Source organism: Aquarana catesbeiana, linkage group LG12 (genome assembly GCF_042186555.1).
Source record: "Aquarana catesbeiana isolate 2022-GZ linkage group LG12, ASM4218655v1, whole genome shotgun sequence".
Taxonomy (NCBI): Eukaryota; Metazoa; Chordata; class Amphibia; order Anura; family Ranidae; genus Aquarana; species Aquarana catesbeiana.
The window spans coordinates 50874666-51163023 of NC_133335.1; the positions used below are offsets into that span (position 1 = coordinate 50874666).

The following is a 288358-nucleotide window of genomic DNA, read 5'->3' on the forward strand; positions in this document are numbered from 1 at the left end:
AAGCTCTGCTCAGGACATGAGGGGAATATCCAATGCAGTCAGCACAGCGCTCTGGCATACAAATTGGAGGCTTCCTATCAGTACAAGGGGAGTGCAGCACAGCCGAATGTGCTCATAGCGATCGACAATTTCTATGAAGAGCCCAGACCAGATCCAGAACTCCCGAATAAAATGAAGATTCCACATTTGTTCTTGTGGTGATGTATTTACAGATGTGAATGTTTGAAAAATCCAACGTTACTAGGCTATTTTTTCTGCAGGTCGGATGTTCTCCATTTATAAGTAAAATACCACATTATGGCCACTAGATGGAGCTGATGATCGTGGTAGATAGCTACACTATATTGTCAAAAGTATTGGGACGCTTGCCTTTACACACACATGAACTTTAATGGCATCCCGGTCTAATGCTGGCCATACACTATACGAAAAATCGGCCGACAGTTCGTTCGTTTTTCAGCCAGTTAATGGGCACAAAATTGATAATTGCTGGGACGTTTTTGAGCCAAAAAAAAAACGAAGGACAAGTTTGGAAATTTTCCTGCAGAACGAATGATAAATTGAAAGGTTAATGTGTTTCCTGTCCGAACTGTCTGCACTAGGTATATGTAAAAAAAAAACAACAAAAAATGTATGCCTACTGAACGATTTATCGGTCATTACATGATGACAATATCGTTTGCTCTCAGGACTGAATGTTCGTTTTTTGAAAATGGGTTCAGCCGATTTATGTGTATGGCCAACATTAGTCCGTAGGGTCCAATATTGAGTTGGCCCACCCTTTGCAGCTATAATGCCCCGTACACACGGTCGGATTTTCCAACGGAAAATGTGTGATAGGACCTTGTTGTCGGAAATTCCGTGTGTGGGCTCCATCGGACATTTTCCATCGGATTTTCCGACACACAAAGTTGGAGAGCAGGAGATAAAATTTTCCGACAACAAAATCCGTTGTCGGAAATTCCTATCGTGTGTACACAAATCCGACGGACAAAGTGCCACGCATGCTCAGAATAAATAAAGAGATGAAAGCTATTGGCTACTGCCCCGTTTATAGTCCCGACGTACGTGTTTTACGTCACCACGTTCAGAACGATCAGATTTTCCGACAACTTTGTGTGACCGTGTGTATGCAAGACAAGTTTGAGCCAACATCCGTCAGAAAAAATCCTAGGATTTTGTTGTCGGAATGTCCGAACAAAGTCCGACCGTGTGTACGGGGCATTACCGGTAACGTCCTTTTCCAGGAGTCTTTCAGGACAGCAGTGGTACCTACCCAAATTGTTGGCTATTCCTGAAGAGCTCATCACATGAGACTGTCAGGTAAGATAAAGGTTCAGCTTCAACTCTTCTGGGAAGGCTGTCCACAAGGTTTAGGAGTGTGTCTATGGGAATGTTTGACCATTCTTCCAGAATCACATTTGTGAGGTCAGGCACTGATGTGGATGAGAAGGCCTGGCTCACAGTCTCCGCTCTAATTCATCCTCAAAGGTGTTCTATCGGGTTGAGGTCAGGATTCTGTGAAGGCCAGTCAAGTTCCTCCACCCCAAACTGGCGCATCCATGTCTTTATGGACCTTGCTTTCTGCACTGGTCCAAATCATTTGGTGGAGGGGGGATTATGGTGTGGGGTTGTTTTTCAGGGGTTGGGCTTGGTCCCTTAGTTCCAGTGAAGGGAACTCTTAAGGTATCAGCATACCAAGACATTTTGGACAATTTCATGCTCCCAACTTTGTGGGAACACTTTGGGGATGGCCCCTTCCTGTTCCAACATGACTGCTCACCAGTGCACAAAGCAAGGTCCATAAAGACATGGATGAGTAAGTTTGGGGTGGAGGAACTTGACTGGCCTGCACCTCAACCCGAACACCTTTGGGATGAATTAGAGCGCAGGCTGTGAGCCAGGCCTTCTCATCCAACATCAGTGTCTGACCTCACAAATGCGCTTCTGGAAGAATGGTCAGACATTCCCATAGACACTCCTAAACCTTGTGGACAGCCTTCCCAGAAGAGTTGAAGCTGTTATAGCTGCAAAAGGGTGGGCCAACTCAATATTGAACCCTACGGACTAAGACTGGGATCCCATTAAAGTTTATGTGCCTGTAAAGGCAGGCGTACCAATACTTTGACAATATAGTGTATTTATTGCCTATGGCATCAGCTCCATCTAGTGGCCATAATACAGCATTTTCCTGATTCAAGATTATCTTAGGCATGAAGAACATTCGACCTGGAGAGAAAATAGCCTAGTAATGTTTAGTTTTGCTCCTATGCACTCAGAATGTGATGTGTTTTTTTTTTGTTTTTGTGCATTGCCATTGAAACCGATGTGGCCAACGATGTGCGTTGATAAATCAAAAAAGCACCTGTCCCCAATGCATGGAAGCACAGCGCACAGGTATGAATAGGCCCCATTGAAAAGAATGGAAATTGTCTTGTTGTACATCATACAACACACTTTAAATTGCATAGATATAAAAGGGAACTAGGGACCTGTTCACACTTTGGTGTTGAAGTTGCAATAGAAGTCTATCAGCAAAGTGCTTTGGGCTGCCGCTCGCACCAAAGCATGTAAAATGCGATGCGCCGCATTGCGTAAAACATGCAGCAATGCATTTTACATGCCTGGTAACATGCAGTGGCATTTAATTGAAAGGCACCCCAACCAACGGCACTGGGCGATGGACATGTGTTACAGTGCAGTGGAGCTCAACGCGCGGTGAGTAGCAAAAAAAATGTTCCATGTAGCATAGTGCGTTGCCGTGCATTGTGAAGCATGTTCATTTTCAAGATTCAGAATGAATGACACCCCGTTGCGCCAACACATTTCTTGTGCATTGTGGTAAAGTAAGCAGCAACATGTATGCTACCGCAACGCCATAGTGTGATCAGTACCTTTATTCGTTTTGCTGTAGTACCGGACTGCACCAGAAGGTGGCGATCCAAGTGACGGCTGGAACTGCAGAACTTCATTCGGAATAAATGGCAGTGCATCTCACCAAAGCATTTAACGTGCGTTGCAGTAAAGTGCACAGTAACGCAGGCATTACCGCAATGCGTGACTGCTGGTGTGAATCAGTCCTAACAAAAGACTTCTGTTATTTGCTCCTTTTTGGTCTGTTACATATACCAATGAAAAAGGTTTGTTATATCTGCTCAATAAGTGCAAAACATCCTATCTCAAACAATGTGATCAGGAATTGTGTTAGGACTATAGAACACCCCCCATGGATTTGTACTTCTGTCCATCCAGTCCTGATATTTAAACAGCCCCATCACACAGCACAGTCCTGTCTAGCAGAGAAGGGGACTTGACCTTCTTTCTTGCAGTTTCACCTTCCCTTACAGGTCTCCTCCCCACCTCCACTCTGTGACTGAACAGTGAAAGAAAACCAGCAGCTGGATGAGCTCACCTCTCTGTCACTCTGCTCTCTCCTCCTATCAGCATGCTTCTTGCACTGCAGCTCACCTAATTAGCTCCCTCTATGCTTTGCTGTACAGCCAGCACAGTAGACTGGGAGAGTCAGATCTCAAGTCAAAGTCAGATACCTACACTGCTTGTTTGTGACAAATACATTTAACGGATGCAAAGCTACTTCTATTTTAACCATTTTATATTTGCATGGAATATATAAGGGAGGTTAGTGTGAGGGTTATAGATATATGAAGGTACATTCTTCCCACTGACCACCAATGTAAAGGAGATTCTTCTCACTGAGCACCAATGTAAGGCCCATTCTTCCACTGACTATCAATGTAAGGAGCATTCTTCGCATTGACCACCAAAGTAAGGAGCATTCCTCCCACTGGCCACCAATGTAGGGAGCATTCTTCCCACTGTCCATCAATGTAAGGGGCATTCTTCCCACTGATGACCAATGAAAGAAGCATTTTTCCCACTGACCACCAATGTAAGAGGCATTCTTTCCACTGACCACCAATGTAAGGGATATTCTTCTCACTGACCACCAATGTAAGGGACATTCTTTCCATTGAACACCAATGTAAGAGCCACTGTTTCCATTGACTACGAATGTAAGGACCACTCTTTCCATTAACCACCAACATAAGGGCCACTTTTTATTGACAACCAATGTAGGGGCCACTCTTTCCATTGATCACCAATGTAAGGGTCACTCTTTCCATTGCCCACCAATGTAAGGGCCATTCTTTCTATTAACCACCAATGTAAGGGCCACTCTTTCTATTGACCACCAATGTAAGGGCAACAGTTTCCATTGACCACCAATGTATCGGCCACTCTTTCCATTGACCACCAACATAAGGACCACTTTTTCCATTGACCACCAATGTGAGGGGGCATTTTTCTACTGACCCCAATTAATTATTTTATCAGGGGTTCCTGGAGACCTGACAAATATTTCCAGGGTCCCCCTGATATACAGTGGGGACAGAAAGTGTTCAGACCCCTTTAAATTTTTCACTCTTTGTTATTTTGTAGTCATTTGCTAAAATCATTTAAGTTCATTTTTTTTCCTCATTAATGTACACACAGCACCCCATATTGACAAAAAAACACAGAATTGTTGACATTTTTGCAGATTTATTAAAAAAGAAAAACTGAAATATCACATGGTCCTAAGTATTCAGACCCTTTGCTGTGACACTCATATATTTAACTCAGGTGCTGTCCATTTCTTCTGATCATCCTTGAGATGGTTCTACACCTTCATTTGAGTCCAGCTGTGTTTGATTATACTGATTGGACTTGATTAGGAAAGCCACACACCTGTCTATATAAGACCTTGCAGCTCACAGTGCATATCAGAGCAAATGAGAATCATGAGGTCAAAGGAACTGCCTGAAGAGCACAGAGACAGAATTGTGGCAAGGCACAGATCTGGCCAAGGTTAGAAAAAAATTTCTGCTGCACTTAAGGTTCCTAAGAGCACAGTGGCCTCCATAATCCTTAAATGGAAGACATTTGGGACAACCAGAACCTTTCCTAGAGCTGGCCGTCCGGCCAAACTGAGCTATCGGGGGAGAAGAGCCTTGGTGAGAGAGGTAAAGAAGAACCCAAAGATCACTGTGGCTGAGCTCCAGAGATGCAGTCAGGAGATGGGAGAAAGTTGTAGAAAGTCAACCATCACTGCAGCCCTCCACCAGTCGGGGCTTTATGGTAGAGTGGCCCGACGGGAGCCTCTCCTCAGTGCAAGACACATGAAAGCCCACATGGAATTTGCTAAAAAACACCTGAAGGACTCCAAGATGGTGATAAATAAGATTCTCTGGTCAGACGAGACCAAGATAGAACTTTTTGGCCTTAATTCTAAGCGGTATGTGTGGAGAAAACCAGGCACTGCTCATCACCTGTCCAATACAGTCCCAACAGTGAAACATGGTGGTGGCAGCATCATGCTGTGGGGGTGTTTTTCAGCTGCAGGGACAGGACGACTGGTTGCAATCGAGGGAAAGATGAATGCGGCCAAGTACAGGGATATCCTGGATGAAAACCTTCTCCAGAGTGCTCAGGACCTCAGACTGGGCCGAAGGTTTACCTTCCAACAAGACAATGACCCTAAGCACACAACTAAAATAACAAAGGAGTGGCTTCACAACAACTCCATGACTGTTCTTGAATGGCCCAGCCAGAGCCCTGACTTAAACCCAATTGACCATCTCTGGAGAGACCTAAAAATGGCTGTCCACCAACGTTTACCATCCAACCTGACAGAACTGGAGAGGATCTGCAAGGAAGAATGGCAGAGGATCCCCAAATCTAGGTGTGAAAAACTTGTTACATCTTTCCCAAAAAGACTCATGTCTGTATTAGATCAAAAGGGGCTTCTACTAAATACTGAGCAAAGGGTCTGAATACTTAGGACCATGTGATATTTCAGTTTTTCTTTTTTGATAAATCTGTAAAAATGTCAACAATTCTGTGTTTTTCTGTCAATATGGGGTGCTGTGTGTACATTAATGAGGGAAAAAATGAACTTAAATGGTTTTAGCAAATGGCTGCAATATAACAAAGAGTGAAAAATTTAAGGGGGTCTGAATACTTTCCATCCCCACTGTAAAAAGGTTGAGAAGGGCTGGTCTATCATTTGGTATAGTGTGCTATGTTGCGAACTGTAAGGCTGATGTACAGTATGTCACAAAAGTGAGTACACCCCTCAAATTTTTGTAAATATTTTATTATATCTTTTCATGTGACAACACTGAAGAAATGACACTTTTCTACAATGTAAAGTAGTGAGTGTACAGCTTGTATAACAGTGTAAATTTGCTGTCCCCTCAAAATAACTCAACACACAGCCATTAATGTCTAGGTCTGGTTTAACCCTTTCATGACTAAGCCTATTTTTGAAATTTGGTGTTTACAAGTTAAAATCCGTATTTTTTGCTAGAAAATTACTTAGAACCCCCAAACATTATATATATTTTTTTAGCAGAGAATCTTGAGAATAAAATGGCGATTGTTGCAATATTTTTTATCACACGGTATTTGTGCAGCGGTGTTTTAAACGCAAATTTTGGAAAAGTGACACTTTCATGAATTTTAAAAAATTCAAACAGTAAAGTTACCCCAATTTTTTTGTATAATGTGAAAGATGATGTTACGTCGAGTAAATAGATACCAAACATGTCACCCTTTATAATTGCACGCACTCGTGGAATGGCGACGAACTACGGTACCTTTGAATTTCCATAGGCGATGCTTTAAAACATTTTTACGGTTACCAGGTTTGAGCTACAGAGGAGGTCTAGGGCCAGAATTATTGCTCTCGCTCTGACGATCGCGGCGATACCTCACATGTGTGGTTTGAACACCGTTTACATATGCGGGCGCGACTTCCGTATGCGTTTTCTTCGCTGCGCGAGCTCGCGGGGACAGGGGCACTTTAAAAATTTTTTTTTTTTTTTTTTATTTTATTTATTTTTGTACTTTATAAATTGTGTTTACATTTTTTTTTTTTTTTTTACTTTTATTGCTGTCACAAGCAATGTAAACATCCCTTGTGACAGTAATAGGTGGTGACAGGTACTCTTTATGGAGGGATGGGGGGTCTAAAAGACCCCCCATCCCTCCTTTACACTTCAAAGTATTCAGATCGCCGAAAACGGCGATTCTGAATACTGTGTACTTTTTAAAATTCGGCGCCATTGGCAGCCGAGTAAACGGGAAGTGACGTCATGACGTCACTTCCGCGTTCACAACAAGAAGGCTGGAACGAAGCCACTCGCAGCTTCGTTCCAGTCCGCCCCCAGCCGCCGAAGGCAGCCGAACGGACACCGGGCCTCCCGATCGCACGGGAGGCCCGGTAACAGCGGCGGGAGGCGGCGGGAGGGGGGGGATGTCCCCTCCCGCTCCTCTGGTATAACAACCGAGCGGCTTTTAGCCGCATCGGTTGTTATACACGGGTAGCCGATCGCCCGCTGTAAACAACGGTACCGGGATGATGCCTGCAGCTGCGGGCATCATCCCGGTATAACCCCGGAAAGCCGAGTACGCATATCTGCGTACGGTCGGCGGGAAGGGGTTAAGTCTGGAGACATGCTTAGCCAGTCCATCACCTTTACCCTCAGCTTCTTTAGCAAGGCAGTGGTCGTCTTGGAGGTGTGTTTGGGGTTATCCTGTTGGAATACTGCCCTGTGGCTCAGTCTCTGAAGGTAGGGGATCATGCTTTGCCTCAGTATGTCACAGTACATGTTGGCATTCATGGTTCCCTCAATGAACTGTAGCTCCCCAGTGCCGGCAGCACTCGTGCAGCCCCAGACCATGACACTCCCACCACCATGCTTGACTGTAGGCAAGACACTCTTGTCTTTGTACGCCTCACCTGGTTGCCACCACACACGCTTGACACCATCTGAACCAAATAAGTTTATCTTGGTCTCATTAAACCACAGGACATGGTTCCAGTAGTCCATGTCCTTAGTCTGCTTGTCTTCAGCAAACTGTTTGCGGGCTTTCTTGTGCAACATCTTAAGAAGAGGCTTCCATCTGGGACGACAGCCATGCAGACCAATTTGATGCAGTGTGCGGTGTATGGTCTGAGCACTGACAGGCTGACCCCCCACCCCTTCGACCTCTGCAGCAATGCTGGCAGCACTAATATGTCTATTTTCCAAAGACAACCTCTGGATATGACGCTGAGCACGTGTACTCAACTTCTTTGGTTGACCATGGCGAGGCCTGTTGTGAGTGGAACTCGTCCCGTTAAACCGCTGTATGGTCTTGGCCACTGTACTGCAGCTCAGTTTCAGGGTCTTGGCAATCTTCTTATAGCCTAGGCCATCTTTATGTAGAGCAACAATTCTTTTTTTTCAGATCCTCAGAGTGTTCTTTGCCATCAGCAGGGCCGGAGCTACCACTAGGCAAACTAGGCAGTGGCCTAGGGCGCCCGGCCACTGGTTTTCCTACTCTCTTCTCTCTGCAGCAAGCAACTAAGTCTCAGCATCAGCAGGCAGCCACCGCTCCATTCGCACATAGTGTCAGAGGCGCAGCGGTGGCGGAGGATTGTTTCTGTGTTCTGACTCCTGAATGAATGGAAGCAAGCAAACATTCATTGATGGGCACTGGTAGGATGCATATGATGGGCGCTGGTGAGACTACATTTGATGGGCAGTGGCGAGGCAAGCTGCATTTGATGGACGCTGGTGAGGCTGCATTGATGGGCGCCAGTGGGCTGCATTGATGGGCGCTGGTGAGGCTGCATTTGATGGGCGCTGGTGAGGCAGGCTGCATTTGATGGGCGCTGGTGAGGCTGCATTGATGGGCGCTGGTAGGCTGCTTTAATGGGCACTGGTGAGGCTGCATTTAATGGGCACTGGTGAGGCTACATTTGATGGGTGCTGGTGAGGCTGGCTGCATTTGATGGGCGCTGGTGAGGCTGCGTTGATGGGTGCTGGTAGGCTGCATTGATGGGTGCTGGTGAGGCTGCATTTGATGGGTGCTGGTGAGGCTGCATTGATGGGCACTGGTGAGGCTATATTTGATGGGCGCTGGTGAGGCAGGCTGCATTTGATGGACGCTGGTGAGGCTGCATTGATGGGCGCTGGTAGGCTGCATTGATGGGCGCTGGTGAGGCTGCATTGATGGGCGCTGGTGAGGCTATATTTGATGGGCGCTGGTGAGGCAGGCTGCATTTGATGGACGCTGGTGAGGCTGCAATGATGGGCGCTGGTAGGCTGCATTGATGGGCGCCAGTGAGGCTGAATTTAATGGGCACTGGTGAGGCTACATTTGATGGGCGCTGGTGAGGCTGGCTGCATTTGATGGGCACTGGTGAGGCTGCATTTATGGGTGCTGGTAGGCTGCATTGATGGGCGCTGGTGAGGCTGCATTTGATGGGCGCTGGTGAGGCTGCATTGATGGGCACTGGTGAGGCTATATTTGATGGGCGCTGGTGAGGCAGGCTGCATTTGATGGACGCTGGTGAGGCTGCATTGATGGGCGCTGGTAGGCTGCATTTATGGGCACTGGTGAGGCTGCATTTGATGGGCGCTGGTGAGGCTGCATTTGATGGGTGCTGGTGAAGCTACATTTAATGGGCACTGGTGAGGCAGGCTGCATTTGATGGATGCTGGTGAGGCTGCATTGATGGGCGCTGGTAGGCTGCATTGATGGGCGCTGGTGAGGCTGCATTTGATGGGCGCTGGTGAAGCTGCATTGATGGGCGCTGGTGAGGCTATATTTGATGGGCGCTGGTGAGGCAGGCTGCATTTGATGGACGCTGGTGAGGCTGCATTGATGGGTGCTGGTAGGCTGCATTGATGGGCGCTGGTGAGGCTGAATTTGATGGGCGCTGGTGAGGCTGCATTTGATGGGCGCTGGTAATGCTGCATTTGATGGGCGCTGGTGAGGCTGCATTTGATGGGTGCTGGTGAGGCTACATTTGATGGGCGCTGGTGAGGCAGGCTTCATTTGATGGGCGCTGGTGAGGCTGCATTGATGGGCGCTGGTAGGCTGCATTGATGGGCGCTGGTGAGGCTGCATTTGATGGGCGCTGGTAGGCTGCATTGATGGAAGCTGGTGAGGCTGCATTTGATGGGCGCTGCATTTGATGGGCGCTGGTATGGCTGCATTTGATGGACGCTGGTATGGCTGCATTTGATGGGCGCTGGTGAGGCTGCATTGATGGACGCTGGTGAGGCTGCATTTGATAGGTACTGGTGAGGCTGCATTTGATGGGTGCAGGTGAGGCTACATTTAATGGGTGCTGGTGAGGCCGGCTGCATTTGATGGACGCTGGTGAGGCTGCATTGATGGGCGCTGGTAGGCTGCATTGATGGGCGCTGGTGAGGCTGCATTTGATGGGCGCCGGTGAGGCTGCATTTGATGGGTGCTGGTGAGGCAGGCTGCCTTTGATGGGTGCTGGTGAGGCTGCATTGGTGGGCGCTGGTAGGCTGCATTGATGGGCGCCAGTGAGGCTACATTTAATGGGCACTGGTGAGGCTACATTTGATGGGTGCTGGTGAGGCTGCATTGATGGGCGCTGGTAGGCTGCATTGATGGGAGCTGGTGAGGCTGCATTTGATGGGCGCTGGTGAGGCTGCATTGATGGACGCTGGTAGGCTGCATTGATGGGCGCTGGTGAGGCTGCATTTGATGGGCACTGGTGAGGCTGCATTGATGGGTGCTGGTGAGGCTACATTTGGTGGGCGCTGGTGTGGCAGGTTGCATTTGATGGGTGCTGGTGAGGCTGAATTGATGGGCGCTGGTAGGCTGCATTGATGGGCGCTGGTAAGGCTGCATTTGACTACTTTACATTGTAGCAAAGTGTCATTTCTTCAGTGTTGTCACATGAAAAGATAGAATAAAATATTTACAAAAATGTGTGATATCACTTTTGTGACATACTGTGTATATATATATATAGAAAAATCAGAAGCGCATCCATCACCTTTGCAAAAATTTGTCCCTGCGTCTCACCATTCATTGGCCAGTACCTGTGCAATGCTAACAATGGGGGGGGGGGGGGGAGCAAACGCCAATTCCCATAGGCTCTGCGGTCTGTGTGCGGAGTACTTGTGTGTTCTGAGCTACATGGGGCATCGAAGGGGCGGTTGTGGGTAATCAGGCAGGCTCACCCCACACCCCCCCCCTTTATTGATATCTACAGACCCCTTGTATAGACCGCCACAGACAACGGCTACAAAATAGGTTTTTGTAAATTGTCTGCCGCGTTCCTCCCGTGATCCCCCCTTACAGGCACGGCCCTGCGTCCTCCTCCTTTTCCACATTCCCTCCTTTTCCAGAAGGATTGGGTGTTTCATGAGAAGAGAGAAATACTGCTGGGGTTACCATGGCAACCGGCTCTCGGACTCAGCAAGTTCCCAGAACCTTCGGCGGTGGGATAGACAAGACTGTGAGTGAAAATAGTATAAGAGCGAAAAGAGGAGGGGGGGGGGGTGATGCTTAAAAAAGAACGTCAGAATTCTGGCGTCAATCTGGAAGAATATTTATGTCGAACGTGTAAAAAAAGCGCAAGCTCTTCAGAACAAAGGCGGCTCTCTAGAATTTCATAAGGTGTCTGGTGGACGGGGGAGCACAACCCCACAGCAAGCCAATCGGCTTTTGGCTTTGAAAAGCTTAGCCTGACTTAGCAATAAAAGGTGATCGGTGATTGGCTGCTGTGATTGAGGCTCATGCACACAGCGCAGGCGCGCACACATAAGGATAATTTTCTGTGGTGTCACTGAGCCCTAAGGCTGCCTTCACATTATAGCTTTTCATGGACGCGCAGAATCGCACCACGCACATGCGCGCTTTTTGTGCGTAGATGCGCCACATAAACACACACCTCCCTTAAGCTGGAAAGGCAGCAGGCTGGGGTGCTCACGTGACGTGGCTGCGATGCTTTACTTCATGGTCATAGCAGGAAATATACCCCGTCGCGTTTAGCGGGCGCTACCACCCGCTGAATGCAACATCACACCCGCAGAATCGCACCACGCGCATGCACGCTTTTTGTGCGTTGATGCGCCACATGTACACACACATCCCTTAAGCTGGAAAGGCAGCGGGCTGGGGTGCTCACGTGACGTGGCTGCGATGCTTTACTTCATGGTCGTAGCAGGAAATACACCCCGTCGCGTTTGGCGGGTGCTACCACCCGCTGAACGCGACATGTTCGAGTTAATGGGGCTTCTCTGCAACCCTGCGCAATGCACTTGATTTGAATTGCGGCAGTCCGGCATTTTGGGGGGTTAAAACAGATGGCACAGGTGCGATACAACACCACCTCACCATCTGTCAAACACTTTTTGAAGAGCGATCTGAATGCGGATTGCTCTTCAGAGACCCCCCCCCCATAACCTCCCACCTCCAAATTTACACAGCAGCTGGAGGATTAAGTTCATATTGCCGTTGCCACAATGCTTTACTTAACTCGCCATGTTGGGTATGACAGGCGGCACCGCCCGTCAGACTCGGCCATTGAAGTCAATAGGAACTGCTTGCCAAACGCGGTGCGGTAGTTCATTGTAAAATCCCCATTGGGCTTAAAGAAGATCCTTCTAGGGATCGAAAAACAGGAGGAGGTGGCAGTATGGCCCCTGTAAGCCGGCTGTCAACCGCGGTGTATAAAGCAATCCATTATGGGGGGTGAAAATGTCTGGCGTGCGTGTGAGCGGGGCCCTAAAGAAGAAGAATTAGATAAAAAGACTGAAGAAAGGCGCAGGTTGTGCGTCCACACCCATCGTCTATAAACTGCCTTTAGCTGGAGAAGGTCCCAATGATTGTTGGGTAATTGCTGGTGGATCGCTGTGGGTTGCATTGTGTGTCATGGCCACTTTGTTGCCTGGATCCCTGGAAAAAGATGTTTTCCGAGATAATTCTCCTTCTCTGATAAGAGCACAGCAATCATCATGACACTATTTGTGGCAATCAATAATTGATATAATCAATGAGGATAAGCTCACCATTCATGCCTCCATTGGGTACCTTCAGCACAGGGGTCTCCAAACTACGGCCCACGGGCCACGTGCGGCCCTCTACAGACTTTCATCCGGCCCACAGTGAGGGTTAGTGGTGTATCCTCATTGTGCACAGATTAAGGATTCAGGACAGCAGAGGCTGTCTATAGTTCACACCACCTGCAGTCCAGTGCGTTTTTTTTTTTTCTGCATCATAAACGCATGGACAGTAAACTACATGAATCTCATTGTCATACTGCTCTGCGTTCCAGTACAGTCAATAAAAGTAGAACATGCTGCATTTTTTCTGAAAAGAACTGCATCGGAATGCGGCAAAACGCAAAAATGCACCGGAACACATTATGGTAAAAAAAAAAAAAAAAAAACAAGAAAGTTTGGGGGAAAACACACTGAAAACGCATAAAAAACACACATGTAGAAATATATCCAGAAAGGATCCAGGCTGCGTTTCTGTGGTGTGAACCGACCCTAAACCCCCCCAACCTCCACCCAGGCTCTGTAAGGGAGGACTCCGATGGGGTCCCTGATGTAAGCGGGAGCTCTGATGGGGACCCTGATGTTAGGGAGGACTCTAATGGGGACCCTCATGTTAGGGAGGACTCTAATGGGGACCCTCATGTAAGGGGAACTCTGATGGGGACCTGGATGTAAGGGGGGACTCTGATGGGGACCTGGATGTAAGGGGGAACATTGATTGGGACCTGGACGTAAGGGGGGACTCTGATGGGGACCCTCATGTTAGGGAGGACTCTAATGGGGACCCTCATGTAAGGGGAACTCTGATGGGGACCTGGATGTAAGGGGGGACTCTGATGGGGACCTGGATGTAAGGGGGAACATTGATTGGGACCTGGACGTAAGGGGGGACTCTGATGGGGACCCTCATGTTAGGGAGGACTCTAATGGGGACCCTCATGTAAGGGGAACTCTGATGGGGACCTGGATGTAAGGGGGGACTCTGATGGGGACCTGGATGTAAGGGGGAACATTGATTGGGACCTGGACGTAAGGGGGGACTCTGATGGGGACCCTCATGTAAAGGGAACCCTGATGGGAACCCTTAAACAAGGGGGGGACTCTGATGAGGACCTGGATGTAGGAGGGACTCTGATGGGGACCCTGAAGTAAGGGGGAACTCTGATGGGGACCCTCATGTAAGGGGAACTCTGATGCGGACCCTGAAACAAGGGAACTCTGATGGTGACCTGGATGTAAGGGGGGACTCTGATGGGGACCTGGATGTAAGGGGGAACTCTGATGGGGACCTGGATGTAAGGGGGGACTCTGATGTGAACCTGGATATAAGGGGGGACTCTGATGGGGACCTGGATGTAAGGGGGGACTCTGATGTGGACCTGGATATAAGGGGGGACTCTGATGTGGACCTGGATATAAGGGGGGACTCTGATGGGGACCTGGATATAAGGGGGGACTCTGATGGGGACCTGGATATAAGGGGGGACTCTGATGTGGACCTGGATATAAGGGGGGACTCTGATGGGGACCTGGATATAAGGGGGGACTCTGATGGGGACCTGGATGTAAGGGGGAACTCTGATGGGGACCTGGATGTAAGGGGGAACTCTGATGGGGACCTGGATGTGGACCTGGATGTAAGGGGGAACTCTGATGGGGACATGGATGTAAGGGAGGACTCTGATGGGGACCTGGATGTAAGGGGGAACTCTGATGGGGACCTGGATGTAAGGGGGGACTCTGATGTGAACCTGGATATAAGGGGGGACTCTGATGTGGACCTGGATATAAGGGGGGACTCTGATGTGGACCTGGATATAACGGGGGACTCTGATGTGGACCTGGATATAAGGGGGGACTCTGATGGGGACCTGGATGTAAGGGGGGACTCTGATGTGAACCTGGATATAAGGGGGAACTCTGATGGGGACCTGGATGTAAGGGGAAACTCTGATGGGGACCTGGATGTAAGGGGGAACTCTGATGGGGACCTGGATATAAGGGGGAACTCTGATGGGGACCTGGATGTAAGGGGGAACTCTGATGGGGACCTGGATGTAAGGGGGGACTCTGATGTGAACCTGGATATAAGGGGGGACTCTGATGTGGACCTGGATATAAGGGGGGACTCTGATGTGGACCTGGATATAAGGGGGGACTCTGATGTGGACCTGGATATAAGGGGGACTCTGATGTGGACCTGGATATAAGGGGGGACTCTGATGGGGACCTGGATGTAAGGGGGGACTCTGATGTGAACCTGGATATAAGGGGGGACTCTGATGTGGACCTGGATATAAGGGGGGACTCTGATGTGGACCTGGATATAACGGGGGACTCTGATGTGGACCTGGATATAAGGGGGGACTCTGATGGGGACCTGGATGTAAGGGGGGACTCTGATGTGAACCTGGATATAAGGGGGAACTCTGATGGGGACCTGGATGTAAGGGGGAACTCTGATGGGGACCTGGATGTAAGGGGGAACTCTGATGGGGACCTGGATATAAGGGGGAACTCTGATGGGGACCTGGATGTAAGGGGGAACTCTGATGGGGACCTGGATGTAAGGGGGAACTCTGATGGGGACCTGGATGTAAGGGGGGACTCTGATGGGGACCTGGATATAAGGGGGAACTCTGATGGGGACCTGGATGTAAGGGGGAACTCTGATGGGGACCTGGATATAAGGGGGAACTCTGATGGGGACCTGGATATAAGGGGGAACTCTGATGGGGACCTGGATGTAAGGGGGAACTCTGATGGGGACCTGGATGTAAGGGGGGACTCTGATGGGGACCTGGATATAAGGGGGAACTCTGATGGGGACCTGGATGTAAGGGGGAACTCTGATGGGGACCCTGAGACAAGGTAGAACTCTGATGGGGATTCTGGTAGTGGACGGTCAGGGGACCTCTGCTGTAGAACATGGAGAAGTTGAAGCTCACAAGTAGGACAATTCGCCCCTTCTTCTGACAGTCACATGTCAGTGACCAGGGGGAGAAGCTGCTGCTCTGTGATAGGTCCAGTGCTGTCACATGGGGGCGGGGAGCTAGTCCTCAGCCTTGTGTAAGCTCTGACTGATGGTGAGCTTACCCAGAACTTCCTCCTATCGGACTGTATAGGATGATTCATTCATTAAACTTCAAGTCGTTATGAGGAATTGATTTCAGCAAGCCTCTGAGAATCCTTCATCTCAGGATGACCACACACTCTACAATCTGATTGTACAAACTTCCTTACATCTACAATCAACTAGTAGTGGTGAATGGGTCAGGCTGATGGATGCAAGCTGAATGGTTTGCTTAGGCGTGTCTACTTATACCTAGTTTTTGTACAGTGATTGTACAATCCGATTGTATAGTATATGGGCAGTCTTGTACTCTACACAATTTGTACGGTTGGAAAGGGCCTGTTCGACTGGATACAAGCTGTTTGGATAGATTAGGTGGATCTTTGTATTACATGGTTTTGATAGATAAAAAGTAGAGATTGTGCAATTGGATTGTATAGTGTATGGTCAGCTTTAAACGGGCCTTAGTCTGTTGTGGCATAGTTGATGATAGATCTAAAGAAGATTATACAATCAGATTGTACAGTGCATGGTCACCATAACACTATTTGAGATTACATAGGGGAAAACCGAGATCTGATTGATCACCTATGGTTGCATCTTCCAACTATCGATCAAATTCCTCTTCCCTATGTATGGTGTGTTGGTTGAATGGGTTGTCGAGTCTAGATTCCCAAAGAGGGAGATTAATCAGAAAAGAAATCGATAATTTATTGAATCTTGTATGGCCACCATTAGATCTACCAACAGCTATATAGTAGAAGGGCCTACCTGATTGGATACAAATTGATTGGATAAATTCGGTCCTTATATTTCATAAATCAAAAGTCGATTGTACAAGAATTGTATGGTCGGATTGTAACCTGTATGGTGAGTCAGACGTCAAGCGCCCCCTGGTGCCTAATGTATGAAAGTGTATTTAGCTGAACAGTTCCACACCAGAGCTCGGCCTTCTGCATACATTCCAAGTGAGTTTGGCAACCATAAAGGAGATTGTACAAATCCGATTGTATAGTGTGTGGCCACAATAAAGGCGATTGTACAAATCAGATTGTATAGTGTGCGGCCACAATAAAGGTGATTGTACAAATCAGATTGTATAGTGTGCGGCCACCATAAAAGAGACTATACAATCAGATTGTATATGTGTGGCCAATATAAAGGAGACTGTACAATCAGATTGTATGTATGTGGCTGCCATAAATGAGATTGTACAATCAGATTGCATGTATGTGGCCAATATAAAGGAGATTGTACAATCAGATTGTATGTGGCTGATAATAAGGAGATTGTACAATCAGATTGTATGTGGCTGATATAAAGGAGATTGTACAATCAGATTGTATAGTGTGTGGCCACCATAAAGCAGATTGTATAATCAGATTGTATGTATGTAGCCAATATAAAGGAGATTGTACAATCAGATTGTATGTGGCTAATATAAAGGAGATTGTACAATCAGATTGTATGTGGCTGATATAAAGGAGATTGTACAATCAGATTGTATAGTGTGTGGCCACCATAAAGGAGATTGTACAATAAGATTGTATGTGGCCAATATAAAGGAGATTGTACAATCAGATTGTATGTGGCCACCATAAAGGAGATTGTACAATCAGATTGTATAGTGTGTGGCCACCATAAAGGAGATTGTACAATCAGATTGTATGTATGTGGCCAATATAAAGGAGATTGTACAACCAGATTGTATAGTGTGTGGCCACCATAAAAGAGATTGTACAATCAGATTGTATGTGGCTGATATAAAGGAGATTGTACAATCAGATTGTATGTATGTGGCCAATATAAAGGAGATTGTACAATCAGATTGTATGCATGTGTTGCCGAAATAAAGGAGATTGTACAATCAGATTGTATAGTGTGTGGCCACCATAAAAGAGATTGTACAATCAGATTGTATGTATGTGGCCAATATAAAGGAGATTGTACAATCATGTTTGTGGAACCTTGGCTCATCCTCCGGAGTGTACAGATCTCAATGGGAGGTGTGAAGAAGACGTTGCCGGATGGTCGAGCCTCTGAAAATCCGTCTTAAAGCCCCAGCCTGCTCCGTCGGTGAGATCTGTGTGCAGCCAGCAGCAGCTGGGGGGTGCGGCCCCTTTAAAGGGATGCAGGCTTTTTATCCCAGTGGCCCCGCCCCTCATTTACAAGTCAGGCCCTTCCAGTGACAGGCTATTTTTAGGCCAGGGAATCACGTGATCTGGGAAGGGGGGGGGTGACGTCACTGAATGTTGTTGTTGGTGGAGAGACTACAAGATCGAAAAGGGAGAGACTGCAAGGAAGGCAGAGAGACGGCAGGGAAGGGGAGTGATGGACAGGGATGAGGCTAGACAGCCAGGGGCCCTTCTATGACAGCTTGATGTCTCCGGCTATGGACACTGAGCCAAGACAGACAGAAGAGACAGCCGTCCTCTGACTACAAGAAGAGACATCCCTCTACCCACCAGGAGAAAGACCAGACATCCCCGCTCACCGCTCATTTGGTGGATGAGACCGACCAAGACCAACCCGGAGAGACCCCAAATCCCGAGACGTCTCCTCACCTGAACGCCTCCAACACATCAGCCAGAGCTCAGGTAGCACCTGTTATGCAGTGGATGGGGAACTCGTTCTTCTCTTGTTTGTCGAATGTTTTGGTTTTCTAATATGTTTTATGTCTCTCGTGTTGTCACTCGTGGTTCTTATTCCTAAAATATTTGGTAGAACGAGAGGGGCTTTCTGCAACCAGGGCTTAGCCGGATCCTTAGGACTTTTTACTTCCACTCAAGACCCTTTCTTTTATTCCTTTTTATGCTTTTTATTTTTAGTGATGAGCTTTTCCTTTATAAACGCATGACGGATCATAGAAGCAGAATGATGAATGGTATGCTTTACGTACAAATCAGCAGAATTCAATAAAAATGGAGAATCGGCAGACGTGATATCGAGATGACCCAGTGTGGAAACTGGACCAGATACCACCAGAAATTGTATCTGTTGTATCTGATCGGTTTTCCTTTGAATTTAGGGTTGAAGATGTGATTGAATAGTGATGAATAATGACCGTACGTGTTCAGAGTTCCTTACGATTACATGTAAGTGCATGGGGGTCTTAGTAGGCATGATTGCCAACGAGCAAGATGACCCAGTGCTGGAACTTGAGCAGATACAACCAGAAATTTCTCTCTTGCATCTGATCAGTTTTATTTTCAATTTAGGATTGAAGATATACTGTAGATGAATAAGATGAACCCTGACTGTACGTGTTCAGAGTTCCTTACAATTACATGGGGTCTTAGAAGGCATGGTCACCAACCAGCAAGATAATCCAGTGTGGAAACTTGACCAGATACACAGAAACATGTTTCTGTTGCATCTGATCATTTTTCCTTTTGATTTTGCGATTGAAGATGTGATTGAATAAATATCAACAATGACCGTACGTGTTTATATTTCTGTACAATTACATGTAAGTACATGGGAACTTAGTAGGCATGATCTCCAACCAGCAAGATGACCCAATGTTGAAGCTTGACCAGATACAACAAAACATTTCTCTGTTGCATCTGATTATTTTTCTTTTGAATTTGGGATTGAAGATAGACTGTAGTTGAATAAGAATGAATAATGACTGTACGTGCTCATATATCCTTACAATTACATGTAAGTGCATGGGGGTCTTAGTAGGCATGGCTGTCAACTAGCAAGATGACCCAGTGCTGAAATTTGAGTAGATACTACCAGAAATTGCTCTGTTGCATCTGATGATTTTTCTTTTGAATTTGGGATTGGAGATATGATTGAATAACGATGAATAATGACCGTACGTGTTCAGATTTCATTACAATTACATGTAAGTACATGGGGTCTTAGTGGGCATGATTATCAACCAGCAAGATGACCCAGTGCTGAAACTTGAGCAGATACCACCAGAAATTGTTCTGTTGCATCTGATCATTTTTCTTTTGAATTTGAGATTGAAGATATAGTTGAATAAGGATGAATAATGATAGTACGTGTTCAGATTTAATTACAAATACATGTAAATGCATTGGATCTTAGTAGGCATGATCACCAACCAACGAGATGACCCAGTGCTGGAACTTGAGTAGATACCACCAGAAATTGTTCTGTTGCATCTGATAATTTTTCTTTTGAATTTGGGATTGAAGATGTAGTTGAATAAGGATGAACAATGACTGTACGTGTTCAGATTTTATTACAATTACATGGGATCTTAGTAGGCATGGCTACCAACCAGCAAGATGACCCAGTGCTGAAACTTGACCAGATACAACCTAAAATTGTTCTGTTGCACTTGCATCTGATATTTTTTCTTTTCAGTTTAGGATTGAAGATAGACTGTAGAATGAATAAGGACGAATAATGATTGTATGTGCTCATATAAGTACATGAGGTCTTAGTAGGCATGATCACCAACCAGCAAGATGACGCAGTGCTGAAACTTGAGCAGATACAACCAGAAATTTCTCTGTTGCATCTGATCAGTTTTCTTTTCAATTTGGGATTGAAGATATACTGTAGTTGAATAAGGATGAACCCTGACTGTACATGTTCAGAGTTCCTTACAATTACATGGGGTCTTAGAAGGCATGGTTACCAACCAGCAAAATAACCCAGTTTCGAAACTTGACCAGATACACAGAAAAATGTTTCTGTTGCATCTGATCATTTTTCCTTTTGATTTTGGGATTGAAGATGTGATTGAATAAATATCAACAATGACCGTACGTGTTTATATTTCTGTACAATTACATGTAAGTACATGGGAACTTAGTAGGCATGATCTCCAACCAGCAAGATGACCCAGTGTTGAAGCTTGACCAGATAACAACAAAACATTTCTCTGTTGCATCTGATCATTTTTCTTTTGAATTTGGGATTGAAGATAGACTGTAGTTGAATAAGAATGAATAATGACTGTACGTGCTCATATATCCTTACAATTACATGTAAGTGCATGGGGGTCTTAGTAGGCATGGCTGTCAACTAGCAAGATGACCCAGTGCTGAAATTTGAGTAGATACTACCAGAAATTGCTCTGTTGCATCTGATCATTTTTCTTTTGAATTTGGTATTGAAGATGTGATTGAATAAGGATGAATAATGACCGTACGAGTTCAGATTTCATTACAATTACATGTAAGTACATGGGGTCTTAGTAGGCGTGATCACCTACCAGCAAGATGACCTAGTACTGAAACTTGAGCAGGTACCACCAGAAATTGCTCTGTTGCATCTGATAATTTTTCTTTTGAATTTGAGATTGAAGATGTAGTTGAATAAGGATGAACAATGACTGTACATGTTCAGATTTCATTACAATTACATGTAAATGCATGGGGTCTTAGTAGGTATGATCACCAACCAACAAGATGACCCAGTGCTTGAACTTGAGTAGATACCACCAGAAATTGTTCTGTTGCATCTGATAATTTTTCTTTTGAATTTGGGATTGAAGATGTAGTTGAATAAGGATAAATAATGACTGTAGGTGTTCAGATTTTATTACAATTACATGGGATCTTAGTAGGCATGGCTGTCAACTAGCAAGATGACCCAGTGCTGAAATTTGAGTAGATACTACCAGAAATTGTTCTGTTGCACTTGCATCTGATAATTTTTCTTTTCAGTTTAGGATTGAAGATAGACTGTAGAATGAATAAGGACAAATAATGATTGTATGTGCTCATATAAGTACATGAGGTCTTAGTAGGCATGATCACCAACCAGCAAGATGACGCAGTGCTGAAACTTGAGCAGATACAACCAGAAATTGCTTTGTTGCATCTGATCATTTTTATTTTCAATTTGGGATTGAAGATATACTGTAGTTGAATAAGGATGAACCCTGACTGTACGTGTTTAGAGTTCCTTACAATTACATGGGGTCTTAGTAGGTATGGTTACCAACCAGCAAGATAACCCAGTGTGGAAACTTGACCACAAGTCCACAGAAAAATGTTTCTGTTGCATCTGATCATTTTTCCTTTGATTTTGGGATTGAAGATGTGATTGAATAAATATCAACAATGACCGTACGTGTTTATATTTCTGTACAATTACATGTAAGTACATGGGAACTTAGTAGGCATGATCTCCAACCAGCAAGATGACCCAGTGTTGAAGCTTGACCAGATACAACAAGACATTTCTCTGTTGCATCTGATTATTTTTCTTTTGAATTTGGGATTGAAGATAGTAGACTGTAGTTGAATAAGAATGAATAATGACTGTACGTGCTCATATATCCTTACAATTACATGTAAGTGCATGGGGGTCTTAGTAGGCATGGCTGTCAACTAGAAAGATGACCCAGTGCTGAAATTTGAGTAGATACTACCAGAAATTGCTCTGTTGCGTCTGATCATTTTTCTTTTGAATTTGGGATTCAAGATGTGATTGAATAACGATGAATAATGACCGTACGTGTTCAGATTTCATTACAATTACATGTAAGTACATGGGGTCTTAGTAAGCATGATTACCAACCAGCAAGATGACCTAGTGCTGAAACTTGAGCAGGTACCACCAGAAATTGCTCTGTTGCATCTGATAATTTTTCTTTTGAATTTGAGATTGAAGATGTAGTTGAATAAGGATGAATAATGACCGTACGTGTTCAGATTTCATTACAATTACATGTAAATGCATGGGGTCTTAGTAGGCATGATCACAACCAACAAGATGACCCAGTGCTGGAACTTGAGTAGATACCACCAGAAATTGCTCTGTTGCATCTGATTATTTTTCTTTTGAATTTGGGATTGAAGATGTAGTTGAATAAGGATGAACAATGACTGTAGGTGTTCAGATTTTATTACAATTACATGGGATCTTAGTAGGCATGGCTACCAACCAGCAAGATGACCCAGTTCTGAAACTTGACCAGATACAACCTAAAATTGTTCTGTTGCACTTGCATCTGATAATTTTTCTTTTCAGTTTAGGATTGAAGATAGACTGTAGAATGAATAAGGACGACTAATGATTGTATGTGCTCATATAAGTACATGAGGTCTTAGTAGGCATGATCACCAACCAGCAAGATGACGCAGTGCTGAAACTTGAGCAGATACAACCAGAAATTGCTCTGTTGCATCTGATCAGTTTTATTTTCAATTTAGGATTGAAGATATACTGTAGTTGAATAAGGATGAACCCTGACTGTACGTGTTTAGAGTTCCTTACAATTACATGGGGTCTTAGAAGGCATGGTTACCAACCAGCAAGATAACACAGTGTGGAAACTTGACCAGATACACAGAAACATGTTTCTGTTGCATCTGACCATTTTTCCTTTTGATTTTGGGATTGAAGATGTGATTGAATAAATATCAACAATGACCGTACGTGTTTATATTTCTGTACGATTACATGTAAGTACATGGGAACTTAGTAGGCATGATCTCCAACCAGCAAGATGACCCAGTGTTGAAGCTTGACCAGATAACAACAAAACATTTCTCTGTTGCATCTGATCATTTTTCTTTTGAATTTGGGATTGAAGATAGACTGTAGTTGAATAAGAATGAATAATGACTGTACGTGCTCATATATCCTTACAATTACATGTAAGTGCATGGGGGTCTTAGTAGGCATGGCTGTCAACTAGCAAGATGACCCAGTGCTGAAATTTGAGTGGATACTACCAGAAATTGCTCTGTTGCATCTGATCATTTTTCTTTTGAATTTGGTATTGAAGATATGATTGAATAAGATGAATAATGACCGTACGAGTTCAGATTTCATTACAATTACATGTAAGTACATGGGGTCTTAGTAGGCTTGATTACCAACCAGCAAGATGACAGTGCTGAAACTTGAGCAGATACCACCAGAAATTGTTCTGTTGCATCTGATTATTTTTCTTTTGAATTTGGGATTGAAGATATAGTTGAATAAGGATGAACAATGACAGTACGTGTTCAGATTTCATTACAATTACATGTAAATGCATGGGGTCTTAAAAGGCATGATCACCAACCAACAAGATGACCCAGTGCTGAAACTAGAGCAGATACCACGAGAAATTGCTCTGTTGCATCTGATATTTTTTCTTTTGAATTTGGGATTGAAGATGTAGTTGAATAAGGATGAACAATGACTGTACGTGTTCAGATTTTATTACAATTACATGGGATCTTAGTAGGCATGGCTACCAACCAGCAAGATGACCCAGTGCTGAATCTTGACCAGATACAACCTGAAATTGTTCTGTTGCACTTGCATCTGATAATTTTTCTTTTCAATTTTTAGGATTGAAGATACAGTAGACTGTAGAATGAGTAAGGAAGAATAATGATTGTATGTGCCCATATAAGTACATGAGGTCTTAGTAGGCATGATCACCAACCAGCAAGATGACCCAGTGCTGAAACTTGAGCAGATACAACCAGAAATTGCTCTGTTGAATCTGATCATTTTTATTTTCAATTTGGGATTGAAGATATACTGAAGTTGAATAATAATGAACAATAACGGTACATGTTCAGAGTTCCTTAGAATTACATGGGGTCTTAGTAGGTATGGTTACCAACTAGCAGGATAACCCAGTGTGGAAACTTGACCAGCTACACCAATAACCGTTTCTGTTGCATCTGATCATTTTTCCTTTGATTTTGGAATTGAAGAGATGATTGAATAAATATCAACAATGACCGTACATGTTCGGATTTCTGTACAATTACATGTAAATACATGAGATCTTAGTAGGCATGATTACCAACCAGCAACATGACCCAGTGCTGAAACTTGACCAGATACAACCAGAAATTGTTCTGTTGCATCTGATCATTTTTCTTTTCAATTTGAGATTGAAGATGTAGTTGAATACGGATGAATAATGACTGTACTTGTTCAGATTTCCTTACAATTACATATAAGTGCATGGGGTCTTATTAGGCATGGCTACCAACCAGCAAAATGACTCTGAAACTTGACCAGATACCACGGCAAATGTTTCTGTTGCATCTGATCATTTCTCCTTTGATTTTGGGATTAATGATGTGATTAAATACATATCAATACTGACCGTACATGTTAAGCTTTCCATACAAATACATGTAAGGACATGGGATCTTAAAAACCAGCAAGATGACCCAGTGCTGAAACTTGACCGGATACAACCAGAAATTTCTCTGTTGCATCTGATCATTTTTCAATTCAAATTTAAGATCAAATTTTCTTTTGAATTTGGGATTGAAGTTATACCATAGCTGAATAAGGATTAATACAGTGCCTTGAAAAAGTATTCATACATTTCCACATTTTGTCATGTTACAACCAAAAACATAAATATATTTCATTGGTATTTTATGTGATAGAACAACACAAAGTGACATATATTTGTGAAGTGGAAGGAAAATGATAAATGGTTTTCAATTTTTTTTTTTAAATAAATATCTGAAAATTGTCGTGTGCATTTGTATTCAGCCCCCCTGAGTCAATACTTTGTAGAACAACCTTTCGCTGCAATTACAGCTGCAAGTCTTTTTGGGGATGTCTCTATCAGCTTTGCACATCTAGAGAGTGACATTTTTGCCCGTTCTTCTTTGCAAAACAGCTCAAGCTCTGTCAGATTAATGGAGAGCGTCTTTGAACAGCAATTTTCAAAACTTGACACAGATTTTCATTTGGATTTAGGTCTGGACTTTGACTTGGCCATTCTAACACATGAATATGCTTTGATCTAAACCATTCCATTGTAGCTCTGGCTGTATGTTTAGGGTCGTTATCCTGCTAGAAAGTGAACCTCTGCCACAGTCTTAAGTCTTTTGCAGACTCTAATGCCCTGTACACACGATTGGACATTGAACGGACATTCCGACAACAAAATCCATCAGATCTTTTCCAATAATGATGCTGTTTGGGCTGTTTGTGCACTAAGGTTCTCTGAAAAACCTCTAAGGACTTCAGAGAACAGCTGTATTTATACTGAGCTTAAATTACACACAGGTAGACTCTATTTACTAATTAGGTGACTTCTGAAGGCATTTGGTTCCACTAGATCTTAGTTAGGGGTGCCAGAGTAAAGGGGCTGAATACAAATGCACACCACACTTTTCAGATTTTTTTTGTAAAAAAAAATTGAAAACCCTTTAACATTTTCCTTCCATTTCACAATTATGTGCCACTTTGTGTTGGTCTATCATATAAAATCCCATTAAAATACATTTATGTTTTTGGTTGTAACATGACAAAATGTGGAAAATTTCCAGGGCTATGAATATTTTTTCAAGGCACTGTAATGACCGTAAGCCTTTAGATTTCCATACAATTACATATAAGTGCATGGGGTCTTATTAGGCACGACTACCAACCAGCAAGATGACTCTGTGCTGAAACTTGATCAGATACCACCAGAAATTGTTCTATTGCATCTAATCGTGTTCTTTTTAATTTGTGATTGAAAATATGATTGAATAAGGATGAATGATGACCATACGTGTTCAGTGTTACTTACAATTACATGGGGTCTTAGTAGACATGGCTACCAATTAGCAGGATGACCCAGTGCTGAAACTTGGCCAGATACATCAAAACAGTTTTCTGTTGCATTCAATCATTTTTTTTATTTTTTTGATTGAAGATATGATTAAATGAATATCACAAATAACCGTACATGCTCAGATTTCTGTAAAATTGCATGTAAGTGCATGGGATCTTAAATACATATAAGTGCATGGGGTCTTAGTAGGCATGATTAACAACCAGCAAGATGACCCAGTGCTGAAACTTGACCGGATGCACCAAAAAAATTTCTGTTGCATTCAATCATTTTTTCCTTTACTTTTGGGATTGAGGATGTGAATAAATATCAAACATGACTGTATGTGTTCAGATAACCATACAATTACATGGGATCTTAGTAGGCATGATTACCAATCAGAAATATAACCCAGTGCTGTAACTGTAATGTCTGCCCTCATGTTGTAAAGCGCTGCGCAAACTGTTGGCGCTATATAAAACCCATATAATAATAATATAATAATAATAATAATACGACCTGAAATTGTTCTGCTGTATCTATCTGATTGTTGTTTTTTTTTTAAATTGGGTTTGAAGATATAGTTGAATAAGGATGAATAATGACTGTATGTGTTCATATTTCTGTACAATTACAGTGCATGGGGCCTTAGTAGGCATGGCTGCAAACTAGCAAGTGCTTAAGCTTGACCAGATACAACCTGAAATTGTTCTCTTGCATCCGATCATTTTTCCTTTTCGATTTGTGATTGAAGATATAGTTGAATAGGGATAAATATTGACCATGCGTGTTCATATTTCCCTATAAGCACATGGGATGTTAGCAGGCATAATTACCAACCAGAAAGATGACCCAAGTCTTAGCATGGCTACCTGACCCAGCAGGAAGTTGGTATGGCTACCAACCAGCAAGATAAGCCAGTGCTGAAACTTGACCAGATACAACCTGAAATTGTTCTGTTGCATCTGATCTTTTTCTTTTTAAATTGTGATTGAAGATATGATTGAATACGAATAAATATTGAACGTATGTGTCCAGATTTCCTTATAATTACCTATAAGTACATGGGGTCTTAGCAGGCATAATTACCAATCAGCAAGATGACCCAGCTCTGAAACTTGCCCAAAAATAAGCATGCCTATTTAGATTTCCCTACAATTACATACAGTATATGTGCATGGGATCTTAGTAGGCATAGCTACCAACCAGCAAGTTCACCCAGCAGGAAGTAGGCATGGCTACCAACCAGCAAGATGGCCCAGTGTTGTATCTTGACTAGATACAACAAAAATGTTATTGTTGCCTATCATTGTTTTCCCTTTGAAATTACGATTGAAGATATGATTGAATAAAAATGAATAATTTCAGATTTCCTTATAACACATAGGTAAATGGGATCTTAGTAGACATGGCTTCCAACCAGAAAGATGGCCCAGTGTTGAAACTTGAACAGATACAGCAAACCATTGTTCTGTTGCATCTGATCATTTTTCTTTTGAATGTGGAACTGAATGTATGATTTCCTTTAAATTAGAACAATAGTATTTAGTCATTAGTAACTAAGTAACTAAGCAACTTCCCTAAACTACAAACCTTGCTAGAAGGCATGCATGAATTGGGATAAAATCTTAGGAACAAAGAACATGGAGGAGAGATGGGTTTGCTTTAAGAGCATATTAAATAAGGGCATTAACCAATGCATCCCATTGGCTAATAAATTTAAAAGAGCGAACAAAACTCCTGTATGGCTTAACTCTAATGTAAAAATGCATATACAGTAAAAGCAAAGGAAAAGGCCTTAAAAAAATATAAGGTTGAGGGATCATCATCAGCATTCAGACTTTATAAAGAATGCAACAAAAAATGGAAGGGTGCAATTAGATAAGATAGAACACGAAAGACACATAGTGGAGGAGAGCGAAAAAAAAATCCCAAGAAATTCTTTAAGTATGTAAATATTAAAAAAGGGAGGACAGACCATATTGGCCCCATAAAGAATGAGGAAGGACATCTGGTTACAAAGGATGGGGAGATGGCGAAGGTATTGAATTTATTCTTCTCAGTCTTCACTAGGGAATCGGGGGGCTTCAGTAACCAAAATTGCAGTGTTTATCCTTATGACACATCACAGGAAGCACCTCCATGGTTAACAGAGGACAGAATTAAAATTAGACTTGGGAAACTTAACATTAATAAATCACCGGGACCAGATGGCTTGCATCCGAGAGTACTTAAGGAACTCAGTCAAGTAATTGCCAGACCTTTGTTCCTAAATTTTACTGACAGACTACTGACTGGAATGGTACCAGGAGAATGGAGAAAAGCCAATGTAGCACCAGTATATTTAAAAAGGGCCCAAAATACATCCCTGGGAATTACAGACCAGTTAGCCTAACATCAATAGTATGCTTGGAGGGGATGGTAAGGGACTATATACAAGATTTTAGTAATGAGAATGGTATCATTAGCAGTAATCAGCATGGATTCATGAAGAATCGTTCTTGCCAAACCAATCTATTAATCTTCTATGAGGAGGTGAGTTGCTATCTAGATAAAGGAAGGCCCGTAGACCTGGTGTATATGGATTTTGCAAAAGCATTTGACACAGTTCCCCATAAACGTTTACTGTACAAAATAAGGTCCATTGGCATGGTCCATAGGGTGAGTACATGGATTGAAAACTGGCTACAAGGGCGAGTTCAGAGGGTGGTGATAAATGGGGAGTACTCGGAATGGTCAGGGGTGGGTAGTGGGGTTCCCCAGTGTTCTGTGCTGGGACTAATCCTATTTATTTTGTTCATAAATGACCTGGAGGATGGGGTAAACAGTTCAATCTCTGTATTTGCGGACAATCCTAAGCTAAGCGGGGCAATAACTTTTCCGCAGGATGTGGAAACCTTGCAAAAAGATCTGAACAAATTAATGGGGTGGGCACCTACATGGCAAATGAGGTTTAATGTAGAAAAATGTAAAATAATGCATTTGGGTGGAAAAAATTTGAATGCAATCTATACACTGGGGGGGAACCTCTGGGGCAATCAAGGATGGAAAAGGACCTGGGGGTCCTAGCAGATGATGAGGCTCAGTAATGGCATGCAATGCCAAGCTGCTAACAAAGCAAACAGAATATTGGCATGCATTAAAAAGGGGATTAACTCCAGAGATAAAATGATAATTCTCCCGCTCTACAAGACTCTGGTCCAGCCGAACCTAGAGTATGCTGTTCAGTTCTGGGCATCAGTCCTCAGGAAGAGTGTACTGGAAATGGAGCGAGTATAAAGAATGGCAACAAAGCTAATAAAGGGTCTGGAGGATATTAGTTATGAGGAAAGGTTGCGAGCAGTGAACTTATTGTCTTTGAAGAAGAGACGCTTGAGAGGGGATATGATTTCAATTCATAAATACCGTACTGGTGACCCCACAATAGGGATAGAACTTTTTCGCGGAAGGGAGTTTAACAAGACATGTGGCCACTCATTAAAATTAGAAGTAAACTTAACTTAACTCTTTAACTACGTAGAGGGTTCTTTACTGTAAGAGCGGCAAGGATGTGGAATTCCCTTCCACAGGCGGTGGTCTCAGCGGGGAGGATCGATAATTTCAAAAAACTATTAGATAAGCACCTGAACAACCACAACATACAGAGATATACAATGTAATAATGACATATAATCACACACATAGGTTGGACTTGTGTCTTTTTTCAACCTCACCTACTATGTAACTACTGCTACTGATATTAGTAATTCCAGATTTCTTTACAATAACACATAGGTAAATGGGGTCTTAGTAGACAAGGCTACCAACCAGCAAGATTGCTTGTGTTGGAACTTGACCAGATACAACACAGAATGTATCTGTTGCATCTGATCACCTTTCATTTGAATTTGGGATTGAAGATATGTTGCATACTTATCAAAAATGACTGTATGTGTACTGTACAATTACATGGAAACCTAGTAGGCATGGTCACCAACCAGCAAGATGACCCAGTGTTGAAACTTGGCCAGATGCTACAAAACATTTTTCTGATGCATTCAATCATTTTTCCTTTGATTTTGGGATTGACTAAGTATCAGAAATTACCATATGCATTCATATTACATGTAAGTACATGGGATCTTAGTAGGCATGATAACCAACCCGAAAGATTACCCAGTGCTAAAACTTGACCAGATCCAAAAAAAAAATGGTTCTGTTGCATCTGATCTTTTGAATTTAAGATTGAGGATATGATTGAATAAATATAAATCATGACTGCAGGTGTTCAGATTTCCATACATATAATCTCAAAGGGAAATTGTTATGACACAGACACACGTAAAGCGGTATTCCGCCCCCAGCTGCAGCTACACATACTGCAGCTGCTGGCTTTTAATAATAGAACACTTACCTGTCTTGGAGTCCAGTGATGTCTGCACCGCAGCTGATGTTTCCATCAGTTGTCAGGTGCATGCTGCCACCATTGCGGGTAAGGGAACCCGGCAGCGTAGCCTTACGGCTTCACACCGGGAACCCTACTGAGCATGCGCAAGGCTCCGCTCCTCTCTCCTACTGGCCCGGCGGCAGGAGGAGGGAGCCGAGCGGTGACATCATGGGCCGCAGCCCGGACTCCCAGACGTGGGAACAGGATACCTGTCAAAGACAGGCATCCGCTCCCCCCCGAAAGGTGCCAAATGCGGCACCTGAGGGGGGGTGGAGATAAATCAGCGGAAGTTCCACTTTTGGGTGGAACTCCACTTTAACAAGGACAACACAAGATCACAATAGAACATAAAACAAGATACAAAAACACAACAAAAATACCAATAACAGCCATTAGCACAAAATAAACAAAATTAAAACTACACCACAAATAAAACATCCATACAATTAAAATACAACATAGAATAAATAACACAGATTAAAATCACAGACAATCAAACTACCAAATACAAATAATATACCACTTTCTCTAACACCACCCCAAATAATAACCAACACAATACCAACATACTATAAAAATAACACAAAATCCTGATCATAAACCAGAATTAAATTTTCACCTCCAGCCCTCACAGAAAAGAATTATATATCTTGATCGCCACAGGCAGCCAGCGTGGAGTGGGTGGGAGGAGTTGTACAATATTGAACGTAACTTGAACATTCTCCTTTCCAACACTGTTGTAAAAGACTCCAATTTCAATCCAACAACATCACTGGCCTTGCGAATCAGTTTGTTGAGTCTTTTGGTGTCGGACACCCTAAGCCTGCTTCCCCAGCATGCCACTGCATACAGGAGAGCGCTGGCCACCACAGACTCATAAAACATCTTTAGCATTGTCCGGCAGATGTTAAAGGATCTCAGTCTCCTCAAAAAGTAGAGGTGGCTCTGGCCCTTCCTATAGAGCACCTCGGTGTTCTTGCTCCAATCCAGCTTATTATCTAATCTAATCGCCTTGAGGCGATTCAGTTCGCATTTGCAGCGCTTTATAAATCATTCATTCATTCATTCATTCATCTATGTGCACTTCCAGATACTTGTAGCTCTCTACTACCTCCACATCCACTCCTTGGATGGAGATTGGGGTCATTGGTGGCTTCTTCTTTCTCAAATCCACAACCAGCTCCTTTATCTTTGTCACATTTAGATATCGATGTTTAACCTCACACCATGTGACAAAGTTCTCCACCACAGTCCTATACTTAGTCTCTTCATTAGTCTCTTCAGGGTCTAAACATTTACTAACCATGGGTCGTAACTGATATAAAACAAGTCTCTCCAAGGTCTTCATGATGTGGGAGGTCAAAGCCACTGGCCTTTAATCCTTGAAGCCACAGATTTGCAAGACTAGAGATGGCCTTGTGTGAGTTGGTTGGTTTAGATCAGGAGTCTCCAAACTGCAGCATGTGGGCCTTTGCTTGCTTTTATTTGATCCTTGGAGCACTACCCCTTCCACTGATACGGGGCACTACCCCTTCCACTGATATGGGACATTACCCCTTCCACTGATATGGGACATTACCCTTTCCACTGATATGGGGCACTATTCCTCCCACTGACACCAACAATTGGCAGGGGGGGTATCGTTCCTCCCACTGATACCAAAGATGGGGAACTAATTCTCCCACTGACCCCCATTATGGGGCACTATTCCTTCCACTGACAACAGTGATGGGACACTCTTCCTCCCACTGACACCAAGCCTATGGCATTGTTTATTATTATCGCTGCCGGGGCATTTTCTACTCCCACTGGCCACAGTCCAGCCCCCTAAAGTTTAAAGGGCAGTAAACTGGTCCTTTGTTTCCAAAGTTCAGAGACTCTTTGTACAGTGGTGTCGCTATGGGAGTGCGGACCGTGCCCGGGTGACACCCATTAGAGGGGGATACCGGGCCTAGACTGGCCTTGCTAGTTCCTTGACAGTAATTAACAGGATTACTATTGCCTTTATATGTAGTGTTATATGGGGGTTATATTGTGACAGCATGTTTTACCGCACCAGGTGACACCAACCCTAGTGACACCGCGGCTCATGGTTCATGGTGGATTTTAGTTTAATAGATGTTGGACCTACATAAATATCAATTGGTTTGGAGAATATGAATATGAATGTATAGTTTAAATACGAAGCAGCAGTATACCACTTTTATATGTTAAGGAGGTGTAAATGAGTTTGTTATCATGAATATCAATGAAAGTGGTTATTAACCCTCAGACATGAAATATGAACAAAGCATATCCCTCTATAGTGTGTTCTTGTCTCATTTAAAAGCACTAAGTGTCATTTCTGTCTGTTACCTTGTTCCTCTGCTATCAGTATAAATCACTACTGACAATATTTCCTGATACCAAGAACAAAATGGTGACAGGAGAGACCTCCAGCTGATTGACAGCCTCAGCTCTGTTCCTGTGTTCTGTGTGGAGTGGGGTGTGTCTTTTTCCTCCAATCAGCTCTCAGAGCTCTTCTCACTGAACTCTGAAGAGTGTAACTTCAGCTCTCCGCCCCCTTTTTTTCTGACAGCTCAGACAAGCTTAAACATTCAGCACTGTGAATGGATGTAGAGAAAAGAAGGCTGCAGATAATTAGGTACAACTTATGTAGGAGGATTTATTTAATCTCTGTGTATCACTGGAGGGTAGTCCCTTCACTGGGTATATGTAAGCGGTTTACAACCACTTTAAAGTAGAACTATAGATTAAGCTAGCATATGTATGGAAGAAGTAATGTTGATAACTGAGCCAATGTTCCTGTAACTAGTCCTAGTGATATGACCATGGTTGGTGACCTCCATTCTATGATATCATTCCTTTCCTTAACAAAATGAATTACTCCTTGGGTAATATTCCATTTTACCCCCAAAGCATAGGTCATCGCTAACAATTTTTCCTAATCGTTGCCTTTTGGTCTTTTAGATATATACCAATGAATGCATTTTGCTAAATAAAAAATACCTGTTGGTCCTGCTAGAAATCTTGTGAGCAGAAAATGTTCTTGCCCTGTTCTGCACTCTTATCGGTTACAGAAGAGGAGATGGGGAGGTGTTCTGTAGTCCTAAAATACTTCCTGTCCTAAGGTAAGGAGTGAATTACTGGCAGGATCATCAGGTAAAAAAAAAAAAGAAGCTTGAAAAGAAAACTAATGCAGCCACCAAACCTGAGGACTGACAAGATGCAATATATTATATACAGTAGATTGTATAGATATCCAGGCAAATAGCGTTCTTGGGAGGTCAGCAAGGCTGCCTCTGTATTTCCAAACTACAAGCATGCTTTATTACTGCAAGTGCCACTAAAATAGCTGAAGGTATCATTTATCAATATAGCATTCAGGAACCTACCTAATCTGCTGTTTATGGTAGACTCTTGACATTCACACTTCTTTTTTAGATGAGCCATTAATCATGACAAGGAAGCTTATCTAGTCAGTAGGAGCTAGTGTCATCCCATGGGTACAACTCACAAATTGTCTCATGCCTCACTAGGTCTCAAAGCATAGATAAGAAAATGAGGTAAGCCTGAAAAATGCTGGTTTGCATGGGGGTCTTTTATTAACATTTGTTGGAGCTTGGTGAGATACATTGTGATCATTATTTAGGTTTCTTGTCATTGATCTGCTTCTTATCATCATAGACCAAGCACACTTTGGTTCTGTGGAACCTCCTCTTCATTTTTGCTGGATGATAGAAGTTTCTTAGGTTTCCTCACTTGGTGGGGGTGATCCTGGACCCAGAAGTGCTTTGTGTAGGACTTTGATCTTAAGCAACATGGTACGAACTTCCATATGCCTTGATTGGTGGGACTTTAATCTAAAGCAGCCACTCTCAACCAGGATTCTGTGGAGCCCTAGGGTTCCTTCAGAGGTTTCCAGAGGTTTTATCAGTTGGTGGGAGTAATCTGGGACCCAGAATTTTCTGTGTAGGACTTTAATCTAAAGCAACGTGGTGAAAACTTCCAAACGCCTTGTTTGGTAGGACTTTAATGTAAAGCAGCCACTCTCAACCAGGATTCTGTGGAACCCTAGGGTTCCTCCAGAGATTGCCAGAGGTTTCATCAGTTAGTAGGGGTAATCTGGGACCCAGAATTCTTTGTGTAGGACTTTAATCGAAAGCAACATGGTGAGAACTTCCACACACCTTGTTTGTTAGGACTTAATGTAAAGCAGCCACTCTTAACCAGGATTCTGTAGTACCCTAGGGTTCCTCTAGGGGTTTATAGGAGTTCCTTAAGGTGTGGATGATCGACCCCCCATCTGGTGGTGTCTGCATTCTTCTGGTTCTAATGCCACTTGGCCAAGCCAGCTAGATGACATCAATCAACTTTTTGAGTTGCTGATAGTTTGGTCCTATCCCCCCCCCCCCCTCAATGCACACACAGCCAGGCACACAGCATTTTTGGCACTCTTCCTCTAGCTCAAAAGATCAGTCTAGGGCAGGGGTCTCCAAACTTTCTAAATAAAGGGCCAGGTTAATATCCTTCACACTTTAGAGGGGCCAGACTGTGGCCAGTAGCAATGCCCCACCCTTGGTGCCAGTGAAAGGAGTAGCTCCCCGTCATTAGTGTCAGTGAGAGTAATAGCGCCCCATAATTGGTGTCAGTGAGAGGAATAGCGCCCCATCATTGGTGTCAGTGAGAGGAATAGTGCCCCATCATTGGTGTAAGTGGGAGGAATAGTGCCCCATCATTGGTATCAGTGGGTGAAATAGTGCCCCATCATTGGTGTAAGTGGGAGCAATAGTGGCCCATCATTGGTGTCAGTGGAAGGAATGGTTCCCCATCATCTGTGTTAATGGGAGGGTTAGTGCCCCATTATTGGTGTCAGTGGGAGGAATAGTGCCCCATCTGTGGTGTCAGTGACAGGAATTGTGCCCCACTGTTAATGTCAGTGGGAGGAACAGTGCCCCAAGGGTCGGATATAGGCAAACAAAGGGTTGCATCTGGCCCCTGGGCCACAGTTTGGAGACCACAGATCTAGGGGTTTCTTTATTGGTTTTTTATTTGAACAGTAACTTGGATAGGGATAGGGAGTGTGGGATACCCTGAAACTTCAGAACTGAACAACTTGAGGACGGCTTGGCTTCTGGCTGCTTTTTACTAATTTCAAGCTGTATATCACCTGGCTGTCTTGCAAAACTGCTGGCTGTACTGGGCAAACCTCCAGCAATATTGCACTGCTCCTGGCTGATTTGCACAACTCCTCTGAAAAGAGTGGTCAGTTACTTACTCAGACCCAGAATGGCTGGACTTCCTCCCTCCAACTCCCTTCAGGCTCAGATCAGTCTCTGAACAAGGTTTTTTGGTAGACCCCCAGCTAAGCCTAGCTGGGACCTCAAAGTCTCTGGCTTCTCAAGCTTTCTCTGCCCCAAGGACAGAGCCCCATGCACAGGGGTCTCCTCCTGCAGGGCTGGACCCAGAAACTGCTTTTATGCTGCCAGGCCTCAGACTGCTTGTAGGCTCTCCCTCCACTTTCTGGGCACACCTCCCCAGGGATTGGTTGTGGTCCCATAAATTTTCAGGCTGCCTATCCTTCTCTCTTTTCTAGAAGACAGGGGTGACTAGCAGAATGGCAACCTGTGAAACACTGAACGGCCCATGCGTTCAACCCCTGCTCCCCTGTTTACAGAGGAGCCAAACTAAATTTACTTAGCAGCCTACTCTGAACTAGGAGGATACTACATTTAAAAGGCAAATTTAAGGCAGATATAAAGAATTTAATAGAGATCTTCAATCAATAATGCATCATTTAGTGCATTTTATTGCATGTGGGCCATATGTGTATTTGACCAGGTACCAGTCTATACTGAATTATGAGAGGGTAAGGAAGAAGCAGCACAAGTAGCCAATCAGTGCAAGGAACATGCTGATGGTAGAAAAGAGCAGAGTGACAGTGAGGTGAGCTTATTAGTGTGCTGCTTCTCCTTTCACTGTCCAGTCATGGTGGGGCGGAGAACTGTAAGTGAACATGAAACTGCAGCAAAGAAAGCTCTGGTCCCCTCCCCTGCAAAAAGGGCTGTGCTGTGGGGCAGAGCTGTGTAAATCTCAGGACTAGATGGCTAGAAATACATTTAGCAAGGTCCCAGGTCTCCTTCGGTCTAATGAGAACCTCTAGGGCCCAAGATAGTTGACATCCTTCTGTATATGGTGGGTTGTGAGGCATAGTGGGTGCAAAGCAGTTAGATTCATTGGGCGCCAGACACTTCTTGAATGCAAAAGAGATTATATTTCTCTTAATAGAACTTTAGGAGAGAGGGTTAGGGCCAGGACACCCTTAGGAAGAAGCAAGAATAATTGGCAGACTCTGAGACTTCAACAGGAGGACAGCCATGCAAGGAAAGGCATCCAGCAAGACACCACATCTGCATGTGTAGGAATGCTGTCTCCTATGGCAACAGTCTTTAACAGTTCCTAACACAAAGTGTAACAGTTCCTTCACTTCCACTACAATCACTTATGTAGTTCTTCAGCCCACTGAGCTCCCAGTCTCTCACTAGACTAGTTGATTCACTGCCACTGAATCCCTTGAGCTCCTCCAATCTTCACTGTAGTATCTTCCTCAAGCGTCACCCCCGCTGCTCTGCTGGGTCCCTAGCTTGGCACTCAAGATACTTCTCAAGCTTCACCCCACTGGCCTGCACAGTCCCTGGCTTGACACACAAGACTGCTCTGCAAGCGTCACCTCCACTGGCTGGGTCCCTGGTTTGATACCCACTGAAGTTTCCAGATTCTTCACCGTCCTCGGTTGGTGAGAATACTGCACCGGTACTTGCTTCAGCTACTCACTGCAGTCTCTGGTAATAAGGTGGTTGGTCCCTTAGTGGCGACAGCTTCCCCTCTACCTCCGACCATGACAGGTTCTCTGGCTGGCAGAACCGTCACTTCTGGTTGGACTGCAAGCCGCAATCCCAACCCTGCGCTGCTCTCTTGCTTCTGCATAGGCCCTCAGACAGCCTAGCAGACAGATGTGCCCGGGATAGGCCCAATCTCCAGCCTAGCAGCCCGGGCAATACGACACACATCCACCCAGACAGCCATCCAGGTGGCACAGAACACTGATCACCTGACTCCACCCAAATATATAGGTTCTCCCAGCAGGCCGAGGGATCCAAGAAAACCCCTGCCCATTGGTTGAGACACCCCATATACCCATAATCTGACCTTGCATTGCCCTTCTCGTATCTAATGCCACCAAGTACCTGGCCACCTAGTGGCAGAAGAGAAAAGTGCAGCAGTGCCAGAGTTAGGGAGAAATCAAATGATCCCTAACAATTAGCCAAGGTAGCTACCCCTGGCAGGTAAATTTAGGAGCAACCCTGCCTAAACTCCAGGGTGCTACATACAAATCCTTGGGCAAGTAACCCATTTTTCATCTTCATTTGTATAATTAGCTGTGTTCAGATTTCAAGGAAGCCTCTGCTATGGAAGCTGTCATGTCCAACCTCCTTCTTACAATGCTAGCTACGTTTGTTAAAGTACATTTTACTCTGGTCACTGACCTGGAACAAGCATGTAGGCTAGAAATTAAGAGAGCCAGAGCTCCTAATCTGAAGAGTGAAGCCATTGGGAGGCCAGCACAGTGGCCTCCATCCTCCCTCGGCACAGGCTTACATCTTGTGTATGGTGACCCCATTTTGTGCCTTGTTCAAGATTACGGGATAATCTTTATTGAAATTCTGAGAAGGTGTGCTTGTGTTGCACGGGAGTTTAATTCGGCAGCAATGTTCTCCTTTTCAGGGAATTATACTTCTGCCTGAATAGGCCTGTTAGTATTGCAGCGATAATCATATGCAAATGTCTAGTTGGGGAAAATTCGAGAGTCAGTTATTGTTAGAAAAATCATTTTGCTGCTCAAGGTGCACCTGTGACCTGCACAGATCCGGCAGACATTTCGAGTTTGCTCAGATTCACTAACAACTTGTATGGCAAATCATCAGTGGTCATCGGGAGTAGCCAATCAGAAATTATCTTCCATTACCCCGATGGCATGGAATAGGAAAGCTGATTTATGATTGGTTGTTATAGATTACTGCATATCATTACTGTTGGCACACTGTTCAATAAGCTTACTTGTTTAAGTACTGCAGTTCTACAAGCTCTGATAACATGAAATAAAATGTTTTTATATAAAAATATCAGCTATTGCTTTTCCTATATCTCAGGTTCAACAGTGTTTATCAGAACTGTATAATCCATAAAGCAACCTAGGCAGGACCCAAGTTAACCAGTTGATGTCGGGAGGGCCCAGACACAGCGTGTCAGACAGGGGAAGAGGGGGTATTGGGGCAAAGCTTAGCCCCCCGTAATGCCCTTATCCTTTTCTGATGCTGTTACATGAAAAGTGGACCAAAAATGGAGATGGTGCCTATTGTGGGACATTATTTCTCCTGTGAACCAGATAGGTTGTTATTGGTTTTTGCTCCTTTTTCTGAACTAATGTTTATGATTCGACCCCTAACATCAGAAAAGATCTGTTGGAGTGATGCAAGCTTGACAGAAAACAACCAGATATAATATTGATGGGAGAATTATATGGATGATGTCATTACAGTTACAAGAGGCAAAGAGATGATGTCATGGGGGTTGTAGCAGATGTATGAATTATGTCATAAGGGTTACCAGAGATGAATGGACATTGAGCCATGGGATGATATCATTAGGATAATAGAAGAAGCATGGATGATGTCACTAGAGCTACAGGAGATGTATGGGTGATGTCATAAGGGTTACCAGTGATGTACAGACAGTGAGCCATGGGATGCTATCAATAGGACAATAGAAGAAGTATGGGTGATGTCACTAGAGTTACAGAAGCTGTATGGGTGATGTCATATTGAGCCATGGGATGATTTTATTAGGACACTAGAAGTATGGATGATGTCACTAGAGTTACAGGACATGTATGAATGATGTCATAAGGGTTACCAGAGATGTATAGACATTGAGCCATGGGAAAATATCATTAGGTCAATAAAAGGTCTATGAATTATGTCACTAATGTTACAGGGCATGGAGGGGTGATGTCAGTAATTTGGAAAACTTTTAAATTATGCCACTGGAGTTACAGGAGATGAATGGGTGATGTATTAGGAAAATAGAACGTTTATGGATGATATCATTAGCATTACAGGAGATGGATGGGTGATGTCATTGAGGTAATAGAATATTTATGGATGATGTCACTAGAATTCCAGGATTTGTTTTAGTGATGTCATTAGGACAGTAGAAGATTTATAGTGAACGATGTCACTGGAGTTACGGGAGATGGATGTGTGATGTCATTAATGCTATAGAAGGTTTTTAGATTATGTCACTGGAGTTACAGGAGATGAATGGGTGATGTCATTAAGGAAATATAATATCTATGGATGATGTCACTAGAGTTACAGGAGTTGTATCCGTGATGTCATTAGGACAGTAGAAGATTTATAGATGATGATGTTACAGGAGCTGGAAGGGTGATGTCATTAACACTATAGAAGGTTTATAGATGATGTCAGTGGAGTTACAGGAGATGTATAGGTGATGTCATTAGGCCAATAGAATATTTATGGATGATGTCACTAGAGTTACAGGAGTTGTATGGGTAATGTCATTAGGACAACAGAAGATTTATAGATGATGATGTCACTAGAGTTACAAGAGATGGAAGGGTGATGTCATTAACACTATAGAAGGTTTTTAGATGATGTCACTAGAGTTACAAGAGATGGATGGGTGATGTCATTAGGCCAATAGAAAATGTATGGATGATGTCACTAGAGTTAAAGGAGTTGCATAGTTGATGTCATTAGGACAATAGAAGATTTATAGATGATAATGTCACTAGAGTTACAGGAGATGGAAGGGTGATGTCATTAACGTTATAGAAGGTTTATAGATGATGTCACTGGAGTTACAGGAGATGGATGGGTGATGTCATTGGGGTTATGGGAACTCAACCAAGAATGTATTTGGGATTCTAAGAGCTCAATGTAATGTCATTGGTGGTCCAGTAAATTGTAGAAGAACCTGTCCTCCACCAACATGCTGCAGAAAAAAAACATTGCTCTCTGTTTGGAAGCAGGGTCTCCTTCTGAAAAGGCCTGACCACTTACTAATGAGTCAGAGCCAGAGTTCTCCAGTCAGCATAGAGCATGAGAAATTAGTCTAACTCATCAGGGAGTGTATTAGACCTCTGCAGAGAGACCACTAGCTCCACACACAGAACACTCATCCAACTATGTAGCATGCTGGCAGGGGGCAGACTTTTCTATTCAGGCCTTGCCTGCTTTAGAAAGAAAATGAACTGTCAGACATTCACCACTTTTTGTTTTGATGCACCTGAAATGTATTTTTATGAACTGAGAGTTCAATTGGGTTATAGCCCCAGTTCACACTGCCGCGACTTGTCATGCGACTTGAGAGTTGAAAGTCGCATTACAAGTCGCGCCCCATTAATGGCAATAAAACTAGTCTAATCGGTGTGACTTAAGTTGCTCCAATTTGGAAAAAGATTCCTGCACTACTTTTGGTGCGACTTCAACATGACTCGCATTGACTTCTGTTAAAGAAGTCGTATGCAAGCTGCGATTAAGTCGCACGGGGATGTCTGATTCTAAGCCTTGGCAGTGTGAACAAGGGCTTAAAGTTATAGGAGAGGCATGAATAATGTCATTAGGGGGTTCAGGAAATACATGGGTGCTGTCATTAAGGTTACAGTGAATATACACTATATTACCAAAAGTATTGTGACGCCTGCCTTTACACGCACATGAACTTTACTGGCATTCCAGTCTTAGTCTGTAGTGTTCAATATTGAGTTGGCCCACCCTTTGCAGCTATAACAACTTCAACTGTTCTGGGAAGGCTGTCCACAAGGTTTAGGAGTGTGTCTATGGGAATGTTTGACCATTCTTCCAGAAGTACATTTGTGAGGTCAGACACTGATGTTGAACAAGAAGGCCTGGCTTGCAGTCTCCGCTCTAATTCATCTGAAAGGTGTTCTGTCAGGTTGAGGTCAGGACAGTCAAGTTCCTCCACCCCAAACTTGCTCATCCATGTCTTTATGGACCTTGCTTTGTGCAATGGTGGGCCGTCATGTTGGAACAGGAAGGGGCCACCCCCAAACTGTTCCCACAATGTTGGGAGCATGAAATTGTCCAAAATGTCTTGGTGTGCTGATGCCTTAAGAGTTCCCTTCATTGGAACTAAGGGCCAAGCCCAACCCATACAAAGACACTGAATTTCAAAAGAGCCAACTTCCCTAAACTACGGAGCTTGTTAGAAGGCATGAATTGGGATAAAATCTTAAGAACAAATAACATGGAGGAGAGATGGGTTTGCTTTAAGAGCATATTAAATAAGGGCATTAGCCAATGGATCCCATTGGGTAATAAATGTAAAAGAGCGAACAAAAGTCCTGGATGGCTTAACTCCAATGTAAAAATGCATATAAAATCAAAGGAGAAGGCCTTCAAAAATACAAGGTTGAGGGATCATCATCAGCATTCAGACTTTATAAAGAATGCAACAAGAAATGTAAGGGTGCAATTAGGGCAGCTAAGATAGAACACGAAAGACACATAGTGGAGGAGAACAAAAACAATCCCAAGAAATTCTTTAAGTATGTAAACAGTAAAAAAAGGGAGGACAGACCATATTGGCCCCATAAAGAATGAGGAAGGACATCTGGTTACAAAGGATGGGGAGATGGCGAAGGTATTGAATTTATTCTTCTTCTCAACGAGGGAATCGGGGGGCTTCAGTAACCAAAATTGCAGTGTTTGTCCTTATGACACATCACAGGAAGCACCTCCATGGTTAACAGAGGACAGAATTAAAATTAGACTTAGGAAACTTAACATTAATAAATCACCGGGACCAGATGGCTTGCATCCAAGGGTACATAGGAAACTCAGTCAAGTAATTGCCACACCATTGTTCCTAATTTTTACTGACAGTCTACTGATTAGAATGGTACCAGGTGATTGGAGAAAAGCCAATGTAGCACCAATATTTACAAAGGGCCCAAAATACATCCCTGGGAATTACAGACCAGTTAGCCTAGCATTAATAGTATGCAAGCTCTTGGAGGGGATGATAAGGGACTATATACAAAATTTTAGAGAATGGTATCATTAGCAGTAATCAGTATGGATTCATGAAGAATCGTTCTTGCCAAACCAATCTATTAACCTTCTATGAGGAGGTGAGTTGCCATCTAGATAAAGGAAGGCCAGTAGACCTGGTGTATCTGGATTTTGCAAAAGAATTTGACACAGTTCCCCATAAACGTTTACTGTACAAAATAAGGTCCGTTGGCATGGACCATAGGGTGAGTACATGGATTGAAAACTGGCTACAAGGGCGAGTTCAGAGGGTGGTGATAAATGGGGAGTACTCGGAATGGTCAGGGGTGGGTAGTGGGGTCTCCCAGGGTTCTGTGCTGGGACCAAAAAATCCTATTTATTTTGTTCATAAACAACCTGGAGGATGGGGTAAACAGTTCAATCTCTGTATTTGCGGACGATACTAAGCTAAGCAGGGCAATAACTTCTCCGCAGGATGTGGAAACCTTGCAAAAAGATCTGAACAAATTAATGGGGTGGGCAACTACATGGCAAATGAGGTTTAATGTAAAATAATGCATTTGGGTGGCAAAAATATGAATGCAATCTATACACTGGGGGGGGGGACCTCTGGGGGAATCTAGGATGGAAAAGGACCTGGGGGTCCTAGTAGATGATAGGCTCAGCAATGGCATGCAATGCCAAGCTGCTGCTAACAAAGCAAACTGAATATTGGCATGCATTCCAATCTGGAACAGCTCCAGAGATAAAACGATAAATCTCCCGCTCTACAAGACTCTGGTCCGGCCGCACCTAGAGTATGCTGTCCAGTTCTGGGCACCAGTCCTCAGGAAGGATGTACTGGAAATGGAGCGAGTACAAAGAAGGGCAACAAAGCTAATAAAGGGTCTGGGGGATATTAGTTATGAGGAAAGGTTGCAAGCACTGAACTTATTCTCCCTAGAGAAGATTAGCTTGAGAGGGGATATGATTTCAATTTATAAATACTGTACTGGTGACCCCACAATAGGGATTAAACTTTTTCGTGGAAGGGAGTTTAACAAGACACGTGGCCACTCATTAAAATTAGAAGAACAGAGGTTTAACCTTAAACTTCATAGAGGGTTCTTTACTGTAAGAGTGGCAAGGATGTGGAATTCCCCTCCACAGGCGGTGGTCTCAGCGGGGAGCAACGATAGTTTAAAAAAACTATTAGATAAGCACCTGAACAACCACAGCATACAGGGATATACAATGTAATACTGACATGTAATCACACACATAGGTTGTACTTGATGGACTTGTGTCTTTTTTCAACCTCACCTACTATGTAACTATGTAACCTCTGAAAAACAACCCCACACCATAATCTGACCCCCACCAAATGATTTGGAGGGGTGGCCCAATACTTTTGCCAATATAGTGTGGATGAGCAAGTTTGGGGTGGAGGAATTTCACTGACCTGATCTCAACTCAATAGGGTACCTTTGGGATGAATTAGAGTGGAGACTGCAAGTCAGGCCTTCTCATCCAACATCAGTACCTGACCTCACCTTCTTCTGGAAGAATGGTCAAACATTCCCATAGACACACTCCTAAACCTGGTGGACAGCCTTCCCAGAAGAGTTGAAGCTGTTATAGCTGCAAAAGGTGGGCCAAATCAATATTGAACCCTATGGACTAAGACTGGAATGCCATTAAAGTTTATGTGCATGTAAAGGGAGTCGTCCCAATACTTCTGGTAATATAGTGTATAAATGATGTCATGATTACAGTAAATGCATGGGTGATGTCATTACAATTACAGGACATACATAGGTGATATCATTTGGGTAACAACAGCTGTGTGCCTGATATTGTTAAGATTAAGGAATATGAATTGATGATGTCATAAGGTAAAGAATGAGAGGCGAGAGTCGTGAGTGATGTCATTAGGTTTACTAGGGACATATGGATCATTCAGTTAGGGTCATAGACACTGTATAGAAGATGTCATTATATTTACGTACATAAAATGTATGTATGATGTTATTAAGGTTACCATAACAGTAGATGATGTCACTAGTGATAAAGAGAAGGCATTATTGATGTCATTAGGGTTACTAGAGGTGTATGGATGGTATTATTAAAGAGATGTATGAATTATATTGTTATGGTTATAGTTCATGTGCAGATGATCTCATTACAGGTAAGATGGTCACCTGGGGTTTTTCTTTTTACTGGCCTGGCCAATAAAAATCTAATTGATTTAATTGTATTAATAGGGAAAAAAATAAGGCTATATTTTTCCTAGAAAAGTTGACAACCTTACTTATAGGAGATACTGTATATGCATGATGATATCACTATGGTTACAACACATGATTAGGGTTGCCACCTTTCCTTCAAGCCAAACCCGAACACTTTAGCGGTGGCATTTTTTGGGGGGTATAAGCTATAAGATTGTAAAAGACCTGGGACACTTTTGGTGGCCTGATAGAGAGTAGTAATGTGGCGCATAGCTCGCCCCAGCAAACAGTGCGCGTGGCTGAATTGTGAGTGTTCTACAGGGAATGCAGGGGTCAGATATGTCCTGGGGAGAGTGGCTAGTGCTAGCAGGGGAGTAGGGAGAGTTAGATATGTGCTGGGGGGCAGTGGCGGCTGGTGCTCAAAAAAACAGCCACTGTGCCCATAAAATGTAGCCTCTGTGCCCATAAAATGCAGCCTCTGTGCCCATCACATGCAGCCACTGTGCCCGTCATATGCAGCCTATGCCCATCATATGCAGCTTCTGTGCCCATCATATGCAGCCTGTGCCCATAATACAGCCACTGTGCCCATTATATGCAGCCTCTGTGCCCATCATACAGCCACTGTGCCCTTTATATGCAGCCTCTGTGCCCATCATATGCAGCTTGTGCCCATCATACACTGTGCCCATCATATGCAGCCTGTGCCCATCATACAGCCTCTGTGCCCATCATATGCAGCCTCTGTGCCCATCATACAGCCACTGTGCCCAACATATGCAGCCTCTGTGTCAATCATACAGCCTCTGTGCCCATCATATGTGCCCATATGTGCTGGGGGTGCTTGGGGGGGTCAGAGGCCAGTGCAAGGGAGGGGTGGGGGGTAGGATATGTGCTGGAGGGTCCTTTGGGAAGGAAGAGAGATAGTGCAAGGAGAGGTTGCCAGATTTCAAATCCAATCCACACTTCTAGCATTGTCTTCCCCCTGCCAAAGCCCCCCCAGCATATATCCTCCTAACCCCTCCATCACTTCACATATTTTCTACCTTGTCCTCCTTTCCAGCCACTCTCTCCCCCTCCCTCCTCCATCTACGGAGCATAATAAAAACTTTCTACAGACCTGATATCAGCAAGTCCCTGCTCCCCCCTCCTCCTCCTGTGTGTACAGAACAGAGAAGGAGGAGGAGGGGAGGAGCTTTGATACACTGACACTGTGCTCTGCTCTGCTGAACCAAGCTGCTGTCAGGGAGAGGGGAGACTCGTCACTCTCAGTGCAGTCCATGTGAATGATGTGTCCGGGTCTGGGGCAGAAGTAAACCCGAACACATCATTCAAAAACCAGACTGTCCGGGAGAAAACCGTACAGGTGGCAACCCTAACTATGATGTAATTTGGTTATAGTTGATGCGTAGATGATACAAGGATTACCGGAGATATTAGAATGATATTACCCCTATGGTTACAGCAGATGTATGGTTAATGATGTCATTAGGGTTATAGGAAATGTATTCATCGTAAGATAGGTGTTGGGCTGAGTATGTGAATGTGTGTAGGGTATTTTGGTGGATGGGATGACTGGATGTTCCAGATATTTGGGGTGGCCCTGTGCCTGGAGTAAGTGTCCTGATCACAGACCTGTGCTGACCCATTTCTGGGGTACTCTGCCCAAAGAGAACAAAGGGGCGCTGAGCTGGTTACCACTACTCTTCTTTGTCTCCTTCTTATGCTACCACCAGAAGAATTATTATATTGTGTTTACATACCTCCCAACTTTTTGAGATGGGAATGAGGGACACCTATTAGAAAAAGTATGTAGGCATTGGACACATTCCCTGCCATGCCCTCTTAAAGGAGAATTATACACAAAAAATGATTAGTTAAACACACAAGTCCTTTTTTTACCACTATCATTCATTTATATTGGCTTTTGATATTTACAGATACAACCATTTATAAATCAAATAAAAGGTTTAGCACTGAGAAATCCTTTTTGAAAGATAAATAGTGCATTTTATATACAATTATATAGATCAGACCAAAATGAGGGACAAATATGAAGGAAAGAGGGACAAAGGAACTTTGTTTCAAATCAGGGACAGTTGGGAGCTATGTGTTTATTAGCTATAGGAGGTCATATTCTTCTGCATTTGCATAGCTCTCAACTGTCCCTGATTTTGAGGGACTGTCTCTGATTTTGTCCCTCTTCCCCCCTCATTTGTCCGTCATTTTGGTCTGATCCATATAGTTGTGTAAAAAATGCACTTTTTATCTTTCAACAAGTGTTTCCCAGTGCTTAACCCTTCATCCAAATTCTAAATTGCTGCATTTGTAAATTTTAAAAGCCAATATAAAGGAATAGTAGTGGTAAAAAAAAGCCTTTGTGGATTTGATTAACTTTTTTTTGGTTAATTCTCCTTTCTCCGTGTGGCAGGGGGCATGTCTTATGCCTACATACGTTTGATAGTAGGTGTCCCTCATTGCCATCTCAAAATGTTGGGAGGTATGGCATTTGCTATATCTGTATTATTATTAATGAGGCAATAACATACAGCCCAGGTTACACTTTGAGGAGTAGGATTTTACCCCTATAACATGTGCCCCCCCTAGGGTTGCCACCTGTACGGGATTCACCCGGACAGTCTGGGTTCTCAATCATCTGCCCGGTTTTCAGACTGTCTGAAACCCGGACAGACCATTCAGGCAGGGGGAGCTCCATTGGCATATTTGTCACTGTGGAGACAGCAGCAGTGTCACTGCTCCATAAATACACTGTGATGGTCTGTTTGTTAGAATCTAAAGCTCATTCCTGTCTCCCCCCCTCCAGGCTTCTGCAGGGTCTCTCTTATTAGTGACTTAACTCTCCCCCCCCTCCGATCACTGTGCCGGGAGGCGGAGCTGAGGAGGAGATCATGTCGGGAGGAGTAGATAATGTCGGGAGGAGGAGATCATGTCAGGAGGAGTAGATAATGTCGGGAGGAGGAGATCATGTCGGGAGGAGGAGATAATGTCTGGAGGAGGAGATCATGTCGGGAGGAGGAGATCATGTCTGGAGGAGTAGATAATGTCGGGAGGAGATCTTGTCAGGAAGAGTAGATAATGTCGGGAGGAGTTGATAATGTCGGGAGGAGGAGATCATATCGGGAGGAGGAGATCATGTCGGGAGGAGGAGATAATGTCGGGAGGAGGAGATAATGTCGGGAGGAGGAGATCATGTCGGGAGGAGGAGATCATGTCGGGAGGAGGAGATAATGTCGGGCTGCTCACACTACATGCAGGGAAGAGGTGAGCTGAGAATTTTTGTCTGAGTCTCCTAGGGTGAAAAGCTGACAGGATTTGTTTTGCAGGATTTGCTGTGAAGGGTTAAGGTGACAGGAGGATGGTCTGAAGTGTGTCTGAACCATATCTTCCAAGTCTATACAAACATCCCCCATCCTCAGTCCAGGTAATGTGCAGTCATTTATGACCATTCATTAACCCTGTGTGTATGTGGAGACTGATTGTACAGAGCCTGGATAACACAGGGATATATGAATGGTCATACATTACCTTCACATCATCTGTATATACAGAGTGCTAGGAGCTGGCAGTTTTCATTGTTGTACGGTTGTAAATATTAGTGGATGAGCATAGCTCCCAACTGTCCCTGATTTCGAGGGACTGTCCCTGATTTCGAGGGACTGTCCCTGATTTGGAGCAATGTCCCTCTGTCCCTCATTCCTCCTCATTTGTCCCTCATTTTGGTCTGATCTATATAGTTGTATATAAAATGCACTTTTTATCTATCAAAAAGTGTTTCCCAGTGCTAAGCCATTCATCCAATTTCTAAAATGCTGCATTTGTACATTTTAAAAGCCAATATAAAGGAATAGTAGTGGTAAAAAAAAGCCCTTGTGGATTTCATTAACCTTTTTTGTGTTAATTCTCCTTTAAGGGGGTGTGGTAGGGGGCGTGTCCTATGCCTACATACATTTGTTAGTAGGTGTCCCTCATTCCCATCTCAAAATGTTGGGAGGTATGCATTTATCCCTACTAGCACAAATCCTCCTCCTCCCAAAAAATAATTCTCCTCCTAGACCAATTTCCCTCCCTCTACCATATCACCTCTTCTAGCACAAGCCCCCCAAATCCCCCCTTCTAGCTCAATTCCTCTTCTCCCACCCCCCTCACAACACAAATCCCCCTGAATCACCACTCCTTCAACCCTACCCCCTCAAATTTCCTCTCATAGAACAATTATCCTCCTATATACTCCTCCTAACACAAATCCTCTCCCCCATTAATCTTTTTGTGGTGCCCACCCCCATCACATGGTACCACAGTGCCCAGGGCAGCAACCCCTCCTGCCCACCCCTTGTCCCGGCCCTGCACATAACTCCATAATAACAATGTTTGAAAAACAATGCACTGCACCCCATCTATAGCGCGGGCAGCGCTTCCCTCAGGGAGGTAGCTTCCCCTGTGTCTCCTCTTCCGCATCACAGTGGTGAGGAGAATCAGTGTGACAATAGAGAATATTAATTCGCTATTTTCACACAACTGGGTAGGCATGGGGTGTAGTGCTCTGCGCCCCAAGCCCACCCTTTTTTGAAGCCTATTAGAGCCTCTGTTTCTAATCACGTGCTTCAAAAAAAAAAAAACCCATTGGGATTAGGGCCCCGCATGTAGATTAGGGGGCCGGACCCATGGATAGGGGGGCGGCGCCCCTGCACCCTGCATTACGAGCCGCCACTGGTTAGCACTAAATACCTGTAATAATAGTAATCATAAAAATAAATGGACATGCTTGAGGCCCAAATCACACCATAGGGCAGCCCATTCGTTTGAAGTTGCCCTACGTGCCACAAATGCAGAAAGTAGCTCATGCACATTTTTAAGCATTGTGCTTCACATGGTTATCAATCCTGCATTTTTCAGTGTTTGAAGTGTGTTTTTTAGTGTGAAAACACGTGTCAGGGGATGCATTTGGGGGTGCCATTAAAGCGGGGGTCCACCTACATCAACCAAAAAAAAAAATATTAAAAGCCAGCACCTACAAATACTGCAGCTGCTGACTTTTAATACATGGCCACTTACCTGTCCCAGGGTCCAGCGATGTCGGCAGGCGACGCCGAGAACCCGCTCGGTTCTCGGCAGCTGCCGCCGCCATCCTAGGTGAGGGGATCAGGAAGTGAAGCGTTGTGGCTTCACTTCCCGGTTCCCTACTGCGCTTGCGCGAGTCGCGCTGCGCATCGTAACTGGTCCCCGCTATCTCCAGGGAGCTGTGTGTTTCCCAGGAGACAGCGCGGAGGGACAGGAAGAGGCATAGACTCACATGGGAGTCTATACTGGAAGTGGGTGCAAATACCTGTCTTAGACAGGTATCTTCACCCCCCTCCCCCCTGAAAGGTGCCAAATGTGACACCGGAGGGGGGGAGGGTTCCGAAAAGCGGAAGTTCCATTTTTGTGTGGAACTCCGCTTTAACAATAAATGGCAATGCAGAAGTGAAATGCGTTTTTCACACATATTGCAATTTGGAAACAGTAATGCCCTGTACACGCGGTCGGATTTTCCGACGGAAAAAGTGCGATCGGATTGTGTTGTCGGAAATTCCGATCGTGTGTGGGCTCCATCTGGCTTTTTCCATTGGAATTTCCGACACACAAAGTTTGAGAGCTTGCTATAAAATTTTCCGACAACAAATTCCGAGCGGTTAAATTCCGATCGTGTGTACACAAATCCGACGCACAAAGTGCCACACATGCTCAGAATAAATTAAGAGACGAAAACTATTGGCTACTGCCCCGTTTATAGTCCCGACGTACGTGTTTTACGTCACCGCGTTCAGAACGATCGACTTTTCCGACAACTTGGTGCGACCGTGTGTATGCAAGACAAGTTTGAGCCAACATCCGTCGGAAAAAATCCATGGATTTTGTTGTCGGAATGTCCGAACAATGTCCAACCGTGTGTACAGGGCATAAATGTGAATGCAGGCTAAGTCTGTAAGAACTGTTCTCCTCCTGAAGTGATTTCCATTGGCTAAAACAAAAAAATCTAAAAACTTGAAAACACATGTAAAACACTTAAAAATAACACTCATAAACAGGTGCAAAAACACTGAAATAGCCTGAGTGGGAACAAACGCTTACAGTACCAGTCCTTCATTTGAAGAAGTCGTCTCCTAGGGACGCAACGCGTAAGAGCGGAGCCTGCAAAATTACGTCATCACAAACAGCCCCCTCAGTGTGTATTGGGAGTGGCGGTTCTCTTTGTTGCTGTTTTTGTTCTACCACCCTGATCCTCAAGGAAGTGGATGTATACCGTATTTTTTGCTCCATAAGACGCACTCCCCCCCCCCCCCAAAAAAAATGGGGAGAAATGCCTGTGCGTCTTATGGAGCGAATACTGCACAGCTCCCCCCTGCCCGTCGCCGGCGCCATGTCACAATACAGGGCGGCCGTCTCCCACGAGCGCCGGGCGATCTCACTTAAAGAAGACAGAAAACAGAGCAGCCCCAGCGGCCGAATGGAGTACTGCCGATCGGGCTGCTCTGTGTTCTGAGTGACAGGCGACTGTGATGACGTCCTCGCCAGTTGCTAGGCACAGAACAGGCTGCATTTAATGGACACAGGTAAGGCTGCAAGTCAGGCTGCATTTAATGGACACAAGTCAGGCTGCATTTTATGGGCACAAGTCAGGCTGCATTTTATGGGACTGGTAAGCCTGCATTTATTTGGCACAGGTCAGGCTGCATTTCATGGGCTCTGGTAAATATTTTGGTACACCATTTGGTTTCAGAATATTTTTTTTTCTTGTTTTCCTCCTCTAAAACCTAGGTGCTTCTTATAGTCAGGTGTGTCTCATGGAGCGAAAAATACGGTACTTTTTGATCTGCATTACATGCCGGCCAACAAGCTCTTTTATGTAGGTATGTGAATTTGTCTCTTGAATAAATCTTTTATGGAGAGCACTAGATGTGGCTTTATTGTTTTTGGGTGCATTTAAATGAAAATGGAGAAAACCTTGCAGCGTTCCTTGTTACCATTAGGACTGGCGTCAGAATAAGGCTACTTAGGCAAACACCCTAGGGTGCCAGGATAGAAGGGGCGGAAAAATCTGAATCTCCTGCCATTTGCAAAATGCACCTTTGCTTGTGTAGACCAAAATCCTGCTACTATTGAGGGCGGAAGTGTGGAGTGATTGCTGGTTTACATTTCTTGGTGCTGGTTTGACCTCTTATAATATGGAGGTCAAACATAAGGTGAGCAGAATCCTGTAGATGAGTGTGGTGGTGTTGGAGGGGGTACTCACCTTGTCACAAACTGAAGATTTTGTATAAAGTGCACAAGGATTTGAAGATAAATAAACGTTTATGTCCCTTGTTGTTTATTACTTGTCACTTTTTTTTTTTTAACATGGAGAATTTTGGTAGATAGAAGGTGAACTTTATTATATGTATTGTTGGTTAAGAACACTTACATCATATTTTTTGTTGAATTTTTTAGTGCTGCGTATTATCATTATTTAATATGTCATACAGTACCAGTTATCACCAACAGGTGGGGGCGTGCAGCAGGACATCCCAATGCCAATATTTGGCTATGAAATGTGACATGATGTAGATGAGGATTGCCAAAATCTGAAAATAGCGTTTATTTGTTGTATATAATAATAAGAGCTGTTTACACTGTCCCTGACAGGCTGTACAGAAATGTTACAAAATCATTTATGACATGGTTCACTGCAGAAAAGGTCGTAGCAATGATAAGCTACCATAGGGTCAGCTACTGTGGAACTACAAATCCCAGCATGTCTTGCCAGCCACCTCTGGCAGACCTTACGCGCTTTTGGCAAGGTATGAAGCAGTATTGCCAACCTACCAGATTGAAATTTACTGGCACGACACTCAAAATTTACTGGCAAAGCCAAATTTTTACTGGCATTTTACAAAAGTTACAAAATTACAGTTTTAAGTGCAAATTTCAGTATTTAGGCTACAAACAAGTACACTGAATAGCAATGCCATTTAAGGTAGATATTAAAGGTAAAAAAAACATACTTCTGTTATTTTTAATGTAAAAATAGTCCATCAGATTTTGTTCACCATCACCTCCTGCCACCACCAGCCACTACCAGCTCCTCCTGTCACCTCCTGCCCCAGCCATCTCCTGCCACCACGTCACCTCCTGCCACCACCAGCTCCTGCCCCAACCACCAGCCCCCTCCAGCTCCTACCACCATCACCAGCTCCTGCCACAAGCTTTTCCAGCCCCAACCAGCTCCTGCCACCACTGTCACCTCCTGCCACCACCACCTCCTGCCCCCATCACCTCCTGCCACCACCAGCTCCTGCACCCATCACCTCCTGCCCCCATCACCAGCCCCCTCCAACTCCTACCACCATTACCAGCTCCTGCCACAAGCTCCTCCTGCCCCAACCAGCTCCTGCCACCACCGTCACCTCCTGCCACCACCAGCTCCTCCTGCCACCGTCACCTGCCACCACCAGCTCCTGCCCCCATCACCTCTTGCCCCAACCACCAGCCCCCTCCAGCTCCTACCACCATCACCAGCTCCTGCCACAAGCTCCTCATGCCCCAACCAGCTCCTGCCACCACCGTCACCTCGTGCCACCACCAGCTCCTGCCCCATCACCTCCTGCCACCACCAGCTCCTGCCCCCATCACCTCCTGCCCCAACCAACAGCCCCCTCCAGCTCCTACCACCATCACCAGCTCCTGCCACAAGCTCCTCCTGCCCCCACCAGCTCCTGTCCCAACCAGCTCCTGCCAACACCGTCACCTCCTACCACCACCAGCTCCTCCTGCCACCGTCACCTCCTGCCACCACCAGCCCCTGCCCCCATCACCTCCTGCCCCCATCACCAGCCCCCTCCAGCTCCTACCACCATCACCAGTTCCTACCACAAGCTCCTCCTGCCCCAACCAGCTCCTGCCACCACCGTCACCTCCTGCCACCACCAGCTCTTGCCCCCATCACCTCCTGCCACCACCAGATCCTGCCCCCATCACCTCCTGCCCCAACCACCAGCCCCCCCAGCTCCTACCACCATCACCAGCCCCTGCCACAAGCTCCTCCTGCCCCCATCAGCTCCTGCCCCAACCAGCTCCTGCCACCGCCGTCACCTCCTGCCACCACCAGCTCCTGCCACCGTCACCTCCTGCCACCACCAGCTCCTGCCCCCATCACCTCTTGCCTCAACCACCAGCCCCCTTCAGCTCCTACCACCATCACTAGCTCCTGCCACAAGCTCCTCCTGCCCCCACCAGCTCCTGCCCCAACCAGCTCCTGCCCCCTCCAGCTCCTGCCCCAACCACCAGCCCCCTCCAGCTCCTACCACCATCACCAGCTCCTGCCACAAGCTCCTCCTGCCCCAACCAGCTCCCGCCACCACCGTCACCTCCTGCCACCACCAGCTCCTGCCCCCATCACCTCCTACCACCACCAGCTCCTGCCCCCATCACCTCCAGCCCCCTCCAGCTCCTACCACCATCACCAGCTCCTGCCACAAGCTCCTCCTGCCCCCACCAGCTCCTGCCACCATCACCAGCTTCTCCTGCCCCCACCAGCTCCTGCCACCATCACCAGCTCCTCCTGCCCCCACCAGCTCCTGCCACCTTAACCAGCTCCTCCTGCCCCCACCAGCTCCTGCCACCATCACCAGCTTCTCCTGCCCCCACCAGCTCCTGCCACCTTAACCAGCTCCTCCTGCCCCCACCAGCTCCTGCCACCATCACCAGCTTCTCCTGCCCCTACCAGCTCCTGCCACCATCACCAGCTTCTCCTGCCCCCACCATCTCCTGCCACCATCACCAGCTCCTCCTGCCACCGCCAGCTCCTCCTGCCACCTCCTGCCCCCACCAACTCCTGAGTCCTGCCGCCAGCTTCTCCTGTCACCGCCTGCCCCCACCACCATCACCAGCTCCTGTCACCGTCAGCTCCTGCCCCCACCACCATCACCTGCTGTAATAGTATCCAGTCCAGTATCCAGTCCATCCACTCTAGAGACCAGAGTCCCCTGCACCATGTGACGCGTCTCCTCTCCCTGACCCACTGCTCAGATGTCTGTTCTCCAGTTCACGAGGCTCCTCTCGGTCTGCTCGCTCAGCTCTACCTCCTGCCTGTTGATATAAGTTCAAGGTTGGCGGGGAAAAATGCATTGATATTATTGGCTGCGCGGGCCACGGCGGTGGTGGGCTGGGCAGAGGCTCTGCAGGAAACTCGCTTGGCGGTTCAAGATTGGACCTCCTCGGGGATTTCCAGAATTGCGCATGCTCAGTTCTGACCCGAGCCAATCGCCGCCATTTTTACTGGCACGTTTCCCTTACTACGGGCTTTCTCGGACACCGGAAAAATGCCTTGTTTTTACAGGCTGCCCGTTAATCTACGGGCGGTTGGCAACACTGGTATGAAGAGGCTTGCAAATGGCTGCTGACCACTGGATTATATCAAGCAACATTAAAGCTAAACTCTAGGCTAAGCAAATATTGTCAAAATACATTCATCATGTGTATTCTTTCTGGAATCTTGGTGAGCTTTGTGTATTTCTTCCAGATCTGTGCAGTAATCCGGTGTGAGACTTTACCTCCCTGTAATAAAAACCGCTCACTGCGGCTCTCTGTCCTTGTGCAGGGTGACTGGTCTTGTCTCCGCCCCCTCCTGTAGTTGTCTGCAGACAGCCTGTAGTGGGTGGAGCCTGCTGAGTCCCTCCCACAGCTCGGCTCTATGCACAGGCTATGTACACCTAGTGATGTCACTGCTACTTTTTCAAGGTAATATCTGGGTTTGCAAAAGCAGAATCGATTTTAACCTTTGTGGATATTGGAGAATATACACTCACTGGCCACTTTATTAGGTACACCTTGCTAGTACCGGGTTGGGCCCCCTTTTGCCTTCAGAACTGCCTTGATTCTTTGTGGCATAGATTCAACAAGGTGTTGGAAACATTCCTCAGAGATTTTGGTCCATATTGACATGATAGCATCACGCAGTTGCTGCGGATTTGTTGGCTGCACATCCATGATGCGAATCTCCCGTTCCACCACATCCCAAAGGTGCTCTTTTGGATTGGGATCTGGTGACTAATTAAAGTTAGAAGAAAAGAGGTTTAACCTTAACCTGCGTAGAGGGTTCTTTACTGTAAAACTCTTACCAGACGAAAACGTAATCTTAGCGTGTATGTCGTCCAGTAATCTAGAAAACCAAGCCGATATCTTCCTTCCTTTGTCCAAAACGAAAACCGCACTCAGGTCATTCAATGTTGTAGGCAATGGAAGAGAAGGATAGAATCGGACATAGCGTAATCTCGTTTTAATGACTTTTATTATAAAACACAAAAGGAAGGGGTGAACAAGCCACCCCTTCGGATGTACACTTACAAGAATTCAATAATAAATAAGCAATATTCTCAATGATGCATCAGAAAAAACCCAGGTTCTATAGCGTCTCCTAGTGTCCTCAGTAGATACCTTCCACGGGGATCGGAGCTGTCTTTCCCTGAGTTAGCTGATGAGTCTCCGTACGTCGTATGGCTCCACTCTGACGCGTTTCGTCACTCATGACATCATCTGAGGGTACAGTGATATACAATGTAATACTGACCTATAATCACACACATAGGTTGGACTTGATGGACTTGTGTCTTTTTTCAACCTCCCCCACTATGTAACTATGACTGTGGAGGCCATTGGAGTACAGTGACCTCATTGTCATGTTCAAGAAACCAGTGATGAGATGATTTGAGCTTTGTGACATGGTGCATTATCCTGCTGGAAGGAGCCATCAGAAGATGGGTACACTGTAGTCATAAAGGGATGGACATGGTCAGCAACAATACTCAGGTAGGCCGTGGTGTTTAAACAATTCTCATTTGGTACTAAGGGGCCCAAAGTGTGCCAAGAAAATATCCCCCAACCATTACACCACCACCAGCCTGAACCGTTGTTACAAGGCAGGATGGATCCATGCTTTCATGTTGTTTTACACCAAATTCTGACCCTACCATCTGAAATCGAGACTCATCAGACCAGGCAACGTTTTTCCAATTATCTATTGTCCAATTTTGGTGAGCCTGTGTGAATCGTAGCCTCCGTTTTCTATTCTTAGCTGACAGGCGTGGTCCTCTGCTGCTGTAGCCCATCTGCTTCAAGGTTCGATGTGTTGTGTGTTCAGAGATAGTGTTCTGCATACCTTGGTTGTAATGAGTGGTTATTTGGGTTACTTACATAGTTACATAGTAGTTGAGGTTGAAAAAAGACACAAGTCCATCAAGTCCAACCTATGTGTGATTATATGTCAGTATTACATTGTATATCCCTGTATGTTGTGGTCGTTCAGGTGCTTATCTAATAGTTTTTTGAAACTATTGATGCCCCCCCCCACTGAGACCACCACCTGTGGATGGGAATTCCACATCCTTGCCGCTCTTACAGTAAAGAACCCGCTACGTAGTTTAAGGTTAAACCTCTTTTCTTCTAATTTTAAGGAGTGACCACGTGTCTTGTTAAACTCCCTTCCGCAAAAAAGATTTATCCCTATTGTGGGGTCACCAGTATGGTATTTATACGTTGAAATCATATCCCCTCTCAAGCGTCTCTTCTCCGGGGAGAATAAGTTCAGTGCTCGCAACTTGCCTTTCTATCATCTCAAACCAGTCTGCCCATTTTCCTCTGACATCAACAAGGCATTTTTCACTGGATATTTTCTCTTTTTCAGATTATTCTCTGTAAACCCTAGAGATGGTTGTCCGCGAAAATCGCAGTAGATCAGCAGTTTTTGAAATACTTAGACCAGCCCGTCTGGCACCAACAACCACTTCCAAAGTCACTTAAATTCCCTTTTTATCCCCATTCTGATGCTCGGTTTGAATTTCAGCAAGTTGTCTTCACCACATCTAGAAGCCTAAATGCATTGAGTCGCTGCCATTTGATTGGCTGATGAGCAATTTGTGTTACCAAGCCATTAAACAGGTGTACCTAAAACATTGGCCGGTGAGTGTATTTGAATTCAACAACAACCAGGGCTAGAGCTTCTCGTACTGGAACGTACTGTACCTTCCCTACAATGGGCCAATCGCCAAGCACCACCACTGTCACAGCAGCAGCTGTCAGACAAATCAATGGCTGGGCGGTTACATGCAAAGGGGCCTCCGACCGACCCTGGATGTAGCTCCTGTGTGTCCAGGGTCGGCGTTTCTGTGCAGTTCTAGCCACAGCTAACCAGCCAGGTTGCATGAGGTCATAGCACAGTACGTTGCTGCGCCCAAGCGAGCCACAGCAAATTATGCGCCCCTGCCCGCCCTCGTGAATGTAGCCTTAAACTTAATTTAATCGGAACAGAAGTTGTATTGTCACGAGTGCCTGGTGACCCTAAATTGACTTGCCTGCCTTCCTCTTTCCCTTCTGTTAGCAGCCATTTTAACCAATAGCTGTCAATCAGAACTTCCCATTAAGGCGTACAGGCTGTGAAAAGTACAATTACTCCATGCATTGTGTTATGTATTATTCAGTGTATTATTAGTCAAGCTTTTCCTTCATTCGCCCTGAAAATAATGGACAGAAATTGCGCAGTACGTAAGGTTTAATTCGTACAGACGGGTCTCACCTCACTTTACTTATTGTTATCAAGAATAGTTTTCGCTGGTGAGCAACACAAATCCCGCCATTGATTAATCTATACCGGCGCGGTGTTGGCACATGCTGGGGCTGCGACACTTATTGGCATTTCACATTTTCAAATTTCCCTTTGCTTCTCCCCCCTGTTAATCTATGTCATTAAACAAAATCTTTGGTCTAATTAAAGGAAATGTGTCCTGTGTAAAATAAGATCACCGTGTAGTCGAATGGATTAAAACAATGTAAAGATCAATTATACTGTATGGTTTAAATGCAAACCAACATTGCCTGTATTTATCCATTTTGGACTTTTACCAAGGTGATTCTGTCACTAGCTAGAAGAGCAGAACCACCCAGAAAAGAAATGGGCAGTGGGCAATGACCCCATTGTTTGCATTGGTACCAGAGCTACTAATGCTGCTGCTATCTGACACTTCTGGATATGGCAGATAGCGTGTCCCCCACTGTACTTGTGTGGTCTCTCCTGCTGGCCTCTACATCACTACACTGTGCATCTAGGCGATACCGCTGACACCGCTCCTGAAGAAGTCCACAGTCCACAGTTAATGAAATACATCAGTAATGTCCCTCCTGCTAGTCCTTACATCACTACAGGAGACAGTAGTGACATAGGGACCAGTGGAAGGAAAGTACAGTCCATGGTACATATATAGTTGCCTATGTGATACCACTGACACCGTTTCTGAAGAAGTCCACAGTTGATAAAATACATTGGGTGGAGTCAGTGATGTCCCTCCTGCTGGTCCTTACACCACTACAGGACACAGTAATGACACAGGGACCAGTGAAAGGAACGTACAGTCCATGATACATATATAGTTGCCTAGGTCAGTGTTTCTCAACTCCAGTCCTCAAGGCGCCCCAACAGGTCATGTTTTCAGTATTTCTCTCATATGAAACAGCTGTGGTAATTACTAAGGCAGTGAAACTGATCAAATCGCCTGTGTAAAATAATGGGAGGCCTGAAAACATGACTTGTTGGGGCGCCTTGATGACTGGAGTTGAGAAACACTGACAGCTCTCCTGAAGAAGTCTACAGTTAATGAAATACATTGGGTGGAGTCAGTGATGTCTCTCCTGCTGGTCCTTACATCACTATAGGACAAAGAGTGACATAGAGACCAGTGAATTAAAAATACAGTCCATTGTACATATATAGTTGCCTAGGTGATGCCACTGACACAGTTCCTGAAGAAGTCCATAGTTTACAAAATGCATTGGGTGGAGTCAGTGATGTCCCTCCTCCTTGTCATTACATCACTACAGGACACAGTAGTGTCATAGGTACCAGTGGAAGGAAAGTACAGTCCATTGTACATATATAGTTGCCTAAGTGATGCCACTGACACTGCTGCTGAAAAAGTTGAGTATTGACAAAATGTATTAGGTAGAGTCAGTGATATCGCTCCTGTTGGTCCTTGCATCACTACAGGATACAGTAGTGACATAGGGACCAGTGGAAGGAATGTACAGTCTATTGTACACATACTGTATAGTTGCCTAGGTGATGCCACTGACACACTCCTGAAGAAGTCCATAGGTAATGAAATGCATTAGGTGGAGTCAGTGAGGTCCCTCCTGCTGGTCCTCACATCACTACAGGACACAGTAGTAATGTAGGCACCAGGAGAAGTAAAGTAGAGTCTTTAATTCAGGTATGGTTGTCTAAGGAATGCTACTGACATTACCCTGATGAAGTTATGAATTGACTAAATAAATTGGGTGGAGTCGGTGATGTCCCTCCTGCTGGTCCTTACATCACTACAGGACACGGTAGTAATGTAGGCACCAGCAGAAGTAAAGAAGAGTCTTTAATTCATATATGGTTGTATAAGTGATGCTACTGATATCACTCCTGATGAAGTTGAGAATTGACAAAATGCATTGGGTGGAGTCAGTGATGTCCCTCCTGCTGGTCTGTACTGGACACAGTAGTAGTAATGTAGGCATCAGCAGAAGAAAAGTAGAGTCTTTAATTTATATATGGTTGTCTAAGTCAGTGTTTCTCAACTCCAGTCCTCAAGGCGACCCAAGAGGTCATGTTTTTAGGCTTACCATTATTCTGCACAGGTGATTTGATCAGTTTCACTGCCTTAGTAATTACCACAGCCGTTTCATCTGAGGGAAATCCTGAAAACATGACCTGTTGGGGCACCTTGAGGACTGGAGTTGAGAAACACTGGTCTAAGTGATGCTACTGACATCACTCCCGAGAAAGTGGAGAATTGACAAAGTGTTTTGGGTGGACCTCCTACTGGTCTTTACTTAACTACAGGACATAGTAGTGGACTAGGACTAGCAGAGGGACAGTAGAGACTTTTGTGCATATAAAGTTGCCTTGGTGATGCCACTGACACCACTCCTGAGTTCTGGAAGTGATGAAACGAGTTAGTAAGAGTCAGTAGTGTCCCTCCTGCTTGCCCCTTCATTCCTAAAGGACACTGTATTGGTGTAGGAATGGAGCGGAAGGAACCACAGCACCCACCAGGGAAAACTCTACTTGACACACCCTCTAACCAAATATCTCATTTGGGGTTGCACTGAAATCCCAAGCAGTGTTGTCAGCTTTGTCTGATTTCTCCGCTGCTGAACTACAGAATACCGCCTTCTTGCTAATCATTTCCATAATTTAAGGGGGAGGTGTTCTGTATTCCTGTGCAGGAGAACCCAGGCAGGGCTGACAACGCTGCTTGAGATTTCAGTGCAGCAGAGGCAGCAATGTCAGCTCCCCACAGGAAGTTAGGAGCTCACTGAATTTCTGGCAGATGAATAGGTGATTTTTTTTGTACTTGCAGCTTTTTTAAAGAGACAAAACACTGGGAAATGTACATGTATGACGCAGATGTACTACATGTTTTTTTCTGCAAATATCTCTTACAATAAAATCTTTTCATTTTCTTGGAACACTTTTTGACACAGCTAGGGTCCAGTCCCAATTCAGATCTATTATGACGCTGAGATTGCCTTCTAATATTACATAGTGTTAGATAATTCTTCAAGTTGTTGAGATAAATATTTAAGAACAAGAGGAATGTGCAGAGTTTGAAGCATAAACCGAGACGTGATTTCAGAGCTTTCATCTGCCAGAAGAACATTTCGTATCATAAATCTCTATAAAATTGGGTCTATTATCAGGTGTAATTTTCCATATTAAAGCCAAATTAAACCTTTAGTTTATGTCAGCTAAATACATCCCAGACACAGCAAAACAGAAGGTGTGCAAAGGCTTACAGGTTGTATTTCCTTAACCACTTGACCTCCAGAAGATTTACCCCCCTTCATGACCAGGCCATTTTTTGCGATACAGCACTGCGTTACTTTAACTGAGAATTGCGCGGTCGTGCGGCGCTGTACCCAAATAAAATTGACGTCCTTTTTTCCCCACAAATAGAGCTTTCTTTTGGTGATATTTGATCACCTGTGCGGTTTTTATCTTTTGCTCTGTAAAAAAAGACACAATTTAGAAAAAAACACCCAATTCTGCTATAAAACATATCCAAAAAAAAAATAAAAAATCTAATTTCTTCATCAATTTAGGCCAATATGTATTCTGCTACATATTTTTGGTAAAAAAAATCCAAATAAGCGTAAATTGATTGGTTTGTGCAAAAGTTATAGCGCCTACAAGCTATGGGATATTTTTTTTAATAATAGTAATGGTGGTGATCAGCGTCTTTTAGCGGGACTGTGATATTGCAGTGGACATTCGGACATTAACTGACACTTTTGATGATTTTTTTGGGAACCAGTGACACTAATACACTGATCAGTGCTAAAAATATGCACTGTCACTATACTAACAACACTGGCTGGGAAGGGGTTACCATCAGGGCCGATCAAAGGGTTAACTGTGTGCCTGACCAATGTTTTTCTAAAGTGTGGGAGATGCTTTTACTATGGGAAGACATGGATCTTAGGCCCTGCTTTGAAGACACAGGATCCATGCCTCCCAACATTTTGAGATGGGAATGAGGGACACCTATTAGCAAAAGTATGTAGGCATAGGACACACCCTCTGCCACGCCCCCTTAAAGGAGAATTATACAAAAAAATATTAGGTAAACCCACAAGTGCTTTTTTTTACCACTACTATTCCTTTATACTGGCTTTTAAAATTTACAAATGCAGCAATTTAGGGTTGAAAATATATTTATTGGTAATTTAACAGACAATACAAGGAACAACGTCTAAAGTTACAATCTGGTGACAAACGTAAGTGAACATGTGTGGTGAGTCAGCCCAATGGCTATCGCCCATAGCTTAACTCCTATCGACAGTATATTATTGACATTGACGACTGTCAATTGGGACAAAGAGTACTTCCAGCTAGGAGAGCCTCGTTGTTCATAATAAAATTATGTACAAAAATTTGAGAAATTAAAAATAAAAAACAAGAAGAAGAAAGGGGGGGAGCAACCCAAAGATGGGCGAGAATTGAAAAAGAAAGGGAAAGAGGAAGGAAGAGGAAACATGGGAAGAATGAGAAAAAGATAGTCGAAGAAGAGTGTCAGGGCTGCTGTGGGGACAGTCGTAGAAGAAAGTTACCAGAGGACAACGAGAGGGGAGGGGGGACCCGTAGGTACATGCCCTGCCCATCCTTGCCTTCAGGTTGTATGTTAGGGTGATCGCAGGGGGGTCAGCAGTATGTTGGCAAGAGTATCAGAGGCAGAGAATGGGAGCCTGATGGACCACAGTACCTTGTATTCATCAAAGGTGTCGTTGTCAAGGGTCAGCATCTCCTCCATTCTCATGGTATCGTTCATAATCGAGACCCATTGTGACAAGGGAGGGGTGGTGGTTGTCTTCCAAAATGATGGAATGAGCTGTCTCGCTGAGGACATGAAAAAGCGGAGGAGATTCCGTTTCTGTGATGTTATCAACCCAGGGAGTATTGAGAGAAGGGCAATCTTAGGGGAAGGTGTTAGCGTTTCATCATAAATTTTATTATAACATTCAAGTACCTCATTCCAGAAGGGACGGATCCTCTTGCATTCCCATCAGACATGTAGGTAGTTCCCTGTGGAAGAATTACAGGAAGGGACGGGGGAACCATTCCAGGATACGTGCCACATGAGTAGCCTTGTAATAGGTCTCGTACTCAGGCAGGCCCGCCCCTCCCTGCAGCTTCGGAAGGGTAATTTGTATTTTACCCTAGGCAACCCCCGATTCCACATAAATCTGATAGCGAGTGAGCGTAGGGATGTAAAGAAGGATTTAGGAACCATAATGGGGATCGTCTGGAAGAGGTATAAAAGCTTGGGCAGTGTGTTCATCTTAAAGGGGTTGTAAAGGTAAAAATTTTTTCACCTCAATGCATTCTATGCATTAAGGTGAAAAAACTTTTGACAGTACCGCCGCCCCCAGGCCCCCCGTTTTACTTACCTGACGCCTCGAATCTTCGCTCCTCGTCCTCGTCAGCTTCATTGCAGCTCAGCCTGGTCGCTGATTGGCTGCAGTGGATGGATTGAAAGCAGCGCAGCCATTGGCTCGCGCTGCTGTCAATCACATCCGATGACGCGGCGCGCCGGGGGGCGGGGCCGAGTGATACAGCGAGCGGCTATAGCCGCCGGCTGTATCACGGGAGCGCGCCCGCAAGCACTCACCACCGTGCGAGGGAGCTCGCATGAAGGTGGTAAATGCTTGCCGGGAGGAGCTGAAACAGCCGCCGAGGGACCCCAGAAGACCAGGTTCGGGGCCACTCTGTGCAGAACGAGCTGCACAGTGAAGGTAAGTATAACATGTTTGTTATTTAAAAAAAAAAAAAAAAATAACTTTACAACCCCTTTAAGGGTATTGATCCGCCCAAACCGCGGCAAGGGGGAACCACCCCACTCTTCTAGGTCCTTCCGTATGTGGGAGAGCAGGGGAACATAATTCAGGGAGAGTAAGTTGGAAAGGTTAAAGGGGATGATGACCCCTAGGTAGTATATTCCCTTCGTCTGCCATTGAAATGAAAAATTTGACCGTAGTGAGGACATCGTGGAGGTGGGGAGGGAAATACTGAGGGCTTCAGTCTTGGATATGTGGAGTTTGAAGTTACTAAAGGAGCCAAATTGAGGGAATTCATGGAAAAGGGACGGGAGGGAGGTATGGGGATGTTATATATAAACCAGGAGGTCGTTGGCATAAAGGGATAGTTTATGATGAGAGGAGGGAGTTTGGATACCTAGGATGGAGGCGTTCTACCGGATGGCACACGCTAGGTGTTCTATAATGATGACAAATAAAAGGGGAGAGAGGGGGCAGCCTTGCCGAGTGCCATTGAAAGGGCTTTTTTTCAGCGGGAACGCGGGGGAATGCAGTTCCGGCACTTCCACCATTGAATGTATGTAATGGCAAGGAGTGCTGGATTGTGCTACAGTGTCTATTGATACTGGCTGCTGATGCATCTATTGTTGCTGGAGGAGATCTATTTCTGCAGAAGGGTTGCTTGCTGCTGGGGAGGTCTATTGTTGCTGGTGGGGGATCTATTGTTGCTGGGGTGGGTCTTATGTTGCCGGGGGCCAGTTGTCGCTGGGAGGGATCTACTGTTGAGGGCGTAGTCTATTATAGCTGGCTGATAGAGGGTCTATTGTTGCTGGGTGGTATTTTGTTGTAGGTGGTCCATTGTTGCAGGGGGGGTGTCTATTGTTGCTGGTGGGTCTATTGTTGTTGGCTGTGGGGGTCTATTTTACTGCTTTTCTTGTTATCAATAACAAATTCCATACAGATTACTTAGTACAACAAATGTTACTTGGTTCTGTATTCTCTAAAAGGGGCAGTGCTGGGAGGTGGGTAAGGGGTGGAGCCAAGGACTGGTGCTCAGAGGTAGGTAGGGGCAAAGACAATGGGTAACTCCCAAAAGGGGGGAATTCCTACACCTATTCTCTGAGAAAAAAAGCCCTGGCCATTGATAATGTCAAATGACTCAGATGCAGTGCCATTCACCTAAACTGAGGCAGACGGTTGGGAGTATAAGGACATCACCTTAGAAATAAAAGTTGTTCCCAAGCCCAATTGTTCTAGTGAGAGTCGGAGGAATCTCCAATTGACTCTAACGAACGCCTTTTCAGCGTCGAAGGATAGGAGGCAGGCTTTCAAGTTTTTACGTTAGACAAAGGAGCTGAGATGAATCGTTTTAGTGTTATTGTCCCTCGCCTCATGGCCCGGGACAAATCCCACTTGATCTTTATGGATCACTCCTGGAAAGAGGGGAGATAAGCGGTTGACCAATACCTTTGCGAACAGCTTCAAATGCAGCAATTTAGAAATTGGATGAAAGGTTTAGCACTGGGAAACACTTTTTGAAAGATAAAAAGTGCATTTTATATACAACTATATAGATCAGACCAAAATGAGGGACAAATGAGGAGTGAGGGACATTGTACCAAATCAGGAACAGTCCCTCGAAATCAGGGACAGTTGGGAGCTATGCAGGATCCATGCCTTCCCTCATGTCAGAACGGCATGTTTACATAGGCAGATTGCAGTTCTGTCTCTGTGGCTGATGATTGGCAGGTGCCGGCAAACACTTAGTGCATGGTACTCGCTGATCAGCTCCCGCTGTGTATATACACAGCGGGAGCGAGCCAGCGGCGGCGCGTATTCACAACCTCTACCGGGAAGTGCAGGTTCATGTATATATACATAATCCTGCGCACAGTGGCCACCCTGTAGTAAAACTGCTAAAGGGGGGTCGGTACGTGGTTAAAGAACAGCCACAGCCTTAGTAGAAAGGTCTGTCCCCTGCCAGCATGCTGCAGAGAAGGACCGTTGCTCTCTGTGTGGAAGCACAGAGGTCCAGCACGCCCCTCACAAGTTGCAGCTAAAACTGTTCAATCAGGGAGACTGAACTTTGCTGACTGCGGAGCTATAGTTCTGACTCAGCAGGAGGCATGCCATACCGCTGCAGAGAGACCATTGCTTCCACACAGAGAACAAGCTTCCTTCTCTGCAGCATGCTGGCAGGGGACAGGCTTTTCTATATATGCTGTGGCTGCTTTAAAAAAAAAAGATAACTGCAAGATATTGCACACGTTTTTTCTTGATGCACTTTGAAAATTCTTAAACTGAAAATGGGCTTTAAATGTATGCATGGTAAGTAATATGTAATACTTACAGGCATTTACCTCCTCTCTACTGTACGCTGTAATTATTAGGATAGGTGACAGATCCTACATTTGATATTTTTTTCAGGAGTCTATAGCAGAGATACATTGAATAAAGACAGACTTCAAGGGGCCGTCACATGAGCGATTTGTAGAAGCTACGGCATCTCTCTCATTAGTGTTTTCGCTGTTAAGAAAAAGCGATTTGCAGGCGATGAAAGGTCTGTGTCACAGCACTTCCAGTCAATTGTAGCTCTGTTGCTGAGCGACTGACTCTCAGCGGCGCTTAGAGCTGGTTATAGAATGGCAGGCATCAACAGCCACTCATGTATTCCAATGTAGCTGAATAGTTATATACGTTACATTGTATCTAAGTACAGCAATAACTTTGTAGCTGCAAATTGCTGCAAAAAATAATGATCTAGGTTGGAATCCCAATCAGAACACCACCTGCATGGAGGTTGCATGTTCTTCCTGTGCTTGTGTGGGCGTCCTCTGTCTCGTCTGCCTCTATCTATCAGGTCAGCGGAGGAGTGCAATAAGAGTAAATGCACTTATTCTTTTACCACTTCAGCCCCAGGAAGGATTTACCCCCTTAATGACCAGGCCATATTTTGCGATACGGCACTGCGCCGCTTGTCGCGCGACGCTGCACCCAAACAAAATTGATGTCCCTTTTCTCCCACAAATAGAGCTTTCATTTGGTGGTATTTGATCACATCTGCGGTTTTTATTTTTTGCGCTATAAACAAAAAAAGAGCGTCAATTTTGAAAAAAATGAATGAAATGAATAACATTTTTTTTTTTCCGTTTGTGGTGGTCAAATGCAGTGCAGTTCCTCCCACTTCAACTCTGGAAGATTTACCCCCCTTCATGACCAGGCTATTTTTTGTGGTACAGCACTGCGTTACTTTACCTGACAATTTTCCCCATGAATAGAGCTTTCTTTTGGTGGTATTTGATCACCTCTGCAGTTTTTATTTTTTGCGCTATAAACAAGACGGACAATTTTGAAGAAAAAAACTAAATTGTTTACTTTCTGCTATAAAACATATCCAATTAAAAAAATGTAAAAAATCAAATTTCTTCATCAATTTAGGCCAATATATATTCTGCTACATATTTTTGGTAAAAAAATCCCAATAAGCGTTTATTGATTAGTTTGTGCAAAAGTTATAGCGTCTCCAAACTACGGGATATATTTATGGAACCCTCCCTCAACAGTAGATCTCTTCCAGGAATGATTGGCCCCCCTGTAACTTAAGACCCACCCCAGCAACAATAGATCCCTCACCAGCAACAACAGACCTCCTCACCCCCAAAAATTGATCCTCTACATAAACAATAGACTCCCCTGCAGCCAGCATCAATAGACCCTCCAGCACACCCCCAGCACCCCTTTGCCATTACATACATTCAGTGCTGACGGTGCCGGAATTGCGTTCCTGCTGAAAAGAAGCCCTGTGTACAGCCCTTTGATGATCTCAGGGGCCAAATTTGAGGCCCACTATATCAAGAAAGGGGGCACCACTGTCCTAGGCAATCCTGGCCTCCTTGGTACAGAGGATGCTGGATTGCCAAACATTATTACATTATTGAGCAATTCACTTAACAATACTGAAGGAACTTTCAAGTCTTGGGGAACCCCTGCTAAAGACAACTACAGTCTAATCCCGACCACCCCCCATACACACAGGCCTGGAGGGAAGACTTGGGTCACTCACATTTCACCCGTTGACTGGCAAAAGTGCTTCATTCTGACTCACAAAATATCCTTAGCCTCCAAAGCTCAAGAAAAAGGGTTCAAGTTGTTGACCCGTTGGTACAGATGCCCCTCGACTTTGCACTGGATAAGCCGAGCGTTCCCGGATACCTGCTGGCGTTGCTTGTCATCCAAGGGAACATTACTCCACATTTGGTGGGAATGCCCCCCCTGTGCGGAGGTTCTGGCAAAAGATCCTCGACTTGTTCTGCAGAATCATGGCGACATCAATCACACCCTCTCCTGAGGTAACTCTGCTATCTATGCTCCCTGGACCGCTTAAATCGGTCAAAAAAGACGTTCTGCGCCACTTTCTGTCAGCAGCTAGAACGGTTCTGCCCAGACACTGGAAGTCGACAGACATGCCTTCCCTGGGGGAGTGGGCAATTGAAGTGGACCGAATCAATAGCTTAGAACGCATGGTTTCGCAGGAAATGGGTAAAGAGGAGAAATTCTCCAAGACCTGGACCTCATGGTCTATGTTTCAATATTCCTCAGAATTTATTCCTTGGGCTGCAGAGGAATCCACCAACGCAACTGTCTAGCCTAAGTGGAATGTCTCCCTCTTACTATCTTCCTACCATACTGCCTTGACCCCTCTGTCCTCATCTTCATCCCCCTCTTCACTTTATATGTTACAGTGCTACACGACCACCCAAAACATAATCTTTAGTCTCACCAGACGGAAATTGTGACACACATAGAGTTTCACCCCAAGAGAAATCACGATTAGCACATCAACAAATGCCCTAGCATATTTGTAATAAGTGGGCACTGCTCATTGAGTGGATAGTGGTGCTCACTGACCCTTAAGAAGTCATGATTGACGATATAGCTACACAGGCTTGTATATCAAACTAGATTAATTGAAGCTAACGTTTTGGCACAGATATTAAAATGATGTTTATCTCTTTATATGTGTTACTGAATGATATATTTGTGTACTGTACACTTTTCCTTTCTCAATAAAATAAGATTGAATTAAAGACAACTACAGTATATCTGCAGTATATGGTACCTTAGCATGATATAAGAATAAATAAAAGAATAAGGATTATGAAGTACTTGGTGTACTTGACACTTAAAGCGGGAGTTCCAGCTGGACCCATGTTTATTAAAAGTCAGCAGCTACAAAAAGTGAAGCTGATGAATTTAAAAAAAAAAGGACACTCACCTGTCCCACGGTCCTGCGATGCAGCCATCCGAAGCCTCAGTTCTCTGCCCCGCCTGTCCGCAGGGCTGGAATCACTACTGTGGGCACCCGACTGTGACAGCTTACGGCTTCACAACCGGGTGCGCACTGCGCATGTGCGAGCTGCACTGTGCGTCGTGAATGGCTGGGCAATCTTCTGGGACCTGTGACTTGTCCCAGAAGATTGCAGGGAGGGAGGAGTTGCCGAGGCGGGACGGGCAGAAGAGCAAGCTGGGCAATGCTGCATCCTGGCCTAGGTCAACAAGGCTCAGGCCTAGGGCAGCAGTTTGCAGGGGGGGAAGCAAAAAAGCTACCCCACCGCATGAAAAAAACAGCCTCCTCCTGGCTCCCACATGAAAAGAGTCCCCACTGGCCTACGCTACACTTTTAGTATACATTTTTCGCTCATGGTTTTTGCAACCTGCTGATTTGTCTTAGGTTTTTCTCTATAGGAACATCTTTATGCCAGTTACTCCTGTTGTATTTAGCAAAATGTATTGCAATTAAACATGCACAGGTTAAAGATCTTTCAGTCTGTGTGTTGACATATTCTGGGGTTACTTTTGACCTGATTGAGTCCTAATTCTTTGACTATGAAACCGGTTTGTGAATTTTACATGAATACCATCAAATTGAAAAACATTAGTTGGGTAGGTCCCCATTCCCAGTGTTCCTCCTGGGATAAGTGGCATTGACAGCCAAGAGCGGTACCTGTGTGGTCAGATCACCATTGTATGTCCAATAATCCACAAATATGGATTTAGACCAACCCTATCTACTGGCCCAATGTGATGTAATTTAGGGGTATTTTAGCAGGTGAACATGAGCACTTCCAACACAACAAAGTGTCTTTGATGTCACTTAGCACTGGCATTTGTTCTGACATCAGTTTGAGATGTTTCAGTGATCATTCAGAATCCATTGACAGGTGCACGTGACCTCCTTCTGACCTGCATTTAACTATGCTTCATGCAGAGTTTGCCTTCCAATAGACTGGAGGGTGAGCTTTAGGAGGAAAAGGTGGGGCCTAAAGAGGAAGGGGTGTGGTTTACAGATGGCAGGGTGATCTTAAGCAGGAAGTGGTATGGCCTTGACAGGAAGGGGTGTACCATATTTAAATTAGGTAGTGCACGAGTTTAGTCATGCCTAGGGCAGCACAAAACCTAAATACACCACTGGAGTTGGGTACCTGCCAAAGCTAGATGACAACATTTGGTGAGTAGGGACACAACGGGGGGAGCACCACAAGGCACCTAATTTGATGAGCACCGAAGTCACCCTAAAGGATCATAACCGGTTACTCTGGAATTACACTCCTGTTATATACACTTTACTCCTTGGGACTCTATATTTATTTTTTACTATTTTTTACTTTTTAATTTATTCTAATTTGATTTTCTATGCATAATTTGTATGAGACTTGGTTTATATATATATATTTTATATATATATTATTTTTCTTCTATTCTTGTCACTGGGATCTCACATAAGCAACTGATTTTTTGCTTACCAAATGTATATATATTTTTGTCATTGTGTCATTTTGGAGATCTCATATACATTGGGGCAAAAAAGTATTTAGTCAGCCACCAATTGTGCACGTTCTCCCACTTAAAAAGATGAGAGAGGCCTGTAATTGTCATCATAGGTATACCTCAACTACGAGAGACAAAATGTGGAAAGAAATCCAGACAATCACATTGTCTGTCTGATTTTTGAAAGAATTTATTTGCAAATTATGGTGGAAAATAAGTATTTGGTCAATGTCAAAAGTTAATCTCAATACTTTGTTATATATCCTTTGTTGGCAATGACAGAGGTCAAACGTTTTCTGTAAGTCTTCACAAGGTTGTCACACACTGTTGCTGGTATGTTGGTCCATTCCTCCATGCAGATCTCCTCTAGAGCAGTGATGTTTTGGGGCTGTCGGTGGGCAACACAGACTTTCAACTCCCTCCAAAGGTTTTCTATGGGGTTGAGATCTTGAGATTGGCTAGGCCACTCCAGGACCTTGAAATGCTTCTTACGAAGCCACTCCTTCGTTGCCCGGGCGGTGTGTTTGGGATCATTGTCATGCTGAAAGACCCAGCCACGTTTCATCTTCAATGCCCTTGCTTTTGGGAGGAGGTTTGCACTCAAAATTCTGGAGTGGCCTAGCCAGTCTTCAGATCTCAACCCCATAGAAAACCTTTGGAGGGAGTTGAAAGTCCGCGTTGCCCAGCGACAGCCCCAAAACATCACTGCTCTAGAGGAGATCTGCATGGAGGAATGGACCAACATACCAGCAACAGTGTGTGACAACCTTGTGAAGACTTACAGAAAACATTTGACCTCTGTCATTGCCAACAAAGGATATATAACAAAGTATTGAGATGAACTTTTGATATCGACAAAATACTTATTTTCCACCATAATTTGCAAATAAATTCTTTCAAAAATCAGACAATGTGATTGTCTGGATTTGTTTCCAATTTTGTCTCTCATAGTTGAGGTATACCTACGATGACAATTACAGGCCTCTCTCATCTTTTTAAGTGGGAGAACTTGCACAATTGGTGGCTGACTAAATACTTTTTTTCCCCACTGTATATGTATGGTTTTAGTTCACAATATTGGCTTAATAAATACTATATATTTTTTTCATATTTTTGTGCACAGTTATGCCTAGAATTAACTTTTGTCTGACCAACCATACATATCTGCCTTTATGAGCACACAGGCATCTATTCTCTTATTTAGCACAGTTTCTGTTACATTACATTTTTGCTACCACTGACGGATATACTTATACACACCCAGCCCCAACAGGATAGGTAGTTCCTTCCTTTCCTGAAGGCAGGGTATTCACTTAAAATTTGCTTACATTATATGGTTTTAGGGTAGCGCCATTCACCCCACTTTTTACTCTTTTTTTATCTCTTGTAAGTTCCATTGGGAACCCAACAGGGGAGGCTGCAACCCGTCATCATCCTGAGCACGGAGCTACCATATATTTGACCTGCCAAAGCTATGTACCCACCCCCCCCCCCCCAAAAAAAAATTTACATGCCAAATGTGGCATGTCAGGGGGTCAGGATACCTTAAAGTGGAGGTTCCACGTTTGGGGGGGAATTCTGCTTTAAGGGCTGCTCTGTACAACATAATTGTTTTCAGTATTAGTACTGAAATTAAAGATTAATGATGACCAGAAAAGAAATGTAAACTTTAAGAATGTTGGTATTTCTTCACATTGGTGGCCTGTGGAGCCTTCTGATGGAGAAAGGGTCCATTAGATATCCTACCATTCTCCCAGGAACATCAGTATCATAAAGAAGAAAGAAAAACAATACCGGCTGTCAAATAATGTTATGTAAAATGATGAAAAACTTCACATTTTCTTCCCAAATTCATTAAAAAGAATTATTAAACAAAAAGTAATCCAAGGGGTCTTAAGTCCTTGCTGCAGCACGCAAAGTTTTCCTATTTAACTGCTTCAAGGCTTGAGAAAGTTGTGGTTTGTAGCATTGCTTGAGTGTATTTTTTATTAGCAGAAAAATGATAGGGGTATATAAGCAAGAAAAAAATAGTTTTTAATTAAAATCTGACTGGGAATTAACCCTAGAGCAGGGGTAGGCAAACCTCGATCCTCCAGCTGCTGCGTAACTACAAATCCCATCATGCCTCTGGAAGCCATACTTGTGGTTGTTAGTCTTCAATGCCTCAAGAGACTTCCTTAATAGCTGGAGAGCCAAAGTTGTTCCTCAACAGCAGAAGAACCAAAGTTGTTCCTCAACAGCTGGAGAGCCAAAGTTGTTCCTCAACAGCTGGAGAGCCAAAGTAGTTCCTCAACAGCTGGAGAGCCAAAGTTGTTCCTCAACAGCTTGAGAGCTGACGTTTGCCTACCCCTACTCTAGGGGATAAGGAATAGGGTATAATACTCATCTTACTCCTCACTCCAGGAAGTTCCCTCCATCTGTGCAACTGGTCGTCCTAAGTCTCTTCTATAAGATGCTCCGGGTGGCACTTGCACAATGACTTCATCAAGTCCAATTCAGGGCTAATGGCCTTACATTTTTCATGGGGACGGCGAGGGACCGACCACAAGTCAGGGTGGAGGAGTTTGTCGCAGCAAGGCGTAGAGTCTGCTGTCTATGTCACCAATGGGGAGATTCAGACTCTCTATTTTTCCTGGTAACCTTTTGTCACCTGGACAGAAAGTCATGGGAAATCCATGGGAATAGAGGGAAAATCTTCCAAACTGTTCCAATGACAAATGTCTAAGAGGGGATTTTCCTAGCTTTGGAGAGATTGACTCTCACTTCCTGTTGAATTTCTGGGACAGGAAATGAAGGAAAATCACTTCAGCAGAAGACAGGCAGAGAAAAAGAAAATAAGAAGGCTTTGACTATTCCTTACTCTATCCAAAACTAAAAAGAGCATTTTGGCTAGAGATACCTCCTTTACGTAGACCTCCAAAAGCCCTGAGACTGCTGCATCTTGGATGTGATGTCAGCAGAGCCAGCAGAGTCAGAGCTGTCACTCTCAAGTTAAACCCTGTAGTTTTTTCCTTTACCTTTCAGGTAATGTAGGGAGGTGGAGGGAGTAGAGGAGCTGGGCCATCACCTATGCTGGCTTAGCCAAGTCCAGCCTTCTGTGCTTTGCTGATGAGCAGGAGGGGGTAGGTTGTAATAACAGGAGGTGTGTCACAATAACCTACCTTTCCTTGTAACAATCAAGGTGCTGGAACACAAGACAATAGTAATCATTTTTTTTTTTATATGGAAGGTTCGGATACACTCTGTCGGACTCTGGGATCTGACATAAGAGTTAAGGAATACACTGGTGTCACGTCTCCGCCCCCTGGCTGCTGATTGGACAGTGAAAGAGCAGCAGCACACTTATAAGTCATCACCTCTGCTCTCTCCTCTTTGTTAGCATGCTCCCTGTCAGCACATGTGCATGTAGCGGCACCTGATTGGCTCTTAGTCTGAGATGACAAAGGTTGTGCATGGTATGACGAAGACTGACATCAAGGAAAATTCAGGTACTTATATTAGTTGTATATGAAGATGAATTCACTTCTGCCTAGAGTTAATTGTATTTTACCAGCATTAGACATTAGAGATAGGCTAGGATTCTTTATTGGAGAAGCAGCCGGATATTTGTGTTTTCACATTCTCTTATCTAAAACCATGAACTTTGGAAATGCCAGCAGAGCCAGTAGCACAGAGCTAAGCGAAAGCTTCAGCTCACAAATGAGTGTATATCTATTTATAAGCTCTAGTGACGCGGGTATGGCCGTGTAGCAGCGACTGGCGATAATACATCATCGCCTCCCTCGTCCTGCGTATGTCACAGTCAGGGAAATGTGTTCTGCCACATTCATGCTGCCCCCCTGCTGTCCTTTGTTCATTGTGCTTCACACTGAAGTTCTAAGCACAGACCCTGTTCTACTATTTTATGTCATGCTGACACTGGGGAGGGACACCATTTAGCCCCAGTATTCGGGAAAGGGACCCCATTTGGCACTGGTAGACTGGAGACCCCATTTCATATTCGCACCCTGGGGATAGACAAAGGGACAATCTGTTTCAGAAGGGTTGTAGATTCAGGGGTGCAGTCTCTTCCTTAGATGCACCAGAGTAGTCCTGTTACAAACTAACACTCTGAGTATAGTGCTCTATTATAGACTGACATTCTGAGTATAGACCCCCATTATAGACTGACACTCTGGGTATAGACCCTCATTATAGACTGACACTCTGGGTATAGACCCTCATTATAGACTGACACTCTGGGTATAGACCCCCATTATACACTGACATTCTGAGTATAGAACCCCATTATAGACTGACACTCTGGGTATAGACCCTCATTATAGACTGACACTTTGGGTATAGACCCTCATCATAGACTGACACTCTGGGTATAGACCTTCATTATACACTGATACTCTGTGTATAGACCCCCATTATAGACTGACACTCTGGGTATAGACCCCCATTATATACTGAAATTCTGAGTATAGAACCCCATTATAGACTGACACTCTGGGTATAGACCCCCATTATAGACTGACACTCTGGGTATAGACCCCCATTATAGACTGACACTCTGGGTATAGACCCCCATTACATACTGACATTCTGGGTATAGACCCCCATTATACACTGACACTCTATGTATAGACTCCCAATACATACTGACGCTCTGATTATAGACCTCCATTATACACTGACACTCTGGGTATAGACCCCCATTATAGAATGACACTCTGGGTATAGACTCCCATTATACACTGAAATTCTGAGTATAGAACCCCATTATAGACTGACACTCTGGGTATAGACCCGCATTGTAGTCTGACACTCTGGGTATAGACCCCCATTACATACTGACATTCTGGGTATAGACCCAGATTATACACTGACACTCTATGTATAGACTCCCAGTACATACTGACGCTCTGATTATAGACCCCCATTATACACTGACACTCTGGGTATAGACCCCCATTATACACTGACACTCTGGGTATAGACCTTCATTATACACTGACACTCTGGGTATAGACCTCCATTATACACTGACACTCTAGGTTTAGATGCCCATTATACTTACATTACTTACATTATTCACTGTGGATATAAACCCCCATTACACACTGACAGTGCGAAGATAGACCCATTATACACTGACACTCTGAGTATAGACCCCCATTATAGACTGACAGTGCGAAGATAGACCCCCATTATACACTGACACTGCGGAGACAGACCCCATTAAACACTGACAGATAGACCCCCATTATACACTGACACTGCGGAGATAAACCCCCCCCTTTTAGAAACACAGCAGTAAACCGCCATCATCCTGCCATTCTATATTGGGGCCCCTTTCATGGCGGACCTCTCAGGCTGGGACCCCTTTTCCTCCCATGCCGTGAGCGTTCATTGTCCATTCTCCCTTTTCAGTCCCCATTCATGATTTTCCATTCATACTTTCCTCTCCCTCCCTCCCTCCATCGCTCTCTCTGCGTATCCATTCATACGCGCTCTCCCTCCCACACTCTCTGCGCTCTCTGAATGTTAATGTGGCTGTTGGTGCTGAGGGTCACAGACGCATGGAGACGTGATCTCCAAGCTATATGGGGGTGCAGACAGCCTAAAACCTCAGCTGCAAGATGAATACGAAATCAGTGGACGATGAGATTTGGTGCAATTCCGGGGAAGGCTATTGTTTGTCAGTAAGTCGGAGTGCCGCATGGTTATGGCTTATCTACGGCACTGATCTCTATACTAGCAATGTATTCTGCAGAATGAATCATTTACCCAAAAGGAGCAGACAATTGAATGTGCCCATACTGCGATCAGGGATTTGTGGGCTCATGGCATAGAACAAAGCAAACCTCCATAAACCAAAAATTCCCACCACACATCTTCTGCATGCTGCATGATATTACCGGGAAAATGTCAATTCCGGCAAATATATAGAAACTATCGAAGCATCATTACTATTTTCTTAGTGTGTTATTTTTCATTGCTCTGACACTCCCTGCATACAGTGCCTTGAAAAAGTATTCATACCCCTTAAATTTTACACATTTTGTCATGTTACAACCAAAAATGTAAATGTATTTTATTGGGATTTTATGTGATAGACCAACACAAAGTGGCACATAATTAAGTGGAAGGAAAATGATAAATGGTTTTCAACATTTTTTACAAATAAATATGTGAAAAGTGTGGGGTACATTTGTATTCAGCCCCCCTGAGTCAATACTTTGTAGAATCACCTTTCACTGCAATTACAGCTGCAAGTCTTGTTGGGGATGTCTCTACCAGCTTTGCACATCTAAAGAGTCACATTTTTGCCCATTATTCTTTGCAAAATAGCTCAAGCTCTGTCAGATTAGATGGAGAGCGTCTGTGAACAGCAATTTTCAAGTCTTGCCACAGATTCTCAATTGGATTTAGGTCTGGACTTTGGCTGGGCCATTCTATAACATGAATATGCTTTGATCTAAACCATCCCATTGTAGCTCTGGCTGTATGTTTAGGGTTGTCCTGCTGGAAGGTGAACCTCCGCCCCAGTCTCAAGTCTTTTGCAGACTCTAATACCACGTACACACTGGCAGACTTTTCGACCGGACTGGTCCGACGGACCAAATCCGGCGGACAATCAGACCGTGTGTGGGCTCCATCGGACGTGCAGCTGACTTTTTCGGCTGACTTTTTCGGTCAAAAATCTGACGGACTTTAAATTTGAAACATGTTTCAAATCTTTCCGATGGACTCGAGTCCGGTTGAAAAGTCTGCTCGTCTGTATGCTAGTCTGACGGACAAAAACCAAAGCCAAAGCAGCTATTGGCTACTGACTATGAACTTCCTTATTTTAGTCCGAGCGTACGTCATCCGTCGGACTTTGGTGTGATCGTGTGTAGGCAAGTCCGTTCCTTGGGCAAGTCCGTCGGAAGTCCGCCGAAAGTCTGTCGGACCAGTCCGGTCGAAAAGTCCGCCCGTGTGTACGCTGCATTACAGGTTTTCTTCCAAGATTTCCCTGTATTTGGCTCCATCCATCTTCCCATCAACTCTGACCAGCTTCCCTGTCCCTGCTGAAGAAAAGCATCCCCACAACATGATGCTGCCACCACCATGTTTCACGGTGGGAATGGTGTGTTCAGGGTGATGTGCAGTGTTAGTTTTCTGCCACACATATCGCTTTGCTTTTAGGCCAAAAAAGTTAAATTTTGGTCTCATCTGACCAGAGCAGACTTCTTATTGCTTTCTTTCAACAATGTCTTTCTTCTTGCCACTCTTCCATAAAGACCAGATTTGTGGAGAGCACGACTAATAGTTGTCCTGTGGACAGATTCTCCCACCTGAGCTGTGGATCTCTGCAGCTCCTCCAGAGTTACCATGGGCCTCTTGGCTGCTTCTCTAATTAATGCTCTCCTTGCCCGACCTGTCAGTTTAGATGGACGGCCATGTATTATTAGGTTTGCAGTTGTGCCATAATCTTTCCATTTTCAGATGATGGATTGAACAGTGATCCCTGAGATGTTCAAAGCTTGGGATATTTTTTTATAATCTAACCCTGCTTTAAACTTCTCCACAACGTTATCCCTGACCTGTCTGGTGTGTTCCTTGGCCTTCATGATGCTGTTTGTTCACTAAGGTTCTCTAACAGACCTCAGAGGGCCTCACAGAACAGCTGTATTTGTACTGAGATTAAATTACACACAGGTGGACTCTATTTACTAATTAGGTGACTTCTGAAGGCAATTGGTTCCACTAGATTTTAGTTAGGGGTATCAGAGTAAAGGGGGCTGAATACAAATGCACACCACACTTTTCAGATATTTATTTGTAAAACATTTTGAAAACCATTTATTATTTTCTGTCCACTTTACAATTATGTGCCACTTTGTGTTGGTCTATCATATAAAATCCCAATAAAATACATTTCTGTTTTTGGTTGTAACATGACAAAATGTGGAAAATTTCAAGGGGTATGAATACTTTTTCAAGGCACTGTACATTTTATAAGAAATAGCTAAATACCTTAATTTTTAGGGTTTCTATATGGTCACGTGACCACAAACCTCCCTCGATCAATGCCCTTTCTCTGTGGCAGTGACAGTGGTCTCCAAACTGTGGCCCTTTGCTTGTTTTTATCTGGCCCTTGGGGCACTATTTCTCCCACTGATACAAGGCCCTATTCCTCCTACTGACACCAATGATGGGGCACTATTCCTCCTACTGACACCAATGATGGGGCACTATTCCTCCTACTGACACCACTGATGAGGCACTATTCCTCCTACTGACACCAATCATGGGGCACTATTCCTCCTACTGACACCAATGATGGGGCACCATTCCTTCCACCGATTCTAACAATGGGGCATTATTTACTCCCATTTATGCCAGGGCATTTTCTACTTACACTGGCCACAGTCCAGGCCCCTCAATCTGAACTGGCCCTTTGTTTAGAAATTTTGGAGACGCCTGGTCTATGATAAAATTACCGCTGTATGGGATTAGGAGATGCCAATCAGAGAGGCAACAATACTGCAGAATATGAGCAGCATTGTTGGCCCTCCACAGGAAGTAAAGGTTACCCAGTGGCAGCATCAGCAGATCACCGGTTATTGATTGGCTATTTGAAGCATATTGTTCACTTGGGAAAAAAGTGTTCAATTAACCTAGGGTTAACCCTTAGAGTTCTGCTTTAAAGCTGAGCTCTAGGCAGATGTAAAAAGACACAAATGTATACAGCTCTATACTCATTGAGACATCATTAAATGTATTTTTTGAATGTAACCTGTGTTGGTACAGGAATATCACCCGGGAAAAGCCTCTTGCAGTCCATGTACAGCAGTGGTGAAGTGTGAAAGAAGGAAACAGCACAAGAAGCCGATCATGTGGTGACAAGAAGCATGCTGATAAAGGAAGAGAGATGAGTGGCAAATAGATATGCTCATCACTGTGATGCTTCTCTTTTCACTGTCCAGTTACAAGCTTGGGTGGGTCCAGGACAATTGGGTTAAATGATGCTGGCCATTAGTGAGGAGCATGGGTTGAGTCTGTTCCAATCCCTGAAGTTAGAGGGAATCAGTTTATGTGCAGACAAGAAGCATGCTGATAGGAGGTAAAAGCAGAGTGACAAAGATGAGCTCATCACTGTGCTGCTTCTCCTTTTACTGTCCAGTTACAGGCTTGACTCAGAGCAAGTGGGTTGAATGATGCTGGTTTTCAGACTGAGGATATCTAGAGGCCGGAAAATGTACTAAAATCTCTGGATTGAAGCTGAATATTGCAGCAAACCTTTCCTTATGTTATTTTAATTTTAATGGGCTATTTGTTTTCATCTTGTATTTTTGGCTGGAGTTCTGCTTTAAGTCCATGTAGCCAGTTTGCTTCCTTTAGTTCCAGTAGTCCAGCACAATATTTTTCAGCAGAAGTGAAAATTCTAAAGCTGTCCTAATTGTCTCTAATGTAAAAAACCTAACTAGCCCCTACCTAAACCTTTAACACTTAACCAACCCTAACCAGCTGCTAACGCTCACTCGAATCCCGTTGATAGGGAAACATAGTAATCCTTAAAGCAGAACTATACTCATCTCTGCTCCAGTGATGACATCACCATTCTTCCGCCAAGATCCCGGGGAATGCTGAGTATCCCACAGCTTCCAAGAAGACGCTCCAGCACAGCACAGGAGTGCCTCGTCATGAGATCTGGTTTGCTCAGCATTTCTTGGGATCTCCGTGGAAGGATGATGACGTCACCCCACTCTGACGTCAGAGGTAAGGTAGGTATATTTATTTTTTCCTGCAGATTTTTATTTCCCCAAAACTTTAATGCTGCAATTTATCCCAGATCCGGATTATCTACAAGCCAACTTGGACCTGTGGATGTCTAGGGGGTTCCGCTACAACCTTCATGCCAGAGGTATAGCGCTGGTCTAAGCTGTACAACTGCCTGGCCCTTTACAAGTCAGGGTGTACTTGTAGGAAGTATTGCCTATGGGCGTGCGCAATTTTAATGTTTGACGTGTTGGGTATCTATTTATTCAGCACAACAACTTAAGCTTTTATATATTATCAAAAAAACTGTGTAATTTATTGTGTTTGTGTGCCCTAAAATAAACTTTAGTTTATGTTTTACCAAAATTTTGCGTTTCATAAACCGTTGCACACATAAATAATTGGAACTACCACCATTTTATTCTCTAGGGTGTCTGCTTTCAGAAAATATATACTGTTTGGGAGTTTTAATTAAACTTCAAGCCTAACATTACTTTTTTAATTATGTAAAGAAAAAAATGTTAAAAATGGCTCCAAGCCTCCAGCTGGCGGATGTAAAAAACTGATGTAAAAAATGGATGAAAAACTGAACTCAACTGAAAACTGATGTAAGCTGAATCCGTTTTTTCTTTGAACAAATGTGATTGAATGGATGACGGGGCTGTAATGATGTAATAATGATTACAGAGCTGTGTTATTTTGTATCTTTTCTATCTCCCTAGAGTTCAGCTTTAAGGTATTTTTAAATAATAACTCCACACATGCAGTCTCTTTATTTCCTATACCTTGCGGTCCCCCTTATATCAGTCCTCAGTGAGTTCTTTTCTCTTATAAAGCATCTGTGTAATTCATTCTGAAGATGTCGACCTTGCACCCAAGGGGGATAATTACTGGTGCTCGTTCGTTGCATGATCTGCTTACAAATCACTGATGTTTTCTTTCAACTTTTTACCGTGAAGACATTCAAAGGGGGATTGCTGATAGCAGCTCCTGTCTCTTCTTCTCATTGCAGGGCAGCACCAGCCGAGGGATGTGTATGGAGAACTGAGCCTCCTGGAAGCGCCATCTTTGCCCCGGCCTGTCAGTTAAGTCCTGGGCTTTGGAGATCCAGGAAGGGGGTCTTAGTCCCCCGTTTCATGTCTGTCCAGCCGTTGGACATCAGGATGAACCTTCCTAGCCAATCTGGTGAGTGATCAGTCAAAGAATACTTGTAGTAGTGGTGGGGGGTTTTTGTCTTGAAGGCCTCACTGAGGTCCAAAGACTGGTGGCCAACAGAGACTATGTCACATAGTTTTATTATATGTTGATCTTGCCAGTAGACCCCTTGCATTCCCACCTGACAGCTCAGTTTATTCTGCAGAAAACTCACACTGCAGCGTTCCTAAAGTTCAGGTCCATCATTCTCACGTAGGTGCAGCGTTTCAGTCATTCAAAATTCCCCCTGGGATTTCTATGTCACTCATTCCAGAAGACAAATCATGGGGTCGCGCACATTCACACAAAGGGTGCAGATGTCTTCTAGTTTATTGTCAGGGGTCTGCATGTAAGCAGGTAGGGCAGAGTAGCTCCCCTTTAACGGTGCTTCCCCTTGGGAGACGGTAAGGAGTTCCTCTAAAAGCCAGGGAGGGAGAGGCATGCAGGGCCCCCAGGAAGAAGAGAGAAGGAAGGAAAGTCAGGCTGATAGTTGCTGTCACCCCCTGCTGGGGGAGAGCAGGGCACCAGGGAGATCCCTGAGAGCCTGGGCAAGGACATTCCACAGCAGAGTGGGAGGTGAGACTGTCTGTTGGGGCTTGGTTTTCCCAAGCCTCCCCCCCATGGGAAGGAAGCTATGGCAGCTAGCCACTGGAAAGAGTGTAGGCCAATCACTCTAATTGACGGATCCACTTAACATCAAAATCACATACCTGTATACTGGGATGATGCCTGCCGCTACAAGCAGCTTTTGGCTTTTACAGATGGAGGAAGGGGTCCCCCCACCACCCGCCATTGATTCTCCAGACTCTACCGTCCAACCGGTGAGCCTGGAATGAAAGCCAGTGGTTCTACCAGCTTACCATAGAGCTCGTCGAGGACCAGAAGGTCCCCAATAAGCTCTATGGTATATGAAACCGGAAACAATAAGCATGTTTGTCACTTCCGGTTTTTCCAGGATGTAAACAGCACCCATTTTTAAATATTGAAAGCATCTGATCACACCGATCCTGGTGTGATCAGATGCCTTTAAGGGCAGAGAAGACATCTGGGGTAATAGACCCCAGATCTATCCATAAAGAGTACCTTTCACTGCCTATTGCTGTCATGAAATATATATACATTCCTTGTGACAGCAATAAAAGTAATAAAAAAAATATTAAAGAAACAGTGTGGAAAAAAAATAAAATAAATAAATAAACAAGCATTTTTAAAGCGCCTCGTCCCCCCATGCACGCAAAGGTGAACGCACATGTTGGTCCCGCACGCATACGTAAAAGGCGATCACACCACACATGTGAGATATTGCCGTAAACATCAGAGCGAGAGCAATAATTCTAGCACCAGACTTGACATGTTTGGTATCTATTTATTTACAGCTTACATCTTTTACATTTGGATTCAGAAAACTGCTACGCAAATACCGCGTGACATAAAAAATTGCAAAACCCACCATTTTATTCTCTAGGGCCTCTGCTAAAACATATGTATATATATATATATATATATATATATATATATATATATATATATATATATATATATATATTTTTTTTTTTTAAAGGGTAAGTTCACCTTTTCACAAAAGGTAAACTAACTCCATATATCATGGCAGCCCTTCTGGACTATGCTGTACATAGCGGCTGCAATGCCCTGAGCTGTCGGTGTAGCGGTCCATACACTGCAGGTCACAGCCTCGGAGTGAGTATTCACCATAATGTTCGCAATAGGAAGCATTTATTGATCAGCGCAGTCACAAGGACGTGCTGACCAATAATAAGTGCATCTGAGGCTTCTTCTTTCAATTGGGTGTTCCAAAAGAAAGTAGCACTTCCTATTTGTCAGCACAATCGTTGATTTTCTGTTATTGATTTTGACAGGCTGCTGGCTCCAAAAGTGACTCCAGATAAGGGATGTGGGCAAATGTGCCCATGTGCATGAGACCTTATTAGGTGACCCCGTAGACATGACAAACCTTCATTCCAGCTACCATTTCTTTTTCACCAGCATGCATGTTTAGTTTTCCTAGGCAGCGTGTAGCAGGGGAAAGGAATGCCAAAACTTTATGGACATTCACATTGTTTCAACAATTTACTAGATGCTGTTGCTTCTCTAGACCCATAGTACTCTCCATCACAGTCATAGAATGCCTTTGCTTGTATATAGGGCTCCTGGCATTTTTGCAGGGCTAGGCGTGACTCTTCTGTCTATCAGGGCTGATTGATATGTAGGGAAAAAAAAGACATTTTCAGGTTGCACTGGCAATTTGTGTCCTATAGTCCTATAGTCAATCATTCTTCTAAAAAAGAAGTGGTGTTTGATGGTTTTCCTAGATTCTGTAAAACTTGTTTCATTTTCTGGGTAGAAATAAAAATATATACAAATTTTAGGTAACTTGCCTATATTAGGTTTACCTTTCCTTTTACTATTCTAAGTTGTTGGCAGATCTGAAGAAGCTGAGGAAAACTTGTGTTGCCAACACTCATAAGATAAGGAAATTAGGGATCTAATTGTTGAGTCAGTGTCACACTGCTGAGTATTTTGTACAGTAGCTGTCAGTACCCTATTTGTCCACTAGAGACCAGTTTTAAACTGTCAGTACCCTATTTGTCCACTAGAGGCCCGTTTTGAGCAGAGACCTATAACCGCAATGTAGCGTTAAGTGCGTACACATGTATTTGTGACTTGTGCGGGCCTCTATACTGGTTGGTCTGTTTTATTAGCTCTTATGTTCTGTTATCTACTTCTTTCTGAGCTGTGCCACATGAACCTGAGATAACAGTGCAAACAGAAATAGCAATGCTTTATCTTAATACAGTGGGGAAGGATTAGAACCCCTGTCAGATTTTTATTGCCGTCTTTGTCCTTGTCACCATAGCAGGAAGTGAGAGGATTCTCTCTAATGGAGCGTCGGCCTTCTGGGATCCACCTCCCACAAGCAATACATAAACATTTCAAGCCCCACACCATATAAGCGAGCAAAGGAGCAAGCAAGCTAGAACACTCACGCATATCCTTCCCCATCCAACATGTCGCCACTACTGACGCGTTTCGCCCATATTACACCCTTACTCATAGTATAAGTGAGCAAAGGAGGGATACTCAGCCATACCCTTCCCCATTTGACAGGTCTACACTTCTGAAGCATTTGACCCACAATACAGGCTTACTTATACTCTAAGCTAGCAAAAGGAGAGAGCAAACTAGTAGGTTATTCAGAACCCTCTGACATGAATCCACATTTGACGCATTTCACCCAAAATACAGGCTTACTCATAGTCTAAGCAAGCAAAAAGCAAGCCAGCTAGGTTACTCAGCTATATCCTTCTTCTATTCCATATGACTCCACAACTGACACGTTTCACCCATAACACATCCTTATTGATAGTCTGAGCAAACAAAAGATCAGGCAAGCTAGGTCACTCAGACATATCCTTCCCATCTAAAAATGTTTCTGCCCTAACATGTTTTGCCCTTTATGCAGGCTTACTCATAGGCTAAGTGAGCAAAGGATCAGGCAAGCTAGGTCACTTAGACATATCCTTCTCCATCTAAAATGTCTCCACCCTAACATGTTTCGTCCATGATGCAGGCTTACTCATAGTCTAAGTGAGCAAAGGCTCAGGCAAGCTAGGTCACTTAGACATATCCTTCTCCATCTAAAATGTCTCCGTCCCTAACATGTTTCGCCCACGATGCAGGCTTACGCATAGTGTAAGTGAGCAAAGGATCAGGCAAATTAGGTCATTCAGACATACTCTTCCCCATCTGGCGTGACCCTGTTTCCAATGCATTTTACCCAAAATACGAGCTTACTCATAGTCTAAGCAAGCAAAGGAGACAAATACGCCAGATGCGGAATTTCATTGGGTTGAGAAGTATTTTGCTTATACTGTCAATCACCTATCTTCAGTCCTGCCACATGGGAGGAAGGGGAGGGAGTCATATGCCCCTTCTATTTTCTTGTTTCAGCAAAACAGAGTGTGTGGGGGGGGGGGGACCAGCAGAGAACGGGAAGTAGTGGTGGGACTTCCATTTACCCTTTGCTTTTCCCTGCATGGGCAAAGGTTCATGTTAAGGGTATGTCTAAAGATGGTGAATGTCTCATATAGGTAGGAGAAGGGGACAGCATGGGAGAGATGCCAGTTTTGGACATCATTGAATAAGCAAAATGCATAGCGGGTCCATTCTTGCAGTGTTAGGATTGGCGTTTCTTTGCTTTAATGACATGACATTGTTATAGGACATGTAATGGTGACCTCCAGCATGCATAGTTTTATTATCTCTGGATGATAATATTTAATTTTAGGCCTGACCTTGGATAGAGTTTTGTCTGAGGGACCCTGAAGAAGGAATATACTTCTATTGGCTTGTGACTTTTTCCTCCAGTTTATTCTGCTCTGGAGTGGACCATGTGCTTTAATTTGGTAATATTAAATAATAGTACCTAAAGCCCAATTTTGCATCCTGAGTAGAAAAGTCTGTCCCCTGCCAGCATGCTGCTGAAAAGGACCCTTGTTCTCTATGTGGAAGCAGTGGTCTCTCAGCAGCATGCCCCCTGCAAATCAGACCTAGAACTCTTCATTCATCAGTGAGATTGAACTTTCCTGCTTGCAGAGCTTTAGGTGCGACTCAGCAGGAGGCAAGCCGGACCTCTGCAAAGAGACTACTGCTTCCACGCAGAGAACAAGGATCCCTCTCTGCAGCATGCTGGAAGGGGACAGGTTTTTCTGTTCAGACTGTGGCTGCTTTTTAACCACTTCAGCCCCGGAAGGTTTTACCCCCTTCCTGACCAGGCTATTTTTTGTGGTACGGCACGACAATTGCGCACGTTGTACCCAAATAAAATTGATGTCCTTTTTTTCCCACAAATAGAGCTTTCCTTTGGTACTATTTGATCACCTCTGCGTTTTTTATTTTTTGAGCTATAAACGAAAAAAGAGCGACAATTTTGAAAAAAAAAAAAAAAACAATATTTTTTACTTTCTGCTATAAAACACATCCAATAAAAAAAATGTGAAAAAAATTCTGTGATGTAATGCCTTCTTCCTTCGATTGAGAATTTGCTCGTGTACACCAGCCTCTGGGCGATTTTAGTGTTTTATTTTAATTCAGACTAGTTTCTTTGTTGCCGATTGACATCATCCTATTCCCTATGTACCTAACACACGGTTCTACTCTACTATTGGTTTGTGTATCAGTCTATGCTTATTGTACCATATTTCAATGCTGGATTTGTATTGTCCTTGTTGGTGCACACAATAAAACTTTAAATGAATAAAAAAAAAAATGTAAAAAATCTAAATTCCTTCATCAATTTAGGTCAATATGTATTCTGCTATATGTTTTTGGTAAAAAAAAAATCGCAATAAGCGTATATTGACTGGTTTGCGCAAAGGTTATAGCGTCTACAAACTATGGGCTGTCTTTATTGATTTTTATTTATTTTTTTATTGTTTTTACTGGTAATAGCGGCGTTCAGCGATTTTTAGTGGGACTGCGACATTGCGGCGGACAGATCTGACTAAGTGACACTATTTGGAGAGCAGTGACACCAATACAGTGATCAGTGCTAAAAAAAAAAAATGCACTGTCACTGTATAAATGACACTGTCAGGGAAGGGTTTAACATCAGGGGCGATCAAAGGATTAAGTTTGCTCCTAGGGACTGATTTCTAATTGTGGGGGGAATGCTGTGACTGGAGGAAAACAGAGGTCTGTGTTTCTGCTCAGCAGAAACACAAGATCTCCATTTTCCTCCCTCGCAGACTGCTGTTCTGCCTTTCCTCTGAACGATCGCGGGTGGTTGGCGGCCACTGCGGCTGCCAGACCCGCTGATTGGCTCCTGCTGTGTCCAATCACAGCACAGGGATCTGTGAACCGATCTGGGGGTGTCATTAACTTTGTATTGACACCCGCAGCAGTTCGCAGAGGGCAGTGTGAGCTGCCTGCGGGAGAGATGCGATGCAGGAATCGGCGCTGTAATCGCACTGGTTCCCGAATCGCACAAGTGTGAACCCAAGCTCAAAGCTGAAGTTTAATCTGCTTAAATTTTGCCTCTCCTAGTTCTTCATTCCCCGCTCATCAACATGCTAATCACATTTCATACTTTATCTTAGGCCGGTGATGTCATCACTGGGTCTCTGTGCTTCTCTATGCCATGCAGGCAGCACCTTGCCACCGTACTACTCTTAAGACTTCTCAGCAAACAGCGGGAGGAGTAAAGCAAATATTAACCACTTGCCGACCAGCCGCCATTTTTATACTGGGTCGGGTCGGCACAATCCCGCAAACCGTCATAGCTGTACGTCAGGCCTCCAAATGCCTATAGCAGGCGCGCACCCGCTGCACGGCGGGGGAACCGATGCCAGTAGCTGGCGGTTGCGATGCCACACGCGATCGCGGGCACGAGAGCCAGAACAGGGACGTGTGTGTGTAAACACACAAATCCCTGTTCTGTGAGAGGAGAGACAGATCGTGTGTTCCTATTAGCTAGGAACAACAATATGTCTCCTCCTCTAGTCCGTTCCATCCCTACTACAGTTGGAAACACAAACGAGGGAACACATTTAACCCCTTGATCACCCCCCTAGTGTTAACCCCTTCCCTGCCTGTGACATTTATACAGTAATCAGTGCATTTTTATAGCTCTGATCGCTGTATAAATGTCAATGGTCACAAAAACGTGTCAGAAGACCATGCTAGGTAATAATATCCACTGAGCTTATATGATTGGAAGAAGTGGAATCCAATGAATAAAAGGGGCGGGCCATGACAGTAAGATTCCTTGACACTAGCCGTTGGGGGGGGGGGGAGTTTGGGGGCGGTAAAAGCCTGCGGTTGAGACACATTTTTACAGCCCCAGAATAGGCTGCAGAGGCAGTGGCCGGGGATGTACACATGCTGCGATGTTGTGACAGGAATCGTACCCCCCTGGCGCTGCCCGCCTGTCAAATGTGACCCATTTAAGTGAATAGAGATTCTTTGCTACCGCAATTGCTAGTGTCGGCTTCAAAGGATTAAAGCATGCGGCTAGGAGAAGATACAACGCTTCCTCGCCGCCTATCAAATGCTCCCGTGTTCGGATTGCTCTATAGCAGTGGCGTCGCTAGGGGGTGGCTTTTGGGGCTATAGCCCCGAATCTGGGGCCCATAGCCCCGAGTCTTTGCAGGGGTCCCCAAGGGGAGGGGAGGCTCTCTGGTGACCCTGATTTAAGGGGGAGGTTCTCTGGGGACCCTAATGTAAGGGGGGGCTCTCTGGGGACCCTGATGTAAGGGGGGTTCAATGGGGACCCTGATGTAAGGGGCAGGCTCTCTGGGGACCCTGATGTAAGGGGGGTTCAATGGGGACCCTGATGTAAGGGGCAGGCTCTCTGGGGACCCTGATGTAAGGGGGGGGGCTCTCTGGGAACCCTGATGCAAGGGGGGGCTCTCTGGGGACTCTGATGTAAGGGGGAGGCTCTCTGGGGGGCTCTCTGGGGAACCTGATGTAAGTGGGGGGCTCTCTGGGGACCCTGATGTAAGTGGGAGGCTCTCTGGGGACCCTGATGTAAGGGGGGGCTCTCTTGGAACCCTGATGCAAGGGGAGGAGCTCTCTGGGGACCCTGATGCAAGGGGGGGCTCTCTGGGGACCCTGATGTAAGTGGGGGGCTCTCTGGGGACCCTGATGTAAATGGGGGGCTCTCTGGGGACTCTGATGTAAGGGGGGGCTCTCTGGGGACCCTGATGTAAGTGGGGGGCTCTCTGGGGACCCTGATGTAAATGGGGGGCTCTCTGGGGACTCTGATGTAAGGGGGGGCTCTCTGGGGACCCTGATGTAAGTGGGGGGCTCTCTGGGGACCCTGATGTAAGTGGGGGGCTCTCTGGGGACCCTGATGTAAGTGGGGGGCTCTCTGGGGACCCTGATGTAAGTGGGGGGCTCTCTGGGGACCCTGATGTAAGTGGGAGGCTCTCTGGGGACCCTGATGTAAGTGGGGGGCTCTCTGGGGACCCCGATGCAAGGGGGGGCTCTCTGGGGACCCTGATGCAAGGGGGATGGCAGTCCGTAGTGCCAGCGTTAGGGCCGGATTATTTGCACTGCTTCCTGGGGTAGATGGTGCGCAGGGCATTTTCTTGCCATCCTATCACCTCTGTCTCCTCCTTTCTGATCACCCTGCCTGAGAAGTGCTGGCACAGGTCAGGCATTATTTTAATGACATGTTTTTGGAATGGAGTCTGGTCTTTATATACCCGCGCTGTGTCTAATAATAAGCACATCTTGCTATTTGTGTGGGGAATTCGGAGTGACATCTTAATGACACTGTGCAGAGTCGCTCCCCGGCTCTTACCTAGGCTCTCGTCTGAATTTTCTCCGGGAGGTATAAATAGACATGTTTGGTGCTTACGGCATTATTAAGGCCTTATATACAGTAACAGGATTAAAGGGCAACAAGAACAGATATGTCTTATTTTTACCGGGTTATTTCCAGCGGGATGGGATTGGAAGTAAACAGAGGAGGAACAGGGGGAGGAACAGTGGGTGATAACCTGAAATCCTGCTCTAAAGTCATTTCAATCATGAAAATGAGAGAGATGGCAGAGAGAAGCGGGGACTGGCTCCTTGCTTTTCGTATGTTTTTTTTTTTTTTCGGATCGGGTTCAAGTCTCTGTCAGTTTTTACTTTCTGTGTTCTGTTAGGGGAAATTTCCCTTTACCCAAGGATGCAACAGACAGTGAGAAGGAATACCTGCAAGTGAAGGGAATTTTCATTACAGACCAACCAACCTCAACCTTGTTACCCCTAGGGCAGTGATGGCAAACCTTGGCACGCCAGATGTTTTGGAACTACATTTCCAATGATGCTCAACTACACTGCAGAGTGCATGAGCATCATGGATAATGTAGTTCCAAAACATCTGGGGTGCCAAGGTTTGCCATCACTGCCCTAGGGGGACCCTTGGAATAATATTTAAGGCATAAGTAACCCCTGCTGAAGATTCATTCATGAGGAGTCAGTGGGAGTAATGCTCCTTACATTGGTGGTCAATGGGAAGAATGGCCCTTACATTGGTGGTCAGTGAGAAGAATGCCCCTTACATTGGTGATCAGTGGGAAGAATGTCCTTTACATTGTTGGTCAATGGGAAGAATGCCCTTTACATTGGTGGTCAGTGGGAAAAATGCTCCTTACATTGGTGATCAGTGGGAAGAATGTCCTTTACATTGGTGATCAGTGGGAAGAATGTCCTTTACATTGGTGGTCAATGGGAAGAATGTCCTTTACATTGGTGGTCAATGGGAAGAATGTCCTTTACATTGGTGGTCAATGGGAAGAATGTCCTTTACATTGGTGGTCAATGGGAAGAATGTCATTTACATTGGTGGTCAATGGGAAGAATGTCCTTTACATTGGTGGTCAATGGGAAGAATGTCCTTTACATTGGTGGTCAATGGGAAGAATGCCCCTTATATTGGTGATCAATGGGAAGAATGTCCTTTACATCGGTGGTCATTGGGAAGAATGCTCCTTACATTGGTGGTCAGTGGGAAGAATGCCCCTTACATTGGTGGTCAGTGAGAAGAATGCTCCTTACCTTGGTGATCAGTGGGAAGAATGTCCTTTACATTGGTGGTCAATGGGAAGAATGTCCTTTACATTGGTGGTCAGTGGGAAAAATGCCCCTTACATTGGTTGTCAGTGGGAAGAATGCCCCTTACATTGGTGGTCAGTGAGAAGAATGCTCCTTACATTGGTGATCAGCGGGAAGAATGTCCCTCACATCTTAATTTATGGGCAGGTGGATGTGTTAACGGAGAAGTGTCCATTTAAATCTGACGACCTCCAAGTTAGTCTGGGTCTGAAAAAAAAAAAAACGTTTTGCGTCCTCTTCCATTTTTTCAGGTCTAAACAAGACGGAACTGAGGTAATTGGATGTAAACAGACACACATACGTTTATATCCGCCTGGCCTTAGACCTAACATGGGTCTGTCACTATATGATTACTTAGGATGCATTCATTCTATAGCGTTTTGTGAATGAGTCAAAAAACACTTGTCACACTTGCAGTACCATTCATAGTTAATGGCACCCAAGATGTGGCAGGCAGAACGTGGCAGGTTTTTTTTTTGCGTAAAAATTAAAAACGGAATAAACACGCAGTTAAAAACACGTGAAGCTCAAAAAAGGGCAGGAGCTAATTTTCCCCGTTCGTCATGCATAGGACAGCCCATTAAACTGAATGGGCTTGTAGCATGACAATGCATTAAAAAATGCGCATATGTGCGACACCCGGCGTTGTGCGTCACTGTGAGAATCAGGCTGAATATGGATTAGGCTGCATTCACACCCGAGCAGGGCAATTTTTAGGCGTTTTCATGCTGTTTTGCAAATGTGTACACAAGCGGTTTAAAAGCTCATTTTAAGTGTTTTACATGTGTATTCGCGCTTCATGCGTTTTTGTTTTAGCCAAGGGAAAGCACCAGGAGGTAGGAGATCAGTTCTTACAGGCTAATAAAGATGCCTAAAAACACACTTTTTCAGGCGTTTAAGTTTATGAAGTCATAAATTCCCATTTCTGCCTAAAAGCAGCTCATGTAGCTTTTGGAGAGTTGGGTGACTTTCGGGTATTTTCAGGTGATTTGTATTTTACGTTTTTTCGAGTGGTTTTGCGTTTATCGCATTTTAAGTGTTTAACATATGTTTTCAAGCTTTATGCATTTTTTTTTTTAGCCAATGAAAAGCACTGGGGGGGGATCAGTACTTACAGGCTAAACAGCGCCAGAAAAAAGTGCAAAAATACTTGATATCCGCGTTTTCAGGTGTATCCACTCAAGTCTATGGGGCTAAAAATGCCTGATTCTGTCTCATATTGATGCAGTGCGAATTGGATGTACAAGGTGCGAATTCGCATTGCAAATTCAGCTTAGCATGTGCGTTTTTCATGCAAATTTAATGCGAAATTGTGAGGGGGAGTGGTCACATCTGCAATTTTATTTTCTCTAAAGTCTAGACAAAAAAACAAACATTTGCAGTGATGTGAACACTGGGCTGCGATTTAAGTCCGATCCCATAGAAGTCTATGGAGCTGAAATTTGCACCGCACTAATCTCGCACAGGACCCTTTTTTTTTTTAACAATCAAATCAAATTGGCATCGCATATAGTTACATAGTAGGTGAGGTCAAAAAAAGACACAAGTCCATCAAGTCCAACCTATGTGTGTGATTATATGTCAGTATTACATTGTATATCCCTGTGAACAGCCTTCATTGGAGATAATGCTTTTTTTTTCATGGTATGCAAATCTATGCTTTTCCGATCGCTGATGATTGACATATGCGCTGTGATTTTTTTTTTTTTTCTGATTGATGTACATTTTAATTAAACGGTTCCAATCTGCAAACAATCGAAGAGCCAAAGCTTCCCTTTCTGATCGATTTAAAGTCCGCTTTGATCAGATTCAGGCAAACAGAGTTGATCGGCCAGGGCGTAAAATGATTGATTGTTTTTTTTGCATCAATTGGCAGCACTGTTAATAAATTTGCGTATTTCGATTCGATTATATGGTGGAAACAGAGATGCGATCGTAAGTTATGATAGATTTCTAACTTTCGAAATCCACTTCTCTGTGTGTCATAGTGGGTTTGTCAGTTATAGATGGATTATTCCTATTGGGAGGGATCGATCAAAGCGTATATGGTCATATGCTGTATGCAGAGTGCGGTAACCCGTAGCAACCAATTAGATTGGGACTTATCGGCGGTGACATATTTTGGTTCCTGCTATGTGTACGTAGTCGTTGTATTCTAGACGATCTATTGTTATCGCTGTGCGTCTGTCTTGTATGTTTGTATGTCTGTGGTTCCCCCCCCCCCCCCCCCCCCGGTCTGTGTCTGTTGTGACACTTGTGCTGTGTTATTTCTGAGCAGTCCTTCCTTATCCCCCTGCAGCGCTCTCCTTTCTCCCTCTCCCTCGTTCTCTCTCTCCCGTCTATTTATATCCGACTCCTCCTCTCCTGTTCTATTTCAGTCGCTCTACTGCAGAACCTTCCACTTGCATCCCAGCGCCACTCACTAGGCAGAAGGGGGAGGGCAGGGTACAGGCCTAACAAAAACCTCCTCGCCACCTCCAGGCTCTGCCACCCCCCTAGGCTCGCCGCCACGTCCCACTCTTCTTCTTTTTTTTTTTGGCGATGGATTATGCGAGCACCATGCCTACGCCGAGCCGCTGTTAAAGAAGAAGCCAAAGTAGTCGGAGTTGCTGGGGAGCGGGGACAAGCGTTGTTTGGGGGGGGGGGTAGGGGAGGGGAGGTCGGCTGGTTAGCTTGGCAGCGGAGAGCGGTCCGGGAATGTTGCTGCTTCCCCGAGCCCTGGCGCTGCCTGACATGCTGCAGACTATTTATGAGACCGAGCCCTGCGTGTCCTCTGCAGATGGTGTTAAGGGGCGAGAGCCAGCGTTGGAGCTCCTGAGCCGGGCACAGGGGCACATCATGCCCACCGCAGGTGAGATGACTTTCCAGACTTCATTCGTAGGGAGCCCCTCCGTCTCCCATCCAATCACAGACATCCCTAATAAGTAGGCACTTGCATCGTCTTACCTGGAAAAAAGTTGTCCTCATCCAGGTGGTTTACCAACCATCCCATAGCTGTTCTTTAGAGTTTGGTGCCCCCCAGCATCCTTCATCCCTCCCGTACTTGTCTACTCTGCACATCACCTGCATCCCCAATGCTTCTCCCTTGTGTCTGCCTTCACTTGCTGCACTTTATCATGAAGTCTTAGATTCCCTCTCCTTCATTGATCAATGCTTACTGTCACATCTACAGTACAGAGAAAAGTCTGCCTGCCTTAGTGTCAACTTTACCCAGCAAAACCTCCATTGTTCTCTATGAATGGCACACAGGTACCGTCCGTGATGTCCATTTATCTCATCCACTTCATGCACAGAGGTCTGGACACAAACCTGCCACTTCCTCACAATGCAATGCTGCCACTGGCTTGCATTTGGTTGGGATATGTAGGTCGGGATATGTACCTGACATTTACCGTATACACAGGCTTCTCATCTCCTTCTAATACACAGACAACAGGACCTATCACCTTCTCCTTATATACAAACATCAGGATCTACTCACCTCCTTCTAATACAAGGAGATCAGGACCCTCTCACCTTCTCCTTATATACAGTCACCAGGACCTCTCACCTTCTCCTTATATAAAGTCATCAGGACCTCTCACCTTCTCCTTATATACAGTCATCAGGACCTCTCACCTTCTCCTTATATACAGGTATCAGGACCTCTCCTCTTGTCCTTATATACAATCATCAGGACCTCTCACCTTCTCCTTATATACAGTCATCAGGATCTCTCACCTTCTCCTTATATACAGTCATCAGGATCTCTCATCTTCTCCTTATATACAGTCATCAGGACCTCTCACCTTCTCCTTATATACAAACATCAGGATCTACTCACCTCCTTCTAATACAAGGAGATCAGGACCCTCTCACCTTCTCCTTATATAAAGTCATCAGGACCTCTCATCTTCTTTATATATACAGTCATGAGGACCTCTCACCTTCTTCATATAAGCAATCATCAGGACCTCTCACCTTCTTTTTATATACAGGCATCAGGATCTACTCACCTTATCCTTCTAATACACAGACATCAGGACCTCTCACCTTCTCCTGATATACAGGCACCAGGATCTGCTTGCCTCCTTCTAATACATAGACATCAGGACTAACTCACCTCCTCTTAAAACATAGATGTCAGGACCTCTTACCTTCTCTTTTTAATACACAGAGATCAGGACCTCTCACCTTCTCCTTCTATCCAAAAAACCAAAACCTACTTGCCCCATTCATATACACAGACATCAGGTCCTCTCTCTTTCCTCTAATACACAAACATCAGGACCTTGCACTTTCTCCTAATAGAAACACCAGGACCTCTAACCTCCTAATACAGAAACATGAGGACCTCTCACCTTCTTCCAATACACAGATACCAGGGCCCCTCACCACCTCCCAAAACAGAAACATCAGGACCTCTCACCTTCTTCCAATACACAGATACCAGGGCCCCTCACCACCTCCCAATGCACAGACATAAAGACCTTTCACCTTCTTCTTATATACAAACATCAGAGTCCCTTCACCGTCTTCTAATACACAGACATCAAGACCCCTGACCTCCTTTTAATGCACAGACATCAGGACCATCTCACCTCCAAGATATCTTACTTTAATACATGGCACCATGATACATGCATATTCAGTAAGGCAGTACGTGTGTATTCAGTAAGGCAATACATATACTGTATATTCAGTAAGGCAATACAGGTATATTCAGTAAGGCAGTATGTGTATGTTCAGTAAAGCAGTACATGCATATTCAGTAAGTCAATACAGGTATATTCAGTAAGGCAGTACATGTACTGTATATTAAGTAATGCAATACAGGTATGTTCAGTAAGGCAGTATGCATACATTCATTAAGGCAGTACATGTACAGTATATTCAGTAAGACAATACAGGTATATTTAGTAAGACAGTACATGTACTCTATATTCAGTAAAGAAATGCAGGTATATTCAGTAAGGCAGTACAGGTATATTCAGTAAGGCGGTATGCATATACTCAGTAAGGCAGTACTTGCACTTTATATTCAGTAAGGCAGTACCTGTATATTCAATAAGGCAATGTAAGTATATTCAGTAAAGCAGTAGGTGTATATTCAGTAAGGCAGTACAGGTATATTCAGTAAGGCAGTATAGCTATATTCAGTAAGGCAGTATAGGTATATTCAGTAAGACAATATAGCTATATTCAGTAAGGCAGTACAGGTATATTCAGTAAGGCAGTATAGCTATATTCAGTAAGGCAGTATAGCTATATTCAGTAAGGCAGTACAGGTATATTCAGTAAGGCAGTATAGCTATATTCAGTAAGGCAGTACAGGTATATTCAGTAAGGCAGTATAGCTATATTCAGTAAGGCAGTACAGGTATATTCAGTAAGGCAGTATAGGTATATTCAGTAAGGCAGTACAGGTATATTCAGTAAGGCAGTACAGATATATTCAGTAAGGCAGTACAGGTATATTCATTAAGGCAATACAGGTATATTCAGTAAGGCAGTACAGGTATATTCAGTAAGGCAGTACAGGTATATTCAGTAAGGCAATATAGGTATATTCAGTAAGGCAGTATAGGTATATTCATTAAGGCAGTACAGGTATATTCAGTAAGGCAGTATAGGTATATTCATTAAGGCAATACAGGTATATTCAGTAAGGCAGTACAGGTATATTCAGTAAGGCAGTATAGGTATATTCAGTAAGGCAGTATAGGTATATTCATTAAGGCAGTATAGGTATATTCAGTAAGGCAGTATAGGTATATTCAGTAAGACAGTATAGCTATATTCAGTAAGGCAGTACAGGTATATTCAGTAAGGCAGTATAGGTATATTCAGTAAGGCAGTACAGGTATATTCAGTAAGGCAGTATAGGTATATTCAGTAAGGCAGTACAGGTATATTCAGTAAGGCAGTATAGGTATATTCAGTAAGGCAGTGGCCACAGCAGCGGAGTTGTGCAAAGTATACTTACTAGAGATTATCAAATGTTTAAAAATCTTCTCAGCCAATGATTTGCATGATAACTCAGCCAGCATCCAGTGCGATCAGGTATGCTGCCAAATGTATTTTTTTCTACTTTGCTTTTTTGTTGAAATGCTGTGAAACCCAACAAAACAGTACTGGCCTGGCACACCTTACATATGCACTAGTAGGCATTCCCCTGCCATACTAATGCCAGCCCCTAGGTCCTCCAACATCAGGTAGATGCTTCAAAAGGGGCAAAAATTGCCACCTGACTCCTCCTCTGACTCCTCTGCAAATCCCTGCCTTCTAATGAATTCTATGAAATTGGCAGTAGTATTTGCCCCTCCGACACCTTGGGGGCATGTCAGCTTCTGCACATGTCACTGGTGATCAGATAGAGGAGTACCTTGGCCCATTCACTTGATGCCAAAATATTTATGTTTTTTTGTTTTGTTTTGTTTTGGGGGGGGGGCATTTCTTTTAAAGCACCTGTTCATCATGGAGAACATGTGACCTGGCATCAGCATGGGAATGGACCCGCAAACCACAGGGGTGCCTGACGTACTGTCATTTTAGGTTGGAGTTCATCTATGTTTTTATTCAATATAAAAAAATATTTTTTTTATTGAATATAAAAAAGTACGGTAAAAAAAAAAAATGTATTGGGCTACTTCACCGTATCCTTGTGTAATAAGTCATTAATGGTATAATCCTGCACCTTCAAATACACCTCCAAATGTGCAGAGTACATTCGTTCTGTCCTATCATAATACACAGACATAACAACGTGTACCTTTCCTTCCCCAACACACAGACACCAGGGCCCTATATATCCTATAGCTGTCTATTTTTCTTCCATTTTTCTGTGCTGTGCAGTCCTTTGTGTGTATGTAAACTGATCATTACAACGCACATACATGCAAAATGGCACAAACATGTGCCGTAGATTGTGTGTGATGTGTGACGGTCTATATTTAATTTCAGCTGTGTATTTTTAGCTTTACTGATGTCTGCAGACTAGAGGAATGCTGCATGAATGCTGCACTCCCATGCCGATCCTCCTCCTTGTGTGTGGATATAAATACATCAATAAAGATATATATATGTATATATATATTTCCCTAGTGGATGTGCCTTGTTGAACAGCATTCCAGGATCTCAAAATAGTTTAAAGGTAGATCAAAGCAGCACTGATAGTCATTAAATAAGACTGTCACTTTGGTGTTAATAAAGTTGTCTAATTCAGTTTCTTGAAAGGTTCAGTCCATTGCATGGCTAAAAAAAGGATGAGGATATCTGTGTTCCGACAAAATATATAGGTGCTACTATCTAGGTTATAGGGGAAGTCTCCACTCTATATACTCAGTTAGTTGATTCCCCCAATAAGTTACCTCAACCTTTAAGCACAGGTGCAGGACTTGGATACTGATGTAGAACCAGACTGGGTCCAAGTGGATTGATTGGGTGTATAAGGGTCTTTTTAATTTATGTGGAAGTAAATTTAAAGTGTACTCCGGATGACACTTTGTATCATCTAGACCAGTCTTTCTTGTTTGAACACTGATAAACCCTTAAAATAACTCTCCGGTCTCAGAGAACCTCTGCTAATATGTGCTATATCTACAGCTGCCTTATGGTATATTAGTATGAAGACCACTGTGGACAGTGGTACTTACATTTGTGGTCTACCCCCCCCCCCCCAATTAGAGATAGATAAAAAGATCATTGTTGTCAGCGGGTATTTATTTGAGAGATAGAAATTGCTCACGTAACCCCTAGCAACTGGAGAAACCCTAGGGTTCTACAGAACCCTTGTTGAGAGTTGCTGATGTAGACCAGGGGTCTCCAAACTTTATAAGCAAAGCGCCAGTTTTTTTGTCCTCCAGACTTTATAGTGGTCATACTGGGGCTAGCGGGAGTATACATTTTCCTAACATCAGTGGGAGTAAACATCATATTTGCTATAAGGCAGAGGAACAGTGCCCCATTACTGGTGTCAGTGGGAGGAGTAGTGCCCCATCGTTGGTATCATTGGGAGGAATAGTGCCCTATTGTTGGTGTCAATGAGAGAAATGGTGCACCATTGTTGAGAATTACTGATGTAGACCAGGGGTCTCCAAACTTTATAAACGAAGGGCCAGTTTTTTTGTTCTTCAGACTTTATAGTGGTCGGACTGGGGCTAGCGGAAGTTTACATTTTCCTGGCATCAGTGGGAGTAAACATCATATTTGGTATTAGGCAGAGGAACAGTGCCCCATCGCTGGTGTTAGTGGGAGGAATCGTGCCCCATTGTTGGCATCATTGGGAGTAATAATTGCCCTATTGTTGGTGTCAATGGGAGAAATGGTACCCCATTGTTGATGTCAGTTGGCAGAACAGTGTCTCATATCAGTGGGAGTAATAGTGCCCCAAAGGCCGGATAAAGGCAAACAAAGAGCTGCATCCGGCCCCTGGGCCACAACTTGGAAACCACGGATGCAGAAAATGTATCCTGACTCCTCTCACAACTGCTTTAGACAGCATGGCCAAAGAGGGGATAAGTTTCAAGTATGGTGGCAATGTCCAAAGGTGCAGGTTTTAGATGTGTCTTGGACTCATATGTGCAGTTACAGGTATAAACATACTGACAACCATCTGGGACTACTCCACTGAATAAACATATGCCAGATATCCCGAAGACCTTTCAGAGACTCATATTCTTTGTTTGCTTAGCCGCCAGCATAGACATTGCTAAGACATTCAAAATATTCATAAGCTTGGAATTTTTGAAGAATTACCTATCTTGCATTATGATCTGCAAAAAAAAATAAAAAATAGCCAGCATAACAGTGCCATATGCCATAACTAATAACAAACAAGCAATCTTTGAGAGGACATAGGAATCCTGGGCTAAATATATCCAACTTTGGCCTTGGTTTCAGTGGACACGAGGCTGACCTTTTGGGGCATCTTGCCTTGAAGGCTAAGGGAGTAGTCAGACAAGGCACATGGGCTGGAGGATGGCATGTTTCACTGCTCTTGTCTTTCTGTCTTCTTCTTTTTCTGGGCTGTTCTCTCTTCTTCTTTATGTCCTCATTACAAAACCTGTTACTTTGTGCAGTGTTAGACCTTTTAATCAGAGCCTAACCCCGTAGAGGTGACTGACAGCTGAGACGTATGGCATAAATATCAAGCAGACAATGTATGATTGTAGATTCAGCTTTATTGAAAAGTGTTGGTCTTTATTCGTTAGCACAGGGTTTCTCAAACAGGGTTCCTCCAGAGGTTGCTAGGGATTCCTTGAGCAATGAACCAATTTTTGACAATTAAATAAGTTCCCACCGACACCATTGATCTTTTTAGCAATCTGTAAGAGGGACATTCTTCCCAATGCCCACAAGTGAAAGGAGCATTCTTCCCACTGACCATCACACCAATGTATCATAAGTTACAGTTATAATAATTTTTAGAAGGGGTTCCTTGAGACTGGAAAGTTATTTCCAGGGGTCCCTTGTGTTGAAAAGATGTTGAGAAAGGTTGAGTTAGCAGAACTGCAACCATCAAAAAATGTCTGTTTACGGTGTATATTACACTTTTGTATTTGTTGGTCTTGGTTAGCTAATTGATATCATGTATTAGAAAAGAATAAAAATAATTGAAAGAAAAAGTTCATTCCATAAAAAAGTTAGAAGACTATCTGCAGTCCAAAGTGCCAGTTCAGATTGGTCTGATTGCTGGCTAGTTGATGTATAAGTCATCTTCTTATATCTGCTAGGAAGTCCCTTGATCCCAGATCCACCCAGCTGCCACCAACAAACCCAGTTGTTGGCATTAGGTCCCTTTCACATGGGCGGACCGATTGGGGCGGCCTCTCAATTTTTTTGAAGGACCCGTTTGGACCATCCGTTGCCCTTTATGGAGCGGCGGGTGTCAATGGACATGGGTCTGTTGACACCCACCAACGTCCAATTTGATCGTATCTGCTAAAAACAGATGGATGGGGATCCGTTCCCCATCTGTCTAGCGGATCGGTTTAGATGACCGCCCATAGAGGACAGCAGGCTGCGTCTGCTCTACAAAAGTGGAGCTGATATGGACAAGCCATCCACCTGCTCAGTGAGGATCAGCAGACAGATTCCTGGCTGGCAGGCGGGCCCCATGTCAAAGGGACACTGTCCTGATTTCCTCTTTATAATATAAAAGTACCACAGTGTAGCCCAGTTCCCTAGTCTGAGCTGCCCTTCTATATTTGAAGTTTGGCCTTCTGGTTAGCCTGTTGTTGCCCAGACATATGTAACATTATGCCTCCACACCTGCTCAGACCTCCAGACCTGTCCCTTCTTCCTCCCTATATCCGTTATTTGCCCTCCATGCTAACCTGTACCCTTGCACCTTTGCCCACCTCCCCACATCACTCACCCCATCTACTACTTCTTTTAGGATCCAAGCTCATCACTTCCCCAAAACTTTATTTTAATTTTTTAATTTCAGATATTTAGCCCTGATTCACACAGCATCGATTCTGGATGTGTTTTTAAATGCACAGATTCACATGACAGGCTAGATATTGTGGCGTTGATTTACTAAAACTGGAGAGTGCAAAATGGTGCAGCTGTGCATAGAAACCAATCAGCTTCCATTTTTTTTTATGTCAAAGCTTAACTGAACAAGCTGAAGTTAGAAGCTGATTGGCTACCATGCACAGGTGCACCGGATTTTGCACTCTCCAGTTTTAGTAAATCATCCCCTATGTGTTCCTATTGAGGTGGTTCACACAGATGCGTTCCACAGGCATTGAGTTTTGAGTGTGATTATGAAAAAGGTTCTGCGCGAGTTTGGAGGGGGGCGTTCCAGACTCACAAGTAATAGAGCACAATGACTTGCAGTGGTCAGTGTTCCTAAAGGATTGGTATTTTAAAGCTGTTTTTGCATTGAAGTTAGCGGAAGGTGATTTTGCATGGAAGTCCATGGGAGGTGTTTTTGCATGGAAGTCCATGGGAGGCGTTTTTGCATTGAAGTCAATGAGAGGCGTTTTTGCATTGCAGTCAATGAGAGGAGTTTTTCAATTGAAGTCAATGGGAGGCAATTTTGCTTTGAAGTCGATGGGAGGCCTTTTTGCATTAAATTCAATGGGAGGCAGTTTTAGAGATAGAGACGGAAAAATCGCTTTTGTACTGAAATCACACAAAAACAGGAATGGCATTTACAAAGACACGCATATGTATGAATCCAGGCTTATATAGCGCCAACAATGTATGTAGTGCTTTACTCTGGTCAGTCGGTTGATGAGCCCCGCACTTACCCCCAGGCAGCGCTCCCCTGCGTTACCTCCAGTGGCCTCCACATCTCCTCCCTCTCCTCCTCGTAGTCCAATAGGATCGCTTGTCATTTTGGCCAATCTTGTAGCGGGTCTCATGACCCGCTTCCTGATTGACTAGGAGGAGATTTAGTGTGAAAATAGCGAATAATCATTTGCTACTGTCACACAACTGGCAGAGCTTGTGCCCCGAGCCTACCCTTTTTTGAAGCCTATTAGAGCCTCTGGCTCTGATCACGTGCTTCAACCCCCCCCCCCCATTGGAATCGATGCATCCGGCGCCATGTATGTAAATCAGGGGGTTGGATGCATGGATAGGGGGGCGGCGCCCCTGCGCCCTTAATGGATGGGCCGCCCCTGCTGTACATTCACATCAGTCTCAACCCTCAAGGGAATCACAAGTCCCTATCTCACATAAATACACATACTAGAGCCAATTTAGATAGGAGATAACCTGCAGACATGCCCTGGGAGTGTGGGAGAAAACCCCAACATGCAAACGCCATGCAGATATTGTGCTTCAAACCAAAGACCCCAGTGCCACAAGGCAGAAGTGCTAACCACTAAGCCACAGTTCTGGACTTACCGTCCCCCCCACCTCCACAGCCTACCCTCTGTACATAGTCGCACTTGACACTATCTATATCATACTTCAATGTGCATACCAGTAACAGTTAATTGCCCAGTTGACTCTTCTTATCAATATGATGTTTACTGGTCATCAAAAACCAAAGGATCTCACACTGTTGGATTTGGATTTGTTTGTAGAATGTCATTATTGTAAAACTGTTTTAAACATGTACAGACAGTATATCCATCTATTATTGTTTCCCTTTATAATGTAAAGAAGACATATTGTCGGGTTATCCCTTCATAATGGATTTGGGATTTGGCTGCAGAAACATGCCAGTCACATGACCATATGCCAAGGCATTAAACATAGTGATTTCTACTAAAGGGGAAATGAGGAGTTTAGGCCATTATCAATACCTTGGCATATGGCCATGTGACTGGTTGCCATGTTTCTGCAATCAAAACAACTCTTAGGGTTTCCACCATGATTTATGTCTTAAAGGCAGAAGGATAGGAGGAAGCCATGTTTTTGCCATATGTATACTTATATGTAAAATAAGTCAGCCTTACATGGGAGCTATTATTAGAGATCACACATCAAATGAAACAACCAGCCCCATCAGCATTATCACATTTTTATTTGGGGTAAAACTTAGGCTCGGTTCACACTGCCGCAACCTACGGTGCGACTTTGCTGGCGACTTGAGAACTACTTTAATTCGACTTGATGCGACTTTAGAAGTGACTTTCAGGAATGCCTTGGTAATCTTCCTGTAATGTCAGATCCAAATCACATCAATATAGATGAGGATCTGACTTGGAGGCGACTTCCATTAAAGTCTATGGCCACAAGTCGGATAGAAGTCGCCAGGAACCTTTTCTAAAGTCGGAGCGACTTCAGTAGTGCTAAGACAGCTCTCATTGACTAACATGGGATTTCACATGTCACCTGACTTGGGGTCTCACAAGTTGGCTCCAAAGTCATGACAGTGTGAACCGAGACTAGGACCCTTTTCTTAACATACAAACGAGCCTAGGCAAAAATCACATTGGGGTTGATTTACTAAACCTGGAGGGAGCAAAATCTGGTGCAGCTCTGCATAGAAACCAATCAGCTTCCAGTTTTTTTTTGTCAATGCTTAATTAAACATTGTGATTGTTTCATGTCATTAGAGACTGCAGAGAGTCTAGTTTTTTAATCAAGCATTTCAATCAAGCATTAACAAGGTTAACAAGGCACAACCAGGAAGCACTAATAAGCAGTATGCACAGCCTGCAAATGCCAGAAGCAGATACAACTGTTATTAAATACAGATGTGATTACAGACTATAGATAGAAATGTGGCTATTAAACAATAATATATATATTAATATTATTTAAAATAAGCAAAATATTTCAAAATACATGAAAGACCATAGCTTCACTAATTATATTGATATGCATTAATATTTTATTTAATACATTTGTGTACACATAGACGAGTGCACAGGGTTTGCCAGGCGTGCCTGGGCATACCCTAATCACCCCGTACAGTGCAGATTCCCCCTACTGCCCTGGCTTCCCTCTGCAGTGGTTCCGGCTTCCTTCCTCTTCTCTCCCACCGGTTGCTGCTGCTGCGGGCTCACGCAGTGGGACGCTGCAGAATGAGTGGGGGAAGGGGCCTGTAAATATGTAATTTACCAGCCCCTTCCCTTTCTGAATGAACACAATAAGTGATCGGTACCATGTTTTTGAGCTGTGAAGTGCACACCCTAATGGAATAGACTGCGCACACCTATGTGTGTACATGGAGTCAGCCAATACTGTCCAATACATACAATATGCAGACTGTGTTCCCTGCTTATTTCTGCTGTGCAGTGATTGTGCTTTGCTGTTCTGCTCTGTGACTGTAAACAAATAGATTCTCTATATGACTTGTCCTATACAAGTACCTGCATTTAACCTGGTTCTGGACCCTTGTAGCTACCTACACATTAGCGCTCAGACTGGGAAAGGGAGGGGCACTAGGGGTTGATAAGCTACTTTGCATGCAAATATATTGACAAGGATCATGCATCTATATGCCTATAGGAGGGGACAGCAGTGTATGGAGATCATCAGTCTGCTGCTGCTCCTTCAATGTCCAGTCATAGATTGGGGGAGGGAGGTGACCAGACTAAATGACATAACTGCAGGAAATTTCAGGGCCATATGGGTAAATTATAAATACTACAGCAGGTAAAACTGCATTTATGCACATAAGCTTTGATCTTGGATGCTTTGAGTTCGGCTTCAAAGGGATCAACTAGCTAATGTAAAGTGTGACATTTTATAGAAGTATCTACAACCCTGGTGCCCAACCTGCGGCCCTAGGGCTGCATGTGGCCCTTTGGTATATGATGTGCGGCCCTTGGACATCAGCAGCCTGTAGCAGGAGCATTGATCTTTCTACTAGCCCCATGTAACGTTCCCAGTTTCATATTGTCTTCTGCAGCATATCCCCAGCTAGAAATGTAACATTTTCAAATATGAAACATAGCACAGTGCAATTTCAAAAGTGATAAGTAATCGCGATCTTCAAATACAATCAAATATTACAAATAATAAAAGAATCCACAAATATTAACATATAATAAAGTCCAAAATAGAATACATGTCCACCACGGTGTTCAAAGTTCTGTATCCTTCGTTACGAGAATATAAGTGCCATTTGTGCCTCCACCATCAGTAAATAATGGCCGCTCACCTTCAACATATGACCCCTGAATAAACAGTCAGGTCAAAAGAGCATTTGTCCCCCTCCAGGGGATATCAGTCTGATCCTCTCAAACTCTCCTCTCTATCGAACATGAGTACATATGGAAGCAGCAGAAAGCGTCAAAAGTGTTCTCCATTTGGAAGCTTTATTACTACCCAAAAAAATTATAAAAAACGCACTTATGAGATATAGCACTATATCAGTGCAACAGGAGTGCATATACACAGAATGACTCAGACAAGCCAATAGTAAGATGGCTGTGGGATGACATCACAACCTGGACTCCACCCCCCTATACGCGTTATGTTCCAGAGACTCCTACTGAAGAAGTCCCACCCCAGGACGTAACGTGTTGGTTGCTTCAGGTTGCCAAAAAATATTGTGTATACAAGAGCTCTCCAGTGTTTCACTAATTACTAAAGTGTCCCCTATGCAAAACAGTCTAATACTTAAAGCAGACCTTCACTTTCCTGAGGAAGATCCCACCTCTCCACCCGTCCTCCCTTCCTCAGGTGGATTTTCTACTGAAAGTTCGCCCTGCCTCCCCATGCACTTCACTCGCCTTAGACAAATTATGCGCACACTGCCCACATATCACCTAATCTCTGATATAAACCCATAACACCTAAAATAAATCTACACCCTGTTCCAAATTATTATGCCAATGATATTTTTCTCAGTTACCTAAATAATTGATGTAAACAGCAGTCAGCATAATTCTCATGTTATCAACTATTAACAGTACATATCAAATTTTATTGAACAAACCTCCTAATGATAACAGTTTTACAATGCACTGTTCCAAATTATTACGCACAGTAAGTTTCAAAACACTTTATAGGTTGTAAAGAACTTAAAATTGTCATTTGTTGTGTTTGCAGCAAATTTACTGAAATCAGAAGCTTTTTCAATCAAACTTTGAACAACATTTTAACTTTTTAAACATTTTAACAGGTCACGTTACATTTTAACATAGGACCCCTTATTTGATAGCACCTTCACAAGTCTTGCATCCTTTGAACTTGTGAGTTTTTAGACAGTTTCTGCTTGAATTTGTTTGCAAGATGTCAGAATAGCCTCCCAGAGATGCTGTTTGGATGTAAACTGCCTCCCACCCTCATAGATCTTTTGCTTGACCATGCTCCAAAGGTTCTCAATAGGATTGAGGTCAAGGGAGGATGGAGGCCACACCATGACTTTCTCTCCTTTTATCCCCATAGCAGCCATTGATGCAGAGGTATTCTTTGCAGCATGCATAGTCATTGTCAAGATGATTTTATTACGGAAAGCATAGTTCTTCCTTCTGGGAAGGAAGTGATCAGTCAGGAACTCCACATACTTTGCAGAGGTCATCTTTACACCTTCTGGGACCCTAAAGGGTCCGACCAGCTCTCTCCCCATGATTCCGGCCCAAAACATGACTCCACCACCGCCTTGCTGACGTTGCAGCCTTGTTGGAACAAGGTGGCCGTCCACCAACCATCCACTACTCCATCCATCTGGACCATCCAGGGTTGCACGGCACTCATCAGTGAACAGGACTGTTTGAAAATTAGTCTTCATGTATTTTTCTGCCCAATGCAGCCGTTCCTGCTTGTGAGCATTGGTTAGTGGTGGGCGAATGGAAGGTTTATGCACAGTTGCAAGACTCTGGAGGACTCTACACCTTGATGTCCGTGGGACTCCAGAGGCACCAGCAGCTTTAAATATCTGTTTGCTGCTATGTAATGGTGTTTTAGCAGCTGCTCTCTTGATCCGATGTATGGATATGGCAGAAATCTTCCTCAATGTGCCTTTATCTGCACGAAACCCGTCTGTGCTCTGAATCAGCCTCAAATCTCTTAATAGTGAGATGATCACGCTTAAGATTTCATGAAATATCTAATGTTTTAATACCTCGTCCAAGGCATTGAACTATTTCACTCTTTTCGGCAGCAGAGAGATTCCTTTTCTTCCCCATATTGCTTGAAAATGGTGCTCTGCTTAATAATGTGGAACACCCTCCTTTAGTAGTTTTTCCTTTAATTGGGCTCACCTGGCAATCTAATTATCACAGGTGTCCGAGATTGTTTTCAGTGATCGAAAGAGCCCTGAGACACAATGCCATCCATGAGTTAAACTGAAAAACAAAATATTTCATCTTTGTGACACTGAAATAGAATTTGCATAATAATTTGGAACAGGGTGTATGCATGTATGGCTAGCTTCAGGAGCTTTTGCCGTTTTTTTTTTTTTTTTTTTTTGCCAAAGCTCCTAAACTCAACTCCATTAAAGCCTATGGGGTTGATTTACTAAAAACAAATAGACTGTGCAGTCTGCAAGTGCAGCTGCTCCAAAGCTTAGTAAATCAGATAAAGCTTCACTATACAAAGAATACCCAATCGCTTGCAAGGACAATAAAAAAAAAAAAAACAGAATTTTGCTTGCACATGATTGGATGATGGAAGTCAGCAGAGCTTCTGCTCATTTACTAAGCTCTAGAGCAACTGCACTTTGCAAAGTGCATAGTCTATTTGCTTTTAGTAAATCAACCCCTATGTGTCCATGTACATGTAGCTTTTTAGGATCGTTTAGGAGCTGCTGCGGTTAGGGGAGGTTCAACCTCCATCTCCTGAAATCAGAAGAATCGCGTTCAGGATACCAAGGATGGCCAACTTTGCCGTGTTTTGCATTTTTCCACAGCCAGCGGTCAAAGGCTATGTGTACATGAAGCTTTAACCACATGCCAACCAGTGCACAGCAATGTACGTCGGCACAATGGCACGGCTGGGCGAATGGGCGTACAGGTACGTCCCCTTTAAATTGCGGCATTGTGGTGGGGGCGCGCCGCATACTCCGTGACCGTGCCCACGGGTCCCGAGGACTCGATGTCCGCCGGGGGCCCGCGATCGTGTCAGAGAGCGAAAGAACGGGGAGATGTCTTTGTAAACAAGGCATTTCCCTATTCTGCCTAGTGGCATTAGTATTGTTATATTATTATACAGGATTTATATAGCGCCAACAGTTTGCGAAGCGCTTTACAACATTAGTAAGGACAGTACATTTACAATACAAATCAATACAGGAGGGATCAGAGGGCCCTGCTTGTTAGAGCTTACAGTCTAGAAGGGAGGGTCGTGACATGACAGGGAGCTACTGCTCCCTGTCATCGGGAGCAGTGATCACTGTCATGTTAGTGGTAGCCCATCTTCCCCACAGTTAGAATCACTCCCTAGGACACACTTAACCCCTTGGTCGCCCCCTAGTGTTCAATCCCTTCCCTGCCAGTGTCATTTACACAGTAATCAGTGCATTTTTATAGCACTGATCACTGTATAAATGACAATGGTCCCAAAATGGTGTCAAAGGTATCCAATGTGTCCGCCATAATGTTACAGTCATGATAAAAATCGCAGATCACCGCCATTACTAATAAAAAAATAATAATAATAAAAATGCCATAAATTTTTCCCCTATTTTGTAGACGCTATAACTTTTGTGCAAACCAATCAATATACGCTTATTGCAATTTTTTTTTACCAAAAAATATGTAGAAGAATACATATCGGCCTAAACTGAGAAATCATTTTTTTTTATATATATTTTTTGGGGATATTTATTATAGCAAAAAGTAAAACATATTGCTTTTTTTTTTAAATTGACGCTCTTTTTTTTTTGTTTATAGCGCAAAAAATAAAAACCACAGAGGCGATCAAATACCACCAAAAGAAAGCTCTATTTGTGGGAAAAAAAAGGACGTCAATTTTGTTTGGGTGCAACGTCGCACGACCGCGCAATTGTCAGTTAAACCAACGCAGTGCCGTATCGCAAAAAGTGCTCTGGTCAGGAAGGGGGTAAATCCTTCCGGAACTGAAGTGGTTAAGCTGGTCATAGATGGATCGAAATTCAGCTGGTTCAGTAAGGACGGGCGGAATTTTGAACCATCTATGGCCATTCCCATTCGAGAGGAGTCCACCTAAGGCTTAATTCACACTAATGCGTTTTTTGATGCATTTTGCATTTTGCAGAAATGCTGGGAAATTTTTTAACATGGGTTCCTATGGAACATGTTCACATCAATGCCTTTTTCTGCCTCTGTGTTTTTGGAAAGGGTCGGGGACTTTTTTTCATGCAAAATGCAGTGTTTTTACCGTGATTTCACCGCGATTTTTACGCGATTTGCGTTTTGCCTTTTTTTTATTTCTCTTTTTTTACACTTATATAGCTGGTTGCTAAGCAACCACAGTGTAAAAAAAAAATGCAAAACGCAAATTGAGACAAAAACGCATGTTCAAAAACGCAGCAAGCACCGCAAAAAGCACTGCAGAAACGCTCAAAAGCAACATGCATAGATGTGAGTCGAGCCTAAGTGATAAACTCTTCTCGCATGGGAGCGTTGGAAAATGTGTGTTTGATCAGCACATGCAGCCAATCAGCTGCAGCACTGGTCAGTGTATTCTGGCAACAAAGGAACCCGAATGTCAGAAAACAATAGTGCAGCATGGAGGATTCCTTCATCCACCTCCAATATGTGGATGGGGGAATCTGTTCCAATTTTTTTGAACAGCTGACCGGCTGTTTAAAAAAAAAAATCTATAGCGATCTTAACACTCCCCCAACACCTCCATTCAAAACTAACCTTACCCCTAAAATGAGCCCTTCATACTTAAAGCAGAACTCCATGAAAATGTTTCTTCTCCCGTGCGGTGGGGCTGTGCCCCGCACTTCATGGGTTAACTGCTGGTTTTGTCTAGGGGAGCACAGAAAGGCTTTACTTACCAGATCCTTCAACCTCCAGAACATGGATGAAGGATTCTCCACCGCCGGCTTTTGTATTCAAACACAAGAACGAACGTGAGCTGGATTCAAATTTTCTAAGCGTCATTGGGAACACTGGCTCCAGTTTGAGAGCGCTCCACAAAACTTAGGAAATACAGTCCAATGAGGGCAACAAGCACAAGAATTAAAGGGTTTTAATGATAAAATTGGTTTATAGCAGAACAAAGTCAACATGTTTCAGGACCAAACACACTTCCCCTTGGCTTTTTAAAATTAAAAACCTAGGACATCTGGTTGGTGCTCCTATTATCTGTAAACTCACCAGCCACTTTATTAGGTACACCTTGCTAGTACCTGGTTGGACCTCCTTTTGCCTTCAGAACTGCCTTCATTCTTCGTGGCATAGATTCAACAAGGTGTTGGAAACATTCCTCAGAGATTTTGGTCCATATTGACATGATAACATCACGCAGTTGCTGCAGATTTGTCAGCTGCACATCCATGATGTGAATCTCCCATTCCTCCACATCCCAAAGGTGCTCTATTAGATGAGATCTGGTGACTGTGGAGGACATTGGAGTACAGGGACCTCATTGTTATGTTCAAGAAACCAGTGGTGAGATGATTGGAGCTTTGTGACATGGTGCATTATCCTGTTGGAAGGAGCCATCAGAAGATGTGTACACTGTAGTCATAAAGGGATGGACATGGTCAGCGACAATACTCAGGTAGGACGTGGTGATTAAATGATGCTCAATTGGTGCTAAGCTGCCCAAAGTGTGCCAAGAAAATATCCCCCACAACATTACACCACCACCAGCCTGAACCATTGATACAAGACAGGATGGATCCATGATTTCATGTTGTTTATGCAAAAATTCTGACCCTACCATCTGAATGTCACAGCTGAAATCGAGACTCATCAGACTATACAACATTTTTCCAATCTCCTATTGTCCAACTTTGATGAGCCTGTGTGAATTGTAGCCTCAGTTTCCTGTTCTTAGCTGACAGGAGTGGCGCCCAGTGTGGTCTTCTGCTGCTGTAGCCCATCTGCTTCAAGGTTCAATGTGCTGTACATTCAGAGATGGTATTCTGCATACCTTGGTTGTAACGAGTGCTTATTTGAGTTACTGTTACCTTTCTACCATCTCAAACCAGTCTGCCCATTCTCCTCTGACCTCTGACATCAACAAGGCATTTTCTTTCACACAACGGCCGCTCACTGGATATTTTCTCTTTTTCGGACTATTCTCTGTAAACCCTAGAAATGGTTGTGCTTGGAAAAATCACAGTAGATCAGCAGTTTATGAAATACTCAGACCATCCCGTCTGACACCAACGACCATGCCACGTTAATAGTCACTTGAAACCCATTTCTTCCCCTTTTCTTCAGTTTGAACTTCAGCGAGTCGTCTTCACCAGATGCCTAATTGCATTGAGTTGCTGACATGTGATTGGCTGATTAGCAATTTGTGTTACCAAGCAATTGAACAGGTGCACCTAATAAAGTGGCCGGTGAGTGTATGTTGCCTATTGTAGTCAAGCACTCATGAATCCAGTTGGCATTGCCAAACAGTGACTGCATCTGATTGGATTCACTCGCTGTTTGGCTGATAATTCTTCCCCCCGGCTCAGTCCATTGTGGTGCTCGCAGGTACTGGCCAAAATTTCGAGCTGTCAACAGTCAGCTTTACTTTAAGAATATATATCAGTAAAATCCATGATTTCTCCATCGTTGACTTGTTCCAGGCCTTTACCCTCATTTCATGCACTCCCAGCATCCTCCATTCTCACACTCTCTGTATGCAGCTGTTTTGTTCTCGCTATATTTAGCTGTGTTTTTCAGAGTGCTCACAATGAAAGTGGTAAAAGGTGATTAGCTGGCATCCTACAGACTCTCAGCCTCCTTATATCTCCCCCTCCCTCTCTCACCACACTTACACTTTCTCCATTTCTGCCGCCCCCCTCCCATCCATCTCTCATCCCTCCCTTTTCATTCTTATATACAAGATGCTTTTATTGTCTTAGCCTATGTTTGCTCTTTAAAGCCGGACTCCGAGACAAAATCACTTTTATTTAAAGGAGAAGTACAGCCAAAGCTCGTTTGGCTGTACTTCTCCTGTGGATCACAGGAGTGCAGTTGATTCTGCACTCCTGTGACCCGTTTTCAGCAGACAGCGGGCTGAAGCTTCAGCCCGCTGTCGGCTGACATCACAGAGCCAGACCAGGCTTGGGCAAGATTGCGACAATGGGGTTGGGATCTGCCCACAAGCCTGGACCGGCACCCGGCTCAGCCTCCTGAGCTGGCCGCTCCCGCCCCCTCCACAGTGAGCACGGGTGGGAGGGGGGGGCAGAGCAGAGAGCTGGCGGCTGACAGTCATCAGCTCTCTGCTCAGGGAGTCCTGAGAACCGAGCGTTATGCCGCGTACACACGAGCGGACTTTCCGGCAGACTTGGTCCGGAGGACTGGACTCCGTCAGACAATTCAATCGTGTGTGGGCTCCAGCGGACTTTTTTTTTTCACAAAAGTCCGACGGACCTGGAAATAAAACATGTTTCAAATCTTTCCGACGGACTCGAGTCTGGTCGAAAAATTAGCTCGTCTGTATGCTAGTACGACGGACTAAAACCCACGCTAGGGCAGCTATTGGCTACTGGCTATGAACTTCCTTGTTTTAGTCCGGTCGTACGTCATCACGTACAAATCCGTCGGTGTGATCGTGTGTGGGCATGTCCATTCGTTAGAAAGTCCGTCGGAAAGTCAGTCGGACCAGTCTGGTCGAAAAGTCCGCCCGTGTGTACGCAGCATTAGAGGTGCCGGAACAATGCTGCATCCACCTAGGTAAGTATAATTCTTTAAAAAAAAACTCATACATCTCTTTTAAATATATATGCCTCAATAGTCTCAAAGGATATAAATCCACTTTGTGTGCGCCAAATGTCTTTGCAAACCCGGATATTACCTGGTAAAAGTAGTAGTGACATCATTACTGCACTGTGCATAGGGGGTTATTTACTAAAGGCAATTCCACTTTGCACTACAAGTGCACAACAAGTGCACTTGGAAGTGCAGTCGCCGTAGATCTGAGGGGGACATGCAAAGAAAATAAAAAAACAGCATTTTTGCTTGCATATGATTGGATGATAAAATCAGCAGAGCTTCCCTTCATTTCAGAGCTTCCCCTCAGATCTACAGCGATTGCACTTTCAAGTGCACTTGTAGTGCAAAGTGGATTTGCCTTTAGTAAATAACCCCCTATGTCTGTGCAGAGAGCAGAGTGGTGGAAGAGGCCCAGAAGACTCCACCCACTACAGGCTGCCTGCAGAAAAAAACTGCAAGAGGGGGCGGAGACAAGACCAGTCACCCTGCACAAGGAGAGAGAGCAGCAGTGACCGGTCTTTATTACAGGAACTTCCTGCACAGAGCTAAAGTTTCACACTCCCCTCTACTCCATAAAATGGAGGATGGGGGATGGTTTTGTACTCATTGAAGATAGCTGAGAACAGTGCAAAATGATACGCGTGCAGAACGTGCAGAGAATACAGGAAGTGATCAGATGACAACATTTCTGGCAGGATCAACAAAGATTTTTGCACTTTTTTTAACAGCTTTTACAAAATGATTTAATAGTATATTTAACAGAAAAAAAGGAAGAAATAAGAGAAGATTGTTGTACAGGGTTTACATACCCTTTAAGAGTGATGAGTTTTGGTGGGGAGGGTAAGTGTTCAGGAGATGACACTAAATGATATCCTTCTTCTTTGTGAGCTCACAAAATTTTTGTTTTCCCCCCTCACCTCTGTTTGTTTGGAATGAGCAGTACATGCAAGTTGTAGTTATGTGCACCGCGCTATGCTCACTACAAATCCTCTAGTCCCTGGTCCATCTTGTGAGTGAGCAAGAGAGGATGGCTATGTTTCTACATAAGTGGGACCATGGAGAATGAACTTAGGCACCCTCTAAAAGGATGTCAGATCACAGCAGCCAGAAAAAAAAAGGAATTTGGGGATTCAGAGGAGGCTGAGAGCAAAGACGTACTCACCGGTGATGATGATTCACCTGTGATGATGATACCTTATGGACCAAACCAAGCAGGGTCAGCTTGCTCTTAGAGGAACACTATAGGGAAGCCATTCTCTACCAGGGTTCCTCCAGAGGTTTCTGTAAGTTCCTTCAGCTGTGCCTGGTTGACCTCCCATTCAACAGTGCCCTGATAATTTTGAGTCCAACACCACCAGCAGCATGACACCAGTGGTCTTCTTAGCTGTCTGTAAGGGTGGCATTCTGACCACCACTGTAAGGGTTGCATGCTTCCCACTAACCACCAATGGAAGAGAGCATGCTTCACACTGACCACCAATGTAAGGAGCATTCTTCCCACTGACCACCAATGTCAGGAACATTCTTCCCACTGACCACCAATGTCAGGAACATTCTTCCCACTGACCGCCAATGTAAGGAGCATTCTTCCCACTGACCATCAATGTCAGGAGCATTCTTCCCACTGACCACCAATGTCAGGAGCTTTCTTCCTACTGACCGCCAATGTAAGGAACATTCTTCCCACTGATCACCAATATAAGGGGCATTCTTCCCACTGACCACCAATATAAGGGACATTCTTCCCACTGGCCACCAATGCAAGGTGCATTCCTCCCACTGACCTCTAATGTAAGGAACATTTTCCTATTGACTCCCAATGAATTGGTCTTAGTAAGGGTTCCCCTGAGACCTCTGGGGTAAAAAGTTTCAGAGAGGCTCCTCTGGAGTATTTTCTGTAAGAACACATTCTGAGTTGTCATAGAGTTATCTGGCAGTACATTTTGATGCAGCTTTTGTATATTTATTAGCTTTCTGTGCCATACTTTTATAAGGCCACTTCATATCCGGATATGACCATTCTTCCCACAGTGGCTAACTGGCCATTGGTGTGTCTTATGTTGCAGTTATGAATACCGGCATTATATTTATAGCTGCCTTGACATTGTATTGTTCTTATTCAGTCAGAGCTGACTCATAGACTTGCACTGAAAGAGAATAGTACATAGGAATGAATGGCTTTTTTTGTGTGTCATGCATTTTACTACAGGACAATCATAGATGTAAGCAGAGTGCTCATAAAGATTCCCAGAATAATATTCAGGAGTGCAGCCCTTTTTTGTCAGATTACCAGTACTGGGTTTCATTAAAGTGGAACTAAACCCTCCTATCCTTTACAGCCAAGGATGCTCCCATCTTGGACTCTGTTTGATCTGCAATTGCCATGGTGCTGCTCTTTCACAGCTTTCACGTCTGCTCCCCCAGCAGATGGCCTTTTGGCGGTGAATGGTTCCTCATCATCTTCATGTACAATGCAGGACTATGGTCACTGCTTTGCTCTTGATGACGTTAGAGGCATCCAACCACCAAAGAATGGGGGACCTCAGCACACGGGAGCCTGCAGGAGCAGGGGTAAGGGAGGGTTTTTAGGTTTCCTTGAGTGCAGCTTTAATATTTTACTGCAAGATGCCCCATTGACGTCTGCTGAATGTTGCCCTTCCTTGGTTCATATCTTTATCAATTCTTCATTCTAATCAATTTAGTTATAATGAAAATAATAAGTCTACACACCCCTGTTAAAATGTCAGGCTTCTGCGATGTAAACAAATAAGACAAAGATAATTAATTTCAGAACTTTTTCCACCTTTAATTTGACCTATAAACTGCACAACTCAATTGAAAAAAACAAACTAAGGAGGGGGGGGGGGGGTGTAGTTAAAAAAGGTGGTTGAATATGGGGGCACACCCTCTTATAACTGGAGATGTAGCTGTGTTCAGAATTAAGCCATCACATTCAAACTCATGTTAAATAGGAGTCAGTACACACCTGCCATCATTTAAAATGCTTCTGATTAACCCCAAATAAAGTTCAGCTGTTCTAGTAGGTCTTTCCTGACATTCTCTTAGTCACAGGTATCAGTCAGGAGAAGTGTACAAAAGAATTTCCAAGGCACTAGATATACCATGGAACACAGTGAAGACAGTCATCAACAAGTGGAGAAAATATGGCACAACAGTGACATTACCAAGAACTGGACATCCCTCTAAAATTGATGAAAAGACGAGAAGAAAACTGGTCAGGGAGGCTGCCAAGAGGCCTACAGCATTACATTAAAGGAGCTGCAGGAATATCTGTCAAGTATTGGCTGTGTGGTACATGTGACAACAATCTCCCGTATTCTTCATATGTCTGGGCTATGGGGTAGAGTGGCAAGACGGAAGCCTTTTCTTATGAAGAAAAATATCCAAGCCCGGCTAAACTTTGCAAAAACACATCTGAAGTCTCCCAAAAGCATGTGGGAAAATGTGTTATGGCCTAATGAAACCAAGGTCGAACTTTTTCGCCATAATTCTAAAAGATATGTTTGGTGCAAAAACAACACTGCACATCACCAAAAGAACACAAAGCATCATGCTATGGGGCTGTTTTTCTTCTGCTTGAACAGGGGCCTTAGTCAAGGTAGAGGGAATTATGAACAGTTCCAAATACCAGTCAATATTGACACAAAACCTTCAGGCTTCTGCTAGAAAGCTGAACACGAAGAGGAACTTCATCTTTCAGCATGACAACGACCTACAGCATACATCCAAATCAACAAAGGAATGGCTTCACCAATACTGTAGAAGATTAACGTTTTGGAATGGCCCAGCCAGAGCCCTGACCTGAATCTGATTGAAAATCTGTGGGGTGATCTGAAGAGGGCTGTGCATAGGAGATGCCCTCACAATATGGCAGATTTGGAGCGTTTTTGCAAAGAAAAGTAGGCAAATATTGCCAAGTCAAGATGTGCCATGCTGATAGACTCATACCCAAAAATACTGAGTGCTGTAATAAAATCAAAAGGTGCTTCAACAAAGTGTTAATTTATGGGTGTGCACACTTATGCAACCATATTATTTTATTTTTTTATTTTTACTTCCCTCCACCTAAAAGATTTCAGTTTGTGGTTCAACTGAGTTGTACAGTTTATAGGTCACATTAAAGGTGGAAAAAGTTCTGAAATGATTTATCTTTACATCACATAAACCTGACATTTTAACGGGAGTGTGTAGACTTTTTATATCCACTGTAGAGTTCAAATTTATAATATTTTCAATAGATTTGGGAAGGGTTAAAACCTGTCTGGTTTTTATTGCTGTCTGTGTCTTCACCGGGAAGGTCTAAGTTTTACAGTTGGCACTGGAACAAGAATAGAGAGGAACCTACCATTAGGATCACTCATTCCAATGACAACTATCAGAATTGACATTGGAATTAATGTGAAGTGTGAGGACCAACAGCCTATTTTGAACTTTCTTGCTCCTCCATCTTCTTTATGAGTATGGAAGCAAATGGCATATTAGAAAGGGCACGAATATAGTCACAGCAGACCATGCAACTGCTATGGGGTCCAGGAGAACAGAGGGGCCAGCACTGTCTACAAATTCATTTATGCAGGTGATGATAGCATTTGGAAAAATAGAGATACGTTAGATGTATATAGGGTTTGAGATTGTGATTAGAGAGTCACAGGCCTATCTATTGCATTAGAGGTAGTGATTAGAGAGGCAGGGATCCTTTATTGGGCCCTTTTCATCACACAAAGTTATGGCTCTGCATGTTAGTGTGTGCTTTCTAATATGCTGACATTGTAAGTTGTGTGCACTTAATTTCACATCTATCGGTGTATATCTAATTGGATTTCCATTCCTCTGGTCAGCATTTTGTTGCAAATCTTCACCGTTTTTAAGTCTCTAACCATCTTCTTATTGTCTCTTCCAAACAGTGGAGGTCACCCCTCTCCTTTCTGCAGCAGTGCCCTCTTCAAGCAGCCTCCCCCCAAGTCCCGGGGAGTTGAGGCAAGAGCCACGGGCAGCTAGTGGTCCCGGAGTGGTCATGGACCCGGTGAGCCGGGAGCAGCAGCTCCAGCAGCAACTCATCCTCCTGAAACAGCAGCAACAACTTCAGAAACAGCTACTTTTTGCCGAGTTCCAGAAGCAACATGAGAACCTGACAAGGCAACACGAGGTCCAGCTCCAGAAGCACCTCAAGGTAGGAAATGCAGTATCTGTGTATCAAGAACATCTTTGGAAATCATGAATGAAATAATCTATAATAAAATTGTCTGTAGCAGCCAATGACAATTATTTCTATTTACACCAACTTGGATTGGTAAAATATTTGTAATCTGATTGATTGTTATTCGCAACATACTTTGTAATTTGAAGTCCAAAATAACTTTTTAAGCTCACATACATTTCAAACATTGATGTTTTCTATGGTTTGACCTTTTTAGTTTAGTTTCATCCTTCCACGCACAGATTACCTTCCAACTTGGGCAGTGTAAACATTTTTCTATAATATGCAGTAATCACAGACAATCTTAATTACTTACCTAATGGAAGACCCATCAGGAAGTAAGTGGAAAATTCCACTTACTCCACGTTCACATTGGGCCGATTTGGCATGCGATTTGACATGTCAAATCGCATGCCAAATCGGCGGCTATTGCCGGCAATGGCACCGTCATACTTTGCGGTGCTGCACCGATTTGCAAAAGTAGTTCCTCTACTACTTTTGGCGACTTCGGGGGCGATTTGAATAGACATCTGTCCATGAACCCGCACAGATGTCTGTCAAATCACCCCTGAAGCCGGACTGCATTGCCGGTTTGAATACGTGCGAGTTTAGCTGAACTCGCATGATTTCTAACCCGCAGCAATGTGAACCTGAGTTTAGACAGTTTTGCTCAGGAACAGATGTTGACCTGGTGACAACCAGGTGACAACCAAAAATTTTGGATTTCCCGTCACCTTCAGTCCCAGTCACAAGGACAAAAAAGGGGATGTGAAAAAAAAAAAAAAATCTGATGTAGGTTCTAACATTTCCTAACTCTGCTTAGAATTTCAGCTGCCTATATCTCTGGGTATAATAGCCATTCTGACAGGTACTTTTCCCTGATGGTAACTTCAGCTGGAGCATTTTCATAATATGATTCATCTGTAACAGGTGTTTGTTCACCTTCAATTCTTTCTTTTTCTCTCCCTCACTTCCTTTTTCTCATTCCCCTTCCCTTCCTTCTTCATATTCTCCAACCCTTTCTTCTTCTTATTCTCCTTCCTTTCCTTCTTCTTATTCTACTTAGCTTCTTTCTTCTTGTCCTCCTTCCCTTCCTTCTCCTCATTCTCCATCCCTTTCTTCTTCTCATTCTCCAGCCCTTCCTTCGTCTCATTCTCCATCCCTTCCTTCTCATTCTCCATTCCTTCCCTCGTCTCATTCTCCATCCCTTTCCTCTTTTCTCATTCCCCATCCCTTCCTTCTTAATATTCTCATTCACTTATTTCTTCTCATTCTCCTTCCCTCCCTTCTCCATATTTTTCAACCCTTCCTTCTTCTCATTCTCCTCCCCTTCCTTCTTCATATTCTCTAACCTTTCCTTCTCATTCTACATCGCTTCCTTCTTCATATTCTATATCCCTTCCTTTTTCCTATTCTCCTTCCCTTCCTTCTTCTCATTCTGCTTTACTTCCTTCTCATTCTCCTTCCTTTCCTTCTTCTCATTCACCATCCTTTCCTTCTTCATATTCTCCTTACCTTCCTTATTCTCATTCTCCTTCCCCTTCCTTCTTTATATTCTCCTTCCTGTCCTTCTTCGTAATATTCTTTGCTTCTTTCTTCTCATCCTCCTTTCATTCTTTCTCCTCATTCTCCTTCCTTTCCTTCTTCTCATTCTCCATCCTTTCCTTCTTCATATTCTCCTTCCCTTCTTTCTCATTCTCCTTCCCTTACTTCTTCTGATTCTCCATCCCTTCTTTCTTCATATTCTCATTCCCTTTCTTCTTTGTATTCTCCTTCACCTCTTTCTTCTTGTTTTCATTCCCCTACTTCGTCATATTTTCCTTCACTTCTTTAATCTCCTTCCCTTTCATCTTCTGATTCTCTATCTCTTCCTTATTTTTATTCTCTTTCTCTTCCTTCTGACTCTACCTCCCTTCTCATTCTTCTGTGCTTTTCATTCTGTTTTCCTTACTTTCTTTTTATTCGTCCTTCATATTCTCCTATTCCTTTGGTTCATTCCATTTACCTTTCTTTATTCTCCCTCCTTATCTAGTTCTTTCCCTTTCTCCTGTTTCTCCTTGCCTTTTGTTCTATATCTCCTTCAGTTTCTTTCTTTTCCCCTTTCTCTTCCTTTACTCCTTCTCCTTTCCCTTCCCTCTCCTTCTCTTTCTACTCTCCTTCCTCCTTCTCTCCTTCTATTGCCTTTTGGCATCACCCTGTCATTACTAAGGGGTCAAACGGTAACAATGGAGGGAGGGATCACCTGAAAACACACATTTACAGCCCACAACAGAAATAGGTTGTCATTGGAAGAATAAAATTCATTATCCACCAATGATTGACATAAGCCTTGGAAGGAGCCATGTTCAAGGTTCCAGTTCCACAGATGATATCAGTTCTTACCTTTCCTGTTTGCTACTACTTATTTCATATTTCAATCTGTTTTATAGAGTTTTTCATATAATTGAACAAAAGTAAACATCTCCTATGAGTAGAGAAGGGTGCGTTACGTAGTTGTCCATGGCACTTTTCGTTCCTATAAAGCGCACTTTGTGAGCAGGTCAAATATCACATTAGTAAATGCACCTGTCATATAGCATGTGCAAGGTATAAAATGGAACATATCAAGGCCTAACAGGGCCATGCGTATGATAATAAAGGTATTGGTGCGCCTATCCGTTAAAAAAAGTGCCCCTAAGGTACCACTTCACACTCAATGTCCAATAGGATACAGTCGGCTCATATCCGAAAGAAAAAGGAGGAGAGGTTAGAAAAAGAGGAAAGATAAGAAAGAGAAGAGAAGGTGTCCCAGTAGCCTGAGAAATAAGGAGGTCTACTACTTATTTTATATCAGCTATGCCATGAGCTATGACATAAAGTAATCCAAAAAAGGAGTCTACAGGTTAGTAGCTCCTCCCTTTTACAGATAAGTGAGCGACACATTGGCCAGCCAATAGCATGTGAGGGTAGACCTTACTTCTTAGGCTACAAAACTTCTTTTACTTTGTTGTTTTATAGTGGAAAAGAGTACAAGCCTAACTCATATAAAGGGAATCTGTTGGAAAGTTAAATACTTTTTTGGGGTGGGCTGCAATATAAGCCCTACCCCGAAATTAAGCCCTAGCAAAGTCCTTGTAAAAATATATAATCCGCTTTGTAAAAAGATTAAATAATGTCCAGTGTGTTCCCTTTTGTAACTTTATTGTTGAAAATGCCTAATTTACAGCGCCGCTGGGCGCTCACGTGACCCGCCGGTCTCCTCTCCTCCAGGCTGACATCAGCGGCCCCTCCCTCTGCAGTGCTTGGAGCGGAGCTGACGTCAGCGGGGATCTCGGCCCTTCCCTCGGCAGTGCTCGGAGCTGGGAAGAAGAGTTTCACCGGATCACGTGAGCGCCCAGCTGCGCTGTAAACAAGATATTTTCCACAATAATGTTACAAAAGGAGATTCACTGGACATTATATAATCTTTTTACAAAACGGATTTCATATTTTTACAAAGACTTTACCTAAGGTTTATTTTTGGGATTAACCACTTACAGACCGGAAGATATGAACACACACTCAAGCCTGTTTCCGTGTCTCATTTGGTCTCTCATGGATCCGAGGGTCCCAGTGGTCTGCCTGCATAAACCGGGGTGGTTTTCAAGGTGTACCATTCCTTTCAATGACCAGGCCATTTTTTGCACTGCGGCGCTGCGTCGCTTTGACTGACAATTGCGCGGTCCTGCGACACTGTACCCAAACAAAATTGACGTCTTTTTCTACCCACAAATAGAGCTTTCTTTTGGTGATATTTGATCACCTCTGCGTTATTTATTTTTTGCTCTCTAAACAAAAAAATCGACAATTTTGAAAAAAAAAAAACAATATTTTTTACTTTTTGCTATAATAAATATCCCCACAAATATTAAAAAAAAACACATTTCTTCCTCATTTTAGGCCAATATATATTCGTCTACATATTTTTGGTAAAAAAATCGCAATAAGCGTATATTGATTGGTTTGCGCAAAAGTTACAAACATTGGGAAAGATTTATGCCATTTTTATGGCATTTTTATTATAATTTTTTTTTTTTACTAGTAATGGTGGTGATCTGCCATTTTTAGCAGTACTGCGGCAGATTGGACACTTTTGACACATTTTTGGGACCATTGACATTTATACAACGGTCAGTGTTATAAAAATGCACTGTTTACTGTGTAAATGTCACTGGTAGTGAAGGGGCTAACACTAGGGGGCGATCAAGGGGTTAAATGTGTGTTCCCTAGGTGTGTTCTAACTGTGAGGGGATAGGACTGACTAGAGGAAGAGACATATCGTTTTTCCTACTTAGTAGGAACAAACGATATGGCTCTTCTCTCCTTACAGAACAGGGATTTGTGTGTTTACACGCACAAATTTTTGTTCCTGCTCTCGTGCATGCGATCGCACGTGGCCGGCGGCGATCGTGCCCGCCGGCCACACGCATCGGGTTCCCCACCGTGCAGTGGGCGCGTGCGCACCTGCTATCACCCTTAAAGGTACAGACGTACCCATACAGCGATTCGTGGGAACGAACCATTTTGCCGACGTATATCGGCGTGAGCCGGTCAGCAACTGGTTAAAGATGTCATAATGATGAATCCTGAGCTGACAGAGGGAGGGGGTAGAGAATAAAGGGGGGCATAGATAAGACATCCCCTGAAAATAAGCCCTAGTGTTAATATAAGACCCGGTCTTATTTTTGGGGAAACGTGGTATGTGAGCAGCTTTAGGTTGAAGGTGCCATTCTCAGCCTGCATAATAGTATAATAAAGCCAATCTTATTTAGTTTAGAGTGAGGGATCTTGCAAACCTACAACTAGTATGTAGCCCAGGAGTCAAATAATTGTGGATTCTAGCTGAGGTTTTTCACCCAGGTCAATTGCTTAGTGATCGATTCTCTTTAAGGATCTAAACCTTCCCCCTTTTACTCAGCTGCCTAGAAGGTGCCGACTTGCTGTCTTCACATGTCTTACTAAAGCTTTTCAGAGCTTCCTTCTGGGCACTGTGCCCACTCAGCTCTCTGGGTGCAATGTAGTTCACTCTCCCTACAAATCTGCTTGGCGCATTCCCTTTTCAGATAGCACCCTCTGCTTTCCCCTTCAAGAACTGCACCCTTTTTCTTACCATCATTACATATTCCATTTCCTGCAACAGTCAGCTCCATTGAAAGAGTCTTGCTTTAATCTTCTTAACCTTCTCTGCTCTTGGCTAATCTAAGATCTGAGAAGAGGCCATGCTGGGAATGTGCATGGTAGAGGAAACAGGCACAGTGCTTTATCTTAAAACCAGCATTATATATCATATATTTTGTTTGTCTTTGGACATAAATGAGCAGTACTATCTAAAATGCCCTTCCCGGTTCAATGGATGATAGTAGCCACCTTGTCCCTTCCTTTTTATGTATGTTGGTACACCCATACGGGCAAAGCTGGGAATTTTCATATGCTTACCCTAGGATTCTTTACGACATGATGTCATTGTTTCATTTTCTGCTTGCGTCTGAACCAGGGACCCCAAGATTGGTCCTTGGCAAACTGCTGGTACAGTCATGAAGCTAGAAGGGTGTTTTGTGGCTATCTTTTAGTGTACAATATAAATTTAAAATAAAAAAAATATGTTTTTAATTGATGCAGACAGTTCTTTAAATAACTCATCATCTACACCAGTCATTCTCAACCAGGGTTCCTCCAGAAGTTGCTAGGGTACCTTGATTTCTGCCTCTCAGGTAAGTTACCAATGTCACCAGTAATCTCTTTAGCTATCGCTAAGGAGGGCATCGTTTTCAATGGCCGCCAATGTAAGGGGCCATCCTTCCCATTGGCCACCAATGTAAGGGGCCATTCTTCTCACTGACCAACAATGTAAGGGGGCAATTCTTCCCTGGGACCAGCAATATAAGGAGCATTCTTTCCATTGCACACCAATGTAAAGAGCATTCTTCTCAATGGTTTCCAATGTAAGGGATATTCTTCCCACTGATCACCAATCTAAGGGACATTCTTCTCACTGACCACCAATGTAAGGAGCATTCTTCTCAATGACCTCCATTTCAAGTGGTTATAAAGGCTGAAGGTTATTTTTACCCTCATGTATTCTATGCATTAAGGTTAAAAACCTTCAGTATGCAGCTCCCCCTACAGCCTCCCTAATACCCGATAGGGATCCAGCGATGTGCACAAGAGCAAGTGCTCTCTTGGGTCTCTGCCTCCTCATTGGCTAGGATAGAACAGTGAGAGCCATTGGCCCCTGCTGCTGGTAATCACAGCCAGTGAAGAGGATAGGGGGCAGGGCTGAGCCCCATTCTGTGTGTCATATAGACAGACAGAGCAGGGCTTGGGAGTGCGCACTCACAAGTGCACCCATAGCAAGTGCACCCATAGCAAGTGGCTTGCTATGGAGCAGAGAAGAGGAGGAGCAGGAGCGGGGGACCCAACAAATATAGAATTGGGGCTGCTCTGTGCAAAAACATTACACAGAGCAGGTAAGTAAGACATGTTTTTTTTTTTTTTTTTTTTTTAACAATTTGCCTTTAATATCACTTTAAGGGACATTCTTCCCACTGACCGCCAATGTAAAGAGCAATCTTCCCATTGACCACCAATTTAAGAAGCCTTTTTCTCAATGTCCCCCCATTTTAGGGACATTCTTCCCACTAACCATCAATATAAAGTGAATTCTTCCCACTGACCACCAATGTAAGGTGCATTTTTTTCATTGACCACCAATATAAGGAGAATTCTTCCCAATGGCCACCATTGTGAGGGGCATTTTTTGCACTGACCAACACGCTAATATACCATGAGCTGTAGATTTAGTAATTATTGGCAGGGGTACCCTGAAACCTGAAAGTTCTTTCAAAGGTTCCTCCATCTGAAAAAGTTTAAGAAAGGCCTAGCCAGCCCCTACTGCCTGAAATTATTGTTTATTACAATTGTTTATAATAACATAACACTGTATAATACCAGTGAGGGCCGGTGGTAATTTTTTTGGGGGGGGCGGCAAACAGAACCCCGGTCGGTCGGTCAGGTGGGTCTGGTGCACTTATCCCATCTATGGTGGGCAGCACTTCTCCTGGGCTTCACCAGCGGCTTCCCTTGCTCTGTGGCGGCAGCGGCGGCCTGTTTGTTTGCATCGGGTCAAGCACTTTTGGGACTATACAGTTTAATATTGTTCTTAATTAATCACAGCATGTCACAGCACACTAATTAATCACAGCATTTGTTTGCATTTATATATGCTTTTATTGGTTGCACATTTTTATTTCTTGTACACATTTATTGACTTAATATTCAGGTTTTTTTAGATGCAGCACCAGCTTTTAGATAGATAGATAGATAGATAGATAGATAGATAGATAGATAGATAGATAGATAGATAGATAGATAGATAGATAGATAGATAGATAGATAGATAGATAGATATACATACAGTATATATTGGTGGTTGGTACCTGCACGCTATAGCATGTAAAAAGCCTGGGTGCATGTAGAAAAGGTTCACCTAATCCAATGAAGCATGACTCTCACAGGAATTTAAAGAAGAACTATTGCACTATTGAAATTACACTTTTCTATTAGCTTTAGGACCTGTAAGTGCCCAGATATGCTTCATTAGTACATTTTCCCTTTTTCGATGCCACAGGAAATGAAGGTGTATCTCCCAAATGGGACAAAAAACTTGACAAGGGTTTTAAAGAACACTTGAATTTTTAGGTTGAATCAGCTAAATACACGTTTCAGGTGTATCAAAGCAAAAAGTAGAAAAACTTGTCTCCTGCCAGCATGCTGTAGGGAAGGACCCTTGCCCTCTGGGTGGAAGCGGTGGTCTCTATGCAGAGGTCTGACACCACACCTCTTGCTGAGTCACACCTATAGCTCTACAATCAGCAAATCTAATGCTCTGTGCTGATTGGAGAGCTCTAGCAGGGGGTGAGACTGACCTCTGCTTTTCACTTTTCTGCGGCATGCTGGCAGGGGACATGCTTTTCTACTGTGGCTGCTTTCGCAAGAAAATTAACTGTAAAGCTATGTACACACGATAGGATTTTCCGACAACAAAACTGTGGATTTTTTTCCAAAGGATGTTGGCTCAAACTTGTCTTGCATACACACGGTCACACAAATGTTGTCGGAAATTCCGAACGTCAAGAGCACGGTGACGTATAACACGTATGACGAGCCAAGAAAAATGAAGTTTAATAGCCAATTCGGCTCTTCTGCGGCTCTACTGCTTGATTCCAAGTATGCGTGGACTTGTGTACACACGCTCAGAAAATTTGAGAACCTGCTCTCAAACATTTGTTGGCAGAAATTCCGACAACCAAGGTTCTATGGAGCATACACACGGTCGGACTTTCCCTCAACAAGCTCACATCCAACATTTGTTGTCGGAAAATCCTATCGTGTGTACGGCCCATAAGACTTTGCACTCTTTTAGTTTTAAATGGATGTAAATTAAAAATGTAATTGTGATTTAATCATCCCCTACTTAATCCAAATGTGTTTTAATGACTGAATTTACTCCCTACTGTTTTCATATCGCTCAGTGGCTTTTTATTCCACTTACTTGACTGTCCTCCTTGTACCCAGCAGCAGCAAGAGATTTTGGCAGCCAAGAGGCAACAGGAATTGGAGCAGCAAAGGAAACGAGAGAGGCAGAGACAAGAGGAGGCCGAGAAACAGAGACTGGAGCAACAACTCCTGATACTCAGGAACAAAGAGAAAAGTAAAGAGAGTAAGCCAGGGAGAGTACAGGGACAGCTGAAATGGGGGGTGGTTTGGTTTTGGAGGGCAGTCATTAGGTTTTCTGTCCATTGGTAGTTTTACCTTTTGTCCCCGTGTGTCATTTTGTGTCCCTTCAAGGTGCCATAGCCAGCACAGAGGTGAAGCTAAAGCTTCAGGAATTCCTGCTCAGCAAGTCTAAAGAGGTGCCAGGAATTGCAAACCATTCCATCCTACAGCACCCCAAATGTTGGTGAGTTCTCTTTTCACCTCTCTCATTTCACTATCTATCGTTTTTCTGTTCTCTCCTTAAAGCAAACCTGTTTTCCTAATAATTTTGAACTATTCCCGCTACAGCCATATGGTGCTGATAGGTACCACTCCCTAAAATGTACTGTGCCCTGGTAACACCTGAACACAGGACATGTGCATTATGCAAATACAGACTTTCCCAAAGGTCAGAGCAGAGACACTCCTCACCACATATCACAGTGCTCTACAGACACTTGTCAGTAGGTTGCTGCAGGACCCGCGTAGAATGGAGTCTCCAAACTTTTCAGCACAAAGGGCCACACCATATTTTACAAGTAACTTATGTAAAGTATGTCCGGCTAGAGGTAGAACACCCAAGTATTTGGCACCTCATCCCAAATAGTTAATTATATGGAGTGCAGAGGGAGAAGGGGGATTGTTGCGTTGCTTACAGATAATAATGGAAACCATTCATTTAAAAAGGTATATCATTTTAATGAGAATAAAGTTAAAACAAAACAGGACCACTTTGTTCACAGATAATCAACATTTCATAGTGAGGGTGGTCATTTGGCGAATATTCAGCTCTGACAAAGGTTTCATTTTCATATATTCGCCCGACATGAAGATGTATACCTTTTATATTCTATGACATTTATATGTTTTGTATTTTTTGTACTTATTTCATTTCCTTTTGTATTTCTGTACAGTTTTACGCATTTTCTTGATTCGTATATCCCCTGATGAAGCTAATAGGCGAAACATGTCAGGCTAATATAAGAAAATGAAACCTTTGTCAGAGCTGAATATTCGCCAAATGACCACCCTCACTATGAAATGTTGATTATCTGTGAACAAAGTGGCCCCGTTTTGTTTTAACTTTATTCTCATTCAAATTATATACCTTTTTAAATAAATGGTTTCCATTATTATCTGTAAGCACCGTAACAATCCCCCTTCTCCCTCTTCACTCCATATGATATTTTACAAGTATTGATGGGCAGACATCTAGTCTGTCTTACATCAGGGTCTCCATTCCATCAGTGTGCCCCCTTACACCAAAGTCCCCATCAAAGGTCCCCTTACCACTATAAGGCTTACAGTCTGGCTGAGAGCCTGGAGATGGGGTGGATGAACCTGCATTGAAGAAGGATCTGCAGGAGCGGGGGTGTAATGAGGTAGAAGTAGAGGCCATAGAAAGCCTCTGCTGCACATTGAGTATACATCACTGACCCTAGCTGCGGCCCAGATAAAGTCATGTAGCAGGTCCGTATGTCGTAGTTTGGGGACCCATGGCACAGATGGTAGGTGGTTCAGTGGTGATGTGCCCTAGCTCCAGTCTGCAAGAAAGACGAAATTGGCATAACACATTGTACTCTGGTCCACACTCTACGAGAGAAGTGTGGGAATTAAAAAAAAATGAACATACATACCTAGATGGCTGCAGTATCGATGCAATGCTGCAGCTGTCCCCCGCTGTTTCTACACCGAGAACTGAGTGATAAAAGACTGCTGATCGCCCAGTTCTCAGGTCCGTTCTGAGCACAGTCACCACTCAGTACTCTGCCCCTCCAGCAGTCAATGGAGTACAGGACTGTGCAGGGGCTGGGAGCTGCTGGCTCCGGAATCTGGGTGGATCCTGACATTATTGGCGGGACCCTGCAGTGCCTGGACCAGCTGTGCGACAGGTTTTAGCCCACTGTCGCCTGAATCTGGGTTACAGGTGTGCAGAACTAAGTGCACTCCTGTGGCCCACAGGAGAAATAGGGTAAAAAAAGCTTTGGTCATACTTCTGCTTTAGGAAGGCCCTAGTACCTACTAACAACTTGTGATGCCTACTGTCCATCTGATACTTTTTATTGCATTTTTATTTTTATGCAATAATGTAAAAAAAGAGAAACACATTTACATATATAACAGAATACATGTATATTTACCCTAGTTACATATTGTACTTTTAGCAAATGTAGCTACCTATGAAGGGCTAAAATGGCTGCATATGAACTACTTTAGTGCCTTCTATTTGTATATAATTCTCCACTATGGTATGCACTGTGGGTTCTCCATGACCTTTCCCCTGCTGATATTCCACTGCCTTTATTTTACCCTTTGCTGACCTTGTGTTCATCCATTAGGGGAACTCACCATACCTCACTAGACCACGGCTCCCCTCCTCAGGCTGGATCTCCAGCTACTCCTCCTTCTTACAAGATGTCTCTACTGGGAACCTGCGATGGGCGAGATGACTTTCCTCTTCGCAAAACTGGTAACTAATCTCAAAAGCTGTATTTATATACTAAGAAAGCTTTGGGGCTGCCGAATTAGCATGGCACCCAGGCAACTAGCATTTCCAGAAGGGATTTAGCAATAGCAAGCCCACAAATGTACCATTTAAAGAAGCAAAGTAACCCCCCCAGGTGCATATTAGGCAACCTCCAGTGCCTTGAATTACAGTTAGTTGTGTCTGTCCACTGCAATAGCCCTTAAAGTAAGTAAGCAAATATGGACTTTTTAGAAAAAGAAAACTCAGAATTTGGGGGTTGCAAACCCCAGTATCGAGCTAGGTATACTAGGCATTAGGGTCAGGACAAAGGAGCGGTGGGGGGGGGATGGGGGGGGGGGGGCAGAAGGGACACGTGTCCTGGGCACAGCCTCCCTATGTGGAGGCAGGGGTGCGTTGGGAGCTGATCAGCTCCGTTCTCCTCTTCTCACCGACACCAATAACAACACCAACACAGGAACATTATTTTCTTTTCAGTGACGCCACCAACTCAGGGACGTTTTACCTTCTAGTGACGCCACTGACTCAGGGACATTTTTCCTTTCAGTAACTCAGGGACGTTTTTTCCTTTCAGTGATACCACCAACTCAGGGACATTTTTTCTTTACCACCCATATTTGTGCACCTATTTTAAACTTTTCAGTTGGCTGTAGTGTACCACAAACATTTTAGCACACACCGATATTGGCCTGCTCCCTTCTCCACCCAACAGGGGAGGTGGTGGTGGTGGTAGGGGGTGATGGAGGGGTTGTGGAGTGGTGGGGTGCCAAGGGGGAGGGAACACAGTTTCTCATCTTCGCCCTGGGCACTGGGTGATCTTGTCCTGGCACTTCTAGGCACTATATGGTACTGGAGTTGTCCTACTGCCTAGGTGCTCGGTTGTAACCCCTTCTGTGGAAATGGAATTGTATCATATAATAGATTTCTTTAAAAGAACTACAAAAAAAGAAAAGTTTATCTATATTGACAGTGTTTAACTGTTCTCTTCCAGCCTCTGAACCTAATCTAAAAGTCCGCTCACGGTTAAAGCAGAAGGTTGCAGAGCGACGCAGCAGCCCCCTCCTCCGCAGGAAGGATGGAACGGTTATTAGCGCTTTCAAGAAGAGAGCCATTGAGATTCAAGGTAAGTGTCCATAGTTCCCGCTGTGGCTCCTTCCCCATAGTGGCTTGTCAGTAACCTAGTGTGCTTCCCATCTAGGCTCAAACTAATAATCTGTCTGCTCTTGTGTTTGTCAGAAAAGCTAGTGTAGATGACAATTATTATGGGCTGCCTTGCTCCCCTGTAAACTCAAGTCAGTTGTAAAATAGCGAAATGGTGAAAGATCGTTCTGATTGGTTAAAAAAGGAGTTATGGCATTTTGTTATTTGTATAAATCTTTGGTAGAGCCAGTAGTTGTCAGCGCATAAAAATTATTGGTACACTGTTCCTTTCGGAGAATGGCTTCACCATCGTGAGCTGCAAGTATGCTTTGTTTGCCAGACGGCTGCTTTCCCCTGGTCTGGCACAGCTATGATCTTCCAACTTTCTCCATCCCCCATTAAACGTACACCTCTTTATCACTCACTACCTATCATGAGCTGCTTAAAGCTGATAATAGACGTTACAATTTGATTGTACAATCTCCTTTAGGTCTACTAACAATGATGTAATGCAAAGGCCTGTCTGATTGGATGCAACTTCAATGGACTGTTTAGGTAGGCCATCACGCTATAGGGAGGTTGATTTGCTAAAGGCAAATATACTGTGCACTGCAAGTGCATTTGCTGTAGATCTGAGGGAAGCTCTGCTGATTTCTATCATCCAATCAAGTGCAAGCAAAAATGCAGGTTTTTTTTTATTTTCCTTTCATGTTCCCTTCAGATTTAGAGCAAGTGCACTTGCGGGTGTACTTGCAGTGCACAGACTATTTGCCTTTAGTAAATCAACCCCAAGGTTTAGTTCAATCTATAGAAATTTGTATAGAGATTGGACAATCAAATTGTAATGTGCATAGCCAGCTTTAGAAACCCGCTCTATCATTATTGATATGATATAACTCCTCTTGCAGTGTCCTCAGTATGTAATAGCGCCCCCGGATCAGGACCCAGCTCCCCAAACAGCTCAAATAGTGCCATCTGTGAGAATGGATTGACTGGGAGTGTGCCCAATATTGCCAGTGAGGTAAGTGGAGAAACGGAGGTCATGGCTGTAGCAAGTTTGGACAACGGTAAATTATCTAGTAATGGGGAAAATTGTCATTCTTGATTGTATTTTGGTAGGAAGGATATAAGATTAGCAATGTGTGCCCTCAGTTGGGGCTTGTTCGGATAGGAGAGGGGGAAAAAATATATTTACTTTTGGAGGAGACATTCAGGCCAATAAAAAAAAACAAAAAAACATAATGCATATCTGAAAGCTGAATTCCAGGCAGACAGCTTCTATTTTTTTTTAAAACTTCTTTTTATTAGTATTTTAAGCATAAATACAAACCAAAGCTTATGGGGCATACCTTGGCTCAAGGTGCTACAATAAGGCACTACACAACCAAAAACAAACACAAAAGGCTAAATACCGCTCATAGAGCACTACAACCTTGCTCAGAGTTACCACAGTTCATAAGAAAGAGTAAACATAAGGAAGAGACACACATCACAGCCACGTAGTGACCTCACTTTTCTCTACTACAGTTAAGCAATACAGCATGGTCACCTCCCTGCCCCCAGTCTGTGATTGGACAGTGATGGAGCAGCAGCAGACTGAGGAGCTCATCACTCCTTCCTCTCCTCCTGTCAGTATGTTTTCAGCACACCTTATTGATTCCTACTCCTGCCCCTACTTCTCCAAGTCTCAGTGCTACAGGGTTTTGCACAAGGCTGATACCAAGTCAGCTGTTACCAAGTTTCTGGTACTTAGACTAGTTGCATTAAAAAAAAAAATACATAATTCAAAACTTTTTTTAATACTTGCCTGGAGTTTGGCTTTTAATATACAGTAAGCCATTTCAGTTGTGTCTACTTTTGGCATTTAGATGCCTCTTAGAGCAGAAACAAATTATTGCATTACGTTTGGAGAAAAAAGCAAGAAATAAAGCCTCTGACACCTTCCTGTTTCTATATGCTTCACACACAAACTAGACATTACAAAAAAAAAACAAAACGCTGTTCCATGCACAGCTAACCCCTTCCCGTCATTAAAACACCTTGATAAGAGAGCTGATTTCAGCTTCAAGATGACTGATTTTTATCCATCAGGGTAGGTCCTGTACAATCACAAAAAGGAACATCAGTCCTGACATTGCTTTTATTTAGTGATTAAAAAAAAATCTTTGAAATGTTTGTGTTGAGTATTGTTCTTGGTGTTCGGTAATTATTAATTGTGTCCACACTCACAGATTTTGCCTCAAAGAGTCCTTACGTTAGACGGGACAGGAGGGCCTTTGGGCCTATACACTTCTCCGTCACTACCCAACATCTGCCTACAGGGAAGCGCCAGCAACCTCAGTGTGAGTACCCGTACCACCATCCCAAACAAACTGACCATAGCGTGACCTTCAGCAGCTTTAAACAGGAACTTTCTTTTTTTCTATAAGTTTTATTGAGGTTTTACAAAAATTACAGTTATGTGTCATGATGCGTTTGTACAACACAACAATAAAAATGTAATAACATAACAAGTGTTCAAATGTTGCATATATACCCAGGTAAACAGGTAACATTTAACATGGTTGTGAGGTTAGACTGTTGGTTGAACATTGGGTGAACTAAAGGCCTTGGTGGACTTTCCATGGCCCCAGAGGTGTAGAGGTTACTGGGTGGGAATGCAGGACAGAAGGAACTTGGGGGAGAGCTTGGTGGGCTTTAGTAGAAAAAATAGAGAGCAACCCATAAGCTTCTTCTTGCTAAATTTATTTAGCTCAACAGCAATGAAAAATCCAGCATAATCGAACGCGTTTCGGCCAAAGCCTTCCTCATAGCATCATTGGTAGGCTTTTCATGGCCATGGAGGTGTAGAGGTCACAGGGTGGGAATGCAGGAGAGAGAGAACTTAGGAGAGAGACCTTGGTGGGCTTTCATGGCCTAGGAGGTGTAGAGGTCACAGGGTGGGAATGCAGTGGAAAGAGAACTTAGGAGAGAGACCTTGGTGGGCTTTACATGGCCTCAGAGGTGTAGAGGTCACTGGGTGGGAATGCAGGGAAGCTAGAACTACGGAGAGCAATATTGGTGGGCTTTCCATGGCCTTGGAGGTATAGAGGTCACTGGGTGGGAATGGAAAGGAGAGAGAACTTGACAGTGAGACCTTGGTGAGCTTTCCATTGCTTTGGAGGTGTAGAGGTCATTGGGTAGGAATGTGAGGCAGAGAGAACTTAGGAGAGAGACCTTGTTGGGTGCTCCATGGCCGTGAAGGTGTAAAGGTCACAGGGTGGAAATGCAAGGCACAGAGGACTTGGAAGAGAGACCTTGGTGGGCTTTCTATGGTCTTGGAGCTGTCGAGGTCACTGGTCTCTCATCTGTTGGATTAAAAACAGTCTTTTATAAGGTAAAATACCCACAGTGCTCCTAGTAGCCACAGAACATGTGATATAGGCTGCATGGAGAAGTTTTGAAAGCAGCAGTTTTTTATCCTTGGTAAGCAAGAGGCAGTTTTTCAATAATAATATGATATTTCATAAAGCTGACTTATACCGTAGTGTCTCATGTGAGAGTTATAAGAGAGATCTATGGCAAAATACCACCTCTGTGACATATTACTGTTATAAACATTGCATTAAATTCTCAAATATTTTTTATTAGGGCCAGTTTACCCCCCAGGAGGGGGCTGAACGCCAAACCTTGAGGTCGGGTGGTCCTTTCCTCAGCACAACAACCCTCCCCACCCTGGATGGAGGGGAGATCAGTTTAGGTGCCCCGTCCCTACTGCAGCATGTCCTCCTATTGGAGCAAGCCAGGCAGCAGAGTGCCCTTATAACAGGTATATATCACTATCCCTCTCCCATGTATCTTTCTCTTTCTTCACTGTCCATAATCTATGCCTCTTCCTTGTACTGTCTGTGTCTTTATTTTGGTAAAATCCTTCTTCTGAGGTTGGTCCATCATAGCACATTTCTGGTCAGTTTTGGAGACTCTGTTGGTGAAATCTCTGTGCTAAGTACCTGGTGTGCTGTGGCCATTATGAGGGGTTCCCACTGTCTCTAAATGATCTTCTTAACTTGTTTTATATTATGGATAATGTACCAGGAGGGGCTGGACAAAGGTGGGCAAGGACACCCAAACCACCCAAGTGGACAGGAACAGTGTCAAGATTTATGACAGTGATGGAGTATCCAAGACCTATGAGAAGCCACCTGGCTTTGTTAAAAAAAAAAAAATAGAACAGCATGCCTTCCCTTTTTAGGTTAACTAAATATATTTCAATGAGTTCAGCAATCATATTCCAGATAATTAGCTGCTTCTCACATGCTTACAGTTTGCAGAATGGAAGTTTGTATGGTGAGGTATGGTCAGTGCAGTGCTTATCCACCAAGGGACCTTTCTACTGAGTAATAAATAAATAAATTAAACCTATTCCAAAGCAAGTAGAAGGCCTGTGTTAATGACCATTGGTTTTGCATTCCCATACAAATATGTGAATGCAAACTCAATTTGAGGCAGGTCAGAAGCAGATCGGCTGCAGGTCAAATATACCTGTCAATTGATTCTGAATGATCACAGATGTGTTTTAAACTGGCGTCAACCTGATGTCATCCAACACAAGCCCAAAGCCTGTCAACGCTGGCTCTAAATGAGCTCCATACAGCTCTAAATTACCCTGCATACAGTATCTCCCATAGCTTTCAATGAACCTTTCCTTTACATGTCCACTTGAGGTATCAGGCCATGTAATAACAATCTAAAATAAGTTTTTCCTTTTAATAGTTTAAAGGGCAGCATTTATGATATCCTTTACTAACCAGTCTAATCTCAGTTTTTATTTTTTTTTCCTGCCTTAGACTATCAAATGTTCTAATCTCTTTGTTTCAGTCCCGTTACATGGTCAATCGCCCCTGGTGGGGGGAGAACGCGTGTCCAGTTCCTTGCGGTCGGTCACAAAAGGCCCACGACATCGTCCGCTGAGCCGCACACAGTCCTCTCCACTCCCACAAAGTCCCCAGGCCCTTCAGCAACTAGTACTACAACACCAGCACTACCTAGACCAACAGCAGCTCAGCAAGGTATGTGGTGGTGTTTAGGAGCCCACACTTTGAAGACACCTCCATTGTTTCTAGATTTGGAACAGTAATGCAGGACAGTGAAATAACCAACTTTATAATGTTTATTATGCTGCCTAACAGTAATCTACTTGCTTGTTCCCCCATGGTGACAAACCACATATTAATATCCTCCATTGATTATGTGAAAGTTGAACTCCAGGCATATAAAAAACACCAATTAATGTAATTCTGTATTTCTTAAAACATTTAAGAAATACAAATACATATATTTTAAATGTATATTTTTTTGTATAATCTTTATTTGTAAAAGACAAGGCATTACATCTCAATAAAGGTGCCACTATATAAACAGCAAATGTCGCACTAGTCATTTTCCAGAGAATATTAAACATAAGGAATAAATAATAATAATAATAAGGAAGGAGAAGAGGTGAAAAAAGAAGAAAAAAAACAAGAGTAGGATTGAATGTTCAACCAATAATGTGGAGGGCTCAGTATTCAGGTAGTGAGAAAGTAGTGGGGTCTCTTTTCTCTCGTGGAGAGTGGTGGGGTAAGTCCTCCCCCTCACTGTCCACATTTCGCTCTTAGTGTCCCCAATAGAGGGGTCGTAGTACGAGGGGGTGCCAGCCAGGTCCCCCAGTCTGCCCTTAAATTAGTGTGTCCTGGTGATTTAGGGATGATCTGACCAGGCGGGGCACAAGGATAGGGGGGCATCCATTAGCCTCCAGCTAACCTATCTCCGTACACCACCCGTGTCGAGATCACCTCAAGGCAGGGCAGCTGTCCCTTGCCTTAAAATGTATTTTAAAGGCAACTAATATATCAACGAAATCTGAGTTGTTTTAGTCCCTTGTAAAGCAGCACTCAGACTGGTAGAGGAAGGGCCAGCACCTAAAGTGGAACTAAATCCATCGATTTAAAAAAACAGTTATATTCCCGGACCGTGCTAGAAATGTAACTGTCACATTGGTTGTGTTTTCAATCAAACTGTCAAACCATTAAATGGCTGGTGTCATAACTGATCACATGTGCAGCATCATGGCAGTTGAAGATCAAACAGAGACCAAAATGGCAGCTTCCTTGGCTGAAAATGATAGGAGGGTTTAGTTCCGCTCTAAGGCCAGTCAAGTGTCTTGCATGATCTTGTGCTGGCAAGGAACATGCTGACAGGAGAAGACACCAGAGAGATTACATCATTACCCTGCTACTGATCCTTCACTGTCCAGTCAGCAGCTGGGGGGAGTGAGGTGACCCAGTTGTGTGTCTTAATTGCAGCAGTGAAAGCTTGGGTCACCAGGCTGACTGTGCTGTGCAGCAGAGCTGTGTAAACCCCCAGGACTGAGGTTAAAAATCCAATGGCTGGGAAAATAGCTACCATGTCTGCATTTCAATTGAGATGTTTGACTGGAGTTCAGGTCTATTAGCTTTCACAGCCATTAAAAACAAAGACAGCTAATAAATAATACTTCCTATGATGAATAACTTGCTGAGCTGTCTCATCATTTCCAAAATGGTAACATGATAGAGTTGAGCTTTAAAAGGTCATTGTACCCAAACCTGATATTTCAGTAATTAGTACAACCCCATTGTGTACTTACAAGTGGGGTATGCCTGTATATAGTTTGGGTTTAATAATCCAAAAAGTTCTTATATCTCTCTGAGACTCTAGTGGCAATAGCTTGAATAGCCCACTACTGCGTGGCGGTCCCACCCTTGTGGTTGGATTTGTCTTCAGATTTTTTTTCAAAGACGTAGAGTCAAACATTGATACACTTTCTGAGAACTCCCTGCATCAAAAAATTGTAATAAGGGAATTTACCCTCGTTGTTGGGTGATATCACTAATTTTACATTTAGGAGATTTTGAAGAGGTTGCTCATATGCTTCCTGTTGCAGCAGGAGGTGGGAGACTCCATAGCATAGTGTGCAATATTACTACTGGAGTTACCAAAGAGATGTAAGCAACTAGTGTTTTCTTAAGACCACCAGTACTCAACAGTAGTGGAAGTACCAGTTTCAGGTAGGCCGGGCAAAGTCTTAGATGTAACCCTCAGTGACAGATGCAGGTTGTTTCCTATCAGACTGTGGAGGGATTACGCCCGCCACCCACCCACCCCGAGGAAACAGAGGAGGAACTGACTGAGCAAGATGGCGGAGAACGGTGTCGTGCTGTGTTCACCTTGGATGGAGGCACAGAGAGCGAGGAAACACAAGAAGAAGAAGAGGGAGGAGACGACGATGACGAAGACAGTGAAGAGGGACGGACCAACGGCTCAGAGAGCACATTCAAAAAGGTACCAATGGCTTCCTTTCAGTATGGATAACAAAGAGAATAAATAAGTTTTTTTATTAGAAGTAGAAGATATGTTTCCTTCTTTGTGAAAAACAGTTCCTATAGGGTCGTGTTTGCTAACATTCCCAAATTACATAAGCTAGAAAATGATACCTGAGCAAAAAGAGTTCTGAAGTTGGAGTAGGGAAATTTTAGGTTAGTGGTGTGATTCCAGTTGTGGTGGGACGTGTAGAAAGTGGAATGCACGGGGGTTAGATTGGTCCAAAGATTTCACCTGAAGATGTTATCAATTACACTGTGTGTTGTTGCTGCCATTTTTAGTCGCCATCAGAAGCCCCATGTGACAGAGTGACAACTCTGGAGTACATTTGGAAAATGGGGACAGAGCTTTATCACCCTGCGACAGAAAGTGCCTGAACAAGGGCCTTCATGGCAGGATCACCAGGTATTATTTAACCACTTGACCACTGGGCACTTAAACCCCCTTCCTAACCAGACCAATTTTCAGTTTTCGGTGCTCTCACATTTTCAATGACAATTACTCAGTCATGCAACACTGTACATATATGACATTTTTGTCCTTTTTTTCACACAAATAGAGCTTTCTTTTAATCACCTCTGGGTTTTTTTATTTTTTGCGCTATAAAAGAAAAAAGACTGAAAATTCTGTAAAAAATGAATTTTTATTCGTTTCTGTTATAAAATTTTGCTAATTTGTCATTTTTCTTCATAAATTTTGGCCAAAATTTATACTGCTACATTTCTTTGGTAAAAATAACCCAAATCAGTGTATATTATTTGGTCTTTGTGAAAGTTATAGAGTCCACAAGCTATGGTGCCAATCTATGAAAATTGATCACACTTGATGTACTGACGGCCTATCTCATTTCTTGAGACCCTAACAAGCCAGGAAAGTACAAATACCCCCAAATTACCCCTTTTTGGAAAGTAGACATTCCAAGGTATTCAGTAAGGGGCATGGTGAGTTTTTTGAAGTTGTGATTTTTTTCCCACAATTACATACAGTACTTACATAGTTAGTAAGGTTGAATAAAGACACCAGTCCATCCAATTCAACCTGAGTGAGTGTGGGTGCAATCATCCCTATTTATTTAAGGTACCCATATAGCGCTGCCAATTCACGCAGCACTCCACACATACATTGTACACCCACATTGGTCCCTACCCTCAAGGAGCCCACAATCCAAGGTCCCCAACTCACATTCATATACTAGGGCCAATTTTTGAACAGAAGCTAATTAACCTAACAGCATGTCTTTGGAGTGTGGGAGGAAACCGAAGTACCCGGAGGAAACCCACGCAGGCACAGGGAGAACATGCAAACTCCAGGCAGGTAGTGTTGTGGTTGGGACTTGAACCAGCGACCCTTTTTACTGCTAGGCGAGAGTGCTACCCACTACACCACTCTGCTGCCAATTCTTTGCAAAATCAAGATTTTTTTTTCTTTTTTTCACAAAATTGTTATATTAGCAGGTTATTTCTCACACACGGCATATGCATAACACAAATTACACACATTCTACTATTCCTCCTGAGTATGGCGATACCACATGTGTGAGACTTTTACACAGCCTGGCCACATAGAGAGGCCCAACATGCAGGGAGCACCTTCAGGTGTTCTAAGGGCATAAGTTCCAATCTAATTTGACTTCTTATTACACTTTTGTGAGGCACTGTAGTAGCATGGATGAGAACTGATGTGGCATGGATGAGCATGAATGGGGATGGATGAGCCGTGGATGGGGGTGGCTGAGTATGGATGGGATGACTGAGCATGAATGAGTATTGCCGAGTACGGCCGGGTACGGCTGAGTATGGCTGAATACGGCTGGGTACGGCTGGGTACGGCTGAGTATGGTTGAATATGACTGGGTACAGCTGCGTAAGGCTGAGTACGGCTGGGTAAGGCTGAGTACGGCTGGGTATGTCTGGGTACGGCTGAGTATGGCTGGGTATGGCTGAGCATGGCTGGGTATGGCTGAGTATGACTGGGTATGGCTGGGTATGGATGGCGGTGGATGTGGTGGCTGAGCATGGATGGATGAGTATTGTTGAGTATGGATGGATGGATGAGTATTGCTAAGTATGGATGGATGGATGAGTATTGTTGAGTATGGATCGATGGATGGATGAGTATTGCTGAGTATGGATGGATGAGTATTGCTGAGTATGGATGGATGAGTATTGCTGAGTATTGATGGATGAGTATTGCTGAGTATGGATGGTTGGCTGAGCATGGATGGCTGAGTATTGCTTATTATGGATGGGGATAGATGGGATGGCTGAGCATTGATGGATGGATGGCTAGAATTGTCACATATCAGTGCTGTGGGCACTACACATCCAGCCCACAGTACTGCTGCATCTGATCTCTCCCCTCTCCCCTTGCACTGTACCGATTGGTACAGAGAGGAACCAGACATGACGCCGGTTTGTTTACAAGTGATCGCTCCATCATTTGACAGCGGCTATTTACCTTGATGCGCCGGGTCCTGGTTACGGATATACCCAGGTGCGCGCCCCAGGGGACGCGCGGGAGCGCGATTCTGGTAGGACGTCAATGTTTGCCCTCCCAGAGTTATCGAGCTGCGCTGTAGCCGTCATTCGGCTATAGCGCGGTCGTTAACTGGTTAATGAACTCTGCAGAGATTTAAAAAGTATTTGAAGATGGCTTTCAAAATTACACAAGATTTGCTAAAACTGGATCACTGAGAATCTGGTGCAGCTGTGCATAGTAGCCAATCAGCTACTAACTTCAGCTTGTTCAATTAAGCTTTGACAAAAAAAAGCTGGAAGCTGATTGGTTTCTATGCAGATCTGCGCCAGATTTTGCACTCTCCAGTTTTAGTAAGGCTGGGTTCACACTGGTGCACTGCTGTGCAAATCGCAAGCGATGTCTGTGAGATGCAAATTCAGCCATACGGATTGTATGGCTGAATTCGCATCGCATCCGGACCAAAGTCACGCAGGACCCTTTTTTTTGGTCCGCACCAGATTCGGATCACATGGGTGTTCACACCTTTGCGATCCGATTCATGTCCAAATTGATAGTTCACACTGCGATATGCTAACCGATCTGGGGGTGTCATTAACTTTGTATTGACACTCCCAGCGGTTCGCATAAGGCAGTGTGAGCTGCCTGCGAGTCGGGTGCGATGCGGGAATCCACAGTGGATTCGCAGGGCTTACCGCATCGCAAAAATAGGAACTGAGCCTAAATCAAACCCAAGGTGTTAGCACTCACATGAGAGTTTTGTGATACAAGTTAAAGCTACTTTTTTTGATGCAGGAGGAAACCAGTTTAGAATAAAACGTGAAACACAACCAACCACTGAGTGTGTTATAGAGTACAATAAACTGAAACTAGATCCGCATGTAAAAAATTATAAAGTAAGTCATATTTTTAAGAAATATATAAAATATAGGTATAGCTTAAACTTTTTTTTTTTGTTTAGGATAGAGTGGGGCAAGGTTTTTTTTAATTATGGCTTTTGTCCCAGCTGGTGAGATTTACCATCTTTATTTGTCCTGGTGACCATTGTCACAGGGACTGCAAGTGAGGTAAAATATAAAATTCCCCTTATATTGGAAAGATTTCCTCTCACTTCCTGCTGAGACAGGAAGTGAAGGAAAATATCCCCATTGAGACAACTAGGGTTTTAACCCTTCCCTACTCTATCCAAAACTAAAATCTTTAAAGTTAAACTGCAGGATAAGCAAATATTGTCTAAATTAGGAATGCACTGATACCATTTTTTTACAATAAGTACGAGTACTGATACTTTATTTTTTAGTACTCGCCGATACCAATGAACAAAACCTACCACAACTGTTTTGTTTACACTTCAGCTGTCAGCAATGGCATTGAAAATTTTTTTACAAATAAAATAATTTTTTTTTTTTTTTTTACATTTTGCACAAAAATATACAAAAAAAACTTTTTTTCCCTCAGTTTAGGCCGATATTTATTCTTCTATATATTTTTGGTAAAAAAAAAATTAGCAATAAGCGTATATTGATTGGTTTGCGCAAAAGTTATAGCGTCTACAAAATAGGGGATAGTTTTATGGCATTTTTATTATTCATTTTTTTTTACTAGTAATGGCAGCGATCTGTGATTTTTATCGGGACTGCGACATTATGGCGGACACATCGGACACATTTTTGGGACCATTGGCATTATTACAACGATCAGTGCTATAAAAATGCACTGATTACTGTAAAAATGTCAACGGCAGGGAAGGGGTTAACACTAGGGCGATCAAGGGGTTAAATGTGTTCCCTATTGTGTGTTCTAACTGAAGGGAGGAGGGGACTGTGCAGGGGAGTTGACAGATCACTGTTCGCACTCTGTAGGAGAACCGGAAACTGTGTGTTTACACACATAGATCCTGGTTCTCTGTGTGTCAGCAGCGATCGCGGGAGCCCAGCGGTGACCGCCGGGCACTCGCATTGGCGCGGGTGTCCACAGGGTGAAGCGACGTTACATAACGTCGTTTTGCCCAGCCTTGCCATTCTGCTGCAGTACAACTGCGGCGGCTGGTCGGCATGTGGTTAAAGTGATTGTAAACCTTTGTGTTTTATTTTTTTTTAAATAACAAACATGTCATACTTAAGTCCACTGTGCAGCTCGTTTTGCACAGTGTGGTCCTCCTCTTCTGGGGTCCCCAGGGGCTCTCGCGGCTCCTCCTCCCATCAGATAACCCCCTAGGAGAAGCGCTCTCCCGGGGGGTTACCGTGCAGGCGCACTCCCGAGTCCAGCATTTGCGTCCACAGACACGAATGCCAAACTCGGCCTGGCCCCCCCGGCACCCGCATCATTGGATTTGATTGACAGCAGCGGGAGCCAATGGATGCGCTGCTATCAATCTATCCAATCAAGAGGCGGGACCCCGTGCAGAGAGGGAAAGCGCGTCTCCTTTGAGGGAAACACGGGGCTCGGGTAAGTAAAACAGGGGGGCTGGAGGGTCAGTCACTGCCAGAAGTTTTTTCACCTTAATGCATAGGATGCATTAGGGTGAAAAAACACGAGGGTTTACAACCCCTTTAAAGGTGTAAAAATATTAACAAACAAAGCAAACAAAAAAAAAAACGTTTAAATATTAATAGTTTATAAAATAGAAGTGAACAAAAAAAATCAGAAGGAAAATAATAATTAAATGGAAAAGGAGACTAAGGAGTTAATTAAGTCTGATTAGAGTAAATAAAAGCGGTAGTAAACCCCGCTTGGTAAGTGGCGTATCATCCATGTGTGGAGGGTGTTCACTGGGGGGGGGGGGGGGGGGACTCACCCTGCACACATTAATGATTGTCCCTTGGCTCACAGCCGGGGATGTTTGGTGCAGCGGGAGGGACAGCTGTAAGCATCGATTTCCCTGCATGACAGCTGCTTCTCCCTTTTTCCTCCCGTGGCTATCAGTGCTTACAGCTGTCCCTCCTGCTGCACCGATCCCCCCGGGCTGTTCTCTGTGTCCTCCTCCTCCCGTTCTCCTCCTCCTGTTCTCCTCCTCTGCTCCCTGTGTTCTCTCCCAAACCGCTGTGTCCTCCTTCTCTGCTCCCCCTGTAATCCTCCTTCTCCGCTCCCCCTGTTCTCCTCAGGCCCCCTGTGTTCTCCTCCTCTGCCCCCCTCGCCCCCCCACAGCCAGATCCTTCCTCTCCTCTCCCGCCGGCTGCTCGGGTGATCTGTCAGGATGGAGAGCGGAGGAAGGGGCCAGTAAATGTGTCATTTACCGGACCCTTCCTTGTCTGAATTGAATATTGAGAGCGTTCGTTATCGATTGCTCCTGCGAGCTGTAATAACTGAGCAGAGTAACCTGTGTATTACTCTGCTTCAGTTTATGAATGAACAGGAGCCGCTGTGTCTCATGTCCATTCATCTTCAGTGCTGAGAAAGGGACTGGGGAATCTGTGTCCTCAGTCCCTTTCTCTGCCTCAAAGGGGAGATGTCAGGGGTCCACTGATATCTCACTAAAGCCCACCAACAGGGCTGATTAAAAAATATATATATATATTGCAAACAGTATTAAAAAATAAAATTGTAAAAAAAATTATTAAAAATATCATTGTAAATAAATAAAATAAGAAAACTACTGACACACCCCCCCCCCAAAAAAAAAATGAGCATAAAAACAATTAAATTGTAAAAAGAATAAATACATAAAAATAAAAATACTGACACCATCCACTGCGCTATTGACACCAACCTCTGCCCTGCTGACACCGTCCACTGCCTCATACCAGTCCCCACAACCCCCTTCCCCTGAAGCACTGTGAAAAAAAAATATTAAAAGTAATATCAAAAAAATAAAAACAAATAAACAACAAAAAATAATAGATAATAAGATGATAAAAACAAAAAACGACTGACACCGTCCACTGCCCTACTGACACAGTCCAAATCCCCCCCAAATCATTGTGAAAAAAATACAAAAATAAATTGTAAAAAAATAATAAAAAAATTAAAAAAGTAAAAAATAATAAAAATAAAAAAATTCTTACACTGTCCATTGCTCTACTGATACCGTCCACTGACCTACTGACACCATCCACTGGCCGCCAAAAAGCATTTTGGTAAAAAAAAAAAAAAAAATACTAAAAAATGTAATTGTAAAAAAATAATACAAAATTTAAAATTAAAATAAAGAACTACTGACAAAGTCCACTGCCCTACTGATACAATCCGGAACATAATACCCACCACTGTACACTCCGCACTCCTCACCTGCACAGTCTACCCACCACCATACACTCCATACCCCTCTCCCTGCACATACTTCCCACCTCCATACACGCCGCACTCCTCTCCTGCACATACTACCCACCACCAAACACACCCCACTCCTCTCCTGCACATACTACCCACCGCCATACACGCCGCACTGTACATTCCCTATTTAACATTACTGCATTCTGCACTGTGCACAACGTAAGTCATCTCAGACTCTATTAAACCACAAACCCTTTAGCCACGCCCAATATTTAGTACAATTTAAGCCACGCCCATTTCTCGCCACGGAGCAGTAATCCATTGTGAAACTTTTCCTTCCTGTAAAAAAGACCGGTCACTGCTGCTCCCTTCTTTTGTGCAAAGTGACTGGTCTGGTATCCGCCCCCTCCGGTAGTAGATGGGGCCGGCTGGGTCCTTCTCACAGCTCTGCTCAGGCTATTACAATGTAATATCTAGGTTTGCAAAGGAACTTGGTGCACAAAAAGTAGATTGTATGCTTTGTGGACTATATATATTTTTTGCTTAGAATTTAGCTTTAATTACACGCTATATATATTCTTTAAATACAGCCTTTACATCAATCGTCCATTCATCGCTGTCCAAATGTCAACATTTTTACATTAAATGTCCTTCAACACAGCCAATGCAATTGAATAGGAATAATGTTCAGAATGCTGTAGCGTTGTGCTGTTGCGGAGCAGAATGTTCTGCAGAGACAAGGAGGGGGCTAGGATTCATAGAACGCTTCCACTATGTACGCTGTTGATGTGAGAACACATTTCATTGATGATGAGATCGGAGTATGCGTCACTTACTGATGATTCATATGTCCCCCCCCCTCCTCTGTCTATGACTCACACTGTACTAACGTCCCCCCTGATCTACATTGGTGGTATCAGGTACTCAGAAGTGTAACGTGGATTGGGTATGGTTTCTTGAAGGATAAATCTTAGACGTCATTTATCAATGAAGATTAGAAAGAAAATGCTGTATGTATGCAAATAAGAAATTCCTGTAAAGAACATATGCAAATAACCATTGCAGGTGTTTAATGCCAAGAGACGCGATTCAGTCTGTGTCCGCTCCTAAAGGTACAGTCGCTCCTTACATCAAATATACAGTATATTTGTATAGAGTGGCAGCCAGTGGTAATTTTTTTTTTTTTGGGGGGGCCCCCCCTGGGCCATGCCCCCCCACCCAGATCCGTTGGGTCTGGAGCACTTATCCCATCTATGGTGGACAGCACCTCTCTCTGGCTTTAGCGGCGGCTTCCCCTGCTCTCCACGGGCATCGCAGCGGCTTCCGTTTTCCTCCCTCTTCCTCGGAGGCCAATTGGGACTCTTTCCTTTTCGACCAATTGGTTAACGGGTCTCAGCTTCAACCCCCTTCTGATTTGCCAGATTGAGGATCATTGTTTCAATTGCGAATATTCATTCGCTGTTGTAACACCTGGGTGGGCTCGTAACGCAATGCTCTGCGCCACAAGCCCGCTCTATTTTGAAGCCTATTAGAGCCTCTGGCTTTAATCAGGTGCTTCAAAAAAACACCCCCGCTGCTGTAATTCATGCGCCCAGCATTCTGAAAGGGGCCGGACGACGGATGAATAGGGGGTGGCGGCCGTGGAAAGAGCATAAATAGGCGGCTGTGGATAGAGGGGGCGGTGCTTGGGCGCTCCTAATGGACGGGCCGCCACTGTTTGTATATACAGCCAACAACTGCATTTCTGCATAAATTAAAGTTGAAGTGCAGACAGACGTAAAATGCACAAGTTAATACAGCTCTGTAATTATTAATACATTATTAAATCTGTTCTTGTAAATAAGCGCAGTGTAAGTACCTAAATTTGGCAGAATATCATCCTATTGCAGTAACATGTACAGCAGAGTTCAGACTGAGAGAAGGAGGAGCAGCACCAGGAGCCAATCAGTTGTGCTGTAGTGCTCAGGTTCTAACAAAGCACGTGCTAATAGGAGAAGAGAGCAGAGTGAGAAAGATAAGCTCATCAGTCTGCTGCTTCTCCTTTCAATGTCCAGCCATATGCTGGGGGAGGGACAAGACCTGTAAGTGCTATTTAATTAAAGTGATATTAAACTTTGGTTTAAAAAGTGAAAGTTCTATTCAATTATGTATTCCTAAAGCGATTGTAAATCTTCAGACAATATTCTTTTTAAATAACAAGCATGTTATACTTGCCTTCTCTGTGTCTCTGTGCAGTAGTTTTGCCCTGCAGCAGGAAAGAGGAGGAGGGGGCCGGACTTCTGGCGTACCTCGCTGTGGCGTGGTCCGACGGAAGTGGGGACAGGGTACCGGTCAAAAACAGGTACCCGCTACACCCTCCACCCCCCCCCCCCCCGAAATGTGCCAAATGTGGCACCAGAGGGGGGGGGGAGACAGATAAGTGGAAGTTCCACTTTTGGGTTGAACTCCGCTTTATGGGCCCTTTCACACTGGTGTTCCTAAAAAACACTTATAGCGTTTTTTAATGCGTTTTCCATGTGTTTTTCAATATACTATATTATTTTTCCATAATCAGTATACACTTATAGCGATTTTTATAACCAAAGATACGTAGAAGAATACATATCGGCCTAAACTGAGGTAAAAAAACATTTTTTTGTTTTTTTTTAAATGTGGGATATTTATTATAGCAAAAAATAAAAGATATTGTGTTGTTTTCAAAATTGTCGCTTTTCTTTTGTTTATAGCGCAAAAAATAAAATGCCACCAAAAGAAAGCTCTATTTGTGGGGAAAAAAGGACGTCAATTTTGTTTGGGTACAGCATCGCACGCGCAATTGTCAGCGATGCAGTGCTGAATCGCAAAAAATGGCCTGGTCATTGGGGAGCCAAATCTTCCGGGGCTGAAGCGTTTAAGTGTACCTGCAGTCAGTCCAAGCATAGTAAATTGCTACTGGGGCAGTATAGAAGATAATGCAATGTGCTTGTACACAGCCACAGTTATCTTATAGGGTGAAAACACTCTGTTCTTGTCTACCAAACGCTCTCCTGCATTTTTTGCCCTGTCACAAATGCTTTCTCCGGAGACTACAGGGGTTCCTCCAGAGGTTACTAGAGGTTGCTTGATCTGTCATTGATTGACCACCCATTTAAGACCACTTGGCAGAGTGACACCAGAGATGTTTTTTGCTGCCTGTAAGGGTGGCATTCAGACCATTACTATAAGGGTGACCCCCAATAGATTGGTTTTAGCAAGGGTTTCAAGAGATGTGGAAACTATTTTAAGGGTTCCACTGGCGTAAAAAAATTGCAAAAGCCTGCTGTAAGTGATCTTGCTTATCCCATCATTGTGCAGGCACATGCCACCATTGTCACCATCAGTAAGTCCACACTGTGCGATGACATGGAGCTGCTATTGGAGCCCATGCATGCAGACAGGAAGTGGATGCAAAGAACCTGGAATCAATCAGTAGCACACAGATGCAAAAAAAAAGGTGACAATAGTGACAATAGACAACAAATGGTTATGATACAGTGTTTTGGCACACTAATTGTCATCCAGTCAGGGTTTTTATCTTTTATAAAGGACAGTTGTTTAAAAAATGAAAATCCAATAAATGGTTCCATAGTACCAAAAATTGGAAACATTTAAAAAGTGAATTTTCTAAATTGTTGAGACAAAATAACGAGAGAACTTGATTTTGAGATACTGTATATCTGATACTACCCACCTTGCTGCCTCGTCTAGGCTAGGAGACTTCCCTAATATGAGGAGTTTGTTTTTGAATGGGGTTTGACTGGTATTTATCACTAATAGGAATATTACAAAAGCCATCTGTTGAGTGTGGGCATTAAAGGTCACCTGTATGCTGGATTGAGTTGGTTTTCAGAATATATAGTTCCTTACAAGGTTCTGCTAAAAATGTTCATGAACAAACCCAGATAGCAAGCAATTGTGCTGCAAGTTTGCTATGCTATTTCTAGACTTGCCGGGCTTCAAAAGTTTGTTGCACAATTGCAGCAATTCTGCATTGCATGACTCCAGTTCAACTTTCTTTGTAACCATTCTGCAAAAATGCTGCAAGTTCTGGTTCATTTATGTTGTGCAATAGTCATCCCACCACAGGGATCACTGTGGCTGAATTTTCATGTTGTAGACTTGCAGAGCTCTTGCTGTAGACTTGCCACAGCAACTTTGCTCTTGCTAGAGACTTGCCATGCACATTTGCTACAAATTGCAAAAGTGTCAACTAGAACTTGTGCTTCAAGTGCTCTGCAAGTGCACAACTTGCCAGTGAAAATGTGCAGCAAATTAACAGACTTACAATTCAACACTGCCAAGAATTTGTGGTAAGTTATCCTTGCTATCTAGGAAGGTATATAGGTAGGGTTGCATATGACAGGAGCTAGTCTAATGTCTTTTCCCTGCTTCTCTAGCTGTTCCCAGATGCCCTCCCTCTCTATCAAGGCTCTCTTCCTCATTCAGCCCTAAGTCGGACCCAGTCCTCCCCGGCAGCTCCACTCACATCTTGCAGTTCAGAGTCACGACGACGTGTCCTGAGCACTACAGGTCAGAGTTCATATCTTAACATTGCTTCCTGTAGATACACACTAAGCAGTGGTGTACCAACTGGGGGGTGGTCCGCCACGGGTGCCACACACTGGCGGGGGTGTCAGGCCGGCGCCCCCCCCCCCCCACGAGTGAAGTAGTGACAGCGGGGCGGGCTCAGGCAGCGCAGGGCAGGGAGAGCCCGAGTGGCGAGCTGTGACAGGGTGCGGGGGATGCCTGGGCCGGGTGTGGACCGTACCACTACCTGGGTGACACCCAGAGCCGGCCGCCGGATTGACAGAGCAGAGCAGGAGAAAGAAAACACTCTCTCTCCTTCTGAGAGACACAGTGAGCAGCGCTGAATAGAGGAACTGCTGAAGTTAACTTTTTAAGTAAACCAGCAGGTGATTGGTTGCTAGGTGGTCCTAGCAACCAATCATTAGCTTGTTAATATGAAAAATTAACTTCAGCAGTTCCCGTCCTCTGTTCAGTGCTGCTGTGTCTCTCCCTCTGCATGATTAAGGTAGGAAGGGGCAGAGCTGGGGGGGTTTGTGTAACATTCAGGGAGTCCAGACCTGTGGGTGGGCTGTGTAACAGGCAGGGGATCCAGAGCTGTGGGGGGGGGCTGTGTAACATGCAGGGGGTCCAGAGCTGTGGGAGGGGTGGTCTGTGTAATGTGCAGGGGGTCCAAAGCTGCAGGGATGGGGGTTTGTGATATAAAGGGTTCCAGAGGTGTGGGGCTGTGTGATTTAAAGGGTTCCAGAGGTGCGGGGGGCTGTGTAATGAAAAGGGGTCCAGAGCTGCGGGGGGATGTGTAATGTAAAGGAGTCCAGAGGTGCAGAGGGCTGTGTAATGTAAAGGGGTCCAGAGGTGCAAGGTGCTGTGTAATGTAAAGGGGGCCAGAGATGCAGGGTACTGTGTAATGTAAAGGGGTCCAGAGGTGCAGGGTGCTATGCAATGTAAAGGGGTCCAGAGATGCAGGGTGCTGTGTAATGTAAAGAGGTCCAAAGGTGCAGGGTGCTGTGTAATGTAAAGGGGTCCAGAGGTGCAGGGTGCTGTGCAATGTAAAGGGGTCCAGAGATGCAGGGTGCTGTGTAATGTAAAGAGGTCCAGAGGTGCAGGGTGCTGTGTAATGTAAAGGGGTCCAGAGGTGCAGGGTGCTGTGTAATGTAAAGGGGTCCAGAGGTGCAGGGGGCTGTGTAATGTAAAGGGGTCCAGAGGTGCAGGGGGCTGTGTAATGTAAAAGGGTCCAGAGCTGCAGGGGACTGTGTAATGTAAAGAGGTCCAAAGGTGCAGGGTGCTGTGTAATGTAAAGGGGTCCAGAGGTGCAGGGTGCTGTGCAATGTAAAGGGGTCCAGAGATGCAGGGTGCTGTGTAATGTAAAGAGGTCCAGAGGTGCAGGGTGCTGTGTAATGTAAAGGGGTCCAGAGGTGCAGGGTGCTGTGTAATGTAAAGGGGTCCAGAGGTGCAGGGGGCTGTGTAATGTAAAGGGGTCCAGAGGTGCAGGGGGCTGTGTAATGTAAAAGGGTCCAGAGCTGCAGGGGACTGTGTAACATAAAGGGGTCCAGAGGTGCAGTTGTGAAGAGGGGGTACACAGTAGTGACAAAGAGATATTGGGGGATGCAGAGGTATGCAGGGGGCACAGTGGGGTGTTTTTACATTTTAATTATGGGGGGGGGGGTTGCCAGATATAGGATCCGCCCTGGGTGCCAAATGCTCTAGGTACGAGGCTCGGTTCACACATGGGCGGCACGACTTGCAGGTCGCCTCAGCGAGGCGACCTGCAAACGACTGCCGGGGCGACTTGCGAGACGACTTCTGCATAGAAGTCTATGCAAGTCGCCCCAAGTCGCCCCCAAAGTAATACAGGAACCTTTTTCTAAGTCGGAGCGACTTGCGTCGCTCCGATTAGAACGGTTCCATAGCACAGAACGGGAGGCGACTTGTCAGGCGACTAGGTCGCCTGACAAGTCGCCCCAGTGTGAACCGAGCCTAACACTAACAAAGTCTTTTGATCAGGCCTGCCTAAGATCACTTTTACTGCTGATATAGTGTCCACTGGTGGTGTATGTGAACAATAATATCAGCTGTCCAGGAGGGGGGGGGGGGGGTTCCTCAGAAATTTAAAAATATGGTGCCAGCTTATATCATTTAAAATTCCTCCATTTTATGTCAAGTCAAGGTTCTAGAGATCTGATAATCTTTGAAAAGTATTGCCATTCAATTCTAAATATATTTAGTTGTCATTTTATCCCTCCCCAGGCTTAGTCTATGACACTCTTATGCTGAAGCACCAGTGTACCTGTGGGGACACCAATAACCACCCAGAGCATGCTGGGAGAATACAGAGTATCTGGTCCCGACTGCAAGAAACTGGTCTCCTCGGCAAGTGCCAGGTGAGCCTTTGCTGTTCTTGACTCCTTAAGTACTAGGTTGTTTGGGTAGAACTTAGCAGTGTAAATAAACCCACGCTCTTTCTATGAGGGTTGGATATGCAAGTGTAATAAAAAAAATTGGTATATAAACTTGCGTACCTGCAATGCCCAAGAATACAAGTTCATGCGCTGGTCATATCTTGGGCTAAACAGTTCTGATGGATTAAAAGAGAAGTAAAAAACCCAGCCAATGGATGTTTATCAAGCCAATCACATAATGAGCATAACCTGATCAGATATAATGTATTATTTTGTGTCTGTACCAGCCATTCTCAGCCAGGGTTCCATTGAACCCTAGGATTCCCCCAGAGGTTGTCAGGGGTTCCTTGAGCTGTGGCTGACTGACCTCTCATTTGATGGTATCTGCAAAGTTCTAGGGTCGATGCCACCTGGCACAGCTGGTTGCATGAACCCAATGATCTTTTTAGCTGTCTAAAAGGGTGGTATTCTGATCACCACTGTAATGGGGGCATTCTTCCCACTGATCACCAATGTGAGGGGCACTTGTCCCACTGACCACCAATTAATTGGTTTTAGCAAAGGTTCACTGAGAACTAAAATATATTTAAAGAGTTCATCTTGGATAAAAAGGTTGTGAAAGGCTGGTGTATACATTATAGACTGGACATAGATTGGCACATTAGTCAAATGTTGGCTTGCTTCTCCAGATAGCTATCTTGACATCCTTGTGGGGCAAATAGGTCATTGGCATAACAACCCCTTTTCCCTTTATAAACTTCTGCCAAGGGTGTGTGCTAAGTGCTGACAAAGCCTATAGAAATCCAGGTTGTTTTCAGACATTCCTTGTGTCAGCAGGATAAGATGAACCTCATCTATGTACATAGGAACCCAAGGTTTGCCATAGGCAGATCTCTAAATGCTTTCAATAAATTAGATATTTGTTGATTTTTGTTATTACTGCAATTTACTCACTCTAGCCACAACTTACCTTGGGTTCAACTGATTTTATCTTAACACATGGTCACAGAAAAAAACTTTTCCTATGTGTTAAGAAATACTTCTTAAAAATTCCCTTTAAGCCCAAAAGATATATGCTTGTGTGCTTGTCGACAACATGAAATACCTGCTGGATACTTACAAAGATACAAAGATAAATGGTGTCTCTCAAGTGGATTCTCAATGCAGAAGGAAAAAACTTAAGAACCCAACTGTATGGCAATCACACGTTCCTTGTAGTCTTGTGGGAGGTGGCTGAAACACAAACTACAGTGGGGAAAATCTCAACTTAGCAATTAAACAAGATGATGGGTGGCACTGTTTCACCTTAGCAATTCAAGAAGAAAATGGTGAGTAATCCAAAGCAGTGTCTCACCTTAGCAATTCAAGAAGAAGATGGTGGATAATTCAAGACAAGTTTGCCTACCCAAAACAGAAGTATACCAGATTTAGGCAGGGCAGGCTTGAACTGATAAGCACATGTGAACATTTTTTACAATCCTGGCCACAGGCTCCTACATGCCCCCTTTATTTTTTGTTTAAATTAATCATGTTGTTATTCAAATTGGGTGGTATACAACCAGTTTAGGTTATCGGGAAGGGTAATAAGTAAAGTTTTAGGGGTTATGTTCACTAAAAGTGACATAGGTTTCTTGCAACAGCGCGTACGAGGAAGGAAAGCCACGCTGGATGAGATTCAGACGGTTCATGCTGAGCATCACACCCTGTTATATGGGACCAGCCCGCAGAGCCGTCACAAGATGGAGAGCAAGAACCTGCTGGGTGAGGAGCTGACTGTACAGGCTTGTGATAAGTCTGGGGAAATAAATGAAGAATGGGGTAGGGATTATATATATATGTTTGTTTTTTTTCTTTTACCATAAAGTATAATCAAAGCCTTTTTTGTTTAATGTTTGATGGGGTTAGCCTTCATTTTGTAACCCAGTGATGGTGGTCACTGAAATAGGAAATGTGGCAAGGGGGATCTATCCAATAGAAGCACAAAAAGAAAAGCACTTTTGTTACAGAGCCGGAAAAGGTTACAAGAACCTTTGTCAGGCTGTTGTTGCCTGTGCCCCATAAGTATCAGTGGCTACCAACGCTGGCAGATGAAATGAGGGTAGACCCCCCCTTCAAAAGACCATACTGCAATAAAAAAAAAAGATGTTCTACCCCTTTTACTCAGCATTTACAAAATAGCTTGGCTGGAGTTACATTTTATTATACTTGTTCCATGCATGGAGGCATAAAAAGATTTTTTTAATTTACTGTATATCTTCATATTTTAGATATTTTAATGATAACTGTGCAGCCTCAGCCTTGCATGACAGCCAGGCAGCTAGAGTTTTCAGAAAGAGAGGTCACCAAAGGTTGCCTACATTTTTCTCTTACTACAGGTTTCCATTAAGTCATGGTAATGCTCAGAAATGTCCAAACAAAAAAATGCATTAAGGTTATGAACTAGCCACATAGTAACGAATAGGGTTTTCATTCAGTAAAACATAGAAAAGTTTTAATGTTCCTTAAAGGGGACCTGTGCTGTGGAAGCTGTGCTCCTAAAAAGTCAGATGACAAAGGACTAGTCACCAGTTTTCCTTGTAGGTTCTTTGAAGCAAATCTTTTCCCCATTGCTCATGTGCCATGCTGTGTTCTGCACGGCATTTCTGTGTGAAGGTGGCCATCTTGGTGGGGGAACTGTGCTTTGCTTCCTCATATCTGAGCTGCCCCTGGTGATCTGTTGACTGGTGGGGTAATGATAAAGAAGCAGCAGGAGAGGTGTAGGAAGCATAGATCCACAGAATAATTACAAAGAAGAAGCAGGGATATTCTTGTAGTGCAGGTCTCCAGGTACAGCTCTCTCTCCATCAAGGAGAACAGTGAGGAGCACAGTAGTGACATTACAAAATCCCACTCCATATCTGGTGAAACTAGCAGTCAAAGACAGCAGTGCCTTAGGTGGTCTCCCTGCATATATTCAGCTATGGGGCTCAAGGCACACAGGGGTGCCTTGGCACAGTTACATCAAGTAGTGCACTTCTATTTTTCACAAGGAATTAAAAGACAAAAGGTACATTTTTTAGGTTACTGCTTAGGCGCAGCTAGCATTTCTAGATATTCCCTAAACAAATCTTGACTTTTTGAGCTCGTGTCCACCGAAGTATTGCGGTCATAGAAAAGACTGTGTATAAGTGATCATTAGGAGGTATAACTAAATTTTAGCCTAAGGGCAAAACTACATGGCCTATTTTAATCTCTCTCTGCCACTGCCTTTAACCACTTGCTGGCAGTCACTTTATTTGGCTAGAACTACGCAGGAGATTTTTTTGTAGCTTGGCTTTTTTCTAAACTTGATGGAGATTAACCACTGGTAGCAATTAATTAATAAACAGAGGGGACAAATTGCCCCCTATGGAGAAATCTACAGAGCAGAAAAGTTATGTTGTGTACATATGAATTTCTTAAAATCACCTACAATGCTGCATATAACCTTATCAGAATGTAGAATACAAAATATATTAAATCTTTTTTTTTCCCACCATGTTACCACTGACAGTAATTTGTCTTGTAGGACCTCTTTCTCAGAAGATGTATGCAGTTCTGCCCTGTGGAGGGATTGGGGTAAGTTCAAAACTCAAGTGCAAAGATCTCACCAACTGAATCTTCAAGAGATATCAGAAACTGTTAGGTAGTTTACCACTCCAATGTCTACCAAATACTAAATTTGAGGTTTGGGTGGACTGGCCCTTTAAGCAAAATTCTGGTAGGTAGACTATGCTCCAGAATTATTTTCTTATAACACTTTGAATCCAGATTAAAAAAAAATATATATTTTTTTTTTACTTTTTGCTATAAAACATATCCAATAAAAATGTAAAAGATCAAATTTCTTCATACTTTTAGGCCAAAGTGTATTCTGCCACATGTCTTCGGTTAAAAAAAAAACAAAAAAAAAAAAACAATTAGTGCATATAGATTTGCGTTTGCGTGCAAGTTATAGCATCTACAATCTATGCTATATATGGAGTACTGGATTTTTTTTTATTGTATTTTTTTTATACTAGTAATGGCGGTGATCAGCGACTTATGGGACTACGAGGCAGACAATCAGACACTAACTGACGCTGGGGGGGACTGACTAATGCCGTGTACACACGACTGGACTTTTCGACCAAACTGGTCGGACGGAACGAATCCGTTGGACAATTCAATCGTGTGTGGGCTTCATCTGACCTTTTCTGGCGAAAAATCTGTCGGACTTTAGAAATAGAACATGTTTCAAATCTTACCAACGGACTCGAGTCCGATCGAAAAATCCGTTCATCTGTATGCTAGTCCGACAGACAAAAAAGGACGCAAGGGCAGCTATTGGCTACTGGCTATGAACTTCCTTATTCTAGTCCGGTCCTACGTCGTCACTTTCAAAATGATCGGACTTTGGTGTGATCGTTTGTAGGCAAGTCCGTTTCGTTGGAGCTCCGACGAAAAGTCCTTCGGAGTTCAGTTCGACGAAAAGTCCGGTCGTGTGTACACGGCATAACTGACACTGACATCACCAATGACACTAATACAGTGATCAGCGTTAATAATATACACTGTCACTGTACTAATGACAGTGGCTGGGAAGGGGTTACCATTTAGGGGCAATCAAGGGCTTAACTGTGTGCCCAACAATGTTTTAGTGTGTGTACTGTGTGCTGTTTTCACTAAGCAATGTGCTGGTTTTTAGGAAAAAAGGGCATATCGCTGCTGTCTGTAGAGAGTCTTGTGGTGTTTACCAACACAGGGCTCTCTTCTGTCATACGCTCAGCTGATCAGCGGGTGCTGGCCATAAATCATTGGCCAGGACCCACTGATCGGCTTGTGCTGTAGCGAATAAAAGAACAGCCGGGGCAGCGTGCGCACGCACCCACTACCTGGAAATGCAAATCACATATATTTACGTGATCCTGCGCAGCCTAAGCTGTCCTGTAACAGTAAAGCTACAGGAGGCGGTTGGCAAGTGGTTGATATAATGTATCTAACAGTGTATTTTCACATGATGGCAGTTTCCAACATTAGGCTCGGTTCACACATGGGCGGCACGACTTGCAGGTCGCCTGCAGAAGTCGTCTCGCAAGTCGCCCCGGCAGTCGTTTGCAGGTCGCCTCGCTGAGGCGACCTGCAAGTCGTGCCGCCCATGTGTGAACCGAGCCTAATGTTGGAAACTGCCATCATGTGAAAATACACTGTTAGATACATTATATCAACCACTTGCCAACCGCCTCCTGTAGCTTTACTGTTACAGGACAGCTTAGGCTGCGCAGGATCACGTAAATATATGTGATTTGCATTTCCATATATCTTGGCAGTCTCTGACAGTCTATAGTAATATCTTGGCAGTCTCTAACAGACTGTTTGGTGGACTTTAGGGTTTCTGATGTTGTTTACAAAGACATTCATGTTTTTCTAGAAATACCCCATAAATCAGAAACATTTGTTAATCATTGATGTGAGTTTTACTGTGGGTTTACATGCCTTATAAAATGTACCTAATGTCTTTTGGGTGACAGGTGGACAGTGACACTGTGTGGAACGAACTACACTCCCCAGCTGCTGTCCGAACAGCTGTTGGTTCCCTTCTTGAGCTGGCATTCAAAGTGGCATCTGGAGAGCTGAAAGTGAGTCACTCAGTCATTATCTTTAACCATCATTATTATCTTAAAAATTAGCATTTTTTCAGACTGATTTTCCCTCGTTGATCTTGTCCTGTCTGATACAAAAAGTAATGGAAAGTACAGAATTTTAGAGTCGTCACAAAAACAAGAGTTGTGGGTAAATGTTCCAGTGGGGACAAGTAGCAAGGGATTTCCTTTTACTTCCCGTTGTGTTTCCATGACAAGAAGTAAAGGGAAATATTCCAGATGGAACACATACAGTAAAATACCTGACAGGGTCTTCCATTCCCTACTCTAGTCAAAACAAAAAAAAAAAAGCTTTGATTTTACATACCCTTTAACCTAAATAATTTAATAGCAAGGTGGACAGATTCTCTTTTAGTATTCTTAAAGTCAGGTTGTTCTGACAAAAACTAGGGCTTTTTATTACACTTATACATTTTTCATAGGTTAACAATAGTGTTCCTGTAGTATGAACTGTTTCTATAACTTTTCATCTTTTATTCTGGAAAGTTTCATGGTGTGATTTCCAATGTTTGTAATTTCACTTCCTGCAGAATGGATTTGCAGTTATCCGTCCCCCAGGACACCACGCTGAGGAATCGGTTGCCATGTGAGTACAAGGAGGAGGGGTCCCATAATAAGGACCCCTCCTCAGTAATGGGGGATTCGCTCCTCTTCCATTCCTGCTTTTCTTCCTGAAAATGCAGTCTCATCTCATTCTTGTTACCTTCAATGGCCCCGTTGTGTGTCTGTCTTACTTTGTACCTCATAGTCTTTTGCTGTCATCCCTTTTCCGCCTCTGGATCCCTCTTCCCTTTGTCCCGGATCACACTCACCATCACTGACCCTCTATCCCCTCTCCTCTTCCTTTAGGGGTTTCTGTTTTTTTAACTCTGTAGCTATCGCTGCCAAATTGCTCCGCCAGAAGATGAATGTGGGCCGGATCCTGATAGTGGATTGGGTAAGTTAGTGGAAGTACGGTCAGTGGACATCTTTGTAGCCTAGATAAGACAGTCCATTAACTTTGCCGTTAGACCATGGCCCTCTAAACAAGCTGTATTTATTTTCCTGGCAGGATATTCACCATGGTAATGGAACACAACAAGCCTTCTACAGTGACCCCAATGTCCTTTACTTGTCTCTCCACCGTTATGATGATGGCAACTTCTTTCCCGGTAGTGGCTCTCCAGAGGAGGTGAGTTAAAGGTTTTAGGTGCTCTTCTGATTTCTGGATGATGGATGACCATCTTTCATTTATACTCTAAATTCATGGTGCCCAATCTGAGGCCTGTGGCCATTTGACACTTATTGTGCAGCCCTCAGAGCCCCTGCAGACAGTAGTCTGTGTTTGTTTTACTCAGATGAGTGAAGGAAAATATCTTTATGACTGGGTTTTAGTAGTTATGGTCTGGTTTATTTCTTTCACACTATCTTTCTTTTTTCTGTGCTTTCTGTCTCTTTAAGTTTTTTTTTCAATGACCTTTTATAATGGACCTTGCTGTGGCACAAGTAATTTTTAAGGGGACTGTAGAAGGCACAAATGTAAAAGTATTGATTTGTAACTCTTGTAGTATGTTCACAGTCTTGACCACCTCCTACAACATGTCTGCAGTCTCTGACAATTTTCTCTAGTATTCCAATTACTAAATATGATGTGCAGCCCTCTAGTGATATCCGGATCATTACTTGAGGCCTTCTATATCAAGAAAGTTGACCATTACTGCCCTATATGGGCATAAGTATGTGGGCAACTATCCAAGTTATTGAGTTTGGGTTTTTTTCAGTTTAGGTTAGGCCCCTTTTGACACGGGGTGGACTCCACTAGGAGTCCACTTGATCAGCCGGGGATATGTCCGCTGATCCTCACTGAGCAGGCGGATGACTGGTCTGTGTCCACTCCGCTCATGCAGAGCAGACACAGCCTGTTCTCCCCTATGGGTGGTTGGATGTCAACAGCTACACGGAACGGATCCCCAACTGTCTGTGTTTAGCGGATCGGATTGGATTTAAGCTGCAGTAAACGGATATCAATAAGTAAATAAATGTGGCGCTTACTCGATAACCTAAAGTAATATTAAATAAATCCTCAAGTGATAATAACCAAAAATGAGTAAAGTGCTGAGTGCGACAAAATCTTCAAAGAATAGCATCAATCACAGTGCGAACCAATAATAAATAATCTCAATTAATAATGCAGTGATAATCACATGAATGACTTATAACAGAGTCCATAAAGTGCTTCGTGCAACAAATCTTCAGTGCAGAAATTAGTTCATGGATAATGCCACCGATCACAGTGCAAATCAATAGATCCAATTCCTCAAAAGTGCTTTCACCATCTGTGTATAAAGTGTGCCCCAGCCTCTCACCTCAAAGGAAAACCCCTACAGGTCTCTAGTCGCATTTATGATGGATCTCTCCTATGTATCCACAGTAGCCAGGTCATTGGTGTTCTCAGATACAGGCAGATATTTCCACTAAGTATAACAATCTCCACCTCCTGCACTTTCCTCCAATGTAGGCCTGTCTGTTGCTTCTTCTACTTTTAAAGCTTGACTGTCTTCTTAAATGCCAAAAAAAAACCAAATGTGTTATCCTGCGCTACCTAAAAATAATGTAAGATTGGGCTAATAATGTGTGGCTGCATCCATGGTATAAAGCTTATATGTTGATGGTTTAATGCATACAGCGCATAGTTTGGTGTGGGAACCTATTACATGTTGGCAGCTACTCACTAGTATTTAGCTATTGGTTTGCGCATTAGTACTTTTTTATTATCTTTGGAGTAAACGGATACCGCCATTCCATAGGTCTCCAAACTTTGTAAACAAAGGGTCAGTTTATTGTCTTTCAGACTTTAGGGGGGCCGAGCCGTGGCCGGCGGGAGTAGAAGTTTTCCTGGCATCGGTGGGAGTAAACATCACCACATTTGGTATTGGGGGGGGGAGAATAGTGCCCCATTGTTGGTACCATTGTTAGTGTCAGTGGGAGAAATGGCAACTGATTGTTGATGTCAGTTGGCAGAATAGTGCCCCAAGGACCGGATAAAGGCAAGCAAAGTGCTGCATCTGGCCCCCGGGCCACAGTTTGGAGACCACTGCCATGGAGGAAAATGGAGGGTCTGATCGGGTCCGCTGGTGTGAAAGGGGCCTTAATGTTAATACTATAGTTTACCAACACATTTTAAATTGTGCTTTTTGAACCTTGTGGTAACAATTTTGGGAAGGCCTTTTTCTGCTCTAACATGACTGTGCACCTGTAAACAAAACCAACTCTATCAAAACATGTTTGGTTTGAAGGAACGCGAGTGGTCTTGACTTCAACCCTAATAAAAAAAAACCTTTAGGATTAATTGGAACGTCGATTGTGAGCCGATACCTGACCAGACAAATGCTCTCTATTGGCTGAATTCACAAATCCACACTCCAAAAAATTACAGAGAAGGGAGGAGTAACTCCATTTTACTGCTCATGGAATGTTATGTCCAACAAGCTCATATGATATAGTGTGCCTTTTGATACTTGGCCTAATTAATTAGATTTTCATTACTAATTTGCATGTCTGCCCCAACTACCATGCCTATGTAATTAGGATACACACTGGACGTTTGGCCATCTCTCCTAAATTCCTTTCCTCATGGCAGCAGTGTTTAGGCAGAAAAAAACACTTGTAAACTTGATAAGGAGCATGAAGCGCTTAGCCATTAATTAATTTTATTGGCCAGAATAATAGTTTATTCTGACCATTGAAATGAATTAGCGCTCAAAGGCTAAACATGACTAGCAATAATGATTCTTTAGATACGTTTACACGCATTTATACAAGTTTATTCTGCCAAAACGCTGCTGCTCCTGAAGGCCTCCTTTTGCCTCTAAACACCTACTGTATGTGTGCATGGACACGACATATGCCCCTAACAGCAGCATTAAAAACCTCCAGTATGCCTGAGGTCTATCTCCATTTAGTGTGTTTTTTTTTATTACCCTTTATTTACACCCTCACCCACCACTTTTTAATATTTCCTGATCCTTTTTTCTAGACCTTCTATAAATTCTAATTGTCTTTAGCCAATATCTTACAGTATTTCTTTTCTATTGCTCACTATTCACCTTAATGTTTCTCTTTAGTATTCCTCTCTAAAAATGTTTCTTTTTCTCTATAACCGAAAATGTTTCACTGCTTTTCATGGCTTCATCAGGGGCTTATTAGTGCTCTTTGTGGCAGTGTTCATTGCGCAATTTAACACCTTAAATATAATAGCAATTATTATTATATTTTATATTTTGTGTGTTGAAAAAAAATTATTTTGGTTAAGAAGAGGCATACCAAGTAGAGAAAATAAAAAACAGATAAGACTTGAGTTGAAGAAGATTTGATTTTACAGAAACTCCGTTGAGAAAAGATCAGAAATAATAAATAAGAGACAGTAAAGTTATAGGAAATTCCAGAGGACAGAGAGGAAAGATCTGGGCACCCCTGATATGGTATATTTTCCTAAATAGAGATTATGTAGTAAAGGTTGCAGGTTAAATAAAAAAAGAGTTTTTTGTTTTTTTTGTTTTGTTTTTCAATAAAAATTATCTGATTTAAAATAAAAGAAAGAAAGAACATAAATTAGACAATAACCCCACTGATGTTTTTTTCCTTTGTCAAGTAAAAATGGTGGTTCCTCAGGAACTAATTTCTGATTGCAATTTATTAGGACGTCGATTTTAGGGATAAATACTGTACAGATATATCCAGTCATCATAGGATGTTTGGAATTGTAACTAAAAAAATTATATTTGTTACACAGTCCAAATATCCAGTGTTTCTTTCACAGGTTGGCACCGGTTGTGGCGTGGGATACAATGTGAACATTGCATGGACAGGAGGTGTGGAACCCCCTATAGCGGATGCTGAATATCTTGCTGCTTTCAGGTATTTTCCTGTATTTAACAACTGAAGATATCAGAATGTACAATTATCCTTATGATTGTGACCAATTAAGAAGTTAACCTCAAAGAGACAGAGTGCCTTGTGTTTCAAAGGAATGATCACAAGAACTCCAACCAAAATTTTTATTTTCATTTTATTCAGACAGGGAAAGAGTTAGAAACTCTACTAGTTTGTCATTGCTATGTGTCCCCTTTGAGGAGATTTATGGTTAAGTCCTGCCCCAATGGCAGGTATTTTTATGGGGACAAAGATAGCAATAAAGGCACATTTATTTAATAAAGCAGGCAGAGATGTTTTCCCTTCCACCTGCGCTTGCGCAGATGTGCCACAGGGCTTGGGTCCCAAGAGAGCCCTATGGCACATCTGAGCATGTGCCAGTCTCCCCGGCCATCTGCGCCCTTGCAGGGTTTCCCATACACGTGCAAAGACTACTACCAGGGGAGTCCGAAACCTTCCCTGTCTAATATATGCATGGATTATGCTCAATAATTATGGCACCAAAGGGGGAAGCGGGGCCTGTATAGAGCGGGAATGAAGTTCTGCTTTAATGCATAGTCATCAATAAAAAGTTGAAGAGATTTGGAACAAAGTCAAAAAGATATGTGAAAACACAGTGTAGTGCTAGAAAACATCAAACAAACAGCATACTGTAATGTTTAGAAAGCAAAAAAACACTCAAAGAAGTAATGGCATAAACAATAAAGAGTGACGGAAAATACAGTCCAGTGATTAGAACTAATATGAACGTGAATGCACCACTAAGGTGAAACAATTGAAACAAATGTCCGTAGATATAAAGAACTCCAGATCCACTGCTGTAATAAAACTGGGAAGACTGGAAACAGATGACTGGTCGTGGGAACACCAGAGATAGTGTGAGATAGTATGTCCTTCACCAAGGAAATGGGGTATACACTCTTACCAGACAAGGTGGACTGACTTGCCAGCGGGAGAGAGTCATTCACGCTTGTATTGGCCACAGCCAGAAAAATAGAAAGGTTCCATATGGTGCAGATCAAAACGGGGAATTTATTGTAAAAAAAGGTACAAACGTCAATTCATAGATATGCACGACAATGTGATCACAAAGTTTAAAAAGCAATGTGGGGAGCAAGGATTGCAGGTCTGACGAGTTTTGTTCGAACATTGTCGTGCACATCTGTGAATTGATGTTTGTACCTTTTTTTACAATAAATCCCCTGTTTTGACCTGCACCATATGGAGCCTTTCTATTTTTCAACATTTCCATGTTGGTCCCGGTGAGAGTTTTTCTGTCGTCCTTCACCCATGACTGGATCGATTTCCAGCTGAGGTCCAGTTCCTTCCAAAGGCTTGCGCAACACTGGATTTCCTGGCTGTGGCCAATACAATCGTGAATGACTCTCTGCTGCTGGCAAGTGAGTCCACCTTGTCTGGTAAGAGTGTATACCCCATTTCCTTGGTGAAGAACATACTATCTCACACTATCTCTGGCGTTCCCACGACCAGTCATCTGCTTCCAGTCTTCCCAGTTTTGTTACAGGAGTGGATCTGGAGTTGTTTATCTCTATGGACATTTGTTTCAACTGTTTCACCTTAGTGGTACATTCACGTTCATATCAGTTCTAATCACTGGACTGTATTTTCCGTCACTCTTTATTGTTTATACCATTACTATTTTGAGTTTTTTTTTTTTTTTTTGCTTTCTAATCAATAAAAAGTTAACAGTTCTGACTTTTGAAGTCATCAAGCTTTTTGAATTAAGGGCAAGTTCAGGGTTGTTTAGACTGTTCATGGGCAAGACTCTGGTCAGTGGTCAGCCATAGTAAAAAATCCACCAGTGTCATTGAAAGTGAAAACTACCCTAATGTCAGTGAAAGGAACAAAATTCCCCAGTGTCAACGGTCAGTAGGGAGTAGGAATGGTGCCCCATGAGTGGTTATAGAAACAGTTCACCCTTCATTGGTGTTCAGGAGAGGAATAGTGCCAATGCCCAATCGTTGGTGCCATTGGAACAGTGCCCCATCGTTTGTGTCAGTGTAAGGAGTAGTACACCATTGTTGTGGTTCATTTGTAGGAACAGTGCCCACCATTGATGTCAGTGGCAGGAATAGAGCACCATTAATTGTGTTAATGGGATAAGTAATGCTCCCCCAGCATTGGAGTTTAATGGTCATTTCCCCTTTGATATAAGTTACATGTCACATGCAGCTTTTACAGTGGCCACAAGATGTCACAGCTGGAACTCTGCAGGCACCATTGGGCAGGAGATCACTTTGACCAACAATACAGTACATCACCTGGGGCTGAAAAGCTTTGTTCTGGGCTGTAGTTTGAGGAAAACTGATGTATAGCGCAGAAAGATAAAGGAATTAGAGTATGCGAAAGAGATAACCATTCTTATCCCAGTGAACATAGAGAAAATATGGATTGAATGGCTGCTTTATACAATAAATCCCCACCATATTCAAAACTGTACAAAAATATGTTGTATAGAATTTTTGCTTGACAAAGGTGTATTATTGCTCTAACATTGCTGCTTTTCTCATTTGTTAGAACGGTGGTCATGCCCATAGCTCAGGAGTTCTCCCCTGACTTTGTCCTGGTCTCCGCAGGATTTGATGCAGTGGAGGGGCACCAGAGCCCACTCGGAGGATACTCTGTTACAGCCAAATGTAGGTCTGAGTACATTCACCTGCATTCCTCCTTGTATTTCTTCTTTTCACCTTACTAGTGTTTGGTCAGTGTTATGTCATGCATTGCTTTTGTTCTTCATTCACTAAAGAGTTGCATCTACTTGTTTTTAGCTTTCCTTCCCAGATCACTTGTTCAGTCAGTCTACGATAATTAAATATCTGTATTAAAACAGCTAGTAAATTATTTTTTTTACAGGAACCTCTGGGGCTCTCACTTTGATCCTGCCTTTACTACCTAGTGACTTAAGCTACCCATAGATGGGTAAAATTTTAAAGGAAAATTCTTAGGAAAAGAATGTCGTAAGAAAGTTTTTTTAAAAAAATCATTAGTGGGTAAAATCAACAACAGTGATGAGAAAATTTGAAGGAGCAAGATGGAAACTAATGAATTACTAACGATGAATGTGGTTTTCATTCAGTGAAATCCATTCACTCCAAAATCAAATTTTAAAAGGAAAATCCATATGTATTTTCCTAAGAATTTTCATTCTAATTTATATCCATCTATGGCTAGCTTTACTGACTTAGACTCAGCATGCTGGTAGGGCTTAAATATTGCCATATCAGATTTTGCAACTGCTATGGGGCCCAAAGGTACATGTCCAAAATCTGCTTGGCTAAACAGTGATTTAGGCAGCTAGCAAAAGTATATGTTAAATACATTTGGATTCAATTTTTGTATGTTGGTCTGGGAACTTGTATACTGTTGCTATGAAAACAATTAGTAATCTGCATCACTAGAGGACCTGCCTTACAGATGGAGATTAGAGAGGCAGGGGTTCTCTTTGTGTATATGCATGCTGGATGGGAGTTGTGACTTTTCAGATGTAAATGGTCACACATTTGTTCTGGATCAGTGACTGACAAGTCAGAAATGGTAGCTTCCATACCTGTACCCTTACATTTTTCCTTTAAACAGGGAAACCCTAGCCTAGAATAATGCCAACAGATAAAGAGATTTGACTATGATAATGTTTGCTTGAAAGTATTGATAGATAGATAGACACATTGGGAGCCAGCCATCCAAAGTACATCTAGGTTTTTCCTACTGTTGCAATGGAAACAGATGAATGGTTTAACTTTCTCCTGAATTCTACCCTAGTCTGTTCACATTTGTAATGATAACTACATTTTAAGTAGCTGTAGCATATGCCCAAAGCAACCAATCAGACATTAAAATAAATGTTCCCATGTTCTATTCTGCTCTACAAAGGAGAACTAGAATCTTACTGGTTGGTTTGAAAAACGCGTTTCCTTTTTCGGTTTTCCGGTATGGAAGTCTGTGTGTTCAGCCAAAAGGGACACACTCTGATTTAAATAATGTTTAATGTTTTTATTATAATTCTGTTCTTATTACACATGGTCTTTATGTTCCTAATTCTTTTCTATGGTTCTTTTAGGTTTTGGTCACCTTACCAAACAGTTGATGTCTCTGGCGGGTGGAAGAGTTGTCATGGCTTTGGAAGGTGGTCATGACTTAACAGCCATCTGTGACGCCTCTGAGGCCTGTGTATCGGCTCTTCTAGGCATGGAGGTGAGAACAGTAAGGGGGCAGCACTCTAGAAAGGGCAAAATGGATGAATTGCTCATTGCCCAGCTTTCTAAATCCTCTCTTATTTTTACAGCCTGCGCCAATAGAGAGCAGTGTCCTACAGCAAAGGCCCAACGACAACGCACTGAGCACACTAGAGAGAGTCATTGCTATCCAGAGTGAGTAATGGGTTGTGGTTATATCACAATAGATGATCCTATGTGTATATGGCTTATGTATAAACTCCTATGAGAACACTCAAGGTACTGATCAAGCAATTGTACAATGAGTATCTAAGCTTTCAGCCATTGTCTTAATGAATCTGGATTTTTCAACCTCAGCTCTGAAAACCCTCAAATACAGAGATGCAGGGGTTTAAAATTTTAATATAACCTTGCTTCACATATATTCCAGTCCTGCCAGCCCAGTCTAAATATCAATCAGAATGAGACTGGTTCTCATCATTGCTCAGGGGGGTGCACATTACATTGTTACTATGATATCAACAACTGTGGTAGTGTGTTTTTAATATACAGTAAATGCTAGATTCTCTTCAAAATGGGCCTTCAAAAGCAGTCTGGCAAGAAAATTTTAGTTGACTATCTTTTACAGGAAAACACTGGAGCTCCTTAAACAACATGTCTGTGGGTCATTCCCTTTTGGAAGCACAGCGAGGAGAAGCAGAGGAAGCGGAAGCTGTTACTGCATTGGCCTCATTATCAGTAGATACAGAACAAAGCAATACAGACTGTATCTCCAGGTAAGCATGGGAGGCAGAGACAGCAATGGACAAAGCCCATTTGCATGTTAAAGGAAAATGATGTCAATATAGGTGGAGTGTTTAATAGGTGTTACAGCACAACTGTGTGAAAAGGCAAAAACCATAGTTGCAGTACAAACAGCAGTAGGTGCTAAATTGTAAGTTCTTCTCTGTCATTTACATTTGCACTCCAGGCAAGCAGGTAAATAAATAGCTGCTACATATTTGTGAACTGTCTTAGGCCAGCCATAGATGGAGCAAATTTCTTTCCTGCAACCCCCAAATTTATTTCCTGCAACCTCAATTCCCCCATGGAGCCTTCCTTGCCGGGAGAAGACAGTGATGATTGCTAGCAGCTAAAACAGCCACTAGCAATAATCACATGTAAAATCTGGCAGGCTGGTTGTACCCAAGTTGATCGATTAATCAACTTGGGTATATTCAGCCTGACCATACAAGGTTCGAATCTCGGCCAGTTCAGCAGGAACTGGCCGAGATTCGAACCGCCTATTGCTGGCTTAACTTGCCAAAAAGATTTACAATTTTGTTAAACCAGATCCAGGCACAGGTTCACGACCTCGACTGCAATTAGGCAGTCCAGGTTGGTCAAGGACATACCCTTAGCGCCATACTGCTGCTTCGGCATCTCTTTCTGTTAGCAAATTCCAAGTGATAGATTGACAGTGCAGTAGCGTCTGACTGGTTCCAAGTGTTAGTCTCCCCCCTTCCAGTGCTGTAAATGGCCATGTCTATTGCAGACTGGGTTGCCTGTTACTAGAAAAGTATCAGGCGGTTGCCTCTATTCTTCTTAAATGTGATCCAATGACACTGGCTGTTTTAAATTGGACGAATAATTGTATATTACTTATATCTATGTACCTTTCAAAGTAAAAAGTATCAGGAGGCCTATGGATGTACAACTTTAGGGAGCTTAAGGCTTGCCTTGATACCTTCATGCCACATATATTAGAAGCAAATGAAAGATAAGGTATAGCGCTTACAATTTGTAATTCAGCTTATTTGCTATTACAGGCCATTGGAAGAGCCCATGGAGGAAGAGCCAGCTCCTTGATCTCCCCCCCCCCCCCCTTCCCTTTGGACTCCACACACCGCAATCCTTTTTTTTATTTTCCTTTCTTAGTTTTTGTTATGGTGATCGGTTTATTTTTTCTATTAAAACCAAGAAACAGAAAAAAAACAAGAAAAAAATGAGAAAATATAAATGGGTCACATGTCCTGTGTCCGAGCGGGCAAGACTAGCACACCCACCCTTCCCTCTCCTCGGGACCCCTCACTCTAAGCCTACACCCTGTCTCTGCTGCTGAGTCTGGTAATGCTACTGCTAATGTTCCATTGATTTGTGCCTCTTACACCACTGATATCCTCACAGCTTCCTTTTAGTACTTCTGTTCCATGTCTTAAAGTGGGCCTGCTGTATACACACAGTAGAAGCAGCCATTTTTAAAGTCTGCCAAGATGGCCAGAACCAAACATCATCTAGGGAATATTTTTTGTTCGGGGGATCTTGATTTTTTGGGACCCAAAAGGGTGGGTTTTGTCATGGCAGAACTTCGATGAAGGGGGCTATTATGTCAATATATCTTTTTGACCTTGAAATATTGGCATGAATGATGACATGTTTAATGTCTCTTGACATGTACATGTGGTTTCTATTGAATGATAGAATTGATAGGCTGTTTTTTTAATATAGGGTCAGGCCTAAAGACGGCGGCACTTATTGTGTAGGCACTGGGTTCACTTTACATGCTCATCAGTTGAATTCCTATATTTACTAAGGCCCATTTCATTTCATCCCAAGGATCGTTGCTTTCAAATGTTACTCAATTTACTAACTGCTGAATGGCATGAAAAGAGTTTTTTGGGTCAATTGTGAAGGAAACCTTGAACTCATCAGCGTTTGGTAAGGACAACAATCAAGTCACTTCAAGAGAAGTTTTTCCGTGGTCTGAGATGTCTCCCTGTCATTTATATTTAGGTGGTTAAAAGGTGATGGGGCAGAGTCAGGTCAGGCTCCTCTAGTGATCTCCTCCTCTCACAGCAGCATTAGTGTAACCATAAACAGGAGAAGATTTACAGAGGAACTTTATGGCACCGGATCTTGACATTTACGCTGCAAAACGTAGGCATGACTTTGCATAGGCTAAATCCATCTCTTTCTACTCAAAAGAAAGGTAATTGGTCAAGCTGAAGATACCACTGCCTAAACACAGGTTTGTTTATCATTAAATCAAATGTGCAGTTTTGTGTAGAATGATTGGAGGTATACATCCAACAATGACTGTACTAACCATTACAGCCTTGGAAAACCTCCTATATTACTGATCCATGATACTTTGTTGATATGGCCAGTTGGTGATCAGTTGAATATTGTTTTGGATTACAAGCAAGGCTGGAAAGTTAACACATACTACCAGTTCTATGCTACTTATATTCGGAGATTGCCATTCTGTTGCATCTTGGCAGATTTGCAATACTATACCCAGTGAATTTGCTGGTTACCATAAAGCAAGTAAACACCCATCCCATGTCTAAAGGAGTGTTTCCAGGATAAGTACATGTTGTTATTGATTTTTTTTTGGCAGAGAGTGTCAGTATGATACAAGGAATGGACAGCACAAAACCGGTTGTCATAATACATGGGGAAAATAAGTTGCAAGCTATGTGTGAATGGTCATCTACAGCTACATCTCATCATGCACACTTGAGCTAAAACATGTTGCTTTTACAGGCTTCGAGCTTCTTCTTTCTCTGCCTCTAAACTTCCCTTAATGTTAACGTTTGTGTCCATGCACACTATAGGCGTTTACAGGAGTTTAGAGACAGTGGTTTCAAGTGGCAGATAAAAAACTCATCACTTGTCTGTTCAGGAGAGCAGCATTTGAGCATAAAATCCGCCTGATGTACCTAAACGTGTCTAAACGTGCATTACTGTTAGGCGCTTTTAGTGCTTGAGCGTTTTTTTTTTTTTTTTATTTCAATGGCCAGAACGAATTAATATTCTGACCAATGAAATGGCTAAATGCCCAAGCGTTTGCGCGCCTAAAAGAAACGTGGCTTAGGAATATTTTTTCAACTGCTTTTCTCCTACCAGGAGGAGTGTTTAGACTAGCCCAAGTGTGCATGAGGCCTAACGGTTTTGGAGATTAGAGAGAGATGCTGTGTAGGGTAGAATATATGGAAAACTGATGTTCTTTGCTGATGAAGGGATAAGCTGATGCCACAGTAAGGTAGAGAAAAGTGTTGCGCACCCTGAATGCATAGAGAGCTACTGCAACCATAGAAACAAGCTTTGCTCCTCACATGATATTGACTGGCTCTCTTCATTTGTCCAATAAACAGCAGCTGCTCCACAAGCTCCCCCTTCCTCCCCCATGCCATAGGTACTGTCCATCAATACTAGCACTAGAACTGGCAGAAAATGAGACAGGAAGGATCTATATAAATGCTGTCTTTATAGATAGTGCTAAAAACATACAGCTGTAACTACCATAGTAACGTGAATACTTAAACAGTAGCACAAACCCTGAAGCTGTAGCTTTGCTGCAGAAACCACTGCTCCATGGTTCCACGGTGGAGAGTCACATGACTAAATTCCTTGTTCACGTGATTCCTGGTACATGGCAAGACTCAAGCTCTTATTGGCTATTATTGCCAACCAGCAGAGATCATGCGATTCAATAGCTACGCATTTGGTCACCATCCGCTAAGCGATCCTGAAGCAGCAGTTTCTCCAGCAGGTGCACTTTAGTACTTCTGCTATTGTATATACTGCAGGGTTAAGGCAGTAGAATAGTATGGGTGTACAGATCGTATTTATGGTGGCAGGGCCCACCAAAAATGTTGTGTATAAATACACACCATATATGAATACAAGCAATAATTTTGTCATCTACTAATTTTAGATTTTCTAGAGTTTGTTTTTCATTTTTTATATTATAATTATATATTTATAATTTTAGTATTTTATGTTTTTTTTTTAATTCTTTTTCAAAATAAAAAAAGTAAAAAAATTATGGTAATAGGTATTTTAAACAGAACCTAAATTGGTTTTGATCGTTTAAATAATTTGTTTAAAATAAATTTAGAATCTTTTTTTTTCTAAAATGTAAATTTTTAAATGTATTTTTTAACAAAATCATCTAAGCTTCAGAATGTATCCGTTAAAGCGTAGTACACATGGGCCGAATTCCGGGTGGCATCGGCCAATTCAATAGAAACCAGCCTACATTCGGCCCATGTGTACGGAAGCCAGCCGTTCGGCCGGGTTCTGTCGAAGGGTCATGACCGAAAAAGGTCTGTTGACCGGCTCCCAATCAGCGCCAACCCAAAAAAGCTAGTAGTGTGTACGAGGCTTAAGTCTCGCAATAGATTTGTGAACCTTTGCCCAAGTCCAAGCTGGCTACTGGAAGTTATTTATCTTGTCTGCAGGGAGTAAAGGGGGATTGTTTAAGAAAGCAAAAGGCAATGACATTAGAGAAAAGTTGGATATGCATACACACTCTGACCACCACAGTGCATTCTGGGTTATTTACCCACCTGAATAAGAGTGCTTTAGTCACAGTTATCTCTCCTATGTATGGCAATGGGTGAGAAAGGGGAGCCATGTGGGAACAGTCCTGGTGCCAGGGAAAACAATAGTATTTAGGCAACATTTTCCAACATGCCAAATGAATGATGAAGGTTGCTGGGCGATGCCCCATATACACTGGACAATAAATGTTGGAATGGGAAATTATCATCCAAAGTAGAACTTTGGCCAGGCTATAGAAATTTAAATATTCACATGTCCCATAGCCTGGTCACAGTTCTACTTTAAGTCCTTACTGTCATTCCTAATTGCTGCCATTAATTAGATATGGTACTGGTCACCAACAGAAAAATTATAAATACAACAGCCAAATTTTTTTTTTTTTCCTAGTTTTGAATGGACTGGAGATGTTATAGATACTCTATACATTTTTTATGGTTGTCTGTGTCCTTTGCCGAAATGATCCCCCCTTCTGTCCCAACAACCTCTTGGTTCATTTCTGTGATCTGAACTTCATGTTTCTCCTCTCCAGAGAATCCGTTAAGGGAGCCTTTCCCAACCTTTTAAACACGGAAGAACCATTAAATGAAATAACTTTCAAGGAACCTTGGTTAAAAATGACTATAGCTTTACATTGGTGTGAACACATAGTTGCACTATAAGACTAGGTATAAGAATAAATATATATTTCACATGCAGGGCTTCTTTATACACCCAAATTAATTTCAGTTATAATAATGAATTATAATTAACAGATTATAATAATAGCTAGAAAATAAGTGCAGACAGTGAAAACTACCCTCACACTGGTGGCCAGTGAAGAAATATCTACTTACTTTGATGGTCAATTGAAAAGTGCCACCTAATATTGGTAATCAGTGAAATGGCCCTTTAAATTATTGATTAGTCTAGGGCCACCTTATACTGGTGGTCAAAGAAGTGGTCCTTTAAATTAATGTTCAGTCTAGTGCCACCTTACATTGATGATCAGTGAAATGGCCCTTTAAATTAGTGATCAGGGTAGTGCCACCTTACATTGATGGTCAGTGAAGTGGCCCTTTAAATTAGTGATCAGAGTAGTGCCACGTTATATTGGCAGTCAAAGAAATGGAGAAGGTCCCAACTACACTGGTGGTCACTGGTAAGAATGACTCCTTTACATATAGCTAAAAAGATCACTGGCATCAGTAATTACTTATCAGAGTCAGAAATTGGTGATTGCCCAAGGAACCCCTTACAACCTTTGAAGGAACCCTGGTTGAGAACAACTGTGCTAGGGGCTAGCATTAGTGTAACATGCCAAATGGTGGATCACCGAAAATATAGAGTTCTTGGCAGAGAAGAGAAACAGGAAGTTCTGCTCTCAATCATGTCCTAGTGATCTCCAGGACGGGAATCACGTCAAATCTCCCCAAAGAGAAGGCAGTAAAAAGCTGACTCTGGTCTTTCCAAACTAAAGGGTAAAGGTTTTGGCTGGATTTCCCCATTAATAATAATGAATGAATGACTGTATTTAATGTGACTTTTTCATGCCTTTTCCTAAAGCTGGATACACACTATACAATTTTCTTTAGATTTTTTCCTTTAGATTTACAAAAAACATATAATATGAGGTCAAACCTTATGAGTTTCAATTTGTATGCAATCAGGCAGGCCCTTGCACTACATGGTTTTGGTAAATCTAAAGGAAATGAGACAACAAAAGTTGTATAGTGTGTATGGGAGTCTTACTGTTAAGCCTTAATTTCTCTATCTGGGTAATGCAAACTGTAATGCCGCGTACACACGGGCAGACTTTTCGACCAGACCGGTCCGACGGACTTTTGAATGAACGGACTTGCCTACACACGATCACACCAAAGTCCCAAGGATTCGTACATGATGACGTACGACCGGACTAAAATAAGGAAGTTGATAGCCAGTAGCTAATAGCTGCCCTAGTGTGGGTTTTCGTCCGTCGGACTAGCATACAGACGAGCGGATTTTTCGACCGGACTCGAGTCCGTCTGAAAGATTTGAAACATGTTCCAAATCTAAAGTCCGAAAGATTTTCGACCGAAAAAGTCAGCTGCAGGTCCGATGGAGCTCACACACGGTCGGATTGTCCGCCGGATTCGGTCCGCTCGTGTGTACGCGGCATAAGAAGAACTGCACTTTAAACAACCTGTGTTTTTGCAAGGTATTGCTCAGCCTGTGTGCTTAATGAAGTGACTTGAATATTTGACTGGAATATATCATGATCATGATATTCATTAATATGTTATATTCTGCTGATGAAAATCGTCTTGGAGGTTGCCATTTCAAATGTTACAAATAATTTTTCCTTTAGTCACAAAGAACATACCCAAATGTGAATCTATACATAGGTGTGTGTGTGCATTTCATTTCTACTGTATGTACCACCGCACAAAACTAATGGTTGTATTTACGATAAGCATTTCTGTGTTGGCGTGCGCATATACACACAGGTCATACTTGTATTAATGGAAGATTTTATCCCACCAAGGACCAAACTGAAATAATTACGAGTGTCTACAGAAGTATTTCACAGTTGTTAAAACAAAGTTGTGTAATGTTTGAGAAATGTGCTGTTCCCCCCATCTGTCCTTAAAACTAATTTTTCCCTTTCCTCCCTCGAAATCATATATTATGTTAATAATGACACTGTTTGACTGCTATGCAAGTCAGTCCCTTAAAGGGGCAACTCCGCCCAAAATGGTTTCCCCCCCTCCAGGTTCTGGATAGTGGCGGGGAATGAAGCCCTGCTCTAGTCCACCCTAACCCTAATCCAAAATGAAGAAATACGCAGTCTTTGGCTGGTGAGGTCATAGCTAGTGGAGCATGCTGGGATATAAAGACAGACATCACCTGAGTTGCCAGGAGAAGCCTTTCTCTGCTTCACTTTTATTTGGCCAAAAACACTACTGCTGAAAAGGTTTTTTTCTTAAACACTAAAGAATTGTGCGAACGTTATATACAGTTGGGCTTGTTCAGTAAGGCAATGACCGATACCCAAATGAAGCAAGCCATAACAACCAATCAAAATTGATCTTTTTCTAATCGACAGAAAACAGATTGATTGTTCTGGGTTCTTCATTTTGCTAATTGTGGTTTCTCTCTGCATTGCCTTATTAAATAAGACATGCAGTTTGTTGGCAAAACAAGTTCCCATTTAATATGTTGAGATCTGTTTATTGTGCAACTGGAGCCTAAGATAGTGGTATTGAACACTAACGGCACTTATTTATTCAGATCATTTTTTTAAATAAAAAAATACAATGGTTTATGGTTAGGCCTATTTAGGGGAGTATTTACAAAGCATTACTGAATTGCTACTTATTTGTTATCACATATCTGGTTGAAGATTATGGAGCTCCTTTGCATTCACCCAACTGAGTTCCTCCAACTGATGTTCCCCAGATATCAATCTCAGTTTGGCACATTTCTTATGTACAGTTTGTTACACTATTTATAATTTTATTACAACAGTCCTGATCCTTTTAACGGCCTGTGTTGATGGCATGGGTTTGCTTATGAGATCATTCAGAATTCATTGACAGGTGCATTTCACCCGCTTCAAACGGGTTTTGCATTTACAAAGACTTGTATAGACTTGAAACAATGCTGACACTTGCCCTTAAAGTAACAGAGACTCTTTAAATCCCACCCCTGTGACCTATTTATACAAATCCTTCCTGCACAACTCCACCGTTGTTCCATCAGAGCCTATGTGTCTAAGTATGAAGGATCATTTGACCTCCACCCAGCTTGCAGTGGCCAATCCTGCGGCTTGAACACTGTCACATAAAGGAGGGGTTGACATAATCTACCCTGTGTAAGCTCCATTCAGAGCTTACACAGGGATGTGACTGCACAGCAATGAAACAACAGCAGAGGGCAGGTATAGAAAAGTATAAAAAGGTCGGGGACTTTGTAGACCCCCCCCCAGCCCTGCTCATTCATCGCTACACATTAAAAGCCTCCTTTGAAAAATGAAGAATAATGTCTGCAAATGAGGCAATAATGAGCTATTTGAGTGTGACTGGCCCTTTTTTTTAATATAAATATGCCCTCTAGTGGATGCAGCCATTTTGTTATGCTGAACTACAATAATAAGAATGGAACTCCTCCTCTTGCTAGAGATAGTGACATAACTCAGGTACTCTATTACATGACATATGTAATATCCTAAGAATAGAGCTTTCTTAGGTATACAGAATCAGAATAGAATATGGCTGTTTTTCACTTTTGTTGGTAGAAATAACTCAGCATTTAAGATATTTGTGTAACATTTAATGTATAATTATTTACCATTAATTTATTATAAAATAGGTTTTTAAGGGCTTGTTCACACTGAAACTGTGTGGGGAACCTGCATTCCGTGCGTGTTTCCAGCACCACATTCAAAACGCACTGGATGTGCGATCCGCTGTGGTTGTCAATATAAATCCGTACGATACCCCAAAAGCAGATCGCAACTGCAGTGTGTTTGCTTGAATCGGATCTCATGGTACCACAATACCATGCGATCTGATGCAGTGCATTTTTGGAAAAGTAGTGAATGCGCTGCTTTTGGTCCGATTTCGGACCATTCAAATGAATAGGCTAAAAAAATCACACTGCACAGAGTCGCATAGGAATCACACAGGAACGCAGATCCTGTTCCTGTGCGATTCAGGTGTGAACCGGCCCTAAAGCTGACTTTTACCAGTTGCACTAGTAATGGATGGCTAAACATATGGCTACCTATAGTGTAAGCTACGTAAGCACCATATAAATAACAAACGCCCATAAGAGCACACTACGCAAATGGTATGTGATCAGTTGCTACTAAACGCTACATAGTGCTTCCTGTGTAGCTCATACCATAAGGGAAGATTTGTTCCAGTGTAGAGGGTCTAGGCTACAGGAATGACTTAAATTTTATGGTACCAAGCAGTTTTACCATTTGCCAGCAGTTGCGCCCTTTGCAACACTATTAGAAAAAAAAAAAAAAAAGCAAGGGTAATAAATTGCTCATCAGTATTCGCCTGCATTGTTTAAGCTTATGGTGAATATGTTTGAACAGGTTTTTATCAGTGTTCAGTAAACAGGTATAGGGAGGTGCGCCCCAAACATGATTCAGCACTTAAACAGGCAAATATTTCAGATTCTAGAAATCTTTACGCTGTACACTACACAATGTTAGAGCCCTTAAACTTAGCTACTAGGACACATAAATGCACTTATTTCAAGTGCACTTTACTTTGAGGGTGCATTTCCATTTATGCTTGCACTTTACTGCTGATGCGTTTTTGTATGCACCAATCCATTTCCAATGGGCCGTCATAGTTTACTTACGTGAATGCGCTATTTTATACAAAATGTGCCAATGCAGGGAGAAGCAACAGGTTCAGTTAATGTTGTCTCCCTGGAAGTACATAATGCCATTTTCTTTGCTCCTCAACAGCTATGTCCAGCAAAGAGGAACTAAGAAAATGGTTGGTATGGCAGAGCATGTGACTCACTCCTCTTCCACTTTTGTGACAGCACTGGTGCTTGGTGATCATCCCAGCACTTTCACAGGTGTTGGGGAGAGTCTTGAGCTCTCTTTAAGCGTATACAGGGCCTCCTTTCTTCATTACCAGTGGGGGAGCAAAAGAAAGATGAGCATATGCTGCTGGGGATGGCGACATTAAAGTGAATCTGTTGCTTTGCCTGCAGCGATATTAAACCCAAAAATAAAAATGTGCTGGGAAGCTTGGTCTGTTAAGTGTCGGTTCATACTGGGGCGACTTGTCAGGTGACTTAGTCGCCTGACGAGTCGCGCTCCATTCAGTGCAATGGAACCGTTCTAACTGGATCGACTCAAGTCGCTGCGACTTAGAAAAAGGTTCCTGCACTACTTGGGGGTGACTTCGGAGTGGCTTGCATTGACTTCTATTAAAGAAGTCGTTTGCAAGTAGCGCTGAGTCGGGCGACTTTGAAGCCATCCCAGTGTGAACCGAGCTTAAAGAAGTTGAAAAATAACAGACTTACTGGCAAGATCAACAGGTGGAAAAAAAAGCTTAAAAAGAAAACAAAAGCAGCCACCAAATTTGAAAGGTTTGGTAACCTGAAAAATAATACATTTTTGGTGTTGGGTTTAAAGGAGAAGTTTGGGGTGCATAAAAAACAAACATGTATACTAACTAGGCATGCCACCTCATCCCTTTAAACCCGAACACAATGAATTACCCAGGTTCCAAGGCCAATCCAGATAAAGCACCAAGTGAGTTTAATTACCACCCCAAGCTCCGAGTGTTTCCGAATGTCTCTGGCGCCCCACCTCTGGTTACATGCGGTACTGCATGCACTAGCAGTGCCACTGGAACAAATTATCTGAGTTTCCATTATGGGGAAACTTGCTTTGATATACGAGTGCTTTGGGTTACAAGCATTATGCTCGTAATCCAAGGTACCACTGTATTACACATTTTGAGTTATTACTACAACTTTGTTTCTGAAAGTACTTTCGTACTTTTGTGTACTGGTGTCTCCTATTCCGACTGCTGTTTTTCATAAGATTTACAAATGCTTCCTATAGTGGTCACTAAGGATGAGCTCCGGCGTGTTCGCACACTCCACATGCAGAGCCCGCCAGGAAGTCGGCATGGCGCTGCGCTAATCACAGGCAGTGAGACATTTCCAGATCTCTGCAGCCGCACATAAGGACAATGTCTCACTGCCTGCGATTAGCGCAGCGACGTGCCGACTTCCTGGCGGGCTCTGCACGTGGTGTGTGCGAACACGCCGGAGCTCATCCTTAGTGGTCACCTGCTTAATGGCAAATTAGCATCTCGTTTAAGGACTGCTGAGCTAAGTTCATTGTTTTATTTAGGTCTGACCCATAGATGTATATTGAGGAAGATGAGCAGTGAAACCTAATCCCTGTTCAGCACTAAAAAACAGAAGCAAACCTTTCATATCTAGTGAGTCAATATGGCTGCCCCGTGTACAAATATATTAAAAAGAAAAAACTGTACAAATAAACCATTTTTTAAACACTTGAAAAATGTACATAAAGCTGATCATGTTCACATGCATATTTAAGAAACCATAAAAAGTCTATAGCTTCCCTTGGGTACGTGCAAAACAAGACTTCTAATTCAGTTATATTATTACTTTAATTTCAAGGCTAACTTAGGCTTTGCTAAAGGATTCTCAACATATTAAATAATGGAACTGGTCTCAGGTGTCGTTTACAGTTTATTTTGTACAAAAGCCAGGGTTTTTTTTTTTTTTTTCAGGAGATAATATAGGATGGGGTGTGGGTGGGTTCACCTTAAAATAATGTCTTAAGGCTTTAGCCCCTCCCTCACCATCACATGCAGTGGACTTGTGCAACTGTCTCGTAATTTGTTGTGTAAATAAATATATATATTTTTTTCTAAATTAATAAAGAGGAAACCTCACATGTTGTTCGACAGTATTACGTGCAGAGTTGGGGGCTCTGGGTGGACTCCGTGAACGGTCGGTCCGCTGTAAACTCCCGTTTTTTGTGTGTCTCTGTGTCTCCTTCACATGCTGTGGGTATGGATTTTCATCTGAGTATTTTGTAATATGTCCTGTTTGTCCTTGTATAAATAAAACGTGCTCAGACTTGCAGGAATCTCTCTCTCTGTCCGAGTGTCTGATTTTTTTCTTTCCGCACGGCTACATATCAAAATATGACCTATGTGGATGAGGATTTCCAGGGCAGGTGGAAGTCCTGCACCTATTTTGGGTCCTATGGTGAGTAAGGATGAGCTCTGGCGTGTTTGCACACTCCACGTGCCGAGCCCGCCAGGAAGTCGGCACGGCGCTGCACTAATCACAGGCAGTGAGACATTTTCTCGATGTGTGGCTGCAGAGATCGGTAAATGTCTCACTGCCTGTGATTAGCGCAGCGCCGTGCCGACTTCCTGGCGGGCTCGGCACGTGGAGTGTGCGAACACGCCGGAGCTCATCCTTAATGGTAAGACATCCCTTTGCCTGTAATGGACTCTTGGGACATATCTAACAAGCACGCATATGGCTCATTTGGAGGGTAATTAACAGGAGAACAATACCATTCCAGTCTCTGGGGAAACAAGTAAAGCCCTATACACGCGCCAAATGTTGGGCGCCATTGGCCGGTTTAATAGAAAACAGCTGACATTCGGACCATGTGTACTGCTGCCGGTCCGTCAGAAGCCAGCTGACCGCCTCCTGATCAGCACTCTCAGCCAATGGGTCCCCCTGTCAGAACACAATAGTTCAGCAGGGGAAGTCACTGTATTACACCTTTTGCAATAGACATATTAGCACTTATAAAAAAGGGTTATAAGGCTGCTTTTACTCCTGAAGTTCACCACAACCGCAAGATGTAATAGTAGGCTATGCCTCAGTGCAGCTAACCCACAGGAAAGCTACAGGCGAATTGCACCTGCAACCTCATGCTCTGGGACGGCAGGTCAGCAAACCCTGATCGCGATCAACAGGTTGCCGCCCTGCCATCCCAGGGCATCAGAGTGCATGAAGATGGCGCCAGAGGGAGCAGGAGCTGCATAAGCCGATGCCTCCTCTATAGTGGTAGCTCCTGTCCCAAGCAGATTGATACCAAGAGCACTTTACCTGGGACTTTTTTTTAGCAGCCTGGTTTTCCTCTGCCTGCAAAAGCTGGAAGAAGAAAAGGTCACTGTATTAAATATCAGATACACTGCACTTTTGCAATGGGCATATTAGCACTTATTTATAAAAAAAGGGCTTTTAGACTGCTTTCATGCTGATCCACAGGTGTAGTGCAGGGCACCTGTGGCTTTCCTGCAGGTTAGCTGCACTGAGCCATAGACTTCTATTATATCCTGCGAGTTTGGTGTGAAGCTCCTGAATGAAGGAGTTTTGGTGCGCTTTCAGAACGTGCACCACACTCACAAAATGTAACAGAAGTCTATGGTAAAGTGCAGCTAACCCGCAGGAAAGCCATAGCATAATTATTAATGTGAAATATATGTTCCTTGCTGTTATGGGTAAAGTTCCACTTCAATTGAACAAGTTGAAGTTAGAAGCTGGTCGGCTACCATGCACAGCTGCACCAGATCTTGCACTCTCCGGTTTTAGTAAATCAATGTCACAGTATTCAAGCGCATGCAGCCTTGCACGAAAAACTACCAGCGGAACTCTAACAGGTGAGAACAAACGTAACCGTGTTCATGCAGCACCCCTCTAAATAATTGTTAAGTTCCCCCCAAAAAAGGCTGCATTGTCTATGAGGAACAAAGGTACTTTATTATTGAAATATCTTCGGCCCAAAATACAGTCTGCTTTGTAAATGTGTATACATAAAACTATAAAGTAACATCAACTTTACTGAAGGGTTGTTTGGTTGCTCACAGGTAACATTATACTTCCACTAAATGGGCAAACATTGTTGGACACCTTCCAAAAGAATGTGAACACCCTTCCAGTTCACATACACAAAGACAACTTCAAGCCCTGACCTCAACCCTATAGAACACCTTTGGGGTGAATTGAAATATATATTACAAGCCAGGTCAAGTGTCTGTCCTCTTAAATGCTTTTGGTAAATGGGCAATAATTCCAACACACACTTCAGAATCTTGTGGAAAGCCTTCCCAGAAGATTGAAAGCCACAAAGGGAGGCAACTCCATAACTATGCCAATGGTTTTGGAGCGGGATGTCCAACAAGTTTAAAGAAGTGTGATGGTCAGGTTCAATAAACCTTTGGTCATATAGTGTACTTCTGCAACCCCAACATGAAAATTCAGTGCAGCAAAGTTCCTCTGATAGTCAGAATAAGGGGTCAGCCCCATAAGGGAGCCACCAGACTGAAGGACAGAACAAGAACAGAAAAAGAATGGAGCTCACCAAAGGACTTCAACAATGGTGGCTCTAAATAGCCTGATAATCTGTTTATTCACCCTTCAATTTTCATCCAGTATATAGACAGCAAATAAATAACTAATGTAATGTTAAAACAGATAAACATACAGTGCCTTGAAAAAGTATTCATACCCCTTGAAAATTTCCACATTTTGTCATGATACATTCAAAAATGTAAATGTATTTTATTTGGATTTATGTGATAGACCAACACAAAGTGGCACATAATTGTGAAGTGGAAGGAAAATGATAAATGGTTTTCAAATTATTTTTACAAATAAATATGTGAAAAGTGTGGTGTGCATTTGTATTCAGCCCCCTTTACTTTGATACCCCTAACTAAAATCTAGCGCAACCAATTGCCTTCAGAAGTCACCTAATTAGTAAATAGAGTCCACCTGTGTGTAATTTAATCTCAGTATGAATACTGCTGTTCTGTGAAGCCCTCAGCGGTTTGTTAGAGAACCTTAGTGAACAATTAGCATCTTGAAGGCCAAGGAACACACCAGACAGGTCAGGGATAAAGTTGTGGAGAAGTTTAAAGCAGGGTTAGTCTATAAAAAATATCCCAAGCTTTGAACATCTCATGGAGCACGGTTCAATCCACCATCAGAAAATGGAAAGAGTATGGCACAACTGCAAACCTACCAAGACATGGCCGTCCACCTAAACTGACAGGCCGGGCAAGGAGAGCATTAACCAGAGAAGCAGCCAAAAGGCCCATGGTAACTCTGGAGGAGCTTCAGAGATCCACAGCTCAGGTGGGAGAATCTGTCCACAGGACAACTATTAGTCGTGCTCTCCACAAATCTGGCCTTTATAGAAGAGTGGCAAGAAGAAAGCCATTGTAGAAAGAAAGCCATAAGAAGTCCCGTTTGCAGTTTGTGAGAAGCCATGTGGTGGACACAGCAAATGTGGAAGAAGGTGCTCTGGTCAGATGAGACCAAAATGGAACTTTTTGGCCTAAAAGCAAAACGCTATGTGTGGTGGAAAACTAACACTGCACATCACCCTGAACACACCAGTATTGACTTAGGGGGGCTAAATACAAATTTATGCCACACTTTCCAGATATTTGTAAAAAAAAAAAAAAAAAATTAAAAAACGATTTATTATTTTCTTTCCACTTCACAATTATGTGCCACTTTCTATCACATAAAATCCCAATAAAATACATTTACGTTTTTGGCTGTAACATGACAAAATGTGGAAAATTTCAAGGGTTATGAATACCTTTTCAAGGCACCGTAACTCTAAACTTTCTAAGCATCAAGTTTTCAATTCCCTAATAATAGGAACAGTAAAAGGTTATTTTTTTTACATACGGTCTCATCAGTCTCTCTTGTGTGTTCCCGCTAAGTCAAGTCCACTAACTAGGTATGGAGATAGAATAATGACAACCAGAGGGCAGAGAGCATGGCGCAAAAAGTTCAGCGTGTAGTAAAGGAGAGGAGGAGAAGGAAGTGGAAGAGATTGTTGGAGTTTAATGAAGAGGACAGACAGTAGCAGGGAAATGCCTCTATCATGCCAGCTTGGAGTTTTTCTATGCAACTTCTGGTAGAGAGGACAGCATAGGGCAAAGCCCAATCCCAGGGCATTCCCGGCACTCCTAGTGACAGAGGAAAATGGTCTTGTCTCTGGGCGGATCCATTCTGACTTAGAACACCATTTAGTGGCCAGGTGAATGGACCTAACACAAGTGAGACAAAAAAATTAAAGTGGATCTACGGACAAAATAAAAAATGACATATATGCTGCAGTCTGTCAACAGTGTGAACACAACAATATTAGATTTTCAGAGTTCCTCCTGCAACATTGTTTTATTACCTTTTGATCCTGCCAGTGTATCTTCACTTTTTCACTTCCTTTAACAGGGTGACAAAGCTGTTCACTCTGCAGCAAAATCACACAGCGGCATTGTCACCCTATGGACAGGGCAGTCTTAGGTAAGCCATAGATTATGCAATTTTCACGAGTTGAAGGAAAGAAAATTGCTCAATTCCCCCATTAACACGGTCAGTGTTGGGGGAATCCCTGCTTCAGAGCTACTGTATTGTAATAGCAGGAGGTTTTCCCGTCGTCAGAATACAATGATCGCTGTTGGCAGCTATAGCCACTGGCAGTGATCGCACAAGAAAAGTTCAACAGGCTGGTTGTACTGAAATCGATTGATGGACTTCAGTATAACCATCCTGCCAATTCATCCGGATCCTGCTAAACTGGCTAGCAGGAACCGGCTAAGATTCAAACCGTGTGTGGGCAGGCTGAGTCTACCAAGTTGATCGATTGATCAACTTGGGTGCAACCAGCCTGCCGGATTTATGAGCGATTATCACTAGCAGCTGCTATAGCCGCTAGCAATAATCACTGTCTTCTCCCAGCGTGTACGGCTTCCCGCCACCGCCCCCCCAAGGATGGGAGCAGACAATTGCTTGGCAGGAGGGATTTCCCTGTCAGCACCGACTGTGTTGATAGGGGAATCGTGCAAAAATCTTTCCTGCAACCTGTGGTTGCAGGAAAGAAATTCGCAACCGCGTATGGCCGGCCTTAGTCTCAAAGGAAATTAACACTTCCAGGAGTGTCAGTCTCATATGCGGCTTCCCCCATTACTGCTGCTGACCACCATATCCCTACTGTGTCCAGTAAATACATCAGCCCTACTGTATTTGTGACTATGGTGCCATTTAGCATGAATAGGGAGAGGGGATAGAGGAAAGTGCATTACCATGAGAGGAATGCATTACCTTTTGTTGCTTTACTGGAAGTTATCTCAGCACAAAGGTGTGAAGCCAGCCCAGTGTTTTGGCCAAGCACTACTATAATGCACCATTCTCTTGTAAAATAGTAACCTCTTTCACTGAGCAATTATCAATGCAAAAACGGTGCATTATCTCTACAAACACCCCCAGGAGGATTTTAACCTTCTCTCACATATGAAAGGCCCAATGTGTATCAAAGTGCATGCAGTAAAGAGTTTTTTAAAGCCACCATCAGATTCAGGGCCCCATCAGACTTATGTGCTCCAGTAACCTTTCATAAGATGTAACACACACGGTAACACATGGAACTTTGTGCGGTAAAATCAAACTGGTTACCACATTATCACTGTTTGCACCAACACTGTGTTGGCTCAATGTGGCTTTAAATCTAGGTAATGTAGATTAGCTAAGTGTAACACAGCTAGTACTCACCAAGAAAGGTCCACCCCAAATGCACTCATTCCCCAGTATACAAGAAGAGCCCCGAGCATCAGGAACAGGGAAGCCAGCGTGTAAAACATAAAACTGCGCTCATGGGGAACGTTATTCTTCAAGATGTATCCCAACAGCACACCTAGGATCAGCAAAATGGATATGTTTAAGGCAAATAACATAATGAAAAAATGTTTTTTGAACCATAATTCTATCTAGGTTCAGATTACAACAGCTGTCCTGACCACAATTACTCAGTATTTCATTGTCATTCCCCCCTAAACTGACAGTTTAGTTTTAGGTGGGTACCATAGGGCTGGTTTACTTATATATCTTGGAAGATTTGGGTGAAAGAATATTGCAGAATTTCCCAGATACTTCCACTTACCCCAGCTATCTCTGTAGGATTTCCCAGCCCCTGTCACAGCTACCTCCGCAAAATTTCCCAGCTGCTCCAACAGCTACCTTTACAGGAGTTCCCACTCCTCCCACCTGCAGAGTTATCTCTACAGGATTTTTATGCCACCCGCCATTCCTATCTCTACACAGCTGCAGATACTTTACCAGAAAGAATGCCAGCCAGGACCTGGTGAGGAAAATGTGCCAGGATGAGGAGTCTGGAAACGCCAATTCCTGACATCAGCAAAATGTACAAAAGGAGAGGAACATATCGCTGAATGCCCCTGTTATAAGAGAATAGTATTATTCTTACAGGATTTATACAAACATCTTTATTCCAAGAGCTACACTGACCCAGGAAACTTTAGTATTAGTGTTACATTCCTGTGTCTGCATGTTGTGGGGCCAAGGTCCCACTTGCCAGCCACTACATCACAATCATGTCCCCTGCAGAGATGAAGTGGCACAAATGGCTGGCAGGTGGAACCACAGCACAGTGACCTAAGTACCTGGCATTTTTTTTTTTTTTAGTGACAGAGTTGTTTAATCAACCTAAAGCAAATGGGCGGTCCAACCAGACAGGTACAACCTTTTCATGTCCAATCTGGGATAATGGAACATTGAATCTAACTGGTTATAATGGGCAGGGGTTATCATAAACCAGCTGTATACGTCAGGGTAACAAAGGGAGATGGCTGGAAAAGACCATATTGCTATTTGTGTTTGCTGCAGATAATAAATTCAGCCAACAGCCACTCTCCAATATATAATTTTATCTCTCAAAAGAACACTGTATTTGTTACTACATCCCCGCAATACTTGCAAAATTTGCCAATGTTGTTTCTCTTTGTAATTATTATTATTATTCACGATTTATATAGTGCCAACAGTTTACGCAGCACTTTACAATGTAGAGAGGGGACAACACAATTACAGTACAGTTCAATACAAAAGGTACAGGAGGGCCCTGCTCGTAGAGCTTACATTCTAAAGGGAGGGGGTGGTGGTACAAAAGGTAATAGTTGCAGAGAATGATTTGATGGGGGTGAAATCTTTGCAAGTGCAGAAAAATACAGTTTTATATGCCTGAACTCCAGTAAGCACTTAACGTCCTGTAGTGAGCTCAGCTGACAACACTGGCTCTTCTGCGCTGAAACCCCAAGCAGTGTTGTCAGCCATGCCTGAGTCCCTACTGGTTTACAAAACAACTCCCCTGATGTTATGGTGATGAGGAGAGGGGAGAGGTTCTGTAGGGCAGCAGCAGGAAAATTAGGAAGTGGGGCTGACAACACTGTATAGGATTTCAGTGCGGTAGAGGCAGCATTAGCAGCACACTACAGGGAGTTAACCCAGCCATAGATGGATTGAATCTAGACCGGCCAAGATTCGATCCATCTATGAAAAGCTGGTTGTACCCCAGTTAATCCATTAATTGACTTGGGTACAACCTGCCTGTCTGATTTTTTACATGCGATTACTGACAGCAGCTATAGCCGCCAGCAGTAATTGTGTTCTGCCAGCTGGGAAGGCTCCTTGCCAGTAGAACACAATAGCGATGTGGAAGGGATATTCCCATCAACACTGACTGTTGATGGGGAAATCAAGTGATTTTCTTTACTTCCATCCAGTGTGAGAGGAAAGAAAATTGAACAATCATCCTTAGGATCTCACTGGTTTTGTGATGGATCAACAGGTACATATTATTCTATATTGCAGCATACAAATCATGAGAAAACATGCATGTTTGGCATAAATGTACTGCATACGTGTTCTTTTTTTTTTGTCTCACAAAGGGTTTATTAGGTATAAATCACAAAGAGAGCAAGTTACAATCTATATTTGTCTGAGTGTTAAAAACAATTCAGGGGCTCCGGACCTTGAGGTACTGGGCCTGCATGTCTTCAAGGATAGATGTGACCATAATGCCCATGAGTCTCTGTTTTACTTCAGCATGATTAAGAAAAGGTTGTCTCTACGCTCAAGCGAGTTTTATGTTCTTCTTTTTTTTGCCTAGGATTACACTTTAAAAAATTATCCTTTCCTCTTGCATGGGGGTTCCTTACAAAGTGATGTACTCTTTATTAGCTTTTTTTTCCCTACAAAACCATCAAGCAATACAATACCCCTTACCTCTGTGATTTGTTGGTGAAGAACATTACCATGGGCCAGAGAGCGGCTCCTGTAATCATGCAGTGTCCTGAAGGGCTTCCTGAAATGATAAAATGCTAATGTGAACACTGGTAAAGAGTTTATATCAAAGAGGCGCTGTCATTTCAAGCTATTTCAAGCAAGCTTTTGCCCCTTGGCAGCTGTATACAATAAAAAAAAAAAAAAAAAAACAGTTCAGGCTGCAATACTCACCTGCTCTCCTGTGCGGTCTCCATACAGTAATTTCTTTCAACCACTAGATGTCTTTAATGTTATAGGGTCAAAGATGGGCAGTGCCATTCTCCTTCTCTCTTATGCCCTGTACACACGATCGGACATTGATCGGACATTCCAACGACAAAATCCGTCAGATTTTTTCCAACGGATTTTGGGCCAAACTTGTCTTGTATACACACGGTCGCACAAAGTTGGCAGAAAATCCAATCGTTCTGAACACGGTGACGTAAAACACGTACGCCGGGACTATAAACGGGGCAGTAGCCAATAGCTTTCGTCTCTTAATTTATTTTGAGCATGCGTGGCACTTTGTGCGTCGGATCTGTGTACACACGATCGGAATTTAAATGATCGGATTTTGTTGTCGGAAAATTTTATATCCTGCTCTCAAACTTGTGTGTCGGAAATTCCGACTGAAAAAGTCTGATGGACTTTTTTTTTGCGTGTTTTGCTTTGTTTTGTTTTGTATGTATATAGCTTCTCCAATTGCTAAAATTATTTATTCTCTTTTGTTTTGTTGTCTGTTTTTTGAAAATAATAAAAACGTATATTAAAAAAAAAGGGAAAAAGTCCGATGGAGCCCACACACAATCGGAATTTCCGACAACACAATCCGATTGCACTTTTTTCGACTGTGTGCACAGGGCATTACAGCAAGTAAGATTTCACTAATAAGTTATGTGGCCAATCGACAAATATTGCTTCTCTCTGGAGCATCTGCTTTTCTTTTAAATTCAGTGCAGCTGTGTGTGGCTCCATCTGTACAGCCACGTAATTTATTCACTGGGAACCACAAGTCCCATCTACCACTGCAGGGACTCTGAAATCAAGCAGGCACAAGCGAGGTGACCTCATCGCATTTGTAGTTCACAGTTTACTTTCTCCAGGCCAATAACAGAGGGTTTGTTTCTCTGTATGTTCCTGAGGCTGAGATGTACACAATGCAGGAGCCTGTGCAGGGCACTTGTGACGCACTGATCTGCAGGCTTCAAAAATGTCATAAATGCATTTTTTTCTATTTTACTAACGTGGGTGTATTAATTACAGCTTTTTTTAAAAAAGAGGTGACTATGACTTTAAATAAGGCAGCAGCACACTGCATAAAACAAACAATGATAAAAAAAATTGAAACCACACTTGTAGATAGTAGTAAACAAATGAAAACCAGTGGAGCAATCTTGTGACGTCATCACGCCAGACTTGAAGTGCAGCATTGTGTCCTTGAGATCAGGTTTTCTGTTCAGTGCTGTTTCCTGAGTTCTTATGAGAGTGTTTTAAACCTATTTTTAATAAACTGATCTGCGGAATTACACTATTGGCTTCCTGGCTCTTCTTTTTTCTTATTACGTGCTGTTCGTCCACTGGATTGGATGTCCATACATGGTACAATTCTCAGCTGATCCCTGCTGGACTGGCCGAGATTCGCACCATCTATAGCCGGCTTTAGAGCTTTTATAACAAGCGCCTTTCAACCACTCTTACTTAGGGGGTCGTTCCATTCCAGTAAGCCAGAAGTTTGGCCACTGTGGTGATGTCTAGGTGATGCGGAGAGCACAATTAAGGATTTCACCTTTACAGTGTCGCACTTTTTTATGTGGTGGATTAAAAAGTGGGTATGTCTGTACAATGCACTTACCAGGACCAGTTTCACAGGTGGAAGGGAACTGCCTGAGCTTGTGACCATCAAGTAGGCCAGATTCATGGACCCACCAAAATGGACGCTCTCCAAAGAGAAACCTACAATATCACAGTAATAAACAAAAGTAAATTTGTCAGCAAATACTTCTATCCAAATATCCCCAGGAACAGGTTCTAATGCTGATACACCCCCTCATGCAATATGATAGGTTACCCTCTCCTCAAAACACTGAGCACCCCGTGCCACGGCTCTGTACCTCTGAGAGACAGGTAAAGCTGACATTTTTCAAATTATGAGATGGGACAGTGAAGTTACAGAATTTTTAGTAAAAAGGGTTATTTGTTAAGGACACCATCATTTTAAACTTCAAATGTACTTTTAAAGTGGGAGTAAACGCCCATGCATAATTTGTACCTATAGTTAAGCCTATAATAAGGCTTACCTATAGGTACTGTAAATATCTCCTAAACGTGGTCGGATATTTACTGTACATGCAGCCGGTGACATTACCGTCGCATGCGCTCTTAAGGAATGGCCACCCGGGTTGTACCTTCAGAGTCCTGTGCCGTAAACGGCGGCTCCTGCGCACATGCGCGGGAGTGACGTCATTGCGCCTCCGGACACTCACACAGGTGGAGTCTCTGAACCCGAAAGGAAGACCGGGTGAAGATGGACGCCTTGTCAGCGGTGACAGCTCGCCAATGAAAGGCTTCATATGCGAAGCATACTAGCATATTATGGCTTTACCTTGCAGGTTTAAAAAAAAAAAAACAAACAACACACAGCTGTTTACTACCGCTTTAACCATTTGCTGACCACTCTATAGAAGTTTTACTGCTACAGGGTGGCAGCTGGGTGCAGGATCACGTATATATATATATATATATATATATATATATATATATATATATATATATATATATATATATATATATATATATATATACACACAGTATCTCACAAAAGTGTGTACACCCCTCACATTTTTGTAAATATTTTTCAATATACCTTGTCATGTGACAACACTGAAGAAATGACACTTTGCTACAATGTAAAGTAGTGAGTGTACAGCTTGTATAACAATGTAAATTTTCTTGTCCCTCAAAATAACTCAACACACAGCCATTAATGTCTAAAACGCTGGCAACAAACGTGAGCACACCCCTAAGTGAAAATGTCCAAATTGGCCCCAATTATCCATTTTCCCTCCCCGGTCTCAGGTGTGAATGGGGAGCAGGTGTGTTAAATTTGGTGTTATCGCTCTCACTCTCTCATGTTGGTCACTGGAAGTTCAACATGGCATTTCATGGCAAAGAACTCTGAGGATCTGAAAAAAAGATTTGTTGCTCATAAAGATGGCCTAGGCTATAAGAAGATTGCCAAAACCCTGAAACTGAGCTGCAGCACGGTGGCCAAGACCATACAGCAGTTTAACGGGACAGGTTCCACTCAGAACAGGCCTCGCCATGGTCGACCAAAGAAGTTGAGTGCACGTGTTCAGCGTCATATAGAGAGGTTGTCTTCAGGAAATAGACGTATGAGTGCTGCCAGCATTGCTGCAGAGGTTGAAGGGGTGGGGGGGTCAGCCTGTCAGTGCTCAGACCATACGCCGCACACTGCATCAAATTGGTCTGCATGACTGTCGATCCAGAAGGAATCCTCTTCTAAAGATGATGCACAAGAAAGCCCGCAAACAGTTTGCTGAAGACAAGCAGACTAAGGACATGGATTACTGGAACTATGTCCTGTGGTCTGATGAGACCAAGATAAACTTATTTGGTTCAGATGGTGTCAAGCGTGTGTGGCCGCAACCAGGTGAGGAGTACAAAGACAAGTGTGTCTTGCCTACAGTCAAGCATGGTGGTGGGATGTCATGGTCTGGGCCTGCATGAGTGCTGCCGCCACTGGGGAGCTACAGTTTATTGAGGGAACCATCAATGCCAACATGTACTGTGACATACTGAAGCAGAGCATGAACCCCTCCCTTCGGAGACTGGGCCACAGGGCAGTATTCCAACATGATAACGACCCCAAACACACCTCCAAGGCGACCACTGCCTTGCTAAAGCAGCTGAGGGTAAAGGTGATGGACTGGCCAAGCATGTCTCCAGGCCTAAACCCTATTGACCATCAGTGGGGCATCCTCAAACGGAAGGTGAATGTCAGGTCACCTGTATCCAGGTGACAGATGCACCCCGTTGGGGTCAGGAGTGCACCGCTATGATAGTGGACCCTAAGGCTGACTGCTGCAGATGGAACTGGGGGTGGTTCAGGAAGGCAGGTCCCCTGGAGCACCAACACGGATCCCACAGTGAGTTAGAGTATAGATTCCCCAGGGCGCGGAGTCTAAGAGCCAGTTGGTGTTCACCAGAGCCTCTAGTGGTGAGGATGGACTGGGCTGCAACTGGCTCCAGGTCGCGGCCCCCAGGGTCTCCCGGCTCACGCTCACGGTAGGCTACAGGAGGATGGAGAGGAAACAGCAGCCCAGGACAGCAAGGAATAGTAAGGAGGTAGCCAAATGTCGGGGCGACTAGCAGACAAGGACAACAGAGTACACGCCAAGGTTCAGGGTCACAGGCAAACAGAGATGGTCAGGAACACGCCAAAGGTCAGGGTCACGAGCAGACAGGAATAGTTAAGAACAGGCCAAAGTCGGTAACAGGAATCAGCTATAGGAAACACAGCAAGTACACACAGAGGCTAACACACAATGGTTAGCACAGGTTAATATAGGGTTCCCTGATAGGGCCTGGGGTGGGGCCATGCTTAGAGGAGAGGTTACAAAAGCAGTCAGCTGAGGGTCAGCTGGTCTCTAGAGATGAACACATGGAGACAGGTATGCTGATCAACAAACTCTATAGCATAACCATGACAGTGAAAGAGCGCTAGATCGCTAACATCCACCAGCTCTGTGATGTTGTCATGGAGGAGTGGAAGAGGACTCCAGTGGCAACCTGTGAAGCTCTGGTGAACTCCATGCCCAAGAGGGTTAAGGCAGTGCTGGAAAATAATGGTGGCCACACAAAATATTGACACTTTGGGCCCAATTTGGACATTTTCACTTAGGGGTGTACTCACTTTTGTTGCCAGTGGTTTAGACATTAATGGCTGTGTGTTGAGTTATTTTGAGGGGACAGCAAATTTACACTGTTATACAAGCTGTACACTCACTACTTTACATTGTAGCAAAGTGTCATTTCTTCAGTGTTGTCACATGAAAAGATATAATAAAATATTTACAAAAATGTGAGGGGTGTACTCCCTTTTGTCAGATACTGTATGTGATCCGGCTCATCTGAGTAGCGGGCGCGAATGTCCGCCGCCGCTGGCTTGGTCCCACTATGATTATACACAGTGGAAGCCAATCAGCGGGTGCCGGGGACTCGATGTCTGCCAGCATCCGCCGATCATTCAGTAGAGGCAGAACAGCCGTCTGCCTATGTAAACAAGGCAGATTGACAGTCTGTCATTACAGAAGGCATGGATCCTGTGTTCTTGCAGAACATGGACTAGGATCCATGTTTTCCCCTAGTAAAAGCACACAGTTAACACGTTGATCGCCCCTGGTGTTAACCCCTTCCCAGCCAGTGTCATTAGTACAGTGACAGCGCATATTTTTAGCACTGATCACTGTATTAGTGTCACTGGTTCCCAAAAAAGTATCAGTTACCGTCCGATCTGACTTTTTTGCGCAAACCAATCGATATACGCTTATTGTTTTTTTTTTTTTTACCAAACATATGTAGCAGAATATATGCCTGGGCATCTGCTGAGCAAGAGGGCCGGCTGAACTGTCTTATTGCAGACACTAATCCTCTTCTGCCTCCCCCTGCAGTACAGCCAGCTTCTCCTTCTCTTTCTCCCTTTGGCTGCATTGCAGGGGGATTGGTTCTAGTACATGCACTGCTTCCATCTGCTGTCCGAGACCCCCTGTGTGCCCCTTTCCTCCGCAGCGCTTCAGGCTTCCTTCCTCTCCTCTCCCGCTGGAAGCTGCTGCAGGCACACAGATGGGTGTTTCAGGATGTAGAGTGCGGGGAAGGGGCCAGTAAATATGTAATTTTCTGTCCCCCTCCTTTCCTGAATGAACACAGTGAGTGCTCGGTACCTTTCACTCCTGTGTCCATTTATCACTAAAGCTTAGTAAAGTGTATTTAGTATGCTTCAGTTTATAAATGAGAAGGACCTCAGCAGCTGAGGGGGGGGGGGCAGTCAGGTAGGCTGTATGGCGCCCTGTGATATTAACAGCAGCCCTGTAGAGGGATACCTAGCCCCCCAGACAACTGTGGCTCCAAAACCCCAGAGACAATCCCGTGTCACAGGCCGCACCCCAAACAAACCCCAAGATGACTCTGGAGCCATTATTGCAATATGTTACACCCCAAGGTGCCCCTCACCCCAGCCTTCTCTTCTCCTCTCCTTCATCCTACCAACAATGACGCCGCAGAATATTTTCTCACACTGACACATTGGTATTTTTTATTTCCAGTGACACCACCACCAATAAAGGGATGTTTTTTCCTTATACTGATGCCGAGACATTTCTTCCTGTTAGCCCCATATTTTGCACTGCTAATAAACTCTTCAATTCATCGTGATTTGCCACAACCACTGGCACTATTTCAGTGCATGGTGGAACCATTAAATACGCTTTGAAATGCCGAAAATGTTCCCATCCTCTAGAGTCTAGGGGAAGCTAACTGGTTAACCACAGGCTGGGGACCTATTGCCACATCCCAAATTGAATAGGAAATGTACAGAAATGCCCCCAGGACTTTTAGGGCAATGGTCACACCAAAGTAGAAAATGTAATACATGTAATTAAAAAAATAAATAGTATACACAACAATACAAGGATAAAAACAAAATGTAGGCCATACAATACAGAGCTGATATCAGCTCTTTTGTTTTTATCTTTGTATTGTTGTGTATACTATTTTTATGTATAAATAAATTTGTATTTTATTACATTTATTACATTTTCTACTTTGTCTGGTGTGACCATTGCCCTAAAAGTCCCCGGGGAATTTCTGTACATTTCCCATCCTCTACTCTGTTCCCTATCCCACCCCATCCTTAGACCCAATGATTTACAAAAGTTCCCTGGTATACCCAGTGCAGGCCTCAGCGGCAGGAGTAATGGATGATCTGAAGTCACCCTCCTCCCGCCAACACCAGTGACAGCACGTGGCCACACCATGCACTCTGCTTTGGGGAGGGTACAAATTATGAAAATGGGCTACCATGTGCAGCCGCCGCACCTCCTTGTCTCCGCCTCCCCTGGTCTCAGCATTCAGCAGACTCCGGCAGCTAACTCCAGCCCTTCTCTGGTCCTCCTCCAGACCCTGCACTTTCTGCTTCCCAGCTTCACCTTCTTCCCGACAGCAGCACAAGGTAATGGGGGTGTACTGTGATGTAAGAGAAGGTGGAGGGATGGGGGGGGGGGGGTTCTTGGCATCTGATGTGTGTGTGTGTGTGTGGTTGGGTGCGCTGAACATCTAGTCTTACAGATACAACCGGCCCTTTGAGGACAATCAAAACGCTGATGTGGCCCATAATGAAACTGAATTTGACACCCCTGCTCTAGATGGTGACAAGAATACTTTTTTTGAAAATTTCTCATTTGGATTGCTTAGATAACATGGTCGTTATTGTTCACGACGCGGACTATCCCTGGTTGGGGGACAATGCATTTTTTGTTGTTGTTGTGACGCAAACCACTTAAAATAAAGAATAAAAAAAAATAAAAAAATTCCCTATTAGGGACAATCATTTCTTTAAAATTTTGTAAGACACCCAATGATATATATAAAAAAAAAACATTTGCAAGAAAGGAGATTCAATTCCAGCATTCAGTTGCCTATGGCAACCAGCTGTTATGTGATAACCCCCATACTACACACGTATGCAAAACGACATTGCTATTGGTCACCCATTAGTTGCTTTTATAAAGACGAATTGTTCCTTCTTGCAGGACAAAGAATTGGCTTTGCAGAGGATGTTCGTACTATAATGGCATGCATGATGAAGCAATATCCCTGATAAAAGCTGTCCTTCAGGAAATGAAGTCGCTTTTATCGTTTCTTGCACAGTTTACACAACACGCTGTGTGTTATCACAAATTACACTTTCCCAATAACTTTCACAACTTTCACAACAACAACAAGCAACATATCGCTGCATAATCCTCGCATATCTATGACAATGTGGAGTTCAATCCAATACTTTTATTTATTTTTGTAGGGAAGGGGTCTGAACTTATGGAAGGTTTCTATTGCTGTCTGAGTTACCAGCTGGGGATCACCCTTTAAATCCTGTGCAGATGACACAACAGGAAATCTCCCCCAAGCGAGGGGAAATCTCAACTTTGCCAACTGTCACAGGTTTTCTTGTTCTATTGACAACTGTCAGTAGTTGGATTTCCTTTCACTGTCTGTCCATGTGACAATGAAGCTGGCTATACTCGACTCAAATTTAGTAGGGCTAAATAAGCTGAAATTGAAGCTGTGGGTGGCCCTATCTACAATTTTCTGCCTGGCTCCCTCGATTTTGAAGTTGACATATGTCGAGGGGCATGGAAAATTGTCAGCTGAACAGTGGCTGCGTCTAATCAGATGCAATCACTGTTTGGGTATTCAGAAACCCATGGGTGCTGTTTTAATACAATGGCCAGCAGTGGAGATTGCTGCATCCATGCTGTTTAGTGTGGATATAAAAATCCATTGACTTCTCTAGTTCTGCCTGCAGAGCTAAACAAGGGAATTCTAAACCCCCCACAACCACCAGCCAGGGTTGTGGGGAAGAGGTCCTTGTCCTCATCAACATGGGGACATGATGCTTTGGGGGGGCATGTGGCCTGGTATGGTTCAGTTGCTCGTCTTTCCTGACCTGCCGGGCTGCATGCTTGGATAAGGGTCTGGTATGGATTTTGGGGGGAACTCCACGTTAATTTTTTTTTTAACTGTGGCATGGGGTTCCCCTCAAAATCAATACCAGACCCGTGTTGAGTGGCTGGCATGCTGCATTCTGAACACAGTAGGTTGCCCACTTGGTACAGATGCCATTCAGAGAATGAATGCAAAGCATCCCTGATTGGATGAGGTGGAGGAGGTGATGTCACAGCTCCGCCTTTTCACCTCGCCAAATCAGAGAACACTTTGCATTTATTCAGAGACTGCAAAGCATTCTCAAAATAGCACTGATTCTCTGCGGCAGACCTCCTTTGTTCAGAATGTAGCAGGCTAGCCACTCAACACGGAACCTGGAAGCAATTGTAGATCACTGGAATAGGTGTGCCTATTCCCAGCTTTCAGGGGCATCAGCCAGGTATAGTATATCCCAGGGATATGCAATTAGCGGACTTCCAGCTGTTGCAAAACTACATGTCCCATCATGCCTCTGCCTCTGGGTGTCATGCTTGTGGCTGTCAGAGTCTTGCTATGCCTCATGGGACTTGTAGTTCTGCAACAGCTGGAGGTCCGCTAATTGCATATTCCTGGTATATGCAAAGTTACATTGGTCCAACTTGGACCAGTGTAACTATAAATAAAAATATTCATACCTGGAATTCATCTTTAAATTTCCTGACTGAAAGTGGCATTAGCATTTTTCTTCAAGCATAGGGCACATGGTTCTATAGCAAAGAAAAAATCCCCAGCATCCTTCCAGACAAACATGCTGTCTGTATATATTAGCAAGGAGCAAGTACAGCCACGGGGATACCAAGGATGCTCTTCTTTACACTCTCTGCTTCTTCTGCTATATCCAAGTGTTTAGTGGGAACCTGTGGGCCACTACTGTTTCCAGTGATGTTTAGGGCTATAGAAACAATGATTTTAGGAATGAAAACTGCTGAATGGCATGCATCATCTAGGTATGTAGAACACAATAACAGTGTTTACATTTTTTTAGGGTTGTCCTTTCATTTTGATTAACAGGTAACATTATGCCAGTAGCAAAAAGTCCCTTCTATGAACACAAATAAAATCATCGTGAAGTGCATATGTCTTACCATTTGAATACCAGATTCAGCCACTCACAGATTAGTCCTAACCACAGAACAGTGACTCCTAGTCTGCGCTGGAGGGCGTATGCCAGAGGAAAGTACAGGAGAAATATAGTGCCGGGGTCACCCAGGTAAGTCAGCCACAACCAGAATTCTTCAGAACCATGAAGGAGCTCTTGCAAGGTGCCAGCAAATGCAGCACCAGTGGCGTGTATGTCATCCATCTACAAGAGAGCATAATATAATGAAAAACTACAGTACTGAGCTGTATTTAGTTTCTGAGGTTTTTCAAGTCCTCAAGTAGAACTATGGCCTTCCATTAAGAAAAAATACCTTATGCAGCACTTCATTTATTGTAATATTAGTTAAGAGGACCTGGACCTAAAAAGTGAAGATTTCCTATGTTATAAAGAACACAGAATTGTTAATTGTGACTAAGCAGTACCTTAAAATGTCCACCTTTTGTCTTAAATTTCTCCTGGAAATCTTCCTTTTCCTAAACCTCAAAGCTGTATATCTGCAGAGTGTAATTATCTACAGCACAACGCTCTGACTGCTTTTTACACAATTTGAAGTGAGATTTGGTGATGTCAATATTCCTGCTGCACATTGTTTTCCTTGCTGGACAGGAAGCAGTACCTGAGGACCTGTGGTGCAGGAATCTCCCTATTTCTGCTTCATGATTCTATGGATCTGAGCTACCTCCACCATTGCGACTGTTTCTTAATCATTAGGCTGCTCTGATATGAGGGATCAAAGCCCTGCTTCTCTACCAAGATGGCCACCTCCATGCACAGACAACATGCATAACAAGGCATAGAAAGTCAGTAATGCAAAAAAGATCAGCTGCAGGGAACCTGCCGGCAAAACTGGTGACTTGACTGTGACTATTTGGGCACAGCTTTCACAGTTCCGGTCCTCTTTAACCACTTCAATACCAGGCATTTACGCACCTTCCTGCCCAAGCCAATTTTCAGCTTTCAGCGCTGTTGCAATTTGAATGACAATTGCGCGGTCGTGCTACACTGTACCCAAACAAATTGTTTATCATTTTGTTCCCACAAATAGAGCTTTCTTTTGGTGGTATTTGATCACCTCTGCGATTTTTACTTTTTGCGCAACAACAAAAAAAATACAGAAAATTTTAAAGAAAATAACGTTTTTCTTTGTTTCTGTTAATTTTTTTTGTAAATAAGTAAGTTTTCTTCTTCAATGACGGACACTAATATGGCTGCACTGATGGGCACTGATAAGGGAGCACCGATGGGCACCGATGAGGTGGTACTGATGAGGTGGCAATGATGAGAACTGATGATGGGCACTGATAGGTGGCACTGATGGGCACTCATAGGCGGCACTGATGGGCACTCATAGGCGGCACTGATGGGTACAGATAGGTGGCACAGATGGGCCCTGATGGTCACTGATAGGTGGGCATGGATGGGCACTGAGGTGGCACTGATGGACACTGATGACACTGATGGGTGGCACTGCTCAGCATCACTTGTTTTATCTGGACCATAATGTTGCCAGTCAGTGCCCATTTGTGGGCACTGATTGGCATCTATTGTGCATATTTTTTCATATGTGGATGGCCATGGGGTACATACCTGGCCATCCATATGTTGCCCCCTTCCCTGGTGGTCCTGGGTGGCATGATGGTGGTCCTGGGTGGGCATCCGAGGGGGGGCTGCGCTGATAAACAATCAGCGCAGACCCCCCCTGTCAGGAGAGCCGCCGATCGGCTCTCCTCTACTAGCGTCTGTCAGACGAGAGTGAGGAAAAGTCGATCACCGGCTCTTCCAGTTTACACTGTGATCTGCCGTGATTGGACACAACTGATCACGAGGTAAAGAACCTCTGTTAGAGGCTCTTTACCGAGATCGGTGTAGCGGTGTGTCAGACTGACACACCGCACCACCAATCGCCGCGATGCGGGCCCCCACGGATGCGTGGCGGCTGTTATCCCGAAGGACGTCATATGACGCCCAGTCAGGATAACTGAACCACCGCCCGACCGTCATTCTGCTATAGGCCGGACAGGAAGTGGTTAAAGTGGTTGTAAAGACAGAAGTGTTTTTTTAATCTTAATGCATTCTATACATTAAGATAAAAAACCTTCTGTGTGTAGCAGCCTCCCTAATACTTACCTGAGCCCCATCTCTATCCAGCGATGTACACAAGTGCCTCCGCTGTCTGGGACTCTCCCTACTGATTGGCTGAGACACAGCAGCGGCGCCATTGGCTACTGCTGCTGTCAAAGTCAGTTAGCCAATCAGGAGAGAGAGGGGGCGGGGCCAAACCGCAGATCCGTGTCTGAATGACACACGGAGCTTGGGCTTGGCTCGGGTCCCCCCATAGCAAGCTACTTCCTGTGGGGGTATTTGACAGGAGGAAGGGGCCAGGAGCACCGAAGAGGGACCTGAGAAGAGGAGGATCCAGGCTGCTCTGTGAAAAATCACTTCACAGAGCAGGTAAGTATAACATGTTTATTATTATGAAGGAAAAAAAAAAGAGACTTTAGTATCACTTTAAGTTCAAGGATTTTTTGGCTGATTCTTTTCATCCTTTTCTAATATATAATAATAAACATTTCATGCATGACAAAGGACGCACAAATCTTGCACAGATGATTCTGATTCAGAGATCCCTCTCAGACATAATGGTTTTCACTGAAACCTTCCACAGAAGTGTTTAGTAAAGGAGACAGGCCGGAAGGGAATCTAATTTTTTTTTGGTTCTCTTAAAATAACAAACACGTGATACTTACCTCCTCTGTTCAGTGGATTTGCACAGGGCAGTCCTCCGGATCCTCCTCTTCTTGGGTCCCTCTTCGGCTCTCCTGGCCCCTCCCTCCTGTTGAGTGCCCTCATAGCAAGCAGCTTGCTATGGGGGCACCTTCTGACTTTACAACCCACTTTAAGCACTTGTGATTGTAAATTTTAAACTTTTTCAGCATGAGGTAAGGAGAAACTGGAAAGAACCTCTAACCTCTTCACTTCTCAGACCTGTTCAACGCCTATTGATCACAGCAATTTTTACATTTCTACTATGGACCTGATTATTGAGCAATATTTTTGCAATTACTGAAGATAACAAGGTAATATAATATAATATATATATACACACACACAGACATATTTTTTTTCCTGATATTGTCTTGCAATAATGATTTTTTTTCATAATCCTTAGACAATAAAATGTAACAAAACTAAACAAAACACACTTTTTCTCTGTTATTTCAACCTGTTCCCATTCGGCCTACAGGCAAATGACAACCAGGCGGAACATTGACCATTCTGGGTGGACATCATATAACATCCTCCCGAAATGCACCTTGCGCATGCCCCACAGGCTGCACTGCAGCGCAATCTGTCGCCCACTGTGTCCACCGGTGTCGGAGATGACCGATCAATGTACTAGCCGCTGCCGGTACCATGTGTTTGCTGTGACCAATCACAGCAGATCACATGACAATTGCACACAATGAATGGCTTTCATTCATGCCATCGATTGTGTACTATTGTGCTGAGCTCTGTGATTGGTCACAGTGATCACATGATACAGAGAGGGCCAATCACAGCCCATCTGGGCAAACACAGCTAACCACAATATTAAACACTGAATGAATCGATTTCATTCAGTAAAAACGGATGCTTATAACAGTAAAATTCACTGGTGTAAGCAATCATAATGTGTAAAAAAAAAAAAATCCTGATCACTTCCCCAGAGTAGTACAATGTTACTATGGTAACACTGTATTGCTCAGGTCACAGTGGGGTTGATCTACTAAAACTGCAGGGTGCAAAATCTTGTGCAGCTGTGCATGCCAGCCAACCAGCTTCTAATTCCAGCTTGTTCAATTAAGCTTTGACAAAAAAAAACATGGAAGCTGATTGGTTTCTATGAAGAGATGCACCATATTTTACACTTTTCAGTTAGTAAATCAACCCCACTGTGTTAAAAAAAATCCTAAAAAAAAGGAAGAAATTGAAAAAAACTATAAATATAAATATAAATATATATATATATATATATATATATATATATATATATATATATATATATATATATTTTTTTTTTTTAACATACTGTCATCAGTCAGTATTTAAGACAGTATGTAAAGTCAGTATTTCAGACAGTATGTAAAAAATAGTGAAAAAAAAATATTTTTTTTAATTTCTTCATTTTCCAAAAAATTGAAAACTTAAAAAAACTCATCATGCCTCTTACTAAATATCTTGGACTGACTACTTTCCATTTGGGGGGTATTTGCACTGTCTTGTCATTCTCGGGCCTCAAGAAATGAGATAGGCCATCAGTACATCGGGATTGATCAATTTTCAGATATACAGTGCATCTGGAAAGTATTCACAGCGCTTCACTTTTTCTACATTTTTATGTTACAGCCTTATTCCTAAATGAATTAAATTCCTTATTTTCCTCAAAATTCTACAAACAATACCCCATAATGACAATGTATAAGACGTTTGTTTGAAATCTTTTCAATTTTATTAAAAATAAAAAAGGAAACAATCCCATGTACATAAGTATTCACAGCATTTGCCATGACACTCAAAACTGGGCTCAGGTGCATCCTGTTTCCACTGATCATCCTTGAGATGTTTCTAGAACTTGATTGGAGTCCACCTGTGCTAAATTCAGTTGATTGCACATGATTTGGAAAGGCACACACCTGCCCCACATAAGGTGACACAGTTAACAGTGCATGTCAGAGCACAAACCAAGTCATGAAGTCCAAGGAATTGTCTGTAGACCTCCGAGACAGGATTGTGTTCAGGCACAGATCTGGGGAAGGGTACAGAAAAATGTCTGCAGCATTGAAGGTCCTGATGAGCAGAGTAGCTTCCATCATCCATAAATGAAAGAAGTCTGGAACCACCAGGACTCTTCCTAAAATGAGCCGCCCGGAAAAACTGAGCAATCAGGCAAGAAGGGCCTTAGTCAGAGAGGTGACCAAGAACCCGATGGTCACTCTGACAGAGCTCCAGTGTTTTTCTGTGGAGATATGAGAACCTTCCAGAAGAACAACAATCTCTGCAGCATTCCACCAATCAGGCCTGTATGGTAGAGTGGCCAGACGGAAGCCACTCCTCAGTAAAAGGCACATGCCAGCCCGCCTGGAGTTTTCCAAAAGGCACCTGAAGGACTCTCAGACCATGAGAAACTAAATTCTCTGGTCTGATGAAACAAGGATTGAACTCTTTTGGCCTTAATGGCATGTCTGGAGAAAACCAGGTACTGCTCATCGCCTGGCCAATACCATCTCTACAGTGATCGGTGGTGGTGGCAGCAACATGCTGTGGGGATGTTTTTCATAGGCAGGAACTCGGAGAATAGTCAGGATCGAGGGAAAGATGAATGCAGCAATGTACAGAGACATCCTTGATGAAAACCTGCTCCAGAGCACTCTGGACCTCAGACTGGGGCGAAGGTTTAGCTTCCAACAGGACAAAGCCCCTAAGCACACAGCCAAGATAACAAAGGAGTGGCAACGGGACAACTCTGTGAATGTCCTTAAAGCGGGGGTCCACCTATCTATCGTTTTTTTTTTTTTGAGTTCATTCACAAACTTTTCTTCTCAGCATTACATACTCACATATTGTGTGTAATATGTCCGCCTGTGTCCGATTTCGTCGGAAAGAATAACTTATATTATTCACTGCAGGCGGTTTCCATCTTCATTGTGGGCATTTGAAGCCCACAAGCATTTATTTCCTGGATGTGGTGAATGCTGTGCTCCCAGCATTCACCGCTTGTTCCCGCACATGCTCAGTGGCATCCTGGAAAGCCTGAGACTAGCTCCCAGGAGAGTCTGGGAGAGGCTAGAAACACGCCTACTCCCACGGGAGGAGAACCAGGAAGTGCAAAGAAGAATAGAAAAATAAAAGGTAATTACGGCGATTTAAATTTTTTTAAACGGCATGTCAGCATCTAGGCAAGGAATAGAATACATACAGATATTGTTCAAAATTTGGGTGGAACTCCGCTTTAAGTTGCCCAGCCAGAGCCCAGACTTGAACCGGATTGAACATCTCTGCAGAGATCTGAAAATGGCTGTGCACCGATGCTCCTCATCCAACCTGATGGAGCTTGAGAGGTTCTGCAAAGAAGAAAGGGAGAAACTGCCCAAAAATAGGTGTGCCAAGCTTGTAGCATCATACTCAAAAAGACTTGAGGCTGTAATTGGTGCCAAAGGTGCTTCAACAAAGTATTGGGCAAAGGCTGTGAATACTTATGTACATGGGATTTTTTTCATTTTTTATTTTTAATAAATTAGCAAAGATTTCAAACAAACTTTTTTCACATTGTCATTATGAGGTATTGTTTGTAGAATTTTGAGGAAAATAATGAATTTAATCCATTTTGGATTAAGGCTGTAACATAACAAAATGTGGAAAAAGTGAAGCGCTGTGAATACTTTCCCGGATGCACTGTATATACCAGAGTATGTGGATTCTATAACTTTTCTACAGACTAATTAATACAAACTTATTTGGGCTATTTTCACCAAAGAAATGTAGCAGAATACAGTTTGACCTAAATTTATAAAGAATGACTTGCAAAATTTTTTAACAGAAACAAAGAAAAACAAATTTTATTTCCAAACTTTCAGTATTTTCTTGTTTATTTAGCAAGAACCCAGTGAATAAATACCACAAAAAGAAAGCTCTATTTGTGTGAAAAAAAAATTATACAAATTTAATATGGTTACAGTGTTGCATGACCAAGCATTTGCCATTCAAAAGCTGAAAATGGGCCTGGGCAGGAAGGGGGTGAAAGTGGCTGGTATTGAAGTAGTTAAAAATAATGTTGTTGCAGATAAAAAGTGTGCATTTTATTCTGTAATTTATTCTGTTTAAAATGCCACTAAAATTATGATTCTGGTAACAAAGCATTGCAACATTATTTACAAGTACCTCGACTGTCCGGGACTCTCCCTCCTCATTGGCTGAGACAGCAGCGGAAGCCAATGGCGCCAGTGTGCCAATGAGGAGGGGGGGGTGTGGCCGATCTACGGCTTCGTGTCTGAATGAACACAAAGAGCAGTGTCTCAGCCTGGGTTCCCCAATAGCAAGCTGCTTGCTGTGGGGGTACTCGGCAGGAGGGGGGCCAAGAGCGCCGACGAGGGACCCGAGAAGAGGAGGATCCGGGCTACTCTGTGCAAAACTATTATACAGAGCAGATTAAGAGAACTTGTTTGTTATTTTTAAACAAAAAATAAATAAAAATCACTTTTTTAAGGCATGTTTAGGCATGTTTAGCATGCTCAAAGTCTGCAACTGGTTAAAAAGTAAACTAAAGATCCACCTTCAGGATAAAATGAGAAAGCACAATATTAACCGCTTGCCGACCGGCTCACGTCGATATATGTCGGCAGAAGGGCACGTACAGGCATACTGACGTACCTGTACGTTGCCCTTTAAGACGTGGATTGTGGGCGCCCGCCGCAAAATCCGTGAGTGTGATCGTGGGTCCCACGGACTGGATGTCCGCGGGGATACCCGCGATCGCCTCACGGAGAGGAAGAACGGGGAAATGCTTGTGTAAAGCATTTCCCCGTTCTGCCTAGTGATAGGACACTGATCACCGCTCCCTGTAATCAGGAGCGGTGATCAGTGTCATGTCACACATAGTCACACCCCCCCACAGTTAGAATCACTCCCTAGGACACACCTAACCCCTACAGCGCCCCCTCCTGGTTAACCCCTTCACTGCCATTTACATTTACACAGTAATCAATGCATTTTTAATCACACTGATCACTGTATAAATGTGAATGGTCCCAATATAGCGCTAAAAGTGTCCGATGTGTCCGCCATAGTGTCGCAGTCACGATAAAAATCACTGATTGCCGCCATTTCTAGTAAAAAAAAAAAAATATTAATAAAAATGCCATAAAACTATCCCCTATTTTGTAGACGCTATAACTTTGGCGCAAACCAATCAATAAACGCTTATTGCGAGTTTTTTACCAAAAATATGTAGAAGAATACGTATCAGCCTAAACTGAGGGAAAAAAAAACATTTTTATATATTTTTTGGAGCTATTTATTATAGCAAAATTGTCGCTCTTTTTTTTTGTTTATATCGCAAAAAATAAAAACCGCAGAGGTGATCAAATACCACCAAAAGAAAGCTCTATTTGTGGGGAAAAAAGGACATCAATTTTGTTTGGGAGCCACGTCGCACGGCCGCGCAATTGTCAGTTAAAGCGGCAGAGTGCCGAATCGCAAAAAGTGCTCTGGTCTTTTGCCAGCCAAATGGTCCGGGGCTGAAGTGGTTAATATGCTATATTTAATATTTACCCGCTATAAAAAAAATGCATTTTTTTTATGACCATAATAAAAACATAAAATATACACAAAACCACTAAATGGTCCCTTTAACAAACACTGAAAAAAAAGTTAATGACACCAAGCGGATTATGCTCACAAATATAGTTAAAAATAAAAAGACTAGATAGTCTGTTGAAATTAAATGTATAAAATACAAAACAAATCTTGATCTCGGGAAGACCAAATAAAGCATCTATGCCCCATTTATTATTGAATTAAAGGTGCACTGTCACTATTATAATGACTTTCTTTATGTGGAGATCCTGGATTATACAATTAACATTCCTGACAGCAGGCACTTCTGTAAAAGGGAACCAGTGTGTGATCCTTGTATGGATCCGCTGATTGCGATATCAAATCAACAGATCTAAAACTGCCCATGAGTGCCAGTCCTTACAGCTCTGGCGGCAATTACCGCCGCAATTGTCCCACTCCAGGGTACCGGCCTTGTAATTACTAGCAGCTCCCTGCCACAGGTTTCTATGGAGATAACACTTCACATGAATTTTTAATGTGATTGCTCAATATTAACAAAAGGAAATAGAGAGTCAGAGCTAACGTTATACAATAAATAAACCAGAACTGTGAAAAATGATAGTGAAGGAAATGTAGAAATATATATATATATATATACACTCACCGGCCACTTTATTAGGTGCACCTGTTCAATTGCTCGGTAATAAAAATTGCTAATCAGCCAATCACATGGTAACAACTCAATACATGTAAGCATCTAGATGTGGTGAAGACGACTTGCTCAAGTTCAAATCGAGCATCAGAAAGGGGATTTAAGTGACTTTGAACGTGGCACGGTTGTTGGTACCAGAAGGACTGGTCTAAGTATTTCAAAAACTGATTTACTGGGATTTTCACGCACAACCATCCTTAGGGTTTACAGAGGATGGTCCGAAAAAGAGAAAATATCCAGTGAGCGGCAGTTGTGTGGACGAAAATGGCTTGTTGATGTCAGAGGAGAATGGGCAGACTGGTTCAAGATGATAGAATGGTAGCAGTAACTCAAATAACCACTCGTTACAGCCAAGGTATGCGGAATACCATCTCTGAATGCACAGCACATCGAACCTTGAAGCAGATGGGCTACAGCAGCAGAAGACCACACCGGGTGCCACTTCTGTCAGCTTAGAACAGGAAACTGAGGCTACAATTCACACAGGCTCACCAAAATTGGACAATAGAAGATTGGAAAAACGTTGCCTGGTCTGATGAGTCTGGATTTCAGCTGTGACATTCAGATGGTAGGGTCAGAATTTGGCGCAAACAACATGAAATCATGGATCCATCCTGCCTTGTATCAATGGTTCAGGCTGGTGGGGATTGTGTAATGGTGTGGGGATATTTTCTTGGCAAACTTTGGGCTCCTTAGTACTAATTGAGAATTTCCAACACCTTGATTAATCTATGCCACAAAGAATGGAGGCAGTTCTGAAGGTAAAGGGGGTCCAACCCGAGACTAGTAAGGTGTACCTAATAAAGTGGCCGGTGAGTGTACAGTCCAAAAGGAGCGTTTTTATTTTGTTGCTAGGGGCCTTATTTCCCTAATGTCTGTCCTATCCAAATGCATTTTGTTTAACCACTTCCCGCCTGGCCTATAGCAGATTTACGGCCAAGAAGGGATTTAAGGCCAAGCATCATATGACGTCCAGCAGGATAACATACCGTTGCGTGCCCGCAGGGGTGCGCAGCAAGACGATTGCCAGTGCGGCGTGTCAGTCTGACACGCCGTATCTCCGATCGTGGTAAGAAGCCTCTGACAGAGGCTTTACACAGGCTTTACACAGTTTCTTTCTGTGCTTTCTTATTTATTTAGTCAATTTCCCTTTTTTGGGACATAGGGATATATGATCTTAAAGCGGAGTTCCACACAAAAATGGAACTTCCGCTTTTCGGAACCCTCCCCCCCTCCGGTGTCACATTTGGCACTTTTCAGGGGGGAGGGGGGTGCAGATACCTGTCTAAGACAGGTATTTGCACCCACTTCCGGGCATAGACTCCCACGGGAGTCTATGCCTCTTCCTGTCCCCACCGCGCTGTCTCCTGGGAACACACAGCTCCCGGGAGAGAGCGGGGACCACTTACGATGTGCAGCGCGAGTCGCGCATGCGCAGTAGGGAACCGGGAAGTGAAGCCGCAACGCTTCACTTCCTGATTCGCTCACCTAGGATGGCGGCGGCAGCTGCCGAGAACCGAGCGGGTTCTCGGCGTCGCCTGCCGACATCGCTGGACCCTAGGACAGGTAAGTAGCCATTTATTAAAAGTCAGCAGCTGCAGTATTTGTAGCTGCTGACTTTTAATATTTTTTTTTTTTTTTTTTGCGGTTTGGGTGGACTCCCTCTTTAATTACTTTTTTCTGTGGAATTTTATGTTTTTTGATATTTGGATAAAACCCCCTTGGGACCTGTAAATATATATACAGTATCTCACAAAAAGTAAGTACACCCCTCACATTTTTGTAAATATTTTATTATATCTTTTCATGTGACAACACTGAAGAAATGACACTTTGCTACAATGTAAAGTAGTGATTGTACAGCTTGTATAACAGTGTAAATTTGCTGTCCCCTCAAAATAACTCAACAGACAGCCATTAATGTCTAAACCGCTGGCAACAAAATTGAGTACACCCCCTAAGTGAAAATGTTCAAATTGGGCCCAAAATGTCAATATTTTGTGTGGCCACCATTATTTTCCAGCACTGCCTTAACCCTCTTGGGCTTGGAGTTCACCAGAGCTTCACAGGTTACCACTGGAGTCCTCTTCCACTCCTCCATGACGACATCACAGAGCTGGTGGATGGTAGAGACCTTGCGCTCCTCCACCTTCCGTTTGAGGATGACCCACAGATGCTTAATAGGGTTTAGGTCTGGAGACATGCTTGGCAAGTCCATCACCTTTACCCTCAGCTTCTTTAGCAAGGCAGTGGTCATCTTGGAGGTGTGTTTGGGGTCATTATCATGTTGGAATACTGCCCTGCGGCCCAGTCTCCATAGGGAGGGGATCATGCTCTGTTCAGTATGTCACAGTACATGTTGGCATTGATGGTTCCCTCAATGATCTGTAGCTCCCCAGTGGCGGCAGCACTCATGCAGCCCCAGACCATGACACTCCCACCACCATGCTTGACTGTAGGTAAGAAAGACCTGTCTTTGTACTCCTCACCTGGTTGCCGCCACACAGGCATGATACCATCTGAACCAAATAAGTTTATCTTGGTCTCATCAGACCACAGGGCATGGTTCCAGTATTCCATGTCCTTAGTCTGCTTGTCTTCAGCAAACTGTTTGGGGGCTTTCTTGTGCATCATCTTTAGAAGAGGCTTCCTTCTGGGATGACAGCCATGCAGACCAATTTGATGCAGTGTGCGGCGTATGGTCTGAGCACTGACAGGCTGACCCCCCCCCCACCCCTTCAACCTCTGCAGTAATGGTCTTGGCCACCGTGCTGCAGCTCAGTTTCAGGGTCCTGGCAATCTTCTTATAGCCTAGGCCATCTTTATGTAGAGCAACAATTCTTTTTTTCAGATCCTCAGACAGTTCTTTGCCATGAGGTTCCATGTTAAACTTCCAGTGACCAGTAGGAGAGAGTGAGAGCAATAACACCAAATTTACCTTGTAACACTAACGAGTCACATGACACCGGGGAGGGAAAATGGCTAATTGGGCCCAATTTGGAAATTTTCACTTAGGGGTGTACTCACTTTTGTTGCCAGCGGTTTAGACATTAACCACTTCAGCCCCGGAAGATTTTACCCCCTTCCTGACTACAGCACTTTTTACAATTTGGCACTGCGTCGGTTTAACTGACAATTGCGCGATCATGCAATGCTGTACCCAAACAAAATGTGCATCCTTTTTTCCCACAAATAGAGCTTTCTTTTGGTGGTATTTGATCACCTCCAAGGTTTGTAGTTTTTTGCGCTATAAACAAAAAAAGAGCGACAATTTATTTATTGACACTTTGGGCCCAATTTGGACATTTTCACTTAGGGGTGTACTCACTATTGTTGCCAGCGGTTTAGACATTAATGGTTGTGTTGAGTTATTTTGAGGGGACAGCAAATTTACACTGTTATACAAGCTGTACACTCACTACTTTATATTGTAGCAAAGTGTCATTTCTTCAGTGTTGTCACATGAAAAGATAGAATAAAATATTTACAAAAATGTGAGGGGTGTACTCACTTTTATGAGATACTGTATATATATATATATATATATATATATATATACATAGAGTTGTGTGAAAAAGTATATGCCCCCTCCCTGATTTTTATTTTTTTTGCATATTTCTCACACTTAAATGATTTAGATCATCAAACAAATTTTATTATTACACAAAGATAACCCGAGTAAATCCAAGATGCAGTTTTAAAACTATTATTTCATTTATTAAGGAAAAAAAGCTGTTCAAACCTGCCTGGCCCTGTGTAAAAAAGTAATTGCCCCTCCCATGCTGAATCATGAATGAAATGTGATTAACCACTTAACCACAATTTTTTGGAAAGCTGAGTTAAATTTCACTTGCCACACCCAGGTCTGATTACTGCCAGACCTGTTGAATCAAGAAATCACATAAATAGAAGTTGTCTGAGAAAGTGAAGCATGCTAACAGATCACAAAAAGCCACACATTAAGCCACAATCTAAAAAAATATATTCTATAAAAAAATATATAGAATATATAGAAACAAAGTAATGTACAAGTATCGGTCTACGAAGGGTTTCAAAGCCATTTCTAAGGCTTTGGAACTCCAGTGAACCCAGGGGAGAGCCATTATCCACATATGGAGATAACTTGGAACAGTGGTGAACCTTCCCAGGAGTGGCCGGCCGACAAAAATTACTCCAAGAGCATGATGACGACTCATCCAGGAGGTCATAAAAGAACCCAGAACAACCCAGAACAACATCTAAAGAACTGCAAGCCTCACTTGCCTCAGGTAAGGTGTTTATGGGCTAGTATGCAATGCATACTAGCCCATTATGCTTTTAATTTACAGACTTTGCAGGGAGCATAGAGGACGCAAAACCCATCAGGGTTTACTTCCTCTTTAATAGGAGCTATTTTATCTAAGGGAAGTTCCCAAAACATGGCCCGCTGGGGGTACTTGAGGACTGAGGTTGAGAACCACTGCTTTACAGAACAACTCCAGTTAGCCATATTGCATTGCATTTTCAGAAAAATACAGTGGCTACAGATTGAAAAGGAAAGGTCATTTTTAATAACGTTCAGTTACAATATGACTTGTGTCGCAATTGTATACGCTATATTATTTTCTCTTTATTTGCTATTTTTTTTCCCAACGAAAGTGGAGTTACCCTTTAACCACTTCCCGACCGGCTTCCATACATATACGGCAGCAGATTGGCAGCCCTGCGCGAATCGCCGTATATGTACGGTGGCTCCTTTAGGAGCCATAGCAGGTGATTTCTGCACGGCGGGGGACCCGATCCGTGTCTCCGGCGGGGGGCAATCACCACCGGCCACCCACGATCGCGGGCACAAGAGTCAGAACAAAGATTTGTGGATTTGTGTGCGTAAACACACAAATCCCTGTTCTGACAGGGGAGGAGAGACAGATCGTGTGTTCCTACTAAGTAGGAATAACGATCTGGCTCCTCCTCTAGTCAGTCCCATTCCCTCACAGTTATAAACACACCTAGGGAACACACTTAACCCCTTGATCGCCCCCTAGTGTTAACCCCCTTCTCTGCCAGTGACATTTACACAGTAATCAGTGCATTTTTATAGCATTGATCGCTGTATGAATGTCAATGGTCCCAAAACAGAGTCAAAAGTGTCCTATTTGTCCGCCGCAATGTCGCAGTCCCGATAAAAATCACAGATTGCCACCATTACTAGTAAAAAAATAATAAAAATGCCATATATCTATTCCCTATTTTGTAGACGCTATAACTTTTGCGCAAACCAATCAATATACACTTATTGTGATTTTTTTAAACAAAAAATATGTAGAAGAATACATATTGACCTAATCTGATGAAGAAATTCGTTTTTCTACATTTTTTAGGGGGATATTTATTATAGCAAAAAGTAAAAAAATATTTTTTTTTTTTTCAAAATTTAAAACTTTTTTGTTTATAGCAAAAAATAAAAACCGCAGAGATGAGCAAACACCACCAAAAGAAAGCTCTATTTGTGGGAAAAAAAAAGGATGTTTGGGTACAACGTCGCGCGACCGTGCAACTGTCAGTTAAAGCGATGCAGTGCCGTATCGCAAAAAATGGCCTGGTCATTAGGGGGCAAATCCTTCCGGGGCTGAAGTGGTTGATTAAAAGGTAGTTCTGAGCGTGATCATTCTTTCAAAGCACCATAAGAAGAAATGGAAAAGACTTTCTACTTGTGCATAAAACAAAAACAAGAAAGCAAAATGATCTGACTTTGTGGCACTACTTACCTGAAACATGGCTCCCTATGATTGTACAGGAGAAGTGGACTGTTTTAAGTGTTCTCAGCACTACCACTTCATGGTATCAACATTTTTTCTTTACTTCAGTAGAGCAGATTCTTAAATGTCACCTGTGTGAACAAATACAGTATTTTCAGTTAGAGCACTTTATCAAGTGTAAAGTGTAACTAAACCTAAAATAAAAAAAAAACTAAATAATAACCTACCCTCCATTCAATCCAGCAGTTTTTTTGTTTTTTTACCTGCTGTTCCTGCCAATTCACACTTCCAGCCCTAGGGTGGTGACAACGCTTCCCTAAGCAGAAACAGTATGTTGTCACCCTAGGACAGGAACTCTCTGTGGACTTCAAGCTGACATGATGATGCACAGTGTGCCAGCACTTACACCTGGAGTCCACATAGAGTGCAAGGCATCATGGGATGTCGATATCATTGGAGATACAGTGCCTTGAAAAAGTATTCACACCCCTTAAAATTGTACATATTTTTTCATGTTACTAACTAAGAACGAATATGTATTTTATTGGGATTTTATGTGATAGACCAACACAAAGTGGCACATAATTGTGAAGTGGAAGGAAAACGATAAATGGTTTTCCAAATTTTTTACAAATAAATATGTGAAAAGTGTGGCGTACGTTTGTAATTACCCCCCTTTACTCTGATATCCCTAACTAAAATCTAGTGGAACCAACTGCCTTCAGAAGTCACCTAATTAGTAAATAGAGTCCACCTGTGTGTAATTTAATCTTAGTATAAATACAGCTGTTCTCTGAAGTACTCAGAGGTTTGTTAGAGCAGTGTTTCTCAACTCCAGTCCTCAAGGCGCACCAACAGGTCATGTTTTCAGGATTTCCCTCAGATGAAACGGCTGTGGTAATTACTAAGGCAGTGAAACTGATCAAATCACCTGTGCAAAATAGTGGAAATCCTGAAAACATGACCTGTTGGTGCGCCTTGAGGACTGGAGTTGAGAAACAATGTGTTAGAGAACCTTAGTGAACAAACAGCATCATGAAGGTCAAGGAACACACCAGACAGGTCAGGAATAAAGTTGTGGAGAAGCTTAAAGCAGGGTTAGGTTATAAAAAAATATCCCAAGCTTTGAACATCTCACGGAGCACTGTTCAATCCATCATCTGAAAATGGAAAGAGTATGGCACAACTGCAAACCTACCAATACATGGCCGTCCACCTAAACTGACAGGCTGGGCAAGGAGAGCATTAATCAGAGAAGCAGCCAAGAGGCCCATGGTAACTCTGGAGGAGCTGCAGAGATCCATAGCTCAGGTGGGAGAACCTGTCCACAGGACAACTATTAGTTGTGTACTTCACAAATCTGGCCTTTATGGAAGAGTGGCAAGAAGAAAGCCATTGTTGAAAGAAAGTCCCGTTTGCCATTTGTGAGAAGCCATGTGGGGGACACAGCAAACATGTGGAAGAAGGTGCTCTAGTCAGATGAGACCAAAATTGAACTTTTTGGCCTAAAAGTAAAATGCTATGTGTGGCGGAAAACTAACATCACCCTGAACACACCATCCCCACCGTGAAACATGGTGGTGGCAGCATCATGTTGTGGGGATGTTTTTCTTCAGCAGGGACAGGAAAGCTGGTCAGAGTTGATGGGAAGATGGATGGAGACAAATACAGGTCAATCTTAGAAGAAAACCTGTTAGAGTCTGCAAAAGACTTGAGACTGGGGCGGAGGTTCACCTTCATGCAGGAAAACGATCCTAAACATACAGCCAGAGCTACAATGGAATGGTTTAGATCAAAGCATATTCATGTTTTAGAATGGTCCAGTCAAAGTCCAGACCTGAATCCAATTGAGAATCTGTGGCAAGACTTGAAAATTGCTGTTCACAGACGCTCTCCATCCAATCTGACACATCTTGTGCTATTTTGCAAAGAAGAATGGGCAGAATGTGTCTCTCTAGATGTGCAAAGCTGGTAGAGACATCCCCAAAAAGACTTGCAGCTGTAATTGCAGTGAAAGGTGGTCCTACAAAGTATTGACTCGGGGGGGCTGAATACAAATGTACACCACACTTTTCAGCTAGTTATTTGTAAAAATTGTTGAAAACCATTTATTTTCCTTCCACTTCACAATTATGTGCCACTTTGTGTTGATCTATCACATAAAACCCCAATAAAATACATTTACGTTTTTGGTTGTAACATGAAAACATGTGGAAAATTTTAAGGGGTATGAATTCAAGGCACTGTAAATGTGCACCTGGGTGCAGAAACCAGATATGGCACAGTGTGCAAATTTCCACAACCAAACTCGTAAAACCTGAAGAATAAGACCCCTTTCACACTGGGGCGGTTTGCAGGCGGTATTGCGCTAAAAATACCGCCTGCAAACCGCCCCTAAACAGCCTCCGCTGTTTGTTCAGTGTGAAAGCCCGAGGGCTTTCACACTGAAGCGGTGCGCAGGCAGGGCGGTGAAAAAGGTCCTGCAAACTGCTTTTTTGGAGCGGTGAAGGAGCGGTGTATTCACCGCTCCTTCACCGCTCCTGCCCATTGAAATCAATGGGACAGCGCGGCTATAGCCGCGCTGTACGAGGGATTTTAACCCTTTTTCGGCCGCCAGCGGGGGTTAAAACCGCCCCGCTAGTGGCCGAATACCGCTGCAAGAACGACGGTACAGCAGCACTAAAAATAGCGCTGTTGTACCGCCGACGCCCCCACCGCCCCAGTGTGAAAGGGGCCTTATTAAAAAAAAAAAAAAATATCTACCACACCCAAGCTAGGAGCAATCTCTAATAGGATAGAGAAAGTTTAGGTTAAAATAAATACATTATAAATCTTTTGTACATGACTATATAAAAAATAAATAAATAAATAAAAACATTTTTAAATCCTGTCCATAATAATAATAATTATATAAAAAAAATACATTTACACAAAACCCCCATACATGCGTTCAATGACATGTTCACATCTACAGCTGTGTAGTACTGCATGTTTATAATTAATATTTTTGGTTAATAGTGAGTTTTCAATGCATTTTATCAAATAGTATGTCGAATCCTCAAACTTACAGACCGCATGCAGAGCCCCGTCCTTCCTCCCAGTCCATACGTCATCACATTAATAAACATTGACAGTAGACTTATTGTAAAGCAGCTTTGAGTGCCAGGCTCAGGAAATGTTTGTACTTGCAGCAGAAAAGCTGTGATGACATTCGGGTGCTGTGGGCAACCCAGAAGTTTGAGGTTTCAACATTCCTGGAAGTGTGGCGCCAATATCTTTGCTCAGGGCTCTCAAACGGCAGCGCTTCTACAGATTTCCAGCCTGTGTTTAGAAGGTGGTCACAGGGACTTATTAATACCCAACACCAGGCAGAAAAATGCATCCCTTGAAGTGGAGCTAGTGGCCCACAGTGCAAAGTTTGTCCAAGGGAGAGGAGAAACAGTTTAAGCTGATCCTCTGCCCCCTCCCCCATCCCGGCAGATAGCGCTCAACCATTATCTGGCGAAGGACTGTCCCTCAGCGTCCTCAAGTCCACAGCAGGTCTATGGACACTACTTTAGTCTTGATAACATCAGGACATGGAGTAGCTGCAGGGCCGGACTAGCTATAAGGAGGAGCGGGTAAGTAAATCTTCTTTTATTATTCAGATTAAGTCAGTTGATGCGTTTCAGCCTATAAGGCCTTAGTCATACTTGACTAAGGCCTTATAGGCTGAAACGCGTCAACTGACTTACTTAATCTGCGTTTGTTCACTGTGGCTATTCAATAAAATGAAGAAATACACTAAGGAAAATAGGTACAATTGCTCATGAAATAGGTCTCTTTCAGTCAGGCAGTCATGGGGTGGTAAAAATGGACGGCTGAGCTGTGGCTTTACCGCATGTGTCAAATTTTCAAAGGTGTACAGCGGAGGCTCTTGCTTGGATGCTCTATAGCAGCCTTTCTCAATCTTTTTACCCCAGAGCAACCCATGAAATATTTTTTTAGGTTTTGGGGAACCCCTTCTGAAATCATTGGGAGTCAGTGGGAAGAATGACCCCTTAAGGCTGGCCATACACAGTGCAAATTTCTTTCCTGCAGGAAACAAGTTTGCACGATTTCCCCATCAACACAGGCAGTGATGACAGGAGAATCAGCAATTGTCTGCTCCTGGCGGGGGAAGCCATCCCTGCTGGGGGAAGACAGTGATTAGTGCTAGCGGCTATAGCAGCCGCTTGTGATAATCGCATGCCAATCCGACAGGCTGGTTGTACCCAAGTCAATCGATCTATCAACTTGGTACATTCAGCCTGTCCATTAATGGAGCAGCCGCTTGTGATAATCGCATGCCAATCCGACAGGCTGGTTGTACCCAAGTCGATCGATCTATCAACTTGGTACATTCAGCCTGTCCATTAATGGGGCAGCCGCTTGTAATAATCGCATGCCAATCCGACAGGCTGGTTGTACCCAAGTCGATCGATCTATCAACTTGGTACATTCAGCCTGTCAATTAATGGGTTGAATCTACTGGCTGAGATTTGAATTGTGTATGGCCGGCCTTTAGGGACAACTAATGAGATCTCATATGTCATGCTGCTGGCTCTGCCGTGCGGCGTAGGCCTCACAACTACGCAGGCACCATCAGATGGGAGTTCAGAGTTGATGATGGTAGGAAGCCATATCAATCTCTGGAGGAACCCCTGGTGAACAATGGCTGGTCTATAATGTGGGATCTAATCAGTGATTTCTTGCTGGATGGGGAACAGGTGAGTACAAGGCCCATAGTACACATATGATCCTGTCACTGGGGACAACTCTTCAGGAGCAGGAGCCAAATGCAGGGTATAGTGAACATGTCTTTACATGGATCACTCCCTCGCTGGACCATTTCTCCATCGCTGACAGAAGCACTGCAGAATGTCACTCACCGGTGACAGCTCACTAATTCGACCAATGAGAGAGTGACACAGGGAACCAGGTGACAACTTACTTTGCCCTACAAAGCCATCCCATTGCTGGCAAGCCGTGGGATCAATGACAGCATCACTAGTGCACCATGGTCCTTAGGCCTCATTCACACGGGTGTACTGTAGCATACTCCCATACGATGGCCTTTGTGAGTGGCAATGCATCCCTGTACAGGCAGTGCCATTAATGTCAATTGGGACGCAGTGACTGCATGTACACAGCCTCTGCTCCCAATCTGACAGTGGTGTGAGTGTACAGCCCTGCAAGCAGTCAGCATGTTATTCATGTCTGTGCAGCCGCTGTGTTCCAATTAAAATATATAGGACTACCTGCAAAGGGATGCATGAACACCTGTGTGGGCAAATGGGGCCCTCATATGGGTGTACACAAAGTGCGCCTGTGTGAATGAGGCCTAACAGTGCCAATTTTCCTCTTCACTCACAGATAAACACTAGAGCCCCATGCATCATGTGCCTGTGGCCTATTAAATACCCCATCCTGAGTGGAGATAGCCCGATGTGAGGCCTCGACCACACAGGCACATAGGGCTGTATAATGTGGACAGGTGTGTGTTTATGGGGTGCGAAAAATTCTGGATGAACCCTCTGCACACTGCTATACCCTTTCTAGCAAACTTTGCAATAAAAAAAAGAGGGATTTTTAGTTCACACATATTGCAATACATGTTTCAGCCCGGGCAATTCAAACCCTGCTCCGTGACACATGGAGATTGCCACTCTAATCCAGGCACAGGCAGGCTGCATATGATGGACACTGGTGAGGCTGCTGGGCACAAGCAGGCTGCATATGATGGACACTGGTGAGGTTGCTGGGCACTAGTAGGCTGTATATGACGGACACTGGTGAGGCTGCTGGGCACTGGTAGGCTGTATATGACGGGCACTGGTGAGGCTGCTGGGCACAGGCAGGCTGCATATGACGGGCACTGGTAAGCTGCAAATAACGGGCACTGGTAGGCTGCATATGATGGCACTGGTAGGCTGCATATGATGGGCCTTGGTGAGGCTGCATATGCTGAGCACTGGTGAGGCTGCATATGATGGCACTGGTAGGCTGCATATGACATGCCCTGGTGAGGCTGCATATGATGGCACTGATGAGGCTGCTGGGCACTGATAGGCTGCATTTGATAGACACTGGTGAGGCTGCATTGATCTCTTGTATCATGTCTGCAGTCTCTGACAATCTCCTGTATCATGTCTACTAGAGGTGCATTGAATGGAAATTTTGCTAATACTACTAGCAATGTGTTTAAAGTGGATGTAAACCCAATGTCATCCTTTCTAAACTACTGCCACAGGGGTTATCTATAAGGATATATATGCCTCCTGCATGTATCTTTACCTGTCAAATGTCTCCCCTCTCTCTGTTATGAGACCCGAAAAACTGAGCTCGGTGGGTGGAGTCGTGATGTCACTAAACTCCCCGCCCACCTCTACACTCCCCTTGTCAATATGCATTTTCTCCTGTGTATTTCTAACACTGAACTTCTGCTATGATCTCTAACATCCAGTGAAAAGACAGGAAAGTAATCACATGACTTCAGCATGACAAATCATGCTGAGGTGTGGAACAGCCAATCCTTGCAGAGCTGCTGAAGAAAGCAGTGGGGGAGGGAATTTAAAAATAACGCATGTCTCTTAGAGCCCTTTCACACCGGGCCGCCCATAGCGTCGGCGGTAAAACGCCGCTATTTTTAGCGGCGTTTTACCGTCGGATTAGCGCCGCATTTCGCCTGCTAGCGGGGCGCTTTTACTCCCCGCTAGCGGCCGAGGAAGGGTTAAAACCGCCCGCAATAGCGGCGTTTTCCCAGCGCTGCCCCATTGATTTCAATGGGGAGCAGCGGTGGAGGAGCGGTAAACACACCGCTCCTTCACCGCTCCAAAGAAGCTGCTGGCAGGACTTTTTTTCCCGTCCTGCCAGCGCAGCGCTCCGGTGTGAAAGCCCTCGGGCTTTCACATGGAGACAATGCTGCAGCTGTTTGAGGGCGGATTGCAGGCGCTATTTTTAACGCTATAGCGCCTGCAAAACGCCCTCGGTGTGAAAGGGGTCTTAGGCTAATGCACGAGATGTAAATCACCTGTCACTCACAGCAAAGGGGAGGATTTGACAAAAATTTTCTCAGTTTGTCAAGAATTGTCTCACTGAACAATAAAAGAGGATTGCTCAGAGATGGATTAACTCTTTGTGGCAAGACTCGGCTCAAATGATAGGAAATCTTATACTCTACAGTATGATATATATATATAAAAAAAACATTTTTTCGGGTTTACATCCACTTTAAGTTTAAGTAAGAGATTGCAGACATGATACAAGAGATGGTTAGAGACTGAGGACTGCATTTTTCTTGACCTTTCTTGCACTAAAGGTGCCAATAATGGCAAACAATCAAATCATATTAATTTAAATTGATGATATTAATTAAAAAGTTGAATATAATATAATTATATATAAAAATAATGTAAATATTTTCTAAAAACTGTCATTTTCGGCTTCGGCCTAGTGCATCCTTCATTTTCGGTATCGGTTTCGGCACCAAAAGTTCCATTAGGTGCACCCCTAGAGAATACCATGGACTAGATGGTCCCCCGCAGTCTCTATGACCTTTGGAGGCTGGGTGTGACATTATGACATCACATCCGGCCCGGCAGATGTAAACACTGCCATGTACTCGGCTGGAAAGGCCGAGATATCTTTTTTTTTTTTTTATCTCAGTCTTTCCAGCCTAGAGGAGAGATGTGTCACATCTCTCCATAAAGAGGACCTGTCATGCCCTATTCCTATTACAAGGGATGTTTACATTCCTTGCAATAGGAATACAAGTAATCAAAAAAAAAAAAAATTTAAAGGGAAAGTGTAAAAAAAAAAAAAAAAAATTAAAACGCCCCCGTCTCTGCACGCTCGCACGAAGAAGCGAACGTATACAAACGTCGCTCCCACATATGTAAACGGCGTTCAAACCACACATGTGAGGTATCGCCGCCAACGTTAGCGCGAGAGCGACAATTCTAGCGCTAGACCTCCCCTGTAATTCTAAACTGATAACCTGTAAAAAAATTTAAAGCGTCGCCTATAGAGATTTTTAGGCACCGAAGTTTGGCGCCGTTCCACGAGTGTGCGCAATTTTAAAGCGAGACATGTTAGGTATCCAGGTGTTCTGGGTTTTTTTTTCAATTCATGAAAGTTTAAAAAAAAAAAAAGCGTATGAAAAATTGCTGCACAAATAACATGTGACATAAAAAGGTGCAACGACCACCATTTGATTCCCTAGGGTCTCTGCTAAAAAACATATATAATGTAATTTTCTTGTATGATTTTTACATGTAGGTGAGGAGTGCTATATGGTTGGGTTGTCACACACACCGTCCTCACACCGTCCAGCCCTCTGTCACCATTAGCCCAGCCGTGACCGGTTCTCTCTTTAGTAAAATGCTCCTAAAATAAAAAGGATATTTAAAACAGGCAGTGCTGCTCCTTTAAGAACTCCAGGCTTGAGGAACTACAAGTCCCAGCACAGCCTGTCCCTCCCCCTCCCACCCAGCTATATATCCAGTCAGACAATGACGAGAGGAAGTAACACAAGTGACCCCACCGGCCCCGCCACACCGCCCAAGGTGCCCCCTGTGTCCCATAGCAACGCAGCCTCCAGCACGTGACCCACCTCAAGCTCCGCCCACCCGCCGCTAATTCCCCCTCCGGGTAAAACGGGCGAGGAACCCAACTCACGCAGTTTGAATGAACCTCTTTCAGGATAGACACGTCATCGTCACCGCCCCCGCCCCCCTCAGTAACCCCACCCACCGCGTCCTCCGTCTAACGCTATCGTGTGGGGATGTGGCTGGGTCATGTGATAAGAGTGAGGGGACGTGGGCGGGGTTTTCATCGCCTTCTATGGCTTGACATTTCATTCACGTCTGGCTGCAATAATAATAATATTAATAATAAAAAAATAAATGGCCAAGCTTTATTTAAAGGACATGTTCGTTTTTAGTGAAAAGTCTACACTGCCTAGCCAGCCCCTCCTTCTATTAACCACTTAAGGACTGAGCTTCTTTTCTGAGATTTGTTGTTTACAAGTTAAAAACTGTTTTTTTTTTGCTACAAAATTACTTAGAACCCCCAAACATTATACATTTGTTTTCTAACACCCTAGAGAATAAAATGGCGGTCGTTGTAATACTTTCTGTCACACCGTATTTGCGCAGCTGTCTTACAAGCACACTTTTTTGGGGAAAAAAAATACACTTTTTTGAATTAAAAAATACAACAGCAGGAAAGTTAGCCCATTTTTTTTTTAATAATGTGAAAGATAATGTTACGCCGAGTACATTGATACCCAACATGTCACCCTTCAAAATTGCGCCCGCTCGTGGAATGGCGACAAACTTTTACCCTTAAAAATCTCCATAGGCGACGTTTAAAAAATTCTACAGGTTGCATGTTTTGAGTTGAGGTCTAGTGCTAGAATTATCGCTCTACTGATTGCGGCGATACCTCACATGTGTGATTTGAACACCGTTTTCATATGCGGGCGCTACTCATGTATGTGTTCGCTTCTGCACGCGAGCTCGGCAGGACGGGGCGCGTTTAAAATTGTATTTTTTTTCCTTATTTATTTTACCTTTTGTTTTTTTTGGTTTTTTTACACTGTTTTTTTTTTTAAATGTGTCACTTTTATTCCTATTACAAGGAATGTAAACATCCCTTGTAATCGAAATAAAGCATGACAGGTCCTCTTAAATATGAGATCTGAGGTCAAAAAGACCTCATATTTACACTAAAATGCAATAAAAAAAAAAAAATTGTCATTACATTTTTTTTTTTTAAATGGCCCTTTAAGAGCTATGGGCGGAAGTGACGTTTCGATGTCGCTTCCGCCCTGCAAAGTTATGGAGACGGGTGGGGGCCATCTTCCCCTCACTCATCTCCATGCCAAGCAAGGGTGAAGATCCAAGTGGCAGAGGGCACTGGAGCGCAGTGGGAGGCGGGGCCCCTCTCCCGCCACCAATAAAAGTGATCTTGCGGCGAATCCGCCGCAGAGACCATTCTTATTGGAAAGCAGGCCGCCGGCTAAAGATGAGTTCTGCAACAGCTGGAGGGCCCCAGGTTGCCTACCCCTGCTTCTAAGCCAAAGTCTTCAGTGCTGGACTGCTGGTGTTCTATCAGAATACGGCTACCCATCAGAAAATGCAATGGAAGTGACGTTGCAAACAAAATTGCTTATTGCGCATGCGCTATGCATTCCAACATGGCCGCTATGCGTTTCAATAGGTTTCCTAATCTGACAGAACACGAAGGCGGCAGCGGACATCTTGTTACACCCAGGCAAGTCTTCAATTTCACACTTATTTTAGCAGTTAACTCACCTTATACAGTATACTGAAATAGACTATTTCACTGCGACCGAGTGGGGGTCTCGAAAAATGGCCCTCTGCGCCAAATGATTATCAGTTTGACGCTGAGCAGTGCGGGGTGTATCAAGATGGCTGTCACCACCTTCTTACTGCAGGCTTGTCGCTGCTTTTCAAATGCAACATCAAAACAGTGTCACAGATTTAAAAATACTGTATTTAAGTATAAAAGGTGAGTTTACTGCTAAAATAAGTATGAAATTGAAGACTTGCCTGGGTGTAAGAAGATGTTTGCTGTCTTTGTGCTCTGTCAGATTAGGAAACTTATTGGAATGCATAGCGGCCATGTTGGAATGCATGGCACATGCGCAGTAAGCATTTTTGCTTAGAACACCACTTCTGTAAACATTTTCTGATGGGTAAGCAGTATTCTGACAGGACACTGGCTGTGACCTTGTATACTGCAATGGGGACTCAGAATAAGGAACCGTTAGGGCGTACAGAGAGACCGAAGCAACCCAATACAAACAAATGGCACCCCAACACACCTCCACAACGCAACTGCGTTATAATGCGCTGTGACGCTCCAGGCTATGGTGGGCTGCAAGATGTATACCTTTGGAGACATTTCCCTTCACTTCCTGTCCCGGGGATGAGACAGGAAGCAATGGAAATCTTCCAAAGTGAGGGGACTTCCCTCCAGGAGAAGGTGTTCCTATAAGGTAAAAATAGGTGGCTGAGCATTTTACCGCTTTCTCACCACCCACTTTTACAATTTGTTCTTAAAGGAATGACCACCCCTCCACCACTTTGGATAACACAATTTTTATTTTTTTCCTTACTTGCCTTAAAGGAAGTACCTTGTGTACTTCCATCCCAGCCTCGCCACGGCCCAGGGCGTCATATCCTGCTGCTCCCCGGCTGCCTTGTGGGACCTGTATGTCTATGACCGGCCTTAGAACGGGCTGAGATTTGAACCATTCATTCGTGCTGAAACATCTGAGATTTGAACTGTCTATGACCGGCCTTGGAACCGGCCGAGATTTAAACCATTAATTCCAGCCTCAGCCTCAGAACCGGCCGAGATTTGAATAGTCTATGGCTAGGATTGTATCCACTGTCAAGTTTTGTTTCTTATTGTTTTTGTCATCTGTGGTCCCATTGGGGAGATTTCTCTTCACTGGGCTGGCGTTCTTAGCTGCCTGTGATCACTTTTTATCTTGTAAAGGTTTTTATCTATTAAAACCCCTCGTTTTTGACCTATACCATGTGCAGTCCCCTTTTTCTTTTTCCCCATGGTTCCACTTCCTATTAGTTCCTCCTGGCCTGTCTGTTCCGGAACTGGAGAGTGCGTGCGATAGTGGTTCAGCTTCCATCCAGGACAACTACCTCACATCGGTGACCGCGATCTACAGGACATCACTCGGGTGGACATCACGGAGGTTACCTCCTCATGCCTAATAGACGTACTGCTATATGGCAGATACGTTCTTCGGATCTGGTAAGGGTACCCAACCTCTTTCATTGAAGATTTGTGTGGCCTGTTTCTTGTGGTTGCCTTCCATTTGAGTGTCAATTCACCTTCCAGGGTTTACAGCACCTCTCCCTCTGAGAAGACTTCCACTGATCTTATTTGTATGGACTCCAGTCCCTTGTTATCTTACATTTCACTATAGACATATTAATCATACCTGACTGGTTGTTTTTTGCACTTTTGTCACTTTATTTCACCTTTTCACGGGTGTGTACAATTTCTCACCCATGTTTCAAGTCCATGCGGGGTGATCTTAGTGCTGCACTTAATTATTTGTATACTTCCTGTCCAATAGCCAAAAGAGGAAGTGAGGGAAAATATCTCCAAATTGAGGGAAATCTCTGGTAGTCACCAGAACCCCATTGTTCTGTTCTTGGTGCAATCCAAACATTTTCTTACACATTCTCTCTAATGCTAATATGCGGAGGCTGCGAAATAAAGACCACTTTTCTTGCCACCATATACATGTTACACCAGCATAGCTCCCAACTGTCCCTGATTTCGAGGGACTGTCCCTGATTTGGAGCAATGTCTCTCTGTCCCTCATTCCTCTTCAAGTGTTTCCCAGTGCTAAACCTTTAATCGGATTTCTAAATTGCTGCATTTGTACTTTTTAAAAGCCAATATAAAGGAATAGTAGCGGTAAAAAAAGGCCTTGTGGATTTAATTAACCTTTTTTTTTTTTGTTTATTCTCCTTTAAGGGGGTGTGGCAGGGGGTGTGTCCTATGCCTACATACATTTGTTAGTAGGTGTCCCTCATTCCCATCTGAAAATGTTGGGAGGTATGCACTGACTACGGCTCATTTCTAAGCCATGGAACCGCCATATTGTTTGATTCTCATATGAATACGGTCCCTGTCTAGTCCTGGGCATTGATGATGTCCCACACGCATGGGTACCCGCACAAGTAGGGCGAGTAGGCCCCACCCACGAATCCTGTCACCAGATTCTACCCAGTCAACTAAACATATGTACATGTGGCCCTTTGGTATATGATGTGGACCTCAGCAGCCTGTAGTCGGAACATTGATTAGAGTAATAGCATTGATGTCTTCAAGCCGCATGCAACATTCTCAGTTTCATATTGTCTTCTGTGTAGCATATCTCCAGCCAGAAAAGTAGACTTTCCACACAGGTCTGCAGTCTCTGATAGTCCTCCCAAGCATTACACATATTGAACATTATTTCTGGCCCTTTGTTGATGTCAGGGGCCGCATTTGAGACCCCCTTTAGCTCATAAGTTGACAACCACTGGTGCATACCTCCCAACTTTTTTACATGGGAACTAGGGACACCTATTAGTAAAAGTATGTAGGCACAACACACACCCTCTGTCATGCCCCCTTATGCCCTGTACACACGACCGGTTTTGCCGTCGGAATAAACTCCGAAGGTTTCTCTGATGGAACTCCGATGGAATTCCATTCAAGCAGTCTTGCCTACACACGGTCAAACCAAAGTCCGACCAAAGTCCGACCGTCCAGAACGCGGTGACCTACAGCACGTACGTCGGGACTAGAAAAAGGAAGTGCAATAGCCAGTAGCCAATAGCTTCCGTCTCGTACTTGCTTCAGAGCATGCGTCATTTTTGGTCCGTCGGAACAGCATACAGATGAGAGGTTTTCCCGATAGGGATTGGTTCCGTTGGAAATATTTAGAACATTTTCCATTTCTAGGTCCATCAAAAAAAGTCAGATGAGGCATAGACACGATTGGAATAGACGATGAAAAGCTTCCGTCTGACTTTTTCTGTCCGACATTCTGCTCTTGTGTACACGGCATTAAAGGAGAATTATACAAAAAAAATAATTTGTTAAACCCACAAGTGTTTTTTTAACACTACTATTCCTTTATACTGGCCTCTGAAATTTACAAATGATGCAATTTAGAAATTGGACAAAAGGCTTAGCCCTGGGAAACACTTTTTGAAAGATAAATAGTGCAATTAATATAAAACTACATAGCTCAGACCAAAATGAGGGACAAATGGGGAGCAAAGAGGGACAGAGGGACTTTGTTCCAAATCAGGGACAGTCACTCGGAATCAGGGACAGTTGGGAGCTATGCTGCTTTGAATGTAATCCTGGTCGGCTTCATTAACCCCATCTTTTCTGCCACATGTTAAATTCTGCTGCAATGCAAGACAACACTTCTTCTCTGGCAAGGGGACTGCTGTGTGAGTTTGTAGCATAATCTATCTAGCAATCAGTGAGCAGAAATTATGTGCAGTAACTTTCAATTGGTCCCCAGCCGTGAACCAATAGACTGTTCCTGTCTAGCCTACCTGTTCTACAAACTGCTTCATGGTCCCCAGCTGTGAACCCGAACACTGTTCCAGTCTAGCCTATCTGTTCTACAAGCTGCTTCATAGCTCTCAGCCGTGAACCTATAGACTGTCCCAGTCTAGCCTATCTGTTCTACAAGATGCATCATGGCTCCCAGCCATGAACCTATAGACTGTTCCAGTTTAGCCTATCTGCTCTACAAGCTACTTCATGGTTCCCAGCCGTGAACCAATAGACTGTTCCAGTCTCGCCTATCTGTTCTACAAGCTGCTTTATGGTCCCCAGCCAAGAACCAATAGACTATTCCAGTCTAGCCTATCTGTTCTACAAGCTGCTTCATAATTCCCAGCCGTGAACCTATAGACTGTTCCAGTCTAGCCTATCTGTTCTAGAAGCTGCTTCATGGTCCCCAGCCACGAACCAATAGACTGTTCCAGTCTAGCCTATCTGTTACAGAAGCTGCTTTATGGTCCTCAGCCATGAATCAATAGACTGTTCCAGTCTAGCCTATCTGTTCTACAAGCTGCTTCATGGTCCTCAGCCATGAATCAATAGACTGTTCCAGTCTAGCCTACCTTTTCTACAAGCTGTGTCATGTTCCCTAGCCGTGAACCAATAGACTGTTCCAGTCTAGTCTATACATTCTACAAGCTGCTCCATGGTCCCCAGCAAATAATTTCAAGACTGTTCCTGTCTAGCCAATCTGTTCTACAAGCCATTTCATGGTCCGCAGCCAATAATCCCAAGACTGTTCCTGTCTAGCCAATCTGTTTTACAAGCTGCTTCATGGTCCCCAGCCCTGAACCTGAAGACTGTTCCAGTCTTGCTGCATCTGCTTTACAATATACCTCATGGTCCCCAGCTGTGAGTGAAACTGGTGCTATTTAGAGAATTGTCCTTGAATTGTGTCCAAGCATTTTGAAGTATACCACACCACACCAAATCCCCTCCACAATTCCTTTAAGCAATACAATTTGGAAAAGGCAAACCCCAAGACTGATCATTAAGCAGTATAGAATGGACTGTTGCTGTGTGCCTGGCTGCCCCTGCATTGTAGTGGGAAAGAACCCGTCACATCTAAGCGACCCCTACAGAGGTAGCACTGCATCATAACGTGTGTGTTGGGAATATTGTGCTTGGACTTAGGGTTTCTTTGAGGGCTCATTCACATAAGCATACCCATACAGCCTGCAAAAGCTGCTTGTTTATGAGCCCAGGGTTGCGTGCAGGCAGCCTATGTTAGGCAATGGAGACACAGGGGCTATACAGACTCACCCTCACAGCCGCGCTTGATAGATGAACAGGAATGGGTGCACAGTTCTGAATCTAGGCAGTGTGCATTTGGTGCCTGTCCCTGCACACCTGTTAGACTCGGCTGTCAGGGTGAATCTGGTACATGGTACAGTATATACATACGTGATTAAGCAAGTTTCAATTGTCCTCAGCCGAAGACAGCATAGCAGTGTAAGTACACTCTATAGAATATTACATTATTTACATTTTTGGAAGCAGATCCCATCCTCCGTGGAGAATAACACCTTCTTTCCATTCATCAATATACTTACATCAGCACATAATGTGAATAAAGTTCACCCAGGTCGGCACTGCTCATGCCACCTGGTGACCACACTAGAAACAGTCAAGACATATGTTTAGTCCATTATTCACAAGCATAGTGAAAATTGACCATTCTATTATAGCCTATTCTAACTAACTAACACTTATAGTCCAAGGCATGTTACAGTTCATCGATTTCCTTCTGGATGAACTACATTTCCCAGCAGTTTCCCTTCTTCTCCAGGGACAAAAAGGCACAGCTGCATTTCAGGCAACAAGCAGCCAGGCCTTAATGCAAGGGACCGTCCTTCAGGACACCGGTCCCCGTTCAAAGACATCCTCAGTCTGTCCACGTGACAGCCGGGGACAAAGAAGATTTTCTTCTTAAGAGCAGCAACCTGCAGAAGATCACAGATCGTCCTTCAGGGTGGATCACCCCAACAACTTCAAACTTTAGCCAACATGGCTTTAGATGGGCACACCATGTATCTGCCGGTAACATTCAGTCCAGTATAGTCCGGGCAGAACAGCTCTCTGGAATGTTCTCCACTAGCAATACTTTGGATGCGTGTGTGAAGTGGCTGTCAACATAGCGTTCTTGACATCACACAACACATATTTTTTATCCACAAGGTAATGATACTGTCTTGATGATGTTTCACCAGTAATAACTGGGGTCGAGTAGAATTACAATCTCTCCCTGCATTCACTGTGTTGACAAATCGCTTTAGATCCCTTTTGTCTGGCCGGCAGATGACTACACCATCTAGATTAATCTTCCTGACGTATCCCCAGGTATTTAGAACTGCTAGATATTTCCCAGACATCTTAGGGGACAACTTGAGAAAGTCTGTTTTGAGAGGGATCTGAAGTAATCCACGTACGGCTTCATCCACCCATTCCATTTCCTTCTTGTAAATCTCCTCTTCCAGATGAAGGGAAATATAGGGGTATAAGCACCTGTGGTCTTCTGCCACTTTCTTTATAATTATGTGCTGTATTTTTGATAGCCAAGGCAGGGTCTTAGGGTGTCCATATTCGGGTAGGAACCGAGTGTCTGGAGCACGCAGAACCAAGCACCCAGTGACCACATCAGGCTTATGGTCTGGTTTAAGGCTAGGCATGGACGTAATCGGACGGCTTTGGGAACCCATTGAGCTCATTGGTCCTCCTCAAAGGACCTGGTGACGCTGATCAGCAGAGCTGCACTGGCTGACAGCGTAATTTGCACACTTGCGGTAGTAGTAGTAGGTACTTCATCCTCCTGCACATTACTTGTTAACGCTTCATCACTCACACTCCACTTTCCAGAGTAAAACAAAGTGTCCGAAAAGAGTTCCGACAGACCATCAGACAGAATGTCCGAATCTGAGATGGTCGAGCCCCCTTTCGGGCCGGGATGTAGTTGCGCTTAGTACGCCCCTTAGCTGGCACCACTATGGCATCCCCCTTGACGGCCACTGGCATCACTTCACCCACAAGCACACCACTCTCACTTCTCACTGGCTTACCTAGCTCCGGTACTTTTCTCCCGGGTGGCTCGGACATCAGGGCGAGCAGTTGGGCCCGACCATGGCCTCGGGAATCAGTTGGTGCACTGGGTCCTGGGGTAGTCACTAAGGCAGGGGTAGCAGCTTCCTGCATGACTCCGGTGATAACCGATGGGCTCCAGACATCGCTCTCAGCCTGGACAGCAACATTCCTATCCCAATCCACTTGTAGGATCCGCGGAGGTAGAGTTGGAGGGACAACCTCAAACAGATGCTCTCCACAGCCTCCACAGACGATCCTAGGCCTCAACTGCGTGGCCAGGCCAGAACATTTTTCACAAATCAGTCCCAGAGACTCATAGCCTCCAGCTGTATACAAGGCAAGCTTGTCCTTCGGTGTTTGCTCCTGTGTCAGTCAGGACAGGTTTCACGTTGCTCGGACCGAAACAAACGCCCGGAGCATACTTTCTCCAATCCGCCATCTCACTCACGCCATCTTTCTCTTCAACCCACAATCAAACACACGTGGCAACACTTCCTTATCCTCCTCTGCAGAGCGGGAACTCCTTCCCCTGCCAATGGATTGGTGAAAATGTTCTCTAGGAACTGTGGCGCCTGCCTTCTTCATGCTGTGGTGAGCTAAAACTGTACTGGAGTCCATTTTGGAGTCTGTATTAATTAACCCTCACAGCCAGGGACGTTTTCAATATTGACTGGACCCATGGCAAACATTTTCTTGAGCCCCCGCTTTTCATGCAATTTCGTTCTCCATCTGCTCTGAGACATACAAAAAATAGCAGTTTACTGAATCAGATTAGGCAGCAATTGGGATAGGTTGCAATGTATCATTACCGCTCAATGACTGGCTGCTAGAGGTTACAGCACACATTATGGCTCACTGAATATTTCCTAGAGGTCACAGCACATGACTTCTGCTTGTTGATTGGTTGCTAGAAATTATTATACATCAATACTGCTCATTAATTGGTTGCTAGAGATTACTGCACATTATAACTGCTCACTGATTGGTTGCTAGAGGTTACTGCATATCTTCGCCGCTCAATAATTGGTTGTAAGAGGTTAGAGCACATCATTACTGCTCACTGATCGCTTGGTTGCTAAAGGTTACAGCACATCATGTCCTCACTGCCTGCATGCCATGGACTGGAGAGGTCAGGGGACCCATCAATAGACAGAAAACTCCTAGGAATCCTAGGACTCCTGGGATCAGTGGCAATTCTGGGGGGGGGGGGGGTGGGAGTTGATCAGTGGCAATGCTGGGAGGTTGATGGGATCAGTGGCAGTGGTGGGGAGATAGGATTAGTTAGGAGGCAGTGCACTGTGGCAAATTCTGAATCATGTAGAGCAAAGCTGGAAATCTTCGGCAAGTATATAGTGGTGGATTCTACACTGATCACCAATGTAATGGGGAATTTACAATAACCACCAATGTGAGGGGGGATTTACACTGACCACCAATGTGAGGGGGATTTGCACTGACCACCTATTACATATGGGGAATTTTATGCTACCCGCCAGTATAAAGAGGGATTTCTACGCTGACATCAGTGATACGAGCATTTACACCCTCTACACTGACACCAGTGATACAAGCATTTACACCCACCACCAGTGTAAAAGGGAATATACAATGACCTCCATGTAAGGGGGAATTTATAGACAACCTTTTGAGATTTGTACTGACCACCAATGTAAGGTGACACTTCTACATCGACCACCAATGTAAAGGGGGATTTACACTGACTACCAGAGTAAGGGCAATTCTGCACTTACCACCACTGTAAAGAAAAATGTACACTGATCACCAATGTAATGAAGATGTAAAGGGGGATTTTACATCAACAACCAAAAAAGGGGGATTTCTATACTGGCCACCAATATGTAAGGGGGGGATTTACACTCACCGCCAATTTAAAGGGGGCTTCTACAAGGACCACCAATGTACGGGAGGATTTGAAACTGGCCACAAATGCAAGTTTGTTTTTTTATATTACCAATATAAAGAGGAGTTCCTACACTAGCCAACAATATAATAGGGATTTACACTGACCACTAATGTAATGGGGATTTACACTGACCACTAATGTAATAGGAGCATTCACAGTAACCACCGATGTAAGGAGGGATTTACACTGACCACCAATGTAAGAGGGACCTTCACTAGTGTGAACGAAAGGATTGTACACCAAGCCCCAATGTAATGAGAAGATTTACACGGACCACCAATGCAACTGAGACATTTAGACTGCATTCACATTTGTGTATGTTGGGAATGCATGAAAAATCGGTTTCCTGACACCACAGAAACATGCTGCCTTTTAGCAGATACACAGCAGTGCCATTAATTGTTAATGACACCCTCACGCATCTGCTGAGATGTGCGTATTCACATGCACCAAAATTCACAGTGCTGTGGCACCATGTTATTTTGAAAAAGGGTTCCACCTCCAATTTGCTTACCTTTACAGAACAGGCTAATGTTAAGCCTAAAAACGGCGTGGGGTCCCCCACAAAATCCATGGCAGACCCTTATCCGAGCACACAACCCGGTAGCTCAGGAAAGGGGGTGGGGACAAGCGAGCGCCCCCCCCCTGAACCGTACCAGGTGCTTTGGGTGGGGGGGCGCAAGGCCCCCCCAGTCCCAAGGCCCCCCCACCCAAAGCACCTTGTCCTCGTGTTGATGAGGACAAGGGCCTCTTCCTGACAACCCTGTCCGTTGGTTGTCGGGGTCTGCGGGCGGGGGGGGCTTATTGGAATCTGGAAATTCCCTTTTACAAGGGGGCCCCCAGATCCCGGCCCCCCACCCTATGTGAATGAGTATGGGGTACATCGTACCCCTACCTTCACCTAAAAAAAAAGAGTCAAAAATAAACACAGTACACGGGTTTTTTAAGTATTTTATTAAGGCAGCTTCGGCGTCTCTTCCGACTTCTTCTCCCCTCTCTGGCTCTTCTTTCTCCCTCTGGTGGTTCTCTTCCCTTTCCGGTTCTTCTCATCTCTGCGCTTTTTTTCTCCCTCTTCTGCCGGGTCTCTCTGCTGTCTTCTCGCTCTTTTGCCAGGTCTTCTCCCTCTGTTCTTCTTCCGATGTTGACTCAACGCGATCTCCGGGTGTAATACTAGGTCCGCATTGTGCAATGACTTATATTGGCATGGGGTGGGGCCACCTGCTGACGTTATCTGGAAGCCCCGCCCCCTTGTGACATTATCGTCCACGGCATGATGGGGCGATGATGTCAGCGGGTGGGCCCGCACCATGCCAATATAAGTCATTGTACACGGAGGACCCAGCATTACACCGGGAGATCGTGTCGAGTCAACATCGGAAGAAGAACAGAGGGAGAAGACCCGGCAAAAGAGTGAGAAGAGGGAGAAGACAGCACAGAGAAGAGAAGAACCGGAGAGGGAGGAGAACCGGCAGAGGGAGAAGACGTCGCCAGAAGAGGGAGAAGAGACGGAGAGGGGAGAAGAAATCAGAAGAGACGCCAGAGCTGCCTAATAAAATACTTTAAAAACCTGTGTACTGTGTTTATTTTTGACACTTTTTTTTAGGTGAATGGGTAGGGCTACGATGTATCCCATACTCATTCACATAGGGTGGGGGGCCAGGATCTGGGGGCCTCCTTATTAAAGGGGGCATCCAGATTCTGACAAGCCCCAGCCGGCAGACCCCGCCAGGGTTGTCGGAAAGAGGCCCTTGTCCTCATCAACATTGGGACAAGGTGCTTTGGGGTGGGGGGGCGCAAGGCCTCCTGCCCCAAAGCACCCACCCCCCATGTTGAGGGCATGTGGCCTGGTACCATTCAGGAGGGGGGGTGCTTGCTCGTCCCCACCCCCTTTTCTGATCTGCTGGGCTGCGTGCTTGGATAAGGATCTGACATGGACTTTGGGGGGACCCCACACTGTTTTTTCGGCGTGGGGGTTCCCCTTAAAATCCATACCAGACCAAAGGTCCTGGTATGCTCTTGGAGGGGCAACCCATGCCGTTTTTTTTTTAATTTTCCGTGGAGTACCCCCTAAAGATTCATACCAGACACGCCTGTCATTGTCGGGATCGAAGTCAGATCCCCACTCATTGAAGTCAATCAATGGTTCCCTATGAGAGCCATCTTAACTGGTCCGACACAAGTTGGTCCGACTTTAGCAAAGGTTCCTTTACTACTTTGGTCCGACTTTAGTCCATTTTCAGCCCATTCAATATCATTGAAGTCGGATCAAAGCCGGATCCTCGTCCTAACCATCTGACTTGTGACATCCGACATGGTGATTACAGCAGCAGGAAAAGGAATTTATGCCTCACTGAGAATATTTTGATATGACAAAGGACAAGTCAGACTATCTCAAAGTCAGAGCAAAATCGTATCCTGTTCATTCAAGTTGGATGAAAGTAGCACCGAAGTAGGACCAATGTAGGACTGATGTTAGAGGGAAAAGTAGTATGACAGTCATACAACAGTCCTGTAGTACCAGTGTGAACCCGACCTTAGACGTGCTCCTATTGAAAGTATCTCTCTAAAAATTAGATTTTTGTTGCAGGGGATGCCTGAAATGTGACTTGTATCTTAGGCAGACTTCTGGGAAAATTGGTGAGCCAATCACACAAGCAGGAAATAATGTTTCTTGGGAATGGTCAGTACACACTCTGTGTACAGAACAACTCCAGGTAGCCATATTGAAATGCATTCTCAGAAAATTACAGTGGCTGCAGCTTGAAAAGGAAAGGTAATTTTTAATAACATTCAATTACATCAATGATGGGGCCCAGAGCATCTGTCCCTTTTGCCCTGCCTTAAAGATGGCCCTGCTCACAGCGCTGGCGCCAGGGGGGCGCAAGGCCCCCCTGCCTCAAAGCACCCACCCCCCATGTTGAGGGCATGCGGCCTGGTACCATTCAGGAGGGGGGGTCAAAATACCAGGCTGATCCTCTCCCCTGAGCAGTGAGATCTGATCATAGCTCCCAACTGTATCTAATTTTGAGGGACTGTCCCTGATTTGGATCAAAGTCCGTGTGTCCCTCATTCCTCCATATTTGTCCCTCATTTTGGTCTGATCTATATAGTTGTATATAAAATGCACTTTTTATCTTTCAAAAAGTGTTTCCCAGTGCTAAACCTTTAATCCAATTTCTAAATTGCTGCATTTGTAGGTTTCAAAAGCCAATATAAAGTAATAGTAGTGGTAAATAAAAAGCACTTCTGGGTTTTCTTATTAATTTTTTTGTAGGGGGCGTTGCAGGGGGTGTGTTCTATGCCTACGTACTTTTTGCTAATAGGCGTCCCTCATTCCCATCTCAAAAAGTTGGGAGGTATGCTTGATGGTTCTTTTCCACATTGATAATACACACGACAAGACAGTCCATTAGAAGTGTAAAGGTTGCTTGCCACCTTCCCACGGAGCCAGGAGAAATCCCGATGGAGCTGTAGCCGGTTGCTATGGGTGACTACTGCAAGGACAACGCCTTAGCCCCAGGTTGGCTGCCAAATGTAGCAAGATCCCAGGCCTCTTTTGGTCTGATGAGAACCTCTAAGGCCAGGGATAGCTGACATCTTTCTGTATGTGGTGGGTTGTGAGGCATAGTGGGTTGGGGCCAGGACACCCTTAGGTAGTTGTAAGATTAGTTGGCAGACTCCGAGACTTCAATAAGATGACAGCCATGCAGGGAAAAGTATCCAGCAAGACGCCATGTGCAGGAATGCTGTCTCCTATGAAAACAGTCTTTAACAGTTCCAAACACAAGACTTAACATTTCCTTCACTTTCACTACAATTGCTCCTTGTAGTTCTCCAATGCACTGAGCTCCCGGTCTCTCACTAGACCCTCTGATTCACTATCACTGAATTCCTTGAGCTCCTCCAATCTTCACGGTGGTATCTACCTCAAGCTTCTCCACTGGGTCCTTAGCTTGGCACTCCGGATACCTCTCAAGCTTCACCCACGCTTGCCTGCTCGGTCCCTAGCTTGACACACAAGGCTGCTCTGCAAGCGCCACCTCCACTGGCTGGGTCCCTGGCTTGATACCCACTGAAGCTTCCTGCTTCTTCACCGTCCTCGGTTGTTGAGAATTCTGCTCCGGTACTTGCTTCAGTTACTCACTGTGGTACCTGGTAATAAGGCGGATAGTCCTTTACTAGTGACAGCTTCCCCTCTACCTCCAACCACTGACAGGTTCTCCGGCCAACAGAACCGTCACTTTTGGTTGGACTGCAAGCCGCAATCCCAACCCTGCACTGCTCTCTTGCTTATGGATAGGCCCTCAGACAGCCCAGCAGCCATATGTGCCCAGGATAGGCCCAATCTCTGGCCTAGCAGCCCGGGCAAAACGACACACGTCCACCCAGACACCCGTCCAGGTGATACAGAACACACGATCACCTGACTCCACCCAAATATATAGGTTCTCCCAGCAGGCCAAGGGATTTAAGAAAACCCCTGCCCATTGGCTGAGATACCCCACATACCCATAACCTGACCTTGGTTTGCCCTTCTCATATCTAGTACCACCAAGTACCCAGCTACCTAGTGGTAGAAAAGAAAAGTGCAGCAAGGCCAAACATAGGGAGAAATCAATAGATCTCTAACAATCAACCGAGATAACTACTCCTGGCAAGTAAATTTGTGAGGAGCAACCCTGCCTAAACGCCAGGGTGCTACAAAGGTTATGAATGAAAAATATGAATTAGAATTTATAGAATTTAAAGCAAATGAAAATCAATGAACTTCCCTTATTTGCTCCCTTGTGGTCTGTTTAGATATACTATATCATTAAAAGTATTTAGTTATATCTGTTCGAAAAATGCAAAACTATACCTGTTGATCCTGCCTGCAATGTTTGTGACATGATAACTACCTATACTTTCTACCACTGTTTACTGTTAATAGTTAATATTGTTTCCAGCTTTCCCTCTGTGGACTACAGAACACCCTGTCCATGTTATAATGAAGCGGAGAAGGGATATTATAGTCGTAACACACTTCTTGTCTTAGCTGCTCCTTTCTATGAACTCAATGCTCCTGTGTTTATCTCCAGCCAGTTCAGACACTGCTGTTGGGTGCAGGTCTCTCAGGAAGAGCCTGTCTAGCTCGACCTTATAACCGCATATCCCCTGCAAGGGATAATAACTTCCCGTTTCTAGGGTGACAATGCTTACTCACTGTTCTGTATTTATGAAGGAGCAGCGATCCCCTGCAGGACCGCCATGAACCACAACTGACAAAAATTCACAAACTGGCTTCAGCTGGCTCTCCAACCCATCAGGATACAGTCCTCTAAAGCATTTCACCCATTTAGTGTATAATTGTAGAGACTGGCCTCTACGATTAAGCTCTAAACTGGTGAAACGCGTTAGAGGTGTATCCTGATGGGTTGGGGATCCATCTAAAGCCAGTTTGTGAATTTTTGTTGGTAGTGGTTCACACTAATGATGTGTGGTCCTGGGGGGAATCACTGCCCCTTCATAAATGCAGAACAGTGGGTAAGCGTTGTCACCCTAGGACAGGAAGTTATTATGGAAAGGTTAGCAGGTGAAAAGAAAAGAAAAAATGCCTGAAAACCAAACTAATGCAGCTACCACAACTAATACCTGGTAAGCGGCAATATATAAACAGGTTGTGTTTGGGTTTAGATATACTTTAACTACATGCTTTTAAATTTTTTTGGATACCTGTGTGGAATAACTATCTTATATAGGCAGGGGTTGTAAAACTCTTTAATACAAAGACCCAAATAAAACATTGTTACCAAATTGAAACCCAAGAGTCTTGCACTCCACTTCCACCACTGTTCACTTGTGTATCCCTCTTCTATAACTGCTCATGTCTGCACCCCTCTTCCACGACTGCTCATCTCTGTACCCCTCTTCCATGACTGCACATCTCTGTATCCCTCTTCCATGACTGCACATCTCTGTATCCCTCTTCCATGACTGCACATCTCTGTATCCCTCTTCCATGACTGCACATCTCTGTATCCCTCTTCCATGACTGCACATCTCTGTATCCCTCTTCCATGACTGCTCATCTCTGTTCCCCTCTTTTAATGACTGCTCATCTCTATACCCATCTTCCATGACTGCTCATCTCTGTACCCCTCTTCCATGACTGCTCATCTCTGTACCCCTCTTTAAATGACTGCTCATCTCTATACCCATCTTCCATGACTGCTCATCTCTATACCCATCTTCCATGACTGCTCATCTCTGTACCCCTCTTCCATGACTGCTCATCTCTGTACCCCTCTTTAAATGACTGCTCATCTCTATACCCCTCTTCCATTGCTAATCATCTCTGTACCTCTCTCCCATGACTGCTCATCCCTGTACTCCTCTTCCATTACTACTCATCTCTGTACCTCTCTCCCATGACTGCTCATCTCTGTATCCCTCTTCCATTACTACTCATCTCTGTACCCCTGCACCCCTCTTCTACCATTGTTAATCTCTGTACCCCTGCACCCCTCTTCTACCACTGCTCACCTCTGTACCCCTGCACCCCTCTTCTACCACTGCTCACCTCTGTACCCCCGCACCCCTCTTCCACCACTGCTCACTTCTGAACCTCTTCACCCCTCTTCCTTCACTGATCACCTCTTTACCCTTGGCACCCTTCTTCTACATTGCTTACCTCTTTATCTGTCTTCCACCACTGTTCATCTCTATTTCCCTGCACTCCTCTTTCACTTAGCTGAGCTTTGTACATCTTTTCTCCCACTGCTTACTTCTATATTCCTGGCACCCCTTTTCCATTACTGTTCACCTTTTCACCCCTTATCCACCTCTGCTCACCTTTGTACCCCTGTGCACCCCCCATCTCCCCCTCCACTTCTCAGCTCTGTACCCCTGGCACCCCTTGTCCACCACTGTTTCCTCTTTATTCCTGCTCCCCTCTTGCACATTTCTCACCTTTGCACCTTTTATCAACCACTGCTCACTACTGCTCACCTCTGTACCCCGGCAGCTCTCTTCCACCACTACTCATCTCTGTACCCCTGCACCCCGCTTCTACCACTGCTCACCTCTGTACCCCTGCACTCCTCTTCCACCACTGCTCACTTCTGTACCACTGCACCCCTCTTCCACCACTTCTCATCTCTGTACCCCTGCACCCCTCTTCCACTATTGCTCATCTCTGTACCCCTGCACCCCTCCTCCACCATTGCTCATCTCTGCTGCAATCATTTTAACTGTGGGCAGCTGAAGCTGCTGCCTGTTCACTTCCTGGATTTACACAGACACACAGAGGCACACCTCCAGCTCTGCAGCTCTCATTGGCCCTCTTATGACTTACCTCCTCCCTTCCTGGCAAACTCTCACGAGAGTGAGAGCTGTGCATGATGTCATAAGCCTAGGCTAATGACCAGACAAGAAACAGGAAGTGGGCTGTACAGGCAGTCCCCGGGTTACAAACATCCGACTTACAAACGGAGGGAGACAACAGGAAGTGAGGAGAAATCTACCCCTAGGAAGGGAAATTCACACTTGTAAGAGTTATCATGGGAAGAAGGTATCTCCACTGAAGCTTTATCACCAAACCTTGTTTCCACAACAACGTAAACATTTCAAAATCCAATTGTCACAGGGACAGAAAGTGAGGTGAAATCTTCTGAAAAGGGACACAGACAGCAAAACAAGTGTTAAAGGGGTGTTAACCCTTTCTTATGTTATCCAAAAAACGAAAAAATTATTGTTTTGGCTGGAGCTACACTTAAAAAATGTATCTGTTCTGACTTACAAACAAAGTCGACTTAAAGCGGAGCTCTGCAGATTTTTTTTTTTTTAAAAGTCAGCAGCTACAAAGACAACGGGGGGGACGGAGAAGGCGCCGGAAGTGGCGTAGATACCCGCAGGTGCCTCGGATATCTATGCCCGGAAGTGGGAGCAAAATACCTGTATTAGACAGGTATTTGCTCCCCCTTCCCCCCTGAAAGTTGCCAAATGTGACACTGGAGGGGGGGAGGAATCCGAAAAGCGGAAGTTCCATTTTTGGGTGGAACTCCGCTTTAAGAACAAACCTACAGACCCCATCTTGTTTGTAACCCGGGGACTGCCTGTATAAGGTATTTACTGGCAGAAAAAAAATATTTTACTATCCAAAGTTAAAACAACAAGGGCAGAAGATTTAATAGATGGAAAGATGAAAAAAATTACTGAAGGTCCGCTTTACATGTTCTGTAGTGCAAGACAAGAACTAGATAAACTCCTTGAGATAACACAGGAAGCATGTACAGTACAATTCTGGATTTATGGCACAATAGATAAGTCATTTATGCACTTAGCAGATTTAAACCTTAACAATGAACATCTCTAATTATTTGCTCTAATTTGGTCTGTTTAATTTACCATTCAAAGTGTTTTGTTCTATCTGTTTGATAAGGGCAAAAAAAAAAGTTTGATCTAATTAAAACCTATTCTTTATCCTCTTCACACTTCCTCGTTTTCTCAAAGAGTTCTTATCTTGGACTATGGAATAATTAGCATTAAAGTAGAATTCCATAGTGAAACCTAAATAGTCTTAATAATGCTCCCTCCCTCCTCCTCCTAACAACTATGCTGACTAAGGCAGACCATATGCGAAAGAAATTCACACAATTCCACCATCAACACAGACAGTGCTGAAAGGGGAATCCCCCCTGCTGAGCAATTGTCTGCTCCCGGCTGGGAAAGCCGTCCCCGCTGGGAGAAGACAGTGATTATCACTTGCGGCTATAGCAGCCACTATCCATAATCGTAAGAGAATCCGGCAGGCTGGTTGTACCCTAGTTGATTGATTGACAACTTGGTACATTCAGCCTGCCCAATAACGGTTTGAATCTTGGCTGGTTCCTGCTGAACTGGCCAAGATTTGAATCGTGTATGGCCTAATGCCGCGTACACACGAGCGGACTTTACGGCAGACTTGGTCCGGCGTACCGGATTTCGTCGGACAATTCCATCGTGTGTGGGCTCCAGCGAACTTTGTTTTCTCAAAAGTTGGACGGACTTAGATTTGAAACATGTTTCAAATCTATCCGACGGACTCGAGTCCGGTCGAAAAGTCCGCTCGTCTGTATGCTAGTTCGACGGACAAAAAGCCACGCTAGGGCAGCTATTGGCTACTGGCTATGAACTTCCTTATTTAAGTCCGGTCGTACGTCATCACGTACGAATTTGTCGGACTTTGGTTGATTGTGTGTAGGCAAGTTCGTTCATTCAGAAAGTCCGTCGTAAAGTCCCTCGAAAAGTCTGCCGGGCAAAGTCTGCCGTAAAGTCCGCTCGTGTGTACGCGGCATTAGGCAGGCCATATAGTAGGTTGATCGAATCTCGGCTGGTTCAGGAGGTAGGAACCATCAATGGCTGGTTTACGAGTGGTAGGGTCTGACTAGTTTAACTGTAGCACCCTGGTGTTTAGGCAGGGTTGCTCCTAAATTTACCTGCCAGGTATAGCTGCCTTGGCTAATTGTTGAGGATCAGTTAATTTCACTCTAATGCCCCGTACACAAGATCAGACATTCCGACAACAAAATCCTAGGATTTTTTCCAACGGATGTTGGCTCAAACTTGTCTTGCATACACACGGTCACACAAATCTTGTTGGAATTTTCCGAACGTCAAGAACGCGGTGACGTACAACATTTACGACGAGCCGACAAAAATGAAGTTCAATAACCAGTGCGGCTCTTCTGCTTGATTCTGAGCATGCGTGGAACTTTGTGCGTTGGAATTGTGAATACATCTCAAATTTTGTGTGACGGAAATTCCGAAAATGTCCGATGAAGCCTACACACGGTCGGAATTTCCGACAAAAAGCTCCCATCGAACATTTTCCGTTGGAAAATCCTATTGTGTGTACAGGGCATAAGTCTGTAATTGCTGCACTTCTCTCTTTTGCTGCTAGGTAGCCCAGTATTTGGTGACATTAGATATGAGAACGGTAATGCAAGGTCATATTGTAGGGATATGCGGTATCCCAGCCAATGGGCAGGGGTTTTCTTGGATCCCTTGGCCTGCTGGGAGAACCTATATATTTAGGTGGAGTCAGGTGATCGGTGTTCTGTGCCACCTGGACGGCTGTCTGGGTGGACGTGTGTATCGTTTTGCCTAGGCTGCTAGGCCGGAGATTGGGTCTATCCTGGGAACATCTGGCTGCTAGGCTGTTTGAGGGCCTATCCAGAAGCAAGAGAGCAGCACAGGGTTGGGATCGCGACTTGCAGTCCAACCAGAAGTGACAGTTCTGCCGGCCGGAGAACCTGTCATTGTCGGAGGTAGAGGGGAAGCTGTCACCACTAAGGAACCATCCACCTTATTAGCAGGGACCACAGTGAGTAGCTGAAGCAAGTACCGGAGCAGTATTCTCACCAACCAGGGACGGTGAAGAATCGGGAAACTTCAGTGAGTGTCAAGCCTGGGACCCAGCCAGCGGAGGTGACGCTTGCAGAGCAGCTTCGTGTGTCAAGCCAGGGACCAAGCAGGCCAGTGGGGTGGAGCTTGAGAAGTATCTGGAGTGCCAAGCTAGGGACCCAGCAGAGAGGCGAGGGTGACGCTTGAGGAAGATACTACTGTGGAGATTGAAAGAGCTCAAGGGATTCAGTGGCAGTAAATCAACTAGTCTAGTGAGAGACCTGGAGCTCAGTGGGCTGAAGAGCTACAAGATTGTAGTGGAAGCGAAGGAACTGTTACACTTTGTGTTAGAAACTGTTAAAGACTGTTGCCATAGGAGACAGCATTCCTACACATGCAGATGTGGTGTCTTGCTGGATGCCTTTCCCTGCATGGCTGTCCTACTGCTGAAGTCTCTGAGTCTGCCAATTAATCTTGCAACTACCTAAGGGTGTCCTGGCCCTAACCCTCCCTCCCAAAGTTCTGTTAAGAGAAATAAAATCTCTTTTGCATTCAAGAAGTGTTGGCGGCCAATCAATCTACCTTGCATTATACCCACTATTTGAAACAAAAACTGTAAAAGAAAAACGCTGGCCTCACAGCCATATTGGCGGGACGCCGTGCACAATGTAAAAAGTATGCTTTTCTGTGAGACACTCAGGTGCTGTGTACAGCCGTCCATAGATATGAATGTCTGTCCTCAGATATACGCTGTACTCATGCGCCTCCGTATAGCACACAGCTGTACTCCTCAAATGCCGGAAGTCTCCATTCAGGGAATGCATCTATACGCAAAATGCAGGTGTACATACAGCGGGTAAAATAGCTATTGAACACGTCATCGTTTTTCTAGGTAAATATATTCTGAAGATGCTATTGACCGTGACATGACATATTCACCACATGCCGGCAACAACCCATGCAACCCATACATACAAAGAAACCAAAACAAATCAGTTCAGGAATGAAGTTATGTGTAATAAAATGGAATGACATAGGGAAAAAGTATTGAACACATGAAGAAAGGGAGGTGCAAAAAAGCATGGAAAGCCAAGAGACCAGATGAAATCTATCAGTATTTAGAAATCAATCCTGCTCCTTGTCAATGCAAAATAATTTTAGCCAGCTGGTTCGGTCTCAACTGATGGCCTATAAAAAGGTGTCACACAAGAAACATCTCATGATAGGTAAAAGCAAAGAGCTCTCTCAAGACCTTTGCAACATTATTGTTGCAAAACACACTGATGGCATTGGTTACAGAAGGATTTCTAAACATCTAAATGTTCCAGTAAGCACTGTTGGGGCCATAGTCCAGAAATAGGAAGAACATAATTTCACCATAAACCGGCCACAACCAGGTGCTCCTCGCAAGATTTCTGACAGAGTCGTGAAAAGAATTATTAGAAGAGTTGTCCAAGAGCCAAGGACCACTTGTGGAGAGCTTCAGAAAGATCTGGAATTAGCAGGTACAATTGTTTCAAAGAAAAGAATAAATAATGCACTCAACCCCCATGGTCTGTATGCACGCTCACCATGCAAGACTCCATTGCTGAAGAAAAGGCATGTTGAAGCTCGTTTACAGTTTGCTGAACAACATTTAGACAATCCTGTGAAATACTGGGAGAATATAGTCTGGTCAAATGAGATCAAAATTTAACCCTTTGGATGCCATAACACACACCATATTTGGAGGTCAAATGGCACATCACCCCAAAAACACCCCCATACCAACAGTGAAGTTTGGAGGTGGGAACATCATGGTGTGGGGCTGTTTTTCAGCATACAGTACTGGCAAACTTCATATCACTGAAGGAAGGATGAATGGAAAAATGTACCAAGACATTCTTAATAAAAATCTGCTGCCATCTACCAGGATGATGAAGATGAAATGAGGGTGGACATTTCAGCAAGACAATGATTCCAAACACAAAGCCAAGGAAACTCTCAAATGGTTTCAAAGAAAGAAAATAAAGCTGCTAGAATGGCCCAGCCAATCACCTGACTTGAATCCAATAGAACATCTATGGACAGAACTAAAAATCAGAGTTCATAGAGGAGGCCCACAGAACCTTCAAGATTTGAAGACTGTTTTGCCCCATACACATGGTCGGATTTTCGATGGGAGGTTTTTGTCGGAAATTCCGACCGTGTGTAGGCTCCATCGGACATTTTCCATTGGAATTTCCGTCACACAAAATTTGAGATCTGGATCTCAAATTTTCCGACAACAAAGTCCGTTGTCGGAAATTCCCGATTGTGTGTACACAATTCCGACGCACAAAGTTCCATGCATGCTCGGAATCAAGCAGAAGAGCCACACTGGCTATTGAACTTCATTTTTCTTGGCTCATCTTACGTGTTGCACGTCACCCTGTTCTTGACGTTCGCAGTTTCCGACCAACTTTGTGTGACCGTGTGTATGCAAGACAAGTTTGAGCCAACATCAGTCGGAAAAAATCCATGGATTTTGTTGTTGGAATGTCCGATCGTGTGTACGCGGCATAAGTGTTGAAGAATGGGCCAAAATCACACCCGAGCAATGCATGCAACTAGTTTTTCCATACAGGAGGCGTCTTGGAGCTGTCATTACCAACAAAGGATTTTGTATGAAGTATTAAATAAATTTCAATTAGCGTGTTCAATACTTTTTCCCTGTGTAATTCCATTTTATTACACATAACTTCATTTCTGAACTTATTTGTTTTGGTTTCTTTGTATGTATGGGTTGCATGGGTTGTTGCCGGTGTCTTGCCGAGAAAGTTCCTCCGGAGGATAAGGACCCCCCTGTACTGCGCATGCGCTTGCGCAGTACGAACGACTACAGAGCCGCCGAAAAAGAACAGCTGATCGTCAGCTGTATACGGCGCCTGCGCACTACATTCTAACCTAAGTCCACCTTAAAGTCCCACCATCCAAGTAGACATAGAGTTAGAATATTAAAATGCTGAGTGCAGCGAGGCTGTGCCCGAAGCGTGGCGAGCGCAGCGAGCCCGTGAGGGGCCTGTTACAAAGTGTTTTTTTTACTATAGTCTTGGCACTCAGGTGTTCAGCTTCGGCTCTTTTCGGCAGCTCCCTAGTTGTTCCTACTGCGCAAGCGCTGCGCCTGCGCACTACAGGGGGGTCATTATCCGCCGAGGGGAACTTTCTTGGCAGAACACCGGCATGTGGTGAAAATGCCATGTCACGGTCAATAGCATCTTCAGAATGTATTTACCTAGAAAAATGGTGACGTGTTCAATATCTATTTTACCCGCTGTATGTACACCTGCATTTTGCGTACAGATGCATTCCCTGAATGGAGTACAGCTGTGTGCTATACGGAGGCGCATGAGTACAGCGTATATCTGAAGACAGACATTCATATCTATGGACGGCTGCACACAGCACCTGAGTGTCTCACAGAAAAGCAAACTTTTTACATTGTGCGCGGCGTGCCGCCAATATGGCTGTGAGGCCAGCGTTTTCTTTTACAGCTTTTTGTTTTAAATAAAGTGACAATCTACAAAACACATTTTCCTCACACATATTTTAATGTTTTTTTTTCTAAACACGGTATAGCAACACTCTGCTTCCCTTCAAAGACAAAAGAAAGGTTAAAAACTCCATTTCCTCTCGAATGTTTGTACTGGTCTTTCATTGTCAATAAAGCTTCCTGAAACGCATCCCATTTTCAAAATGGCGGAGTAAGGAGCATGAGCCCTATTCTTTCTATGTGGCACGTTATACGTCAAGATGGCGGCCTCCCCGTCCATTGACGCTAACGGGCGCCAGCTTTTAAAAGGGCGGACGCGAATTCTCGCGAGATGAGCGGGCACTGGTTAAAAAAAAAAAAAAAAGGTAATTTCCCAGCAGCCCACTCGCCGACGTTGGTTTTTAAGGTTGCGTGTTGAGGTCGGGGGATGTTCGAGCAGCACGTCACGCAGGCCGGATGGAAGATGGCGGCTCCGGGGGAATATTTCAGTGTCGGCTCCCAGGTCTCATGCCGGACCTGCCAGGAAACGCGGCTCCAAGGAGAGGTGGTGGCCTTCGACTACCAGAGCAAGATGCTGGCGCTCAGTATCCTTCCATGGAGAGCGGGGGAAGGGGTGAGAGGGCGGCTGGAGCTGCTGGCTGGGCACGGGGGGGGTTAGGTGTGTCGGGAGCCTGGCCGGGCGGCTCTGTGTACTGAACGGGGGCGGCGGGGCCGGAGGATTCATCCGGGTGGAGGGGGATCCATGACGGCTGGACGGAGGAGCCCATAGATGGAGGGGATCGGATGTGACACTCAGCTGAGCATGTCCGGACATTCCAACATGGAGATCACAGCATGTCCGTACATATCTCTATACAGGTCATGTCCGTACATATCCCTATACAGAGATCATATCTCCCTATACAGGGATCAGATCATGTCCGGACATTCCAACATGGAGATCACAGCATGTCCGTACATATCTCTATACAGGGATCCTAACATGTCCACACATTTCCCTATACAGAGATCAGATCATGTCCACACACATCCCGATACAGAGATCACGGCGTGTCCACATATCCCTATACAGAGATCATAACATGTCCACATATCCCTATACAGAGATCATATCTCCCTATACAGGGATCAGAGCATGTCCACACACATCCCTATACAGGGATCCTAACATGTCCGTACATCTCCCTATACAGGGATCATAACATGTCCACATATCCCTATACAGAGATCATATCTCCCTATACAGGGATCAGAGCATGTCCGGACATTCCAACATGGAGATCACAGCATGTCCGTACATATCTCTATACAGGTCATGTCCGTACATATCCCTATACAGAGATCATAACATGTCCACATATCCCTATACAGAGATCATATCTCCCTATACAGCAGTGGTTCTCAACTCCAGTCCTCAGGACCCACCAACAGAACAGATTTTAAGTATTACCTTGGGGAGATGCAGACTAGAATACTGCAATCACTGAGCAGCAAATGATGTCACCTGTGATGTATTTCAGTTATCTTGCAAACCTGGCCTGTTGGTGGGCCCTGAGGACCGGAGTTGAGAACCACTGCTATACAGGGATCAGATCATGTCCGGACATTCCAACATGGAGATCACAGCATGTCCGTACATATCTCTATACAGGGATCCTAACATGTCCACACATTTCCCTATACAGAGATCAGATCATGTCCACACACATCCCGATACAGAGATCACGGCGTGTCCACATATCCCTATACAGATCATGTCCACACACATCCCTATACAGAGATGTCGGCGCGTCCCCGGGCAGAGATTGCGGCGTGTCCACACGTCCCCATACTGGGGTCATAGAAGACACCACATCCCTTTACACAGATTGTAATGGAGCTATGCACCCCTGTACAGGGATCCTAGCAGACTCATACACAGATTGTAATAGACACATGCACCCCAGTATGGGGATCCTAGCAGGCATATACATACATCCTTATACTGGGATCGTAGAAAACGCATGCATCCTTATATAGATCATAGCATGCACCCCTATACGAAGATCATAACAGACGTACATAAACCCCTATTCGAGGATCATAGTAGACACATGCACCTCCATGCGGGGGGTCAAAGCTGGCGCAGGCATCCATACACAGGGATTGTAGCAGACTTGCATAGCCCTATCCATCGCCACGTAGCAAGTCTTATTCAGACTTGCATAGTCCTTACAGTGACCATAACAGATTGTGCTGTGCCAAGCCAAAGTGGAAAGTCACCAGGACTCCAGAGAATAGGTTTCAACAATTTTATTTCAAAACCATAAAGTCACATAGGTCAACGTGCCAGGTGTATTGACCCGTGTGACATGGTTTTGCAGTAAATTGTTGAACGCTTGGCTTGCGTTGGTGGGCTGCTGGTGCCTGATGTAGGGACTCTATGGGTGAAGTGTGTCCGGGGGTTGGGGGTGGCCAAGATCTGTGAGCTGTAGTCTCTGGCGTACCAGATGATGTGGTTCATCCATGTGGTTTGCTCCCCCTAAGTTTGCTGTTGTGATAGTTTCATGGAGTGCCTTTTGAGTGGTGCCAAATATATATATTAGTTATTATGGCTAATAGCGGTGGAGTGATGATGCCTGATGTGGAGCTATCATGGCTTCTGCTGGTGGGGTGATGGTTTGACCTGGAGCTGTGATGACTTTTTGGTGGTGGACTGACCTGGACGTGACTTCTGGTGTGGTGGAGAGGTGATGGCACCTTACCCAGAGCGCTCATTGCTGCTGGTGGTGGGGTGATGTTGCCTCACCTGGAACTAGCATTGCTTTTTGTGTTGGGTGATGGTAGCCTTTAGTGTTTTTTAGGGCTGCAACTAACGATTATTTTCATAATCGATTAGTTGGCCGATTTATTGTTTCGATTAATCGATTATTCGGTTAATCCTTAAAAAAAAAAAGTGTGGTGTATAATTTAGTTTAATATGTGAAGTTAAAAAAAAAAAGGAAATTTATTCCTAAATATCTCAATGCAGTGTTAAATATAAATTACCAACTTTATGGTTAGGGAGCAAAAGCTCTAATCCACTCTGAGAATAACACAGGAGATACACTGTACATACTATTAGAGGAGAGATACTATTAAAGGGTGAATCTGGTAAATATCATCAGACTCAGAGATTTTAAAAACAAGTTAAAATTTAATATAAAGGGTAATGGATACTTGTGCGCACACCAAAATTAAATCAATTTAGGAAATGAATAAATAAAAAATAAAAAAAATAATAAAAAATCCACTGGAGATTATATAAAATCAGACTCAACGAAGTATAGAAAAGTAGCTGCAACAAATAGTGTTCACACACCAATAGACAAATTATTATTATTTATCACGGTGGGATTTGAATATGTATGGGATTTTTTATAGGATCTTTTATGTGTTATATTAAGTATTTTTTTGACACACTCCATATAAATTAATTACTTTTATTTATTATCACGGTGGGATTTGAATGTGTATGGGATTTTTTATAGGATCTTTTATGTGCTATATTGATTAAGAATTTTTGCACTATTTTGATATTTTTCACCTGTTTGAAAATTAGGTGTCGCATTTACTTTTTGAAGTTGTATTTTATGCCGCACGTTATTGTTTTTTCACTTGGTATACTTATCGAGTTTCAGATTTTTTTATGCTGCACGGTATACATTCATGCATGTTTTAACTTGAATTAATTGTTTTTCATTTGAACTTAAATTGCTACATTTGTGTAGCATTCTCAAAGTATCCTTATTAGCAATATTTTTCATCAGTGCTTTGTTGTGCTGGATATACTCTCTGGATGATATGTGACACCTGGGATGTGTGCTTTCTGTTTTTTTGGATTTTTGTTACAATTAGTTATTTATTATCTTGAATTTTGCTATTTTTACCATTGACCTGTATCCTTTTTTTCCCTGGTTTTCATCAGTGTGAGGAATCTCATTGGGTACAAACACTCCTCTTTTACTCATTAATCTATATGGGCTTCACATCATCTGAATTTATACTCGATTATTGATGCAATATTGGTTTCTTTGTGTCCTCTGGTTGCACAATATATTGGAAGATTAATTGTTGTAACTCTATATTTACCTGGAGTTCCTAATTTTGGATCTTCCTGGTAGGGTAGTGTTGTACAATTTGTGTCTCAGTAGCTTGTTATATAGTAAAGCACTGCAATTTATCACGTAATAAGTTAAAATTTAAAACATTCTTTCATTCAGCAAATGTTCAAAGATTTTTCGTCTGAAAATTGACCGTGTGGCCAGCATAAGGCTCGGTACACATATATGCAGTTTGTTTTTGATCTGTTTCTGCAGTGCTTTTTGCTGTGCGTTTTGATTTTTGCACACGTGATTTTGCTGCGATTTTGTTGTTGGGCAAATTAAAAAACACTTTACATGCTTTTTAGCAGCTTCTCCATTGAAGTATATTGGACCAAAAAAGCACTGTTTTGCGTTTAAAAAAAACGTCCCTGACCCTTTCCAAATATGCAGCGGCTGAAAAAAGCATAGATGTGAACGTGTCCCATAGGAAACCATGTAAATGAACTGTAGTGTGTTTCTGCAAAAAGCACCAAAATCACATAGGTGTGAACCAGGTCTAAGACGTTTAGTCACATAATGGGGTTAAAAAAAATAAAATTAGCCCTTTATATAATCACTACTGTAAGGGGTTCATTTTTTTTTTTTACTGTAGAACTGTGTAAGTAATATTTGCAGTAACGATTATTTGCTCTTTTTGTACTATAAAGGGCTCATTTTAGTGTTTTTTAACCCCATTATGTTACTGGCCGATTAATCGATTATGAAATTAAGCGATTACTATTTTCATAATCGATTAGTTGTCGATTAATCGATTACTTGTTTCAGCCCTAGTGTTTTTGTAGGAGCTCTATAGTAGTCCGCTAAATAAAATCCTATAGACCAAAGTAGTGGTGTGCCGAAACCAAAAATTCAGGATGCACTAAACCTATATTGACTCTTTTTTTTTTTTTTTTTTTTTTTTTTTTTAAATGTATTTATATAAATGTCTTGTCTTTTGACTTTTTAATTAATATCATGAATTGAAATGAATATGAAATTGTCAGCCATTAATGGCACCTTTTTTAGAAGCGGTTTTAAAAATCATGCTTGGTGCATATTTGGTCAGCTAAAAAAAACGCAGTTCCCTATTGAGATGCATTGCAAATGCAGAAAGAATGCTTTAAAAATGCACCCATTGCATTTTTTAGTTGCATGAATTATGAAAAACACAACACAAGTACGGCAATATCGCGGGTGTTTTCAGCAGCCGTTATAGGCGCTTTTTTTTTTTTTTTTTTTTTTTTTAGCAAATTTTCAGCGCCTGAAATTTCGGTGCATTACTAGACCACAGGTGGTGATCAGACTGGTGAAAGTTTGTTCTTTAGGATGATTGTATATCCTAGATCATCTATGTATGAACTGTAAAGGGCCGTACACACGATCGGACTTTTTGACAACAAACATGCAAATTAGCTGTTTTGGAGCAATATCCGACCGTGTGTACGCTCCATTGGACAAACTTTTTCTGTTTCCATCGGACTTTTGTTGGCTGTGCGAACGGACAAACTTTCCAGCAACAAAAGTCCGATGGAGCAAAGTCCGATCGTGTGTACACAAAAGCATCGGACTTTTGTACAAACTACAGTACGCAGCCGCGAGAATGTTTCCAGCGCGATCCAATCGTGCTGGTTCTCGGTGACAGTGTACTGTACATCTCGCGCTGGCTGCAATAGGAAAAACATATTTTCCTACTGCGGCGAGAGGGAATTCCCCTCTGGGGGAATACCAGGCCCCTCGGTCTGGTATGGATTTTAAGGGAAACTCCCTACGCCGAGAAAAATGGCGTGGGGTCCCGCCCAAATCCACACCAGACCCTTATCCGAGCATGGAGCACGCAGCCCGGCCGGTCAGAGAAGGGGGTGGGGACGAGCGAGCGCCCCCCTCCTGAGCCGTACCATGCCCTCAACATGGGGGGTGGGTGCTTTGGGGGAGGAGGGGCGCCCTGTGGCCCCCCCACCCCAAAGCACCTTGTCCCCATGTTGATGACAAGGGCCTCTTCCCGACAACCCTGGCCGTTGGTTGTCGGGGTCTGCGGGCAAGGGGCTTATCGGAATCCGGGAGCCCCCTCAGATCCCGGCCCCCCACCCTATGTGAATGAGTATAGGGTACAACGTACCCCTACCCATTCACCTAGGGAAAAGTGTCAATAAATAAAACGCACTACACAGGTTTTAAAATTAATTAATTAGGCAGCTTCAGGGGTCTTCTTCCGACTTCGGGGGTCTCGCTGGCGTCTTCTCCCGGTGTCCGGATCTTCTGCCGGCTCCACCGCTATCTTCTCCCGCTCTTTTGCTAGCGGTGGCCCGGACCTCTGGATCATCTTCTTCCCTCTTCTCTTCCAGAGATGTTGACACGACGCTCTCTCCAGCTGGAATGGGCTCTGAGCGCTCCGCGATGGACTTATATAGGCGGTGACCCCGCCCCCCTATGAGGTCAGAGTCCCGGGGCATGCTGGCACTGTGAAGTCATAAGGGGGCGTGGTCATAGGATGACATGCCCACACCCCCTTATGAGATCACAGTCCCAGCATGCCCCGGGACTCTGACCTCATAGGGGGCGGGGTCACCGCCTATATAAGTCCATCGCGGAGCGCTCAGAGACCATTCCAGCTGGAGAGAGCGTCGTGTCAACATCTCTGGAAGAGAAGAGGGAAGAAGATGATCCAGAGGTCCGGGCCACCGCTAGCAAAAGAGCGGGAGAAGATAGCGCTGGAGAGACCCCCAAAGTCGGAAAAAGACCCCGGAGCTTCCTAATAAATTAATTTTAAAACCTGTGTAGTGTGTTTTTTATTTATGGACACTTTTTTCCCTAGGTGATTGGGTAGGGGTACGCTGTACCCCATACTCATTCACATAGGGTGAGGGGCTGGGATCTGGGGGCCCCCTTATTAAAGGGGGCTCCCGGATTCCGATAAGCCCCTCGCCCGCAGACTCCGACAACCAACGGCCAGGGTTGTCGGGAAGAGGCCCTTGTTCTCATCAACATGGGGACAAGGTGCTTTGGGGTCCAAGGGAAAGTTTGTACAAAGTCCTATCGTGTGTATGGGGCTTTACACTTGCTGAACATGCAGACTTGTATCTTGTAAAATTTCTCGGCATTCTCAAGAGGTGCACTTGGATACTCCCAAGAAATTATTTGTTTCGTCTGGGGGTGGTAGGCCAGGCTGGCAGACTAAAGGCATAATTTCTTCATCAAATAAATATTGGCCAGATTAGACAATGATTATTGTAAGTCTGTGGATGTCTTCCAATTCTATCAGCCTTTGAAGTGGTGATCTGGTCAGGCTGATATCAGGACAGGTCAAGGCCGGGTGTAAAGGTTTGAGTTCACGGACAACACCTGCCAGCAATATCCTGCCTGCAGCCCTTTATCTCTTTTGGAAGTTCATAAGAAAGAAGTCCTGAGCTGGAAATGCTTAGAGAGCAGAAATGGTCGGTGCTGGGCAAGAACTGCAAGTGCCAGATAACCAGTGCATTAAAATTGAAACTTGTCTCCTTTGAGCCAATTTTTTTTTTTTTTTTTTTGGTGGCTGTTCAATGGCTGGCTTGTTATGACGCTCTCTGAATTTGTTCTGGTTGGTTACTGAGGTTGATACAAATAGAGAACTGCAGTTCATGTATGCAAACAACCCCCCCCCCCCCCAAAATAATTGGTGGACGCGGGAAATGGATAGCTAGCTAATAAATAGTTTATTAAAACCTTGGTTTGAGAGTGTTTTGCAAGATAAGCTATTTAAATACATTTTGTCTTGATATACAAGTAGTGTCATGTCACAACTGAGTATAAAAGAGAAGAGCAGCGCCTCTAAGTGTAGCAATATGGTTACATTTATTGAAGGTACAACATTTTAGCAATTTACATGGTTGATTAAAACTGGCACATCTAAGTATGCAGGCATCTGGGGTAAAACTGTCCACATAGACCGTCCTCCACCGCCGTCGACGTCATCCCTTCCACTCTGTGAGTGGTTCAAGCCTCGCTTTCAGATCGCTCTACTGCAGGGTAGTCTTTCCGGTCACCATTGCAGACTGATAGCAGTGAGAGCCTGCGGTGCGGAGGACGGTCTATGTAGACAGCTTTACCCCGGATGCTTGCATACTTAGATGTGCCTCTCTTATTCATCAACCATGTGAGTTGCTAAATGTTGTACCTTCATTAAATGTAACCATATTGCTTCACTTAAAGTGGAGTTCCACCCAAAAGTGGAACTTCCACTCATCAGATTCCTCCCCCCCTCCGGTGACACAGTTGGCACCTTTCAGGGGGGAGGGGGGTACAGATACCTGTATATTACAGGTATCTGTACCCACTTCCGGCATAGATAACCGCAGAATCTGCGGTTATTTACGCCATTTCCTGCTCCCTCCCCGCTGCCTGCTGGGAAACACACGGGTCCCAGAGGCAGCAGGGACCATCCGTATTGCGCTGCGCGACTCGCGCATGCGCAGTAGGGAACCGGGAAGTGAAGCCGCACGGCTTCACTTCCTGATTCCCTTACCGAAGATGGAGGCGGCAGCACCCGAGGACGGAGAGACGCTTCGGCCTCGGGTGCCGACATCGCGGGCGCCCTGGACAGGTAAGTGTCCATGTTTTAAAAGTCAGCAGCTGCAGTATTTGTAGCTGCTGACTTTTAAAAAATTTTTTTTCGGCGGCGCTCCGCTTTAAAGGCGCCTCTCTTCTTTTTTACTCTGTAGCTCCTGTTGGATTTTGCTTCTAATCCCCTCGTGGAGGCTGCTATTTGTGGATGCATTTTATGGTTCCACAACCAATGACTTTGCTAATCTTTTTATATGGACTATAAACTGGAGGACCTATGAATAAATGGTTGTGGAACGAATCATCTGAGTTTACATTATTTCTTATTGGGAAATTCGCTTTGATATGACTGTTTGAGTACAAGCATGTTTCTGGAACAAATTATGCTCGCAATCCAAGGTTTTACACATATAGATTAGATATAAATTTTTCTTGCTATATACTGTTACATTGCGTGGTAACACCCCAATTGCTTTTGCACTTGTTGTAACCTATATTGCATTGGCAAGGTATTTTTCCTGTGTTACCTTCAGGTGTTCAGACTTGTAGAAGTTGTCACCTACGATTATTTGGTTGAAGGAACAGTATCTGATTGGCTGTGTTTAGGCATTTGTAGTATTGTCATATCTAGTTACTCTCAGGTGTGGCAGTAACATACATTAAGTTTAGCTATTGCGCTTTTTGCTTAGTTATGTTGATCCAACTCGGGCCATACTCTGTTGTAGGCACCGCTGCTTCAGTGTTCTGCACTAGCTTCCTGGGTTCCCACAATGAGTGGCTGCCCTTCTGCTTGGTGAACACAGGAGGTTACCCACATGACACAGGCACTATTCGGAGAACACTTTCCAATTTCTCAACGATTGGACGAGGTGGAGACTATGACTTCACTGCTCCACTTCATCCAGTCTGATCTCTTTGCAGTCATTGATAAAATGCAAAGTGATCTTTGAATGGTTTGTGTGCCAAATGCGTGGCCATGTTCCCAATGCAGCAGGGCAACTGCTTGGCACAGGAAGCCAGTGGAGGTCACTATAGTAGTGGTCCATACTAGTGATTTCCATCTTCCACAAGGATCCACCGGCCATACGTAAATTTCAGCTTTAAAACCCAAGACCAGGGATTTTGATGTGTGAAGATCCATGTCTGTTTTTAGCAATTGAATTCATGGAAAGTATTCTGATTGGATGAGGAGGGGTGGTGATGTCACGGGGGGGGGTCCACCTCATCTAATCAGAACATTTTGCATTTATTGGGTAAATGCAAATCATCCTCTGGTGCCTGGTACAAGTGAGTGACTTGTTCACAGTGCAGCCACTGAACACAGGACCTGGAAGCTAGCGGGGATCGCTGAAATGGTGGTGCCTACCACAGTGACTTCCAGCCTCCACATGGATCCCGTGGGTATGGAACATAGACTTGCATTGGTCCAAGCTGTAAAAATTGCTATACCTAAAATTCAGCTTTAAAAGGCAAGTTCATCTGTTTTTAGGGGGGAAAATGTTCCCAATGCTGCAGCCGCTGCCTGATTACCCCTCCCTGTGACAGCAGTGTGGGGAGAAGTTCCCCGTACTAGCTGTCATACTTTGAAATCAACGGGGCTCCGCCCACATGGCTACTTCATTCATTCACACAGCTCTGTGTATGAATGAACTATAAGCCCCAATGTCTTTTGTGATTGTCGGCTTGTAGTTCTCAGTGAGCTATTATGACACTGTAGAGTGCTGCGGTATTTCATGGATTCTTCCTGTCAGGTTGTATTTTTGTATCTGCTTGCCCGTACAGGTACACAGTTACACTGACAGAGTACAGGAGACCTGCATGGTACCAGCGATCTGCTGATTCTGGGTGCAATGCTTTACAGGCTCAAAAAACAAAAAATCTAAATCGTGCTTTTTTTTTTTTTTTTTTTTTTTTTTTCTAAAAAGTTAACTTGTCCTTTTAAGTTATCTTGGCTCTTGGGCTGGTTTTTTGAGTTCTGTATTGATCTGCTTCACTTGTGATCTGAACATTAATACAGAATTGTTTAGAAGCCGAAGCCTTAGGTCATGGGGATAACTGTGACGGGAGTCACTTTTGGACGCAGGGTGACCAAGAAAAGAATGAACCCTGAGAATATGATTGGAAATAAGAAAGTAATATTCATTAACAATAACTTAAGACATATGAAGAATTTTTCCCCTGTACACTGTGAGGTCTATGGCCAGGAAGTATAACTCCTATTATGGGCATTCCAGGAAGTTCAATGTAAGAGACAGACCGTCTATTGCTTAACAATGTTGCTTTTATCTGGATAAGTAAATCGTGTTAATCTTGTCTGAGGCAGTTTTCCCTTCACCTATTAAGTGTGCTAATGAACTCACCTGTTGTCCCCTAGGGGAGGTATTGACACTCAGAATAATGTGTATTGGGGGCTCGTTATGTAACCATTGTGTCATGTTGTGGGTGGATTCAGGTTATTGTTCATGTGGCACCTGCAATATTCGCAAGTGTATAAAAAGAGTCTGCATTCATTTCAATAAAGAGTCTGATTCCTGTTTGACCCTTTGTGCAGAGCCTCGTCTTGTACTTGGGGGGGAGGGGGGGAGATTTATTCATATGGGTTTCTTGTTCGGCTGATTGGAGTGTTCGGTAGCTGCCTTTGGGTTCAGAAATGGAATGTCCTAAACAGCTTTATCCCCTTTCATTCACAGGGTGTCTTTACAATAACCATTTTATACTGATATCTCAACAGTCAATTTGTAAGACCCCCTTTCACAAAGAGGCAGTTTTCAGGAGTTTTAGCACTAGAAATGGCGCCTGTAAAGTACCTGAAAACTGCCCCCCATGCCGCCGGAGTGTGAAAGTCTGAGTGCTTTCACGCAGGGGTGGTGCGATTGCGGGACATTAGAAAAGGTCCTGCAAGCAGCATCTTTGGGGCGGTTTGGGAGCGCTGTATACACCTCTCCTAAAATCCCCCTGCCCATTGCAGTGAATGGGCAGTGCTTCGGAAGCGCCACAACATGGGCGTTTTCAACCCCCTCTTTTTGCTAAAAGCACCCTGCTAGCGGCCCGAAAAGTGCCGCTAAAACAGCGGTAAAGCGCCGCTAAAATGAGCGGTGCATTACCACTAATGCATGGGTGGGCCCAGTGTGAAAGGGGTCTTGTAGTAAAGTGCATGTTGGAACGGCCTTTGGCTGAGTTTGGTGGTGCTGAATGTCATGAGGTGTCCTTGGCTGATAGTGGAGATAGACAAACTACAGCAGTCATGTGCCTTAAGATTGTCATCCTGATACTGCCTTCCCCTGGTTTGTGAGAGAGAGAGAGAGATGACTTTACTTCAGTGTTGACGTGCAGGGTGAATTTAATTTAAATCAAGTCAATTTAAATCGTAATTTTTAAAGAGCAACTGTCACTTCTGTCCCACAGCAGCTCCTCCTCTGACCTGCTGTTGACTCACCGACAGTCCCATTCACTTTAATGGGACGGCTGGTGATGCGGCACAACAAGGTGAAGGACAACCTGGCGAGTGGATGCTCGCTAACGGGCGCTGCCATGATGGATCTGAAATGACAGGTGCTCTTTAAATGTAAGGACTTTCTTGATGGTAGTTAAAGTCTTTAATATTTGCAAACAAAATGAAGGTTTCCTATTTAGAATAATAAGCTGTCCGGTTAGTAAAACAGCGATATCGGAACCGGTGCAATCAGTTTGTAGTGCACATGGATTTGCAAAACAATGGGATAAAGGAATATTCCGGAGCTTTGTTTTCTCTTATGGTTACTGTGAAACTGTGTGAATGCATCTATGTTATGAGTGAAACGCGTTTGAGCTTTGCGTTCAAACAGAAGAAATTGTCTGTACTTTTGGAGAGTTTACATCAGATTGGAGGGTTGTATGCGGTAAGTGGCTCCCATCTAGAGCTGCATGATTCTGGCTAAAATGAGAATCATGATTTTTTTTTTTGCTTAGAAGATAGATCACGATTCTCGCGGCCTAACATCTTTCACGTTAAAACAAAAAAAATTGGGCTAACTCTACTGGTGTGTGTGTGGTGTGTGTGTGTGTTTTTTTTTTTTTTCATTGAAGTGTATTTTTTTTTTTCCCCAAAAATTGCATTTGAAAGACCACTGGGCAAATACAGTGTGACATAAAATATTGCAGCAATTGACATTTTATTCCCTAGGGTCTCTGCTAAAATATATATGTTTGGGTGTTCCAAGTATTTTTCTAGCAAAAAATTATTTATTTTTAACTTAAACAAGTGTCAGAAAAAGATTTAGCCCGGGTTCACACCTATGCGAATTAGATGAGGTTTTCCCTGCATCCAATTCGCATAGCAGGAGAATGGGACGGTTCACATATCTCCGTTGCGGCTGCGGAGCGCACTGCACAGAAACGCTGTGCGTCTTTTGGCTCCGTCTCAGGGCTGAATTCAGGCATAGACTCGGCCCTGTTTCCTCCCTGAAATAGGGAACAGGGACGCACAGCTCCTGTGCGATCCGCAGCAGGTTCCAGTGTGAACTGAGCTTTAGACATTAAGTGGTTAAACTTCCTGCATTTACAGGTTGTTAAAAACTTGGCAGACTGCCTGGAATTTTTTTTTTCACACACAAGTTTATCCCTTTGATCTAAGAAGGAAGAGTTAGTTACAATGTTTCATGTTAAAAACTTGGCAGACTGCCCGATAAGTCTCTCCACTTGTTATATCTAGAGATCTGCAATAGAGATCTGCAATAGAGATCTGCAATAGAGATCTGCAATAGAGATCTGCAATAGAGATCTGCAATAGAGATCTGCAATAGAGATCTGCAATAGAGATCTGCAATAGAGATCTGCAATAGAGATCTGCAATAGAGATCTGCAATAGAGATCGTCAGGGGGGTTGAATCGAGATCACGATGTTTTAACTATTGTGCAGCTCTACTCCCCGTCTTTTGTAAATTGTAGTTTGGAGTTCTGATAGTTTGTGCCTGGAGTGGAGGTTTGTCGGAGAGCGGTGCCGGTAGCAGGAGGTTGGATTTCTGTTTTTGCTAATTGTAGCACTATGATGTGAGGAGTAATGGTTAATGTTGGGTAATTCTAAGTAGTCCTCTTTCCACTGAATTACATTTAGTGACCTGATACTGAGTCACTTCCATTTAATTCTGAGGTTTATTTTGCTTTCATTTCCTGATGATTCATATTCTCTGTGTTTTAGAAGTAGATAAATACAATTTCTAGTAGTGTTACTCTTGTCCTGTAATATTGCAATTCTGCATCTGCCTGGTGTTTGGGGGGGGGGGGGATATTTTTAATGCAGGGGATATTTTTTTTTTTTTTTTTAAGAAGCCTTTTAGAGAGAAGTCACTTATTTGGTGGCCTCACTTGAAGGACAATCCTCCAAGGTCATCTGGTAGAGGCTGATTCTTCCTTGCATACCATTTTTGTCATATTTTTTTTTTTTATATTGCTGACATGTTGGTACAGATATCACATTTCTTCGGTGAAGTTTAATAGTAATTTGTGAATGTAGAATTTAGGTCTTGTGTATGCAGTTATTTCCTTAACCTCCTGATATACAGAGTGTCCCTCAACTAGTGGAAAACCCAACCATGCTGACATCCTCCTGCTTAACCTGCAGTATGTATCAGATGTAGAAGTGCTGAATGATCGCACGCAGACTCCTCCCCCTTTAGCTTCCCTCAACATCGGCAAGGTAAGTGGATGTTCATGTCTTATACGTGTTGTGGTATGATATAGAGCAGGGATCTCCACGCTTTCTAAGCAAAGGGGCGAACTTGCTGTCCTTCAGACTTTAGGACCAGTGGGAGTAGGAAATGCCCTGGCGTCAGTGCCCCATCATTTGCTTTATTTGGAGGAATAGTGCCCTATTATCAATGAGAAGAATAGTACCCCATTGATGGTGTCAGTAGGTGGAATATTTCCCCAAGGGCCATATAAAAGACATCCAGGTCACAGTTTAGAGACCACTGATGGAGTATTTTCCTCCACAGCTTTGTAGTCTTTTCTAACATGAGATGGGTTATTGCAATTGTTAAATTCACAATCAAACTAAAGGTGTACCCTAGTCACATACTGAAAAAAGCAGAACTGAATATAGGGACAATCCTACATGCTCCGTTTTCTGTACTATGCAGGAGAGGTATCTGAACGCCCCTTTTTGTTTTCTAAAACCTAATTTAACTTTTAGTTTAAATCGATTACCTTCCAAGTGCATCAAAGCAAAAGGTAGTTAAAACCTTAGAAACCAGCTGCCGCCAAAGTAAAAAAGTGCAAGCAGTGGCCTCTCTGCAGAAGTCTTGACACCCCCTGCTGAGTCAGATCTTTACGTATCCCAACAGGAAAGCTTGGAACTTATTGCTAATTGGGGAAACTTGGCTTTGATGCAGAAGGGGTCATGTTGGGCCTCTGCAGAGAGATGACTGCTTCCATATAGAGGGCAGTGGTCCTTCTCTGCAGCATGGCTGACAGGCTTACTAAAGAAAATGGATGGTTAAACTCACTGCTTTCATGTGCCTGGAAGCTATTTGTGACTAGCAGAGAGGAATAAACATGGCAACCGTGTTCAGGAAGCACACTCCCAGTGACCCTGTGATGGGCTCTTTGAATTCTTATTGGGGATTACTAAATGCAAATTAAAGTAATTGAGTTAACACTTTGTTTTAAAGTTAGCCTGTTGCTGTTCAGCAGTTGTTAGACTCAAAGCCACCTTGAGGAGGAACGCTCATCTTTTGGGTGATGTGTTGGATTTTTGCTCTCATGCAGGCGTATGGTGGCTGATTCTATCTGCATGTGTTGAATAGTGTGTCCGCCACTGTGTGGTTCCTAAAACGACCCCTACTTCATTAGTGTGATTTAGTGGTCCACAGGGTGAACTATAGTATAGGACACGCCATTCAACACACCCAGCAGTATCGGTAGCAGCAGCATGTGTAGTTTATAATGCATGAACATCTAATGTAGCACTGCCCACTGGAAAGAATTGTACTCCTCCAATTTATTTACAGGGTGCGCTTGGCCTTCTGCTAGCTAGCGAAAGGGCAGCTTTAAAGGATAAGTCCACCCTAACACTAAAATCTCTAAATCAGCAGACATCCACAATCTAACGCTAACCGATCTAGCCCTGTAAAGGAGAAATCTCTATACATACTTTTTTTTTTTTTTTTTTTTTTTTTTTTTTTTTTAAGCCAAGCCAGTCCGGTTTCCAGTGGCAGAAGCTCTGCAGAGGACACAGCTGACAACGGCTGGGTAATGAATGGGAAGTGACGTCGCCCATAGACTTACTATGGGGCTTGCGTTGTCGGCTGCCTCTCCTGCACCTGTCTCCACAGCGAAGCCGCAGCTCAGCGTGGGATCGGGTTGGAGCGCCTTCAAAAAAGGTGTGTATACTGATTTCTTATTTACAGGTTTAGATTAGCGTTAGATCGTGGGTGTCTGTAGATGTAGCGATTTAGTGTTAAGGTTGACTTATCCTTTAAGCACTTTGACTTTGTTTGCTAGATGGTATTACCGGCTTACTGACTGGTTTCGCTTACCTGGAATTCTGCTCTTGAATACATATCACTTTAGATTTTTACTTAGAGGAACTGCAGTCTGCTCACATCATTTGTAATAAAAACATCTTTGCCATCCTGAAGCTTTCCTCCAACCACTTTGCATATTTTATATATACTGTGATATTCAGTGCTTGCCAAATATGCTGCAGAAATTTCCCTCCACTAAGTCTTTCTGCTGCCATTTTAACTGAGGGCAGCTGAAGCTGCTGCCTGTTCACTTCCTGTATTTACAGACAGAGGCACACCTGCAGCTCTCATTGGCCCACTTGTGACTCACCTCCCACGTTTTACTATCCAAAGTTAAAACAACAAGGGCAGAAGATTTAATAGATGAGAAGAAGACTAAAGGTCCACTCTAAGACTATAACCAAAATCCATTGACTACTAATCCATCACAGAATTAATACAACTGTTATATTAGAATTATTTTTTTTTTTTGTCTTGTAGAACTGCTGTTTAGTTCCATATGAGCTTTCAGGGCAGGTCAGCAGATAGTTGGTATCCAAATGACAGAGTTACTCCCTGCTATGACTGGGTTTGATGTAGTTCAAACATGCTGGTGAGGTGTAGAGAGCAAGATGTGGGGAAAATGATGACTTCTAAATTTGTGGCATGTCATAAATTCAGTACTAGGGTTATCTGTTTAATGCATGTCATATTTTGCAATGCTAGATTACTGATTGCCTTCTATAAATTGTTCCTCTTGTTGCAGTTGGCAAGCAGAGCTCGATCGGAGAAGGAAGAGAAAATGAGCCAGGCTTATGCCATCAGTGCTGGCGTTTCAGTGGATGGACAGCAGTTATTCCAGACCATTCATAAGACGTGAGTATCACCAATAAGAGTTCTTTACTAGCTTTTGGGCTTTAGTGGGCCAGAAAATCCTTTACACCTTGATAACCCATAAAGAAAAGGAGTTTGCAGTTAGGTGATCCATGACATCTTTGCTTGGTATCTATGGGTTACTGCCCTGCCTCATGGTAGTTGCTGTATTTATTCCACCTCCTGCAGGAAAGTGCCAGGTCTTCCAGTCCGATCCTTTATAGGGGTGCTGCAGACACATATTATAGATGTTTTTGTTATACGTGTGGGTACCACTTTACTCCTGCCCTCTGGCAGTACTGCCTTTTTAAAGATTGAAAGTGTTTGTAACTGAACTTTTACATGACGTAGATTGTATCTATAAGGACATGGACATGTCCTTATAGTTTCATTATTTGGGATGTGGTGCTCTAGGGAAAACTTATATATGTGGACCTGTAGTTGTGGTTAGATCCATCCTCTGGTACTGTGAATGCTAGCCAAGAACCAGTAAGTACATCCATAAGGATAGAACGCGGTAAGGGGAGACGGGAACAACTGATCGTCAATGTACAGAGAAAATTCAGCCCAAAGTAAATTTTGTCTTGTGACAGCAGTTTGGGAAGGCCATTTTTCTGTCTCTGTGCACAAATATGGCTCTATAAAAACGTGGTATGGTGTGAAGAAACTCTAATGACAGAGCCCTGACCTCAACCTTATTGCACACTTGGGATGTCAGTTGTGAGCCTGGTCTTTTTATCCAGCATCGACATGTGACCCCACAGATGGTTTGGATGCAGATTTCCACACTCTAAGATCTTGTGGAAAACCTCCTCAAAAGAAGGTTGTTCAGGAAAGGGTAGAGGGCCAACTCCTTATGTCCACTGCTTTGCAGTAAGATGTCCAAGGAGCTGCTATAGGTTTGATGGTCAGTTGTCAAACTTTTGGTCGGTTGCCTTGACAAGCTTCCTTCTGAAATGCTGTTTGTCTTGCTGTGTCTGCCTTCAGTACTTCCGAGTCACTCACCTGTAGCATAATAGGTCTGAGAAAAATCATCATAGCTTCATTGTCATACTTATTTTAGGTCAGGGACTCACAATCAGCTACTGGATCAGTGTGACAGCCAGGCAACTAGCATTTTTAAAAAGGAAAGTCAGTAATGGCATGTTTCCTTTTGAAAGTGTTGCTAAACCCACAACAGTAAAATCAGTCTGTATATTCAGTAAAGCATGCTTGTTATACTCGCTGTGAAACCTCCTCTGCATTGTATAAAAAAGCTGGTTGATCCTGTCTTTGATTCTCCTCTTCTTCCACTCTCTCTCCAATCCATCTCCTAATAGTACAGAGCCTTTAGAATCACTGTACACACGCTCAGTTTGGTGTGTGTTTTTTTTTTTTTTTTTTTTTTTTTTTCCTTCTTTCTTGGGAGGGTGCATGTGATCAGCACTTTCCAGGCACAGTCCTGCAGCCTCATAGGACAGTCAGAGAACAAACTCCTCCTACAAGCTTTAACCAGGCACTGGTAGAAGTCACAAGACTGCTATATACTGCTGATGAGAAGGCATTTAGCCGTTTATATTTACTAAAATTGCATTTCCATATTCTGTGTACTGCGGGAGACCAGATATAGTGAATGCAGACTCTTGGGTTTAGTAACACTTTATTGAAAATCTCTTCAGGCTGGGTTCACACTAGTGTGAATTGGATGTGGGTTTTCATGTATCCAATTCGCATGACAGGAGTTTGTGACCCGCTTTCTATGGAGCCGGTTCACATCTCCTGGAGCGGCTTGCACAGGAGTCCTGTGTGTCTTTGGCTCTGTTTCAGGGCTGTATTCTGGGACGCACCGGATCCCCGCTGTGAGCCACATCCGGCAGCAGTGTGAACCCAGCCTTAATGTGATTTAGTGCTTTACAAAACTTCAATGTATAGTTACTGTAGGGAGCAGGTGTTTATAGTTTTTTATTATATAGTTTCATAGTAGGTGAGGTTAAAAAGACACAAGTCCATCAAGTCCAACCTATGTGTGTGATTATAGGTTAGTATTACATTGTATATCCCTGTATGTTGTGGTCGTTCAGGTGCTTATCTAATAGTTTTTTAAACTATCGATGCACCTCACTGAAACCACTGCCTGTGGAAGGGAATTCCACATCCTTGTCACTCTTGCAGTAAAGAACCCTTTACGCAGTTTAAGGTTAAACCTCTTTTCTTATTTTATTGAGTGGCCACGTGTCTTATTAAACTCCCTTCCGCAAAAATGTATCCCTATTGTGGTGTCCCCAGTACGGTATTTGTAAATTGAAATCATATCCCCTCTCAAGCATCTCTTCTCTAGAGAGAATAGGTTCAGTGCTCGCAAACCTTTCCTCGTAACATCCTCCAGATGCTTTTTTGCCCTTCTTTGTACTCGCTCTATTTCCAGTGCATCCTTCCTGAGGACTGGTGCCCAGACCTGGACAGCATACTCTAGGTGATGCCGGACCAGAGTCTTGTAGAGCGGGGGAATTATTGCTTTATCTCTGGAGTTAATCACCTTATTTAATGCACGCCAATATTCTGCTTGTTTTCTTAGCAGCAGCTTGGCATTGCATGCTATTGCTGAGCCTATCCTCTACTAGGAACCCCAGGGCCTTTTCCATCCTAGATTCCCCCAGAGGTTCACCCCCTAGTGTGTAGCTTGCATTCATATTTTTTCCACCCAAATGCATTATTTTACATTTTTCTACATTAAACCTCATTTGCCATGTAGTTGCCCACCCAATTAATTTGTTCAGATCTTCTTGCAAGGTTTCCACATTCTGCGGAGAAGTTATTGCGCTGCTTAGTATCGTCCACAAATACAGAGCTTGAACTGTTTACCCCATCCTCCAGGTCATTTATGAACAAATTAAATAACATTGGTCCCAGCACTGAACCCTGGGGGACCCCACTTCCCACCCCTGACCATTCGGAGTACTCCCCATTTATCTCCACCCTCTGAACTCGCCCTTGTAGCCAGTTTTCAATCCATGTACTCACCCTGTGGTCCATTCCAACGGACCTTAATTTGTACAGTAAATGTTTATGGGGAACTGTGTCAAATGCTTTTGCAAAATCCAGATACACCAGGTCTACGGGCCTTCCGTTATCTAGATGGCAGCTCACCTCCTCATAGAAGGTTAATTGGTTTAGCAAGAACGATTCCTCATGAATCCATGCTGATTACTGCTAATGCTACCGCTTTCATTACTAAAATCTTGTCTATAGTCCCTTATCCCTTCCAAGAGCTTGCATATTATATGATGTGTCATGAGAAAAAATGCTGCATTGGTTACTGAAACCCCCCTGATTCCCTCGTGAAGACTGAGGAGAAGAATAAACAATACCTTCACCATCTCCCCGTCCTTTGTAACCAGATGTCCTAACTCATTCTTTGTGGGGCCAATATGTTCTGTCCTCCCTTTTTTATTATTTCTATACTTAAAGAATTTCTTGCGCTTTTTTGCTCTCCTCCGCTATGTCTTTAGTTTTTTATCTTAGCTGCCCTAATTGCACCCTTACATTTCTTATTGCATTCTTTGTAAAGTCTGAATGCTGATGATCCCTCAGCCTTGTATTTTCTCCTTTGCCTTTATATGCATTTTTACATTGGAGTTAAGCCATCCTGGACGTTTGTTCGCTCTTTTAAATTTATTTTCCAATGGTATGCACTGGCTAATGCCCTTATTTAATATGCTGTTAAAGCAAACCCATCTCTCCTCCGTGTTCTTTGTTCCTAAGATTTTATCCCAATTTATATCTTTTAGCAAGGTTTGTAGTTTAGGGAAGTAGGCTCTTTTGAAATTCAGTCTTTGTATTCCCCTTATGTTTCCTATTTGTGTGATTTATACTGAAGCCAACTGACCTGTGATCGATGTTTCTTAAATTGCCCCATATTTTCACATCTGTGGTCAGGTCTCTATTGTTGGTAATCGGTAGATCTAGTATCGCTTTGTTTCTAGTTGGTGCGTCTACCATCTGACCCATGAAATTGTCCTGCAAGACATTTAGGAACTGGGGAGCCTTAGATGAATGTGTGGCGCCCTCCACCCAGTCTGTCTGGATAATTAAAATCCCCCATGATAACACTTGCCATACTTACTGCTAATCCAAATTGAGAGGTCTGTCGCCCCCTCCTCCCTCAGGTTAGGAGGCCTATAGCATACTCCCAGTATTTTCCCCTCAGCTTCATCCCGTTGGAGCTCTACCCATAAGGATTCCACCTCCTCCCTACCGCCCTTATTTAAAAAGTACTTGTATCCTTTACATTAATAAAAAAATGTGATCTAGTAACTCATGTGAAGTTAAACAGCCGAGCCGTCCCTCGTTACCTAACACAATTGAAGATTTTACTTTATTGCTTAGAAGCAATAAACATACCTATTTGCCCCCATACCCAACCCTGGCAGTTTGTTATGAATTTGTATATTTCGCTACTTGATAATAGGCAACCAAGAAGCCTCTGCTGTTTGAGATGGCAAAATATCTTGAATAGCCTTTCCATATGCTACTGGTATTCAAGCCGTACATGTTAATTCTATTGGTATTTACTAATATAAGCCCAATTGGTTTTGTCTGCTTTCTCTACAGGATAAAGGACTGTAAATGGCAAGAAAAAAATATAATAGTTATGGAGGAGGTAGTTATCTCTCCCCCATACCAGGTGGAAAATTGCAAAGGAAAAGAGGGTAGCGCTCTAAGTCATGTTCGCAAAGTAGTAAGTACATGTTTCATACCTAATCTTTTGGGTTTGCTTTGAATTGTACATAGTATATAACTGCTAGGGTGAATAGCTTTCAGCTGTGCTTGTAGTGTTTCTTTTCAGTTGGTTAAGACCAGGCTTCCTGAAAGGCTAGAGGTACAGTTGCACTGCTAAAATCTCTAATGGCTAAGGCTAGCTGTATGTCAACGAAAATGTCTCCGTGTTGTAATAGGAAATTCTCACACAGTTGGAGAAATGTGCAATTAATTGTAGATTACATCATTTAAAGTGGTTGTAAACCCTTCCATATACCCAGTAAAGTGACTGACCTCAGGTGATGCACACAGATGACACACATGCTCCTACATAAGTTGTACTTTATCTAGTCTTGTCTTTACAATCGCTTTATATATTCAACACTTTGAATGGCGGTAAAGTATCTGTTTTTTTCCTTTAAAAAAAAAAAAGTTCTACTTTTCACCTCTGTACAGTGGATTTACACAGAGCAGCCTGGATCCTCCTTCTCGAGTCCTTCAGTGCTCTTGGCCCCTCCCTCCTGTTGAGTACCCCCTGCTGTTGGGGCACCCGAGTTGAGTTTCACTTCGGTGCCAATTCAGACACGGAGCTGCCGCAGGCCCCTGCCCCCTTTCTCTCCGGATTGGCTGGCTGACTTTGACAGCAACAGGAGTCAGTGGTGCCGTGCTGCTGTCTCAGCCAATTAGGGGAGTCCCGGCCAGCCAAGTGTCTCATGCAGGCTTTTTATTTTTCTACATGAAGATAAAAAACCTTATGACTTTACAACTCCCTTAAAGCTTATCTGATGGTTTAGAAAAAAGGGGGCAGAGAGCTGAAGTCACTCTGCAAAGCTCAATGTGGAGAGCTGATTGGAGGGAAGACACCCACTGCTTTCACACAGCACATGGACAGAGCTGAGGTTCCCTCTCCTGTCACCATTTTTCTCTTGGTGTCAGAAAAACTTGTCAGAAGTAATTCATGCTGATAGCAGAGGAACAAGGCAGCAGACAAATTACATTTAGTGCCCTTAATTGACATGCACTATAGAAGGACATGCTTTGTTATATACATGTCTGTCATATTATGTCTGAGGCTTACAGCCATTTTAAATTCCTTATCTTAATTGTACAGGACAGGAAATCAGGTGATTGGACACTCGCAAATACTTTTTACTGCACAGAAAAAAACACCCTTCAGGGCTATTGCTGCATACTATTTGGTGGGAACGATTCCTGTGAGTGGTTATGTTGTATTAAGGTTCCTGAATAGCAGGCTGCCAGCTTTAGTTGTATAGACAGCAGCCACCATTGCCAAAGCCGACACCCTACCATTCAGAAATCTTGATCCAAGTAGTACATGGCAACAGCACTGAAGTCGGGGGGAGTCTGTTCCCCTGAAATACATTGGCTTGGTGTACAAGTTGATGTGTTTTTTTTTTTTTTTTTTAAGGTCCATGATCCATATTTTAGAAGATTAATTTCTCTGGACACCGGGGCGCTCCTTTCTTTTTATCTATACCAATACCCTGTTTCCCTGAAAATAAGACCTAGCGTGATTGTCAGTGATGGCTGCAATATAAGCCATACCCCCCAAATAAACCCTAGTTAAAGTCCTTGTAGGTCTTATTTTCGGGGGAACAGGGTAGGGCTTATTTGGGGGGTAGGGCTTATATTGCAGCCATCACCGACAATCACGCTAGGTCTTATTTTCGGGGAAACAGGGTAGTACAGCGCTCTGGCAATGTCTTACAAAGCATCCTGACATCAAACCACCCTGCCGGAGCTGCAGGGGAAAAGTGAATCCAGTGTTGGGGGAATGGGGTTAAAATATTAATCTGTTGCAACAGCAATGGAACACAACCTCAAATAATTCACATTTTTTTTGTAATTTTTTTTAAGTGTACATCTGCTATACAACTTAACCTGGTTTTCTTTTTCTAGGTTGACAAACACTTTAGAGATTTGGAAAATCAGAAAGGCGTGCAACGAAACCCAATCCAGCTGTCACAGAAAGAGACCAGTACGTCCTCCTGAGCTCTCAACTGCATCAGCCTCGCTGCCCTTGAGCTGCCTACTCTTCACCCTGCTGTGTTCGGGGGTCCCTGAGAAGAGCTGAAGATGGGAAGGGGTTGATAACATAGGGATGGGGGCAAGCAAGGGGCTGACTTGGGAATGGGTAGCTTTTATTTTTCGGACTAGTCTCTCTCAACCCTTTCTTACATCAGCCATCATGTGTAAATGGTTATGTATGTAAGGGGTTGAGGGGATCCTGAGCGATAGAAGATCCCTTGGGCTCCAATGATTTCTTTTTTTTTTTTTCTTTTCTTTTTTCTTCTTCTTTTTTTTTTTTTTTTTTTTTTTTTTTTTTTTTTTTTTTTTAGCCTGTCTGGCTCCAATTCCAGATTTTTCCTGGCATTGCATTTCTTCCTCAACAGCGTTTTTCTCCCCCTTTTCCTTTCTATGTCTTTTTTTATTTTTGTTTGTAAGTTTTTTTGTTTCTCTTCTCTCTCCTGTTGTTGGAGGAAATTGCCAACCCTTTCTCAGGCAGTGGGACAGGGTGGTGCGTGGCATGTCACCCTCTGACTGGGAATAGGTTATAAAATTGCCTGTAAAAAGGAACAAAAACAAACTTGAAAAAACAAACAAAAAAAAAAAAAATTAAAAAATTAACTAAAAAAAAAACAAAAAACAAAAAATAAAACCGAAAAACAAAAGTAAATGTTTCTGTAAGGTTTCATTTTTTATGTGGAGTACTTGTGATATAAATTTCTAATATTTCCATTTACTTGTATGAAAGTGTATGCAAAAGTAGTGTTGCAACTTGGGAAATTAACTGCAAGTCATATGAACCTGTGAAGAAATTCAAATGATTCAAGGCATTTCAAACTGAACTCAAGTGCTAGCTGAATGCCTCTGAAAGCACGCTGCATTATCACATCTATTCAAGAGCTAACCCTCGATTTGCAGCTGGCTCTCAGATGTCTTGATCCCTGTCTCTACCCATTGCTACACAACCAATATTGGTCTGAGACCCTGACAAATTTTAGTACCTGTGGGATTGAGGCATATGTGGCAATTCCACATTCTATTTTCCAGGCTCTGGATGCTGCCCTATGGAAGCAGCATACTAAGACCTATGCAAATACTGACTTTTAGAAAGGTGGTATTTGCATTGGTTTTTCAGGGCCCTACAGTGCTTGAACAAAGCAATGGGAGCAACATGACAAAGGTAAGTATAGATACAGTGAGGGGGACAAAGTATTTGATCCCTTGCTGATTTTGTATGTTTGTCTACTGACAAATGATCAATCTATCATTTTAATGGTAGGTTTATTTTAATAGCGAGAGACAGAATAACAAATATCCAGAAAAACACATTTCAAAAAAGTTATACATTGATTTGCATTTTAATGAGTGAAATAAGTATTTGATCCCTTTCGCAAAACATGACTTGGTACGACTTTGTCGCACTCCTCTTTCCAGATCCTCTCCAAGTCATTAAGGTATGTCGTTCGGTGACTAAACCTTCAGCTCCTTACACATATTTTCTATGGGATTAAGGTCTGTTGACTAGCTAGGCTACTCCAGGACCTTAATGTGCTTCTTCTTGAGCCACTCCTTTGTTGCCTTGACCGTGTGTTTTGGGTCATTGTCATGCTGGAATACACAGCCACTACCCATTTTCAATGCCCTGGAAGGAGGTTCTTGCCCAAGATTTGACAGTACATGGCCCTGTTCATCGTCCCTTTAGATGCGGTGAAGTTGTCCTGCCCTCTAAGCAGAAAAACGCCCCCAAAGCATTATGGTTTCACTTCCATGTTTTGACGGTGGTTATGGTGTTCTTGGGGTCATAGGCAGCGTTCCTCCTCCAAACATGTTAAGTTGATGCCAAAGGGCTTGATTTTGGTCTCCTCTGACCACAGCACTTTCACCCAGTTCTCCTTTTATTCGTTCAGATGTTCATTAGCAAACTTCTGACGGGCCTGTACATGTGCTTTCTTGAGCAGGGGGACCTTGCGGATGCTGCAGGATTTCAGTCCTTCACGACTTAGTGTTACGAATTGTTTTCTTGGTGAATATGGTCCCAGCTGCCTTGAGATCGTTTACAAGATTCTTCTGTGTAGGTCTGGGCTGATTCCTCACCGTTCTTACGATCATTGCAACTCCACAAGGTGAGATCTCGCATGGAGATCCGAAAACTGTTAACCCCCTCAGTTGGGACTTTAGATAGACCACCCACTCAAAGAAATCCATAAAATAGAAACTTTAATGATGAAAAAACATATAAAATCCACAAATAACAAAGATGCACAGCATAAATTACATGGAATGTCATTAAAATGCTGTATACATAGTAGTATGAAATATGAATGCCCAGATGCCTGACGCGTTTCTGGTATGAGATGTTCAAATACCTTCAGGGGTTCAAACAATTTTTAGCATTCAAATATGTTCCAGTGTGATGATTCCATGTGAGCCGGCACTAAGGACCGAAGAGTCCAAAATGATATTATAGAATGCACAGGTTGAGACTATAGTGTGTGTGTGTGTGTGAGGCACAATCTTAAGGCGCATAACATCTGCGACATCTATTATATAACATATGTCCATATACTTAATGTCTGGACAAGTGGGACAACCAGTTTGCTGAAACCGGTGGTGTAGGCTAAATAGCCCAGGAATGAATGTCCAAATGTCCCACTACAGACGGGTCCTGTGGCTTAAGCTGTTCGCCATATAGCGTGTGGTGCCTGGAGATCCCTACCGAGGAAGACTGACAATTTTTTTTGTTTTTTCCATTTGCAAATAATCGCAGCAACTGTTGCCCTCTTACTAGGCTGCTTGGCGATGGTCTTGTAGCCCATTCCAGCCTTGTGTAGGTCTACAGTCTTGTCTCTGACATTCTTGGACAGCTCTTTGGTCTTGGCCATGGTGGAGAGATTGGAATCTGATTGCTTCTGTGGACAGGTGTCTTTTATACAGATAACAAGCTGAGATTAGGAGCACTCCCTTTTAAGAGTTTGAAATCTTGCTGATTGATGGGGATCAAATACTTATTTGATTCATTAAAATGCAAATCCATTTATAACTTTTTTAAAATGTTGTGTTTTTTTTTTTTTTTTTTTCTGGATATTTGTTCTCTCACTAGTAAAATAAACCTACCATTAAAATGATAGACTGACCATTTCTTTGTCAGTTGGCAAATGTACAAAATCAGCAGGCGATCAAATACTTTTTCCCCTCGCTGTAAGTAATCCTAATATGTATCCACATCAATGTAAATTTCAGGGGCAAGTAATAAAAAGGAATCCAAAAGAAATGATTTACTAAAGGGTTTTTATACAAACAATGCAATAGAAGTACAATTCAGAGAATAAGCCAGAGGCTAGTAGGGTTACAAATGTTGCAGAGCCTCTGCTGTAGAAGATGGGCATAGTATTACCGAAGCAAAGGAATCTAAAGTCAGGGTAACATGCCATACCTGAGCAAGTATGAAAACCTACTTTTTCTCTATCAGCTGCCCCAATCTTGTTGCTGAAACTTGTTTTAGTATTCATTTTAATCTACATTGGCAATTGTTGATCAGGGTACTGTATGAGAATGTGGCTATAGACTTTTGAACTGTATTCTTTAAGGAATTCTCTCATTTATTCCTGGGATTCACCTCCCCCTCTTAATGTCAATTGGCTTTTTTGGGAGGACAATTGCACCATCTGAATTACAAGAACAAACCTGCATCCAGAATTATCCAAACCTGCATCCAGAATTATCCAAAAGACACATACAGAACAATATCAATGGAAGGCCTGGTGTGCAAATTTTTTTTACTAGAAAACAGGAAAGGGGGGTGGGGGGGACGGGACTCTGCACTCCAGTCCTCACTATCTAATTGGGTATGATCCAGGGGTCTTTGGTTAAGTATTTGACCCAGGGGTTCCATGTCTTAAACATTTACATTTTGTCATTTTAAAATTCCAGATAACTGCTCATTTATCTTGATCCAGGAAAGTTTTTATATTTAAACTGTTCAAAAGGTGTGACAGCTGACCTCCAGAACTTGGCAATAGTAATTTTAGCAGATGTAAAGCTAATTTTAAATGCAAATGCTCAATGCTCTCTGATTATAAACTGCTACACTGCTCTTTCTCCACCAGGGTTCAAGAGGTGGCTGGGGGTTCTTGAAAAGTAAAAAGTGGAAAATCTGCTTGTATAGTTCTGGGACTAATGTTATGTGTTTTTTTTTTTTTTTTTTTTTAAGCAAAGACATCAGAGCAGAACCAGCTAAACCTCTCCCTGTCTGTCAAAAAAATAACCATTATTTTTTTTGTAAGTAAATTCTTACAGGAAATCTTTGACCTTTTGGGTTTGCACCTTCCTACAGAAGGATTGGATGATGAGAAAATTAGGCCAGCCCAGAATAACACCTTTATTTGCATTATATCTCATATTTTTTTTTATTGGCATCAGTATAGGATATGAGCTTGTCGTCATGGGCCCTATGAGGTCTATCTTCAAGTGGTTGGACATCGAAGAACTGCTAGGGATGCCCCTAGTGTGTTTTTGGGTTTTTGGGCTCCAGACATACAAAACCCAATTTCTTCTGCTTCTATTCTGTGTGTACTCCACTGGAGCCACCCTCACTTGGCAATGATGGAACTGGTCCCTTCCCTCATGACTGTAACTCCTTAAACCTTTTGGTTTCTAAGGGCCAAAACCACTGCACTTTCTCTACTCTCTGACTGAGGGGAACCTTCAGAGATGCAACCTTCAGACCTCTGAGGATGAAATAGAGGAAAGGGATGAAGATGCACATACTGTAAAGGATGCGGCAGAGGATCTTTAAACCCCTGCCTTTTTTGAACCACAAGCAGCATATGATGCTCCACAGCCAGAACAAGCCCCTATCGGTGCAAAGGCTGGCAAAATCAAAAAGCCTTTTTTTTTTTTCTATCCATGCACAAATTTGAATGTATTTTATGGGGTTTTGGCTAAAATGTATCTAATGAAAAAGAATTTAAGAAATGGGCTTCAGTAGATCTTGCCATGCCAGTCCTCAAGCACCTTGCAGTCCTATTGAGAACGTTCCCTCTTTAAGGATTCTGTTGATGGCTGTCTTGAAGCCCTCGTAAATGATTCATTTGCACTTGCAGGTCCAGCCCTGCAGTCGGTAATTGCTGCCATATCACTTTGCCAAACTATTGATTAACTGGACAGAACTAATGAATAACAGATTAATAAAAATTTGAGCCTATATTTGAAGACTTTGTTCTCTTGAAGTAATTGGGCAGATGCCCTCAGCCATGTTCTGTCTGAATACTCTAGAGCAGGGATCTCCAAACTACGGCCCTCCAGCTGTTGCAGAACTACAAGTCCTATGAGGCATTGTAAAATTCTTGACATTCACAGACATGATTAGGCATGATGGTAATTGTAGTTCCAGAACAACTGGAGGGCCATAGTTTGGAGACTCCTGCTCTAGAGAATGTAATTCGCCGAGTCTCAAGTCTGTGTAGTTAAAAACTTTAGTCTGCTGGACCTGCATGTAAGTGGTGCCTTTTTAAAGCGGGGGTCCACCTATCTATCTTTTTTTTTTTTTTTTTTGAGTTCATTCACAAACTTTTCTTCTCAGCATTACATACTCACATATTGTGTGTAATATGTCCGCCTGTGTCAGATTTCGTTGGAAAGAATAACTTATATTATTCACTGCAGGCGGTTTCCATCTTCATTGTGGGCATTTGAAGCCCACAAGCATTTATTTCCTGGATGTGGTGAATGCTGTGCTCCCAGCATTCACCGCTCCTTCCCGCACATGCTCAGTGGCATCCTGGGAAGCCTGAGACTAGCTCCCAGGAGTCTGGGAGAGGCTAGAAACACGCCTACTGCCATGGGAGGAGAACCAGGAAGTGCAAAGAAGAATAGAAAAATAAAAGGTAATTACGGCGATTTAAATTTTTTTTAAACGGCATGTCAGCATCTAGGCAAGGAAGAGAATACATACAGATATTGTTCAAAATTTGGGTGGAACCCCGCTTTAAATGGTAAAAACCGGGGCAAAGGTGCTCCTATCCCATAAATACGCAAAAGCTCTTACGTCTTCTATTCCCATGGCTACTACTACTCAGCAAAAAGGGCCCTTTTGCAGGCATCAACTTTAAAACCAAGGCTTAGTATTTCCTGTCTGCATTAGTTCAAAACCAGAGACATTTACTCGTAGCTTTGTGACTGCTTCAGCTACAAGGGGTGGTAGTACCAGTTCCTTCACAGGTTTTAATTTAAACTTTTTTCAGTCTTCAAACCAAGTGGAAGGATCTGTCTGATATTGTACCTAGTCTCCTAACAGATTTATTTTTGTGCCAATATTCTGGATATCCTAGTTGAGATCTGTTATTGCTTCTCTAAGATTAGGGTAATTTCTGGCATCAGTAAACATACAAGATGCCTATACCTACATATCCCCCCCCCCCCCCCCGTTTTTCTGTGGGAGTCTAGCTCTTCCAATTAGTAGTGTTACTATTCTGATACTCCCCTGTACCCTAAATCTTCAAAAAAAAGCAATTGTCCTGCATCTTGCTCTTCTGTGGACGCAGGGAATTCATGTCAGTGTACTTGGACAACCATCTACTGAAGTACTTCTCCAATACAACTTTGTCATCCAGTGGACTATTCAGTTCCTTCAAACATTTGGCTGACTATACTATGTGGGTAAAATTTTGGACACGGCCTAAGTTTAAAGCATTCAACCTCCAGAAAAGATTGTATCCTTAAGGTCCCATACAAAAATCCTCAGATCCAAAAGGCAAATAATTATAACTTAATATAAGATGATAGTCTGTATTTAGTTATTTAAAATATGGAAGCAATGTTTTAATACTGTACTTTGAAGACAAAAGGTACCCCTCAGTTTGTTTCTGTGCCTTATGGTAGCCTTCTTCAAGTCAGTTCTCTTGCCCAATTTTAAAACCAAACACATCAACTCAACCTCTTCATGTCATGGAACAAACAGATCCACTTTCTGTACTGGTCTATGTCTATCCAGACAGACAAATCTCTTTTGGTTTGGTGGATCTCCAACTGCCCTCGAGTCGTGAAAGTCCATACCTTCCCTTGCCCTGGAAGATGGTGAGATGGATGGGATGCCAGCCTTGCCAGTTGGGGGTTCACAACTCCCTAACTGTCCAGGGATCATGATCCTCAGTGAAGTTGAGGCTCCCCATCAACTTTCTGGAACAGAAAGCCTTTAGATTATCTCTACAACACTGGACCCACCTCTCGGTCTGGGTGCAGTTAGACAATGCCATAGTTGTGGCCTACATAATCCATCAGGGGGGGCACCAGAAGTTGAGCTGTCCTAAGAAACTCACTTTATCCCCTCCTGGGTGTAAATTCATAATCCCAGGGGAATGTTTTCAACCCTGAGATCTTCTCAAAGGTCAGGGGACCTCCTGGCCTCCAGGTTCACATATTTGTAGCCAGGATAATGGATCCTCTAGCCTTCACATTAGAAACCCTGGAGATTCCTTGGGCTCCATTCAAGCTGATCCTTGATGCCTTTGTCAAGCAGCTTGACAAAGGAGCGCAGCCGTCATGTCACTCAGGGCTAGCCAGCTCAGGAAACGTGTCGCACAGTGTGTGACGTCATCACCCCGTGCCCGGATCACGGTTTGCTTTTCAAGCCTCGTTCCCCTGGCGTTCCCCCTCGCTGTCGGCCGACATACATCCAGCGCTTCGGGAACAAGACAGAGGATACACATCCACGGCTGGGAGAGATGACCTCACGGACCCCCTTGATTGCTTTGGGGCTGTTTTTATGCCTGATACCCTCTTCGCAAATGTGAGTGCAAACCTTGTTACCTTTTTATTAAATTGTTTTAAAAGTCTGCACCCAGAGGCGCCTCCGTTTCTCCTTGTTTTACAGTGTCTTTTTGGGATCATGGTTTTCACTCCCACCGGAAGGCTGCCTTGAATGTGGACTATACATTTTACTTCCATCACCCATTTTGCTGTGTCATATCACGGACTCCATCTTCATCTTCATATTTTATTTAATTCAGAGCTCTTTTATGTACAACACTGTATATGATTTGGATACTTGCTTTTAATTCTTTGCGCCGAACACTTGTTATATTGACATCATTAGTACACACCCTGCATTATCTACCCTCAGCTGGTCAACTCCTTCCCGTGTCATGACCTAAAGTCTGACTAGGGAGTGAGACAGAAGTAATGGAGCAGTGTGTTTAAACCGCTATAAAGAGAGTTAGGTAAGCCTGTGTAGAAATAATGGAAATCTGTTTTATTTTTGTAAAATAAGTACATTAATGCTATATTGATACATAGGGTAGCTGGAATTTAGGGGGAAAAAAAAGGTGAACTCTAAAGTAATAGGTTTGGCCTTGTCCATTCTTTTTCAAAAGCTTCTGGCTTCACTCTTCCTTATCAAATACTTTTATTCAAGGTGTATCTTGGATTAGGCCCCCTTTACAGCACCCTTTGGGCCTCAACTTTGTTCTTTCTACCCTGTATAAACCTTTTGAACCCACCAGTGATATCCTTTTAAAAGATCTCTCCTGCAAAGTGGCCTAGTTTTGTTACCATCATGTGTCAAGGTAGTTTTGGCCATAAAACTTCTCACTTCTTTGTGAGGTACATGTATAAGTAAATTAAGACTTAATCCTTCCATCTTTGTGCCCTGCTCCAAAGCACCCAAAGGAAACTGCTGTTCATAGCCTGAACGTACAGGGCCTTGCAAAAGTATTCACCTCCCTTGGCATTTTTTTGTGTTTTGTTGCCTCACAACCTGGAATTAACATGGATTGTTTGAGGATTTGCAGAATTTAATTTACAGAACATGCCCACAACTTTGAAGATGTTTGTTGTTTGCTTCACAATACAAAAAATAAGACAAAATAACAGAAAAGGTCAGGGTGCATAACTATTCACCCCCCCTACAGTCAATACTTTGTAGAGCCACCTTTTTTTTGCAGCTATCACAGCTCCAAGTCACTTTTGATAAGTCTGTATGAGCTTGCCACATCTTACCACTGGGATTTTTGTCTATTCCTCCTTGCAAAACTGCTCCAGCTCCTTCAAGTTGGATGGTTTGCGCTTGTGAACATCAATCTTTAAGTCTGACCACAGATTTTCTATTGGATTGAGGTCTGGGCTTTGACTAGGCCTTTCCAACAGATTTACATGTTTCCCCTTAAACCAAGCAAGTGTTGCTTTAGCAGTGTGTTTTTGGTCATTGTCCTGGTGGAAGGTGAGCCTCCATCCTAGCCTCAAATCACACACACACACAGTGATACAGGTTTTGCTCAAGAATATCCCTGTATTTAGCACCATCCATCTTTCCCTCAACTCTGACCAGTTTCCCAGTCCTGACTGCTGAAAAACATCCCCACAGCATGATGCTGCCACCACCATGTTTCACTGTGGGGATGGTGTTCTGTGGGTGATGTGATGTGTTGGTTTTGCGCCAGACATAGCGTTTTCCTTGATGGCCAAAAAAACCCGCTTTGCTGGCGGGTTTGCAGCGCTGCCCTGTTTTCAATGAGAAGGGGTGCTTTAGGAGTGGTGAATACACCGCTCCTATAGCGCTGCAAAGATGCGGCTTGCAGGACTTTTTTTGACCGTCCTGCAAGCGCACCGCTCCAGTGTGAAAGCCCTCGGGGTTTTCACATTGCAGTGAATTGAGCGGCTTTTGCAGGTGCTATTTTTAGCGATATAGCGCCTGCAAAGTGCCTCAGTGTGAAAGTAGCCCAAGTCTCATCAGACCAGAGCACCTTCCTCCATACATTTTGGGAGTCTCCCACATGCCTTTTTGCAAACTCAAAAAGTGCCGTTTTGTTTTTTGCTGAAAGTAATGGCTTATTTCTGGCCACTCTGCCATAAAGCCCAACTCTATGGTGCGTACGGCTTATTGTCATCCTATGTACAGATACTCCAGTCTCGGCTGTGGAACTCTGCAGCTCCTCCAGGTTTACCTTAGCTCTCTGTGCTGCCTCTCTGATTAATGCTATCCTTGCCCGATCCATGAGTTTTGGTGTGTGGCCATCTCTTGACAGGTTTGCTGTTGTGCCATGTTCTTTCCATTTGGTTATGATAGATTTGATGGTGCTCCTAGGGATCATCAAAGATTTGGATATTTTTTTTTTTTTTATAACCTAACCCTGACTTGTACTTCTCAACAACATTGTTCCTTACTTGTTTGGAGAGTTCTTTGGTCTTCTTGTCAGTGTTTGGTTAGTGGTGCCTCTTGCTTAGGTGTTGCAGCTTCTGGGGCCTTTCAAAAAGATGTGTGTAATTGACATCATTGTACTAATTTACTAATTATGTGACTTCTGAAGGTAATTGGTTTCACCAGAGCTTTTTATGGGCTTCATAACAAAGGGGATGACCAATTATCTTTTTTTTTTTTATTTCTGAAAAATAGTTTTATGTATAAATTTTCCTTCACCAACTTAGACTATTGTGTTCTGATCCATAACATATAATTCAGATTAAAAAACACTGAAGTAAAGGCTGTAATGTAACAAAATAGGTAAAAAGCCAAAGGGGGTGAATACTTTTGCAAGGCACTGTAGTTGGAGCCATTAGAGTCTACCTCAAAGCAACTGCTTTGAACAGGAAAATGGACTCCCTATCTGTCTTATCCTCAGGACCTCCTGCTTTCAAATCGACGGATAAGACAACTTATTGCTTGAAATGCTCTAAAAGACAAAACGCCTGTGGTTTTATGCACCCAATCCTCCAGGTCAGTGGGTGTGTCCTGGGCATTTTGGCTGGCACCAAGCCTCTGTGGCCTAATTTTTGTAAGGTTTCCACCTGGTCCTCTTCATATCCTTTTAAAGTTTTACCAGGTAGATGTCCAATTTTCTGTAGATGGAGCTTTCAGCTGCAAAGTCCTGGCAGCGCCATTCAGAAGTCTATTGGCAGTTTCTCATTATTGCTTGGGGATGTTCCCAGGCTCAATGAATACTCAGCTTGTGTTCTGCACTATGGAATTAAGACACAAATTTTGACCTACCTGTAAATTACATTACATTACAATACAGGACACGGGCCTCCCTCCTTTCTATTCCATGGTTACATTGCTTGATGCAAAACTGAGGACTCAAGGAGTTGGGTAGGGTAATTCCCTGTACCCACGATAGGATTTTCCGACAACAAATATTAGATGGGACCTTGTTGTCGGAAATTCGTGTGTAGGCTCCATCGGACATTTTCCGACAAACAAAATTTGAGATTGTCGGAAATTCCGATTGTGTGTACATTTTCCAATGCACAAAATTCAACGCATGCTCGGAATCAAGCAGAAGAGCCGCACTGGCTATTGAACTTCATTTTTCTCGGCTCGTCGTACGTGTCGTATGTCGCTGCATTCTTGACGTTCGGAATTTCCGACAACATTTGTGTGACCGTGTGTATGCAAGACAAGTTTGAGCCAACATCCGTCTGAGAAAAAAATCCATGGTTTTGTTGTCGGAAAATCCTATCGTGTGTACAGGGCATTAGAGTGTAGGTCCTCGGGGTGGGTGTCCAGTCACCTCAAGGTAGTTTATAACCCACCGTCTATGAATATTCAGCCCATGTCCTGTACTCTAAAATATAGAATTAAAACGCAAGTCAAAGTTCTGCTGTAAGTGTAGCACACACTATGCATGCACTAGTAGGCAGAAATGAAAACACTACAGAAAACAACACTGCTATGTGGATGTATTTGCATTTATTGAGCCTTTCCTTTTGGTGGATATAATTCTGCTATAAGTTTGTTCACGTTATATTGCCATGCATTTTACTGTATGATTTACTGCAGGCAAAACAGATGACTGCATATACAGTAAATCCATAGTTTTCCAAAGGATCCATCATCCTAATGACCCCATGTTGCCGTATGTTGGGAAGAAATAAGTACCTCATACTACATTTTGTGTTCCCCATGATTAAGTTGCAGGGGTGTGGCGAAACATGTTGGAGGGTGTAGCCTGCTTGGAGCCTGGGTCGAGGCTGTCATGCACTTCCTCACAAGGTTTTGCTGTGACGTGCGACTTTTAGGATGTCTTTTTGCTACTGGATGTCTTCTGGTACAATCATTTTTATTGTAATGAGCATAACAACATGACAACCATTCACCCACACAGAGGTATAGGATATCATACATAATAAAAAGGCATGGGCTGAGAGAACATGAACAGAAAACTTTTATAGGTATTGAATGTCCACTGAGTGACCTAGGAAAACAAACCAAAGGTCCACATATGTCTCCCAGGCCCAGGGGCCAACAAGGAGAGTCTGTGTTGCAGGTCTACTAGTTTGCATCAAAGGGTAAAATGTATACAGTTCCACAGGATGCCCCCAGTTGGGGTGGATATATTGTAAAAATAAAAGTGCAAAATGGTTTTTATATCTATCAGTGTTAGCTGTAAGTCAGCAAAAAAAAGAAGGGGGGCCCTAGGTCTGGGGACCCAGGGACTTTATAAAAAGGAGAGAGACGGATAAGTCCTGCAGAGTGGGAGAGTTACAAGGTGGTTATTAGGAGAGACCCAGGCTGTTTGGATGCAAGGTGGGGAGGGCAACCATATTTAAAGAAATTTAGAGTGGGAATCATGTAAGACGCCAGATGTTTTTTTTAATTAATCATAAGGTCGGTCAGAATGCTCTTCACTGTGGCAAATGAAACAGAGGGTTTCTTCCAAGCCCGTTTAGCAGCTATGAACAGGTAGGACGCGAGCTTTTGCTGGTATGAGAATAATCCCTGGATGGGTATATGGAACAAGGAATAGAGGAGCCTGAACATCCTGGACCAGAACCAGGACACCTGTCGTGTCGCTGTAGGATGGGTTCAAACTCGCTATCCAGGCTGGAACCCTGTACTGTAGAAGAACCTTATATGCAGCCCCTAGGGTAGCCGTGTGGAAGGAGCACTTAGTAATGGAGGACTAGGCTTTGTTCCAGTCCTCTGGATCAATAGAGATCTCCAGATCATGTTCCCACCATGATTTATAAGATGCTGCCTTAGTTAGAGTCTAAAGCATTGAGAGAAGAATAAATCTTTGACATGGTGCCGGGAAAACCAGGGGAATGAAGGCAGAGATGTTCATACATTGTTTTTTTTTAAACAAGTAGTAGGAGGAGTTGTGCCTCAGTGAAGAGACCCAATGGTGCAGTTGGGCGTAGCGAAAGAATTCTGCAGGTGGTGCCTCATGGGTTTCTCGAAAAGAGGGCCAGGACGGGAGACTGCGAGAACAAAGGAGGTGGTGCACCTCAGTGAACCTGTGGGTGGACCACCAGGAAAAGGAATCCGGTTGGTCAAAACCCAGTGGAAATAGGGGATTGTTGAAGATAGGGAGAAGCGGAAGGAAAGGGGGACATAAGGTTAGCGGAGTAACGGACTTAGGCCCAGAGTTTCAAACCGGCGCATAAGGGGACTAAGAGCGGGGGTGGGGGGGGGGGCGGCGATGTAGTTTGTGAGGTAGCCACAACAGGACCGAGAGGGGAATCGGAGCGCAGTTAGGAAGTTCAAGGAGCACCCACGAGGGAATGTCCGAGGTTGTGTGGAATAAAGTCAATTTAGAAATCTGAGTGGCCTGGTAATATTTTGTTAGGTTAGGGACCCCAAGGCCACCTCATAGTCTGTGCCTATAAAGGGTGGAATGCAAGATCCTGGGGCGCTGGTAAGTCCGTATGAAAGATAGAATCCTGCTCTGAAGCAGGTGTAAAAAGGAGTGGACGTGGGCTGGGAGGGTACGAAAATAGTATAATACTTTGTGGAGGATAGTCAGATATCCAAGATAAGGAGGGCAAATGCCGTGATTGCATCAAAGACGTGAGCGATCGTAATAGAGGGTAGTGACTGGTGGCAAAAAGAGATGAGTAGGAGGGAGTTAGCTTGATGCCTAGGTAATCCAGGGACGAGAAGTTCCAACGATATTGGAAAGTGGCTCGTAGTTGGCACACAGTAGAGGGAGTCAAGGTAACATTTGGAGCTGTGGTCTTGGGGTTGATCCGAAGACCAGAGAGAGATGAAAAATGGAAAAGGAGGTTTTGAAGGTTAGGTAGAGCCATCAGAGGGTTGGTCAGAGTCAGGAGGGCATCGTCAGCGAAGAGGCTCACTTTGTGATGTGTACCTGCATACCTACTGGATGTTTTGAGCTGGGATGAGCTACAGTGCCTGGAAAAAGTATTCACACCCCTTGACATTTTCCACATTTTGTCATGTTACAACCAAAATCATAAATGTATTTTATTGGGATTTTATGTGATAGACCAACGCAAAGTGGTACATAGTTGTGAAGTGGAAGGAAAATTATAAATGGTTTTCATTTTTTTTTACAAATAAATATGTAAAAAGTGTGGCATGCATTTGTATTTAGCCCCCTTGCCTCTGATACCCTTAACTAAAATCTAGTGAAACCAATTGCCTTCAGAAGTCACCTAACTAGTAAATAGAGTCCACCTGTGGGTAATTTAATCTCAGTATAAATACAGCTGTTCTGTGAAGCCCTCAGAGGTTTGTTAGAGAACCTTAGTGAACAAACAGCATCATGAAGACCAATGAACACACCAGACAGGTCAAGGATAAAGTTGTGGAGAAGTTTAACTACTTAATGACCGCGCTATAGCCGAATGACGGCTACAGCATGGCTCGATAACTCTGGGAGGGCGTACATTGACGTCCTGCCAGGATCTTGCTCCCGCACGCCCCCTGGGGCGCACACCTGGGAACATCCGTGACTGGACCCGGGGCTGAGAGCGGCCATTTACCACGTGATCGCTCCAGAGCGATCACTTGTAAACAAACCGGCGTCACGTCCGGTTCCTCTCTCCCTCTCTGTACAGATCGGTACAGAGTGGGGAGAGAGGAGAGATCGGATGCTGCTGCAGCGCTGATTTGTACCCCATTCAGCCAGCCATCCATACTCAGCCAGCCATCCATACTCAGCCAGCCATCCATACTCAGCAATACTCATTCATGCTCAGCCATCCATCCATACTCAGCAATGCTCACCCATCCATCCATACTCAGCAATACTCAGCAATGCTCATCCATCCATACTCAGCAATGCTCATCCATCCATCCATACTCAGCAATACTCATCCATCTATCCATACTCAGCCAGCCATCCATACTCAGCAATACTCATCCATGCTCATCCATCCATCTATGCTCATCCATCCCATCCACCCCCATCCATACTCAACAATACCCAGCCATACCCATCCGTACTCAGCCGGACCCAGCCATCGCAGCTGTACTCAGCCATACTCATTCATGCTCAGCCATCCCCATCCACGACTCATCCATCCCCATTCATGCTCATCCATGCCACATCAATTCTCATCCATGCCACTACAGTGCCTCACCAAAGTGTAATAGGTAATCAAATTAGATTTGACATTTATGCCCCTAGAACGCCTGACGGTGCTCCCTGCATGTTGGGCCTCTCTATGTGGCCAGGCTCGGTAAAAGTCTCCCACATGTCGTATCACCGTACTCTGGAGGAGTAGGAGAATCTATTTTGGGGTGTAATTTTTGATATGTACATGCTATGTGTTAGAAATATTGTATAAATTGACAACTTTGTGTAAAAAAAAAAAAAAAAAAAAAAATGCGTTTTCATTTTCCTTACACATTTTCCAGAAACTTGTAGTAAAAAATGACATGTTCAAAAGACTCGATATGCCTCATAGATTATACATTGGGGTGTTTTCTTTCCAAAATGGGGTCATTTTTGGGGCATTTCCATTGTCCTGGTGCTCTAGGGCCTTCAAAAGTGTAAAAGGTAGTCAAGAAATTATATGTATAATTTATGCTCCAAGAACGCCTGACGGTGCTCCTTGCATGTTGGGCCTCTGTATGTGGCCACACTATGTAAAAGTTTCACACATGTGGTATCGCCGTACTCAGGAGGAGTAGTAGAATGTGTTTTGGGGTGTAATTTGTGGTATGCATATGCTGTGTGTGAGAAATAACCTGCTAATATAACAATTTTGTGAAAAAAAAGAAAAAAAATCTTGATTTTGCAAAGAATTGTGGGAAAAAAATTACAACTTCAAAAAACTCACCATGCCTCTTATTAAATACCTTTGCGTGTCTACTTTCCAAAAAGGGGTCATTTGGGGGGTATTTGAACTTTCCTGGCTTGTTAGGGTCTCAAGAAATGAGATAGGCTGTCAGTACATCAGGTGTGATCAATTTTCAGAGATTGGCACCATAGCTTGTGGACTCTATAACTTTCACAAAGACCAAATAATATACACCGATTTGGGTTATTTTTACCAAAGATATGTAGTGGTATAAATTTTGGCCAAAATTTTTGAAGAAAAATGACTGATTAGCAAAATTTTATAACGGAAACTTAGAAAAATGCATTTTTTACAAAATATTCTGTCTTTTTTTCTTTTATAGCGCAAGAAAATTAAAAACCCAGAGGTGATTAAATGCCACCAAAAGAAAGCTCTATTTGTGTGAAAAAAGGACAAAAATTTCATATAGGTTACAGTGTTGCATGACTGAGTAATTGTCATTCAAAATGTGAGAGCACCGAAAGCTGAAAATTGGTCTGGTTAGGAAAGGGGTTTAAGTGCCCAGTGGTCAAGTGGTTAAATCAGGGTTAGGGTATAAAAAAAAAAATATCCTAAGCTTTGAACATCTAACGGAGTACTGTTCAATCCAACGTCCGAAAATGGAAAGAGTATGGCACAACTGCAAACCTACCAAGACATGGCCGTCCACCTACTGACAGGCCGGGCAAGGAGAGCAATAAGCAGAGAAGCAGCCAAGAGGTCCATGATAACTCTGGAGGAGCTGCAGAGATCCACAGCTCAGGTGGGAGAATCTGTCCACAGGACAACTATTAACAGGCCTCATGCACACTAGACATTTTTACAGCTGCTTCCAGGGGCATCTGACTTTTTTTTTTTTTTCCCCTGCCTCTAAACGCTCCTCCATGTTAGCCTATGTATCCATGCACACATAGGCTTTTAACAGCGTTTAGTGGTAGGAGCTTTTAGAGACAGGGAAGAAAAAACACTGCCAGTGTGCTCAGGAGCAGCAGAGTTTGGGCATAAAAAAACGTTTGCAGCTACTAACAGCTTCTAAAAGCTGATAACGGTTTCTAAAAGCTGTTAAATATTAGTGCTTGAGCATTAAGGCCTCTTGCACATGATACTCCTGTTTGGGCATCTGCCTTTTTCAGACGTTTTATTTTTGTATGCATTTTCGCTAAATGCAGTTTGTGCAATTTCACACAGACGCGTGCATTTTCGTGCAAAAACGTATTCTCCCATTCTCGTTCTGTACAATATGTAAATGGGCATTTGCACACATGAGGCGTAAATTACTGACCAAAAAAGTAGATTTTTCTATTTTTTTTTTTACTGAAGAATGTGTGCATAACTGGCTGTATTTTAGCTTAGTAAAAAAAAAAAAAAAAAAAAAGCTGTACTGAGCTTTTTCAAGCTGCAGTGTGCAAGAGGCCTTATTCGTTTTTAAGACCAGAATAAATGATTTATTCTGGCCAATGAAATGAATTAACGCCCAAGAGCTTGATGCCTGTAAAAGCTCCTAACAAGCTCCAGGCATTTTTTTTCTGCAAAAACGCTGCTTGCTTCTAGGAGAGTTAAATAAACTTCCTGTGTGCATGAGGCCTTAGTCGTGCACTCCACAATTTTGGCCTTTATGGCAGAGTGGCATGAAGAAAACCATTGTTGAAAGAAAGCCATAAGAAGTCCTGTTTGCAGTTTGTGAGAAGCCATGTGGGGGACACAGCAAAAATGTGGACGAAGGTTCTCTGGTCAGATGAGACCAAAAATAATCTTTTTGGTCTAAAAGCAAACCCTATGTGTGGCGGAAAACTAACACTGCACATCACCCTGAACACACCCTCCTCACCGTGAAACATGGTGGTGGCAGCATCATGTTGTGGGGATGCTTTTCTTCAGCAGGGACAGGGAAGCTGGTCAGAGTTCATGGGAAGATGGATGGAGCCAAATACAGGGCAATCTTAGAAGAAAACCTGTTAGAGTCTGCAAAAGACTTGAGACTGGGGTGGAGGTTCAGCTTCCAGCAGGGCAACGAACATACAGCCAGAGCTACAATGGAATGGTTTAGATCAAAGCATATTCATGTGTTAGAATGGCCCAGTCAAAGACCTAAATCCAATTGGGAATCTGAGGCAAGACTTGACAATTGTTGTTCACTCTCCATCCAATCTGACAGAGCTTGAGCTATTTTGTAAAGAAGAATGGGCAAAAATGTCCCTCTCTAGATATGCAAAGCTGGTAGAGACATCTCCAAAAAGACTTGCAGCTGTAATTGCAGTGAAAGAAGGTTCTACAAAGTATTGACTCGGGGGCTGAATACAAATGCACGCCACACTTTTTACATATTTATTTGTAAAAAAATTTGAAAA

General features: G+C 43.6%; 3 protein-coding genes across 11 annotated transcripts; 2 read left to right on the forward strand and 1 right to left on the reverse strand.

Annotated features, from left to right (window-relative positions):
* Positions 1-18176: 18176 nt before the first annotated feature.
* HDAC5 (histone deacetylase 5) lies at positions 18177-180562 on the forward strand. 7 transcript variants are annotated; one of them, XM_073607767.1, is made up of 26 exons: positions 18177-18551; positions 82193-82365; positions 119132-119397; positions 128017-128161; positions 128248-128401; positions 130536-130666; positions 131673-131804; positions 132730-132842; positions 134053-134163; positions 135452-135629; positions 136679-136869; positions 138950-139162; positions 150304-150436; positions 152678-152811; positions 154470-154647; positions 156377-156426; positions 158358-158465; positions 159020-159075; positions 159339-159426; positions 159541-159660; positions 163288-163385; positions 165939-166057; positions 167479-167612; positions 167704-167788; positions 168222-168369; positions 169402-180562. In XM_073607767.1, exons 2-26 carry the CDS (start codon positions 82317-82319, stop codon positions 169439-169441), a joined length of 3174 nt encoding a protein of 1057 aa, XP_073463868.1. In that variant the 5' UTR covers positions 18177-18551; positions 82193-82316; the 3' UTR covers positions 169442-180562. The 7 variants fall into 7 exon arrangements, with proteins under 7 accessions (XP_073463868.1, XP_073463862.1, XP_073463866.1 ...); XM_073607761.1 differs by lacking the exons at positions 18177-18551; positions 82193-82365 and adding an exon at positions 94628-94849; XM_073607765.1 differs by lacking the exons at positions 18177-18551; positions 82193-82365 and adding an exon at positions 94628-94849 and having other exon boundaries at positions 154470-154590.
* A 1597-nt stretch (positions 180563-182159) lies between these two features.
* Positions 182160-221976, reverse strand: G6PC3 (glucose-6-phosphatase catalytic subunit 3). 3 transcript variants are annotated; one of them, XM_073607768.1, is made up of 8 exons: positions 221901-221976; positions 213213-213334; positions 198424-198641; positions 190413-190513; positions 188522-188600; positions 186557-186675; positions 185993-186134; positions 182160-184491 (listed from the first exon to the last, which is right to left on the reverse strand). In XM_073607768.1, exons 2-8 carry the CDS (start codon positions 213219-213221, stop codon positions 184134-184136), a joined length of 1026 nt encoding a protein of 341 aa, XP_073463869.1. In that variant the 5' UTR covers positions 213222-213334; positions 221901-221976; the 3' UTR covers positions 182160-184133. The 3 variants fall into 3 exon arrangements, with proteins under 3 accessions (XP_073463869.1, XP_073463870.1, XP_073463872.1); XM_073607769.1 differs by having other exon boundaries at positions 221836-221950; XM_073607771.1 differs by lacking the exon at positions 221901-221976 and adding an exon at positions 216272-216377.
* Positions 221977-246572: 24596 nt separating this feature from the next.
* Positions 246573-270660, forward strand: LSM12 (LSM12 homolog). Its single transcript, XM_073607772.1, has 5 exons — positions 246573-246816; positions 260412-260545; positions 263119-263228; positions 267816-267942; positions 269883-270660. The coding sequence occupies exons 1-5, from the start codon at positions 246660-246662 to the stop codon at positions 269973-269975; spliced, it is 621 nt and encodes a 206-aa protein (XP_073463873.1). The 5' UTR covers positions 246573-246659; the 3' UTR covers positions 269976-270660.
* Positions 270661-288358: the final 17698 nt, after the last annotated feature.

What these genes read in the sequence shown, in the direction of transcription:
- HDAC5 (XM_073607761.1), top strand. Translation starts at nt 94,696, where the DNA reads ATGTTGCTGCTTCCCCGAGCCCTGGCGCTGCCTGACATGCTGCAGACT. An exon ending in CTTTCCTCTTCGCAAAACTG is followed by an intron (nt 130,667 to 131,672) that starts GTAACTAATCTC and finishes GTTCTCTTCCAG; the next exon opens with CCTCTGAACCTAATCTAAAA. An exon ending in GTAGTGGCTCTCCAGAGGAG is followed by an intron (nt 159,661 to 163,287) that starts GTGAGTTAAAGG and finishes TTTCTTTCACAG; the next exon opens with GTTGGCACCGGTTGTGGCGT.
- LSM12 (XM_073607772.1), top strand. Translation starts at nt 246,660, where the DNA reads ATGTTCGAGCAGCACGTCACGCAGGCCGGATGGAAGATGGCGGCTCCG. An exon ending in CTTCCCTCAACATCGGCAAG is followed by an intron (nt 260,546 to 263,118) that starts GTAAGTGGATGT and finishes CTCTTGTTGCAG; the next exon opens with TTGGCAAGCAGAGCTCGATC. An exon ending in TAAGTCATGTTCGCAAAGTA is followed by an intron (nt 267,943 to 269,882) that starts GTAAGTACATGT and finishes TTCTTTTTCTAG; the next exon opens with GTTGACAAACACTTTAGAGA.
- G6PC3 (XM_073607768.1), bottom strand. An exon ending in CTGAATCTGGTATTCAAATG is followed by an intron (nt 190,514 to 198,423) that starts GTAAGACATATG and finishes GTGATATTGTAG; the next exon opens with GTTTCTCTTTGGAGAGCGTC. An exon ending in TTCACCAACAAATCACAGAG is followed by an intron (nt 186,676 to 188,521) that starts GTAAGGGGTATT and finishes CTCTTATAACAG; the next exon opens with GGGCATTCAGCGATATGTTC.